General features: G+C 43.4%; 1 protein-coding gene across 7 annotated transcripts; it reads right to left on the minus strand.

Annotated features, from left to right (window-relative positions):
* Positions 1-62,135: 62,135 nt before the first annotated feature.
* On the minus strand, positions 62,136-219,970 carry PARP8 (poly(ADP-ribose) polymerase family member 8). Of its 7 annotated transcripts, none has more exons than XM_083402766.1 (27): positions 219,876-219,970; positions 218,974-219,075; positions 217,788-217,848; positions 143,675-143,712; positions 141,520-141,609; positions 137,831-137,901; positions 134,103-134,183; positions 124,290-124,384; positions 119,113-119,173; positions 116,702-116,792; positions 112,502-112,568; positions 111,611-111,736; positions 107,781-108,366; positions 105,133-105,186; positions 104,935-105,030; positions 83,783-83,875; positions 79,833-79,958; positions 78,458-78,523; positions 76,275-76,342; positions 75,189-75,237; positions 71,415-71,527; positions 71,035-71,107; positions 70,134-70,203; positions 67,409-67,485; positions 66,242-66,311; positions 64,649-64,733; positions 62,136-62,588 (listed from the first exon to the last, which is right to left on the minus strand). In XM_083402766.1, the coding sequence occupies exons 2-27, from the start codon at positions 219,062-219,064 to the stop codon at positions 62,486-62,488; spliced, it is 2,601 nt and encodes an 866-aa protein (XP_083258892.1). In that variant the 5' UTR covers positions 219,065-219,075; positions 219,876-219,970; the 3' UTR covers positions 62,136-62,485. The 7 variants fall into 7 exon arrangements, with proteins under 7 accessions (XP_083258892.1, XP_083258897.1, XP_083258898.1 ...); XM_083402771.1 differs by lacking the exon at positions 219,876-219,970 and adding an exon at positions 219,334-219,797 and having other exon boundaries at positions 107,802-108,366; positions 134,103-134,180; XM_083402772.1 differs by lacking the exon at positions 219,876-219,970 and having other exon boundaries at positions 107,802-108,366; positions 134,103-134,180; positions 217,794-217,848; positions 218,974-219,829.
* Positions 219,971-262,664: the final 42,694 nt, after the last annotated feature.

Below are 262,664 nucleotides of genomic sequence, written 5' to 3' on the forward strand. Positions count from 1 at the left end.
GGATTGTAAATGAAAGGCATAGAGCATTATGCTCCCTTTGCTTCACTTCCAATTGTGAGTTCCATTATCCCGAAAGGAAGCTTATGTGCACAAATCTTCTCCACACTGATGGGGAAATAGATACCCACAGCTGGAAGTATGAAGTACAAAAGCCCATCCTTACACAAATAATTGTCTCCAGGTAATAGGGGGAATGAGTAAAACAAAACTAACAATGCAACAACAGAGACCAGACAATGTTGCAGATGAACCAGAGACGTTGTTTTAAATCACAGGCCATTAAATACCGTATTTACTCAAATCTAATGCTCACCTTTTTCTGGCCAAATTACATTGCGAAAATTCAGGCGCAGATTAGATTCACTGGGACATTTACATTCGCCAGCAAATCCTTTTTTTATTTCAAGGTTCTGAAAATTGAGGTGTGGTGCACATTAGATTCGGTGGCAAATTAAACTCAAGTAAATGTGGTAATTTTGGGGTGAACTTAATGAGGAACTCAATATGCAACTGGTGGAAATAGTATATCATGGTAGCAGCCTAATAAAAGGAACGTTTTGTGGGCTGTGGAATTCATTCATAAGGGTAGTATTCTGTCATATTGACAGATTCATCCATCTCTGATTTGTACACATAATGTAGAAATCCCACATCTTTGAAATGATACGGAATTTTGAGTAGCAAGTGGTTACATCCAGTTTAGGGTTCATATGATAAGGAAAAGGGGGGGGGGCTTAGTGAAATTCACAAAAAAGGAGCTAAATCGTGTCTCCCATCACCTTCAAAAAAGCCAATCAACTTTCATAATTGTTGCCTTTTATTTTATTTTATTTATTTTTGTCTTCTGTCATTGACCCCAAAGTTCACCCAACCAGTATGTAATATTCAGAGGTACACCAGCCCAGAACATGGAGATTCTATTTTGCTATTATGACCAATAGGTCTTGATAGACTTACCCTCAATGAATTTGTCCAAGCTCTTTTTAAAACCACCAAAGGTATAGACCATCAGAATATCTTTTAGTGGCGAATTTCATAAGCTACATATGCATTGCCCAAGGCCACCCACGTAGTTCTCAGCTAGGGTGGGAGTTCAGCTCAGGCACACATCCAAAGCTCAAGCATGCTGTTTGTGAGTGTGTTGGATAAAGCAAAATGCAATGGATAAAGTCTGAATATATGTGTTTAATTCTACAACTTTAGCGTGTAAGGAACAATTCAGCCAAAAAGAAGGGGGGAAAGCACTCCTTGGAAAAATTGAAATAGCACCGCAAACATTTACATGGAGGACTTAAGATCACATTATTTTTCAATTACTTATCGTCATTGATCAGCGCAACAGTTTGACACATTATTTATGGGCTACTGTGATGGATCACATCCGTTTCCATGGTAAAGTAAGCAAATTCTCTGTTTATATCTGATTAAAGTTGAAGGTCATTTTTTGATTATATTTTCTTTTCTCTTACAGCAATATCGGTTGAGGTCTTTCGACTTGAAAATTGGCAACCAGTCATAACAAGATGCTTTTATACTTAAAAACTGACTACAAATTAGAAGGACAATACAATTGTCTATCTGAGAAATGGGAGGAAACTGCCAGAGAAATGCAGCTGGAAATGTATGGAGCGAGACCATTGATTTTATGCTGTCTAATACATTATTTAATCTTTTCAAGCAGGACCTAGTTCCAAGCAACAGCAATAACACTTAGCATTGCATATATAGAGCTCTTTCGACTGTTCAAAGCACTTTAAAATGGGTACGTTCTACCCAACTGAATTCTACTCAGAGTAAACCTATTAAAATTAATGGACCTAAATTAGTCATGCCCATTAATTCCAAGGAGTCTCCTCTGAGTATGATTAACAGGGAATAAAAGCCATTATCCCAATACTCTTTACAATACTTCACATGAAGTTGCCTTGTATTGTTGCACTGTTGATTTATCTAGTTCACTCAATATTGATTATCTACTCCAGGAGTGAGGAATCTGTGGCCCTGCAGATGTCGCTTGAAGACAGCTGCCATCAGCCTTGACCACTGGCTGACAGAGGCTGATGGAGTTGGAGTTCACTGTATGAAATAGCCACAGTTTCCCTTGGTCTACTCAGGAAATAAGAAGAGCCAGTCAATGGCCCATCTAATTCACCATCTTGGTCTCACAGTGGCCAACCAGGTGCCTTTGGGAAACCCTCAAGAAGAACCTGAGCACAAGAGCATTATCTCCTCATCTCCATTTAAGCTGGTGACCACCACTGCTTTCTGTAGAAACAAGTTCCAAAGTTCAATTAAGTGCTGTGTAAAGAAGTACTTTAAAAAATCTGTCTGACTCTTCCAACATTGATCTTCATTGGATGTTCATGAGTAGTTGTTGTTGTTGTTGTTGTTGTTGTTGTTGTTGTTGTTGTTCTTCTTCTTCTTCTTCTTCTTCTTCTTCTTCTTCTTCTTCTTCTTCTCCTCCTCCTCCTCCTCTTATTATTTATTATTATTATTATTATTATTATTATTATTATTATTATTATTATTAATTATAGTGCCCTTTTTCTGTAGCTCTCAGGGCGATTCACAGAGTTCTAGAGTTGCAAGAGAGGAAGAAAAACTGTTCATTCTCCACTTTCTCTATGCCATATCTAATTTTATTAACTTCTGACAGACAACAGCTCTACAAGGCCTCAAGCCTGAGAACCAGTTGCCAAGGATTAAACTTGATCTCTAGGACACTGTCAGAGCCCTCCTTCCCAAAGCCGGGCAAACTTTTACCAGGCTTTGAGGAGGCGCCCTCCTCGGCTGTGCAGTACAGCCGCACACCTCATACTGCCCTAAAGCCTCCTCTGCTGTCTACTGTTGTTATATTGCAGGTGTGAGGGTTGAGGTGACCAGCCTAGGGCCACCTATGAATTTGAATTAGGGACTTCCTGCTTTGCAGCTCAGTTTCTTAGGCACTAGCTGTCTGAATGTTTACAATGGTGAACGTGTCAGAATAAGAGCTGGGAAAGTACTAACCTTTCCGTGCTTAGCTTGTCATGTGGTATTTATCTAACCCTCTGGCCCTCTGCTGTTGAATTTCTCTACCAGTGTATATTTATCAGTAAGCCATTGGCAGGTGCAAATGAAACTCCACAGGGTCCAGAAATATAATGTATAAATGTAATTTAACCCCTTCACTAGTAAGGGATTTCTGAGCCAGAGTAATATTCTTAAGCGCTGGAGGGGTCTGGATGACTGAATCTTCACAGCTTTGCCAATTCCAGAATCAAGTGTTGGTTAGCTCGTTGAGTAGCTCATGGTGTTTCTCTGCCCACGCTCTTCACTCAGTTGCTGAAACTTCATATAATGAATTACGTATGTGATATGGCCACAACAGATCAAAGAACACGTACCAAGATCACTTTAAATCAGGGGCTGGCCTGCCAACCTTTCTGGATCAGTGGGCACATTTCAAATGCTGAGGGAGTGATGTTTTCACTAGTCCCAAAATGGCTGTCATGGGGGCATGGCATGATGCAAAATTGTTGCCATGAGGGGCAAAACAGAATTATAGAGAGCATAGTAATGGTGAAGATATCCCCATAACTGCATTTCCATGCTATTGAATTTCTTTCTGTTATAAAACTGTTAAAGGCATAAGAGCTGTTAAAGGGACAAGGTGAAAGAATAGCCTCTGTGGTCATACAAGTAAATAATGGGCTAGAATTTGGGCAAACTCTGTGCCTGTTACATTCTGTAATGTTCCTGAAGGGGAGGTTTGGGGGAATTTCGGAGTGAACAGCAAAGGGACATAGTAAAGTTCATGAGATTTGTTTGTTTGTATACTGCCCTTCGTCCGAATAACACAGGGCAGTCCACAACATAAAAATACAAAATGAGAACACAAAATACACAACAAAACTAAGACAAACCAATAACCCCCCCTGCCACAAACACATCTGAAAGATCATTAGAGTGGAGGGGAAAGCCAAAAGGCCCTTCCATATAGATTTCATGCTAAAATGAGACAAAGTCCCTTCATTTTCAAAGTAATCCAGTCTTCCTTTCCCAAACTCAGACTTCAGGAGTTGCACACTTAGAAAAAAATGGGATTTCATCCACAAGGAAAACAGATCCCAAATCAAACCCATTCCATTCTTGTTCGTTGGTTCCTGACCTCCCCCATTGCCAGACTAAGACTATCTAACACGCTTATGCTCTAATTATTCTGTATCATTTTTAATCAGCTAAAAGCACTCTTTACCGCTGCTACTATATTAAACAGTTACACCCAGATGTGCTATTTTGGTTGTAGATGGTTAACGGGGTTTTTTCTGGTTACTATGGTGATTATCTTCCCCACTGGTTTACTTACTACCCCGATGCTGTCATCGCATAGTGTTTAATTTATAAAGCCAATCCAAACCCTGGCGGAGGGGAGGGGGCCAGTCACCAATATTTCTCACAACTTTCTTTGATTTATTTTCCGGTGTCAGCCAAGGCATAACATTTATTATGATTCACCTTAGCCTGGTGACATTCCATTTTTCTTATTGAAGAAGATGTTCTTGGAAAAGAGAGATCAACATCCCTTTAGACTTTGGGATATCACATAATAAATGAGGAGGTCTGGCTTTCCTCAGGCCCCCAATAGGAAGGAGTGTTTATGTTGAAGGATCAAGCCCCCATGAAATATTTACAAAATTTGTTGCGAGGTGTCGAACTATAAATCTCAAGGTTGAAGCCTACATCAAATAGAAGCAGAGACCTATAAAACACGGGGTGAAACAAGATGTCAGGAGACAAAAATGTAAATATTTTAAAGAATTATTTAAATCCTTAAGTGTCTGCCACATAAATAACACAAAATTTATGTTATCAAATGGACTTTGGGGCTGACATTCTAAATATTATAAATGAATTAAATATTTTCATTATAGCAACGCTGCAGGAAAAAAAGCTGCAGCTTGGGCCTGAGGGTAGGATGGCAGTGATGCTCCTTGGATTTTATTTATTTTTTGCTCCAGATAGCTGAACTCTTATCTTCAGTGCACTTCAACAATTCATTCCTCATCTATCCTCAAATCAGTTATGCAAACCAGGTCTTTAACAGTCCCATTGTACAAAGGGGGAACTGAGGTCAAGATGGAGGAATTTACCCAGGGCCACCAAAGAGTTTTTATGGCTGTGAGGAGGAAAATGGATGAAATTCACTCACAGCCTGGGAATGTGCACACAGTGGCATACCGTGGGTTACCAGCGCCTGGGGCTGTGTGGACGGCGGGGCTGGGGAGGGAAAGGGACAGAGTACACATGTGCATTCAACTGCCTAATGGCGTCTGTGTCACCCAAGAGATCACAGCCACAGAGATAAGAAAAGAGAAGTCATTCCATTGACTGGAGATGTCACTTCCTGATTCACATGGATAAGCTCAACACCAGAAGCAAGTAGCTGTATTGAGTCAGTACCAGGTGTTGAAATTTTGCACCCTTAAGAATTTTGTGTCCAGGACAACTGCCCCTGGAGCCACCACCCCCCCTATGCTACGCCACTGTGTGCATAATTCCAACCCACCCTGAGAAACTCCAGTATTATCAAAAGTTTAGTTTCCCTTGACATTCTTAAGAATGCGTTCCTGGGCATTTGGGCAATGCCAGTGATTGGATGCTTTTATTTTATGAAGGCTATGCAATGGCTCCAGCCAGATCCTGAATTAAATCAGGGTGATTCAGGTCAACCCAGGATTCAACTGGTGTGGTTGAGGCAAACCTGTACCAACCTAGTTTAGAACAGGTCCACCTAGAGCAATCTGGATGCGGGAAGGAGACACTGGCAGTGGCCAAAGTTTTCTGGATCAAGGTCAAAAAGGCAAAGAGGTGATTTACTCTTAGAGTGACACTTCAGCTCAGTACAATCTGAACTGCAAAAGGTTCCCCTTCCAAGTGCACACTGATGTAGGGGCAGACTTGGTAATCTTTCATAAAATGGCACCCTGTGCAAAGCCAAAATTTGGCGTCCCCAAATGGATCTTCTCAGTTATGGATCTTCTCAATTTTTTTGCCCCCTCGGCTCAGTGCCCTGTGTGGGGGAACAACCCACACCACCCTAAATCCAGTGCTGCTTTCCTGGAAGTTACAGCACAGATCAAGCAAATACATTGAAACATATGGTACATAACGGGAGGGGGGTACCATTGTGGCTGCCGCCCCCCAGACACATGCTACACAGCCACACATCCCCCCACCACACTGGGCGCCATGCCCCCGCAGGTGGTGCACCACGCCCCCATGACGGACACCATGCCCCCGTGGGTGACATGCCATGCCCCCAGGATGCATGCCAGCCATGCCCCCGCCTGCTCTCCCCTCACCCCCGGTGCCAGAGCATGAAGCTTCACCACTGCTCTTACGCAAGGATTTTGGCACCTGAGACAGATTGCAACATTACCATGGGCACCAGGGGGGCACCGATATTGGGATTTGCTGCCCCCGTGGATCCTGCCACCTGATATGGTTTCTTCACATTGCTTCATGGGTGTGCTGGCCTTGCCAGCCAACCTCTGACACACACAAAAGCATTCTGTGGAATAAAAACAAATTACAATGGCTAATATAATTAAAACCAGTGGAGAATCAATTCATTTAAGTTCCTAAAAGGATCAGAGCCCTGGGTTTTTATGACTTAGCTAACATGCTTTGGCTCAGCTTAATAACAGAGACTTGCCAGATCCATTGTTTGACAAGCAGCAATACGGACTCTCAAAATATAGAAGGATAAGGACTTCATCCTTTTGTAAAAGTGCTCTGTCATTTTCTACTCATCCTTCACAAAGTGAATATGGTGTGATCTTAAATGTTGTTAAATCATTTGCTTTCTGAGGTGTGTGGGTGACCCTATAGGCCCCCCCCCCATGTTGTTGGCTTCTAGCTCCCATCTGCCCCATTTAACTTGGTCACTGGTCAGTGATGATATAGTCCTACTATATCAGGAGGGCCATGGGTTCTACGCCCTAGTCCTAAGACAGGGGTGGAAAAGCTTTTCAGCCTGAGGACCACATTCCCTTCTGGGCAATGTGCTGGGAGCCACATCCAAGATAAACTGTGCAGTGGCTTCAAGGCTCAAGAACTTACAGGAGGCAGATGGAGGTTCTTCCTGAATTTAGCAGACATCTTCGTATGTTTCTAGTGTTGCCTTTGTCTCTTACCTGATATTACCCAAGGGTTCTTTTTCTTCACTCCCATATCTACTGTTTTCCCCTCCAACAGCAAGTGGTCTAGAATCCATCAGCAAAAAATGCTAGCAGGGTCATGTTACACCTAAGCTGTGAGGGCTGCACCAGTTTACCAGGTTCGTTTCTGAGTGCAATTCATCATGTTGAGGATAACCCAAATGGCTTAGCTCCTTCTCCAAAATGACTTAGGAAGCATAGACACCAGCTGACTTGCAAACTTAGATCTGCTAGCTGCCCTGAGCAGTGGTGTACAATCTAAAAGACAAACAATATATCATTAAAGCAAAAACGCTGAAGCTAAATTCCATAAAGCAGCAATATAAAATAAACATAATTTTAAAAAGCAAATAAAAAGGGAATTTTGACAATTCAGAGTTGGGGAGGAGAGCAACTGGTGGTTTCTACTTCATGAATGGCAAAGGAGCTGTGTTCTAAAGTTCAGCAGCAACAGCAGAAAATGCTTGTTTTCAGGTGACCAGCCTTTGTAGGGTTCAGTTCCAAAAATATAATTTTCCATGATGATCTAAGTGATTTTACAGGTCTATATATGGGCAGGCAGTCTTTCAGGTAACCTGGTCCCAGGTTATATGGCACACTGCTAAAATACAACTTGATTTTATTAAGAAAATGACTAAATAAAATTAATTCAAATTTATATGCCTTCTAGAATATGATATAACTCATATACAATATAATTCAACTTTATCATTAACATTTGTCCTGCATTTCCTCAAAAGAGCTCACACTCCAGTACATGGATCCTTCTCTCCCTATTTCATCTGTACAACAACCCTGTGAGGTAGGTTAGACTGAGAGATAATAACCAACCAAATATCATTTAGCTTTCGTGTGTCTGCATGTATAAAATTGAATGTGATTTTATTCAGAATCCTCCATAAATCAAAGAACTTCCATTTAAATACAGTGGTACCTCGGGTTAAGTACTTAATTCATTCTGGAGGTCCGTTCTTAACCTGAAACTGTTCTTAACCTGAAGCACCACTTTAGCTAATGGGGCCTCCTGCTACCGCCGTGCCGCTGGAGCACGATTTCTGTTCTCATCCTGAAGCAAAGTTCTTAACCTGAGGCACTATTTCTGGGTTAGCGGAGTCTGTAAACTGAAGTGTATGTAACCTGAAGCGCATGTAACCTGAGGTACCACTGTACTTTAGAATACTTGCATATAGGTGTTTTGCACAGACATTTGCTCCTACATCCCAGCCCTACCCCAAGGCACCGTCTCAGTGGACTCTTCCACCTCCTAACTGCAACATTCCTGGCTACAGGCTTTCATGTTCTGGCTTGTCCCTTTGGAAATGACAAATACCCCACACTGGACAATCAAATAATTTTGCTCCGTCGTCACTTTGGTGCATATTACTGCTGAGACTAATAAGATCAAGTGACTAGGCGCACTCAGTGGGGAAAGAGGCAGCCGTCGTATGACAACAGTGCTCCTCAGAGATAGACGTGGACTATATGTTATAACTTAGAAAACATGAAGCTGATGTGCAGTGCTTTTGGGAGATGCGCCTGCAAACTCATGCTTTGCCTGTGCGCACAAATGTGTAACTCTGGGGCCTCCCTCCCATGCGTGATGGTAACTACCCTTGAGGGAGCTTGTCATTTCTTTCCTGATCTCGTCCTCTCTCTCTCCTCCTCTCTTTAAAGGTAAAGCGAAGACGCCTGCCACCTCTGCAAAAAACGAATTACTTCTGTGAATTTTAATCAGGACATCCTTTTCTGTAATTCATGAGCTAGATGCTAATCAGCCTTTGAGTCATACTTGGGATAGATGATTCAGGGTGGTACAGCTTACTGGCAGGAAGACTGAGGAATAAAACTTGTAAATGTGAGGTGCTGTTGCTGAGGGTGATTCAAGGAGTGACATTCATCATTTGTAGTCATCCATGCTTTAGGGGCACAGCTGCACTTTGCTCTCGCTAACAGCTCAAAGATCTGGCCTGGAAGTAGTTCCTCCAGGAAGATGAACTCAAGAAAAAGATGAGGCTGTCATAGCCTCTGACATTTCTCTGATGAAAATAGGGACGCCCTATTCCATCATCATAATAATTTTATTACTTATACCCCACCCATCTGACTGGGTTGCCCTAGCCACTCTAGGCAGCTTCCAACATATAATAAAACATTAAATGTTTTTAAAAACTTCCTTATACAGGGCTGCCTTCAGATGTCTTCTAAAGGTTACACATCTCCTTGGCTCCATGGAGTTGCATAACTCAACCCTCCAACATTTTCCGATGAAATAGGGATGTCCTAACATACCCTCCAACAGTTCTCCAATGAAAATAGGGATGTCCTAAAGACAAGTGGGATATTCCGAGATCATATCAGAAACCAAGGTGGCTTTTGTGAATCCAGGACTATACCTGGAAAATAGGAACACTTGGAGAATCTGGAGTGTCCATGAATTTCTTTGAATTCAGCAGCCTGACTTTCAGATACAGTGGTACCTCGAGTTAAGAACTTATTTTGTTCCAGAGGTCTGTTCTTAACCTGAAACTGTTCTTAACCTGAGACACCACTTTAGCTAATGGGGCCTCCTGCTGCCGCCACGCCATCCCCGCACAATTTCTGTTCTCATCCTGAAGCAAAGTTCTTAACCCGAGGGTTAGCAGAGTCAGATCCGTATAGTTAAAGCCATGGTTTTCCCAGTAGTGATGTATGGAAGTGAAAGCTGGACCATAAAGAAGGCTGATCGCTGAAGAATTGATGCTTTTGAATTTAGTCGTGTCCAACTCTTCATGACCCCATGGACCAGAGCACACCAGACACTTCTGTCTTCCACTGCCTCCTGCAGTTTGGTTAAACTCATGCTGGTAGCTTTGAGAACACTATCCAACCATCTCATCCTCTGTCATCCCCTTCTCCTTGTGCCCTCCATCTTTCCCAACATCAGGGTCTTTTCCAGGGAGTCTTCTCTTCTCATGAGGAGGCCAAAGTATTGGAGCCTCAGCTTCATGATCTGTCCTTCCAGTGAGCACTCAGGGCTGATTTCCTTAGGAATGGATAGGTTTGATCTTCTTGCAGTCCATGGGACTCTCAAGAGTCTCCTCCAGCACCATAATTCAAAAGCATCAATTCTTTGGCGATCAGCCTTCTTTATGGTCCAGCTCTCACTTCCATACATCACTACTGGGAAAACCATAGCTTTTACTATATGGACCTTTGTTGGCAAGGTGATGTCTCTGCTTTTTAAGGTGCTGTCTAGGTTTGTCATCGCTTTTCTCCCAAGAAGTAGGAGTCTTTTAATTTCACTGCTGTCACCATCTGCAGTGATCATGGAGCCCAATAAACTAAAATCTATCACTGCCTCCATTTCTTCCCCTTCTATTTGCCAGGAGGTGATGGGATCAGTGGTCATGATCTTCATTTTTTTATATATTGAACTTCAGACCATATTTTGCGCTCTCCTCTTTCACCCTCAATAAAAGGTTCTTTAATTCCTCCTCACTTTCTGCCATCAAGGTTGTGTCATCTGCATATCTGAGGTTGTTGATATTTCTTCCGGCAATCTAATGCCTTGCCGTGGCGAAGGGGATTGAATAACTCAGAGAAGCTATGAACTATGCTGAGCAGGGCACCCAAGATGAACAGGTCATAGTGGAGAGTTTTGACCAAACGTGATCCACCTGGAGGAGGAACCGGCAAGCCACTCCAGTATCCCTGCCAAGAAAACTCCACGGACAAAGACAACAGGAAACTACCTTATACTGAGTCAAACCATTGGTCCATCATACTCAGTATCATCTGACTGGCAGAGGCTCTCCAGGGTTTTAGGCATGAGTCTCTCCTGGGAGATGCTGGGGATTGAACCAGGCACCTTCTGTTTGCAAGGCTGATGCTTTGCCACTGAGCTATAGCCCTTACCCAGCCAGAAATATCTGAAGGGCACCAGGTCAGTCAAGGCTGCTGTAAACTACTCATTCATTCATTTGTGTAGAATAGAGGCAGAAGTGGGCTTTCCACCTGGACCAACACACATTAATTGCTCTTATTTATTTCCTGCTCTTAACCCAAAGGTCCCAGGGCCAGGTACAGCGTGAATACACAATATTAAAACCATTTTTAAAATAATTGAAAACATTTCTATGGAGACCCTGCATGCCTGTACGTGCAAAGTGCTCTCTGCACCACGATAAGTTATTGATCATGTATAGAGAGTCCTCCACTGCTCTGCCACAGATTCCCCACCCCTGTTCTTTAGAAGTGTGCTGTGATTTTTGTTATTTCTATTGTTATTAAATTATTTTGCTTTCAAGTAGTCATCACTGTCTGTTCTCTCTGCATTTATTTCCCCTCTGACCTGACATCTCTATATCTCCTCACCTTCGCTCCTCTCTGAATATATCAACATGCTATTTTAGGATTACACTCTGCGCATCTGATAAATGTGGTGCCGGAAAGCTTATGCCAAAATAATATGGTTTGTTTTTAAGGTGCCGCTACAACAGATTAACATGGCCAACCTCCTGGATATTATTATTATTATTATTATTATTAATAATAATAATAATAATAATAATAATAATAATAAACAGGATCACAATGGAGAAAGAACTGCTTTGTATGGTAAACAGATTTGTTTTGGCTGTGCTAGTGTTAGGCTGGCATTTCTTTCACCCATAAAAGGATAGATTGATGTTCTTAAACTCCCAGAGTAACATGCTTGGGATCATCAGCCTATCAAGGCCCTCTGGTGTCTCTCTGAGCATGTCTGTAGTCTGCATGCTATGTTTGCAGTGTCCTTGTTATGTTACATTACTACACCGCTCCGCAGCACTGGATGTAGGCTGATGCAGGCTGTTCCCACCCACTCACCCACAGGCCGCCAAGCAGAGGGGGTGCAAGACAAAACAACAACAACATTTGTACAGGTACCTATTCAATGTTAGGGGGCGCCAAATTTTGTCCTTGCTCAGAGTGCCATATTACCAAAGTCTGCTCCTGCTCTTCACCACGGAACCAGTGCTGGGATGAGAATGACTCTTGGCATTTAAGGGCATAGTTGACGAAATGCCAAGGTGCAAATAGCTCTACTTGCTTGTGGAAGATTAGCAGCTGAACCTAACAAATGCATATTCTTGCTAGTTAGCATGAGAAGGCACTAAAACCACAGAGCTGTATTGCTGACAGGCAGATACTCAAACCATAGAAAATGTAGTGGGTAGAGAGGGTTCTGTGTGATGTCATTTCCCCAAATCTCTTGGAAGGGAAGGAACATATCTAACATTTTGTTTCCTCCCCCTTTCCCTTGACCAACTGTAAGGGCAGACATACCCTATGCTTGCTCCAGTCCCAGGCACAGGCTTGAGCCTGTTTTTACTATAAATATAAGTATTCTACCTGCATAGTTTTAAATGCTGCTGTAGCTGAAAACCAATGCAAAACTGTTGAGTAAGTAAATTATATTTTAAGCTTAGTTTCCAGTCTGTGGTCTGATTTCTTGGTTAAGGGGGTGGTAAGAAAAGGGGAAGCTTTACTCTGTTGGATTGCACATACTGGGCCAGTGAGAAGTGGTCATAGTGCCAACTCTATCTGGCCTGCTGCCCTTGCTAAGCCTCCAAGAAAGAGGATATCCTATAAGAGCTCTACTGGATCAGGCCAAAGACCTATCTAGTCCAGCATCTTGTTTCCCACTGTGGCCAACCAGATACCTCTGAGAAGCCCACAAGGAGCACAATAGCCCTCTCTTGCACCTGTTCCCCAGTGGCTGGTATTCCCAGGTCACGGGGATTCGAACCGCCGACCTTCTGGGTATGCTGACTCTGAGACCGGATGTAGAATGTATACTGTATAGCCATTATGGCTAGTCACCATTAACTTCCATGAATTTATTGGCTCCCTTTTTAAAGCCCCCTGATGCAACACGTCAACAACAATATTACATGATTGCCGTTTTGTATCCCTGCTGAAAGAAGGTCCCATCTCGGGCTTCCTTTTTACAACACCACCTGAGTGGAGTTTGCAGTCAAAAGTAGCCAGCATAGGCACAGCAGAGTCGATTGACACACAAAGGGTGACAAAATGTTCTGCACGGATACGCCACAGGTAGAGGTCCTTTTTCCTCTCCAAACTGTTGCTTAAAAAGTAGCATCATTGAGATGACAATGGAAATCTAAATCCTCTCAGCAGGAACCATGGCCCTTCCAGCAGTTGGCCTTATCATTCGTAGTTCATGAGAAAGGTCATTCTCCAAGCAGGGCACATTATTAATATTAAAGGGGTAAAGGGGTAAAGGGACCCCTGACCATTAGGTCCAGTCGTGACCAACTCTGGGGTTGCAGTGCTCATCTCGTTTTATTGGCCGAGGGAGCCGGCATACAGCTTCCAGGTCATGTGGTCAGCATGACTAAGCTGCTTCTGGTGAACCAGAGCAGCGCACGGAAACCCCGTTTCCCTTCCGCTGGAGTGGTACCTATTTATCTACTTGCACTTTGACGTGCTTTCGAACTGCTAGGTTGGCAGGAACAGGGACTGAGCAATGGGAGCTCACCCTGTCGCGGGGATTCGAACCGCCAGCCTTCTGATCGGCAAGTCCTAGGCTCTGTGGTTTAATCTACAGCACCACCCGCATCCCTTTATTATTATTAATAATATTAATTAATTATAATTAATATTATTATTTATTAAATTTATATGTTGGTCCTTCACAAGGCAGTTTACAGTACATTTATATTTTTGTGGGGATTTTTATTATTGCATTTATATCCCACTATTCCTCCAAGAAACTCAAGGCAGTGTGCAAGCCCCCCACCCCAATATTCCCCTCACAACAACCCTATGAAGTAGGTTAGGCTGCCAGTTGGTGACTAGAGCAAGGTGACCCAGTGAACTTCAAGGCTAAGTGGGGATTTGAATCATGGTCCCTCAGAACCTAATCCGACACCCTAACCATACTAATCTGCATAGAGAAAACTTCAGGTTCAGTTCTGCACCATGCTCAGTTAAAAGGATAATGGGGGGGGGGGATTTGCGGGGTGTGTGTGTTCTGGGGCTGGGTTTCGGAGACCTACTTCCAAACTAGGTCAGTACACCACCAGCCAGGCTGAAAGCTCTACTGGCCACTGGCCAAGGAAACCTGGCCACAACCTCCATATACAGGAGCAAAATATCAGTTCACTCGTGGTCCTCCAGATATTGCCACCATCCCTGACCAAAGTTGGCTGTGACAGCCAAGGCTGATGGGAGTCAGAGTCCAGCAAAATCTGAACGGCTCCAGGTAGCCCCCACACATAGAAAGGTTGCCTTAGAAAGAATAGTCAGCAGGGCAAAGCTACAACATCCCTGCCTGGAAGATAACGCTGGAGCACTCTCGCGGGAAGAATTTTCTTCTTAATATTCTTTAGCTCGGGGCGACTTGTAGCCCGACCCTCCGCGCTCCGCTGCAGGCAAGAGGGTACCTGGGCAGGATGAGACCGGGCTCCTCTGTCTCTCCCGCTGCAGCATCATTTGTGAGTTATTCTCTCACTCCTCCAGCCTCTGGGCTTGCAGAGCCTCAACCCAACCGCAGGGTGCTAACAGCACGTTATTATCCAATCTAGTCTTCCCTGAGCTCAGGATCCGGCTGGCAGAGAGAGAGAGGGAGAGAGAGGGAGAGAGAGAGAGAGAGAGAGAGAGAGAGAGAAAGAAGAGGGGCAGGGACTAATCGGATTGGGAGGGTTTCTCATAATCCCGGCTCGATCTGTTTGTTGCTCCCTCTCCCTCTCCCTCTCTCCCTCCAATATCACTAATGTCATCTCTATTGGCTGCATTAGACAGATGTTCAAAAGCCCCCTCTCTCGCTTAATCTGATCCCTCTGTAATACTTTCACTGCTATTAAAGCCACATGCATCTCTCTCCTCCTCCTCCCCCCACCCCGCCCTATAAGCTTTTACTTTCCCAAGCGGACTTGAGTGGAGTTAGACCGCCTTTTCCAGGCCAAAACGAGATCTGCTGCGCTGGGGAGGGGGGGTGTTTGTGTGTGTGGAAACAGACAATCGGATTCCCTCTTCCCTCTCACATCACACACACACACACACACACTCCACCCCTCCATCTGTCTATGTTTCGGGGAACGCCCGCAAACAGGGAATGCCGTGGTCCTCTGCCTTTTCTAGGGTACCGCGCAATTGGCACCTTCCGAAGCGAACGGGAGGGGGAGGAGGAGGAGGAGGAGGACAGCCACGTTCGATGGGTTTCCAATGCCTCCCTCTCGTCCAATGGGAATTCCCTCCGGAGAAACCTATGGGAGAGCAGGCAAAAGCTGGTGGGCTGTTTGTTTTCGAGTATTTATTTAGAGAAAGTAGTCAAAACAGTTCTTCTGGCCGGAGGCTGTGGAAGGAAAGAAAGAAAGAAAGAAAGAAAGAAAGAAAATGTTTTGGCTGCGATGCATTCCATGTTAGCCATACTCAGAATACACTCCCTGAAATTAATGGACATGGTGAAACTGGGTCCATTAAATCCAGTGCGTTCTACTCTGAGTAGAATTTAGTTGGCTAAAGCCTGCAGGATATGGCAGACTTAAGGGGAATAAATGTGCAAGATTTGGATAGTGCAGAGTCGCAACGTCGGATCTGTGGGGGGGGGGGGATATACTGACACCCTCATTGTTCGATTACTTTTCTCCCCTCCCTCCCTCTCCTTGTCCACTTAACCCCTTCGCTCCCCACCAGCTTCGCGCGCTCTCTTCCCTTTTGGGTACCATTCGCATCCTTTCCTGGGTCTGAAGCCCACCTTGGGCAGACTTCCACTGGCCTGAGCTGCTCTTCCTGCGGACGCACCGCTTCCACCGATTCCGCCCCATTAGAGAGGTCCCTCCGCAGCCTGGGGGTGGCTTCCCGGCGCAGGCCAGGAGCAGGAGGGGGATCTTTGGGCGGAGGGGGCGTCTTCCTTTTCCTTCGCGGCCCGGAGCGGCCGAAATGGAACACAGCTGGGGAGTTGCCATCTCTCCTCCCTCTATGCTGAGGGATTATTTTCCCCCTTTCTCCCCCGCCCTCCCTGCAACTATTGTCCGCCGCAGTTCACTGAACGTGCAAACTGAAAGCAGATGCACCGAAGATAAGAGGCTCTATAGCGAGGGGAGCGGCGAAGGGATTAATTGGGATGATTTACCACTGAAAGAGTAGAAAGAGTGGGTGGGACTACGCGACATAAAAACAAATAAATAAGCGCATTATTATTATTTTTTATTCTGCATATGAGCACAGAGGAGAGAGGGAATAGATAGATGGATTCCTGCTCAGATCGGACAGCGTTTTCTTTGCGCCGGGACAGCGATCGATAAGAGGAGAAATCTTTAAATCAGCGTCGGTGTCAGAACAAATCCAAATAATGCTTCAATTATTTCAATCAATAAAGCATTTTAAGCCCGAAAGATCACATCCCTTTAGTGCATTTTTGTTGCGAGCGCCGGAGAGAGTTTTGTTTTGTGGGGTGGTGCGGCTTATTTCAATTGGGTGGTTTTGGAGTGAATTAGCAGGAGGAGGTTGGGGGGGGGGACAAAAACAAAAAAACCCTACCCGTGACCCTCAAGAACAACAACAACAATTTATTCGGATTTAGAAGATTTGTTATTTATCGAAGGCTTCTCTCTCCCTCTCTCTCTTTAAAAAAATATTCCTCAGTCTATATTATCTCAGTTTTAGATAGAGATAGATAGATAGATGATGATAGATGATAGATAGATAGATAGATAGATAGATAGATAGATAGATAGATGATAGATAGAGATGATATAAATATAGACTGATAGATAGATAGATATCAGCTTTGAAGGACGTTTTGGGTTGGCTTTGGTTAACTATCATCCCCTACCCCTTGTAATCGTATAAGCCCGCATGGTGGAGGGGAGGGCTGGAGATGGGGGGTCTCTCCCTCTTAATTCCTCACCCCCCAGTTCTTTGTATCCAATCAGCAGGTGCATTCTGAGGTCACTGGTGGTTGAATGGATTTCCCCTCTTCCTCATCCCTTCTCCGCTCCCCCCCCCCCCAACTTGTATTCGTCCTAAGTAGATGATACTCGAAACATTTTCCAGGGGTTGTATTTAATTTAAAATAATGATGGGAAGGGGGTGATGGGGAGATAAAATAGAAGTAGCCTGTGCTAAGCCGAGCAAAGAGAGATGCGTGCTTGGGAGGAGAGATCCTCTGTCGCTTACCCCGCTTTAAATCCAAAATTGCGCCATCTCTCTCTCTTTCTCTCTCTCTGTAAACAGTTATATCCAGTTAAAGGGAAGCGACAGGGTTAAAGGAACCAGAGGCATTTTACTCCCCTTTCGCCATCTCTGCAACAATTCAGTGGCTTGCTTGTTTGTAAATCTCCCCCCTCCCCCGCAAATAATTCCTCCTAACCATTACAAAAAAGAATAATAAAAATCCTCTCCCCTTTGTTGCTTTCCAATCGCCCCGTATGGCTCCATCTGGCTGATATAAACGAATAATCCCTCTTGATACCATTTCTAATCCATTTCTTCTTCTTTTTCTCCTGCCCCCCCCATCAGAATTGAAAGTGGAGGGAGGGATTAATAATCGTCAAACATGGAAACGACTCCCCCACCCCATTCATCTCTCAAAACAATCGGATCGGGGTTGCTCCGAATTAAACAGATGCCCCGCCGCCCCTCACCCGCTCCTGCACTCTCACTTCCCATAATTTAATATAAGACGGGGGGCGGGGGGAGAGAAAGAAGTTGAAAAAGAACCATTTCCCTGGTTGTTGAAAATAACGAGGACGACGATCATAATAACTGCCGCTGTCCATTTGAGAAAGTTCTGCTAAGAAAAGCGACCTATTGATATTTCCCCCCCTAAACAAATCAATACTACGGAACGTTTAATACATTTCTGGATCAGCCAGGGGTGAAGCAGACCCATACTCTGCCTCAAATACTTGGGCTGGATCTTGGGAGAGGTCATCTCCTTTAACGCTGAAGCAATACTGTATATGCCTTTCTATTTAAGTATCCACTATTTTCCATTAAGCCTTCGTCTTTAATTTACTTTCGGAGTGTGTGTGCGCTCGCTCGCGCTCGTGTGTGTGGTGGGGAGTTTTCCAGGAAAGATGAACAGGAGGAAGAGAGTTGTTGTTTTGGGTCGGTGGGGAATCTGTTCTCCATTCTTTCCAGATTTTATTTTCCTATTTTTAGCATTTGGGGGAAATCGTGATTGAGCAAGGTTTGGATATATCTTCCCTTCCCTCGTTCTTATCTTTCCTATTTCCAAGAATCTCCATTGGCTTTGGGTTGGTCCAGATAACACGTCGACTCTTGAATCCTACTTTTCTTTAAAAAGGAAAAGAAAAAAGTTTGCGTTTGATTCTAACGTGTCCTCGCCAGTTCAAGGCCCTTAAAAATAATAAAAAATATTTTTTTATGAACAACGAGAAATTTCTTCTGAAATTTCCAGTTTGCCATATATATATATATGCTCAGATTATTTTCCCCCTCCTAAATAATAATAATAGAGAAGCCCTATAGGCTTTCAAAAACCAAATTAAAACAAAAAAAAAACCCACCAATCCCAATGATAATCCTAATAATGACAATAATAAATACTGGGGGGCGGGGAAGAGAAGAGGGGGGAACAGACCAGGCTGTGCCTTTCTCGTCACTAGAAGTCAACGGAGACAAAAAATTATAGAGGTGGCGCATTGTTCGGGATGGCGTCCCAGAATAAGAGTTCGGAGAATTGCGGACTCCTTCCTTTTGCTTGTAAATAACTTCGTCGCCGTCGTCCACATTCCCCTGCCAGCGTCCGCATCCTCTGCCGATCTGGCGGAAGAAGCAACTGAGCATTTGACGCAGGAGAGCTCCCGATTAACGGAGAAGCGCCGGACTACGGAACGAACGAGGAGAGAAGGACTCAACTCTCCGCATCACTGCTAAGCCTTGGGTCGTTTCGATTTGATCTGATGCCGGAGATTCTTATCTGAAACCGAGTTGGCGATTTTACAAAGCCTGGGAAGGAAGAGAGAGGAAAGGCAAAAGGGAATATACGGGAGGGAGAGTAAAAAAAAAAAGAAAGAAATCCCCAAAACAAGCGAGCGCAATTTAAGGGAGCCCCTCTCTGCTTTGCAATTCTGAGTCACAAATCTTAAATAGTTGATAGCGCATGAAGAAAGTCTGGCAAGAGGAAATCTGCCAGTGGCAGGCGATTTTAAAATTGGAAACACAGAGATGCATACTACAATACATTAGAAATTGTTTGCATTTCCCAGGGAAGGGCATTTCCCATTTCTACCGAACCTACGTGGATGGGACACACACTCCTATACGAGCCTAATTATATACCTCTGGTGTGCGTCAAACACCTGTAAGCTAGGAATGCGCGCCTCGCACACTGATCCAAAAGTACCTTTGCACACTGTTTATGGCTCCGATTATGGAGCCCGTTGTCTCTCTACATGTTTTCTCATTCAGAGTAAGGAAGCCATATTTATTTCAGTGGGACTTACTCGTAGGTAAGGGGTGCCCCGAGCTGCAAGCCGGACACATGAACGGTCGTTTCAATTTTGCTGCTTCCTTTTTTAAAAAAAGGCAGCAAGTCGCCTTTCGGAAGCGCACGACCACTTTGGTCAGGGCGTTCAGAGGATGCCCCTTCCCCCCAAATTGTTCAAAATCAGGAGCCCTTCCCTTCTGTGGCTCCCGTCCCAACGCCCGTTTCCTTCCTCCAGCTCCATAATTTCAAAGCGACTTAAGTGCTGGTTCATCAGGTTTTCCCTTTGTCCGCACCAGCTGTAAATAATGGTTTGGAGATTAGCTAATTAAGCCGCATTAATCACTGATAGAAAGGGGATAAATCAAGGCCTTGCGCCAAATCACCCAAACTCTCCCCTCCAGCGCCAAAGGGAGGAGACGGGCAACTCAATCCGGAGCGGACAGGTGCAGTTTCAATTGCTGCTGGAAGGCAAACTCGTCCACTTCGTCTTTCTTTCTTTCTTTCTTTCTTTCTTTCTTTCTTTCTTTCTCTCTTTCTCTCTTTCTCTCTTTCTCTCTTTCTCTCTTTCTCTCTTTCTCTCTCTTTCTTGGTGGTGGCAAAATCAGATTCATTTATACTTACCGATTGTGCGGCGAAACCCGCCACTTTCGGAAGCCAATTGAAAGCAGAACCATTGGGGGCTGGGGGAGAGACAATATCGGAGTATCGACCGGAAGGAAGAGCGGGGAAATTCAGAGATTATTTTCCGCTGCTCAGTTTTGACTCTCAGCCCCAACCCCGGTCCCGGCACATCGCTTTCAACCCCTCATTTCTGACGAACCCTCTATGGAGAGAGGCAAGGCACTGCGTCCCACTTTCCGTGCAGAAGCAGAATTATAACTCTGCCCACCCCCGTCACAAAATGCTCCTGCTTTCGTCCTACCTCCACTTCTCTCACACACATTTTAAAAAAATCCGGTCACTGCATTGAATCTCACTGTGTGCTCTCCCCCTCACCGCCCCCCTTTGCAATGGAGTCGAGAGAGACAAACGGCGCAAGGACTTTGACCTGGTCGTGCTAGCCTTTCCTTAGCCGCGCTAGGGAGCGACGAGCCAACGGGGCACCTGGGTCAGGACCGGTTCCCAGCAAAGCCAAAAACTTTTGCAGAGAATCCCCCTCCCCTCAGTCCCTTTGCGCCGCAGCTCCTGGGCAGTTTGGATACAGATCTAAACCGCAACTTCCTCTCTGGCGCTCAGGAAATATTTTCATCCCGGTGGCCTGTAGAAAGAAGCACCGGTGCGCACCCCGCGGAGAACCGCTTCTCTCGGCAAGCCCTCCTGGACATCCTTCCTTCCCCGCTGCATCCGCAGCATCAGCAGCCAAACTGAGCCGGGCTCCATCCATCCCTCAAGTGCCCTCCATCCCTCCCGAGGTGCGCACAATACTGTCTGTTTTTCTCTGGGCAGCGCTGCCAAGCGCAGGTGGCTCATTCTCTGAATACCAAACCCTCTGAATAGCGCAGCCTCCCCTCTCCCCACCCCACATCAAGCCTGTCTCCCTTTGATTCTCCCACTCCCTTCCTCTTCCTCTTCCTCTTCCTCCTCCTCCTCTCTCTCTCTCTCTCTTGGTCAAGAACCTTATAATTAATTTTAAGTTAGTCAGTGTACCATATCATTAAAACAGTCTGGGGGAAAAAGCAGCGCCAGAGAGACACAGGGGAGGGAGGGAGATGATTGGGGTGTGTGTGCAGGGGGGGGGGGAGTTCGGGGGTGCGAAAAGATCCACTCACAGAAGAAGAAAGGGGGGGATGGGAGACAGGAGGGTCTATTTGCATAAAGCTTTGTCTTTCGCGTCTGTAGAGCTGCCAAGGGTTATAACGCTAATTGCGCAAGATTAATGTGGCCATTGTCGCGCGCTGCTGGCGACGGTTTTATTTCCCCAAATCTCTCTCTCTCTCTCTCTCTCTCTCTCTCTCTCTCTCTCTCTCGGGGTGGGGGGAGATGCATGCAACCTCCAGACCTGTGGATCCAAGTTGTAAAATCCATAGGATGTGGGTGGGAGGAGGCCCTCTTCCTCCCATAATAGCCCCATCGTTCATATTGAAAGAGCCGCTTTATGGGACAGGTGTTTAAATGTGCTTCTCCACTGGAAAAAAAAAAAAGGAGCGACGTTCCGGGGTAGGGATGGGCGGCGGGTGCGCGCTCTGGGTTGCTACATACCGAGTTTCCTAGCTGTTATCGTACGCAAGGCTGGATCTGCGCGGCTGGGAAAACCTGTGCAACAGCGCGGTTTAGCGACCAGAGCGCGTATTTCAAGGGAACCCGAATGGTGGCTCAGAAAAAAACAGGCGATTAAGAGCGGAGCGATGCTGTCCCTTAGCGGACTGAGAGGCAAATGGACTGTTCGCTCCTGCTGTTAGCAAAGAAACGTGCTCATAAAGTCTGGCTGTGCATGCAGCAAAATTATGTGGGTTTTGCTGTCCAACCCAGCAGTCTATTTCTCCCCCCCCCACACACACACTAAAATGGGTGGGGTCTCCAAGAGCCGGGGTGTGTGTGGGATTCTTGGAGCCAGCCCCCCAAACAGGGATTAAACCACCCCTGCCCGGTTCATTATGCCAAGATTTTGGTCAGGACTCTTTCCAAATCTTAGGTAAAGGTAAAGGTACCCCTGACCATTAGGTCCAGTCGTGGACGACTCTGAGGTTGCAAGCTCATCTTGCTCTATAGGTACAGGGAGCCGGTGTTTGTCCGCAGCCAGCTTCTGGGTCATGTGGCCAGCATGACTAAGCCGCTTCTGACGAATCAGAGCAGCGCACGGAAACGCCATTTACCTTCCCGCCAGAGTGGTACCTATTTATTTACTTGCACTTTGACGCACTTTCCAACTGCTAGGTTGCAGGAACAGGGACCGAGAAACGGGAGCTCAGCCCGTTGCGGGGATTCGAACGGCCAGTCTTACCCAGTGCCAAATTACTAAATAGGCAGAGCAGGCACCTGTCTATGAGACCCACACCTTTTAGGGGCTCTGCAACAACGGATCAAAATATTGCTTTGATCTTTAAAGAAAATTACAATCAAGCTTGTTAGTTCAGTGTCATCCCCCTGAGATTTTGACTGCCTAGGAGCCTCCACAGGGTTTAATCCAGCACTGATCATACCTGGAGATGCTGGAGCTAAACCTGGGTCCTACCCTTGCCTAAAGGAGCTGCCTTATACTGATGGACATTGGAACCTCTAGCTCAGCATGTCTACACTGGCTGGCAGCATCTCTCCCAGGTTCCATATGAGATGTCAGGATTATCAGTCAACTGACTGATTTCTAGACCACCTCTCCAAAGCCAAAACCAGGCTCAAGGTGGGAGGTGTTTGTGGTGAGTTCTGGCACCACCTTTTCTAGAAAAATGGCACTGGTTGCAACAGTAACAAAAGCACAGTGGTACCTCAGGTTACATACGCTTCAGGTTACATACACTTCAGGTTACAGACTCCGCTAACCCAGAAATAGTACCTCAGGTTAAGAACTTTGCTTCAGGATGAGGACAGAAATCGGGCTCCGGCAGCGCGGCAGCTGTGGGAGGCCCCATTAGCTAAAGTGGTGCTTCAGGTTCAGTTTCAGGTTAAGTACAGACCTCCGGAATGAATTAAGTACTTAACCCGAGGTACCAATGTAGTTGTAAACAATAAATGAAACATCAAAAAATACACAGCCACACCGAACAATTTCCACACCAGTTGGAAGAAGATCTAAAATAGAGATACAAAAAATGACACTTCAGCCCACGAATCTGTTCAGCAGCCTCAGCTTTTGTAGCTGGAGTCAGTCAAGGCTGTGACCACCCAGGCAAAGTGGGGAAAGGCCTGCAAGGCAGGAAGCAGGTCTTCCAAGACTTACTGCCAAGATGGATAAAATCTGGGACCTTCTGTATGCTGGCATAGCAAGCCCCGCTGAGGGCGAGGGCAAATGTGCTGTGACATGGGGGCAGGGGACCCTGTGGGGGTGGACCACATACCAGAGTGACTGCGTCCCTCCTGGAGCTCAGGCAGCTTGGGACATGACAACTCGGGTGCCCTGCAGGCCCAGAGCCACCCAGGGCAATCTGCCCCTCCCACACCCCCTAGCTATGCCAATGTCTATATGTTTCTACACAGGTTCTACCACTGAGCTACCTGCTTTCTCCTTGGCTGGTGAGCATCCCAATGAGAAGGGGATGCAGAACATCTGCCGACAGGTTACTGAAATGGCTTCTGGCCTGAGCTTATCCTAGGAGGTCTGTTTGTCTGAAGTACAGGAGGGAAAAAGGGAGGAGGCAGCCTGTAGTGTGAGCATTGTATTTCAGGCTGAGAATTGATGAGAATTGATTAACCTGAGTTTTCACTTCCGCGGCTTCACCAAGCCTTTTAGCTCTGATGCCTCACTATTACTTAGGGACCTTAAAATGTAGGCCCATGAAATCCTGAGAAAGTTAATATTTCACTGAACACCTTAGCTGAACAGCTACCCGGGGTTATTCTCACACTGGTGGTACTTTGCTGCCTAGGAAATGTACCCAATAAACTTATAAAAACCCCAACCTAACAACCATTGCAGTAAAAGCTGAGTGAGGTAGTGCAAGCCAATGTTACTGTTATACATCAGTAAAATATAAAAGCAATTTCTAATGGTGAAGTGAGCAGAAATAAGGAGCATTTTGCCTTTTCTTCCTCCCACCCTCTTTTATTTATTTTCATACTGTCCCCCACTGTCATTCCTGTGCACCTCTGCAAGTTTTGGGCACATTCCATGGGAAAGTTCTCTTAGGATCACAGAACTGTAGAGCTTGGAGGAACCTTAGCAGTAATCTAGCCCAACCCTAGGCACAGTACAGGCTCCACAGTGGAGGATACATGAAATAGCTGCAATAATAATAATAGTATTTATACCCCGCCCATCTGGCTGGGTTTCCCCAGCCACTCTGGGAGGCTTCCAACAAAATATTAATATTAAAAATAATGTTTATAATATTAAATAATATTAAAAATAAAATAAAGCATCAAACATAAAAAACTTCCCTAAACAGGGCTGTCTTCAGATGTCTTCTAAAAGTCAGATAGTTGTTTATTTCCTTGACATCTGATGGGAGGGCGTTCCACAGGTGGGTGCCACTACCGAGAAGGCCCTCTTTCTCTCCACAAAGGAGAATCCACCATGTCCCATGACACTGTCTTTTCCACAGTCAAGCAACTTCTAATAGTGAGCCAGAATCTGATTCCTTGCCATTTCCTCCCGACATCTAGAGCAACAAAGAACAAGACATCTGTGTGTGGTGGTTCATATAGTGTGCCAGCAGCTGCCCTTTGGAACTCCCTGCCTATTGACATCAGGCAGGGCCCTTTGCTATATTCTTTCCATCACCTGTTTGTTTTTGTTTTAGGCAAGCCTATCTAGACACAGGGGATGCGGGTGGCACTGTGGGTTAAAGCCTCAGTGCCTAGGGCTTGCCGATCGAAAGGTCGGCGGTTCGAATCCCCGCGGCGGGGTGCGCTCCCACTGCTCGGTCCCTGCCAACCTAGCAGTTCGAAAGCACTCTCGGGTGCAAGTAGATAAATAGGGACCGCTTACCAGCGGGAAGGTAAACGGTGTTTCCGTGTGCGGCTCTGGCTCGCCAGAGCAGTGATGTCATGCTGGCCACGTGACCCGGAAGTGTCTTCGGACAGCGCTGGCCCCCGGCCTCTTTGAGTGAGATGGGCGCACAACCCTAGAGTCTGTCAAGACTGGCCCGTACGGGCAGGGGTACCTTTACCTTTATCCAGACACAACAGGAGTTACATTTGTTTTATTTCTTTTTAGCTCTTGCTGATTCCATCCACCTGTTTTTAAGTATTTATAATCAATCATTGTAACCTTTTACATTTTTGTAAATTTTCTTTTAAATCAAGTCTGCTAGGTCAGTACTTGAGAAGGTGGTGGACACCTAGTATGATGCTCTTAATTTCTACGCCACTATTATGGGAACGTCTGCAGCTCTACATTTTTGAATGATGGGTTTTGTTTTAACGTTTTCAGTTTGTGTGTGTGCGTGATTGAGAGTTACTTTTTAAAAAGGAAATATTTCATTCTCCGGATTGCAGCGTGCTCAAAAGGAGAGACGCCTTCCCCTGATTGCCTGTTGTGAAGTTTGGTCGTTTTCCTGTAGAAATCACTCAGAGGGCAGCCTGATTAATAGACGGAAGCACCAGTATAGCTGGCATTGGCTTAGTGTTGCACAGCTAGCTGGAGAAAGGCTATGTGCTTCCCTTTCAATCTTTCCACCAGTGGAAGTATCTATCTTGAGAGGCAGGGGAGCTTATCTTTTTCAAACATATTTTTAGTCATATTTATTGCATGGTTGTAAATTGCCTTGGGACTTATGTGAAAGGCAATTCATAAATTAACAAAATTCTACAGATGGAATGAGAACACGCCATGGAGGAGAAGAATCGAGGCATCATCTGAGGACACTTCTCCTTAGCCTGAGCTTCCAGTTCCATAGTCCAGCACATAAATGGCAGTACAGGAAGTAGAAATGGCTCTCTACATGGGGTGGAACTGCTGGAGTAGCTTTCCAACAGGTGAGTCAACAATGCCTACTGGAAGGCAGAGGAAGAGGGTCGAGAGAGCATGGAGGTCTTTGCAGTGCAAAAGATACGAATGAGCTAATCTGGTCTCCTGCTGGTGTGTTTGCACCTCGCCAACTGCACCGCTAGCATAGTGGTTCTGCTCCACTCAATGGACCATGTCTGACACAGGAAGAAAGTGTCCAAAAAAGCAACAAACATAATTTATCTCTCAGGTGATACGAACATGAACTGGGTGAGCCCAGCTTGCACCATTTGCAACCATGCAGGCAACTCTGAGCACCATCATATTGCTTCCTGTTCACCTGCCCTCTCACATTCACCCAGTGCTATACCAGCTGCACTGGCTCCCGGTGGGGTACAGGATCAGGTTTAAGGTGCTGGTTTTAACCTTTAAAGCCCTATACGGCCTAGGACCCTCGTACCTGCGGGACCGCCTGCCACAAAGAGGTTAGGCTGGCCTCAACTAGAGCCAGGGCTTTTTCGGCTGTGGCTCCGATCTGGTGGAACGCTCTGTCACAAGAGACTAGGGCCCTGCGGGACTTGACATCTTTCCGCAGGGCCTGGAAGACAGAGCTGTTCCACCAGGCCTTTGGTCAGGGCACAGCCTGACTCCCTCCTTTGGCAATCGTCACAGAATCTCTAGCCCAATGGTTGCCATTAATTTGATTTGAATTAATTTTATAATGAATGATTTTAGAATGTTATACTATTTTATTGTTGTTAGCCGCCCTGAGCCTGGCTTCGGCTGGGGAGGGCGGGATATAAATAAAATTTATTATTATTATTATTATTATTATTATTATTATTATTATTATTTGAGCAGTAACAGGACAGTGGGGAAACAAAAACAGCTTCTGCTTGGCCTTACCCTGCTCCTTTTGGGGGATGTTATTGCAGTCAAACCAACAATTCCTGTTTTGCCAGGCCTGAGGTTTCCCACCGCTGCCCTAGATGATGATGTCATTTTTGGTTTACAAGGATGGGCAAGTCAACAACAGAATCAAGAAGATGAGGTTACTCAGGACAGTCTTTTGCCAAGACCCCACCTATACTCCAAACCTGGAGCTGACACTGGTGGGAATGCAGTTCTATATATGTCAAGAATTCTGTGTTAGATATGCCCGACCCTCCAAAGGACGGTTTTCCAGGTTTTCTCAACTGGGCGCATTTTGAACATCCATGAAAATATTTAAAATTTGCAGTGCAGACTTGATCTTTATTGGAGTTGCACATATGTGCTAATTGAAACCTGCAGCCCTGATTGCAGGTCACAGAGGCTGAGCTGAAGTGCTTTATTTTTACTGTTTTTGGAAAAAAATAATCCCTCAAGGACAATGGGATTTCCTCCTCCTGGATCCAAATACTCCCCCACTTTTTGCAGATTGCTGCTTGGCAATCAAGGTGTGTTTCCTCTCTCCTCTTGGCAAGGAGGTCTTCCTCTTCCCTAATGGGTGTTATTTCCAAGGCAAAGTGCTGGTGGTGAAGTGGGTGGCCTGGCTTCAAAAGAAGTTGAGCATGGCCTGCCAGATTTGCAATTCAATTGGCAGGCATCCTAGGGAGAGGCTGGGAGGTTGGGGGACTGGGAGGGATGCAGGAGCTGGCTGTACTCAACCTTTACGATCTCCAAATCACCTAAAATGCAAAATGAGAATTTGGATTCAAGCATGTTTTCCAGACCCTTGCGAGAGCATCAATTCAGCCAGGGCTTCATCCACACTGAATTTGGAGTATCAACTTTTGTAACGGTGGTGGGATAGATTTATTAACTATGCAGGCAGCTCAAGCACATTCCGCGCTGCACATTCCATCAGGGAGAAATGGTTCTACTGAAACATCAGCTTTCAAGTGATCACGTCAGCACAGGGGTGCCAACTTGGATAAAATATTGGGGGGCGGGCCAGGTAAGCCCTGCCCTGAATAATTGAGGTGGGAGGTAATCTTCTGGAGCAGTCAAGTACAAAACTTCCTGTTTGCCTAGAATAGACATGCAGGGGAAGGTTGGTCCTGCTAGTTGAACTTCCTGTTACACCTGGCCTAGAGCATCCTTTCCTTTGCATGTGACTAGTAGGTGGCTGTGACCTTTCCTGGTAAAAGACCAAGTCACGTAGCCACCTCCCTTCTTTTTCGTCCTGCCTGCTTCACCTGGACTGCACCGGGTTCGCGTCTCCGCTCCTCCATATGCAGCTGCTGGGTGACCTTGGGCCAGTCACACTTCTCTGAAGTCTCTCAGCCTCACTCACCTCACAGAGTGTTTGTTGTGGGGGAGGAAGGGAAAGGAGATTGTTAGTCGCTTTGAGACTCCTTGTTGTTTAGTCGTTTAGTCATGTACGACTCTTCATGACCCCATGGACCAGAGCACGCCAGGCACACCTGTCTTCCACTGTCTCCTGCAGTTTGGTCAGACTCATGTTTGTAGCTTTGAGAACACTGTCCAACCATCTCGTCCTCTGTTGTCCCCTTCTCCTTGTGCCCTCAATCTTTCCCAACATCAGGGTCTTTTCCAGGGAGTCTTCTCTTCTCATAAGGTGGCCAAAGTATTGGAGCCTCAGCTTCACGATCTGTCCTTCCAGCGAGCACTCAGGGCTAATTTCCTTAAGAATGGATGCGTTTGATCTTCTTGCAGTCCATGGGACTCTCAAGAGTCTCCTCCAGCACCATAATTCAAAAGCATCAATTCTTCAGCAATCAGCCTTCTTTATGGTCCAGCTCTCACTTCCATACATCACTACTGGGAAAACAATGGCTTTAACTATTCGGACCTTTGTTGGCAAGGTGATGTCTCTGCTTTTTAAGATGGTGTCTAGGTTTGCCATCGCCTTTCTCCCAAGGAGCAGACGTCTTTTAATTTCATAACTGCTGTCACCATCTGCCGTGATCATGGAGCCCAATAAAGTAAAATCTCTCACTGCCTCCATTTCCTCCCCTTCTATTTGCCAGGAGGTGATGGGCCCAGTGTCCATGATCTTCGTTTTTTTGATGTTGAGCTTCAGACCATATTTTGTGCTCTCCTCTTTCACCCTCATTAAAAGGTTCTTTAATTCCTCCTCACTCCTTAGGGTAGTGATAAAGCACGATATCAAATCCAAACTCCTCTTCTTCTACTACTGCTGGCTGTCATAAGTATAAGGAAACTTGCTAGTGCAAGTTAGGAAGGATTAATCAATATATCCTCTCCTGTTACCCACAACATTCCCACGATTGATCACATGATGTGGTGCGCGTGCACACAATTTGAATGGCTATGGCCATCAATTGGGGGGGAACTGCAGTTTGTTAAGGGTGCTGGGAATTATAGCTCTAGAGGAGAAAACTGCTCTTCACAGGATTCTTTTGTGAGTGGGATGTGCTTTAAGTATGCTTTAAATGTATGGTGTGTATACAGCCCAGGATTGCATCCACTGTGTTCCTGCATTAATTTGAGCTTCCCATTTTAGAATCTATGTGCATACAACTTATATATGCAAAAGCCCAAGGAGCATGTGGAGATGGCAGTCAGGGAGTCTGGACATGGTACTTTCCTTTCCACCATATGTCCAGGCAACGAGGCTGGTCATCTGATTAAAACTCCTGCATTCCTTTTGTATCTAATATTCATGCAAACAAAACATGTACAGAGCAGATGTAAACCTGCTGTGGAGCAGGAGGCTGGGACTGGGATCTGCTTAATGGCTCCCTGTGGTCAGGTCTGGTAGCAGATGTATACTTTTAAGTGACTGCGTTGCTTGTTGTGTAAGATAGAAGAGAAACAAGCAAAACTAAGACGTATTGAAGGGAAGAAAATTGAAAGCTTGTGAGAGTTTCACTCTGATTTCCAGATTACAAATTTCCCATGTGCCAGGCTTTTGATGAATATCCGAAATGAACTTCTAAATGTTTGGAAGCCTTCCCAGGAATAATCAACACATGTGAGATATCTGAAAATGATATACACTTTGCATTGAAAGTTATGGTGAAGAACCAGCTCAGTTTTAATCTGGAAGCTCCAATGGGGACTGCAATGGCATTTCACTCTAATCTTTCATTTTCTCACTAGGGTGGTCTCCAAGCCATGTGGTTAGCACCGTTTTGAACATATGGCTATGACAAAGACTTGTAAATTGTGAGCCCTGCTTTCGTAATGACACTTGAGCCAATCAGTGACAAAACGCATCATCAACCCATCAGGGTAGCCGGCCAACTTGGTGGCTTTGTAAACATTTTGGGAGTTTGGAGAAGTGCATTGCCAAATCCACAGACTGGGATATTTCAAAGAGTAGCTGTATTTTGCTTTGTGTATTGTTTTAGGAAATGTGAATTTAGGTTTGCATTAAAATGAAAAGAAGTATGGGAATTGTAGTCTGGCAACATCTTTTTTTAAAAAAAATATTTATTGAATTTTATAACAAATAATGATGCAAATCTCATTCATCATGTTATTTACAATTATTCTCCATCCTCTCCTCTGGACTTCCCTCAACTCCCCCTCTGCTGAGTTATTTAGTTTTACTTATTGTATCCTGCTTTTCCTACACAAAAATAAAATCCCTTATCATTTCTCTAAAATATCTGTTACTCAAATGAAATTGTGAACATTTATTCAAATCCTGCCAGTGAATCCAGTCCATTCTGTTGTTTCTGCAAATGTTCCCAGACTCTTTTGAAGTCCTTTTCGTCCTTCTCTCGTAGTTTATAATAATAATGATAATTTATTATTTATACCCCGCCCATCTGACTGGGCTTCCCCAGCCACTCTGGGTGGCTTCCAACAAAATATTAAAATACAGTAATGCATCAAACATTAAAAGTTTCCCTAAACAGGGCTGCCTTCAGATGTTTTCTAAAAGTCTGGTAGTTGTTGGTCTCTTTGACATCTGGTGGGAGGGCGTTCCACAGGGCGGGTGCCACTACTCCACTACTGAGAAGGCCCTCTGCCTGGTTCCCTGTTATCTGTTAGCTTAGCCAATTCCGCATAGTTCATCAGCTTTTCTTGCCATTGTAGTCTGGCAACATCTTGAGGGTTACAAGTTCCCCTATCACTGTTTCTACCTTGCTTTTATGGAAGAGACTGTTCTAAATGGCTTGGTTACAGCATTGTGGAATGGGACACTATGCCCAGATTAGCAAGGGAGCACAGAACTCCAGCTGGGACAGAAAAGGAGATCTTTGGTATCAAAGCGGTTAATCCACATATGTTTGAGAGAATCAGTGGTCCATATGTTTCCAAGTGTCCGGGGCACTTGCAAGACCTTGGTGGTGATGGTTTATAAATAGTCTCTGCTATGGGTTTAGAAACAGTATAATGCAATGGAATAAAGTGCGGCAAGTAAAAGGAGAGAAACTTAAATCATTTGCATTTTGAAGACCATATGTGCCTCTGAGCCTTCATCCACCTTACAGAGACTTTGTGGCCAGGCTGCTGAGGCATTTCCTGGACTCTTTTCAAAGTGTGCCATTATGCTTTTGGGTGTGTGTGTGTTGGCTTTATTGTGTTCGTTTATGGTCTTCAACGTTAGTTTTACTCAGAGTAGACCTATAGAGAATAAGGCATATGGCTAACCTCAGCCCACTGATTTCAGTGGGTCTTCCCCCCTAATGCTCAGATGGATACAACCGTTTGTTTGTTTGTTTTGGTAAGCCACTTAGGGACAGTTCTGGGGAAAAGTGGTATACAAATAGACAGAGTAAATAAATAAAATCACATAATATGGAGGCTAAATTAGTTGCACTTATTTCCAGCTGAAATCAGTGGGGTTTCTTAAGTCATGTCTAACTTGTCCCATTGATTTCTGCTCACTTAGGAGCAAGTAACTTGGGCTGTTGTCCTAGCCCCACTTCCCTGGGACTGGGAGTAAGCCCCATTGAATTAGATGAGACTTACTTCTGATGCCCCATCTGTATGATACATTTAATGCATCATCAAAACCTGGGAGCTGTAGTTGGCTAAGAGTGCTGAGAATTGTTAGGACACCCCTATTCAGTTTCCTGGGAAGAGAGATTGGTTGTTAAACCACTTTGAGAATTGGAGCTCTGTGAGGGGAAATGAGGGCTTCCTGACAACTCTCAGCACCCTTAGCAAACTGAACGTCCCAGGATTCTTTGGGGGAAGCCAGTACAGTTTAAAGTGGCATGATACAGGTGCCCCTCCTTGCACTTATGCAAGGGTTTTGTTCTAGGGACCCCCCCCCCAATGAAATTGCATAAAGTGGGGAACACCCTCTAAAAAGCCTCTACATGCCCCCTGCTCTCTCTCACACTCTCTCTCCAGTCCAGACCAAAATATCTAGAGTTGAATCTCTGGGGCCAGCTGGACGATGCACAGGAAAGCAGCAGCAGCTGCTGCTGAGCTACCCCACATGTCAGCTGTTAGGCGGAGAGGCTGAGCAGCCTAAACAAAGTCCCACTGTGTCTCCGGTCTCTTTGGAGCTTCCTCTGCCCTCGCTGACATCCTCTTCAGGCTCTGGGGAAGGTCTCCTCTGGAGGCATGAGGGCTTTCCAGCTCTCTCCCACCATTTCCTGGTATACTATTCTCTTTATTTATTTCCTGAAAGACCAGGATTCTAATAAGGAATGGGGTAAATTTATGATAATCCAAATCTTTTAAGTCTCTATTATATCCAAATCTCAACATTAAACTACAAGTGTTATTGCAACCCTACTCATAATTTTAATTGTTCACAATGGCGTTTAAGGTAAATTATATAAGATGCAGGAAGGGAAAAGATCAGTACAAGGGCCCACAAAGGGGAGGAGGGAAGTCCAGGAGATTCTCTGGAATTCTCTTTTTATGTTTGATAATTGTTTGTAAAATCTGAAAAAAAATATTCCTGCACATATATGCAGTTGCACGCGAGTAGAATGCGCAAGGGGGGGGGAGAGGATGCCTGTACTGCTTTAAATGTATAGTATCTGAGTCAATGAGGGACGCGGGTGGCGCTGTGGGTAAAAGCCTCAGAGCCTAGGGCTTGCCGATCGAAAGGTCAGCGGTTCGAATCCCCGCGGCGGGGTGCGCTCCCGTTGCTCGGTCCCAGCGCCTGCCAACCTAGCAGTTCAAAAGCACCCCTGGGTGCTATTAGATAAATAGGGACCGCTTACCAGCGGGAAGGTAAACAGCGTTCCGTGTGCTGCGCTGGCTCGCCAGAGCAGCGATGTCACGCTGGCCACGTGACCCGGAAGTGTCTTCGGACAGCGCTGGCTCCGGGCCTATAAAGTGAGATGAGCGCACAACCCTAGAGTCTGTCAAGACTGGCCCGTACGGGCAGGGGTACCTTTACCTTTACCTTTTTTATCTGAGTCAATGTTATTAGGAGTGCAGTCTTGGGCTGACTCCAACTCATAGTGCAGAATTTCAGAATCCTTTCAGTTTAGCCATGTCTTTTCGATGATGTATGCTTCAAACTGTCACTTCACCCTCCTCTTTCCTCATTGCGGTCGCTTACCAATAGAGTTGTTCAAACGTATGGGGCTTACTACTTTGTGTATAACGGGTTGGACAGGTTTCGCTTCCAGGCATGCGCCTTCTTGCATCTTTTGTGCAAAAACTCCAGGAAACAAAATGGTACTTTCCACCTTCATTGTGCCTCTCAGTCAGGCCAAGCTGTTTCTCCAACATCTGGAATCCTTTATTATTTTTTCCCTATGTCTAGTTTAAGAGCGTTTTGTAGGTGGGGGTGGGGTGGAGAGGGCATACAAAAGGCAGTTGTCTCTAACATCAGGCCCAAAGCAATTTTGCCAGCAAAGTTAGATGCTAATTAACAAAATATTACTGTTACTTCTATTAATAAAAAACAATTATCTTTTGGACTTTAGCTCAGGGCAGTGCTCCAAAAATATTCTGTCTGATCCACAGATAAATCCATGGATGTTTCACTGATTTTTCTTGAAGTGACCTCAGGATGAAGGAATGATATAAAAGTGAACAATTTTGAAGAGATTTCTAGCTATCCAAGGGGAACTAGTCCCTGTTATTTCTTATCGCACTGATCTACAATGATTTCTTGGTGGTATGGCTTTTAGTTCTCTTTCCATTAACATAAGGCAAGAAAAAAAGATATTTTAGTGTGGCAGAACCTTTACTTTGAAACTCCTTGCCTAATTATACCAGGCAGGTGCTGTCACTCTGCTCTTTGTGATGCCCACTTAAACATTTTTGTTTAGGCAAGCCTTCCCAAACACATAGAAGTTAAACCTGTTTTATTTCCTTTTTAGCTACTGTTGGTTTTGAATCTAGAGTCAAAAATGACCAGGTTGTACCATTTTCAGGCATGTGGAACAAGTTACATGATTGAATGCTATGCCAACATCTGCTCTCCAGTTTATTGAAAGTAGGGATAGGGGGGAAGTTCAATTCAGTTCACATTAAAAGGTGGCCATACCTAATCTGCTGTGTGGGAATCTGAACTGACTGCAGTGCCTGGAGACAGATAGTTAGGTCGTGCATCCATAGCAGTGGCCAGAGGAGGAATGACCACTGGGAGGAGCACAGAGAGAAGAAACGTCATGGTGCATCTACAGCAGCACAACTGGGACTCAGCTACATTAGTGAAGAAGAAGTGTCTTACAGTGGTACCTCAGGTTACATACGCTTCAGGTTGCAGACTCCGCTAACCCAGAAATAGTGCTTCAGGTTAAGAACTTTGCTTCAGGATGAGAACAGAAATCGGGCTCCGGCGGCGCGGCAGCAGCAGGAGGCCCCATTAGCTAAAGTGGTGCTTCAGGTTAAGAACAGTTTCAGGTTAAATACGGACCTCCGGAACGAATTAAGTACTTAACCTGAGGTACCACTGTATATGCGTTATAACACTGTTATAACATCAGATGAAGCTGTAGAGTCCCGTCTTTCGCCAATGTGATTGGTCTTTCCTATTCTAATTCATTCAAGAGAGTTCTGGAAGCTTCTCTGTGTGAAAGAAACTTCATGATGTTTGGGTTATTCCTTCAGAGAAGCTGCGTACAGCTGGTTTAAAATGGTTCTCCTATCTCTGTCAAGCTCATGCTGACTATAATAATAGGCCAGAAGGAGCCTGGCTCTGTCTTTCTGCCTCTCTTTCCTTCTGGTGTGGTGTTCTGTATGTAGTGTTAAGGGTTAGTTCAGGGGTCAGCAAACTTTTTCAGCAGGGGGCATGCCCACTGTCCCTCAGTGGGGGGGCAGACTATATTGGGGGGAGTTATTATAAGTTTAAGTTAAGTCTGCTGCAACTGGATTTCTTATGGACAGTGCCAAACCTGAATATATTGGATTTGTGACCATTATGCTCATTTGCCTTCAGTAGCAGTAAAGCTCTGCTGGATGAAATGCCTCTGGTCTATTTTTTTTTTGGGGGGGGGAGAATCCTGCAATGTGTTTAAGTTCTTACTCTGCTAACTATACATTGGAATCTACTCTGGATCAATAATGACATAAATAAACATATTAGGCAAAACTGCAGGCAAATATTGCATAAACAAGGAGAAACGTGTACTAAAAGTTGATGAATTTTCATGAGGAGGGTTTCTGTTTTCGTTTTTTAATCACAAACTGATGAGGAAATGCAGAGACCTAAACTTAAGAGTGGGAAAAATTAGAAACCGAGAAAAACTGAAATTGACAGATCCACCCATCCCTAACTCAATGGGGCTTGCTTTGATTGTGCCGTATGTTTGATTGGAAAAGAAAGAAAGAATGAATGAAAGAAAGAAATTGCTAGAGAGATACATTCACCTTGGAACAGACAGAGACACACAGAGAGAAAGATGCACAGCCACAGCATAACGTTGTACTGATGGCCTGTGATGGCTGTATAGAAAAGGAAACTAAGGGCTAACCTTTCATTGGGTGCTATCATTCTCATGACCCTCTAATCATGGTGCTTATCATCAAGCCTTTTTGTTTCTAATTTTCCCTTTTCCTTAGAAGAGCACCTTCCCCTTCAAGTCAAGATCATTCAACAATCTCATGTTTCAAATTCGCCGGCTGGAGAAAGTGTCATGTTGTGTTGGATACGAAGAATAGGAGGGTGCTCATCAATCAGCGGTTTTGCAGGGTGCTAATCCCCGCCACAGTTAGCTGATTTGGCACTCTGAATTTTGACCACTGCCATGGTCAATCACTAAGCAGTTCTATTCAACTTCATCACCCACTATTCTTGTCGAGTATTTTTGCTCTCTTCATCTTGGACACCTAGATAAATACAAGAGAAAAGGTGGCGGCGGCGGGGGGGGGAGAGGACAAAACAGTCAAAACTCATAATTCCTGAGAGAAATAGACAATGTAGTAGGAATTCTTTTTTTCCTTCATTTATGAGCCCAAGGTATCTTAACATAATTTTACAACTCTATTCCTTTTGATCGTATTTATTAAAGCTACACACTTTCATTGTTTTGCAGATCGATCCCATGCATGTATACTCAGGAGTAAATCCCATTGAATTCAATAGGGATGACTCCCAATTAAGTGAATAAAGGCTTTCAGTATAGCATTTTAATCGGTAGAAGTTTTAGTCAATTAATCAAGGTGGGCTAGGCTGATTTGGTGTGACAGTGATGGCTTTTTTGTTTTTTTTAAAAAAGCATATTTTAGTTATGGGGAGCTAGTGAAGTGGGAAATGGAGAAGGGAAATGAACCTTAAATTTAAAGAAGAGTCTGCTCACATATGTTTCCCTACCCCAGACCCTCCAAGTGTCCCTATTTTCCAGGGATAGTTCCAGATTTACAGATGCTGTCCCAGTTTCTGATTTGATCCTGGAATATCCTGCTTTTCTTTAGGATGTCCCTACAGTGGTACCTCGGGTTAAGAACTTAATTCATTCCCGAGGTCCGTTCGTAACCTGAAACTATTCTTAACCTGAGGTACCACTTTAGCTAATGGGGCCTCCCACCGCCGCCGTGCGATTTCTGTTCTCATCCTGAAGCAAAGTTCTTAACCCGAGGTACTATTTCTGGGTTAGTGGAGTCTGTAACCTGAAGCGTATGTAACCTGAAGCATCTGTAACCTGAGGTACCACTGTATTTTCATTAGAGATATGTTGGAGGGTATGGAATTATGTGACCCCCTGAGGCAAGGAAATAAGTAACTATACAACCTTTAGTTGGAGGGTAGTTAGAGAGTTTTCGACCCCTGAGCCATCTGATGTCAGCCCTGTATAGGGAAGGTCTTTTTAATGTTTAATGTTTTATTATGTTTTTGGAAGCCACTCAGAGTGGCTGGGATAACAACAACAAGAAGAAGAAGAACAGCAATGAAATAGGAGGTCCCTATTTCCATCAGAGTGGGACACGGGTGGCGCTGTGGGTTAAAGCCTCAGCGCCTAGGGCTTGCCGATCGAAAGGTCGGCGGTTCGAATCCCCGCGGCGGGGTGCGCTCCCGTTGGTCAGTCCCAGCGCCTGCCAACCTAGCAGTTCGAAAGCACTCCCTGGTGCAAGTAGATAAATAGGGACCGCTTACTAGCGGGAAGGTAAACGGCGTTTCCGTGTGCGGCTCTGGCTCGCCAGAGCAGCGTTGTCACGCTGGCCACGTGACCCGGAAGTGTCTCCGGACAGCGCTGGCCGCCGGCCTCTTTGAGTGAGATGGGCGCACAACCCTAGAGTCTGTCAAGACTGGCCTGTACGGGCAGGGGTACCTTTATCTTTATTTCCATCAGAGAAATCTTGGAGCATATGCTGTCCCCATAAAGTGAGATTGGTAGATATTTCTTTCGCTGCTATCTGCTCCTGGGGCAAAACTAGGGAAAACAAGACTGAAATCTTTTTTCTGGAGTAGAGTTTTATTTGTAGGACTTCCCTCTGAAGGAGGTATGGCAGAACAGCACTTTTGGCTCTATGGGAGAGATAAGAGAACAAGTTTTTTTTTTCTTTTAAAAAAATATTTTAAGTTTTATTGTTAAAATAATTCAGCATTAATACACACGTATTGCGAATATACAAGCATACAAACATACATTTAATACAATCCTTAAAAATATTCAAACATACCTACACTCAATCCCACAGATAATTCCTTTTCCCATCACCATCCACCACCCCTCACCCCACCTTTGTGTTAGACTTCCAATTTACACAATTCCAATTTCTTTCCACTTCTATTACTTTCTTTCACACACCTTTAACCTAATTTCATGCTTCTTTTTCTATTACACATTGTTATCCATCTTATTTAGTATTTCAGTATTTAAAACAGAACTTGTTTATTCTAATAGGAGTTCTGATTTTTCAATATGGTTTTGCAAGTATCCTTTAAACACCTTCCAGTCCCTGTCTATCTTCTCTTTTGAGATCCTTCCAATTTCTCCCATTGTTTTGGATATATTGTAGTACTCCAATAATTTGGCAAGCCACTCTATTTTTGTTGGTATAATACCACTTTTCCATTTTTTTTTTCTGCGTAAAATAAGAGAACAAGTTTAATTTACCAGGCTTTTGAGCTTGGAACTCACAGCCCAATCCTAACCATTTCTACTCAGAATAAGTCCCATTGACTTCTGTGGGGCTTTCTCCTAAGTAGGTGGTGTTTGGATTGAAGCCTAAAACTGCCTCGGATATTGCCTCCTGCTAATGTTAATGCTGCGACAAAAAGTTCAGTGCGTATTGTTCCTTTTACCATCTCCATTACAGAGAAAATAAATCACATCCAGGAATTGCCAAAAATGAGAGAAAATGATGGTTAAATTCCCACAGGGCAGTTGCAGGACTTTCCTTAGGCTTAAGTTATTTTTGATGTAGCCAAGGGGTGTTTGCGAGTGTCCTGTCTTTCATTCTACAAATCATTTCACCAGTGGTCTCTTCTCTTTAGCTTCCCCAGGTGTCCCCACTTCCCAGGGTAAGACATCATGAAGACAAGCCCACCCATGGGTCTTTTCAGATAAGGAAGCCAGGGAAGTTGCAGAGTGCTGGAAAAATGTTTACTGGGCTGGCCAGGGACATACTCTTTCCTTCCCCTCCTCCTGCCTCCATCTTCCACCCTGGCAATGATAAAGTGAGCTCCAAACCACATGCCCATTGATTCTAAGTAAACCTTCAATTGCCTTGAGAAGGAGGCAGAACAATGGGAGCCAGTTTCACAAGTGAAGATCACTTTTAAGAAACCGAATGATGGATTTGGGCCCAATGCTAATACGCTTACTAGATTTTATTAACATTAATATTAGTTGTGGCGGTGGTAGTAATGATTTATTATATTTTGGGTAAGCCACCTTAAAGGCTTTTGTTGTCAAGTGGCAGACCTGGGTAATGTGCACATTTATTGATTTGTAATCAATTAATCCAACAAGTCATTGACTAAAAATGCTTTTAACTGTGTGACACCCATGTAACAGATTCCATATTTTACATGACAAACTGAGTCACTAAGAATCCATGCCCGTGTGAATTTTATTTCGATGGATTTCGTTCATTCCATTCTCATTCCCATAGGTCTTAAAAGCAGAGGCAGAGGAAACTAGTGCTGTTAGACTACAACTCCTATCATCCCTGACCAGTTCTTTAGCAGTGGATCAGGTGTTGGTTTCAGGAGACTTCCAATGTAGGCATCTGAGGAATATTGCTGATTCTCACCACTTTCATTGCCTCCAGTCTTTGCATCTGTGTCCAAACAATAAAACCTTGTTGCTGTGCTCACTGCACAGACTGGGTAAGTATACTTTTAGTGTAATTCTCTGCTTGCCTCTGAGTAAGTAAGTCTCACTTAGTTCAACAGTGCTGACTCCTTGATAAATCGGGTCCTCCCTTAAAGAGGGCATGTGTTGCAGTGAGACCTGGCAACCAAACCCTGTGTTGTAGGTGGGTACGTTTGGATAGCCACAACACCCAATTGGTAGGTCTCTTGATGCAGGGTTTAATCAGACCAATGGGACGCAAGCTAAATGTATCAAGGGACCTATATATACCTATGCAAGTGACCCAGAGCTTCCTCTTTTGGTGCGTGCATTGGAACACCCGCCCACTTCTCCCTATATTTTGGGCTGTGCGCTTGACATTGCTATGCCGTCATGTGTCATCTGTCGTTGGGACAGGGGCACAGCAGGAATTTCTCCCACTTGGCTGATTGGCTGGTGCCATTTGGGGTTCACCTGCCGCGTAGCAAATCGTCACAACTTGTAAGGTTGTGGATAGGTTCTGGCTCAGGTGATAGGGATGGGGGAACACTCTTGCCATCCCTATGTGAAGGGTATTCAGTTAAAGGAATCCAGGGACTCAATGGTTTGGTCAACCCTGTGAGGGGGTTGTGCCCGTGCCTGAGTCCAGGGGGACATTTGGGTGGTGGAGATAGCCTGTTCCCGGCTTTCCGCCTACCCGGGTGTTCACCCTAGCCTGACCTATGCTGGTGCCCTGGGTCAGCGCTACCTGCAACGGTGCAGAGAGCTAGTCGAACCAGAGCCTATGCAACCACTCACTTGCTATAATCGATAAAGCTGTGGCCTAAATTCTGCCAAAAACAAAACAAAATTTTGAGTCTTGTCTGAATTTAAGGGGAAAGTTTAAAGATCTGAACACACAAGAGGGTTTAGGATTGCAACTTATGTTATTCCTCTGTGATGATGGTTACGCTTCCCATTTTGTTAGTGATTTTTCTTGGCCTTTTAGTTCCCATATCTGTTAAAGAATGTATTTTTTAATGCACTCGAAGTGCGATTTGATCATAGCGTTGGAAGGTACCTCAGAGGGCATCTAATCCAACCTCCTGCCCATGCAGGAAATCCACTGTTTGGAGGCTTTGCTTGAAAATCTCTCACAAAGGAGAGCACTCTACCTTCCACACCTGCATTGTTGAGCTGTTTGTAGCATTAGGAAATTCTTCCTATTGTTAGTCGAAATCCCCCCCCCCTTTTGGCAATTTTAATCCATTCTCTCAGGTCCTATCTTCTGAGGTTACTGAAAACTTACTGAATCTATCAGCCATGTAATAGCCCTTCAAATATTTGAAGATTGCTATCATGTCACCTCTTAATTGTCCCTTATCCAGAGTAAACAAACCCAGCTCCTTCAACTTTTCCTCACAGGAATTTATCTCCAAGACCCTCGCAATCTTTGATGCAGACAAGCTATGAGCATCACACCAGATTATTTCATATTAGTTGCATGCATTCCTTTACTAAATATATCTCACTTTTTACTAAATATATCTTTTACTTCCTTTACAAAATATATCCCACTTTTCCTTTGGTTTGTTCCTTGGTATCTGCTCCTGGGCTTGTTTCTTCATCTACGATGGTTCCACTCTTGTCTTTTTGCAAAGCTACTTTTGGTGCAGTTTAAAGATCTACCAAGATAAGGTAGAGCAGGGGTCAGCAAACTTTTTCAGCAGTTGGCCAGTCCACTGTCCATCAGAATTTGTGGGGGCCAGATTATATTTTGAAGGAAAAAAGAGAATGAATTCCGATGCCCCACAAATAATCCAGAGATGCATTTTAAATAAAAGGACACATTCTGCTCATGTAAAAACACACTGATTCCCGGACTGTCCATGGGCCGGATTTAGAAAGCGATTGGGCCAGATCCGGACCCCGGGCCTAAGTTTGCCTACCCATGAGGTAGAGCTTCATATATGCTTTTCTTTTTTAAGAACAAAGCATGGACTACACTGACCTCTTGTGGACAACTTGATGAATGCAACAATACCTTACGGATTTGCTCATCAGAAATTCAATGTGCTGTGCTTTCCCATCCCTGGCCGCCTGCACCCAATCACTGCACGGTTTTTAGTTGCATTGCTATGTGTCTAAAATGAGAATAAGGATTCAACAAGTGACTGGGTTGATTTAAACATCCCACAAGCATTTAGATCAGGGATGCAGAACTTATGGCACTCCAGATGCTGTAATGCCCCCCAGATGTTTCCCCTGCCCAGGCCTCTCTGGCCCCTGTCTCATCAGGTTACAGTGGTACCTCGAGTTACAGATGCTTCAGGTTACAGACTCCGTTAACCCAGAAATAGTACCTCGGGTTAAGAACTTTGCTTCAGGATGAGAACAGAAATCGCACAGTGGTGGCGGGAGGCCCCATTAGCTAAAGTGGTGCTTCAGGTTAAGAACAATTTCAGGTTAAGAACGGACCTCCAGAACAAATTAAGTTCTTAACCCGAGGTACCACTGTACTCAGAACCTATAGAAGGAATTCCTTCACCGGTTCCATCGCTTCTGCCTCAAGCAAACAGTGGCCATGGATGATCTCTTGGCTGTCAGAGAATTTGCATTGCATTGGCAACACCTGTAGTCCACTGCTTTCTTAATTATTTCATATAATCTAGGTCTCCAACGTGGCTGCACACTGAGAGTGCTGTAACCTTAAAATTATGTGACTTGTTAGGTTGTTCTCAGGATGCTCGTTCCACCTGTTGTTGAACTGTAGAGCAATGGTCAGGAAGATTTGGGGCATCACATGGCAGGACAAATTCTCAAGCAAAAATGTGCTCTCCCAAGCCCACATTTCCAGCATCTTCACATCCCTGTCTCGGCAAAGTGTACGCTGGCTTGTTCATGTCCACAGAAAGGAAAGTGGCAGGATTCCCAAGGACCATGCTCTATGGGGAGCTGGTTTCAGGTGCTAGGCCTGTTGGTAGACCAACTCTGTGTTACAAAGATGTTTGCAAACATGGCATGAAGGCTGGCAACATTAACTCTGCCATGTGAGAATTCCTTGCAGAAAATCACAGTGCCTGAAGACAGGCCGTTGGGTCATGCATCCATAGCAATGACCAGAGAGGAAATGGCCACTGGGAGGAGCGCAGAGAGAAGAAATGTCATGGTGCATCTGCAGCAACACAACTGGAGGCCTTCATCTCCTCCAGCCACAACAAAACATGCCTCTCCGCTATCAGTCTTTACAACCACAGCAGGCGCTGCAACCTTCCAACAGCTTGGCCTCACCCCCAAAGCTGCACTCCTCCATTGTCTCCCAAGACAGAAGGAAGCCAGCAACAGCTTTCATAGCAATGATAATCCATGATGCGGAAGGCACCTCAAAGGCCATCTAGTCAAGCCCCTTGCCACTACTACAGGACTTGAATTGTTGGCCATTTAGCCTCTGCTTAGAAACCTGGAATGAAGGGAAAGTCCACCATCTGGACAGGGAGAGGTTTAGGCCATGGGATTTTTTTAAAGGCTAACACAAGGATGCTGTGCTAGAGATCTTGCTTGATTCAGACCCCAAGGACGTAGTGGCATTTGGAGTTGAAGAGGAAGCCACCCTCAAATGTTTAATTAAACGACGCCAGGAATTATAAAAGCAAGGTAAAAGGAGGGATCAAGGCCAGACCGCAGTGCTTTTCACCAAGCCCAGCCCAGCCTACCTATGATGTATTACATAGCTCATCAGGGGTGTGATAAGGCTCCTGTTTGCACTGTCTTCATAGGGGTGAAAAATGGGGAAGCTACATCAAACATCTGGCAGGCCCCTTTATGTGTCCAGAGGTGGACAGATGAGAAAGAAGATGGAGTTTCTGCATCTTTAATAGTTGCATGACAAGCTACGCCAGATGAAATCCTTTCTTCTGCACCACTGTTAAAGGTGCCGTGTGTTTGTGTGTGTGACCTTCCCTCTTTTTCACCTGGCCAGATTTATTCAAGGCAACATTTGCAAGTTTAGTCACTGAGAGGTGATGTCAGGAGGGAGACAGCTTCCGAATGGAATTCTCCCTGTAGTTTCCCAGCCGCTACACCTAGAAGGCCTCCCTCCCATTAAGCAAATCAAAAGCAAAGCCGATTCTGAAATTAACAGAGAACGTCGTTGTTTACGGCGGCTGTTGCTTTCGATTCAAATCCCATTCATGCAGGGCTCTGGTAAGGGGAAGCTGAAGGCTGTGTCCCCGCAATAGCAAGCATGAAAAATTCAAGGAAATCTTGATAGGATTTGGCACTTCATAAACAAAATATGAACACTCTCCCTATCTTGCTGCACAGCTGCCTTGCCTTCAAAGCGATATTATCCTTAAAAAACGTGCCACAACAAATCTATTTGTATATCAAAATCTGTTTGGCTGCATGTGATATATAGGTCATCTGTTCCAGCTTAACTTGAACTAGAAATTGCCAATTCCCAGAGCTTAGATTGACTCAGTATCTTATCTTTTCTTCTTCTGTCTTCAGCCCTCAGTCATGCTGGTGGTGTTTGGCTTAAAAAACCAACCAACCAATCTACTACTTGTACAAATTAGAGCATGGGTAGGCAAACTAAGGCCCGGGGGCCGGATCCAGCCCAATCGCCTTCTAAATCCGGCCCGTGGACGGTCCAGGAATCGGCGTGTTTTTACATGAGTAGAATGTGTCCTTTTATTTAAAATGCATCTCTGGGTTATTTGTGGGGCATAGGAATGCGTTCATTTTTTTCTTCAAAATATAGCCCAGCCCCCAACAAGGTCTGAAGGACAGTGGACCAGCCCCCTGCTGAAAAAGTTTGCTGACCCCTGAGTTACAGGCTCATAGAGGGTATGCAACCCATCAGCATTTGACTTATGAATGGATCATATTATATAACATCCTTAGGCTTCAATCCTATATGTGCTTACCTGGAAGTAAGACCCGTTTAACCTAATGGGATTCAGAGTAGACATGCATAGGATTGCATTGCACCACTAATTTACTTGGAGTAGGTATCCAAAAGAGCTCTTTCTCACCTGTAACTGTGCAGTTTGACACCTGACCCCAAATAGGAACGGGCATTTAATTTCATATAATTTCTTTTAAGGACCTCTCGAGTTCTCTTTTTCTTGCACATTCAGGATGAATTGTGTTCTTGACGCCATGAGGGCAGTCACATGCATTCCCACTTTCAATACTGTTTATTGTCACAAATATCTCGGGGTCGCCACACTGCTACACTTCCCATCAGTGCCTAACCTGTAGCATCCTGCTGAAATTGTCAAGGATTGTGAGTTTTATGGGTGCAGAACTTTCTTGAGCTTTCTCAAAAACATGCTCACAGCTGTTGTTTATCTGTGACCCACAAGGTCATTGCCCAGAGGTGGGTAATATATATTACTTGCCACTGAGATCAGTTCTATGTTCTCTTTCTGTTTTCTGTCTATCCTGGCTGATGTTGTTTTTTGCTTCTGTAACCGGATGTGCTCTTATGAGCTGCAGTTTTGAACCTTGCTGCCAATCCAGTACGATCCTGTCTGCTTTTGAACCTCAGTGAGCTCTTACTGAAGAATTCTGCTGCCTGTGTGTGTGTGTTTTCCTTTGAACTCTGCTGGAGAGCTGGACTTCAAGCATTTGCTACTCTGCTGCATTCTGCCCATGACCTGGAGTTGCTGTACTCAGGCATGGATACAAAGGTGTGTGTGATAGGATATTGACCAGCCCTGTCAGAAATCCTGTAGCTTTTTATACAACCCATGTTCTGATTTATTTTTCTCCTGCTTTGTTGCTCTACAGCGTCCCCTGGAAAACAATTATGTAGTGGCATTGGGGAAATACCACAGAACAAACTAAAGCAGAAAAAAAAAAATCTGCTGCTAATGCACTATTAATGTGTTAGGTATTTGTTGCAAAATAAGGTAAAGGTAAAGGGACCCCTGACCATTAGGTCCAGTCGTGGCTGACTCTGGGGTTGCGCTGCTCATCTCGCTTTATTGGCCAAGGGAGCCGGCGTACAGCAAACCAGAGCAGCACACGGAAAATGCCATTTAGCTTCCCACCGGAGCGGTACCTATTTATCTACTTGCACTTTGATGTGCTTTTGAACTGCTAGGAGCAGGGACTGAGCAATGGGAGCTCACCCCGTCGCGGGGATTCGAACCGCCGACCTTCTAATCGGCAAGCCCTAGGCTCTTTGGTTTAACCCACAGTGCCACCCACGTCCCTGTTGCAGAATACATCTACAATAAATTGCCAGTCTGGAGTGACCTTATTCTCACCTTATTCTCTATAGAGTTTCAGAACAATAATAAATAACATTGAAGCCAATTGCAATCCCCACTTCCACTACAGAAGCCCAGATAGTGACTGAGGAGCAGGTGCATATCATGATGTATATTTTCATGGCCCGCATATGCAGAAGTAGTCTCCTTCCCTATGCAGCTCTCAGCTGCCAGAGGACAGGCTGATCTGTTGACAGCCATGAAAGCTGGGGCAGAAACTTCATGCCCTCCAACACGACGTGATGAAAAACCAGGACACCAACTCCCACACTCCCACACAAGTCACGGGACCCACGCAAGATTGCAGCCCTGAAAAAGCGCTTTCTTGGGACTACAACTCCCATCAACCATTGGTCATGCTGGTTGGGGCTGATGGGAGTTGGAGTCATCTAGAGGGTCACTTCTGCAGTGCACCATGCAGTTCACCGTGGATTCTGCTTTTGTATGTCATCCAGTCCTTGTGGTGCTTTCATAGTATATTTCTCGATTTCTTTCTGTGTAACTGTCTCTGGTAGTCTTTCTTTCCCTTAAGATTCTAATGTTATCCTTTACTGAAGGTCGCCAGCAATGGCAAGACCAGCCCTGGAAGAACTATTTATAGCACTGTTAGAAAGAAGAGATCTTCAAGAAGCTATTAATGCCCTAGGCAAGAAACCCCATAAATATTATGTTGAAATGTGATTATAGACACTGAAGCTGAGGACAGAGTGACAAGCCAGGAGAGGTTTAAGCAGACTCTTTAAAAGAAAAAAGAAACTTGAGCAGCATGATTCCTTATAAAACATTGAAATGTTCTTGTGACTCTTCAGCCAAGATCAAGAGCAGCTGACAGTGTTGCAGCTTAAAAACACATTTTTACCCCTGCTTCCCAGTTCATATTGTTGTGCGCCACCCCAATTTCCAAGCAATGTGAGATTCCAGGGGTTCTTTATGCTCACCCAGGGCTCAAGTTTCCTTTTGGAAATGAGGCACAGCGGAGACTGTAGTGTGTTTGTGATATATGGTTTATTTACACCTGAGCCGACGATGGAGGGGCTTACAGCATCAACACCCCAAAAGAGTCTTGTGTATCCCATAGTTGCAGCCTTCAAAAAGATATCGGGCATTGTGCTCTGCTTCTCTGGCTCTTCAGCTTGCTTCCTTTACAAGCCTGCAACTCTTGATTCTCTAGGACAGGGGTAGGCAGCCTAAGGCCTGGGGGCTGGATCCGGCCCAATCACCTTCTCCATCTGGTTGGCGGATTGTTTTTAACATGAGTAGAATGTGTCCTTTTATTTAAAATGCATCTCTGGGTTATTTGTGGGGCATAGGAATCCATTCATCCCCCCCCCCAAAATAGCCCCCCCCCCAAGGTCTGAGGGATAGTGGACTGGCCCCCTGCTGAAAAAGTTTGCTGATGCCTGGCTTATAGGTCTGTTCGGATTATTTCATATTTTCTAAGATTTTTGGATGTATCTTTTGATGTTTCTGTTTTGTTTTGAATAGTTATGTCAGTAAAACTTTGAATAATATTTTTATGGGTTTGGACAATGCTTTATTTCCAAAAGGTGTCAGTTTTTATGCTTCCAGTCGCTTCAAATTGTGCAGTATTAATATCTGCAATAGAGACTACACATGTATTGTTAACTCTCCAGTGGCCTCACATTCCAAAGAAACCAGTAGCAATGTTGCCCCTGGAACTTCCTGCCACATGGAAGTTTGAAGTGCACAATAGCAATCCTATTGGATAATAACAACAAAACTGGCTTGCAACAGATTTGAAATATATAGTTAGATTGCAAAACCAAGCTAAGGAGGAAGTGTTGGGTAATTGCCAAGTACAGGAAGACTGACTATGAGAACAATATTGCATTGAAAAGGCGATGATTCTTGCCACATATAAGTCTTTCTCTATTTCTGCTATTTTCATTTATTACCTATTATCTGACATTCCCAGGAAATGCTGAAAGTGCTGAGATGCTGGGAAAGACTGAAGCAGAAGGCACAGGGATCACTGGAGACGGCTAGAAATTAAGGTGAGAGGCCTCTCAGCAGACATTGCTCATAGGAGGCCTTGTTTCCCAGTCTTTGGAAATTAGTTTACAGAGGCAAACAGCTGAAAATGTAATATACTCCCCCCCACCCTCCCCAACCAAAGCAAATAAATTAAGTAATAAACAAGGAGTTTGGAAGGAGAAAAGGAAATACATTCTTCATGGAGTGGAGGAACAAACAGCTCGGTAAAGAGGAAATGTACAAAAACAGACCAAGTCTCGTGTGGTTTGACCAGACTGTGCTATTTCAGTGTATAGGTTTGTGATGCCTCAGTATATGAGAAAGGAGATACAAAAAGGCAGCATGGAGGAAATACTAGCTATACCAAGTGATATTTGAGATAAGCATCGAATCAAAGCTAGTATCTCCCAGACAGGGTTTTAAATAAACACACTACTCTACTAGTATTCAAACCCTCTAACTTTGTGTTTGCTCCACGTTATACAACTACTTGCTGTTTTTATGGCACTGTTACATTTTGAAGTGCTTGGTGGTCTTCATTTTTATTGTGTTCACCTGTAACAGCCCAGGGATGAAGCAGCTGACTAATATCCCCATTTTACAAATTATTTTACAGACAAGGCGCTAAGGCCTCAACCTTATAGTAATTTCCCCAAGTGTACTTGCCAGAAGTGGGGCACCGACAGGAAGCTAGGTGCTGTATAAATAAATACTTTCTGGATGGGGAGTTTATCATGGAATATTGAGATGTGAGTCACTGATGCAGGGATCATTGTCAGTGCTTTTTTTCTGGGGGGGGGGGACACAGGGGTACTCATACCCCTAAACATTTAGTGAATCTAGGGAGAAAAAACTATTATTATTTTTTAAAGTTTCTTCTCTAGCATGGTGAATCGTCAGTTCCGTTGCTACCCCAATGGCGGCCTCATTTCCTGTCACAGTGTTTCCTGAGTCTCAGACGGAAGCGAGCGTTTAATGTGTGAAGTAGTGTGGAATGTGTATGTGTGGTGTTTTACTGATGAAAGTTTGGCCTCATTGAGGGGCAGTATTTATTTTCCTCGATTTGAACTATAAAATGGTGCTTTTCTTGAGTCAAAATGAGAGTACCCTTTATACAAGCACTGTATAAAGGTGTTACCTGCCTCATGCTGTAACTTGTTATAGCAGTTCTTTTGGAATTGCTATAATAATTCCAGAACTCCTGCAATCATCTGGTCTGTGTTGGAACATTCCAAATTGTATTTGTTTCTTTTTAAAATCCATTGAAAAAAATCCAATTTATATCACCCTTATGATAATAGTGTTTCTCTTTCCTTTCTCTCTCCTTTTTAAACAAAATAAGAAATACTAACACTGTTTATCACCCTAGTGTAAAATATGAACTATCAAAACTGCCCCAGACAATTTCCCCCTTACTTTGCATAGTTTTCCAGGGGGGCGAGGGGTGAAGCACTGATCATTTCTAATGTGAGCCGATGGAAACAAGGATGGTGCATTTGTACCTCTAATACTTGCATAGATGAAGGAATTTTGGCAGGTGCAGGTTCTGTCATCTCTACCTGACAAGCTTTACCTACCAAAATTCCCTCTCCTATGCACTGATGCACTTCGTTCCATTTTCCCAATGTTTGTGCACCTGATAAATGTTTGTGTTTGATGTGATCTTTGACATGATGCAAAAATGCTTCTGGAAACATGGCAGTATCTAGTGGAGGTTTAGAGCTCTTTTCCGTGCTTAGCGAGAGGCTTTGGGTCAGGTTACCATTCCTATGAAACAGCGTTGTAGGAAGGCTAAAATTAGATAGTGTTCATAGATAGCCACGTTGAGCTCCTGGGAGGAAATGAAGGGGAGGATCGAAATATGATAAATAATAACCGTACCATTTACACTGATGCGCATTCTGAATGCAACATTTTAAGTAAATTAAATTAGATTCTGCTTATTTGTATGAATACCACTATGGCAGGGTGATTAACTATCAATCTCTATCGTCAGCAACAGGCATCATTTATTAAATGCTTAAAGAACAGGCAGACACTGTGTGGTCAGTAAAGAGCAATGAGCAGGCTGTAGCTCAACGGTAGAGCATCTGTACACAGGTTCAGTCCACAACATCTCCAGGAAGAGATGTCAAACAAGCACACCATTCGGTTTTTATGCAATTTGGCGTTGATGTTGTTTCAAAACATAATTGGTGTCTTTATATGTACACGGAGCCCTGTGCAAATGTGTTCATCTGCCTCACATTTAGACATCTGGCAAGATGTTTTGGGTATGCTGCTTGGTAGGCTGGGCAGAGGACAGAGTCCCTCTCTCCCCATCCCAACCTCCCCCCCACCTGTTGGCTGACATGTGCAGCCTGTAAGGCCATCTAAACCAAATCCTATATTTTATTACCCTGGTTGCACATTCTGGAAGATTAATGATCAGTTTAAATGCAGAGCACTTTTATTAGCACGCTGATGTGCGTGTGTTTTTCCCACTTAATGAAACCTGGGGGGAAAAGGAATTAGAGGAAACACAGATGTGATGGGCAAGACTCGACATGGTTATACGCAAGGCAGTTTTATGTGTGGCTGGCTTGTGTATAGAGATTTGGGGGCTACTCTGAGAGGCCAAGAGGACATGGTGACAAGCAGGATTTGCCTGAATATGTCGCATGTGTGCTCCTCATTACGACCTCCTGCAATGTGGAAAGCAGTTCTTTCCTTCTATTCCCCCACCCACCCAGCACTCCCCAGTGCTTAAATTCCCTGAAAATGTAGACCAATACTCTTATAAACGTCATTGGTATGCCAGCGGGTGTTAAAGCAATGCTTTTCGCTGTGAATTGCACCTGTGTTTTGTCTGTCAGAGCACAGTCCATCAAAACCCAGGAAACAACCTGCATTTCTAACAAAGCCTACCCCCTGCCAACTAGGGAAAAACCAACATTTAACAGGGTTCTGTTCTTCAATTTCTCTATTGCTCTGTGGATTTCCTGTGCCTTGGGTTCTACTCCTTGGGAAGGCCAGCTTCGCTAGAAAATGATTATAAAATTAATTTCACAATGTACAATATGCAGCACCAGGCTTGGGTTCATCTGTAACTCCCCTGCTCCCCACCCAAATCTACACTGCTGAGTGATTCCCCATTCATGCACTGATAAAACACAGGAAGGAAGGAAGGAAGGAAGGAAGGAAGGAAGGAAGGAAGGAAGGAAAGGAAAGAAAGGAGGGAGGGATGCTTCCCCTTACACCTAGTGAGCAACAGAATGAGCAACCAAGCTGGGAGGGAAGAAAGAAGGGGAGAAAGCAGTAGGCTGAGGAACCCTAGTCACAATCGTTGGAAGGGGGAAAAAAAGAATCAATGGATTGTCTCCAACTAAGTTCTATTTAGGGACGTGGGTCTAAACCATAGAGCCTAGGGCTTGCCAATCAGAAGGTCGGCGGTTCGAATCCCCGAGACGGGGTGAGCTCCCGTTGTTCGGTCCCAGCTCCTGCCCACGTAGCAGTTCGAAAGCACGTCAGGTACAAGTAGATAAAAAGGTACCACACCAGCGGGAAGGTAAACAGCATTTCCGTGCACTGCTCTGGTTCGCCAGAAGCGGCTTAGTCATGGTGGCCACATGACCTGGAAGCTGTACGCTGGCTCCCTCGGCCTATAGAGCAAGATGAGCGCCGCAACCCCAGAGTTGTCCGTGACTGGACCTAGTGGTCAGGGGGTACCTTTACCTTTAAGTTCTACTTAGAGTAAAGCCATTGAAATTAATGTACCTGCATGGGATTAAAGTTGTAGTCCATTTCTGATAAGATTTTCTTTTCTCTTACGGCAATATCAGTCAGGGCCTTTCAACTGAAGAATTGGAAGCCCGCCATAACAAGATGCTTTTATACTTAAAAAATGATCACAGAACAGAAATACAACACAATTACCTATAGGGGAAATGGGGGAAAGAGGAATGCAGCTGGGGATGTACAGAGGAGAGAGACCATTGATTCATGCCTTCTAATACATTATTTCATATTTTCAAGCAGCACTTCATTTAAGCAACAATAATAACATTTAGTGTTGCATATATAGAGATCTTTACACTGTCTGGGGCACTTTACTGAGGGTGGGTTGCACCCAAGTAAGTTCTACTCAAAGAAAACCTATTGAATGGATGCAACTCACTGTGCGTTCTGTGCATATGCACTGAAGGCAAAGAAGAAATAGCAACAAAGCCCAATCCTTGCCTTTAAAATGTAGGCTTTATGAACAAAAATTGTGACAGCAGGCCAGGACACAAAACAAAACTATTATACAATTGCTTGCTTATTTTCTTGACCAAACTAGTTAGGTTGGAGCTAAGTCTCCACAAATCTACAACCAGATGAGGAGGGCTTCCTGTAGCATCCAAACCAAGCTCTGCAAAACCTTTGTCAATATTTTGTGCTATAAAACTCTGCCAATATCTCTTAGATAATTACCAGAGGTGCAGTGAGACTCACGGACATCATTCCTTCAGCTGAGATTCAGAGCTGGCACAATAGTGAAAAGGCAGGCATCTTAACACCATGTAGGAGATCCGGGATCATAGCCTAATTTTGGAATTTGTTCTTCCCTGAAAGCAAGAACATGAAAGGTTGCATGGGAGAACCTTTTGAAGGCTGGCTTTTAGAGAGGAGGAAGCGACTGAGTCTCCAGCCCATCACAAAGCACATCATCCACTGATCCACATCTCCTGGAGCTGGTCATGGTTACTTAGTGGTGATGGACAGATGTATACTCTTGCCTGCAAGCCTAATTTAGAAAAGGAAAGTCTGAAACCACTACCGGAAGCCTGGAAAACAGCATTCTAGTGGATATTAAACATGTTCCGCTGATGATAACTCTTGACTTTCATTAAAATGGGGCTTAAGTCAAGAGTTAGTGGATTTTTCCAGATGTGATCCCTTGAGGCTCAGGCTGTTGTTGCTTCAGACTCTGCTAGTGGTCCCACTTCCACTAATTCTTGTAGGTGGTCAAGTCAAACTATGATGTAAAACACCGCTTTCCAAATAGCCATTCAGGTTTCCTATTGCCTTTTGATGAACTGCAGTTTGCTGAACAAGGATGAAATCTCCTGCGATTAAATGTGTGGACAGATGTGCCTCTGTGAAGCTGTGCATGTGTGCTGACAAAACGCAGGTGCATTCCAAGAGTTGCCTGGGTCTTTCAGAGAGGTTGCTTTCCATCCCCAAGTGCAAGCCAACACCCACTGCATGGCAATCTCTTCACATTTGCGATGCTGCACCACATTGCACCATCATGTGCTGTATGAAACCACTGGATGAAATCTGTTTAGGAAGCTGTGAGTTCAAATCTTCCGTCTCCTTCTGAATAGCCTTGGGCCAGGCTCACTCTCTTTGGTTTAGTTTCCCCGGGGGTTGGATAACTTTATACCCTCTAACATTTCTCCAATGAAAATAAAGATATCCCAAGGGAAAGTGGGACATTCTGGGATCAAATCAGAAACCAGGACAGCTTCTAAATCAAGGTCATCCCTGGAATATAGGGGCACTTGGAAAGTCTATTTTTATTGATAATTTTATTATTTTACTAAATGGTTTTGGGTTTTGTCATGGGTTTTTAAAAAATCAAACACTAAATATGTTATATGTAATAAATACAGTGGTGCCTCGCAAGACGAAAAGAATCCGTTCCGCGAGTCTCTTCGTCTAGCGGTTTTTTCGTCTTGCGAAGCAACCCTATTAGCGGATTAGCGCTATTAGCGGTTTAGCGGCTATTAGCGGCTATTAAAGGCTTAAGGGATTAGCGGATTAGCTGCTAAAAGGCTATTAGCGGCTTAGTGCCTTAGAAAAAGGGGGTGGGGAGTGAAAAAAAATTGCAAGAATCGCAAGACATTTTCGTCTTGCGAAGCAAGCCCATAGAGAAATTCGTCCTGCGAAGCGCATTGAAAAACGGAAAACCCTTTCGTCTAGTGGGTTTTCCGTCTTGCGAGGCATTCGTCTTGCGGGGCACCACTGTAAAAGAAACCATTTTAGCATATTCCACATGTTTTTACCACAAATCATATCATGAAGGGTTGTAAAATCCCAGATGACCAAGGAAACCTGGGACAGTTTAGTCATCTGAATGTGGACTCACAGACCGAGGGAAGATTCCTAAGGATCCTGGGAGCCTGGCTGAAGGTCTGTTTGATTTCCTGCCTTACTCACCAAAAAGCACATAAGGCCAGGCCTCATGCTTCTGAAGCATTTTGCAGTGCTTCCCAAGCAAGACTCAGATACGCGGCACACATTGAACAAATTCAGGATTTATTGAAAGTAAACATTTGCATTGGCTACAACGTTATAACTGTTACAAAGCTGAATAAAAGAGCTTAAGTAGCAATAAGAAAGCAAGTGCGGTAAAAAGTGACTGGAGAAAATATTTGGCCTTAGTGATCTTTTGGCAGTTATTTACAGTATGTACAAATTGTTCAATATCTGTAATAATCTGAAGGCACCATAGGCTAAAAATTAGCAGACTGCGAGAAGGTTTTGTGCACAAAATTCAGGACGTTTGTTGGAAAACAGGTAGTTGAGAAACAGAGGCCTAACTGAATGCTTTAATCATGGGAGTGGCTGCATTTTCTTTAAAATGCAAATACTGTATACTGTTATGAATTGGGTAATTTTATCTTTTAAATTTTATTTTTAAACATTATTTTAAAGAGCACAACATGCTGCAATGATGGTGTGTAAGGACTCCATTTTATCGGAACTGCTGGCAGTAGATGTTTGATGTCACCTGGGTATTTAACAGAGTTTCACATTCTAGGGTTTGTGTTGTTGTTGTTCCTTTCTGACAGCTACGTGAAATGTATTTTGTCTACAAAAGGCTAACATCTACCCCACTGAACTACAAAACCCCAGTGCAGAATTGGACAAATTGTAATGTACATCTGGGCTGCCTTAGTCTGAGCAGGCTTCAAATGGAGCAGGAAGCAACTGGCAAGCGACCCATTCAGTATTCGATAACTAGGCTTAAATAAAAAATTGCTTGGGTCCCATCAGCAAACCAGCCATCATTACGCACATCCCACAGTGCAAATGATAAACAGAAGCCAAACAGACTACAGACTTACCTCAGTCTCAGACCACTTGAACTGCAATGGAATTCTCTTGCAAAGAATTCTGGGAATTGTAGCTTGATATTAGGGATCGCTCCCTCTTGCCAGCCCCAACTACCATTCCCAGATTCAGAGAAGAACCTATGAAACTAGGTTGTGTAATACGGAAAGTGCTTCACATGTTGAACCCCTAAGAGCAAACCAGAAGCCAGTGCCCTTAATTCTTAAAAATATAAAAGCTTTGCTTCCTCCTTGTACAGCAGCAATGGAAGCCACTGATTCCTACACCTTTAATGATTGGGTGGGAGAAGTTCAAGTAGCTGTTGCCACACCTGGATGACAAAATAGCGCCTGCCAAAAATCTCCCCTTCCGCACAGTCCTCCTTTGTAGTCAGTCTCCCTAGTCAAGTAGGCAAAATTAGTCAAGTAGTCCCTAGTCAAGTAGGTCAAGGAGGTAAAATTAACGAAGACAGTTGCATCTGTAGTGGATCAGACCCGACATATTCTGCCAGCTAGGTCTTCTTTCACCATGTTGACTGGAAAAGCTGTTCCCTGTCTTTGGCACAAACAATAAAAGGAACAAGGGAGGGGAAGTGTTATAACTCAGGGGTAGAGTATCTGCTTTGCATGCAAAAGGTCTCAAGTTCAATCCCTGGTATCCCTAGGTAGGGCTGGGAATGTCCCCTCTGTGAAATCTTGGAGAACCACTGCCAGTCACTGAAGACCAGGGTTTCCCAAACTTGGTTTTGGACTACAACTCCCATCACCCTGAGCTAGCAAGACCAGTGGTCAGGAATTATGGGAGTTGTAGTTTGGGAAACACTGGTGTAGACAATGTTGAGCTCATTTAGGATAAGGCAGTTGCTGTGTTCCCAGGAACTCTGGAACTCTGGCAAGGTCTGGCACTCTGAGCATTGAACTTGCCTCAGTCCATAACTCTGTGTGTCCAGTGTGATGTGCAAGTGGAATTCTTGCATGCATCCCCCCCCATTCACTTTAATGAGAAGGTCAACTGTGAAGGCCAAAGGAATGCATAACTAGAGCTAATCTTCTCCATCTGAGTTGCCATGGGTATGGCAGTAACAATCCGTAGGCATGAAGTGTCCTCTTCCCATTGATCCTGAGAGCAGGATCAGGTCACTGAAGAAACTCCCTACACTGACTTGAGAAGAACATTAATGAGTTTGTACAAGCAGTGACCTTTAGTGGATTTGTGTACGCTGAGTTTTTCTTGCTTTTCAGTTTAATGGGTTTTGTGATCTGGTGCCAATACACCACTGGAAATCTTTTAAGATTGAGCCAAACTGGACAATCAGCCACAAACATGGGTTTTAGTAGTTAGGTTGTCACCAAACGGTTGCAAAGCAGCAGTGACAAGGGTCAGATTCGCATTGGAGAAGTGGTGAAGTGGCAGTGAACTATTCAGCTCTCTATCATCCACACCTTTCTCCCTAAAATTTGTCACACACCCCCTCCCTCATAAAGCAGCAAATAAACATCCAGGAAGCGCTTAGGGAGAGGATGCAGTTTCCAGCAGAAAGTTCAGCCAAACTCCACTTTTCCATTCCACAAATCATGCCACCTCACCACTGCTTTGTAGCTATTCATTGACAACCTGGCCTCCCAATAGGGTGGTCCAATAGATAAGAAGAGTTGTATCTGACCACTTTAGGTCCCAGAGCCATTTGGTCCAGCCCAGATGTGCAATCTTAGTTTGAACATCTGCAATATCCATGTGAAACCCACCAAAAAAGTCAATCTGTAAATGGTCCTGAGATTAGGACAGATGTGTTTAGGATGATGCACGGAGATTCTATTCTATTCCTAGGATAGAATAAATCTCCTAAAGTAGGCAGATACAATTCAGAAATAATGGTGGATTGCTCTGTGCAAAGGGCTATAGGGTTGCCATATTCTGAAAAGCAAAAAAGAGGACACTTTTGCCAACTTCTACTTTTAACTATGGATTGCTATGATGACTCTACCCATGAAAAAGAGGATGTGTCAACAACATATATTGGGGTGTCCCTGGCTCCTTATAAGATGTATTTCACCTCCATAGCACCTCTTGATTTCCCCTACTTTCCTAGGAGTGACAACACACCTTCTTAGCATTGTAAAAGGAGCAGATTTGTAAAAGGATGGGGAACAGAAATTAGGATACAGCTTGTCAATGAGGAACAAGAGCTAAACACCACATAAGCTATTATGATTAAGTGCAGAATCACCCCATCTCTGTGCTTTCAACAGCAGTTTGATACATAGGATTGAGAAGAGGATGCTTTCAGGGCATGGAGATGTATGCTCATCACCATTTACTGCACATTAAGCCATTGCTAAAGACATAGCAGTAGAAAAGAATGAGAAAAGAATCAGTATTTGTTCACTCTGCATTAGCTAGCATATATAAATGGTCCCACCCCCTGCTCTTTTAGGTTCCAGGTATAAATGAAGATCACCACCCAACCATTTCTAGATCAGTTCCAAAAAAACTGGACTAAACAATACTAAACAAAAGGATCCAAGTTCTAATTCCACATCCAAACAGAACACCTTATGTTAGATTTGGGGTGCAATCCTGACACCCCCTGTCTCCTGTCAAATGCAATAACTAGGTGTAGGATTTCAGCCCAAGTATCAGGCTGTTCTCCTTTTATCTCGAGGTAGTGTTTGTAATGGAGACTTTTAACGAGACAGGTTACTACTTCGAACCAAGGTGCAAGTTCTCTGATGGGATTGTATCACTTGGGATGGGGGGAGCTGGCCTGGACATCTCTTTGATGTGTACTTTCCCCACAGACAAGGAAGGCATTTTCACTCACACATTCTGGAGTGGTAGAGTCTCATGAGAGGACTGTACCATGTCAGTGAATGCATTTGAAATGGCTCACTGTCGATGGGTGGGTTCCCAAGGAGAGAACCAGAAGGCAGTGGCAGAATCCAGAAGGGATTTCTCTGGTGTAATGGCCATTGAAACAAGTGGAAATTGCCCCCAGACACATTTTAAAAACTGTCTAGCAAGCATAAATCCCACAGGTGAAACATTCTCCTTGGCAACCAGATGTTCAATGCACAGGGCCCTGTCCACACAGAAAAGTTGACTGCTCTATTTTTGGCTTGTGTTTTTCCCCCATCACTGAATTTTCCACAAGCATGGCAAATTCCAAAATGGACAGTTAACAAGGACATATTCCAAGCATTTAGGGCACGTGAACAGGTTCCCCATTTCCGAAAGGACTCAGCTGCTTTGGCAGCTGAATGTCAAGCAGAAATTCAACAGATATTGGGTCCCCTACCACAAAGATATTGTGCATCTTGAAATTCTGCCTGACATTCAGCTACAAAAGGCACTGCAGCCTGAGGAATGGTAGCCGTCCTGCTTAGCTCATGCTGCAATTCTCAGCATCACTTTTCTTTTAAAATCCCCCTGCTTTTGCTTAGGAGCTATTAGCAGTGCTGTGTGTAACTCCACCATTTATTTTTTTTGCTGGTATAATTGGGCATGTTGCACAAAACTGGAAACTGGGGCACCAGTGCTGAGGGATACAATAGCATGTCAGCACTCCTTGTTGTAAGAACAGAAGAATGGCTCTGCTGGTTCAGACTAATTGTCCATTTTGTCCCAGATCCTGCTTCCCGAAGTGGCCAATTAGATGCCTCTCAGAAATAACCGACAAATAGGGCATGAGGCCAATGGCCCTCTCCAGCTGCTGTTCCCTAGCAGCTGGTATTCAGAGCCATCTGATGGTATGAAATGTGTGCAGGAGAAAGGACTTGATGAGATCCTAATGGACAAGTTGTATGCTGAGGTCTTATTTTAACAATGAAATAGAACAGCACTCCAGAGAACTGAATTCCAAAGAAATTAACCAAGCAGTATAAAAATCACACTTAGGACACTGCTGATAGATCAGCCTCACACACCATAGTGGGGGAAAGGAGATTCCTTGCAAAACAATCCCACAGGACCATGATGTGAATGATGCCATCACATGGTCAGGGCCAATTTGCACAGATCTAGCCATTTCACTCAGTCAGTCCTTCCCATTACATCAAGAACCCCTACAAGATCAGCCTTGGGGATATGGTTGCACCATTTACAAATGCTACAGCCACATGAGAGAACACCGCACTGCAGAGATGAATGCAAAGGGGCCATCCCGCCAATGTTTGATCCTTGTATACTGTGTATATATGCATGAGAGAATGAGTGAGCCATGGAATTTTGTTTTAGGGATTGCTGGTGAGATGGTGAGGCTTCATAGAGCTGGATACAAGGAATACAAAAGCAGCAAAGGGTGGCTCAGGAAAGAATGGCTGAACTTGCAGAATACCACTGTTTATGCCTTCCCCCAGCCATAAACACATTCAGCCGATTCTTAATTTCAAGGTTCCACTGTAGTGGCATCAAGATAGAAAGTGCGGCACCGCAATCTATTTCTGACTCAAGCGAGACTGATTTGCAGGTGGCATTGAAGCTGACGAAGGCCAATTTAAGTATGAGATCCATGTGTGACCTTCTTGCAGCCATAGTAGGAAACCAATGAGTGAACAAAAACTGGGGAAATCAGCAATATATAAAAATTTATTCCCCCCAGCCTAGCTACTGTTCAACAAAGAGGAGTTTGAAGTTCTCCAGAAAATTTGTGGCACCATCTCTGTTATAGAGCTGGTGGCATTCTGTCGGAGGAATTATGCCAGGAATGGGGAATCTATGGCCTACCAGATGGATGTTAGACTATAACGCCCATCATCCCTGGCCACTGTGCTGGCTGGGGCTGATGGGAATTGGAGTCCAACAACATCAAGAGGTTCACAGATTCCCCAGCCATGAATGATGAAATTGAGGAAGCAGATGAGAAAAAGCTGGATTTGTTGGGAGCGAGAAGCAAGGATTTGGGTAATACAGTTGAGCCCATTAACCTGGGAAATAATGGTGTCTTACTCTAAAAATGTCATTGCTTCAGACTATGTCTGCATGTGTATATGCTATAGCAAGCGTTAAAAAATAAGTGAATGTTGTTGCATATTGACAATTCCTAGTTAGAGGCCTGCAGGAAATGTGTTCTTCTGAAATTCAAATATATTAAAAATGTCAGCATTTTTGATGGGTCTCATAAAGTCTTTGGAATTACTGCCACATGTCAACATTCACCAAGAGTGATAATCCATCACAATGCAAGTAGACTTCCATTTCCTCTTCCCCTCACTGAAGGCCCCCCCACTAACACACAAATCTGTGGAGGCGACCCCAACCCTCCAGAGCAGATCCTGGAGCACGCAGGATCTCACTGTGCAGGTGGATGCCTATTGCACAAGTGGACAATAACAATTAGATGTCACCCAGAGGTCTCTCCCCCCCCCCCCGTTTACAATAACATACATACTTAGGATTTTACCTTTTGCAAAGGCCTTTTCACCCATTCATTTTACTAAATGCTTAGTTTGGCATCCAGGACATTTGCATGACAAATTTGGTACGTTAAATTACGCCTAGAATAGAAAATGATAATTTGAAAGATTTCTCATGTGGGAATGCCCCAGGCTAAGCCTCCTAGCCAATTATCATTGGGTTGATCAGCTGAAATGCATTCCATTAGGTATGCACTGTCTCCCTTATTAGGTACTCAAACTATTAGGGAACATCAGTTTTACTATTAGCTGTTTCTGCTGAATTCTGGTTTTGGAAATCTTGCATGCTTTGTTTCCAGCAGGCTGAAATTTTGTATAAGTAAGAAAATTATTATTATTTGCAGTGGCGACTGCCTTCCTGTCAGCAATAAAAGACATAATAATAGTCCTGAAACTGATGGACAGTAGATGCTCAGCGTAATGTAGGATTGGTCCCTATGCCTGGCTGTGATCTTGTTTCCACGTTATTGGAGGAAAGAACCTCCACTTTTAATTTGGCAAAAAAACCCCAAAAACGTTCCAGTTCTTGTATTTCCCATTGGTTTTGGTAATGTACACACTGAAGACAGATGCAAGCCTTGGACCCATGCATCCTCCTACATTGCAAATAGGTTTTTCATCGTGAATCAATGCCTATGTAACCAGCAGCCATTTGAATCATCTTCCTGCCACACAAAAAAGGCAGTGGATGAAAGCAGTGTACTTATGTGGTCCCCAGCTCCCATTAAAAAGCTGTGCACACTGTATGAAGACCTGTGAGCATGAAACTCACTTCTGCACCCTAAACTACACACTGCACATGAAGCAGCTCCACAAGTCCGATATATGTGACTCTCTCTTTGTGGATGCATGGATTAAAAGAACATGGTAGATTCAAAAGTACATTTCCATTTCACAAAATGAATGAAAAAAGTACCAGTATCAGACGAATGGAAACACACAGAGGCTTCTGTAAAACACTTATGAATATTCCTGCTTTGACGAACAGGGCTACTGCCACACAATTCAATAAGAAACCAAAGAAGGCAGCTGGATTTTCCAAGCAATAAAGACTCAGGGCTTCACCTGTCAGAACATGAAGATTTCACAGGGGCAGCATTGACAGTTCCGGTACTTGGCAGCCCCTTACATATTGATCCACTGTGATGATTGCATGATTTTTCCGCCCTTTAAAATCCATGAAGGACTTAGTCGACCATCTTCACATGAATGAAAGAAGGATGCTCGGGCTGAATCCACTGGGAACTTTTTCTCCAAAAGCTGCACCTAAAGGAATGAAAAGCGCGCAGAACCAAGCACATACCCTTACGCTGATCATCGGCAAAATAATCATTTTCATGTTGGCATATATGTCAGCACGACAGAAAAGTCCCTTTCCTGTAACATTGTGGGTTGTGTACATGATTTGTATATAGCAGAATGAATATATTACAGCTAATTTTCCCACTTTTTTTTTTACATTCCAGGCAACCAGTTTCTATGGTGTATTAAAATGTGAATATTCTACTTATTGCAAAATATCCTGTACTACGTAGGCTTCCACTTTTGTTTATTTGTTTTATAAAAAGACTTTCTGTTCCAGTCATTGTAAATTTAAAATACAGGTAATACAGTACTAAAATGATCCAATTCAAGTCTTTAATATAAAAATATCAGCACAAAACTCCTTTTCAAATTCTGTTTATTGTGAACAACCGAAGCGTCTGTTTGACTATCAGCTGTCTTGTACCAACAGACTTTGTATCCCTACAGTTGTTTGCTTAGATCCCTTTCAGGTTTGTTAAATTCCCCCTCTCCCCGGTGTGATAAGAAATGCTAAGTAAGAAAAAGTATTCAAAGGGTTAACTTGTTCAGAATAACAATAAATTAGGGTTGTTTTCCCCACCCACCCCAAAATTTCTTCTTCAGTTCAAAATCCAGCTTTGAGACTGAGGAAGGCTTCCAAATCACATCAAGGAGTTAAGAGTGGTCCTTTTAACCAGTAGCAGTTTGATTACCAATGACCCGGAGTATTTCTTTATGAATGCTTGGCTCTTGAGTGTTTATACTTGTATCCCCTACTTGGCCATCTTCATAGCTAAAAAAGAAAGAAAGAAAAGTGCACAAAATTAATTTAAAAAAAAAAGATTTCGAAACTTTCCACAGTACAAGAAACAGTGTGATTCTCCACCTGAATAAGGGGAGTTGCCAGAGTGAGGCACTCTAGATCAGGGGCCAGCAAACTTTTTCAGCAGAGGGCCGGCCCATTGTCCCTCAGACCTTGTGGGGGGGCCGGACTATATTTTGAAAAGAAATATGAACGGATTCCTATGCCCCACAAATGACCCAGAGATGCATTTTAAATAAAAGCACACATTCTACTCATGCAAAAACACACTGATTCCTGGACCATCTGCAGGCCAGATTTAGAAGGCAATTGGGCCGGATCCAGCCCCTGGCCTTAGTTTGCCTACCCATGCTCATGCTGTTGGACTTCTGCTCACATCAGCCCCAACCAGTATGGCCAGGAATGAGGCGAGTTCAAGTCCAGAAGTATTTGGAGGGAACCACATTGGCTACTCCTGCTGTTTATGGTTTGAATTTCTGGCTTCTGGCAGTTTCTAGTTTCTGGCAGTTTCTGGCAGTTTCTGGCAGTTTCTGGCATATTTCTGGCTTCTGGCAGTTTCCAGTACAGTCATACCTTGGATCCCGACCGCCTTGTGACTTGAACGTTTTGACTTCTGAATGCTGCAAACCCAGAAGTGAGTGTTCTGGCTTGAAAACGTTCTTTGGAACCTAAACGTCCGACGCTGCTTCCACAGCTTCCGATTGAGTGCAGGAAGCTCCTGCAGCCAATCGGAAGCTGCACCTTGGTTTCTGAATGTTTTCGGAAGTCGAACAGACGTCCAGAATGGATTCCGTTCGAGAACCAAGGTACCACTGTAGTGAGGCTGGGAAGTGGAGAAGCAAGGAGGAACTACAGCACAGGCTAACAGAATGCACATTTAATATGCATTTGGGAATGTTATGTAAATGGCGGGCAAGCTATCCTTTGGCCATGTCTGCCATGACCAACTCAATATAGAATTTGTGACAAACGTCTTGTGTCAACTGGGTGGTGGTGGAAGCAGAGTTGTACCTAGGCTCCCACCACTGCCGCCAGTTCCTTGCACCCTTGGCAAGGAGATGTATCAGCAGCCCCTTGTCCCTAGAACAATTTGTAAACCACTATCCTAGGAGACTGTAGCTCTGTGAAACAGCAATGTGAATCTGTTCTAGGGATAGAGATTGTGGAGGTAGCTTGGAATAATTTGCAGGGTAAAAAAACACTAAAATCAGAATCAACTTGGATCTGAGAAAATACCTTTAAATTACTACACTGATGGCATTTGACACCATTGCGGTGTAGCTAGATTAATAAAACTATTGGAGATTCTGCAATCTGCATTTCACATGTGGTGGATGTGTGAACATATAAAGCCCTTTGGGTATAGGGTATTTGCAGAAATGAGCTATATTATGGGTCAACATGTGTAATGTACCCCAAGTTTAGAATGTGTTAACTATTTTTAAAGAAGGGCAATCTAACCTTTGCAATAAAGAAATAATTACTTTTCTCTTAGTAGCAGAATGCCTACTAGTGGTACAGAATTGGAAAGGATGGGAACATCTGTGTATTTCTTGTTGGAAACAGAATTTATGGTCTATTGATATATGAGAAAAATTAACAAAGAGATTACACACATTCAATAATACAAATTGTCTAGGTGATTTTGTTGGAAGTATGGCTTCCTTTTATAAAAGACTTTACTGATAACCCTGAAGAATGGCAGCTGCCAAAATCACAGACTGGACTTTGGCAAACTTGATTAGATTGATCTGTCCTGGAGGGAGGAAAGTTGGAGGTGAATAAAAATATATTCATGTTTTTAAAAAGAACAGAATAAAAGAGAAAATAAAAGCACTAAAGGCTTAGGCCTGCTCGAAGGGTTTAAGTGAGGCCCAAAGCAGTTTGTTTGATTGGGAAAACAGGCAGGTTGCATCCTCTCTTATTTTAGCAAGCTGTTTATTTAAAAAGAAAAAGAATAGCAAGTTATGAAAGTTACAAAGCAGTCAACTTTTTTTTTTAACATGCAATTGAAAGTCCTCTGTACTTACACAAAGAAGAATCTCGTGCACACATGATCAGTGTTGGGAACTACCCATATCTCCCCATGTTTGTGCAGATCAGGTGAAGTTATCACTATAAAGAAGAGAAAAAATATTGACAAAATGCCTGCTGAGTTTCTTTATTAGCGGTCAACAGACCATTAAAGCGTTTTCAAACATCTGACAAGCACAAATGATGACATTAATAAAAATGTAAAAGTAAAGGTGAAGGTAAAGGACCCCTGGCAGTTAAGTCCAGTCGCGAACGACTCTGGGGTTGCGATGCTCATCTTCCTTTCAGGCCGAGGGAGCCGGCGTTTGTCCGCAGACAGTTTTTTTAGGTCATGTGGCCAGCATGACTAAGCCACTTCTGGTGCAATGGAACACCGAAACCAGAGCAGCACACAGAAATACCATTGACCTTCCCACTGGAGTGGTACCTATTTATCTACTTGCACTTTGACGTGCTTTCGAACTGCTAGGTTGGCAGGAGCAGGGACCATGCAACAGGAGCTCATGCTGTCGTGGGGATTCGAACCACTGACCTTCTGATTGGCAAGCCCTAGGCTCTGTGGTTTAGACCACAGTGCCACCTGCTAGACTACAACTCCCATAAGCCCCAGCCAGCATGCCCAGTGGTCAGGGATGAAGGAGTTGCTGCCCAAAACACCAGGTTGGGGGTGGCTGGTTTAGACCTATGAGGCTAAAGTGCTCTCTCCTAAGTAATAGACCACAGCGCCACCCGCGTCTCTTAATAAAAATGTAAATACAGCTAAAAACACTGATTTAAAATGCTAGACAGTGTGCATATGTCAGGCAGTCATCAGAATGTCTAATAGTATTCAAAAACTTTGCCACTTGCTCTGTGATTGACATATTAGATAGAGCCTTGAAGCAAAGTGATCAGAAGAGAGTCAGAGGAGTGATCGGGGACGGACTGTGTGGATATATCAGATCTTTCCTAGCCCCTTGATGAAAGTTATAATAGAAAAGGGCATGCAAGAAAAGAATCCACCTCAGCATTATTACAGGGGGCAGCATCTGTTCTCTGAGTTTTTATTATATCTGCCGTCTAAGAAATTAGAGGGGAGATCATTAAACTTTTCCTGAGAAAAAGTCTTCCTATATTTAGGGATACATAACCACCCCAAGTATGGCATGGTATCTCCAGTGACTTGGGATAACAAGATCCCTTGGAAACCCATATCCTCTGCTTAATCATTGATTTGGCTTCCTTTAAATCCATGGGTAGCCAGGTATGAGGGTGATGGACCAACTGAGGTAACTTTTTGCACCACAGCCTTCAATCAAGGTGATTCAGAAGAAACCATTGTTGCCTTGGAGACCAAGGAACTGGGGGTAGGCACAAGACAACAATGGAACCAAAAAAGATGGAATAAATCCATTCTAAGCACCTGCAGAATTCAAACCATCTGTAGAGAATTCTCTGTTTAGAGACCCCTACCACCCCTTCACAATTCCCAGGCTTCCTGTGAAGAGGAAATGATGTCACTATGCAACCAAGTTAGGTTTGAGGTGTAGTCGCTTCATTCTGACTGTGGGAAGAAGACCCATCTTGTCTTTATTGTTCTTCTTGCTTACCTTCACATAAGGCTATACATTTTAAGTTCCGGCTTTGCAAAAACTGAGACTGCTGTCCTTTTTTCTGTGACTGTAAGGGAAGGCAATTGTTGGAAGACAAAATTATACTAAATACGGATCACTGACTAAATAGTTACTAAATATGAAGTTGTCCTCTAAAAAGAAAGCAATTTGAGGAAGGGCTGCAGCTCAGTAGTAGAACAACTGTTTTTCATGCAGAATGCCCCAGGTATAATCCCCATTGGCATCCCCAGGTACCTCAGGGAATGGATGATGCCTGGATCCCTACACAGTCGCTGTCACTCAATGTAGACTGTACTAAACTAAACTAATGGTCTGATTTGGTTTCAAGAATGCTTCCTCTGTTCCAGTGGTACATGTTGGCCAATGAAGGAGTTATTAATAGGTCCGGTTGACATATTCTTGCTAGAAGTACTGATATCATTAATTGTTCTGGCAAATCTATAAACATTCTCTGTAATATTGCTCATAGCTATCAGTTCAATCCTTGGTTTAATAACAGATCAAATTTCTCCTAGCAGTCGGAGAGCAGAAAAATTTCCTTACAAGAGACATATATTTGCTGACAGATGAACGAAAGAGTTCAAATTAGGATAATATATGTAACAGTGTAAATCTTTTTTGATTACCAATCAAGCATGAGATAATTGAGCTCTCATTAGCCCTTCCTGTGGAGTTGTATATATACCAGTTATGTCTGTTAGTGCCAACATAGAGCACAGGGCAACAATACTGGGATGGGGAACCTGTTGTCATAATAATAATAATAATAATAATAATAATAATAATAATAATAATATACCACTCATCTGACTGGATGGACTACATCTCCCATCATGCCTGACATTTGGCCATGGTGGCTGGGGATGCTGGGAGCTGGAGTCCAGCAACTTCTGAAGGTTCGCAGGTTCCCCATCCCTGCAACAGAGGAACGGCAGCCCAACAACTTACTATTTGACACAGAAAACAGTTCTTGTAGAATTCTCAGTTGCCAATGCAATGCCCTTATGGATTCCTCCATCACCACTATCTCATGTGCACATGAATGCTCTGGGGCTAAATAAGCCTCATATCCAGTACCTGCCCTGAGCTAGCAAGGACATAAAACTAAAATGTCTTTTAGAAATGCTTCATATATTTCTTTACCTGTAACACATTGCTGTTTTTACTGCCTGAAGCAGGCTCATCCTTCGCTGACACCTTCTGCTGCTTCTTGTTCATCCCTAAAGACATTAGATTTACATCAGACATACTGGTGCGTAAAATGTCAGATGTTCCACTTCATATAAATGGAAGAGTGCATGCAGACACGGATGTTACAGCTGATTCTTCTTTCCAGCAGCTGACAATCCTGGTAAATTGAGCACTTTCTATGCTGCCAGCGAGATGGTACAATCTCCTCTGCTGGCTCAGTCCTGTCTCATCACTTCTTCACGGCTTTCCACTGACCATCACCAGCAGAGTTGTCATTAGCAGTAGCACCTGCCTTCCCACCTTTGTGCAGGTGCAGTGAAGCGCTCTTCAGCAGTGCAGCTCCCCCCACCAGCAGGGCCAGCCAGGGCTGAGTGGAGGACAGCCAAACCCACATCCCCCCTCAGATGGCAGATTGGGGGTTTGGATTGGTCTGCATGGTTTTTATTTCAGGGATTTCAAAACTATATTTTATCATAAAGGAGTCTAAGAGAGTTGCGTTTCATGCACAGAGATATGGCCATAGCTGTCAACTTTTCCCTTTTTTAAAGGGAAATTCTCTTATTCCGAATAGGATTCCTCACAAGAAAAGGGAAAAGTTGACAGCTATGGATATGGCTTTGGGGGGGGCAGCAGTTTTGTTGGCCAACAACAGAATAAAATTACAATAAAGGAGATTACAATAAAGGAGTAAATGGGGGGGGGGGGAGAACCCTGCAAATTTGCTCGGGTAGCTAAATTAACCACATTATATTAAAACAAGGGGAAAACAGTGACAGAACAAACTGGAATCCCTCTGTAGCCTGTGGATATTTTATAATTTTTTGCTTTGGATTTTCAGTGTTTTATAGCTAGTAGATAACTAATACTTCATTTCATTTCAGCTCACCTTGGATTTTTAAAGGATTATTGTTTTACTATATATATTTGTAAAGCAAATACACTACCATATGGATAATGAGATGTTCTCTTTTGATTTGTACGCTTTTTCTTGTGGTGGAGACCAAATCAATTAGCAACAACGACAAAATTGGGAATGTGGGTGGCAGGTGCCGTCTCCCCTCCCGCTGCAGCAATAAACCCTACCACATCCCCTGCACTTTGCAGTTTAGGATTAGCCAATCAACCAATCAGTCACCTGCTTGGAAGTAAGCAGTGATTTTCTGGGAGGGCACAGCGATATCTCCTATACCTAAGAATACATTCCCTCTCTCCACCAAACTATTGCTGCAAATGCTCCTGGGGTTTACATGACAGTCTGGCAGATGACTTTTTTTCGTCACAGCTGGCATGTTCAGTATGAGTGGGGAAGGCATTAAACCAAACTGCAGAAGACAAGTGAAACATTAATAATAATAATAATAATAATAATAATAATAATAATAATAATAATATTTTTTTATTTATACCCCGCCCTTCCCGGTTCAGAAAACCGGGCTCAGGGTGGCTAAGGACAAATTTAAAACACTTAATTGATGCAACAAAAAACAGCATACAGTATAAAATGTGAATAACAATAAATTCAGAATTCAAAAATCAATTTAGGGGGGAAATTCATCCAATAAACATTAGATGATCACCAGGGCTAGCTGGCTAAATTAGTCCTATTTGGGCCAGTGAGGAGACCAGGGGAGAATTAGCTGTGGGATCCCAGAGAATATTTCTTCATAAAAAGAGGAGGGGGAGGAAAGGAAGAGGAATAAAAGATCAGGCTAAGTTCAAATTGAAAGCCAGGTGGAATAGCTCTGTCTTACAGGCCCTGCAGAAGGAAGTTAAATCCTGCAGGGCCCTGGTCTCATGCGACAGAGCATTCCACCAGGCGAAGGGCTCATTATTCAACCAATTCTTCACAGCCAACTGGCTGGAGGGTACATGGGAGGAGAGCCAACTGGGGGAACTGGTGGCTTAGTCACATCTATGCCTGTTCATGTGACATGAGATGGAGCTTGACACACCTCTAAGCCTGGAGCAGTGAATGGACTGATTTGGTGCTTGGAGCCATGATGAAATTGTTGCCTGTGTAAGCTGGGAGTGTTAGTTTTCTCCTGCCTCTCTCCCCGGGGAGACCACACTGTGGGGCTGCTGCCAGTATGTTGCATATCCTTGAAAAGGTACCAGGTGTATCCTAGCAAGGATGGCCCTTTGTGAATCTATATGTCTGCAACCCAGTGTGCATTGCGAAATCTAGATCATATACGTCCTGTGCTGTATCCAACTAAACTGTTGTGCAGGCAGAACAACTTTACTGAGTGCAATGTGACTTTGCAACCATCTGCTCCCCCTGCAGGTCCCTCAAATCTGCATGAGCAGATATGGGGGCAGTGTGAGGTGTGTGCAGGTAAAAGAAAGCAGAGTTAATACCACTGGGCTTGTGAAAGTTGTTCCACACATGCAATAAATTAGTTGGATCCAACTCCCTCTGTTGAGCCAGAAAACTGCAACAACTTCCAGCCTCCACAAAGTCTTCCTGTGAGATATGACTATCTGACTTCCACTCCTGCTTCTCCTTCCTCCTCCATCTTTTAATCTCTCCAACAAACACAGCCTTGAGCCATATATAGAACGAGGAGGAAAGTTGCCACAGGCTAATTCAGTAGGCATTTGGTTCTCTGTTTTAAAAATACATTCACTCTGTCATATCCCACTCCCCTCTGCACATAGAGAGATTTAAAAACATCACCTGAGTAACCAAAAGATATGCTTGACAATGGACTAAGGTAGATTCCACTTCCAAACATTGCACCATGGAGCTGCAACAAAACAAGGACCTTTTAGCTCATTCTTAAATCGGTACAGTTCTTAGACCTGCTGCAGAATAAGAGCATAGAACATTTGAATTGTTTTAGTCTCATCTCAAACTCTCAATTTATTTAGTATTCAGTGGTATACAGCCTTTGAACTGCTGTTAGCTACAATGGCTAACATTATAGAGAGCTGAACACAAAGGACCTGTAGCTCAGTGGTTAAGCATCTGCTTTGAATGCAAAAGGTCCCATGTTCAAACCCTGCCATTTCTAGGTAGGGCTGGGAGGGAACCCTGTCTGAAATCTTGCACAGCCTCTTTTACTCAGTGCGGGCCTTGCTAAGCTAGCTGGAATAATCGTTTGACTTGATGCATGGCATCTTCCCATGTTCCTTTGAGAGCCTTATCCTTATTGCTTAAGCTGTTCAAAGCCATCAAAGTTGTTGGCCATTGCTATACCTGCCACAGCAAATTCTACACATCAAGCAATGCATTATGGGTGGGAAACCTGTGGCCCCTTTGAAGTTTTTGGATGCCAGAACCCACCAACTTCAGCCAGAAGAGCCAAAGGTAGGAGTTGTAGCCCCAAAACAACTGGGAGGTCGCAGCTTCCCCCCTGCTGCATTATGTGAATTAGTACAGTTTTGTCTGTCTGGAATCTACTTTGTGTTGCAATTCAATCCTATACAAGTCTACTCAGAAATAAAGACCCCTGAGTTTACTGGGACTTTCTTCCGGATAAACAATGCTGTTTATAAGCTTGTAACTTCAATGTCTTGCACCCAAAGCTGCCTTTAAGAAACAACCCATATATTTTCCTTTTCAGTTTTACTTTTACCTGCAATCTTGTATTGGAAGCAACTACTAAGCCATTCCTCAGGATAGAGTGCCAGTTTTCAATGTGTGACCCACTTTCAGAGGGGGGAAAAACACACAGAGAGGAAATTAGTACTGTCATAGAGAAACCAAAATGAAAAACAATGTGTTTAGTTTTTTTATTATTATGCATTTTGTGTTCTCAATTTGTTTTTGTTTTTTATGATGCAAACAGCCCTGTTATCTTCAGATGAAGGGGAGTATACAAATTAAAAATAATAATAACAATAAATAATAAAAGTAGCCATTTGCTCTAAAACCATGTGCTGGAAGAAGAAAATTATGCCTTTCAGAATATTTCATACTGGTGATTTTTTAAAATTTGCAGCTTTGGATACTCACTGAAATGCAAAGGTACTTCCATAGAGATTTTTAGCAGCTCTGAAATTGGATTCTTTGGCTGGTGGACTGCTGAGCAGAAGAAACTGATGTGGGGTGTGCATAAACTTCAATTGCTGAAAAAGAATAGGAGCAAACCAGCAAAGGGAGGTTAGGGACATATTCTAATTCTCATGAGTTCTCTAGTGTAAACATATTTTTAAGGGTCAAACTAGGCTTAAAATAAGGGATCTGCAAACAAGATCTAAAAGATCAAAGCAACCCCTCATCCCTGATATGCAATTAGCTCTGTGGTCCTTAACTCCTTCTCCTTTGCACTGTTTTCTTGCCCACCCTGCCCTTGATTGCTATTTATTCCCGAGGAAAAATATGCTTGGAATACCATATATCTGTATTTTTTTTTGAAGAAAAGCCAACAGCAGTTGATTCAATGGGAGTTACAGATGGAAAACTGTTCAGGGTTCACCCTGCCTGACTCCCATAACCCACAGTCTAATCTCCAAAAAATACCCCATTAGATATAACAATCACATAGCTCCTACGTCTAACATTTTATTTTCAGCTTATCAAACAAACTTGAGTTTGGAGATTTTAAAAAATCTAACAAGGAAAAAAGGAAAATACCTCTTGTGTTTTCCTATTCTCCATGACATAATTTATACTGTGACAAGGCATGCAGCTAAAAATGGGTGAACTTTCTCTGACTCACCCTATGCTTTTCTGAGTTTTCTTCAAAACATCTCAGAAAAAAGCCTAGGTCTTTCTAAGTTGTTCTGGTTTCTTCTGAGAAAGCTTTTTTCAAAACCGGATTTTGGGGGGCATATGCCAATGACTTCTCCCAGTCCTTTCAAAGCAACCTTACACTGCCAGATAGTGGGGGAACCAGGGAGAAGGAAGGTTCACTCATTATAGCAGACACCTTGCAGACCTCTTCCTTCTAGCCTAGATCGTCCTGAGCATGTTCAGGAATGTCACCACGGAGAGTTCATTGTTGCCTGCTGAATTGCACAAGACCTGCCATTTCCCATGACCCTTAACTTATTGGATTTGGCATGGAGATATAGGAAAGTGATAGTGATGATGATTTCTTTGGCACAGAAATGGAAACAAGAAGAACTACCAATGAAAGAAGAATGGCAGACGTAATGAATGGACTGTGCAGAACTGGATAAGAGGACAGGAAGGATTCGAAACCTGCGGGATCAGAGATTCTCAGAGGACTGGAGTAAATATATGAACTATTTGAAAAGCAATTGTAATCAACAGATTATGCTAGTAGGATTGCAAGAAGTTTTGTAAGGAGGACTATGCGAAATATTGCAGAGAAAACTATGATAAGAATTATTAGTGAAGGAGAATTAAATGTAATACCAAAAATAAAGACTGGAAAATCTTCAGATGCAGTTGATGGAAGTCCCAAACATTGTATAAGATAAGAAAGTATGTTATATGATTTTTGGAAATTATTTGTAAAAATCAATAAAAATATTAATTAATTTAAAAAAAGATAGTGATGATGATTTCTTAGCCACTCTTTGCCCTGAAGTCCAACGGCAGGTAAGAGCAATTCAAAAACACAACACACCCCAAATTCTGAGAGCAGTGATACTACCAAGAGCATGTTAGGATATTTCCGTTCCACCTTAAAAGTGAGCAGGATGTTTTGTGTCACAGCCTGCACATTTCCTGTCTCACAGGATGTTTATGTTGTGTCTTTGCTTTCGATTCTCTCTCACTGCCGGAAACTCTGAAGCAGGCAGTCATGAATAAACTTGTAAATCATGCTCTCCTGGGTGCATCTTTTGCTGTGCATATCTGCTGATAGAGTGTGCAAGAGCTCTGGATCCTTTTCAAGCTATTTCTGGAGCTCCTGTCGCTAATTGCTGATACTGCGTGTCTACGGGAGATCGATGGACGTCCGGAGATGCAGTGGAGGTCAAGATGGACTTTGTCTCCCTGGTAGTATCCCAACAGAGCATTCCTTTCTCCTGATCTTAATACCAGGGTCTGTAGGGAAGGAGTGGGTTTTCCAGATCTCTGCCCAACAAATTCCACTAGAAAATGATGCTCATGAACCTACTAGAACTTAGGCTTTAAAGATGAGTCCTACAATGTACGTATGGTATCTTGAGAAATCTGGTTTCCCCATCACCTAGAAGAATAAGTTGACACAGGGAGACAGTGGAAAGTAGCAGCAGTGGCTGGCTGGCTTGGTGGGAGTTTCGGCTCTGTTCACAACGGAGCTCAGATTTCCAAACTTTGGTGGGGGAAGTTTGTACTTCAAGCCTTTCTGAAATCCATTGTCATTTCTACATCCAACCTATCATGTCATCACCCAGTGCTATCAGATGGTGGATGGAATACTTTATATTGAAAGACAGAGCCAATAATCCATAAGATGATCTAAGTTAACACGGCTTGTTCCGAGACATTTAATTAACAGTGGGCTGCACAGAGATGGCTTTAATGCAGTTATTACCCATCAAAATAAATTGGAGGCTACATGCCTAAGTGAACATTTCATCTATTACATTTTGTTCTATCCTCTGAAGTCAACTGACTGCCTATTTGAGATTTATTTATCAGGAGTGCAGCCCAGAAAAAGTGAAGCATGGCTAAGTCTTGCTGAAATAAATGGGACTTATCAGAACAGTGCTAACACATCTCCTAAAAAATGAGTTCTGTTAAGTCCACTGAGACTTATTTCTAGGTAAGGGTGTATAGGATTGCAGTTGTAAACACAGTCAAATGCATTCATTTTAATGGCTCTTGGAAGGGTCTAACATTATTTTGCAATATAACTCATGCCTATAATGAGAGCAGGCAGGGAAGAAACTATAATTCTTGAACTCACTCACTTGGACATTTCCTGATGTTCCAATTTTGCCAATCTTTCAAGAATTGACTTGTAGTGGCTGGAACTGAACAGGTGCTAAATGGTCTTTGGATTATGACTTTTAGATATTTTAATGACTGTCTTTTAATTGCTTATTTAGTTAGTTATTTTCATAATAAGTTCCTCAGCCCAATTCCAGCACAATCGTTTGCAAATTTGCTGGAAGTAAATGCCCTGTTCTCCTTGTCAGCTCCCTGATAGCAGCAGTAGGATGAACATCTAGCAAACAGGCCAGAGGTTAGTCTGAACAGCTGTGACTGCACATACATGAACATTCCTTTGAAATCAGTAGGACTTGTTGAATATGCAACAAGACCAAACCAATAGCCAGATGCAATGGATTCAGAAGCATTCAATATATATTGTACTGGGTGATGGGCTGCTGAATGTTAATAAGCAGCCTCAAAGCCAGCATTCATTGCTTGCCCAAGACATTTTGTTGCCTGAGGTGGAGCAGCAACTCAGTCAGTCAAGCACGAGACTCTTAATCTCAGGTTCATGAGTTTGAGTCCCACGTTGGGCCAAAAGATTTCTGCATTGCAGGGAGTTGGACTAGATGACCCAAGTGGTCCCTTCCAATTCTACAATTCTATGATTATCTTTCCCTCCTCCAACCCCCAGCCTAGTATCTAAGACTGGTCACTTTATTTGGCCCCTGAAGAAGACAATCCCACAAGCACCTCTTCCCCTCCCTGGCAGTAAAATGTAATAAAATATATAATAAAAATAACAATTTGCTGCCTGTTCAGGACAGCCATTTTCCTGTACCTAAGGTAAGGCCATTTCTGTCATTACATCTCTATGCAATCAATTCACAAATATGCCCCCCCCCCCCGCAAAGTGTTTTAATTTTATATTATAGAAGATACAACATAACTTACCCTGTTCACAGGTAGCTTCACAATATGTGATCTGTTACTTGAAATAACCCTGAAAATAACAATAAATTATATATATATATATAAAAGATATCCCACTGTTGTAGTACTAAAGTATCACTAGCAACAACTAAAATCATATATAAAGAAATGTTTGTTTTTGGAAAAGCTTGCCTAAACAGTAAAACACTGATAGATGAGGGTATTGTCAAGTGAGGGGCAGAGTGTTCCTCTGCGCTGACACAGAGAGGGCCATTACTCTTCTTTCCATTAGCTGAGCCTTCACATTAGTCAGGGCATAGTGAAGGGCCTCTATCTCAACACTTAGGGCACAGGGAGGCAGGTATGAGAAGAGGTGACCCCTAACGTCCCTGTATATGAAACAAGACAGGTAACAATCAGGTTGGTTTTCCTATAAAAGTACTGGCAGGTACCTTCATTCCATTTTATTAAAGCCCACACAGATGATGGAAAGCCCCCAAAGTCTGGCTCCCTCACCCCAAGGTAGCTTGGCCATTTGTATCATTCTGCCAAGCAGAAATGGGGATTTTACCACGCATTCGTTAAATCAGCGTCTTAATGTATCAAATGCATTTAACTTCATGGGCTCCTTGTGTATGCAACAAGTGAGAATTTACAGGTGTGAAATGATTTTGGATAGTCAACCCATTTTTCTGGGGCTCGTTTTCAATTTTTATTTCCAATTGACATTCACAAATGAATGACATGATTCATCCGCATGGGGTTGCTTTTAACTTTCCCAACAACTGCACTCCTTTCGAGTAATGGGAAGCCTGCGCCTCCTTGTCATATGCCCATTCTATGGCCCAGATCCATCTTTTAAAAGCAACCTTAAAATTCAGTGAATGAAGTGGAGCTGCTGAATGTGCAGGATAAAAAAGTATGAATGGACTTCCCATTACACCAAATAGTCAGACAAATTGCACTGCAACATGGGCTGTATTGAACATGGTAAAATCTTCTCTCAAGGAGATGATGGATTGTGCCCTACATTCATGACAAATGGGATCTGCTAAGAACGAATCATGTCATCAAACACCTAGCATGCCATCTAAGTGAGATCTTTACCACTGCAGAAGAGGATGAGCAAGTGGGTCTTGTTTGTCCATCTGCTTCTTTATTTCTAAATAAGGTGCCTAGGAAATAATAACAGTGTTACAGATAGCCAAGGGAACATTCTGAAAGCTAGACAACAGAAGCTTGGGTGGATTCTGGTAACTCTCCCCACCAGAAAAGGTGCAGGAACTTTCACCAATAGCCGCATCTTATGCACAACAAATGGAATCGCCCAACAAAATCTTGCCATTATCCTTACCTCCTAATGGGAATCTGTTTGGGGTTCCAGTTAGCCAGCCCTAGTTCCCCAGTTTCCTTTTCCAACTTTCACTCAATAGTCTGCTGCAGCTGAGCATGCTCAGTTCTCATTGGGCTGGGTATTTTTCAGAGGGGGCTGCATGCACCTTCAGGGATTTTTTGTTTTGTTTTGTACTTCTGCAAGTCTTGACATTTCTCTGATTAAAGCATTGTTAGCCTCTGTTCCCCCCATGGACTTGCTTTGGCTGCATTTCTGTTGGCACTCAACACCTGAGCTTGCTAGCAGAGGAAGCAAGTCAGTGCCAAGTGTAGACAGAGCTATCTTTTTTGGTGTGGAAACCATTCTTCTTGTACTCTAAGACATGTTGGCTTGCAGCTCACCAAGACTCATCATTGAAACCAGAATTCATGCGCACCAAAAGGACCACTTAATAGTGGCTTCGCTTTCAAAGCATTACAGATGCTTGTAAGACTCAGACATCAAGCCAGTCTCCCTGGAGATCCATTCACAATGATATCCTCATATGACAAACTATCTTTACCTCCGTTTTGTAAAGGTCAGCTCACTTGTTTATGCTTCATACTGACTCATAACCCTTCACAAAAATACATGAGTGGATGCTTGCAAAACAGCGGTAAAGATAGCATGCTCAGGAAAGAATGCACAATTGTTTAAAGAGAACCACGGGAAGAATCAAATACTAGAATTATTACAGGAGAATTCTAACTGAAATGTTGTCTATGCAACTAGATTATGTCTACACTTACTCTTTTTGGATGTAATGATAAACCACAATACCAGCAGCACTTAGCCTCAAATTCAAGTGCTGCTCCTCACTCCCTTCCAGTGTGACTGTGAGGAGATCAGATGCCTTTACATCCTGTTTAGGTTGGCCAGTGTTTGTCTTACAGATAAATTAGTGAGAACTCTGGTTAGTTTTGTTTGCTCGGAGAAGTCAGGATCCAACCCTGGTTTATGATCCCAGCTTTGTAACAAATAAAGAGTTCCCACCAGTTCAGAGATAACAAGAGTCTTTCTGAGCTTCCCCTGCACTTGACTTTGGATGTTCACAAGAAGTCCTGATTAGTTTAAAACTGGAAGAGGATACCTTCAGTCTTCCCTTCACAGCTATGTGGATGGAGGAGATGGGAGGAGAGAGCACGTGACCTTGAGAATTCACTGCTGCTCATGCAAATAATGATAAATCATGCATCACACCTGAACCGAACTGTCCAGAGCAATCTTGTGTACCCTCCTAACGTACAATTCTTATGGACTCATGGATTAATGGAGTGTATGGCAAGGCATTCACTTTGTCAGGTTTACAGCACAACTTGAAAGGATATAACAGAAACTAGCTTCTATGGAGTATTGAGAAGATTCACACTACAACCCCCAGCCCACTCCCCTTTTACTTAAGCAAGCACACTTTTAGTTGGAAAGCCATCATCACAGCAAATCATCACAAAATCAATAGAGTTGGATCCAGAGAGGAGCCATGCTCAGAGCACATACATTGGCATCAATGAGAATTAAGCTAGCTATGAACCAGTCCAATGTCTCCCCTCACCTCTGGCCCTTTAGAAGGCTTTGGCTTGGCTGTCATATTGCATTCAAGTAAATACATACAAATATACTGAGCAGCCACTGATCACTGCTCCATTCCATTGATGGTGGGAACAATCTACTGCTCCTAAGCAGCCTCCGCTGAAAATAAATACTTTTGTGTAACTCTTGCTCATTTCCATTTGAGCTTTATGCGCCTGCCTTCTGGTTCATTGATTTTATGTTGTAGCTTGCTGGACTTTCAAAGTCTATTACTTTGATAGGCTTTTCTTGTATGGCTCTAGTAAAACAACCGCACAAACAACGTTGCAAACTCGTAAACAGATGTACCTTACCAACAGTTAAGGAACAAAATGAATTTTATGCTTACCTGCGTCATTTCTCTTATTGAAGTAATACTATCCAGTGCTTTCATGACTCGGTCATAATTCTTCTTCTACGGCGAAACAAATGAATAGATTAAACACAATAGATTATGAATGGATTAAATGCAAAGCATTTAAAAAAACCTAATAGTGTACTCACAAAGAGCAGGAATCATTGTACAATAGTACATAGATCTCATGCATTACAGATAATCTTCTATTATAAACATCTGCCTATTTGCAAATGAGGTTTGGATGGGCCGATCTTTGCTTGAGAAGACTTCTTTATTTTGGGAGGCTTTTAAATTGTCAGAATTGAAAACTTAAGTTGAAAACTGTGTGATAACTGATTTGCCTGATTGAATTTGCTGCTCCTTCTACAGTGGTACCTCGGGTTACATACGCTTCAGGTTACAGACTATGCTAACCCAGAAATAGTACATTGGGTTAAGAACTTTGCTTCAGGATGAGAACCGAAAAAGCGCGGTGGCAGCAGGAGGCCCCATTAGCTAAAGTGATGCTTCATGCTAAGAACAGTTTCAGGTTAAGAACGGACCTCCGGAACGAATTAAGTACGTAACCAGAGATACCACTGTATTCTATTTTTAGTTTGTGATGCTTATGTTGTGGTTTTTATAGCACTGAGATTGTTATATTGTTCTGTTGTGATTATCACTGCTTGTAAGCTGCCTTATTGAGTAGCTGTGCATCAGACAGGTAGAATATCTTTTTAAATAAATCTTTTGTTTTGTCTTCTTTGTTGTTTTTCTTCTTTGGTGTCCTCTGCCCTGGGCCATTGTTGGGGTCCAGAGATTACACACATACATGAGGGCAGTGGATGGTTGGTGGAGGGATTCTGAGTAAATGGCTGGGAAGTGAAGATCTCCCAGGGTGAGAGGCCAGGAAAAGAAAGGAGGGTCCACCACTTTTTGCAGGTAGCAAGGTTTAAGAGCTATTTTTGAGAGAGGACTCTGTGTGTTCTTTTTCTTTCTCTGTTTTTATTTAGCTTAGTTCCTTATTGTATTATGTAAAAGCTTTAATAAAATATTATGGAAAGGAAAGAGATGGCAGAAATTGTAATCCAACATTATCTGGATGACCACAGGTTCCCCAGCCCTCTCTAACTGTTCTACAGCACTGTTTTAAGCATTCAGAAAGGGCTGTTTCCCAAATGTGATCCATCCATCCTTTTGCACAAAGCCATACCTTTTCTTAATATTGCACTGTGGCCCCGAAGAAGGATTTACATTCAAAACACATTAGACTCCTGACAGAAAGGGTTCAACCATGCAACCTAGCCAGGAGTAAAGGCAACTTACGCACGAGCAACCGCTAGAACCATTACAGACTCAAAAACCATAAAATGTGGAATGTACTTACCCTGGGATTGAAGGCCAGCATCTGAGAGTCATTAGGATCAACTACAGAAGGATATGGCTCAAAAATGACAACTTTCCTGGGTGATTCCAATGCAGAGCGGCACATGGAGACCAACAAGTCTACAACCTGGAGATAAAAATGGAAACATGCACAGTCTCTCTTTCTCTCTTTTTGAGAGAAATAATATCTTTGGCACTTTTCCCCATGGCTGATTCATCCTTTCTCAGTCTGAGGGATACATTCTCTTCTGGGCAACTTCAGGAGGCCACACTCCAGTGGTGAGCATGACCAGAGGGGAACGGGAGCAGAGCAAAGAATGTAAATATATACAATAGACTAGCTTTACACACAGTCTCACACACCCCTCTCTTTCTTCCAATGAAGTAAGCAAGCAGCATTATCGGAATTCAAGGATACATTCCAGACAGGCAAAAACACTTTAGAATAGTAGGGCTGCGGCATGGGAAATACCGTATTTTTTGCTCTATAGGACGCACCGGACTATAAGATGCACCTAGTTTGGGGGGGAGGAAACAAGAAGAAAAAAATTCTGAACCCCAGAAGCCAGAACAGCAAGAGGGATCTGGCTTCTGGGATCGCCTCTTGCTGTTCTGGCTTCGGGGACAGCCTTTGAAGGGTTGTCCCCGCTGCCCTGCAGAGGCTTTGCACAGCCATCCCCAAGCTAGGACAGGGAGACGGAATGCTGCGCAGCTTCGGGGACAGCCTTTGAAGCCTCCGCAGGGCAGCGGGGTGCCTTCACCCCGCTGCCCTGCGGAGGTTTTGCGCAGCCATCCCCAAGCTAGAACAGGAGACGGAGTGCTGCGCAGCACTCCGTCTCCCTGTTCTGGCTTTGGGCTTAGCCGCGCAGCCTGCATTCACTCCATAAGACACACACACATTTTCCCTTACTTTTTAGAAGGGAAAAGGTGCGTCCTATAGAGCGAAAAATACGGTAGATGATGTGACTGAGGGGAGGCTATGTCTGTCAGTATATGGAAACATCACCGCTGCCATCAGCCAGATTGTTGACATCACAAGATGTGCCTATCTGTGGGAAAGACGCCTATCACGTGAACAAAGCTCTCTGCATTTATATAGCGGTCTGTACAGGGCATTCACTTGCTTACTTCCAAAATATCACTCTCAGCTAGTGATAAAGTCCTGAGCTGAGAATCTTACTTTCATAACACATGGAAAGAATGATTCCTCAAAATGTAGCTTTACTTGGATAAATTAGTTAGCAAAAATAATGGCACTCTAAAAGGAGACCATCTCTGAAGGAAGAAAGGAGGACTTTAAAATAATTAAATAAATGATTTGACCATGTGATGTTAATATTGATTTCAACTAATTGTAAGATAGAAAAATCACCTGTCAAATATCCTGAAATTCTAAGTTGCACATATATTATTATTCTGACATGGCACAAAAAGAAATGAATGATTTTGTTCAGAGTCCCTCCCTCTTTCTATCTTAGATTTGAAATAGTTCACTCGCTGAACCCATTTAAAAAAGAAGATGGATTTTGATTAACACTTCCCTCTGGTTCCACCCACAACCCCAGACAGACTCTGACTCATGCCAGTTCTAAAACCTTTATGTTCAGATCTCTGGAGGGAAATAAAAAAATAATGATCCTTCCAATAAGTGAAATAAAAAAGGAAAAACACCAGGAAGAGGAGGCAGATCAAGGCTGCATTCCTCATCCTCCTTTGCACACTTGGAATGAATGCCACCGTCTAGTTGCTAGTGAACCAGCACATCAGTGCTGCCCGGAAGGAAGACTAAATGAATGAATTGCCAATAAATATGGATTCAAATACCAGCTTAGCCAAAGAACAACTGGGTACCTATTGTCGTTTGACCCTCCAGATGGTGATGAATTCCAGTTCCCATCATCCCTGGCCATTGGCCATGCTTACTGGGGCTGATGTGAGTTGCAGTTCAGCAACATCTGGAGGACCAGATATTTCCCACACCTGCTCCAAGCAAATGTAGACAGATGGTACTTTAAGGTGATTTGACCCACTGAAATTCTAAAACTAGTTTACAAGCTGTTGGGAATCACAAGTGGGGAGAGCACTGTTGTACTCAGGTAGTCTTCTCGTGAGCATTTGGTTCGCCACCACGAGAACAACGCTAGACTGGATGGATCTTTGGTCCGATGTGGGGGTCTTCTTACATTGTTATCTAACATGGTGACCACTATTGTGACAGACCCAATGGCCCAGTTGACTGCTCACCTCTTTTTTAGCCATTTAATAGAGAATCAAAGTCTCCAAAGAGAGCCAGAGAAAAGAACATCTTGGTGCACATTTATGAACAAGTGAACAGAGTGAATCTCATGGAGACATTTTGGAGACTACCAAGTCTCTTTGTTTATCTGGGTGTCTGTTGTGGAAACTAGCAGCTCAGCTGTCCTTGCTAGTGTGCTTGAATTCCAGACTGAGATAGTAACCAAGTAACCAAGGTCTTAGCACAGGAAGAGAGAGAGAATGGTTTAAGATTTGAGATTGGGGAAGCAAGACTCATCTGTGCCAGGGCTCTGTTTATCTGCTTGTGTATCTGCTTCAGTATTAAGATGCTGGGAGAAGGGAAATAATCAGTGAATGAATGAAATTTTGGATCCATTCTTACTTTTGAGCTTTTGTGCTGTCCTGTTTCGTTTTGGAGTTTTTAAAAAAAATATTTATGCCTTTCAGGTTTATACATTTCACTAATTTTGCAATCATTTTAACATTTCAACACTTGACTTCCTTCCCCCTCTTTCTGTGGTTCCTTAAATTTATTTTTAATATATTCTGCATATCCAAAGTTCTATCCTGTTTTATTAACATACAATATTTTTAAAAATGTATAATAAAAGGCTAAAATAAGGAAAATGACCCCTGCTCTTAATTGTCTTGACAATGCACTTTCTTTATAGAGTCAGAGGCAATGGTTTTGATTAGATCTGGGAATTTGGAAAAGAGTTATACTGTAGGCTTCCCATCTTCTAGGAAAGAGCTATCACTCAGGCAGGAATTCTTGGTCTTTGACACTACGCCACCATAGAATCACAGAACTACAGAGTTTGAAGGGACCACAAGGCTCATCTAGGCCAACCCCCTGTAATGCAGGAATCTTTTGCCCAACATGGGGCTTGAACCCACAACCCTGATATTAAGAGTCTCATGCTCTACTGACTGAGCTATCCAGCAACCAGTAGTCTGGGCTTCTTTCACTCTAACACAGGGTCTGTGGGCACAGGCTGGGCTGTATGTGTGGTGCCCCCAGTTTCCAAAAGGCTAGCAACCCCTGCTCTACCCAGAGTGCTCCAAGGGGAGCCTATAGGCAATGGTTCCCATTCCACAAAAATCTGTGCAAAAATTGGACATGTCACTGTGAAGACTTTGGAATAGAAATTCCTTCATCTCTCTACTCAGCCATGAAGTTAATTGGGTAACTTCTCTGTCTAACCTCTCTCTTAGGGCTGTTGTGAAGATAAATTGGGGTGGGCGGTGGGGGTGAAGAGAACAAGCTTGGAAGATACTCTTCATTCCCTGGAGTGTTTTGGATAAAGTGATATTTTCCTAGAAGGGTTGGGAAAAAGAAAAGTCTCAGCCGTTTTCTCAGAAAAACGTCATCTGTGATATTTTGGCTCCGCTCTAAATAACACTGCGCTTAATGTGAGATTTCTTATACTTCAAGTGCAGGCAGAGTTTCAAAAGAATAAAATGAAAGCTTGAACTTTTAACTCAACTTTTCATTTGCTGTAGGGTGAAATTCGAGCACTTCTGAAAATACCAGCTGCTCAGTAAAATCATAGCACTATTAGTCCTCAGTGCTTTGGATGCAACAGGGGAAAAATAAAATGTAGCAAAATGACATGGGAAGATGGGAAGATGCTTAATAACAATTGAGCCGGCAATGCAAACATCATTCATGATCGTGTATTTGTTTCACTTTACCTGAGCCCCTGTTGCGATTTCATCTGCTGCTTCATTCATCACACCGAGAGTTTGGAAAGCAAATACACACAGCTCCCGTTCACACACGGTAGGCTAAGATCGGGGTGGAAAAAGAGAGAGAGAATCTGCATGAGTTGCATTCATGAAAATTTAGGAAAATGCCCAGCCTTATGAAGGCTTGTATACTGCAAGGGCTTCATGGAGTACATACATGTATATGACTTTGTTGGGTTAAAAGGCAGGCTATAAAACAACAACAGAGCAACAACAACAACAGTTTGTCTCTATAGTCTTTGGAAAAAAGAATTATCATTATCACCACAATCATTATGTTCATTTGTATGGCACTTTCCTACAGAATTTTGCCCCAAGAAGCTCACAACACACCAGGTGAACCATTAGGTGTAACAATTCAAGAAATATATACGACAAACAATTGACAATTATAAAGAACAGTAATATCAAATACAGAAATACAACCCCATCAATCCATACAGGTTTGTATGAAGCAATGCAAATAACTCAATCTAATTTAACAGCTCAAAACTAAGCAGGAGAGAGACTAATGCCTAACACAAAAATAAAAAAGTAGTTGTACAAAACATCCATAGGCTCCAGAAGATGCTATTTCCAATAATTCAGATCCAAGGTTCAAACTCCGCCTCTCTCACCTGGGATACTGCAGACACTGCCAGCCTGGCTCTCACCTGGAGGGGCCTTATCACCACTATTATCATGGGCTCTCACTCCACACAGAGGCCAACAACTTTCCTTCCACATTCTCCCACCAATCAGCACAGAACCATAGAATAAACGTCATTGTAGCAGTGTCCTAGACCTCTGATCCTTGAGAAATGGTAGCTCCTAGCTGATGCCCATAGTAAGGACACAGTGTTTAATGAATGCCAGAGACTGCAGTAGGTTAACTGTAACTGACACTTTTTTGTCCAAAAGCATCTATGAACCAACCCTAAGAAAATCACTAAGAGCAGAACCACATCATAGCTACAATTCCCAGCATGCTTGACAAACTACAGTTCCCAGGACGCTTTGCGAGAAGGCATGTGCTTTAAATGTGTGTTGAATGTGCTTATGTGTGGTGTGGATCTGCCCTAACAAAGAACTTGTGCTTCAGTCCTTCATTCTAGTTTCACTTTCTGTGCCATTCCATAAAAAGTAATGCCTGCCCATTTGGAATCCCATTTCACCACAGGCTGCATTTTCTGAGCCTTCCTGGAAATATAGATAATTATTTCTGCTGGTTTCCTTCATTGGCAGAACCTTGATTAAAGTAGAAGCACTTCCAAGTTTCCTGTTCAACCTCTCAGCTACTTGTAAAACTCTTTATGCTCTGGAGACGGAAAACACTCCATGGCTTATCCTGCCAATGCATTTATGCCTTTGGCTGCCATCAGGATAACTGACGAATCCGTCTTACTCTGCTCTAGGGGTCACTCTCGGCAGAAATGAAAACCAAACAAGGATGTGTGCCAAGTGTTGGAAGAAATAAATATAAAACTATAGAAGGGATTTGCTCTAAGAAAAATAAATTTTAAAAACTGCATCCCTGGCTGCACAGATGTCCGCACCAACAGATTCCCCTTGCATTTTGCGAGCATCTAAGCCATTTTGTTTGCAGGAACTTTTCCCCTCCTCTCTGTCTCTCTTTACCTCAATGACTGCACGATGACTACAACACTGAAATATTTTCACAGAGATTGCTTTAGAAAAGCCATCATCTTTCAAGTCCTATACGGCATCAGTCATTTGATTTATCTCATCTGCCGTGCTACATTGAATTAGGCAGCAGATGAAGCTGAACACCATCCAATTCACTGTAGCATGGCACTCTAGTAACAGAAGAAGAAGTGTGTTTATTACCTCCAGCGGCGCTCCATGCGCACACTTTATTTAGGAGCCTCGGGCATACAATCAGTTACTCTGCATTTGGCCCATGTGCTTCAGTGGGTCCAGTTCTGAAGTTATCACCCTGGGCAGGGCAGGGCCAAGATATTTTGGCACCTGAGGCAAGCTGCAGTGTCATGCTCCGTGCGAAGGGATGATGGGAGCAATAGCCCACTGGCAAAATGGTGCTTCCACCAGGGAAGAAAGTGTGAGTGGAGATCTACATTGGAAACAAGAGGGGGAAGGAGACAAGCAGTGCCTCTTGATCCCCAAGATACCGCTGTAGAGGCGGCATGAAGTTGGGGATGTCAGGTTTGCATTTTTTGGGTACAGAAAATATTGGTTAAATGTGTAGAAATCTTTCCTATTTGTTTTAAGAAGCTTCTGGAAACTTCTCTGTGTGATACAAGCTGGTGCAAGCTAGAAGTTTCTATCTGCCAAGTAAGTTTCCATTCTGCCTGGAAACAAGGTGAAGCTTCCTGATGTTTGGGTTATTCCTTCAGAGAAGCTGAGTTAAGCTTGTTCAAACTGGTCCTGTTATCTTTCTCTCAAGCTCATTTTCCGGACTATAAGAACATGCCAGAAGAAGCCTGGGTTTCCTGGTTCTCTCTACTTAGTTCCTCTGTGGGAACTAAGTATGTTTAAGTGCTAAGTGTCAGCGGCATAGCTAGCCACTCGGGTGCCGGGTGCTGCGTGTCCAGCAGCCAGGAGCGGGGCGAGCCACCCATGGGTGCTGGGCACGCTGCGTGGAGCCTCTCTGCCGCCTCCCCTTCAGCTGTAAGGCAGCAGAGGGAGAGGTGGAGGGCAGACACAAGTCCATGCTGCTGTTTTAGGCAGCGCAGAGCCTGCAGGCACCACATCACTCCCAGGAGAGACGCATGGCTCGGGCATGCTGCAGGCCCCATGGTATGTGCCGGCCCCCACAGTGTGGCGCCCAGTACCAGCCATGTTTTGTTACGTTTGTTGACTGAACTAAAAAATTCTGTGAGCCCAATTTATTATTATTATGCTTAAAAACTCATAGCTTTGTCATTTTGTCACCCCCCTCGGTGATGACACCCAGGGTGACCCACAGCCCCTGCACCCCTTCGTCCGTCAGTGTCTTGCTCTAGATCATTATGGAGCAAAACTACGACAGGGGATGCTAAGGAGGCAGGAGACCTGGCTTCCAATGAGTGCCATTGCAGCAGCAGTAGCAGCAGGCGATGTGCTCCTTGATGGACAGATCTGCTGCCCCTGTGAATTCTGCTGCCCAAGGTGGTCTTCTCACCTTGTCTCATGGGTGGGCCTGCCCCGGCCTTAAGGGATTGCCCCCTAAACATGGATGGCCAACAACCCTTGGAGAAAGATTGGTGGTAAGACTAGCCCAACATTTAAGGGAAAGGCCGTAGCTAAGGGAGATGCAGCTAAGGAAAGCTACACCTGCTAAAAATCTCTTTTACACAACTCACAAAGTGGCCACGAGTCTGGCTTTAAAGAGAATGATCCTCTTTTGGGGAGAAGCCCCTTCTTGAAGGGCTGTCCATCCACAGTTAACAGCAGGCTGAGAAGGGGCGCAGGCTGGGAAGCAGACTGAGCAGGCAGACAGGTTACCTAGTTGTAGCGTAAGATTGCATCTCTCTTTAAATTCTAGCAATTAATTCCAGATTTGCATCTATAAATATAAATTAGCATCTGGATGTTTTATTTCTTTTATTAGCTGATTCAAATGCAGCTATTAACAATAGCAACAGATCACGTTCTTTAAATTCTAGTATTTATTTTCAAATTAATTGCATCTATAAACTAAGCATCTGCATGAGATTTTTTTCCCTATTTGTTGATTCAAATACAACTGATAATGACAGTAATGACAGATCACATTCTTGACAAATGGGATTGTTACAATCGTCCGGAATGCAACCTGTTACTATTGTCATAAGTTAAATTTGTATGAACAAATAACATAAATCCATAGAAAGCAGACACATATTTTAAGTTTTTAAAATTGTCAACTTTTGCTCTGTTTTTTGGTAATTCGTTTTTGGCTGATGTGTAAGTGGCCATACTGACTTCAAGATGCAGGAGCCCAAATTTGCATCTGCTTTGAACACAAGATACCAGAATCGATCCCAGGCATTTCCAGTTAAAAGGTCAGGAAGCAGCTGGTGACAGCTAACATACTGCATTAGACCCTAGACATTCAATGTAAATAGACCTGGGCTAGATGGGCTGATTTGGTACACAGCAGTTTCATATATAGGCAGGCTAAAGAGTGGCATTTGGCATGTTGGACATGGCCCATTGGTGTTGCACTGATGGAGGCAGTAGATAATTTATTATTTTAAACACACTCTGGGATCCATTTGGGTTCTCTGTCCCTGGTCTCAACAGTCAATATGTAGGAACTAAAAGAGGCAAACCATGCAATGCAGGGAGATTGCAAGGGGGGTTCTTCTTTGCAATCACCCGGAATTCCCCCAATGCCAGCAGTAAGATCAGCCAGGGCCTTCTTGATAATGGCCTCATTGTTATGGAATGCTTTTCCTGCAACAATTCTGCTAGGCCGCTGAAGGTCAGCTTTTAAAATGGGGCCCTCAAAACTTATTTATTCCAGGCTGCTTTTACTTGGATGTACACTCCAGGTATTGCTAGACTAAAGTAAAGGGACCCCTGACCATTAGGTCCAGTCGCGGACGACTCTGGGGTTGCAGTGTTCATCTCGCTTTATTGGCCGAGGGAGCCAGCGTACAGCTTCCAGGTCATGTGGCCAGCATGACTAAGTCGTTTCTGGCGAACCAGAGCAGTGCACGGAAATGCCGTTTACCTTCTTGCCAGAGTGGTACCTATTTATCTACTTGCACTTTTACGTGCTTTTGAACTGTTAGGTTGGCAGGAGCAGGGGCCAAGCAATGGGAGCTCACCCCGTAGCAGGGATTCAAACTGCTGACCTTCTGATTGGCAAGCCCTAGGCTCTATGGTTTAGACCACAGTGCTACCCGCTAGACTACAACTCCCATAAGCCCCAGCCAGCATGCCTAGTGGTCAGGGATGAAGGAGTTGCTGCCCAAAACACCAGGTTGGGGGTGGCTGGTTTAGATCTATGAGGCTAAAGTGCTCTCTCCCAAGTAATATGTACCAATTTGATATGTATGTTTAATGTTAGGTGTAAATCATTTTTTGTGTATACCATTTTATGAACACATGGGCAGCTCACAAGTACAATCAGCTCCATTTCAGGAATGCAATGGATGATCTGAACCCATACAGGTCAATGCAAAACTTTTCTGTTCCCGAAATCACAGAAAATGAGGCCAGCTACTTTGTTTTTTCTATACTACATTGCACTGCGAATGCTTCTAGGTGGTTTTCTCACAGTCTCAGCCATTCATCACGAACATGCAATGCAATCCAAAATACAATGCCAGATAAAAGCTACATTGTGTTGGGCAATCAATCTAAACACGCACACGCCACATGACAGCAACAAAACCAGCAGCAATAATCAGGCAGTGAGACAGGGGAAAAGTGTAGCTATTACTTCCCAAAAGCTCAAAAGGATAACTTTGTTTTAACTTGGTGCCTAAAAGATAGAGGAGCAGACACAAAACAACTGTCTTTCAATAGTGTCCCATGACTGGGGTGCCACTGCAAAGAAGGTCTTCTCCCTGATACTTATGCACTTAAGCTCTGAAGGTGAGCCACCTCAGTGATGACCTCAGTAAATGGGAAGGCTTGTTTGGGAAGGAGGAAATCTTCCAGATATACTTGGTCTCAGGCATTTGGGGGCTGGGGCTGATAGAAGCCATTGGGATAGATCATCAGGGGGTTTGGGCTGGGTGTTCATCAGTATGCAGATGACACCCTGCTCTACATCTTCTTTAAATCAGAACCAGTGAAGGCGGTGAAGGTCCTGTGTGAGTGCCTGGAGGTGGTTGGAGGATGGATGGCGGCTAACAGATTGAGGTTGAATCCTGACAAGACAGAAGTACTGTTTTTGGGGGACAAGGAGCGGGTGAGTGTGGGGGATTCCCTGGTCCTGAATGGGGTAACTGTGCCCCTGAAGGACCAGGTGCGCAGCCTGGGAGTCATTTTGGACTCACAGCTGTCCATGGAGGCGCAGGTTAACTCTGTGTCCAGGGCAGCTGTCTACCAGCTCCACCTGGTACGCAGGCTAAGACCCTACCTACCCGCGGACTGTCTCGCCAGAGTGGTGCATGCTCTAGTTATCTCCCACTTGGACTACTGCAACACACTCTATGTGGGGCTACCTTTGAAGGTGACCCAGAAACTGCAATTCCAGAATGCGGCAGCTAGACTGGTGACTGGGAGTGGCTGCTGGAACCACATAACACTGGTTCTGAGAGATCTGCATTGGTTCCCAGTACGTTTCCAAGCACGATTCAAAGTGTTGGTGCTGACCTTTAAAGCCCTAAATGGCCTCAGTCCTGTATACCTGAAGGAGCGTCTCCACCCCCATCGTTCAACCCAGACACTGAGGTCCAGCTCCGAGGGCCTTCTGGCGGTTCCCTCATTGCGAGAAGTGAGGCTACAGGGAACCAGACAGAGGGCCTTCTCGGTACTGGCGCCCGCCCTGTGGAACGCCCTCCCATCAGATGTCAAAGAGATAAACAACTACCTAACATTCAGAAGACATCTTAAGGCAGCCCTGTTCAGGGAAGTTTTTAATATTTAACACTGTACTGTTTTTAATACTTGATTGGGAGCTGCCCAGAGTGGCTGGGGAAACTCAGCCAGATAGGCGGGGTATAAATGATAAATTATTATTATTATTATTATTATTATTAGTTGGAGTTGAACAATATCTGGGAGGCCACAAGTCAAAACTGTTACTTTGAATTGTGGCCAGAAACACAGTGGGTTTGAAAGAGAGGAACATTCAGTACAATGGAGCCCAGTAAACAACTCAATCATCAGGTGTGTGTGTATTTGTGTGTGTGTGTGTGTGTAATGACTTAATTATCCCACTGGCCACACAATACTGTAAGGTGGGATGGGGAGAGGAAAGTACTTAGATTGTGCAGGAAAGTGTTGAATATCACATAATCCAGGCATGTCCAAAATCCATTTCGGGGGCCTAATCCAGCCCGCCGGTCGGTTTAATCTGGCCCCTGTGGCAGTCAACAACTTTGTTCGGCCCTTTGGTTGGCCCTCATGCATGCTCACTTCATCAAATCTGGCCCTCTTTGAAAAAAAGTTTGGACACCCCTGAGTTATAATCAAATGGTTCAAGTGTCCATGCTTTCTGGGACCTGAGGAAATCGCCTTCTCAATTTTTTCATTAGAGCTGTCCCATTCTTCAGACTTCAACTCCCTGTCCAACATCTCTAGAACATCAGCCTCTTGGTAGGCTACAGCTGGTCTTATCCTTACTGTCCATCAACGTTAATACATGTACATCCAAAGTAGCCAACATGGCAGCCTCCTGCTGTTGGTGGTCTACAACTCCCATCAGTCTCATGGGCAGGCATGATGGGAGCTGTAGTCCACCAACATCTGGGGAGCACCACATTGGCTGCCCTGGTGTACATGAACACTAAAGAAGCCCCATAAATAAGCCCACAAAAATTACTAGTCTGCCATTTAAAAAACAACAACAACTAGCATGGTAACAGGCTAATGGGGCAGGAGTTTCCTACCAAGTGGATTGGCAGAAAGGGGCAGAACTAAGAGACAGGATTCCTGCCCTCCACTGGTTTCATGGAAACCATACAGAGTGACCACTGGCTTATATGGAATTCCATTGAGATGGGTAGCCGTGTTAGTCTGGATGAATGGCTAAATACATGGCCACAATATGCCAATTATGGCTCTTACATTGCACACACTGAAGTTTCTGAGTTCTGTTTCGAATTGCTGGTTTTTCTAATGTACCTTGAATCAAAATAACACACACTGGCTTTGCTTTTTCAATCCGTGCAGGGCAGGCAATTGCACAGCAAACAAATGCAGCAGACATGAGGCTAAGCCTTCAACAATCTGTATTTTTGGAAGGGGGTGAGTTTCATAACAAGGCAATGATCCTTGTTATGAACAGGTGCTCCAAGCGTGTCTCTGTTTTCGCATGTGAAACATTGGCAGTGACGTGACATTCGTTCAATGATATGCTGGACAGCAGGAGGGCAAGAGATGGCAGCCACAAAGGCATGCTGTTTGTGCTAATTTATAGCCTTCCGATTCTCTTTCCATTAAACACAGACGCACAAAGTTCCAATCCTATCGGAGGAAGTGATCCAATTTATCCGGTTAATTTCTCAAAGCTTTTATGAAGCTCAGATGAGGAATGATTACAAGGACACTAATAAGGCTAGGACATAACTGGCACTCCAAAGTATACTATTGATCTAAAAATAGTGTAGCGAAAGGAACGGTAATCTCATAGCGGCTGTCATTAAGAAAGAAAAAAGGAAGCATTAACAGTTTCCCGAGTTCTACTTTAAAAAGTTTTTTTTTGCAGTGGGTATCAGCCTTGAAGGCAATCCCCTTTCTGTTCCTTAGCTATGAGGACATTTTCTTCATGAGATTAATAGAGGGAACTATAGTCAAGTTACCTCCCAAAGTCAAGAAAAGGAGGATTGTTTCCCCAGTTTAGTTTTCCCCTCTGTGCTATAGAACTAAGATGTTCATTTGAATTTCCCTGCATTTCTTTTTCTTTTTTGTGTAGAAATGTTTTATATATATGGTACTGCTCATTTTCTTAATGATGAAAATTCAGCTTCATTATCTTTGGGTGAGGGGGAAGTAGTTTGTTTTATTTATTTATTACATTTATATCCCACTCTTCCTGCAATAAGCTTTCTCCATGTTGTCCATGTAGCAACCCTGAGAAGTAGGCAAGGTTGAGGGGCAGGGAGGGACTGGCCCAAGGGCATGACTGAGAGGCAATCTGAACCCTGGTCTCCCAGGTCCTAGTCCAACCCTGTCTCAGCATGACACCCCAGTTTCGAAGAAGTGCTTGAGAATCTAGTTTCTTCACACACTCAAAACACCATTCTCTATTCCCCATCCAAGCAAGCGAGAGGTACTTATCAGGGTTCAAGGACACATTCCAGCCAGGCCAAAATATTTGGATTGCAAAGCAGGGTAGCCACTGAGGGTTGTGGTCTGGGGAGGTTTCTGGGGGCCATACAGGGAGCCCCAAAGAGCTGCATTTGGCCCTCAACCCTGAAGTTTTCCACCACTGCACTACAGCATGAAAATTACATTTGAATCTTCCAGATTCTGATAGTGCATCCCCATCATTATGCCAGAAGCGCCATAAAACAGCCCAAGTGCGTAAGAGCTGGAGGCTACAAATTCAGATAAAGTGTTTTGACATTGGATTTGCCTTTCCCTTTTGCCTTCAAAGCATCGGAGGAGGGAGGAGGGGGGAAACTCTCCCAGCAGAAGAGAAAAATGCTGCCTAGATGCAACTTTGCAAAAGTGAGATTCTTTCTCTGAAATGCGAGGAATAAAAGCAGGGCAGAAGAGAAGCCTTGTCTCTCACCCCTCAGTGCTCTTCTCTGTCCCGCACCCTCGCCTTCCTGTGCTTTGCGGTGACATCCTGCATCTCATCCCAAGACAGGCTGCGCAAAGTTTGCACAAGCCAGCCAGAAGTGAAGAATGATAGAAGTTGGAATGGGCCATGAGGGTCATCTAGCCCAGTCCCCTAAAATGCAAGAATCTCAACAAAAACATCCATGGCAGGTGGCCATCCAACCTCCACATCAAATCCTCAAATGCAAGAGAGTCCACCACCGTCTGAGGGAGTCCGAGGAAGAAGACAAAGACTGAAATGACTACACTTTCTAGACACTGGATTTCAAATATGCTGAATAATATGTTTTCCCACAATAGAAACAGAAACAATTTGGGAAATAAGTCAAGGGGGGTGAGCAGATGTCCAGTGGGGAAGGAAAAAGTCCCACTAGAGCAGCGGTTCTCAACCTGTGGGTCCCCAGATATTGTTGGACTATAACTCCCATCATTCCTGAGCTGTGGCCTTGCTAGCTAGGGGTGATGGGAGTTGTAGTCCAACAACATCTGGGGACCCACAGGTTGAGAACTGCTGCACTAGAGGTTGACCATTTCAGTAATTAGACTGAATTGCAAAGTATGGCATTTTGCTGGCAAACAGTAATTTTGAGTCAAGTTGAGTCAATCTCAAGTCAAGTTCATATGCCTGATCTGGATCAGGGACCCAGACCCGTTTCCTGGCAAAAAAACCAAACCAACCTACATCTCCCTCCACTTGGTGCTATTTGCCCTGGAAATAAATAAAAAACAACAACTTTTAAGGGCACATGTGAGACAAGGAGAGGATTGGTAGGAAACAAGTGTAGAGTTCTGATCCAGATTTAAAACATATTCTGGATAGGGGCTTCAGGGCTGCTATTTCTTCATAATAAAAGTAGCCACTTTTAAAGGTGTGTCTACTGTAACTTGCAGCACAGTGCTTAAAGTGTGTTTTTGTCACAGATAAAAGCAAGTTTAAAACTCCACTGTGACCTTCCTTCAACTTTTCTTGCATTGGTGGCCACAGAGCAATTGGGATTGCAGGAGAGTTGTGCTGATCCAGACTCATTCATTTTTTATTTAAGGGCAATCCAGACAGGAGCTTATGTGGCAGCGGTAAAGCAGTGGAACATCTAGCTTGTGCCAACAATGGAAAACAGTGATCACCAGCTGCTAAACAGTCTATCATTCACAACCGGCAACAATGAAATGTCGTCGCAGAAAGGTCAGTATTTTGCAATTAAGCTGATGTGTAGTTCTGCCAGCTATAACCCCTTGAGATTCTCAAGGGCTTGTTAAGAATAGATAGATAGATGATAGATGATAGATGATAGAGATAGATAGATAGATAGATAGATAGATAGATAGATAGATAGATGATATAGATAGAGCATTTGAAGGGCTTCAAACCAGTGATCTTAATAAGACACAAAACAACCCTGTAATGTAGGTTAGTATTCATCTGTCCATATTACAGATTCCAAAGGGAACATAGGAAGTTACCCTATACCAAGTCAGACCACAGGTCCATCTTTTTACCTCAGCGTTGTCAGTCTAGACAGACTGGCTGTGGGTTTCCTGGGTTTCTGACAGGGATCTCTCACTGTCTTACCTGGAGATGTCAGGGATTGAACTTGTAACATCTGTGTCATGCTCCTAAAGCTAAAGGCAGAAACTAAAAGAGAGTGACTTGCTGAAGAGGCAACTGAGCTGATTCCTATGCAAGTTTATAGTTCAAATACACGGCTGTCAAACTACATTGACTCTCCTCTACAATGCATATCTTGACACATTTCGTTCATTTCTAATATTATTTAATTAAAAGGTCAGATGATTCCATTTTTTAAAAAAGATCAGCTCAAAAGGAGTTGCTGGTTGCTCTGAAGATTTCTTAAAAAAAAATAAAACCAATTATTTTAAATAAAACTATTTTAAAATACTTTAAAAATGACAACCACACTCTTCTCTGTGAGAGGTGGATGTCAGTTATGAGAGTGCATCATTTAATAATATAGTATGCTTATTCTTCAGAACTCCTCCCCCTCCAATTTTACACATTTCCCCTATAAATGTTTCTCTAGAAGTAAGCCTAAATGAGTTCAAGGCAGCTTACTTGTGGGTAAGTAGCACCATATTTCAAGAAACTGGATTGTGATCAGAGGAAGGTGATCAAGATGGTACAGGGTCCTGGAAGCCAATTCCTATGCACAATGGTCAAAGGAGCCGGGGATGTTTAGCTTGGAAAAGCAAAGATTAAGAGGAGACGTGATAGAGATCTTCTTTTGAACTAAGTTCCTATGAGCTTCATTGCCAACCTTCCTGCTTCTTTGACATTAATGGGAGGGGGGGGGGGAAATAGTCTGAGATTTCAACACAAGGTGGCACCCTAGAGGAGAGTTTGCAAGTTGATGGAGAAAACATTGAGACATATTCCTGTGGGTCCCCGTTCCCCCCCTGCTTACTGAAAGGTTTCATCAGTTTATCTGGTATACCATTCATGCTAATGCCTGAGACATAGGTTGTTGCTGGTGCTGTTTTGAACTATTCAAAATACGCCTTTTTTGCTAGGTAAATTATTCAGAAATCATGCAGAAGAACTTTAGCAAACAGAACATACATAATTTAAGGAGACTGAGAGGGCAGATTCACTGTGTCACGACACTAACCGTCACGATGACCTCCTTTTCTTAAATAGCATCTTTAGTTATCAGCATTTTTCTTTAGAGTATCTCAAGGAGCAGGTGATAACATACAGAAGGCCCTTCGCTCAGTGGAACAGCATCTGCCTTGCATGCAAAAGATCCCAGGTTCAATCCCTGGCAATCCCTGGCATGGGGCTACTGAGAATATTCCACACCCCAAACCCCAGAGAACTGTTGCTAGTCAGTGTAGGCAATATTGAGCTATACTCCAATACTTTGGCCACCTCATGAGAAGAGAAGACTCCCTGGAAAAGACCCTGATGTTGGGAAAGATTGAGAGCACAAGGAGAAGGGGATGACAGAGGACGAGATGGTTGGACAGTGCTCTCAAAGCTACTAACATGAGTTTGACCAAACTGCGGGAAGCAGTGGAAGACAGGAGTGCCTGGCGTGCTCTGGTCCATAGGGTCACGAAGAGTCAGACATGACTAAATGGCTAAACAACAGCAATAATACTCCTATGGGTTCTGTCAGTACAGCTTATTCTGGGCTAAAGGGTCCAAGGATCTGAACCATATGTGAAAGCTTCAAATGGTTGCAATGTTAAGAGAACTGTTCCCTAGAACCACGCCTCAGGCAACAGGATCTACAGGGGCAGCAGATCCAGCCTCCAAGGAATGCATCACTCACTGCAGCCACCGCTGCCACAGTGGCAGCAAAAGCTGTGGCCTGCTGCATGGAAGCTGGATCTGGCATCTCCCCATGCCTCCTCTTTTCTCTTGGGGAATAGGAGGCACTGCTAGTCAGTCCCTTGTTCTCGGTGTAGAACTTTATCTCTCCCTTATTCCTAATTTAGATCTTCCCTCTCCTTGTTCCCTGGTGGTGGGGCGGTGGGTGGGGGAAGAGGGGAGACACACACCATTTTGGGGTTCACCTCAGGTGCCAACATGCATGGGACCAGACCTGCCTAGAACAGGCATAGGCAAACTCGGCCCTCCAGTTGTTTTGGGACTATGACTCCCATCATCCTTCGCTAACAGGACCAGTGGTCAGGTATGATGGGGGTTGTAGTCCCAAAACATCTGGAGGGCCGAGTTTGCCTATACCTGGCCTAGAATATTTAGGTTGCATTCCATGCATGCTACTTGTTTGTTATTTATATATTACTATTATTATTAATTAAATTTGTATTCTGCCCTTCATCCAAAGATCATAGGGCGGTTCACAACATAAAAATGGAAAACGAGAACACAAAATGCGTAATAAAACCAAAACAAAACAAAGCCATAGTAACCCACGAACACATTTTAAAGGCCACAGGATGTTAATATGTGGATGATTCAGACTTTTATCGAGTGTCATCAGTATGCACATTGTTTTACAGTGTAGCAGAAGCAAAACAAGATAGATGTCTGCCCTCAGGATCTTACAATTCAAAGCTGCAATCTAACAGAGAGTGTCATGTGCTTAACTCTACTGAAAACCCAAGAGATATGGGAGAAATATGCTATTTGCTTTTGAACAGAAAATCAAGTTGGTACAATAAGATATTGCATGTCCTGCCTCCAAGGATAAATTTAGGGCAGCGTGCATTCTGCAAGCATCAGATCATAGATTTCATTTCCTGAATGCCAGCATCTAATGTCTTTAAAATGGAGAATAACTCTCCAAAGTCAAAGAGTAAGGTGGGGGAGGAATCCCTAATTTATACAAATTGAAGAATTTAACTTGCTGCTGGATGTGGGCTACCTTGTTGCAGCATACACAAAGATGGGCTAATGTAAACAGGATCATGCCGGAGAACCGGGTCCCATCCTGGCTGCACCCCTTCCTGCCTCTAATCTTGCCCCAAGAGGGTAAGCTCTCCCTGAGCCATACTCTTATCAGCTATGAAGTTAACACTTGATGGGAGGATGGAGGGCTAACTATGGCTGCATACACACTATATATTTAAGAACTTTTAAAGCATAACCCCCTCAAATAATCCTGGGATCATTTACTGATAATTAACAGTAAAAAGTACTAAAACACGTTGACATCTGTGTGGCTGGATGGGCTTCCCTCTATGAAAAAAATAGTCCAAGGTTTGGTGCATTCCCAAGTCCAGAGGAAACCCATCAACTTCTATTGCCCCAGTTAGCATTTTGTCTCTTTTAAAGGTCAAATCAGATGCCTTTGTCCTTTGCCTTTTTTAGAAAGAAAAAAAACAATAAATAAATGGCTTGGCCAAGCTCAAATCTGCCACAAGTCTGCGTTGTTGTTTTTTTTAAAGAAAAGAAGCTGGGAGCCAATTTCCTCCCCAATAGCATTTGTTTGCTACCTCGCTTGCATGCTTGCTTAGGTCCAGCTGTGGATTGTCACCTCGTCAATTCTTAATCTCCTTCATTGTTATTCTGGGATTCCTTTGAAGCTGTTTATCTAAAGGGAGAAGGCAGCCGAGGCCAGCGCTCTCTCTGCTATGTGCTAAGCAGCTGAATGAGAAATCCTGACTCCCTGAGGTTCCCCCTCAAAGAGCCATGCCTAACGGGCAGAAAATGAAATGAAAATATCCCGGCAGCTCTGCCTGAATAGAGATGGAGGGTGTTTGTGGTGGTGTGGGGTGCAGTGCTGAGTGGGTGGGGGCACAGTAAGAAATCCACCCTGGGTATAACGCTCAGTGTCAGTCTGCCAGCTGCTCTTTTTCAGAGGAAAGTTCTGCCTCCCTTCAACTTGCTGCCCATGCAAGTTCTTTAGCGCACAGCCTGACGTTACTCTGGCTGTCCTGAGTGCCAAGGCGGATGGAAACTCAGGTCAATGTTGTCAGCAGCCCGCCCCCAGCAGATTTTGGTGGTCAAGGACCAAGGAGAGGTTGCCAGTCATCTAGCTGTGAAGACCAGCAGAGTCCGTGCGGAGTTAGTGTATAGAAGAAGAAGAGGAGTTTGGATTTGATATCCCGCTTTATCACTACCCGAAGGAGTCTCAAAGCAGCTAACAATCTCATTCCCCTTCCTCCCGCACAACAAACACTCTGTGAGGTGAGTGAGGCTGAGAGACTTCAGAGAAGTGTGACTGGCCCAAGGTCACCCAGCAGCTGCATGTGGAGGAGCAGGGAATCGAACCTGGTTCACCAGATTACAAGTCCACCGTTCTTAACCACTACACCACTCTGGCTCTCTAGGGTAGTTAGCTGAAGGGTGGGGAACCTTTTTCAGTCTGAGGGCCACATTCCATTATGGAAAACCTTCTGGGGGCCACATACCAGAGCCAAACGCAAGAGCAGGCAGAGCAACAGATGAGGCGGTGCTTAAGATTATGTTCCAGTCACATAACAGTCACAAAACAAACACACATAAGAAGAGCTTGTTGGATCAGGCCAACAGCCCACGAATTCCAGCATCTTGTTCTCACAGTGGTCAACCAGGTGCCTGTGGAAGCCTGAAAAGAACATACACAGACACACATCCTGCCTTCCAGCAGATGCTTTTTAGCCAGCCACAAGCTGGAAAGGAAAGGGGTGTCCCAAGAGCCTGTTCGCTCTGATTGTCTAGAAATACACAATCGCTTTGAGGTCCTCTCCCCTAGCATGGAAGACGAAGAGCAGACTCCATTTGAGGATCTCTCCCTCATTACAGTCGATCACGTATATGAAGATGAGCAGCAAAGTCAGTCCTCAGGGAATGTGCAGGCGACCTTGGAACGGACCGCTCACGGAAGAACCCTGACCAAACCTAAGAGAAGGCGTGTAGTGGTGATAGGGGATTCCCTACTGAGGGGAACAGAAGCTGTGATCTGTGGGCCTGACAAGATGTCTCGGGAAGTGTGCTGTCTCCCCGGGGCTAAGATCCAAGATGTAACTGAACGACTGCAAGGAATCATAAAACCCACTGACAAATACCCCTTCCTCTTGGTTCATGTGGGAACCAATGACACTGCAAGCAATAGCCTCCAGAAGATCAAAAGAGACTACGAGGCTCTGGGCAGGAAATTGAAGCAATTAAATGCACAAATCGTCATCTCATCTGTCCTCCCAGTTGAACGACGTGGGCCAGGGAGAGAGAGGAAAATAGTGGAAGTAAACAGCTGGCTTCGCAAATGGTGTAAACAGGAACGGTTTGGATTCTTAGATCACGGACTGCAGTTTCTTGAGGATGGACTTCTGGCAAGCGATGGGCTGCACCTCACAACGGTTGGGAGGAATGTTTTTGCCAAAAAACTAAGAAACCTCATCAGGAGGGCTTTAAACTGACTAATGTGGGGGAAGGAGACAGTGCTCCTGAAGGTAGGAGTCTATTAATTGATGAAGATGATCATCCAAATGTCATAGACCAAATGGAGCAAAGAGCAAGCAGACCTAGTGGTGGGAGGAAAAAATCCTTAAATAAGAGACACGGGGGAATGACTAATGGACTTCAATGTCTGTACACTAATGCACAAAGCATGGGAAATAAACAAGATGAGCTTGAGCTCTTGGTACAGCAAACTAAATATGACATAATAGGCATCACTGAAACCTGGTGGGATAAGTCCCACGATTGGAATGTAAAAATGGAGGGATACAATCTATTTCAGAGAAACAGACCAGACAAGAGAGGAGGAGGAGTGGCGTTATATGTCAGGGATGTGTATACCTGTGAAGAGATCCAAGATTTAGAACCTCAAAGCCAAAGTGAGAGCATTTGGGTCAAAATTAAGGGAGAGAAGAATAATAGTGACCTCATTGTGGGAGTTTACTATAGATCCCCAAGCCAAACGGAGGACATAGATGATGCCTTCCTGGAACAGATGGCCAAGCATGCAAAAGGAAGGGAGATAGTAGTAATGGGGGACTTCAATTACCCAGATATTTGTTGGATGTCAAACTCAGCCAAGAGCATAAGGTCAAACAGATTCCTCACTGGCCTTGCAGACAACTTCATTGTCCAGAAAGTGGGAGAAGCAACAAGAGGAACAGCCATTTTAGATCTGGTCCTAACCAATGTCGATGACCTGGTTAATGGGGTAGAAGTGGAAGGATCATTAGGCGCAAGTGATCATGCTCTTCTGAAGTTTACTATACAACGGAAAGGAGCAGCCAAGCATACTAGGACTCAATTTCTTGACTTTAAGAAAGCCGACTTCATAAAACTTAGGGAAGTGCTGGGTGAGATCCCATGGACAGTAATACTAAAAGGAAAGGGAGTTCATGATGGCTGGGAGTTTGTTAAGAGGGAGATAGTAAAAGCACAACTTCAGGCAATACCAATGAGACGGAAACATGGAAGGTGCCTAAAGAAGCCAGGGTGGCTATCTAAAGAACTTTTAACTGAGTTAAGATTAAAAAAGGATGTGTACAAAAAATGGAAAAGGGGGGAAACCACCAAAGAGGAATTCAAACAAATAGCCAGCACGTGTAGACACAAAGTCAGAAAAGCTAAAGCACAGAATGAACTCAGGCTTGCTAGAGAGGTTAAAAGCAACAAAAAAGGCTTCTATGGGTATGTTCGTAGCAAAAGGAAGAACAAAGAAACAGTGGGGTCACTCAGAGGAGAAGATGGTGAAATGCAAACAGGGGACACAGAAAGGGCTGAACTCCTCAATGCCTTCTTTGCCTCAGTCTTCTCCGATAAAGAAAACAATGCCCGACCTGAAGAATTTGGAGGAAATGATTCAGCAGAGGAAACACAGCCCAGAATAACTAAGGAGATAGTACAAGAATACTTGGCTAGTTTAGATGTATTCAAGTCTCCAGGGCCAGATGAACTGCATCCAAGAGTATTAAAAGAACTGGCAGATGTGATCTCAGAACCACTGGCAGTCATCTTTGAGAATTCCTGGAGAACAGGCGAAGTCCCGGCAGACTGGAGGAGGGCAAATGTTGTCCCTATTTTCAAAAAGGGGAAAAGAGAGGACCCAAATAATTACCGCCCAGTCAGTCTAACATCAATACCAGGGAAGATTCTGGAGCAGATCATTAAGCAAACAATCTGTGAGCACCTAGAAAGGAATGCTGTGATCACCAATAGTCAGCATGGATTTCTGAAAAATAAGTCATGTCAGACTAACCTGATCTCATTTTTTGACAGAATTACAAGCCTGGTAGATGAAGGGAACGCAGTGGATGTAGTCTACCTTGATTTCAGCAAGGCATTTGACAAGGTGCCCCATGATATTCTTGTAAAGAAGCTGGTAAAATGCGGTCTTGACTATGCTACCACTCAGTGGATTTGTAACTGGCTGACTGACCGGACCCAAAGGGTGCTCATCAATGGTTCCTCTTCATCCTGGAGAAGAGTGACTAGTGGGGTGCCACAGGGTTCTGTCTTGGGCCCGGTCTTATTCAACATCTTTATCAACGACTTGGATGATGGACTCAAGGGCATCCTGATCAAATTTGCAGATGACACCAAACTGGGAGGGGTGGCTAACACCCCAGAAGACAGGATCACACTTCAAAACGACCTTGACAGATTAGAGAACTGGGCCAAAACAAACAAGATGAATTTTAACAGGGAGAAATGTAAAGTATTGCACTTGGGCAAAAAAAATGAGAGGCACAAATACAAGATGGGTGACACCTGGCTTGAGAGCAGTACATGTGAAAAGGATCTAGGAGTCTTGGTTGACCACAAACTTAACATGAGCCAACAGTGTGACGCGGCAGCTAAAAAAGCCAATGCAATTCTGGGCTGCATCAATAGGAGTATAGCATCTAGATCAAGGGAAGTTATAGTGCCACTGTATTCTGCTCTGGTCAGACCTCACCTGGAGTACTGTGTCCAGTTCTGGGCACCACAGTTCAAGAAGGACACTGACAAACTAGAACGTGTACAGAGGAGGGCAACCAAAATGGTCAAAGGCCTGGAAACAATGCCTTATGAGGATCGGCTAAGGGAGCTGGGCATGTTTAGCCTGGAGAAGAGGAGGTTAAGGGGTGATATGATAGCCATGTTCAAATATATAAAAGGATGTCACCTAGAGGAGGGAGAAAGGTTGTTTTCTGCTGCTCCAGAGAAGCGGACACGGAGCAATGGATACAAACTACAAGAAAGAAGATTCCACCTAAACATTAGGAAGAACTTCCTGACAGTAAGAGCTGTTCGACAGTGGAATTTGCTGCCAAGGAGTGTGGTGGAGTCTCCTTCTTTGGAGGTCTTTAAGCAGAGGCTTGACAACCATATGTCAGGAGTGCTCTGATGGTGTTTCCTGCTTGGCAGGGGGTTGGACTCGATGACCCTTGTGGTCTCTTCCAACTCTATGATTCTATGATTCTATGATTCTATGAGCCAAAACAGACTGTGTGCAGTAATCTTCCTTTCCACCACTGCTGATTTGCAGTCAAATCTGTGCAGGGGGTGCTACAGATGGCTCAGCTCCTGTGCCACATGGCACTGGCGCAGAGGCCTTCTCCCATTGCCCAAATCTGGATGTAGCCACCACTTTCTCTGGGCAGTGATGGTCAGTATGTACAAGACTACTTGGCTGCTTATGTCTGCCTCCTTTCCACTCAAATATCTTTCTCTCTCCCCACTCACTTCTGTCTTTGAGTTAACTTTGCCTAAAAATCTCAGCTGTTGTTGTTTTTCTGTGTCTGGCTGGGTAGGAAAAGAGAGGGTGTCTTTTTTCTGGCTGCACCCAGATTAGGGAACACTTTGCCTTGTGAAACACTGTAGACTCCGTTCCCTCACTGTTTTTCACTGCTTGTTGAATACCTTAAAAAAAATCCAAGCTTTTTTTATGAATTAGGTATATGTTTAAACTGCTGACCCTGCCCTTTGGTGCAGTTTTTATGAGGTTTTTTGTGATTTTATGCTTTTGTTTATTTATTATCTCCTCCTTTCTTGTAAGAAGCTCAAGGTGGCCTGTATAGCTCTCCCCCTCCATGTTTCATCCTCACAGCAACAACCCTGTGAGGTAGGTTAGTCTGAAGGACACTCACTGGCCCAGTTAGTGTGAGGATTTGAGCCTAGTCTGACTCTTAACCACAACATCACCATGGCCTATATGCTGTAAGCCCCCTGAGTGATGTATTTACACCAGAAGATGGGTGTACATATAAATGCTCTAATAGAAATAAAATAGTATATGTTAGTTTCAAAGGCAAATGGGTAACATTTGACCTTCTAGCTGTTTTGCTTTAAGAGCATCTATCTGCACAATGACAGAGGACAACACTGGAGGGTATCAGCAAACCAATTTTTTATGACAGGAGCATTTTGTGGAGGGACTACAACTGCCCTAGGCCACAATCCTGGCTCCCAGTCACATTTCAGAAAGAACCAGCCGAGTGCCAAGACCAAAGGCCCCTGAAGAGTTCTGGCTGCACTGCTGGACGAAGGACATCACACAGGCCCATTAGCACATTTCTTTCATTTCATCTCTGAAATCTGAAGTGAAAGAAGTGAATGGTTTATTTGCTTACATACATGCGCATCCAGCTGACACACGATCACACATGAGCACATTGCGCCAAACTTAGACGCGACTTTAAAAATGGCAAAGGTGTCCCTAAGAGAGACCAGAAATGGCACAAAAGGCACAAAAACAGTGCCTAGCAATCCCGTGAGACTTTGCAAGTGCAATCCCAGAAGCCCTTGCACTGACTGTTGAGGCCTGTGGAGAGCTTGAGTTTGAGCAAGGAGGTTTGGAGGGATCGGTTGTGTGGAGTCTGATGGAGTTTGGAAAGTGCTGCTGGTTTTTTAAAGGATTTTTCAAGGGTTTACAGAAGTTTAGAGGCTTTCCCAGTTGGCACAGGGAGCCAACACACAATTTTTCCAGCCAACACACAATTTGCTATACACTGCCTTGGTATTCTATGGGGGGGGGGGTCCATTTTAAATAAATAAATATAAATAAATGAACTGCATGAGCATACAGTTCAACTAATTGAGTAAGTAGATGCACAGATTGTACACTCATTGAATGCAAGGTACAAATGCCCCTATCTGCTTTACCAGCTGTTTCTCCAAAGTACTAAGGAATGTGCAGACATACACAAAAACACACCACATGGTTACATTCAGCTTCCCCCAACCTGGTGACCTTCAGATGTTTTGGGCTACAGAAAAGAGCTGTGGCTGGTGGCAGTTGTGGTCCACAACATCTGGAAGGTAGCAAGTTGGGGAGGCTGTTTTAGTTCAAAGAGCAAAAACATACCCTCAGCATGGGCCCATTTTGAAACACATGTGGCTCGTCGCAGACTACGCAGTATTCGTTGAGCACTGGAATCCGCTGTTCCGCAAACTCAATCGTCTGAGGACAACGAAAAAGAGAACAATACAATCTGCTTAAAATAATTAACAAGCAGCTCCACGTCCTCCAGCTTTCCGAAACAGAGGAGGCATTCTGTCCTACCTGTACGAGGAAGCCATGGTCTCTTATTGGAATGGATTTTGCACCGTAATTTGGCTGTTTTAAAAGAGAGAAAAGTAGCAGCAGCATTAGAGCAAGTCTGGTATATGGAAGCATTAGTTTCAGAAACAGGAGATGCATTGGTCTTTATTATATAAAGCATGAAATTGTTGGCATTTGCACCTGGAACGCACTCAAGGGAAATCCATGTCTTATTCCAATTGGTTTTCACTTGAGCATGTTTAACAGCAGCTGCAGCAACAAAATTTGGGACCAAACAAAGAAAACAGGGGCCAAACCATTCGCACAATTAGCAAATTGCATGAATGTCTTTTCAAAAGTAAATAGCAGGTGAGGTCAGGACTGGGAGGGAAGGCACAGGTTTAAAGTAGGGATGGGGGACACTTTTCCTTCCAAGGGCCACATTCTCTCCTGCTGAACCCTTTGGGGACCATATGCCAGTGATGGGAGGAGTCAGTGGCAAAGTGGGTGGTGCAACACATGTGAATTGTACTTTCAAGGAATAGGGTAGTATCTGTATACACACCTATCTGTATCCTCCATTGAGGCAAACAAGAAGCATTATTGGAATATTCTAGCTGGGCAAAAATATTCAAGGAGGGGACAAAGCAGGGTAGGTGGCCTGGAGGACTGCCCACCTTAACCACATGCCTGAGTCATAGCCCAAATTGAAAGCAATTCTAATAAGCCATTCATGCAATTTGCCAGCTGTGTGCATGGCAATGTATCTTGTTTGGCCCTCCTTTCTGAAAGTTGTGCACCTGTACCTAAATGTCGTTCTATGTTCTACCAAAGGAAACTGGACACCATTCTTTAAAGAAAAAGGCAAACATCTGTCCTTTTAACACTGCACTTCTACGCAGCCATAACCAGATCCTGAGTGAGGCCAATGCTGATCAGAGCTGGGCTTCCCATGCCACTTTTCATATTGACTACAGAGATCAGAAAGGGTGTTGTACAAACATCTGCTGCTGAACTGCACATGTTGTGAAAGCAAAAGGTTCCCGATTTAATCCTCATCAACTCTGGCTAAGAGAGCAAGACTGGGTAAGAGTTTTGCCTGAGATCTTGGGAGTGATGCTACCTCCAGAGTGAGACCATACTGGGTGAGATGAACCAGTAGCCTTGATCGAACATCTGCTAAACCACAGTTCAATGTGATGAAAATGAGTCTCTCTTCCCTTCTTCTGAAGAGCCCACAATGGGGAATATAAAAGCTTTGACTTATATCCCAATATTCCTCTGAAGATCTCAGGATAGCGTATGGGCCTGCTTCCTGACACCCACCAATTTTATGATTACAATCACCATATCAGGGAGGTTAGGCAGAAAGAGATCATGAGCGGCCCAAGGTCAGCCCATGGAAGCTTCATGGCACTGTGCCCACATTGCTTATCATGACATGACTGAGCCTAGCTTCCTCTGGGGCTATCCCCCGCCCCCAATGTCCATCTCTGGCTCAGAAGCTCTTTCAGTTTTGATTAACTACAGATTGGCATGTCACCTGAATCCAAGAAACTATGATTAATCTTTGAAACAATCTAACTTTTAATGATGGGATGTGCAGCTATACTTATATTAAGCATAGTTTCAGTTTCAGATGCTAAGCCAGATGTGAAAGCTTCCAGTTTCCTCCTTCCAACCATGCTGAAGATGGAGGGGGAAAATGGAGGCTTACATAAGCTCATTCCCATTACATATAAACCAGTTTTCCCTCATGATCTCTTAACACAGCCATTGTGGAGCCTGGAGCACAAATTTACCCCTCTGGAGGCACCCACTTTATTGGGTTGTGACTGCTGTATTGTGCAAGAAGTCCTTTCTCCAGGGGCTAAACTATCATCAAAAGTACTATTATAAAAATTAATTACTGTACTTTATCTATGAATTTGCAACAGCAGGAATACCAATATAGTGAGGCAGAGAGAATCTCACACCTTTCATTCTCTTCACATGATTTTCCCAGAGCAAATAACAGCTGTCTGCATGAATAAGATTTTAAATATCTGTACTCAAAATAATAAAGTCATGGTAGAATTACTTCCATGATCATTTTCCTACTCCTTGTTGAAAAACAGACCATGACATCATTATACCTAGAGATTCCTCATAATATTTTGTGGTATTTTTTTAGACATGATTCAATACTTCCTTGGGAGATATTCCCAGAATATATCTTCTTATCTTCTTAATATGGATTAAATATATACCATTCAGACAGGATTTTCCAGCAGGATTGGCACATAGTACCATGGTTAATGGTTGCCTTCTGTTACAAGATCACAAGGCCCATTCTTTTAGTCACAGAAATGTTAACATGGCAAAATATCATGCAATACATTTGTTAATAGTAAGTCCCAAGGGGACAGATCAAATCAGAAAGGTTCACCAGTGTGAGTGGAAGCTGAAATGCTTTCTAAGGCTGCAACCAATAACATATATTCAAGCTGGACAAGTTCTACTGACTTAAGAAGAAAATGGTTAAAAATGGACTGTGTGACAACACATATATGAACAAAGGTACAATTTCATGCAGTTTACCAAAACTCTGTTTCCACTTCTGCATGTATTGTATGTTTAACCCCCCCCCCCCCCCCCGTAATATGTGGAGAAGAAAAAAGAAAACCCACAGAACAAAACTGGTTACGCACAGCAGATTGTGATGGGGATGATGAAGATGGTGTTAAGATACCAATAAGCCCTGAGGTAAGAGAGAGCCTCCTGCCCTCTGCTATGGTGGGTTCTTTGAAAAGATCCATTTTAGAAGACTTGGGGACACCAGAATAAGTCTTGCTGAGCAACTTGTGGTTCTTCAGCCCGTCTAATTCATCCATCCTAAGGTTACTGGAGTAAGACCTGCTCAAAAGTTTGTGGGGCTTCAAAGTACTGTTGTGCTCACATCGAGTATCCCCAGAGCATGGTCTACTGAGCAACTTGTGGGGCTTCAAAGTGCCACACTCGTCCTGCTTGATGGCTGCCGAGCACGAGTGGTTCAAGAGTTTGTGCGATTTAATGGTCATTGTGTGTTCAGCCCTGGGATCGCTAGACAAGGAGCGGCCAAAGGTTCGATGGGACTTGGTGACACACGCATCCTCAGCCTTAACTGTGCTAGAACAAGTCCTTCTCAACAACTTGTGGGTTTTTGAGATGCCATCTTGTTCGGGTTTCAGTTTTGATTTGTTTTTCCCACAGCCTGGTGGAGGATAACTCGGCGACCTTGAAAACAGGCAGAGAGAAAAATTAACTGGAGCACAGCTTGCTATGAGAAATACCAACAACATCTTGCTTTTGTTCAGGTCTCAGTTCTTGTCTTGACCTGGAAGTGAACCCTCTTATTCTTTCTCCAGGTCCTTCTTGTGAATGCCTGTCAACAAACCGTCTAGCCAAGCTCCAAATAGGGGAGGGCCACAATTGAGTAGTAGAGTGTATACATCCAAGTTTACTTCACAGCATGAGCAATTAAGACTATTACTGGATAACATCTGCTCTTAAATGAAGCTTCAGGAGAGGCACAACCCCAACACTTCTTCACACAACAACTGACTAACTTGTGAAATTCAGTTTCACAGAATGTGCTAAGGACTAGTAGCTTACATAGCTTTAAGAAAATACTGACAAATTCATAGAAGGTTGGTTTACAGCAGTGGTGTCCAAACTCGGCCCTCCAGATGTTTTTGAGACTACAACTCCCATCATCCCTAGCTAACAGAACCAGTGGTCAGGGATGATGGGAATTGTAGTCCCAAAACAACTGGAGGGCTGAGTTTGGCCACCACTGGTTTACAGGTTAACCAAATGAAATTATTGAAATTAGAGGGAGATAGTACACATGGTATTCAGCTAAGTTTTACTCAGAGTAAAACTGCTGAAATTATTTAGAAGAAGAAGAAGAAGAAGAGTTTGGATTTGATATCCCGCCTTTCACTCACCTTCAGGAGTCTCAAAGCGGCTAACATTCTCCTTTCCCTTCCTCCCCCACAACAAACACTCTGTGAGGTAAGTGGGGCTGAGAGACTTCGAAGAAGTGTGACTGGCCCAAGGTCACCCAGCAGCTGCATGTGGAGGAGCGGAGACGCGAACCCGGTTCCCCAGATTACGAGACTACCGCTCTTAACCACTACACCACGCTGAATAATTTAATTTCAATGAGTCTACGCTGAGTAAACTAGCCAATGTTTCTCATAATTAGATACTGTACTAAGGACAAATAAACTATACAGAATGGTTGGTCATCATCATGTGCTTGAGAGCGTTCAGAGAAAATTGTCTTCTGCAGCTTTTGGTATATCTACCAAAATTAAAAACAGTATCTTTGAAAGACACTACGTTGCTTGATTAATCACAGACACCAAAAAATATTTAATCAATTACAGTGGTGCCCCGCAAGACGAATGCCTCGCAAGACGGAAAACCCGCAAGACGAAAGGGTTTTCCGTCTGCAGAGGCGCTTCGCAAGACGAATTTCCCTATGGGCTTGCTTCGCAAGACGAAAAATGACGAAAAAAATCGATTATTTTTTTTTGTTCCAAAACCCCTTATTCTTAATCGCTAAGCTGCTAAAAGCATTTTAGCAGCAAAACCGCTAATCCCCCCCCCAAAAAAGCCGTTTTTAGCCCTTTTTTAGCCAATAGCGCTAATAGCGCTACTCCGTCAATGGGCTTGCTTCGCAAGACGAAAAAACCGCAAGACGAAAAGACTCCCGGAACGGATTCTTTTCATCTTGCGAGGCACCACTGTAATGCCAACCTTTGAATCTAACTAGCTAATATACTGAATAATTTAGCCCAGCCTTTGCCAACCTGGCAGGGGCTGATGGGAGTTGTAGGTTGGTGAACTGATGTAAGCCAATCTCCCTCCCATCCTTTCTAAGGTATGCTAAAGAAATAATGGCATCGATTTCAACTAGGTACCCATGTACAGAAGGGTTCTTCCCATGCATGGGTGATGGAATTGAGACCTAACGGTAGATTCCACCTGCAAAATTTGGGATGGCCATTTTTTTGAATCCCCCTTAGTCCCTTAAGCCAGCTGAACTGTTCCTGCTCTGGAGAATCTTTGGAAGCCACCAGAAAGAGATTTGCAGGGGGTATAGAAAGTGCTGTGGAGAAAGACGGAATTGGTGTATGTTATCTCTCCTGCTGGTAGGAGCAATCCAACTCTGCTCAAGGGATGATTCCACCAGCAGAAAACATGTTAAGATCTGAGTCATTCAAATCACCCACAAGACAGTGAACAAGGCACTGAACACAATAATGCAAATAATCTAAAGGAGAAGATGACATATAATTTGAAATTGCAATAAGGATGGGTACCTCCAGACATTTTCTTATATGATTTGGCATTTCTTTATGACGTATACTGTGGAACCATTATATTCAAGACAACCCGCGTCACAAGCCTGGCAAATCTGGAACTATGCTTGATGATCTGATAAAGTTGAAAGTCTTTACTTGGACTTTTGTTATTTTAACTCATGTGAAACTACCCATTCTACATGCCTAGTTTAAGGTTTTGTTTTTCGTATTTCAATTTTTGTTGTTATAATTGTTCTCTGTTTTATACATATATCATTATATATATATATATATATATATATATTTGCTTTCGTAGATTTTCACGGGTACAGGAATGCAGGTTTTGGTGTCCTCGGGTGTCTTCTTTTTACACTTCTTTTTGCCCAACTTTTACACGGGAAGACACCCGAGGACACCAAAACCTGCATATATATATATATATATACACACACACACACACACACACACACACACATATATATATATATATATATATAAATTAGCTGGAGTGTAAAACCTTAATTATTATATCAAGCCTGTGTGAATTTCCTCCCAGAGCTGGTCAACCAGATCTGCAGCACCCCTTATGGTAGGCACTTAGCAGCAGGAGCTGAAAATCATATTTTGCACTTTTGAACTCTGCAGTGTTCACCGCCTCTATGGTTGCTGTTAATAGAACTCAACAAGGCACAGCTGAAGCCCTTACAGGAAGTGGGATGAAAGTGGGATTGTGCAAAGGGGACCTAAAGAACTTATTGTGTGAAAAGTCTGAGAAAACCACAACCTTCTGAACTCAGTTTATGTGAATTACCCCGCCTCCTGCTCAGTAGGGCACTGAAGTATTGTATACACGAAATCTAGCAGGAATCCTGATTAGCCCAGGATTCTCCCTTGCACGGGGGACCACTTCACAGGAACATCAATATGTGAAAATGGCCTTGCCCAAATTGCATTGCTGCCATGCACACAGCTAGTAGGGACTTGGTCAGATGCACACATCAAGAATTAGGGGAGGGGGTCTCACTGGTATGACATTGTGGTCCCCTCATACATGGAAAGTATGTTTGCAATGATCTGAGTGAACCTCTCTCTTAAGGAATCTGAAAGACTTTATTCAATCTTCTAGTAGGATAGCACCGTGCTGCTCCATGATCACTTGTGCCTACCTGCGCAGTGTAGAAAAGATGTGCAGAGGAGATTTCACCTTCTTCTCTGACATTTTTTTGTTGTGCGTACTGTTTGATTTCTCTTTGCCATTTTTCCATTGTTGTGTGACAAACGTTTGCATGATTCTGAAAAGTTGAAAACACAGAGACAAATCTTTGATGTGCATCTGCACACATATGTAAGACTCAAAAGCGTCCCTTTCCCCCAATCTAACCCTGAAGATTTGCTATTTCTAATTTGGCTCACTGGATGTTTCTTACATACAAGACATATATAGAGATAGCGATCCTTAAACATGCCATTGAGAGAAGTGATGAAGCTATGAAAAGCTTTTTAGTTGTATCAGCCTTGAGCTAGGGTGTAGCTTCCAACCAGCTTCTCCAGCTGGGATTGGCTACTGTTGTACAACCAATGACAACCCTGTAATGCAGGGATGGGGAACCTGTGGCTCCCCAGCTGTGGTTGGACAACCACTCCCATCCTCCCTAACTACTGAATATGCTGATGGGAGGTGGAATCCAACAACAACTGGAAGCGTTACTTGTTAGCCACCCCTGCTGCAATGTGTGAAGGAATATCTACACTCTGCTTTCCTCAACTGGTTGTGTTCCAGATACTGTTGGACTACAATTTCCATCATCCCTGACCATTGATCATGCTAGCTGGGGGCAACAACAACATCTGGAATGAGCCAGATTGAGGAAGCCTGGACCATATCAATAAAGGTATGACATGATAGACCTTGATCTGTCTTTTTTTGGATCCTTGGAAAACAGGTGCCCATGGAAATGCTGTTATTAATTCAGACTGCATCAGTCTAAAAACAGCCAGACACAATACGTTGCAACAAAAACACACACAATATGGGATTTAGTTTTAGCAGAACTCACTTCTTCAGCTGATGCCCCAGTCCAAATCTTTCCTTAGTAGAGATCTGAAATACATCAACGGTGGGCACTGTAGGACAGAAGATATCATTGAAAAACTCAGAGAAGCTCACATATTCCAAAGCCTACCATTACTATAGTGGAGTATTAAAGCCCAGTCCCCATTACGTCTGATGAAAATTGTGTACAAGAAAAGTTCACAAGAATGTAGAAGAGCTGAACAGAGAAAAGGTTTTGGAACACTGAAACTCGTGGAACATTGTGAGTTTTCTGCATATCAATGGAAAGGACCTTCCCCACAGCTTCTGTGTTGGTAGAGGCTATGATGCCTAGCAGAGGCCATGCCAGACAACATCAGGGGTAGCCATGAGTAAGCTTAACTGGGTTCAATTTGGAATGGCATTGCTAAAAGCAAGGGGATTTGGACTCTGTTGAGATAGGTTCTGAATTAGCTTGTTTCAATCTTAGGCTCATGGGACGCAGGTGGTGCTGTGGGTTAAACCACAGAGCCTAGGACTTGCCGATCAGAAGGTCGGGGGTTCGAATCCCCCGCGATGTAGCTCAGTCCCTGCTCCTGCCAACCTAGCAGTTTGAAAGCACGTCAAAGTGCAAGTAGATAAATAGGTACCGCTCCGGCGGGAAGGTAAACGGCGTTTCCGTGCACTGCTCTGGTTCACCAGAAGTGGCTTAGTCATGCTGGCCACATGTACGCCAGCTCCCTCGGCCAATAAAGCGAGATGAGCGCTGCAACCCCAGAGTCGGTCATGACTGGACCTAATGGTCAGGGGTCCCTTTACCTTTACCTTAATCTTGGGCCCATGCAATGCTTCAGGTTATGTCACATTCTCAAAAACACAACACAGCTGGAGGCTTCTCACCTCCAACCCCCAGCATGTTCCCCCACTCAGATTCCGTTTCTGCAAAACCTACCCAGCAGTACTGGAGTCAACCAGAAAGACTGCTGTGGTGGTTTTGGCCAGGCATTTGGATGCTGCAGAAACACTAAGATAACAAGATATTTTCCTTAGGAGCCCCGGGAAATGACAACTTACACAGGTCTTCATGCCCAAAAAGCATCAGCTGCCCTTCCCAGGGCCACTCTCTTCACCAGGCTAGTTTAAGATGGAAAAAGATTTCTGTGACGTTGGGAAGCGCTCTGGTTCTTAAGCCCACCAAATTGTGATCAGAGCCCAAAACCTCAGAGATACATGGGCCTAGTTTATAATTTGCCTGTCAGTTCTGAAATAGGGATGTTCATACTCTAAACTCTTCCAATGGGTCAACAACTTAAAAAAAAAAATCCAAGATGGGTGAAAAGTACCCTTAGAGAAAGGGCAGGGATGATGGATGATCAGGCTTTCTGAAAAGCAAAGCAAAACAAAACAAAATCTGGAAAATTACCAGATGAATTGCAGAAAAGAGGAGGTCATGGCAGTCCAGCAATAGTGTTGTCAGAATCCCTGGATTTTCAAAAGGGCTCAAAGAGGAGCAGAGAAAAAATCCTAAATAGATTATTACTTCTTAAGAAACCAGCTGAGGAAAGAGGGGGGATATTTGCACCTTATGTAATGTGGAGCAGGACTCATCCGCTTTTAGGAAACTGGCATTAGCTACAACAGGAGCAGCTTTATTATACTTGTATGTTAAATCAAATTCCAAACCTCTACACATGCATTAGCCTGGCATTTTTATTCCATAGGGTTCAAGTGCTTTTTGCACTCAGCTGCGCCATCAAGGCTTGTGACCATGGCTTTCAGCTTGTGAAAGGTTACAGATTATTGCCACATTAACTTCTTGCAAGGGCAAGAAAGGCATGTGTTGATCTCACTGCCCTGCCACTGACTGTGCCTGCTTCACGGCTGGATGTGATCCAAAATCCACAGAAGGGCAGTACCATTGTTAGGATCAACGAAATAAAGAGCAAGCGTCTGCAGCCTGCAGAAGAGAAAACTAGCTCAGGCAAGAAGTTAAACAAGGATATAATGCCAAGAGCGGTGTAGCCTGCAAGTTACAACACCCATCAACTGGAGTGCTTGGCTGCATATGATTTTCATGAGACTATTGGACAGGTCTGTCTTTGGACACGTGCAATATTATTTGAGTCACTACTTGGCTGCGGAGAGAGAACCTCTCCTGCTTCCAGGAGAAACATCACCTGAAGGCTTTTAATGTAAGTACTGGTGAGACACAAGAGGGATGGGAGCAGACAGAACAGAAAGGGAGATAAAAGTATGGAAAGGTAATGTATAATTTACAAAGCAAGGCACTTGGTGTGGATAAAAATTGGCTGCATTCACACAGCAGTTTATTCCATTTCCCCAACATTTCCCTGTTAATTCCAGGATTGTATTTGACCTTTCATAGAGTGTGAAAGCCACTTCCAGAATATAGTGCATTAACCTAGAAAACTGCAGGAGTAAAATGACAAAATTTGGGGCAATATATCAGCAGACGATGCAGAAAGGCTGGGGAGTAGTGACATTGTCCAATGGTTCCCTGGTGCAAATGAAATTTAGTGTGGCATGGTGGTATATTGGTCTAAAAGTTCCATAAGACAACCAATACTGCAATGTGACAGGAATATCAGAGAACAGGACAGAAGTGCCAGCATTATTAGCAGGAAAACCAACACAATATTTCTCACGTCTGAATGCACCTATTGATACAAGTGGCGAGTGAGTAGGTATTGAAGTCCTTTTCCTTTGGCTGTTTTGGACTGGAGACAGGAGTGTACAGCCAATGCAGGATTCAACCCCAACCCCAGATGATGTCACAGATACGGCTTGGGGAAAATGACCTCACCGGTCAACTCAAAAATATAAACAGGGCACAGATTGCTATAACAAGGAGACGGCTGAGTTCTTTCACGAATGTGAAAAAGTAAAGAACTATTGAAAGACGGTCGTTAGGACAAAGATAATAAGTGTTCATCTACCACTTGATTAAAAAAAACCAAACACTTCTTGCTTAATTTTCAAAAGGATGCTACCTCAACAATTGCTTTGAATTAGTGTTAATGGTGATGCTTAGACAAGAGAGTGCAAAAAGAAATACTCATAAAGAAAGAATAGTTTTGTCAAGTGATGAAATTAATTGTGCGAGTGAATGAACAGCTTATCAAATAATTGTGTTGGTGACATAACAGCTTATCAGAAGTTCATTTCAAAGTTTTTAAAAACTGAGTAAAGGCTGGTCCCCTATGACTGTTGCTATAATGAATTTTCTATGCATAGAAAAATCATAACACAGCTTGGTTTAAGACTTACAGTGAAATCTTAGCGATACATGTTATTGCTTGTAGGAAACTGAATTTTTCTCTCTCAGTGGGTCTTCTGTGTGTCTCAGGGCTTTTCTTTTCAGCCAGAACTCACCAGAACTCAGTTCTGGCACTTCTCAGGTGGGCACCATTACCATTATAAGAGAATAAAGGAGGTGTTCGTGGTGTATTCTGGCACCTCTTTTTCTAGAAAAGGGGAAACTTGAAGCCCAGTGATGTAGCATCACAGCCTTTGGAGCATTACGTAATACACAGAAAAGGAAAGGAAGAAACTGGCTGAAGTTTTCAGCAGTAGGCATGCATTCTTCATAATATCTTCTGACTTTCAAACCATTTTCCTCAAAACCCTCGAGTTTGCTGGAAGGTCATCAGAGCTTCCGCAATGAGATCACCACAGTGGGGGGAAGGACAGATTGCCAGTCTATACTGATCTTCCACTGCAATATGTAGCCATGGAAAGGGTGGGTGAGTTTGTCCTCACTGCAGCCCTGTGTGAATGGAAAGCTGCCACAGATTTGTGTCCCAGAATTCTCTGCAAGGCACCAGGGTTCTTCAGGAGGTAAACAAATGCAAAAGGGTTGTGGGTTTGCTGAGAGTAGGAAGTTGCAAAGTAAAATCTTAAGAAGGATCAGGAATCCTGACCTGATTGAGAGTCCATCACTCTACTTAATTAGCAATCCATTCTGACTGATAATCGCCCACACAGATTTAATAATTGAATTTCTGTAGTTAATCCACACATTGATTATTGCTATGTCTCCGTCTGCTAAAATTAAACAGCCCTTCAGAAGCCAATACTCTCTTCTTGAGGATATAATTATGCACTACAATCGGGTCTCGTAATTGTTTGGAGGAGAAAAATCATCATGGGCAGGACTCCCTACAAAGGCATCACATAGGAAAAAGGAACAACAAAAGCGACTTACCGGGGCCATTTAGATATTGCGTGAGTGAACAGTGCAACCGCACAATTATAGGCTCTGTGCGGATCACGTCCCATGCCACTGCAATCTCTTCCTGAATCAAGAGCACAACAGAAGCCATTAGCCATTATCATCAGGTTCAAATTCCGCCATTCTCGCTTCCAGGGCTGGCAAAGGAAATGAATGTGCTGCCCTAAGTTGCTGTCTAGATTGATTTGCCAAGGCATGAGTTCTATCAGCTTCTACTTGATATTAGTAACTGGCAAGAGGTCAGTAATAAAGTATGAACTGGATTTTGACAGAAATGGGATTCACAAATGAAAAGAATATGGAACTTTCCCCTTCCCGTGGTACCTATACAAATCTCTGCCCTGGGCATCATTTTATCCCATATGTTTGCAGAAATGAAGCTGTACAAAAGTTAGTCTTCTTGTTTTATTCCCCCAGAATGGGGAGTGAGGGGAGGGCTATGCAGGCATCTATGGTTTCCATCTTCAGTCACACAAAACCTGATTCTATACAGATTTACTTGAAGTCAGTCCCACTTACCCCCACAGTGGCTTACTCCTTGTGAGTATAGGATGGTTGCCTTTGTCCAAATAAATTCATCCCATTACTTCTGATATATATCCCATTACTTCAAATATATTTCAGTTTCAGAGTCAGAACTAGGATGGCTTCATTAAACTATAGCCTATGGTTAACAGCTTTTACTTAGCGAGGTGTGAATTATAACAAAGTGGGCTGTTTTGTTTCCATAAATTGCCCTGAATGTCTTCCACGAAATATTTACATTTAAAATAAAAGTTCTTCTTCAAGCGTGAGAACTGTTGAAGGAACATACATTCCTATATGGTACAGCTGTTAAATATGATAATGGACAAAGATCTTACAAACCATTTGAATCATGAGAGATTGCAATCTACAAGCCACATCAAAAAATGTTAATTTTGAACATAGTCAAAGTTACATAAAAAGATGATTAGAATCCAATTCCTGATTTATTGGTCACAGTTATTATCTCTATACTGATAAATTTTGGAATGAACTAAACATCCCAGATATTAAAAGCCGACTGAGCAAACCTTTGGGGTTTTGCAGTAATGGAAAAGGTCGAAAATGGTTTTAAATGAAGAAATGATAAAATTTATTCCACTACATTTAAAACAAAATAGTGCTTTCTTTCACAGAGATTTTGGCCTGAACTTTGCATTTCTTGGCTTGGATAACAAATCTTGGCAACTCATCATCTTCCTATAAGAGCCAAGCATTGTCACACGCACGCCACCAAATTCTTCTTCAGTTCAGATACTAATCCAAGATGGAGATGAACACAACTCCCCTCCCTCTGGGTGTGGAAGGAAAACAGACACTAGCACTGCTTGGTAAGAGTTCACACAGTGCTACAAAAGATAGGTCCTCTCACAGTTCTCATGCTCCTTTGTGTACAAGGTCTTGTGCAAAATAGAAAACACACACACATTTTCTCATGCAACACTAGTGTTAAGGCATGTTGAATTTTTCAACTTTCAAATTCCCAAAATGAGGGGTGCTGAAAAGTTGTAACATGATTTGGGAATTCAAAAGGTATTTTGTGAATATAATTTAGTTTTGCTTGGTAAGGAAAATGTGTGTAAAATTGCATAGAAATCACTAAAAATGATTGTCAAGTACTTGCAGTTGTATATTATTATTATTATTATTATTATTATTTACCTGACATGTTCAGAATGTAAAATGAAAATTCTTTTGTTTTCCAAAAGCAGTTTATGTGCTTAATCAAATGCAAACCTACCAAGGACAATGTTGTCCGATCACAAAAATAATAGCAGATTTGAATTCCTCACACCCAAAAACATATTTTTAAGAACCCTCACTGAAGGAATTTGCAAAAATTAAGGTTTACCTCCTAAATTGGCATGCTGTACCCTAGTGTGCAGTAGGCCACTTCTGTGGATGACACATGCCATTCAAAAAGGCACTTTTGGAGCAAAAACCGTCCGTCCATGGAGTAAATGGCCAGAGGATATGCAGTAGGGCCCATGGGATGTCTTTCCTGTCTTTCCTAAACTTTACACACTTACTTGCAAATACGGCAAACCAAAACTTAACATGAAGAACTACTGCAGAGGACTGTGACACCAGGTCCCTTGTCTCCTGCTGTAAACTTTTGCTATTAATGGAGAAAGCAGTATCATTTTAAGTCATCATGACATAAATGTCTGCAACTACACCAAATATTTAAGAGTTGCATGGAACCTATCACAACAATGTTTCCACTGAAAACAGACTCATGCAACGGAAGCTTCTGGTGGTAAAAAAAGAAGCGTTGTGCCTGACTACACATCTTGATGAAAAACAAAGGCAGTTATGTATTAATGGTTGCTATATTACCATATGGTTCAATTACTTACATCAAGAAAGCTAACATCAATATGCAGATCAATGTCTACATCATCAATGGCTCCATATTCCCTGAAAGGAAAGAACAGCGTGTTACAACTAACTTTGATACTCGTGACCATAAGAAAGAGATATCCTATCAGCAGACTGAAGAATATAAAACTAGAAGACAGTCAACCGTATATATAACCCGGTTTCCTCTAGCATAAAAATGGGATTTCTTGCAGTATTGAATAGGTTCTGTTGCACCCGCACCAAAATGGTTCCAATGTCACCTCTGGGTGGCTTTTGCTGAGGCCATACCTCAGTAGCAGAACTGATAATTTGCACACAGCAGATATTATGTACAGTCTCCAGTATCTCTGGATAAAAAGCTCAGGTAGCAAGTGAAGAGATATATATCTTGCCTCAGACCCCAGAGAGATACTAACAGCCACGGCAGACATTATAGTAGTGAGCTGGATGGACATATGTATAGTCTGATCTGGTAGACAACAGCTTCTTGTGTCTTCAGCATAAAGAAGTTGGAGGAGATTGCGGCAGGATAACCTCCAACAGGAATCCTTTGGGAAATGAGTGGCATTTCAGCTCACGTTTGGAGATGTGGTTTTAACAGTGAAAACGTAGTTTCGTGCTAAGCCACAAAAATGAAATGGAAGAAAAGAATGTGCAATCCAAAACAGCCCAAATAATTTCCATTCTAAGACACAACTAGTGCAATGCGGCAGCCCCAAAGAGGACGTCATGAAGCAGCATTGCCACATGTTACTGATTTTCGATCCACCAAGGCATTATTTCGAAATCATTAACTTTTGGGAAAAGCCACACAAAATGGACACCTCTGTGAAAGGATGATACACAATGTGTCATTCTGTTCTTTGTACACCTCAACTTGTTTTGTCTGTTCGTGGAAACAAAACCATTGTTCTACACGATAAGGGAAAGCCTGGTCAGGCACAGTGCAACCACTCCATAATACTAGACTACATCAGACGGCTGTTGTAAGGATGACTAAAATAGTATATGTAAAGCAATTCAATCATGCAAAAAAAGATTAAGAAAAGGGGGTGGGGAGAACTGCATACACACCAAGGTACATTTCAGGAAGAATCCACTTATTTCAGTGGATAACATTTGATTGATTGATTGATTGATTGATTGATTGATGATTGATTGATTGACTTATATACTACCCTTCATCAAAAGATCTCAGGGCGGTTCAGTAGATAAGAATACAAGATGAAAGCACAAATAAATAGTCAAATGGATACAGAATATTAATCAGTCAAAGGCATGGTTGAAGAGGAACCATTTCCGCCTGGCACTTAAAACTATACATTGAAGGCACCGGAAGAACCTCCCTGGGCAGAGCATTTCACAAATGGGGAGCCACTGTAGAAAAGGCCCATTCTTGTGTCGCCATCCTCTAGACCTCACATGGAGGAGGTACACAAAGATGGGCCAAAGTTGATTAATGCAGAGTCTGGGTTGGTTTATATGGGGAATGGCAGTCCTTGAGGTATTGCAGTCCTGAGCCGTTTAACAATGTACTGAACTCTCCCACTGAAATAAAGTGGTTTGTTTTAAATTTAGCTGGACTACATCTTAAATATTTATGATAAAACAAACATACAATAAAAGCAGTAAATTGAAATATTAGGGGAAAATCAACTGACTGTTCTCTTGTTGAGTAAGCTATACAAAGAAGATGTTATTCCAACAGTGACAGTAAAATGAGCGTGAATGAAATTCAATAATGCACATCCAGTGTGACTGGTGAATATTTGACGATTTTGCTGTTTTATTTTGTTTCGATTGACTGATTGCATTGGCTGTGCTTTCCTTGTCTCTTTCCCCTGTATTAATATGTCATTCATCAATTTAGGTGCATCTGGTCAAATAATAATAATAATAATTTATTTATTATTTATACCCCGCCCATCTGGCCGGGCCTCCCCAGCCACTCTGGGCAGCTTCCAACAAAATATTAAAATACTGTAATACATCAAACATTAAAAGCTTCAGATGTCTTCTAAAAGTCTGGTAGTTGTTGTGGCATATAAATAAACCAACACACACACACAAATTCAAATTCAAAAAGAAAATTGGAATAGTATTTTAGAACAAGAGCAACCCATATATATTAAATATTTTGATCAATATGCATATGGAGGGAAGAAAACCTGAACTTTAAAGTCCTCCTCTTAAAGCTATCAAGGTCATTCACTGCCTGGCCTTACTGCTACAAGCAGTAAGCACAGAATTCGCCAATGCGTAATATATGCATGAACTTCTAGCACTTCAACAAGATTGCATGTGCCAGTTATGCTTCCATGCTACACTTTACACATTGAGTATTGAGAGATAGGGCCTTAAGACAAAACCACACAGTTAAAAATTGGTTTAGCAACACCTACAACCTATCGAGTAAAGCCAAGAGACTAACGATACATTTTTATGGGTCTTCCGCATTTGCTTAGGTTTTCAATAAATATATAGGACACAGTTTGTTTACTCACATTCTCATTAAGTACATGGCTGGGGCATGGTCAATTTCTTTTGTTTGTTTACAATGGGTGGGATTCACCTAATGCACCTGATCAACAGAAGCCCTGTATAAGGATTTCCACTTGCACAATCGGGCTTATCCTCTTCTCATGTATACCCCCCAAAACTGGCTCTGGGGAGGTGAGGAGAACACTCAGAACAGCACGCAATTGGGAGGAGAGTGAGGATATTTCCATCTGGCAAGCTGCATTGCATGCCCAGATGGAACATTTGTAATAGTCAGACACTGATCTCTACCCAGTTTTTTTAAGCCACCCCCATCACAGCATGATCCCAGGGTAGGAGTACAAAGATCATGCAAAATCACAACAGAATCAGCAGGAGCAATAAGAAGTTAAAATCCCAGATAAGATAATTAAGCCCCAATAATAGCCTGTTGGATGGCGAGAGATACTGGCTATCTCTAAAAAATCATCAATTGTTAGTATATCAAGGTACCAGTCATATACATTATTCCTCGTGATACTGTAACAATGCTAAGTTCTTCCTCAATGCACATACTGTGGATCATTCAGTGCAGTAATGATATCATGGCATCTGTCCAGTCAAGTATGGGGAGGCTACACTGGAGATTTGCTATTTGGATTTTCTATTCTAGGCACAAGATGTCTTAGGCCAACTGTGTGGATAATGTCATTATATGGTTTAGCCACTAGGTGGCACTGGATTGAGTTACATGTTGACGGAACTCAGGAGATTCCTGTTACTGCTGGTACTGTTGAAGAGAGGCAATAAAGTTCTTGTCTAGCTTCCTGATTGATGTACCCTCTAAGCCTTACATGACCCTGCATGAGAAGTCATGTAATGGTCACACATCTAAAGAAAATGTGGCAGGTTGGAAAATGTGTTAAGTTGTTGGTTGGCTGTGGGGCGGAGAAGATCACAAGGTGATTCTGGTGGAAACTGCAGATATTCCCTAGGTGCCAGGTGGACTTGCAGGCCAAAGAATAACCAACAATGCAAAGAATGAAAATTCAGAGGAGCATGTTTTGACCACCAAGGAACTTGTAAGCACTTTCAACAGTGGCACCAAGAAGAAATGTAAAATGTTTTGGAGTTTGGTTTTTTCCTTTCCTTTTGCAAGCCAGAAGCAGCCAGTTATTAAATGAATTAGGCCTCAGAAGATCACACAAATTATAATGAAGCAGGTACTGAAGAAATTGAGCACGCTGACGTTTTTATAAGAAGTTAACATTTACTTTCATAGCCTGTGGAGCCTGAGGGAGCTTATTATGAAGGTATGCATAACTTCCCCAACTATAGCTGTTATCAGCCTTGCAATTAAATGATTATCTTCTTCATTCCATGTCTGGCCTTTAATTTCCAATACGCTCTGTACTTAATGAATTTCCACTTAACTCAAAATGGCACGTAATGAAAGTAAGATTTTCCTTTAGTCGTATTGTCTAAGGAACTGCAACATACATTCACAAATTCAATTCATATGCCACTCAGCAGAATGAAACAAATGAATTCTAAGGAATATTAATTTGGCTTCACTAAATGGAGAGGGCAACATATGCACAGCTCGTGTTCAAATTCTGACAACTTTTTATATTTTATTCTGTTAAAATAGAGACAGGCTGAAACGGTGATGAGGAATGGTCACTTGTAAAGTACTCTAGGAACTGAATCCATGAAAATGAAAAGGCAAATTAAACACAATGACAGAAGCAGACTGTTCTTTTAGGTGTTCTTCAAGTTAACTAGACATTTGACTAATCTCTTTCACTAAACTTATGTTGGATATACAGGTACCACAGAGTTAATGAATTAGCAGCCTGACCAAGTTCAGACATAATGCTCAGCCAAACCATGGTTTAGCATGAATAACCAAATGTGTGGGTGCTATGGACTAAGTCAGAGTTTGCCATCCAAACCCAGCCTTGTGGTTTATCTTGCTCCAAACAAACCTTGAGCTGTAGCCCAGGTTTGTACTATGGTTTACCACTTGTGGTTTGTCTTGGGGAGATAAGCCACAAACTTATGTTCGGACGTTAATGCTTGAGCCAAACTATGGCTTAGTTCACAGAGGCATTGTAGCAACAGGACCAGAGGAGGAGCAAAGCAGACACCATCTTCTCTGTTTTGTTTGTTTGTGCTAATCCATGGTTTGGCTGAGTGTTATGGGTGAACTTGGCTAACTATGATGCAGCACAATCCAACGAATGTTTGCTTGGAAGTGAAATCCCAGTATATTCAAAGAAGTTTAGCAAGTGTGCTTAGGATGCAGCCCTGAACTGCCAAAAACTGCTTATTTAATCACCCAAAGGCTTCACTGTATGTTCAGAAGTCTTCAAATGTCCAAAGACATTTAGCAGTGAAGCCAAGAACAGTATCTTAAATTTCAGTAAATCCAATACAGCCAAAGGGGGAGAAATCCAGATACCTGGAAAAAACAAAACACTATTCAATTTATTTTTCCTTTGTATATGCAGGAAATGACAGGGCATGCAACTGCTTGTTCTGAAACAGAGATTCCCTGTAGAAGCCTTTATTTACTCAGTTTTAGATGCCAGATATACAGCTTGCCCTCAGTGCTAGGCTATATTAATTTGCCATCTTCTTCTTAGCTACAAAGCCATCCTTAATTCACCTTCACAAAGAGATATATAGATACCTGAGAGAAACTGCATTTGGCCCATAGATCTCTCTCACTGCTGCCAAGTCTGCTTCCAACTGTGGGTGCTTGTGAAGTTCTCCATCATAACTAACCTGCAGAGAAAAGGGAAAAATATGTTTTGCTGGGAGTTTCTCTTTCTTAGTAACTCCCCCCACAACCCGTCTTCAGCGACTGGCCCAAAGTTGAGGTCACCTTGTGGCAGAAACACAGGGAAGTGCAAAAACGTATAAGAGCATTTAAAAAAAAGAATTTTCAGTGGATGAGACCAAATGTCCACTTTGCTTTCTGCAAAACTAGGCAAGTGTGTTTAGGATGCCCACAACAAGAACATGGCAAAAGGGTTGATTGTACAGTGGTACTTCAGGTTACATACGCTTCAGGTTATATACGCTGCAGGTTACAGACTCCGCTAACTCAGAAATATTACTTCGGGTTAAGAACTTTGCTTCAGGATGAGAACAGAAATCGTGTTCCGGAGGCACGGCAGCAGCAGGAGGCCCCATTAGCTAAAGTGGTGCTTCAGGTTAAGAACAGTTTCAGGTTAAGAACAGACCTCCGGAAAGAGTTATGTTCTTAACCCAAGGTACCACTGTATACACTGTTTGGGTATTCACTGAATGTACAGTAGCTTGTAGATTCTGAAATAAATTCAACAGGCCTTGCCTGCTGATTTCCCCAAGCAACTGGCATTTATAGCTATCCTGCAGTTACATTATACAGAGAACAATAATGTTGGGTGGCCTTATACAAATACAGAGGAATTGTGGGAGGAACCAGCTGAGGAACCCTAAAGGGAAGAAGGCTTAGAGTTCAGGGACTGGTGGTGGGACAGTGATGGGTGGTCACAGGGAGGAGGAGAAGACTAGGAATAGGAGAAGTCAGAAGCTGAAGGGGTAAAGGGGCTCAGTGAGTTGGGAAAGTCTTTGACAGAGAAGTCAAGAATGAGAGGAAGAAGCTGAAGCAGATGAGTGGAAAAAGGGAGGTCAAGAGCCAGGCTGGTTGAGAGGCATGGGTGTCTCCTCCTCTTGCTGCAACAAGCTTTCCTCTCCCCTTGTCTCCCAGAACCAGAAGAGGCATGAAAAGAGTGGAGGAGAGATTGACTGCACACAGGCACCGTCTCCGATTGCTTGCAAGAAGCCCTAGGGAGGAGGAGACAGCTGTGAGGCAGTGGGGCTTTTAGTCTCAGCAACTATTTCATGGAGTAAGACTTATAGGGCAAGAGCTGCTGTGCTCATTAGGCCTGAAACTCAGCCAAGTCTGTGAAGATCATGTTTTGCTAATGAGGAGTTAACTCCAGCCTGAATTGTGTGACTTATTGACCAGCTTCCTCTGTGGCAGTAGGCAACTGCATTATACCAAATGGACCGCTGGTCTGTCTTCCTCAGTACTGTCGCTACCGACTAGCAAAAGCTCTTTGGGGCTTTAGGCAGGATCTTTTCTCAGCCTGACCAGGTGACACCAAAGAATGAACCTTTTGCATGCAAAGCACACTCTATCACAGACCCCAGACTGGTAATACCACCACCAAAAAAATAAGGTCATAAGAGATTCCTAGTATTTGGGAGGTTAAATAAGTACAATACCTTCTGGCAATGATCACCCAATGACAGAAAACTCTGATTAAAGGAATCTCTTTGCTGTGTGATCTCCAAAGTCAAACACACACATAGAGAGAAAGATGTTCTGCAGAGGGAATTTCATTTATTGGATTATTTTGCATTCCCTCTGTACCACAATCCCACACAGTACCAGCAAAAATTCAGTCCCCCTCAGCAGTATTTTCACCTCATCTGGAGCCCTTAAAAATTAATTATCCTTCATTAAATAGTCTATTTTTTCTTGGAAATGTAAATGAAAGGGTTTTGCAAAAAGTCTTTTGGGTAAAAATTAAAAGGAAGGAAAGTGATGCAAACATTATTTGGCCTGTTTAAATTGAAATAGGGCTCATATAATAATGTTGAGGTACATTACTGTAGAGCTAAAATGGCAAGAAAGAGGCTGCATTCCTTCAAACAAAATCTGATTTAAACTATCCTGCTTCAGGAGAGGTTTTCTTTGATTTAGGGAAGTTAAGAATTAAATCTTTGTGAATTCTAATATGAACTGACCTGATATGCACCTCCTGAAAGAATGTGCGGATTGCAACAGAACTATCTATTGAATATTGCACTTCTCCAATGTTGTGACACAACTAAAAAAAAAGTATCAAAATGTGCTTTAAATTGCCTGTTTTGAATTAAACATTATTTTATAGAAAATCCATTGGGGGGGGGTGTCACAAATTAATGCAAAAATGGGATGGAACTGACACCTGAGTATGAAAGTGATGTGTGAAAGTGACATTGGCCAAAAGGAAATCCACCCATTCCCAACCTAGGTGCACTGAACTTTGTACTGGGCAGGTATATGTACATTTATTTGTTTGGGTGCACTTAGGGCTTACCCTAATAAAACTTCATATATGCCATGCAGAGTTAACCCCCAGTCTTCCTGGACCAATGACACCATGCTCTATTTCAAAATGCCACAGCAAGAATCTAAAGATTATTCCCCCCCCCCCCCCACAATGGAAGTAGTTCAGGCAGCCCCAAACTTGGCCCTCCCAATGTTTTGGGACTACAGTTCCCATCATCCCTGACCACTGGTCCTGTTAGCTAGGGATGATGGGAGTTGTAGTCCCAAAACATCTGGAGGGCAGAGTTTGGGGGTGCCTGAAGTAGATATTTGCATTAGGAGAGCAGCCTCCTCCATTGCTCCGCTCAACACTTTTAGAAGACACAGGACAGTGGCAAATTATGTGATTATAACAGCATCACCCAAGAAAGGGAAATCTCAGCATAGGAAGCAGCCACACATCTTGCTGAACTTTTTTTAATAACTACACTGCCACTGAAAGCCTTGAGGAATGGTGGTGGGATGGTAAGAAGAGAGTGGGAGAGAGACAAAAAGAAGAAATGGGTTCACAATGAACTTATAACAGAATTATAGACAATCTGCCGTCTTCTGAAAAAAGCTACAGTTGCTATGAACCTGGTGCAGCAGATAGTAGAAAATATTAGTCATCCAAGTAATGACTTGAAAACCTCCATTATCCCTAACTCGTCAACCAGACCCACGGGAATTTTCAATGACTCTAACAGCCCATAAAGCTAAGACTCCAATGAAGTCAATACAAAATAGATTTACATTAATATAGTGTAAATAGGAGGGAACAGGGTGGTCTTGTATCTCGTAGAAAGTCCATTTTGCCTGTGATGATGTCAGGGAGTCTCAGACCTTAATCAGAATAGTGAATATGACATTCAGTTCTCCTGCTAAGGGGCTAATGACTTGATATTCAGAGAAGTCACATTCAGCAGATGCTTAACATGACTAGGCCTGAAGCTTAATGCTAATATATTATTTGTTTGTTTGTTTAAAAGTGTACTTCCGAGGCAGCTAACAAGTCAAAAAGCCAGACTACTTAAACTCAACCAATGATAGTTGGGATGCTGGCCAGGAACACACCTGTTAAACAGGATTATTAGAGAGGCATACAAGCAAAATTTATATAAGACAGGAATCTGAGCTTCTGTCTGGGATACTGCTGAAATCAGGAAATAGCTAGGACCGATGGGATATCTGGAGGGCACCAGGAAATTCTTTTCTTGGGGAAAGCCTTTAAAAATGTGATCCCTTACCTGCACTCTGAAGAGTACAGCCAAGTATCTTGAGAAATGAGTCTTGTTCATGGGTATGGACCTGAGCAGGATACATTTGCCCAAGCAGCAGATGTCTCTGTGTGTATCATTCATCAGCCAACGTTGGTATGTGTTTCAGATCTGTCTTTGTGTGTGTGTGTGTGCACAGGGATTCATCTGTCAAGACGGCCTGTGCACCAGTCTCTGTTTGTGTTATCCATCTGTCTAGGAACTTTAAAATAGAAATCTTTTCTTTCTCTAGGTATGTTTGAATAAGCCTTTTTTTTCTGGGAGAAGGGGAAGAGGTTTGGTATCTGCATTTAAAGAAACACTTATCTGCATATAGATACATTCAAACGTCTGGTGGGATGGGGTAGGAAAATCGGATGATGTACAGTCTGGATGCCTGTGTATCACGTTTCAAAAGGTTCACGGTTCTTGAATCAGTTTACAAGGCCCATAACAACATGAGTCCAGGTTATCTCAAGGATCACCTGATCCCTTATATCCCAGTCTGATCACCGAGATCTTTGGGGGAGTCTCTGTTGGTGGTCCCCCATGACTGAGATACATGGCTTTTAACTATGAGGAGCTGTGTGTTCAATGTAGTGGCACCAGGCCTGCATAATTTCCTCCCAGGTACCCTCTTTGCTTCAGGTATATGGCTAAGACTCTTAAAACTAAGGCAGCATTTTAAGGTAGCATTTGGGTTTTGTGATAATTTTTTATTGTTGTATTATCTCATGTTCTGTGGATTATTTTTCTCTACATTCCTTAGAAATGTGAATAATTAAGTGATATATAAATGTCTTAAATAAAACAAAACTATTTCTGACATAACGCTTTTAGTGAGTAGAAACAGAATCCAATTCAATAGTAGCACCTGTTATAAGTAAAATACGTATAGTGTCACTCATTCTAAGGAGAAACACAAACAAATAGCTGGCGAGTGTCAAATTTAAATATAGGATTGTTGTTTTGTCTGTCAATGAACAGATTCTAGGAGCAGCACAGCCAAAAACTAGCCATACATGCTTTTGCTTGGACAAGCACATCTCTGTTTACTATTTAGAGAAAAGAGCAAACACAAACTTTCACAGTGAAAAGTAAAATACCTGCGAAGATAAAAGGTATCCCTTTCCTGTGTCTGAATGGATTGTGTTTAGAAGAGATGAGCCGTTAAACCGAGACATGATATAGATTTTTGACTGTTGTTCTAGAGAAGGAAAGCATTTTTCTCTCTCCTGAAGAATTCTGCACAGGTGACTGGCAGGAGTAAAGAAACCCTTTTATCAAAGATCAAAGCAGAGTTTTCTTCTTCGCCGCCACTGTCTTATAATCTCTCCATCACTCACAGCTCTTCACGTCACATCTGTTTGGTTCAGACTACTAAAAACTGGAGCTGTGCGTAAAAGGTCTGTTGAAATACTTCACCCAGTTTGTGCACAGAGAAATTTGGAAGACAATTTCAGTGAATTTCTCCAGCAGTTTTCTCAGGGCAGACTGGCCGCCATCTTGGACCCTCCACAAGACCTAGCTTTGTTGTGGGACACTGGGCAGGAGGGAGCCACCAGACAAAAAATAACGGAGAACGTTTAGAGAAAATACTGCGGAGGGACCATTTTCTTTGTGAGTGAGAAAAATACAGTCTCACAGCAACAGGGATACTATCCTCCAAGAAATCCATAGTTTTAATGCTCTCAGCATCTACATCTGTAGCTTCTTTATGATGGTAACAAGGAATATTGGAAGTTCCCTTCTGGCTACAACATGGTCTGATCCATGCCTCACAGTGGTCTACACCCAGAAGCATGGGTCTGGAGTTGAATATATGCCCTGCCTACTTTCTGCATTAAGGGTTGAGACCAAGGGAGCTGATTCTGCCAGTGAGCAGTTGCTTCTCTCAGATCTCCGCCCCCTCCCTCGCAAGATCTGGGTAAGTAAATGCTCCTAGAAATCCCCCTTACAAGAAGGAGATGAGAGATTCAGGAATCCCACCAGTTCTTTCTGAAGTAGAAACTGAGGACCTGTGCAATTTCATAGCACCCTTTTTCCTAATGATGTTCATTACTTGTTCTCTTAGGCTTCCATTGCTTGACATCCTTCTTCCTTCCTTCCTTCCTTCCTTCCTTCCTTCCTTCCTTCCTTTCTTCACCTACCATCTTCTTTCAACTCTGTTTCATCTTTCTGGCTCTGCCTTTTAAAATTCCATTTTGAAACCTGTCTGCCTGTTTTCCCTCTTGAACGCTCGTTTGTACTAATCCCTCATCTTGCCTCATACTCTATTTGCCTTCGAATATACAATTTAGGTGTCTTGCGTGCTGAGTGCCAACAAACTATGCCTCTTGTACTAATTTTGTTTTCCTTTAGGACAAATGTAATTGCTAGTTTGTCCACACCAGCATACACTTTATTGCTACTTCTCTTGGTTGAATTCCTCCAGGATATTATAAACACACAGAGAGAAAATGATTCATAACACAAATTCACTTTCTCAAAAAAAATCTGCATAGCTATTGCCCAAAATTTCACTACCAATCATTTGCTCATTTCATACTGTGTCGTTATAGGGTGCAGTCAGTAAGCATCACTGAACTTAGTTGTATATGGATGGAGCCAGGAATTTCCTGTTACAGCCATGTCCTGTTTAAGAGAGGCAATAGAGTTATCTTGCCTACCGACAAGACTGTCCTCTTAAGCCAGGCATCCCCAAACTCAGCCCTCCAGATGTTTTGGGACTACAATTCCCATCATCCCTGACCACTGGTCCTGCTAGCTAGGGATGATGGGAGTTGTTGTCCCAAAACATCTGGAGGGCCGAGATTGGGGGTGCTTGTCTTAAGCTTTCCATTATATACTACAGTTGTAACTGGATACCCCTTCATGGATCACTGCCTTGCTGTGGCGAAGGGGCTTGAATAACTCAGAGAAGCTATGAACTATGCCGTGCAGGGTCACCCAAGATGAACAGGTCATAGTGGAGAGTTTTGACCAAACGTGATCCACCTGGAGCAGGAACCGGCAAGCCACTCCAGTATCCCTGCCAAGAAAACTCCATGGACAAAGACAACACAGGAGTGCCTGGCGTGCTCTGGTCCATGAGGTCACGAAGAGTCGGACACGACTAAATGACAAAACAACAACAACTGGATATACAGTTTGAATTGTTTAAATGGGACAGATGGATTGCCACCTGTCACAGATGCTTTGGGGCGGGGGGGGGTCTCTTCAAACTTTATGATTCTATGATCTGCACTAGGCATTTAAAGCCATGTCAGGACAATTTGAACAGTCATGGTTTCCTGAAAAGTATCCTGGGAACTGCAGTTTGGTTTAAAATGCTGAGAGAGTTGATCCCTATTCTCCTCCAAGGGCTGCAATTCCCAGAGTGGTTTCACAGTCAATCCCTCTTCACAAGGAACTCAGGAAATTGTAGCTCTGTGAAGAGAATAGAGGTCTCCTAACATGCTTTTGGGGGGGTCTGAGGTTCCTTTCCCCTCTTCTACAAGCATCTGGTAGGTCATTGTCGAAGGGAGTACGTTGGATGAGATGGGACTTTGTTCTGATCCAGCAATGCAAGTTTTACCTTCTTATGTAAGGGGGATAAAATGGCAAAGGATCAAAGGCAGAATACAGAGGAGGAAGGTTACACAAAAAGGTCGGAAATGTTCCCAGCCGGCGTTTAGAGGATTTCATAGAGGACAGTCTTTCCAACAATATTTCATTAACGATTGTACAGATTCACTGACATTTTGTTTCAAATGTGTCTTACAAAGGACCTAAAGCATGAGAAGCAACTTCTGAGCACCAAAAAGATGAGTTGAAGAAAGTGCCCTAATCAAACCTTTCATTGTTCTCACAAAAGACACCAGAATGGGGACAGCACTTTCATTCCTCTTTTGGAAAGAGGCTGTGCTAAGTATTTTCAATTCCACTGAGAGAGCAAGAAACAAGGCAGGGGGAAAAATGCAGTCCTGCTTTAAAAAGGAAAAATAATAATAATCAGCAAATCTCAAGGTGAATCAGATTTAAAAGCTCCAAAAATGGACACTGCTATTCCGGATTGGAATAAAAAGTTATGTAACTGACTTTTTAATATTGAAAAATACTGGGGTACATTTTTAGCTCAGTGGTAACCATATAACACCTTGGGGGGTTTTAGTGCCATTTTGTTAAGGCTGAAGTTCCTAAACACATTTACTTGAATGCTATATTCCACTGGAATTAGTGGGGTTTTATTTCCAAGATGCAGTATAAACCTATGCATATCTGCTCAAAAGTATATCACAGTGAATTCAGTAGGTCATAGATAAGTGAGTGTAGGGTTGCAGATAGGTAAATGTGTTAAGGATAAATATATGAAACTCAACTCTTCAGATCACATTTTAAGATTGACATTAATTGAACATGTTTTATACAATTTTGCTAAATTACTTGGTCTTTTCCAGAAGACAGACTTTGTGAAACCCTTCCTAGGTATGTGTGCTCAATCCATTACATGTGTAAGCATGCATATGTCTTCAAAAATAAGCAGTCCAAAAGCATGAATGTATTTTCTGTAAACAGACTTTGCTAAACCCTCAATTATCTATCTGCTGTCAATCCATTACATGTGTGCGCTTGCATATGTCTTTTTTAAAAAAATCGTAAGAACTGCCAGGCTCACCTGCTCCCACCTCCTCCTCTGGCACGGCTGCAATAATAATACTGCCAAGCAGATCAGAAGTTTCTATGTTCATATAAGATTAACTGCAGCTTGCCATGCTGTACAAACCTATGCAAACTGTGGTTAAACACAACTATGCTTAGTGGAAACAAGCCATCTTCAAACCATAGTTAATGAAGTTGGCTTGTGTCAGGGGTTCAGGAGCAGAGGCACAGGATAAGGAGGAAATGGAGAGTGAAGGGGAGGAGTCCGAAGGAAATGTCAGCGATGACAGCGATCCGAGGTCTCTGAGTCTTTCCAGTGAATCGGACGATTCACAGAAAGGAGCTCCCATGGTCAGGGCAAGGGGAGTGCCCAGGGGAACACCTCGGGAAGAAGGGGGCAGAGGGGACTCAGAGAGTAGCAGTTGGAAATCCGGGCCCACGTCCCCCCCAGAGTGCAGTAGGGGGGAGGAGTCCCAGGCATCGGGATCAGGTGGCGCGCTGCCAGCGGGAGAACATGAGGCAGGATTGACCACACCTCCGTCGGGGAGTGAGGAAACGGTCATCAGGAAGGTTAAACGCGCGCGCGCGCCAAGTTCAAATGTACAGGAGGGAGGCACAGTTGGCAGCCCGGGAAGAGAGCCAGGTCCTAAAGCCCGCCGAAGAGAGCGGGAGGAGTCAGGGGGGTCATCGTCAGCCTCAGAAGAATCCAGGGAGACAGGGGCCCCGGAGGGCAGCAGGACCCAGAGGAGAAAGAAGAGGTGGAGTAAAGCTAGAGTCTTAAACTGGGGTACAGGGGGCGGAGACTCAGATGGAGCTTCGCCGGTCTAAAGCCTAGACGTAGAGCTGGAGCGCTGCGGCGGGAAATGGAAACTGTACTTCAATAAAGACTTTTGTACATAAATACCAGCCAGCGTTGGTCCTCTGTGAGCTGGGACCAGGAGCCAGCCCTGACAGCTTGATTCACTAAACATAGTTAAAATTAACCACAGTTGAGTGTTTGGATGACATGGTAAACTGTGGTTAATCTAAAAGTCAAAGCTTCCAGTCTCCTCCCTCATGGTTACACAGGAAGAGGCATGGGATACACGTGCTCAGGGGGGACTGGGCTTGTTCACAAATGTAGCTAAGGGACCTGTCCTACAGCTTTTCCCACAGGATTCATCGCTGATATACAGTCATCACATGAGCACCGTGATGCTGCAACCAGGCTTCAAATCAATGAAATCCAGTACTGTGTTATTATTGGTGCCATGCCACTAAAATCTCTCTTAAGAAGTGATGGCTCAATTATTTCAAAGCAAGCTACCATCAAAAACTAGGGGTGTGGGTTTTTCTTTTAAATAATAAATGTTTACCAAATTAAATGTATTTTCCAAAGGGAAGATGAAAAAAGAGCTGCAGAGGTGATTTCCCACCTGCTCACTCTTCAGATAACTTCTGCTTTTGATTTTTAACAAGATGGATAATTATTCTCTCTTACCTGCCCGCCATAGTAAAACTCTTCTGAGTCATTATCTCCTTCTGAATCTTCTTCAACCGCACTACTGTGCCTTGATTCCTGCTTAAAAGAAAAGCAGATGAACTGAGTAAACTTGAAATACAGCTCTCTTTTTTTTTTACCTTCCTCTTCTTCAACTATTGGAAGCTTGTGCAGCACTAGCTAATTCTGAACAATGAGCCAGGAAGTCCCTGGTTTGAATGATACCTCTGTCATGAATTCACTAGGAAGCTTTAGGTAACCCTTCTATCACAGCCCTCTAAGACTTCCCCTATGGCCCTCAGGACTCCCTCTAACCTTGCTTCCCATCCTTATTGAGTGGTTTCTTAGCCTGGCTAGAATACATCCTTGCGCAGGAATTTAACCTTAATTATTTCCAATTTTTGTTGAACCCAGAAGAAAGAAGGGCTTTTTCACTAGCTAGGTTCAATTCTAATCCTTCTAACCTCCTTTGGGGTAGGTTTGCGGGTATGGCAGAAGGAGATAGGATCTGCCCATGTGATGCCCACCTGGTGGAAACTCTAGCTCACATGGCCCTTAAATGTAAAATGTATGATGAACTCCGCCAACAGTTTTTAGACCATCTAAACCAGAAACCAGAGATGGAGGTTATACACTTCTTATTACAGGGGAGAAACCAGGAGCTCACCAAGACCGTAGCTAAGTTCCTCTATTTGATTTTTTTGTCACCAAAGTACACTACAGGATCCTGCCCTTGCTAGAGACCCACAGAGATGAAATAGATTGCTCTCCTCTTCTTCCCTTTGGCAAATGACTATACTGTTAAAATGGTGACGAGATCGCACTGGCTTATTTATTCTGAATGTTTGTAAGTGATGCCAATAAAGGATTGATGATGATGAATACATCCTTTAATAATGCTATGGGATGGCAGTTGGGGGAGGAGGAAGCTAACCTGTAGTACAAAGGTAACACTGCATTTATTGTTCCACTCACTTTTGCATATGACTCTGCTCGCTATATGGTCCCTGGAAGGTTGCCTAGGAATTAATGTGGGCCTTGGGCTGAAAAAAAGATTGCACACTCCTGATCTATAATATGGGCTGTATGTGTGTGAGAGAGGAATAATAATATTGCCAATTTACAGGGTGGTTGAGGAATCATAGCTATGAATGTGACGTGCTCTGAACACTTGAAAGAGCTACGCAGAAGTGAAGTGTTGTTACTAAAAAGAAACAAGTCTCTACCAAAGCTGGGTCATTGCCATGTTCGCCTTAGGCCTCAGAGTATCCCATGTAAAATGGTCGCCCTCAAGGAGGTCAGCAGGAGCTTAGCCAAAGGAAACACCAAACTACCTGACAATGTCATCACACAGGCACCAGGCTATTATTAGCTGTGAATACATTCTTGGGGATTCACTGAAGCAGTAAAGAGATATCCCAATTTATACAGTTCACAAGTGTGACTGTGTACACAAGCATGACTGTAAATGGTGCATGGCCCAGGTTGAATGCACAAGATCTCTATATGATCACAACAGCCTATATGGAAATGGTTGCTGGCTTCCTGTGTGTAAAATGGAATATACCAGATATTAGAGAACCTATCCAAGCAATGCAAAATGCTCATTGACTTGAGTGCAGTGACTGCCGTGTCTGTTACATTCTAAATATCAGAGAATCTACAAGAAAATAAATGTATAAAGCAACTCTTTGGGCTCCTTTTCTATCTGTAGTAACTGTGTCAGCTCCTGTTTAATGAAGAATTGTTTGACCAATCTAAGGCATGTCCAAATCACATTCAGTATACTTATTCATACTAGTTTTTTTTCCTCTTTCTTTCTTTCTTTCTTTCTCTCTCTTCTTCTCGTTCCATGCACAACTGTGTGTAGCATTTTAGTTTATTTTTTGATCCAGTGAATTAGCCTTATGTCATTACTATGTACTAACAGTGACTTGTAACATATGCAGCCAAGGGCCACAAAATAAATAAATCCTGGGCATCTAAATACTTGGTGCTGGCCCCTAAGCATTTTAGCAGTTTTCCATCCCTGCAAAATTGTTGTCTAAATGTAAAATTCAGACACAGAGAAACTGAAAACAGTTTCCCAACTCTTCATGAAATAGACTGTCCTGGAGGAACCCTTCACATAATAGCATGCTTCATTCATGTCTCTATTTGGAGGAAATTTCAGCATTTGAATAATCAGAAGGTTGCAGAACCAGGAGGACAGCTATTTAAACAAGGATCTATAAACACTGAGCTACACAGAGGACACATAGCAGGTAACTAGCAATGTCATATCCCTGCAGTTTACATAATGACTACATTACTGTATATATTAGAATCCCATTACCCACATTTCCCTCTTTGATCAAAACCATTTTTGATCTAGGCTATTGTACTTTCTTCATTCATGTCTTGTACACAGGTCTGTAACTGAATGGAAATCAGCTGTGTAACTATCAGAGAGTGAAAGCTAGAGAGATCTGCTCAAAATCACATTCCATTTGCCAGCAATTTCCACAGCTTGTGATTCTAATCTTTTTACAGTTATCTTCAAATTCTTGCTTTAGAGTATGTGCTTCATGTACATAGACAGGAAAACTGTATTGTCAAGAAGTATTAAACAACAAGACTGTTTTTTTAAAGGATCACCCAATTTTCTGGAAAAAATATGCTGATTTATTTTATTTTGTCCCTATAAGTAACCTTAACGAATGGGGGAAATGTGCTGCAACAACAAATAAGCCTTCTCAAATGCATCTTCATCACAGATGATCAAATCATAAAATGGAATAGCATGCTGTGAATGTTAGTGGGCACAACTCTTGCCTAGTTCCCACTAAAATGAGAATTTCACAGCAGCACTGAATTTTATTAAAGAGAGGCACCTAATAGATTGCACCCACTCAGCTAAACTAGGTTTTAAAAAAATCTTTTTCCAGGCTGTTTGGCTTCAAGGTAGTCTCTGCCATGCAACAAGCTGAGACACTTCTAGGAACATAAGGAACTGCTTTATACTGAGTAAGATCACTGACCAAGCAAAGGAAACAGCAGACAGAGTCTCTTTATGCCGTTAGATATTTGGAAGATGAAGGTTCCCAAAGCTTGGTGAGACAACTTTTTGTTCTTTCTTCCCATAGGCCCAGTAGTGCTTTCTTATTTCAACCTGTTTCCACAGCCTTAAAACCTCTCTTCTCCCTGCAACCAACTTGATGTGGTGCGCGCGAATCAGTTGGTTGCCAGCATTAAAATCAATACAAGTCAACAAACAGCTCTCTGAACATGTTCAAAATGTTGTTTTCCCATTTGGAGCGGGAAAGAACTTGGGAGAGATATAATATTTGGCAATTACTGTTTCTGAGCGTTACTAGGTCAACAAATTTGTATTCTAGACCAGATCATAACAAGTGCCTCAACATCACTACTGATGGAAGATCACACCACTTTTATTTATTGCTTGATTGATCAACTTCTATTTACGACTGGACTATCAGCCAGTCTTCAGACTTTTTATTCACACCAGATAACCTGTACACACAGGTTCCGTGGACATAATATCATCCTATTCATTTCACTGGCAGGGAAAGTTCCATGTGCACATTCCACGAAAGAGTGAGTAGACCTTTGGACAAAAGCTGGGGCTCCTCTGAGCATGATAGCTTGGCAGAGGTGGTTTCTCGGACTTTTCTTAATGTACTCTGCGATCTGTTTGCAAGCATTGTACTAACAAAGCAATACTGTACCTCTCCATTTTCCCTTTGCAACCTTGATTTTATGGATAAACAACAGTTGACATCACTGGTTTTTCGCAATTCTAAAAAAAGAATAGAAAAAGGGGGAAAGAGGACAAAGTTAGCAGGTAAGGGCGTGGAGGGAAACTTTCTGTTCAGTGACCCTGGACTTTGATATAAATACCTGCAAGACAGAACTAAACCATAAGAATCTGCCTGAGACTGCATCAGTCTGTATGTCTGTACCTGTATGTCTATCTGTCTATGACCGTATTATCCACGCTGGCTTAGCAGATCTCCAGAGCATCTATCAGAGGTTTCTCCCACCTCCACCAACTGGAGATGAAGGTAATGAACATGGGACTTCCTGTGTATGTATCATGTGCTCTACCACTGAGTTATTGACCCTGTTTCACTTTGATGTGCAGAAAGCAGTGGGGCAGGGAAACAGACATGGGGTTCTGTTTTCTTTTCTTTCTTTCTTTTCTATAACTTTTTTATATTTACATTTCAACAACAACAAAAATTAATCAGTTCTCACATATCAAACATCGACTTCCCTCCCCCTCTTTCAGCGGTTCCATGAATTTACCCTTTTCTTCTTCTTTTTCTGCATATCCCAATTAACTCTATTTATTCTTTTCCTTATCTATTTCATATATGTTTTAGAAACTGTAAGTTTTTCCAGTAACCCTGCTAATGTCTTAATTTGTTTACAATTTATTTGTAAATTTATTTGTAAATATTCAATAAACAATTTCCTTTCCTTAATAAAAAGTTTGTTGTCTTGATTTCTTAATTCTTCCGGTATGTTTTGCCATTTCTGCATAGTCCATTAATTTCTTTAGCCATTCTTCTTTTGTCAGGACTTCTTCTTCTTTCCATTTTTGGGCGAATGCCATTCTTGCGGTAGTAGTTGCGTACACAGACACAGGGTTCTGGTGCATATGGCAAGGCTAGTACAAGAACTGACACAATCCTCAAGGATTTTGCTAAAAATCAGATTCCAGTCACTGAATTTTCAGTGCCCATCTGTGTTTAGAGAGACCTTTCCTATGTACTGCCGCCTTCCACTGAGAATCTCCGCATTCCAGCCTGAAGCTGCCAGAAACATCTGGCAGGGGCGTGGAGCCTCTTAATGTGGTGGTGATGATCTGTGTGACAAGGCACTCAAAATGTTACAAAGAGGGTGTGATTAACAAACCACAGGGAGGATGTTCCCAGAGCCATCCCCATGGTAAGTGTGAGGCATCAGCCCCAAGTAAATAATTCATGTTCTTGTAAATCTCACATTTTATTTCCCCGCCATCTAGTGTTACCATGCTATTTTAAAACTAATGTAGAATGAATGTTCTAATCACATCTGAGTTGTTGATTTTAATTACAATTCCTGTAAAAGCTAATGTGAATGTATTCCAAATATAATTTATACTTTTAACCGTGGAGGTAAAAATGGCCGTTAAGTCTTGATGGAAAATACAAAATTAACGAGTTATGCGTAAATAAATGGTCTATGTTTACTGTGGCCAATCTGAGCTAGCCTAGCACACTTTGGCATTGTAACAGCACACGGTAGAGAAGAAGAAGTGTTTGGATTTGATATCCCGCCTTTCACTCCCTTTTTTTTAAGGAGTCTCAAAGCGGCTAACATTCTCCTTTCCCTTCCTCCCCCACAACAAACACTCTGTGAGGTGAGTGGGGCTGAGAGACTGTGACTGGCCCAAGGCCACCCAGCAGCTGCATGTGGAGGAGCGGAGACGCGAACCCGGTTACCCAGATTACGTGACTACCGGTCTTAACCACTACACCAACTCCAGCTCCCATCAGCTCCAACCAGCCTGGCCAAGAGTAAAGGAAATGGGATCGGTGGTCCAATAGCCTCTGAAGAGCCATTGGTTTCCCATCCGTCTAATAGCACAGTCCTATACATGTCTGATTGGAGTTCAATGTGGCTTACTCTTGGGTGAGTGAATGTAGGATTCCTGCCTATATGTATTATTATAGTTGTTATGCAACACTCTGAGCTCTCAATCTTAAAGCTACCTGCTAAATAATAGCCAGGAAATAATTATATGTTAAATACTAACCAGCTACTCCTCAACAATCCTTCCCAATGTTTTATCATCTCTTATACTTCTTTTGTCCTTTCACTTCCCAAATAATCACCCGCCTGCTACTTATAGAAAGCATTTTGACATCTATTGGCGTCTTCAAGGCTTTTTTCTTCTTCATTATTTGTACCCTCAAGTATACTGGGGGAACTTGGTTCCTGGTGTGTCTCATAGTCAATTCCAGATGATCTAAAACATGGCATCCCAGTCTTCTTCATCTGCTGCTATTGATTTGTGTAGCTTTAGAAATATGAGATTTATCCTAGGCTTGCATCAGGTCAGATCAGAAAACAAATCAAGAACTTTCCTCCAAAAGGTGGGGAATAGCTTATCTTGCAATCCAGACCAACTTTGCAAAGAAAGCCCACAAAGGCTGAAAGTCTCTCCCACCGAGGCCACAAAACTCCAAATTCCTTCCTTCTTTCCCTTAAAAGCCCCACTTACAGCCTGGGTCAGTGATGGCACTGCAAATGGTTGTGGAGAGGTGGGTCTTTTCTTTTCTTCCCTCCCCAGTGCCCAGTGGGGCTTTCAAAGAAGAGGGGTTTGGGCAGGATGAGGACTTGGATGATAGAGAATAAGCCTGGCATTCTTCTTCATCTTGAATTTTAATCAAAGGTAAAGGAGTTTCTGGGGTTCAAATGCTCAACTCTTCTTTGAAATGAGCACTACAAGACCCCCAAAGCTCACATTTGACCAAAAGCCCTAAGATCATGCTTGATCTTAGGGCTCTTTTATCTGTTCTTCCTTGCAGTCATTTTATCATCGCTCCCAATTGCCATTAATTGCTTTACAATTTTGAGGACCAAAGGAAACCCACTGGTCTTTTACCATACTGGAATTCAGTTCCAAAAGACTTGCTACAAGTCCCACACAGCCAACAAGCATGAGAACTGCCACCTCAGACTTTACTTCTCAGATATTAAACAACATATACGATAAAAGAAACCTCCCACCCTTATAATAACCACGATGGAGCACAGAATACAGCCATGTCAAAGAAAATAGAAAATCCAAAGTTTAGTCCTCAAAAAATCAGTCCTCAGGACTTGCCTTTGTTGAGTTCCCAGTTGATTCTGAAATCACACCTATCCCCTTACTTACTGATATCTATGTCCTGGCTGCAACCTTCATGTTTCTTACTATGCAAGAGCAGTCAGAGCAGTGTGATGGTGCTATGCAGCCACCCTCCCGAAAGCAGGGCAAGAAAGGCACAAGGTCAGACATGTGTTGGTGCAACAGTAGACTTTCCTCTGGTATACCCACATAGTCCCAACCTCCTTGCCACCCAGCCACTGCACTGTCCTGGTAAGCGGCAGCAACAATGCGATGGGCAGAGTAGCAGGGTGGCACTGCCAACTCGGGAATGGATTGCCCTGACTAACAACTGAATTATCATTGGTATAAGACACTGCTTTCTTCTCTCTCTTTTGCCTTTTGATAAGCCTTGTGGATTGTTGAACAGATCTTCTTCCATGGTAGAAGGAGCTTTCCACTGCCAAAGCCATGCATTCCCACCTCTTCGGTGCAAAGGTTGTGTTCTGTCTGCCTTATTCAATGCATCACAAGATACTTTGGTCATCTCAGCATTACCTGTAGAAATTCGGTGGAAAATTATTGGAATTGGCTCTGTTGTAACTAATACATCTTCATCATTATCTGAACTGGACACGTAGGTATTGTCTGTAAAAGGAAAAAGAAAAACAACAAATGAATTTAATGTGTATATGGATTTAATGTGCAAAGATCACATACACTCCCCAAGCACTCCATGCCATGCAGCCATCATTTTAGGATAAAAACAGGCTCATCATTAAGCTTTCTGGTTCCTGCCCCCCAGCCCAGCAGCAGATACCCACAATTCAAATCCTGAGCCCTAGAAACCCTGTAGGAGAAATTGCAGCCCAGCACTAGCTTTGACATACCAAAGTCAGAAAGCCAAACTGTGGGAAACAGCCTTTCCTTGCCTCTGATAAATACATGAGAAAAAGCATACTCAATAATCAGTTGTATAGATTTAGGCGGCAATCCATAACCCACTTAGTTGAGGCCTTAAACTACTTTTTTTCTAGCTGTTCATTGATTTTCAGTCTCATCTGGAAACTAGAAAATGGTTCCCCACCACCACCTGAACCCATTTCTCTTTGATTTATTTGTTTAAGCCCCCTTCAGGATATAATAAAACTTGAAACAAAGATACCCATTATTTTTGATTTACTTTATCTTGTCTCTACCAGGGCACACGTTGGTGCTGGCACACAGCCTTTGCAAAGGTATATGAACACACTGTTCTGGGGATAAAGTTCCATGCTTCCTGAGTTCAGTAAGTGAAGTATGGGGGCTCTCTATCTTCTGGCAATGAGGAGAAAGAAGGCTTAGGTCTCGGAATACCTCTTGCTAGTTTGCAGAGCCCAGACAGATTCTTAGTATAAGAGACAGTGCCTATGTCTGTCACCAGGCATTGGCTCAAGCAGTTATTCATTGGAACCTACTCTTTAAACTATAATGACTCCTAAAGGGCTCCTAAAAGAGTCAGTGTGCTATATTGTATTGATTCTCAGTAATGGAACTTTTAGTTTCCACTATGTGTATTGTTAGCTTGCATGTGTGCTGTAAAGATTTTCCCCATCCACTCTGAAAAACATACTAAAGTTAAGGCGCTCTCTCTCTCTCTCTCTCCACCATATATTTCCGTGTATAAGACGACCCAATGTATAAGACAACCCATTTTGAGGCCAAAATTAAGAAATAAATATTTTAAACACCAAACAGAACAACTTTGATATTTTATTAAATATTCAAAACACCAGTATATTTAGTACCATATATTTGAACATCAAGCAAGCTGAGTAATGGCGGCTGCTCCTGTCAGCTCAGTGTAACTCCACTGTAGCTGCAGCTCCAGCTTTCCTGCCTGTGTGTTGCACTTTTGTCTCAGTATTTACGGTATGTACCGTATTTACTCCACGAACGCCGGCAGATGCGAACGTGGATCGAGGAGCTGCGACTGCCAGAGCTGCCTGAGCGTGTGCGCTAGGGGAATGGGGGGTCTGGGTAGCCAGGGGGCGGCTGAGGGAACTGGGTGGAAGGGACAATGTCCGGAGTGGGGGCTGCTGGAGACGATCTCCTCAGCCATCATGCACCCCTGTCCCACGCACCCACTGCCCCCTCCCACTAGGAAAATTCCCTTCCACTCTAGCACCACACAGTGGCCTTTGATGGTTTCACTTAGCAAACCACTTCACCCGTGGCATACGAATCATAGCGACATGAGAGAGGCAAAGATTTGTGCAAAAGATCTGAGCCCCTCAAGCCTTTATGAAACATTGTCCGTGTGTTATCAAGTGAGACATGAAGATTAGAAACTCCCTTTAGCTTCTGAATGAGATCAGAGAATGGGCCCTTTAGTTACATTGGCAGTAGATTACCCCATCACTGATGGCTGTAGGCAGAGAAAATCTCTCTCTCTCTCTCTCTCTCTCTCTCTCTCTCTCTCACACACACACACACACACACACTTAAACACGTTCTCTCTCGCACAGCCTTTCACAAATTGGATTCCTTCCTTCTCACCCTGCCTACAAACGAAGGCAGAAAAACAGAAATAACAGTGCAAATGAAGTGGCTAATGAAATGTGATTAGCACAAAGGTGATGCAGGGGCACAACAATGGTGTTTCAAATGCCTTCAGTGGAATCTTTTTTTATATATAAAAAAAACAGCAGCAGCACAGAAAGTAGCACTTTACCTGGATAATCCTCAGAGACGTGCACTGAATAGGATATGCTGTTTAAAAGAAAAAGAAAAGATAGATAAGGAAGGCTGTAAGAAGCAGGGGGGGGGGGGATATGGTAATTGCATTGAACTGTCAATGTTTATTTATAGATTTCTGACAGCTCTGTAAGACTACTAGTGTGACAGCTTTCAGATCATGCCATGCAAACAAATAAATAAATAACCAAACGCAGTGCTAACACTGCTTCCCCCTCCCCCACTAAAAGTGTGCCGCTCTAATCCAAAACCACATTTCAGGGAGGTGGGAAAAGAGAAAGAATGGAGATTGACTGCTCATGAGCTCAGAGTAGTATTTCTGCACCGTCTCTTCTCTCTTGTCTTTTTTATTTTTATTTCTAAAGGAAAACATATTAGGGCTGCAACCTACAAATCACTTAAGAGCAAAGTCCCTGCAAAGATTTATGAGTTCTTTCACAACTGGTCTCTTATAGCCTGCAGTCTGCAGTTATATGTACTGCAGGTTTTGGACCCAAACTTATGAGTGCATCTGGTGAAGGAGTAGCCTGTCCCTTCAATGACAACTATCATTCACTTACTGTCTTTGGGTCTTTCTTTTTTTTTTAGAAAGTAGGGGAAATTAATCATCCTGCAAATTGTGTGACATGCTCTTCTTCCTGAAGGAACATGCCGTGGCTTGTTCTTTTTGCATTAGTCTCCAGAAAGCAACCCTATACGGAGTCAGATTATCAGTCTATCTAGCTCACTTTTGTCTACACCAAAATCTTCAGCCTTTTCAGACCCACCTTTAATCCAAACATGCATTTTTGTACCCATCTCTCTGTGTTTTTATAACTTGCCTTTGTATGGTGGCAGTTGCACTACTATGACTCATCATAGATCAGGCCATGATGAGTACCAACCCACCGGCTGAAAACCAAAGGTCTACAATGACTGCCAGCAGTTCTCTAGGATTTCAGATGAGTATTCCTAGCCCTACCTGGAGATGTTGGGGAATGACCCTAAGACCTTCTGTATGCAAAAGAAGATCCATTGAGCTACAGCTTATCTCCTTAAGTCAGACTATTGGTCTACCGAACTCAGTATTATCCATCCTCACTAGCAATATCTCCCACTCTTCACCATAAGGTCCTATGGCCAGTCACAATAGTATAATACACATTTATAAAAAGAAAACAATTACAGTTATTTAAAAAAAGATAAGTAAAGCAAGTGAAACTATTCTAGCCAGAACAGAAAAGTATAGATTCAGCAAAAGAGGTGCATCCCATAAAACAATGATGAACTCCACTTTCAGTCCATTATATGAAGTCTGGCCACTGGACAGTATTGTTTTTAAATGGCACTGGGCAATATTAAAAGTGGTGATTAACCTGCAATGCCACATTCATTGCAGCATCTGATACTACAACCAATGACCATGTATGTGTGAATTTTCTCACCAACTGGTGCCACAGTAGCTAAGGTTGGATCTGAATCCTGGCAAAATTACTCTAGCCTCAGACTTTCAAAGGGGGAGACTGAGCTTCGCTATCTACCCTTCCATACATTAAGAGTATGTCTGGCTTTTACCATGGGACACAAAGGATGTACGAGGCTGTGGGTACCATGTAAAGGAATATGTTCAGAACTGTGTTTATCATACTTCAGAATCCAGAATTGCATGAAACACAACATGAATTACATTAGTACAAAGCTATGCATAAACCAATGGAATGAAATCAAAGGTGCAAATTGTGAAAAAAATATTGTAATTATTGTATTTCAGGCATCACAATAAATCACACTGAAGTGTGATAAGAAGCCACAATGAGTTGTGGGCTTACAACCCCCACCCCCTTCTCCTCTTCTTCTGGTACAGCTGCAAAGAACAGATAGGAAGCTTCACTTTTAATTTCAAGTAATCATTGTTTAGCATTACATCTAAATCTTAAACTGTGGTTCATGTCAACTATGGACTGCTTTGACATGCCATCTCCATAACCAATGCTTTGAAATTGACTTGTTTCCAACAAACCATACTTTCCAACAAACAAATTGCCAGGTTCAGTTGACACAACAAACTAATCTAAGGTGGAAACTAATCTCCCATCTTCCACCACATAGCCAAGCCAAATTTGGGAGGGCATAAGCACATGAACCCAGAGGTGCTTGAGAGAGAACTTTAAATAAGATAAACGATCCATTACTGGCGCTTTAAGAATATTCAGTAATTTTAGTAATACTAATAAAAAAATGTTCCTGGTGCCAGGAAAAATGCCCACTCTCATTGGAGAAGATTTATAAAAATGTACAGGGTAACATTAAATCAATCGATGACCTCTTTGCTAAAATTTGCAGCAACTATGCCAGGTAATGCAAACAGTAGAGTCTGTGAAATTGATGGCATGAGCTCAGTCTCGCCTAAAACTGCTGACTCTTTCTGCATGGGTACTTGTACAGCTGTTGGGTGCCACCATTTCTTATTTTTGCACTAGTTCAGTCTTCTTACTGCTTAGTAGGAAGACTGTGTGCATCGCTCATTTTGTTGCCTATGGAAAGCTTAAATAATTCTTTACATTAAATATTAAACAAATGTCATAATGTCCCCCAAGTAGACTCTGCAGTTTCAGCACCTTGTGAAAATGATAGGTGCTTGCTTTGATCTGTTTTGCTTAAAGAGGAAGAGTTCTTAGGGAAAAAAGCTTCCCTTGCCCCACTTATTATTCTAAATCAACAATGGATCCAATATTTTTAGCGTCTTATAATATGAACATAGAAAGATGACTTATATCAAGTCAGACCGCAGGTCCATCAAGCTCTCCATAATTTCAGCTGGAAGTATTTCTCAGCTCTACCTAGACACATGTGTATTCAGAAGCTGTCTCCGTCACTTGAGGTGGGACATTTTTATCACTGCTGGTAGCCTTGTTCTCCATAAATTTCTCTAATCCTCTTTCAAAGCCATCCAAGTAATCTGCCAATTCATAGCAAGTCAAGTGTCAACAATGGAAATACCAAAGAATAGAAGGAATGGAACCAGTGGGAATTTGGTTCCAGCAGAGGGGGAAGAAGTGAAGAAGGGACATGTCAAGCACCACTCCTCCATTTGATAGTGATGAGATATGAAAAGGTGGTGGTCCACCAAGAAAAGCAAGTCATAGAATTGTAGAGTTGAAAGGAACACCAAGGGACACCTAGTCCAACCCCCTGCAATGCAAGAATCTCAGCTAAAGCATCCATGACAGATAGCCATCCACCCTCTGCTTAAAAACCTCCAAAGAAGGAGAGTCCATAACTCTGATCAAAACAGTGATCATCAAAGAAACAAAGTCTGAGAACCACTGATCTAGGACAAATAATTTTTCCTTCACCTTTGAGCATACTTTTGTATGAGTGATACAGAATAGGTGGATAGAGATACTGGGTACTATCTAGTATTATTCAAACTTAAAAGAGTATGCCAGCTGAAATCAATTGCTGTAAGCAACTTGAATTCATGGAGTTGGATGGGTTTAAAGGTCAGTGTTGGTGCTGACCTTTAAAGCCCTAAATGGCCTCGGCCCAGTATACCTGAAGGAGCGTCTCCACCCCCATCGTTCACTGAGATCCAGCTCTGAGGGCCTTCTGGTGGTTCCCTCGCTGCAAGAAGTGAGGTTACAGGGAACCAGACAGAGGGCTTTCTCAATGGTAGTGCCCACCCTGTGGAACACCCTCCCATCAGATGTCAAGGAAATAAACAACTATCTGACTTTTAGAAGACATCTGAAGGCAGCCCTGTTTAGGGAAGTTTTTAATGTTTAATGCTGTATTATGTTTTTAATATTCAATTGGGAGCCGCCCAGAGTGGCTGGGGAAACCCAGCCAGATGAGCAGGGTATAAATTTATAACTATTCTTCTTCTTCTTCGTCTTCTTCTTCTTCTTCTTATTATTATTATTACTCATAGTTTAAAGAGAATTCCAACTCAGTGCAGAGCAGCTAAAATAGAAAATATTGAACTGGATGACTCTACTATTGTTTCTGGAGAAAGATGCAATAATTCAGTGAAATAGAAAGGTGGGGGAGGTGCTTTTCTGGCCCAGATCATTTTTGCACTTATTGTTACTGGAAATCAGTAAATTAATGATGTGTTGCAGATACCCTGAAGTGGAATCTTGCATGATGAACAGTGTGATTTATATATAGCCTCTAGCTTATCCCATAGTCACTGCATAGACAAAAACTTTCCAGTGGCTCAAGGTCTCTCAAATGTGATGTCACAGCTATTGCCTACAAGGAGCTGAGAAGCTGCCTTATGAGAACCTGGACAAGGGGTGCAGCGATATATGCTCTGTAATACCTAGACTGCCCATAAGCAAATTTGTCATTCTTTGGGCTGGCAAGCTAAACCACAGATACATGATACATGAGCAAGAAGCCAGTCGTGCGTTGAAAATTTTTCGTCCCCCTCCTTTGCTACAGTGCCTCTTGGTGGAACACAGATGCTGAGTCAAAGGTACTGAACATTTGCATTTTTCACTAAGAATAATTCTCACAGTTAGCTTGTCCATGTGACTCAACCACAAGTGAACTAAATGGCAAGTATCACTTGTAAATTGATGCTTGAATTAACCTGCCATGCAAATGGACCGGTGGCAAGCTTCTGCTGCACAGCCACCTCTGCTATGCAAAGTTTCCACTACAAAAGAAGATCACAGCAATTCCACTTCTAAGATGCTGTTTATAGCCTCACTGCTAACAGTCACTTGTTTAGGGCATTAGGATGAGAGCACCTTGGAAGGTCATATTCGCTAGTCAAACCAATCTGGTAAAAAGTTTTCCTTACTTCTCAACAGTGGTAAAGGCTTCTCTAAAATTCTGGCCTCTCTCAAAGGAAGGATGAGCAATTGCTAGGGGTGAATCAAGATCTAGAAACATAAAGTTGGAAGCAACCTGAAAATTCAGCTAGACAAACCCCTTGCGTGTCGAGGTCCCCAGGGCCACCCCAATAACTCACACATCACACAGAAATTTTTGATTAAGGTTTTTGGCATAATTTTGGCCACAACTTTATTAAAATACAAAAATGTGAATGGTTGCTTAGGCATTGGTTGCGACTATCTGCCCCCCCCCCCATGGAGGACAGACTGACATTCCGCATGCCTGCGAAAGTCAGAAAAAGGGAATACACTTGGGGGTAGCGATGGAGCAGGGAACAAATGCAACCAGGAGCTCTTGAAATGGCCCGAGCCCCCTTGACAGGGTGGACAAGCAATAGCTAGCCCCTGATTCCTTTAACGGAATCCCTTGCAGCAGCAGCATTAGAGGGGCAGGCACAGCCAATCCATGCCCCTCAACCAAACAAACCATAAACCAATGCCTAACCGCAACCTTACAAGTTGTGACGATTTGCTACGCAGTAGGCAAAAACCAAATGGCCCCAGCCAATCAGCCAGATGGACAAAATTCCTACTGGGCCCCTGCCCCAGTGGCAGATGACCCCATGACAGGCATAGCAAGGTCAAAGCAAACAACCCTAAATATAGGGGGGGGGACGGGCAATCCGATGCATGGGCAAAAAAAGGAAGCCCTAGCCTCATGCAAGGAGTTTTAGCATTTCTGGCTGTCAAACAACAAATGGCAACATTAACTTCATCCCAACAACAAGGGAAGCCCAATCGCATCAGTGGCCAACAATCAATTAGCCCGCCCCCAACTTTGGAGTGTCCTGGCGGCCCCCACCGCAACACGTGCTCTCCATGAAGGAGAACACGTTTTGCCATATAAGTGGATTTCTAGCCTCTGCTTAAAAACTACCACCTTTTCCAGGTAATCTACTCAACACTGTCAATCAGCTCAGGCCATCTAGCGAGACCTTTTTTGACCCGAGCCAATTTTGGATGTCTCTCAATGCATAGCACTTTTTCTTTTTCTAGTCCTAGTCTCCAAAGTTCCTAACGCATTGCCAATAGCCAGTGAACATTTACTGTTATGAGTCGCTTGGTTCCTTTATCATCATTCTGATAAGCACTACCTTCTATATAATTTCACTCTCTTTCATGTTTATTTTCACTTAGGGAGACCTTAGGGAGACTCAGCGTTACTCACACAACAACAAAGACTGTGATCCTCCCCCACTCGGCCGGCTCAAGAATAGTGTTGACTACCAAATGCTGTGTTATGACCAGAGCAGCAGCAGCTTGGAGATGAGTGTTATGCCTGCTCTCCCTGGGAGTTGCTGAGCTCCCTGCAATCCACTCACGAAGGGTGCAGGATTGCAGCCACAAAAGCCCACAGCAAGAGTGGCAGCAGTAAAAAGAGGATTTGCAAGTCCTGGTGTATGTTACAGGCACTATAGAAAAGATAAACGACAACAGCCGGCCAGCAATGCAGAAGAAGGTCAGTCTGTGGCAGGATAATATGTACATTCTGCAGCTGCACCACCTAAGCACAGAATGTTGACACCATGTATGCTGTTTGGCATATTAAGAATGTCACCTTAAAAGTAAAAAACAAAAGAAACCTAGTAGCAGTTAACCTACAAATATAGGTTTTTATCATTCACATACCGATGTGTGGATGATCAATATATATACAGTCATACCTCATGTTACATCCGCTTCATGTTACATTCTTTCAGGTTACATCCCGTGGTGACCCGGAAGTACAGTGGTGCCTCGCAAGACAAAATTAATTCGTTCTGCGAGTTTTTTTCGTCTTGTGAATTTTTCGTCTTGCGAAGAACGGTTTCCCATAGGAAATGCATTGACGGTTTCCCATAGGAATGCATTGACGATTTTAAGAAAAAGGCGCAAGACGTTTTTGTCTTGTGAAGCAAGCCCATAGGGAAATTCGTCTTGCGAAGCAACTCAAAAAACAAAAAACTCGTCTTGCGAGTTTTTCATCTTGCGAGGCATTCATCTTGCGAGGTACCACTGTACTGGAAAGGGTTACTTCCAGGTTTCACCGCTTGTGCATGTGCAGAAGCACAAAATGACATCATGCACAGAAGTGACGAATTGCAACCTGCACATGTGCAGACGTACCGCTGCAGGTTGTGTTCTTTTCATGTTGCGAACGGGCCTCTGAAATGGATCCCGTTCGCAATCAAGAGGTACCACTATATCAAGGAATCAGACGAGTGGGACTGCACAAAACTCTCCCTTCCTCATATCCAAACATACCTATTCAATCACGTCCACACATAACACCCACAGACCTTCCAAGCATCCCTATCTTCCAGGGACAGTCCCGCTTTTCCTTAGGACATCCCTATTTTCATCAGAGAGGGTATAGCAGGATGTCCCTATTTTCATTCATTCCCATACATAACACACACCTGTTCATTCATGCATGCACCAATTCATTCACTGTCTCTTTGTCCCACTCTCACAGACACCGCCCATCCACTGAAGCCAATAGGAGACTCCCCCCCCCCAGCCAGTTTACTGCACAAGGAGCAGGGTTGGATGAGGAGAGGATTTCCCCATCCCTGCTGCAGTCAAATCTCATTGGACTACACAGTATTGCAATGTCATTCCATTCATTGCATAATCACTATTTAAGGACTACTACCCTAGCGAGGGAAGAAAGAAAAGAAAAGAAAAGAAAAGAAAAGAAAAGAAAAGAAAAGGTTAGTGAAATGACCTGTCCAGTATCACAGGTTCAGAGGGATAAATGCACAAAGGTCCTAAAGCACAGGGTTAATGTGAATGGGAAAAGCAGAACAGAAACCAGATGGGAAGTAGAAAGTCCTGTGGTCACAGGGTCAGGCTTCGCTGCTCTGCATAATACCACACTCCTTTCTCACCATGACAGAAGCCAAATAAAGTATGCAAAGTAAGCAAATTAAGCACCTTTGCATACATAAGCTTACAGAATCCAGCTTTTGGGGTACATACATGAATTCATTGTTCTTTATTTTATTTTTCTTTGAGCACAGACCACTGATAGTCCCGCTTGGAAATAAAAGAAGCCATAAATATCTGAGGAAGTCAGTAAAGGTAAAGGTAAAGGGACCCCTCACCATTAGGTCCAGTCGTGGCCGACTTTGGGGTTGCGGCGCTCATCTCGCTTTATTGGCTGAGGGAGCCGGTGTACAGCTTCTGGGTCATGTGGCCAGCATGACTAAGCCGCTTCTGACAAACCAGAGCAGCGCACGGCAACACCGTTTACCTTCCCGTCGGAGCGGTACCTACCGTATTTTTCGCTCTATAAGGCGCACCAGCCCAAGTTTTTGGAGGAGGAAAACAAGAAAAAAATATTCTGAATCTCAGAAGCCAGAACAGCAAGAGGGATCGCTGCGCAGTGAAAGCCGCAATCCCTCTTGCTGTTCTGGCTTCTGGGATAGCTGCGCAGCCTGCATTCGCTCCATAAGATGCACACACATTTCCCCTTACTTTTTAGGAGGGGAAAAGTGAGTCTTACAGAGCAAAAAATACGGTAATTATCCACGTGCACTTTGACGTGCTTTCGAACTGCTAGGTTGGCAGGAGCTGCGATCGAGCAACGGGAGCTCACCCCGTCGCAGGGATTCGAACCACCGACCTTCTGGTCGGCAAGTCCTAGGCTCAGTGGTTTAACCCAGTGCCACCCGCGTCCCTGATAGTCCCACTTGGAAATAAAAGAAGCCATAAATTTCTGAGGAAGTCAGTATCTCCCTACAAAAAAATCTTATATCTGAAACTATATAAAGACCAGCCTGTGGTGAACACTATACCAGTTCCCGGCAGTTGCAGATAGTTAGTAACACTAGAAATAGGAGAGCAGTTAAATCAGGACCATGAGAAGGCTGACAAACATTAATTATCTTAATCTGTAGTCAGCTTAGAGAATTTGACCGAGCTGAAAGATGGAATAGAAGCAATCAAAATGCGTGTTTGTAAAAAATCTATTCAAATTGATTGTGTGTATATGCAAATGCATATATAATGAGAAAGTATCAAATCATATGTTCCTATTTGAGCTCCTGGTTTTTAAAATGAGCACCCAATGGCATCATTTTAAGTTTTGCCATCGTTTTAGATCCAGAGAGGGAGGGAGGAAGCAAGATATTTGGGTTGGAGCACAAAACCCCATTTTGCATTGGTTTTGCTTTTTTAATGAAGCAGGACCCTGTTACTTTTTATGCCACAATAAAGCACCCAACAGCAGTAGTTAAACTGAAAGTCTGCATTATATTGTTGGCCACAAGTATAAATTTCAGAGACAGTCCAAGTCTGTAGGATGAAGGCAAAATACAGCTTAAAACGTCTGCAATAGATGCCAGGAGTCCCAGTGCCATAAATACGTCAAACCAATTGGATAGAATTCAGGATGCAATAACCTCAGTGTATCCCAAGGAGTATGAAATGGATAACAGCAGTGATGGCGGTGGTAGAGGTAATGAATACATGTAGAAACAAATCCAGAAAAGAAATTATTTGTAATGAGGGCATGCAAGACATACACAGAAATCAAATCTGATTGTTAGGTCTATATAGTATTCTTCTTCGGCAATCACATGTAGCCGAGGAATATTGTCTTCCATGAACATGGCCTTAACAGTGTGTCCGTCAGTGACTGTGGAGGATCCATACATCCTTCCACAGTGGGGATATAGTTTCCAGGGGGGAGTTGATCATGGTGAGTTTGCCAAACACGCCTTCCTCTTAGCGTGTTTTTCACTTTCGTCCTGAGTTGGAACATCTTCAGAATTCATGACACCTTTGGTAAAGGTTGTTCTCCAATTGAAGTGATCGCAAGCCAGTGTTTCCCAGTTGTTGGTGAGAGTCTTTAAACCTCTTTTGTTGACCACCAGCATTACACTTTCCATTTTTAAGTTTGAAATAGAGTAGCTGCTATGGAAGATGATAATCAGGCATCCAAACAACGTTATGACCAGTCCAATGAATTGATGTTGAAGAATCATTGTTTTGATACTGGTGGTCTCTGCTTCTTGCCCAACATCTCTGACCATCGGCCATTCTGGTTGGGGCTGATGGAAGTTGGAATCCAACAATATCTGAGGTGGAGTTGGGGGTAATACATTCTGGGTCAACAGTGACTTGCGGTGGCTAGCTAGTGTTTCAGAAAAGAGTGTTTCCTAACCTAGAGATGCTAGAGTGTGAAAATTGGATCTTCTTCATGCAAAGCATACTACTGAAGTATGGCCCTATATGACTTGGGTACTGGGTACCTGAAGGAACACCTATGGGACACAATGGGCCACTGCATCTGGCTGTTAACCAGAAGGTTGGTGGTTCAAGCCCACCCTGGGATGGCAGTGAGCAAGATTCTTGTATTGTAGGGAGTCGGACTATATGAGTTGAGTTCCTTCCAACACTACAATTACAATTCTACGGTTCTATGAGAAATCTCTTAAATGGAAGAAGAGGCAGCAGCTGAAATACCACACCAACCCGCCCAAACATTTAGGTAATGGAGTCCCTTCCATGGATGACCATTTGAGGTGAAACAGGTGGTGACTGGGGGTGGGGACTTCTCCGTTATGGTGCCCTTTCTTTGAAATAGTCACCTGACCCCCTGCACTCACATATTTGCAGCAGTCAACAAAAGTTGTTTAATGTCCACATGATTTTTAAACCTTCTGTTTCATGCTGAAGGCTTTTGCTGGAGTTTTTTTGTGTGTGTGTCTAATTTTCTGTAGTTTCAAAATAGAAATTATGTATTAAACAAATAAAGAAGATCTCATGAATCTGCATCTATGTCCTATCCAGAATATGGCATTTTGCCTAGCAGTTTAATGTTAAGTTATTTACTTATCTTTTAACATATTCATATGCTGCCTAAAAACAAGGTCTCTACAATAATGATTAACACAAAAATACAAACATAAGACCATAAGGTCTCGAATATTAGCTTATGTGTATCTATTGAAAATTCAATTCGCTTTTTAAATGTATTTATATCGAGCTGCTTTCTTTCAAATAAATAAACCATAATATCTGATACAACATAAATATCTGTTGGGTTTTTATAATGGAAAACATAGCTCCCCGTCTGTGGAATGCTCTCCCCAAGGCAAAAACGATCCTTTTAAGCAGGCCTTTGATTGATTTGATTGACACCCTATGCCCTTTTAAAATGTGGTGTTATTGGGTTCTTGTTGTTTTCATTTTGAGTATGTATTTTGTGGTTTTATATTCTGACTTTATTCTGTGAACCACCCTGAGACCTGGGGGTATAGGGCAGTATAATAATAATAATAATAATAATAATAATAATAATAATAATGCTGAGTGTGTGTGTCACATACATTTGGCATCTTCCAGTGTAAAACATGCTAGTTTAGCTGCAGCCCTCTGGTTTATGATCCATTTCTGACATGGCCCTCAGTACTGAACAAGTCTGCCAAACCTGGTATGGAAACCAGGAGAGGTTTAGCATATTTACTGGATTCCCCAAAGGAGAAATTAAAAGACAAGTGTAATGGGGCTGATTAGAGTGATCGCAAAAACATAAAATAGTCTTCCCAAGAGAAGAGAAGGAAGCCGCATCATTCAATAACATTAAAATGTGGAATGGAAAATGCTGTAAAGTATAATTAATGGAACAGTTCCGCACCGGCGAGGTCATGAACCCATATGATTCCCATCACTAATTCTTACGATTCTATGATGGGAAGAACTGCTAGAGACTGAGGAATGGCATAGACATTGGCTATCCTCAAGGTGTCATGTTTTAGAAATACGTGTAGGGAAATGAAAATTCAAAGTATACCCTTTCTATATACACTGGTATGCAGAATACTGACAGGGCGAAAGAGTTCAAGAGCATCATAAGTATCTGAACTGGCAGAAGCAGCTGAAGGGTGTAATCCACCAGGCAGTCTTTTCCATACAGGCCTTAGTCAAATAGATGAGGTTGTGAAAGGGCCATTCTTGGTAGATTATGCACCCAAAGGCTGAAACAGTCCTTTACAAACTTCTCATTTATTTTAGGAACTTGCGTATACAGGGTTACAGATGCTTCAGGTTACAGACTCCGCTAACCGAGAAATAGTACCTCGGGTTAAGAACTTTGCTTCAGGATGAGAACTGGAATCGTGCAGTGGCAGTGGGACGCCCCATTAGCTAAAGTGGTGCTTCAGGTTAAGAACAGTTTCAGGTTAAGAACGGACCTCCGGAACGAATTAAGTTCTTAACCCGAGGTGCCACTGTATATCTTTGTGGCTTATATTAATGCCAGACTTGCTGCATCCCTTTTAGCAATCGAGGTCTATTTCCTCTCTCCCCCACCCCATAGCTGTCAACTTTCAGATTTGAAAATAAGGGATCAGCAGCCTCACCTGGCCCAGAGACAGTCTACGGGATATCTAACAATCCGGGATAGCAGCGGGAAGCGGCGCTGGAATAAGGGAATTTCCCGTTCCCCAAAAAGGAAGGTTGACAGCTATGCCCCACCCCCTGCTGCAGCATAAGTGTTTTTTTGCTTGCCAAACAAGAACTCTCTCTTTCCTCTCCTCTCCTCCCCTTGCGTCCTGTTCTGGGTGTTCTCCTGACACCCCCCCCCCCAAGTAGATTTGGGTGAGAACACTGGGGACACACCGGGGGAGAAGGGGGCGGAGTCCCAATGTGCTAGTGGGATTCGTTGGACCGGCTTCTAGCACAATAAGTTGAATTCGGACTTCAACTAAAGTGCATTGTGAAACAAGTTGAGATAACTCCTTCAAGGGGACTTTTTCAGATCAGGAAGCCTGAGCAGCTGTGTAGGCAGCAGAGAACTGGAGAAATGTTTACTGCACAGGAAAAAAAAACATGCAAGCACACACCATGGTGACACCACAATGAAATGTGTCCTGAGAATGAAGCAAGGGGTGGGGCAATGGAAGTCACAGAAAACGGAAACTTTCAAGAAACTGGAGGACCAGATTTTGGCACAGCACTATTGTAAATGCTCTACTCGTTCTTCTAATTGCTGCATTTGCATATTGGGGAAAGCTTCATTAGCTAAGCTTCTGCTCATCATGCACCTATTAAAGAATCAGGAATCTTTTAAAGGAAGAAAATGGGGGAAAGCGGCAGAGATCTAACCCCTTTTTGCTTTTTGGTGAGTGCTGTCCTTATAGTCTGCTCTGTTTTTATATTCTTTTCGACTGCTTCTATCATTGTAGGTTTGTGGGATTTTAAATTTTATTTTAAATTATTTTAAAAATCGTATATCTATCTATATCTATATTCCATCTTTCCATATTCTGTATTCCAAGGAGATCAATGTGGTATGCATGGTTCTTCCCTCTTCCCATTTTCAAAACAACCCTCTAAGGCAGGGGTCAGCAATTTTTTTCAACAGGGGGCCGGTCCACTGTCCCTCAGACCTTGTGGGGGGCCGGACTATATTTTGAAAAAAAATATATAAATGATCGAATTCCTATGCCCCACAAATAACTCAGAGATGCATTCTAAATAAAAGCACACATTCTACTCATGTAAAAACAGGGTGATTCCTGGACTGTCCGCGGGCTGGATTTCAAAGGTGATTGGGCCGGATCTGGCCCCCAGGCCTTTGTTTGCCTATCCATGCTCTAATGTAAGTTAAGCTGAGAGGCACTGACTGGCCTAAGGTCACCCAGAGAGCTCTGTGGCTGAATGGGGACCTGAATCCTGGTCTCCCAGGCCTTCTGTTAGGTTATTTTATGTCGAATTCCAGTCAACTGTTCTTTTATAGTAGAAAATTGGTAGCTCTCCTAGCAGCTATAATGATATATGCAAAACAGTGGAGGAAATTAAAGAAATTCCTTGTCTAAGAGACTGGTTGATTAAACTTTGAGACTTTGCAAGGTTCAGTAACATAACTTGGGTTTTATGGGTAGGATGAAGGAAGCAGATAATTAATCAATTTGAGCAAGAATGGGAATTATTCAAGGCCTTTGGGAATATGAAGCAAGATATGATTGACTGTTATACTTCTCCGATACTGTGAGAACTTGAACTCCTGTACTGTGAACAGAACTTGTCAAACTTGTGCAGGGATAGTCTGTAAGGATGGCATTATTTGTATTAGTTATTTATTTATCTAGTTTATGTTTATTATTTATCTAATTATATGTTTCTATGGAGGCCTGTCCCTCCTGGTGTCAGATATGTGTATTTAAAAAACAGAAGTTGTATCTGAATATTGTAAATAACAAACAAACAAACAAACAAATGTGGAGATAATTTCTGAGAAGACACTGAGATGTGAGTGGGTAGGGTAACAAACCGAAACTCTTGAGACAGAGCACTCAATTCAACAACCCAATTCTCTCTTGTCAAGCAATTGTTTGGGGTTTGTGCGGTGTGTGTTTTTTCACCTAAAAGAAAGCTTTAATTCTTCTACAGCTGCTCTATTTTAGCTGTGCTGAACAGTTTTGGTTAAAAAACAAAAGTTGAAGGAAGTAAGCAAGCAAGAAGACAAAACCACAACAAATCCCTCCACTTCCTCAGGTACATGCTGCCTTAGGAAATGTTTTGTGAACTCAACGCATTTGCTCCAATAAGCAATGAGAGACGAGAAAGAGAAATGGGGGAGAGAAACCCACAGCCATTTTGCACACTTTCCGTGGAAAATAGTGTGACTCCTTGCAAGTTCAAAACGAAAGAAAAAAGGATGAAATGAATAGGAATTATTGTTCTGACCCATCAAGGGAGGCCACGTGTCCTACTTTGCAGAGGACAGATCTCTGTTTGAAGGGCTATCCTGTCCAAGTCCTGTTTAAAGACGAAGAGCCAGACGGAGAGCAGCAGGGGCCCTGAAGATGTTAATCTGTAGTCAGCAGCTGGACAGCAGATTGTGCAGCCACACGGGTAACCTTGTCAAAATCTTCCCCACTGAGGTGAGGTGCACTGTATTACTACTTAAATTATTGTAATTATTTCAAAACTATCAAACACAATTTTCATACATATCTCAGTCCTCTTTTGTAGGAACATAGAAAGCTGCCTTAAACTGAGAGTCAGAACATTGGTCCAACTCAACTCAGGATTGCAATATTGCCTGGTAGATGCTCACCCGTGTTTTAGGCAGAAGTCTCTCACAGCCCTATCTGGAGATGCTGGGGATTGAACTTGGAACCTTCTTCATGCCAAGCAGCTGCTCTTCCACAGAGCTACAGCCCAGTGAAGAATTTCATCTCAGTGGCAATTCATAAGTGGTCACTCTACTCCTATCTTTTATGCAACTAGGCCCACTGGTTCCTGCCTCTTCGATCCCAACGCCTTTGAGATTGTGTCTTCTACTTTGGTTCATAACCACACAAACATTTAAAACCCCTGTTCATGTGTAAATTGGGAGCTCATTATATGACACTCCACAAATGAATCTTTTCTCCACTGAGATTTGTGGTCCGTTTCAGTGCAGAATAAAGATTCCATAGGATTCTGGATAACATGGAGCTTGACACTGTGGATTCAGGATGATATATGCAGATGTTCATGAGCCAGGGAGCATGAGGTGGTGAAAGAGCAGGGTTACAATGGAGATGGATTTGTTTATTACATTTCTATTCTCTTCCTCCTTGAAGGAGATCAAGGTAGCATCCACATCATTGTCCTCCTCCCCATTTTATCCTCACAACAATCCTATGAAGTAGGTTAGGCTGAGAGTGAGTGACTGGCCCAAGGACACTCAATGAGCTTCATGGCTGAGAGGCGATCTGAACCCTGGTCTCCAAGGTCCCAGTCCAACACTCTAATCACTACACTACATTTACCACTTGGCATCCCCAATTGCATGGGAATCCGCAACTGAAAACCAGCCTGTGCGGCCATATGTTGAGTCTCCATTGCTGGTAAAGTCCACCTCAATTCTAACAGAGAAAGGGTCCTCAGTGTAGCATGGATCTCTAGATACAGGGAAATATATTAGCTCCCTTCACAAGTTGCTTTTCATTAATTCATGGGCACATGAAGGCAAGGAGTGGGATGCACTTCATGATAAGGCAGCTTTCTATGTTCCTATGTTGGAACCCTACTATGGAATCCCACACTACAGGGCAACATGCATACTTAACAGAGGTGGAGTCAATAGTGTGGATCTTTCCTCACTATGTCATGGTCAACCCTATTTGGACCTGTCCACACACACTGCAATGAAAGCTCAAGCTTCCTCCATAATGAACTTTCCAAGCTGACAGAAGTGCAAGGTGTCCGCCCTTTTGTCATGCCACCTGCCTTATTGGTGGCACAAAAAGGTTTTGGTTGGGGCAATCTGAAGGAGTGAGAAATGCGGTCTGAGGTTCACAGCTGGCTTACGGTTACGGCAGAGGCGTGAAAGCTTGCTGGAAAGCAGAACACTCAGTTGAAAGCAACTTTTCATTTTAAGATGTGTACATATAAATCTGTGCATATTGAAGTTAAACTCCCCACTTGCCTTTGCATTTATCTGCACTCAGACACCTTCAGGGAGTCTGGATCAATGGATAAGTATATTTTCCTGTACAGCCGGCAACTGGGATGCCACAGGGCTCTATTACTCATCCTGCTTGGCAGGGCTGCAAATGAAGACCAGAACGGGGACTGCGATTATAGCTCTTTCATTTGGAAAGGTCACTCACCTCTCATCATCCAATAGTATCATTAAGCTTGGGAGAAATGGGACTGAAGTGTCCAGAATTAGTGCCCAGGGCAGAAAGGAACAGTTAAACAGTGTCCTTTATTTGCACCAGGAAAATTAAGATGAAAAACACACATCTTTTTCTTCTTCTTCTGCGAAAGCCTCAAAATCATTCTAGCTTCTGCAAAGGCTACAAATGACATTTTTAGATATATGGACACACACACACACACACACACAGAGTGGTATAATAATAATAATAATAATAATAATAATAATAATAATAAATAAATAATGTTGAGTGTGTGTGTCACATACATTTGGCATCTTCCAGTGTAAAACATGCTAATTTAGCTGCAGCCCTCTGGTTTATGATCCATTTCTGACATGGCCCTCAGTACTGAACAAGTCTGCCAAACCTGGTATGGAAACCAGGAGAGGTTTAGCATATTTACTGGATTCCCCAAAGGAGAAATTAAAAGACAAGTGTAATGGGGCTGATTAGAGTGATCGCAAAAATATAAAATAGTCTTCCCAAGAGAAGAGAAGGAAGCTGCATCATTCAATAACATTAAAATGTGGAATGGAAAATGCTGTAAAGTATAATTAATGGAACAGTTCCGCACTGTTGGACACACACACACACAGAGAGACCTGGTTAAACAGGCATTTAAAAAGACATTTATGGGAGGATGTGTGGACAATAGTTTTACCAAATCATATACACCAGTCCACATAGTCTCACTGCCTCTTAAGGTCAACATAAACTGTGATAGTTCTACGCTCTGGCAAATATGATCTAGGAGACTTAAATAATACTATAGATTGTATGATGCAAATGGCTGAAAAAAGGGTCTGTAAGGGTTCAGTTGTTAAGATACTCCTATACTCCTCACAAAACTACAATTCCCAGACTTCCCTGGGAAGAGGGATTGAAACTCTGGAGATTGTAGCTCTGTGAGGGGAATAGGGACCTCCTTCTTTGGCGATAACTCATAGCCAAGTAAGATTGTCTTCCACGAACACGGTCTTAACAGTGAGTCCATAAGTGACTGTGGAAGCCAATTCTGGATCCACACATCCTTCCACAGTGGGGACATAGGTTTCTGGGTGGAAGATGATCACGGGGAGCCTGTTTAAAGTAGCATCATAGTGCTTCAAGTATATGGTGTGGATATGGTCTAAGGCTGCAATCCTAACACCAGGTATCTTGGTTTAAGCACCACTGAATTCAGTGGGACTTTCTTCTGAATAGACATGGTTAGGCTTGCAGCTTTTGTCCTATGAAGAACAGTTTAGGGAGAGTGGTTACGTTTAACCTGGAGAAAAGATGGTCAAGAAGCAATATAGGAACCATCTTCAAATACCTGAGGGGCTGTTCTGTAGAAGATGATGGAACACATTTGTTTTCTCTTGTTCCAGAGGGGCAAAGCCCAAACCAACAGATTCAGCTTATAGAAAAAGGGATGTCTATTAAACATTTGCAATATCTTCATGGTTGAAGCTGTTTGACAATGGAACAGCCTACTGTGGAAGGTATTGGGCTCCTCTTCACCAGAGGGTTTTAAGCAGAGGTCAGATGATGATTTATCAGTAATGCTGTAGCAATGGATTCCCTGCATTGGCAAGGCACCAGACCAGATGATCTTTGATCTCCCTTCGAACTCTTATCATTCAATATTGATATATTTTATTATGCCTGTTCTGCTAACTTTTACTATGTTGCCCAATTTTTTTTTTCATTCTACTAGTATTGGAGCACTGAAGGGTGCTGAAGTAGCACCCTCAACAACTAGAAATCTTATCCAGCCATCCCTCTCACTTCTAAAATCTCAAAGCATCCCTTTCAGGACTAGAAACCAACCCGAAACAGGATCGATGAGAAAGCCAAAATCACAACAACAAGGGGAATGCCGGAATCACAAAGACCACCATGATCCCGAACAACAAACAGGACCCAAAAGAAGATGACCTGAAATTAAAATAAGGACTAGAAACCTTACTGTTCCATTTTGTTTCATTTTTATTTATTTTTAAGAAAAGGTACCCATAGATTCTTGGGAAGCTGAACAGTGTGCAAGATACTCCATTCTGCCAGTTCTCTGTGCTCCTGTAGTATCACGATGTACACACAGCCCTGCTTATGAATAATGCATGGAGATGCCTGAATATTCAAGCAATGACATTAACAAGGATCAGGTGAGCAGCCATCTTTACAGCCAGCTGCCGAGAACTTAAAGTGAGAACCAATCATCTTTGGGGATTTATGAGCAACCTTTTCACAGAGATGACATTGGGAGTCAGGGTGCCAGGATGACGATTTGCCTAAATTGCTTCGCCCTTAAATCATGCAGCATATAAAGCAAAATACACTAGAGAGCTCCAAGAGCTCAGTTACACCTGAAAGTGATCCTGAGCATATTAATCACCGTACAAAGCTTCTAAGTTGCTGGAGAAAGGTGAGTTAGCTTCCTGTAAGAAATGCCCTTGACCTCTGCAAATAAAAAAAATCTGGCATACTAATAAGTAAGTTACAAACCCTGGTTGTCATCCTGTGCAATTTTGTTATTTGCACTGCTGCAGGGCAGAGAGGGGGATAGGAAACATTCACAACTGTGCTCAGGTAATCACAGAATATATGAATTGTTACAAGTGCTATATGAGGAATAGTTTTCATTAATGCACCAGCACTTGTGCCTGTCTGTGAGCCACTACAGAGTCCTTAGATTAACACAGTAAGCAGCTTTGTCAGATATTTCTGTTGCTCACTGTACAACTTCAGACCACAGGTGGAAAACACCCCATTCCACCCACCTCAGTGTTAGGAACTCAGATGTGCCAAACGGCTCCTTAAACCAAGGTTAGAGTTGCCAAAATGGAATGTCTAGTTGCCAGAAGGCTTGAAAGTTGTATTTTTTAATACAACTTTTTGATTCCTGAAATTTGTTCTGCTTGTGCCGATAAAATGTAATGGATAGATTTCTACAGGATGTGTTGAGAGCCCATGAAAACAGGCAAGATTCAAGGATCCCTAGGCCTACACCTCCAGATGGTGTAAATGTCAGGCACCATCCAGGCACCTTTACTTGGCTGCAAATGGCCGATAGCCAAGTGCAAAATGAAATCGGTGAATTTTGAACACTAGCCCATCCACAAAACTAATCTAGAGCCTTTTCATGGACATGAGAGCCAGTGTGGTGTAGTGGTAGACTCGTAATCTGGTGAACCGGGTTCGATTCTCTGCTCCTCCACATGCAGCTGCTGGGTGACCTTGGGCTAGTCACACTTCTTTGAAGTCTCTCAGCCCCACTCACCTCACAGAATGTTTGTTGTGGGGGAGGAAGGGAAAGGAGAATGTTAGCCGCTTTGAGACTCCTTCGGGTAGTGATAAAGCGGGATATCAAATCCAAACTCTTCATGCTCATCCTGAACATTCTTGACACGTGGAAAGGGACCTTCTTCCCAAGAGCAAACCCTGACACATTTGATACACACTTCCCACCAAGAACACAGGAAGCGGCTTCCCACCAGGTCAGTTAGTCAATTTAGTCCAGTATTGTCTACAATGTTCCAAGTTGCTGGTTTATTACAGGAGTAGCCAATGTAGTGCCTTCCAGATCTTATGGGACTACAGCTCCCATTATCCTTACCCAAGGATAATGCATACCAGGGTGTGATGGGAGTTGTAGTCCAACAAGTTCTGGAGTTCACCATGTTGACTATCCCTGGCATTTATTGATTGCCGATCAAAATGTATTACATATTGCTATTTTTTCAAGCATGCAGAGCAGGGATAGGAAATCTGTGTCCCTTCAGGTGTTGCCAGACTCCAACTCCCATCATCCCTGACTAATGCAAGGTAAATCAAAACATCCCAACGGTAACACCTTTTGGCTGTGTGAGCCTTACTATTAGTTAAAATAAAAATGAACTTCACTCACCCATCAGAACACACGTTCGCTTTGAAGTGAATGCCATGATCACAATGGTAGCGAAGGTGGTGGTTCAGTTGTGGAAATAATTTGGGAATATAAGAAAGTACCTTATACTCAGTCAGGCCATTTGTGCATCTAGCCCAGTACTGTCTACACTGGCTGGCAGCACCTTTTTGGGGTTTCAGGCAAGGATCCCTTCCCACCCCTACTTGGAAATGCCACAGGGTGAACCAGAGAACTTCTGCAAGCATTGCAGATGCTCCTCCACAACCTTTCGCCTCCAAGTCATTAATTACTTGGGGAGATGTTGCCTAAATCACAAGGAGCTGTTCTGTTCCAATCTCAAGCTCTTCTGTTTCATCCTCTGGCTACAATATTCCAGCTCAAAATTATTATTTTTCCGTTCACACATACATCAAACCACTGGTTTTTTATATATTATAATTTCTTTACATTTTTGTGTCTTTCGAGACTGCAGCAGTTCCTCCAGAGCAAAATCTCCCACTGGTTTTTATAGTCCTGTCTTGCCTCCACACAAGGACTGAGCTGCAGCATCAAGCTGTTTGAATAAGGACAGGTTTCGCAATCTCAAACGCAGTTCAGGAGAGGTCACTCAAAACTTCCTGCCTATCTGCTGCCGTCGAAAAAAATATTTCATGGATGACTCACATGCCCAACCAGCAGCCCATCTGAGGATGAGGAAGAGAAGCTGAAGTGCTTTTGTTGACTGAAGCAAATTGTGCAGTCAGCCTTTATTCTCACATGATGTGGACTTTGGATTCTTCTGCTGCCAAATGTTCCCTGCAGGTGAGGAATACCTGCAGTTTGGGAAAGTGTAACCCTCACAATGCCAAAATAATTTTTTAAAACATCCAGTAGCACCTTAGAGACCAACTAAGTTTGTTCTGGGTATAAGATTTCGTGTGCATGCACATTTCTTCAGATACCTCACAATGCCACTGTTTCTCTGTGCAGGGTCACAGAAGCCATTGCAAGCCTACAGGAGTGGTATTATAAGACGTTGCTTCAGGTCCCTTCCATATCTTTTTATTTCTACTTCCATTTCCACATTTTTCACTAGCATTATAACCCCACCCCCACAAACACACATACACTGCTTCCCCGAAACCTTGGCTGGGTCTAAACAGGCAACAGTATGAGAGACAACATCATTTCGAACTGCAAATGACTGTCCTGCAAATAGAAAACTAGAGTGTTAGGTAAAAAATGCCTCTTTCTCCCTGAAATACCTGTAGACGTTTTTGCAGAGACTTAGTTTTTGCATGGGATAAACATTCAAAAGTGGTATCCCTCACCCAGCAGTGGAGGAAGCCAATTGGGTGCCTGGAGCGGTGTGTGTGCCCTGCACCCAGGGGTGGGGCCAGCAGGGGCAGGACGCTCCACTGGGCCTCTGAGGAGTCTACCTGCCTCCTCCCACTCAGCTGCCCTACAGCTAAGGGGGAGGTGGTGAGCGGACCGTTTGAGGCAGTGTGGAGCCTGCATGCTCCCAAGCCACCGCATCACTCCCAGGAGAGACACATGGCTTGGGTGTGCTTCAGGCCCTGTGGTGAGTGCTACCCAGCATTTTGTCACACACACACACACAGTGGTGACAACTGGGGTGAACCATCCCCACCGCACCCCCTTCCTCTACCCCTGCCCTCACCTGTAATCCAAAGTGGTACAAAACATCCCTCATTTTCACCTCATTCTAGTGAAAGTCTGACCTTAGACTGGTTTGGACTATCTGCCTAGGTGGTCCTATATCCTCTTGAGTTTGGGATAGATCGGACCTTTTGGAGTCTGCACAGTGCCATTCGGCATCAGAGGCAGTGCACCCAATAGAGAAGTCCACACAATCCAAAGCTAATCAATAGTGCCACCGTATAAGCCTTGAAACCAGAACTCTGCCATTTTAAAATTCTATGGGAGTGATGGAGCTTTGGCACTCATCGCTCTCTGCTGGGGAATACAAGGGCTCAATTAGGCTTTGGGCTCTTATCAGATCGACAGCTGCCTCCCCTGGGAGAGATTTCCTAGATCCTGCAGAGGCTGAGACTAACACTGCTTCCATTAGCAGGAACTTGTACTCTTGACCAGCTACACGTTACTGGACGACTCCAGGTCTGGCTCAGTGCCCTGAGGGATCACAGCCAAGCACAAACAGGATATTTATTTGGAAAACAAGATGGGGCTGCTTGAAATCACTTTCCACTCAGTTTGCACAATAGGTAACCTGAGCTCCAGGCTTGATCACATGGATCAGTCCTCCTGGGTCCGTACCAAAAATGCATGCAGGGTTTGTCTGTCTGAATACTCTTCCTACGTGCAAAACTAGACATAAAAATGCAAAAATACAACAATCAACATCACCACTCACTGTTCTAGATAAAGTAAACACTAGGGGTTGTTCCTCATGGGCAATAACTGGTTGTATAGTAAGTGAGGAGGAATTAAAGAACCTCTTAATGAGGGTGAAAGAGGAGAGCGCAAAATATGGTCTGAAGCTCAACATCAAAAAAATGAAGATCATGGCCACTGGTCCCATCACCTCCTGGCAAATAGAAGGGGAAGAAAGGGAGGCAGTGAGAGATTTTATTTTATTGGGCTCCATGATCACTGCAGATGGTGACAGCAGCGAAATTAAAAGACTCCTGCTTCTTGGGAGAAAAGCAATGACAAACCTAGACAGCATCTTAAAAAGCAGAGACATCACCTTGCCGACAAAGGTCTGTATAGTTAACGCTATGGTTTCCCCAGTAGTGATGTATGGAAGTGGGAGCTGGACTATAAAGAAGGCTGATCGCCGAAGAATTGATGCTTTTGAATTATGGTGCTGGAGGAGACTCTTGAGAGTCCCATGGACTGCAAGAAGATCAAACCTATCCATTCTTAAGGAAATCAGCCCTGAGTGCTAACTGGAAGGACAGATCCTGAAGCTGAGGTTCCAATACTTTGGCTACCTCATGAGAAGAGAAGACTCCCTGGAAAAGACCCTGATGTTGGGAAAGATTGAGAGCATAAGGAGAAGGGGATGACAGAGCATGAGGTGGCTGGACAGTGTTCTCGAAGCTACTAACATGAGTTTGACCAAACTGCGGAAGGCAGTGGAAGACAGGAGTGCCTGGCATGCTCTGGTCCATGGGGTCATGAAGAGTCGGACATGACTAAACAACAAATAGTAACTAACTAGAAAAAAAAATAATGAAGTAACCTGGAGTTCAAACCCTGAAGCAGTTGTGCCACTGAAGTGCAAGATGCTCAGGCTTACAGAGCATAATATGGCAGAAGCTATCAGGAAGCTCCATATCATTATCTGTAAGCTGCATTGAAAGTTGATAATCTCACCCAATGATATCTACATCCTAATGAATTTTACTTAAAATTATTGCTTGGGTTATATTGAGCTAGGCTCATTAGCAGAGAGTTTATTTCTCCCCATTCATTGCTACATTTTCCTTCCCATTTCTCTTTCCAAACAAAGGAGCGTGTTATCATTGACCCGGCTCCAACATAGACAGGGAAAAGGGAACATGCACTGCCTAAATCTATACCAGAAAGTATGTTAGCACGTTAGAAACTGTTGTGATGCAAGGCACACATATTATCCTCTGGGCTAGGTGCTATAATTTGCAGAAAAGGACAATTAAAGCTGCCATCACCCACTTAGTTTGGTACTTTATTTTTCAAGGCTGGGGAGGAAAAAAACCCCACTTCAGTTCCTCCCACCATCTCATCTGAAGGGAAGCTGCATTAGTCAGAGTGCCTGCTGTTCTTCTGTTATGGAATCAACCAGCATCAGAGAAGACCAGATAGTCATGTATCAGACTGAATGGGAAGCTACCCTGTTATATCACGTTTCCCTTAATAAAGGACAACAGAACAGATAGAAAGTGCAAATTCCTGCCTAGAAACCCTGCGGTCTCTCACCACTCAAAGATTGGGTGACATGTCATACTATTTCTGACTTTAGCAGCTCAAGCACTTCAGAGGGAGTAGTTATGCACTCTTAGAATTTTTTATTCACCACTCCTGATGGCAGCCCACATTTTCCTGTGGCATCCGGGGGGGGGGGAGAGATTTCAGCAAGCTACCATTCTTTCTGTCGTGTGAGAAGCAGAAACAAACGTATTCTCAAGTGCCGAAGTATACAAATAAAAGGCTCCAGATTATCTTTGATCTTGCCACAACTGTAATGCGTATGCACACACACACTCGCCTACACTTATTTCAGTGTGGAAAAATATATCGTGCTGATACCTAGACTTTGCTGGGCCTGGCAATGAGGCCTTGGAAGAGTCTTTAGCACCAAAATACATTTTCGTGATTCTTTCCCCCTCATCTGGAAAAGTCAGAGCGATAAGCTGCTTTCAGATGCAGGCCCCAGTGTGCAGCAAAGTCTGCCTCTCATATTTCAAAATCTAAATCTGTTTGAGAAAATGAAGCATGAAATTTCAAGGCACCTAAAATAATGTGGTGGCCATCTGTCAAAAAGCAAATGCACCCAGACTGGTATAAGCAATGCTATTTGCTCTAACACAAGATTTTTTTTAAAAAAAAAAGATAAAGGACCCTTGACAGTTAAGTCCAGTCGCAGACGACTCAGGGGTTGCGGCACTCATCTCGCTTTACAGGCCGAGGGAGCTGGCGTTTGTCTGCAGACAGTTTTTCCAGGTCATGTGGACAGCATGACTAAGCCGCTTCTGGTGCAACAGAACACTGAAACCAGAGCAGCACACAGAAATGCCATTTACCTTCCCACCGGAGCGGTACCTATTTATCTACTTGCACTTTTTGGGGTCGTACTTTCAAACTGCTAGGTTGATAGGAACTGAGACTGAGCAATGGCAGCTCACCCCATCACGGGGATTCAAACTGCCGACCTTCTGATCGGCAAGGCCAAGAGGCTCAGTGGTTTAGACCACAGCGCCACCCGCGTCCCTTAACACAAGAACACAAGGGTAGGGAACCTTTCCCCCCCCCCAGCCTGAGGAACATGTTCCCTCATGGACAACCTTCAGGAGGATGGAACCAGAGGAGGTGGGGAATGAGCAGAGCAAGGGAAGTAATTTTCCACCCTTTGTAGAGTAGGGTGTATTTGAGGCACACAACAGCTAGAGGTTTCTGCACGTAACTAATGGACACATTTGTTTGCCCTCCAACCAGTCAAGCAAGAGGTACGGTCACAGATCCACAGCAGGAGACCTTTTGGTGGAAGTTGGTAGTTCACCACACCTCAAACAGTCAGTGTAAGCCCCACTGTGGAGCCCCAGCAAAGCCTTCAGAGATTTCCTGCTCCCAGCAGAGCAACTTCTTTCTGCTCTCTTCCCAAGTGATGCAGGTCGATATTAAAAACTCTGTTTGCTGCAACAAGTGGCAAAGGAGTGGAAGGAGTCGTGAGGGGCAGAAGTCAGAGCTGCTGTACAATCTCACACTGCAGAGTTCAAGGTCAAATCAGGTTCGACAGAAAGCTGGGCTCTCCTGTTCCTAGAGATTTCTATGCCGTGTCCCTTCTTTCTTCTCAAAGCACTGTGTGCATACTGCTCTGGTCAGTTTAACTCGGATTTATTTTCCTGTCTCATATTACTTTTTAAATTTTCCTTCTCATATCCTGGTTGTCACTCAGGCTCAGTGGAACATCCTTGGTCATTTTATAGAAATTTGTGACCTTTATTCCAAAGAGCTTACAAACAAATGGATCTAGCTGCAGTTTATTGGATCCCAGAGCATGTGTGTTCTAAGCTAGAAAACCTGCAGCAATCTACAGCGTAGATTTCAGTCTCTGATCTTTAACACTTCAGGGAAACCAAACCAATATTCAACAAATGTAAACAATATTCAACAAATGTAAACTTAGCACCCTCCAGTGTCATGGTTGGGGTCAGTGGGTCTGAATTCTCCCATTCCCCAGTGCTTGTAAAAAAAATTCTATGCAATAACAAGTATTCCATAATATCACTTTGCAGCTGCCTGTCATTGCTCAGATGTGCCTGACTTTCTCTGGGGTATATCCTGGCATCAGACCCTGCCTAGCCTTGTATGCCAGCTTCCTCAAGATGAGGGAGCGTGAGCTGCACAAATTGGGCTATAGGGGCATGTATTTCATCTGCAAGTTTCCACTTCAAAAAATGTACCCAGCAGCCTTTAGCTTCTGGGAAGAAAAGCAGGATGCAAGTATATTTGGCACTGACCATGCAAAGAGAAATAAAATGCAGAAAGCCAGGGAAGCAGGCTAACGCCACAATCCTGTTCATGCTTTAGCTGCAGCCGTCCTGATATCTGACAGCAAAATAATTTCTTGAAAAGTCTGCCAAAACAGAAAAGGAAAATATCTCTGCATAAGTAGTTTCAGAATTCAGAAAACAGCAAAGAGCACGCATGGGAAGAAAAACACCCCACACATCCATCTCCAGAACTTTCCCAACTCTCTGTTTGTCCTGACTAGAGCTGCAAACCTAATCCCCTTTACCAGCAAGAAAGCCTCGTTTGATTCAGTGGGGCTTACTTCTGAGCAGACATGGTTAGGCTCACAGCCAGAGTCAGTGCTGCTTTAGTTTTCCACCCAACCCCTGGGCTGCAGCAAACAACTTGAAGGCAACTTGAAGGCAGAGAGATGGTGAGGAAGAGGCAGCACTCAGATGTGCCTTTCCAAAGCTTGTGCCGAGAACACATAACTTTCAATTGCTGCAGTAAATAAATATGGCACTTTTAAAGAGCTCTTCCCAGTAGTCCCTAATAAGTATTGCTATTAATCATTCACAGCTCTAGAGCTGATATCTGATGTGCGCTCACAGCAAATAGGTAAATCAAGGACGGACCTGGGGGAGGGGGAATCATACAATTAAGCACAATGTAGCAATGGTGGATATGGAGAATTCCCCTCAACCCTACTCCATAATACTGTACTAAACATTATTATTTTTACATTTACAGCCAACGTATCTTCCATCACAGAATGCAAGGCAGCATACTTGTCGGTTCCCAGGCAGTCACCCATCCAGGCACTGACCAGACTCATCTTTTAGTGCTGTTGATAATATTTAATCTAGTTTAATTTTCATGGTAGTTGTGCCTTTGCTTGTGTGATGTGTGTGTGTGTGTTGTTTTTCTGTCGTCTTCAGTTGTTTTAATACAGGAGTAGCCAATGTATTAAGCCAATGTAGTCCAACAACTTCTGGAGAGCACCATGTTGACTATCCCTGGCCTACTATATTTATATTTATTGATCAAAATGTATTGGATCTCTTACTACTTTTTCTAGAGTACTTTTTCAGAGGTGGGGAACCTGCGGCCCTCCAGCTCCCATCTGCCCTGAGAAACGGCCATGCCGGTTGGCTGGGGACTGATGGGAGTCGGAGTCCAACAACACCTGGAGGTTCACAGGTTCTTCACAACTGGTGAGGAAGAATGTGTGATTATATATGCTCAAAGTCCCCTGCCACCCAGCAAAATCACCCACAGATGATATCAGGCCACTGGAGATCAGTCATAGAATCGTAGAATTGTAGCTTTGGAAGGGACCCTGAGGGTAATCTAGTCCAATCCTCTGCTATGCAGGAATCTCAGCTAAAGCATCGAGGACAGATGGCCATCCAACCTCTGCTTAAAAACCTCCAAGGAAGGAGAGTCCACCACCTTGTGAGAGTCTGTTCCACTGTCAAACAGCTCTTAACTGTCAGAAAGTTCTTCCTGATGTTTAGTCGGAATCTTCATTCTTGTAACTTGAATCCATTGGTTTTGGTTCTACCATCAAGAGCAAAAGAACACAAGCTTGCTCCATCCTCCATGTGGCAGCCCTTTAGATATTTGAAGGTGGCTATCATATCTCCTCTCACTCTCCTCTTTTCCAGGCTAAACATATCCAGCTCTATCAACACTCCCTCATAAGGCCTGCTTTCCAGACCCTCAATCATCTTGGTTCCCCTCCTCTGCACACATTTCAAGTTGTCTATATGCTTCCTAAATTGAGGTGCCCCAAACGGGACACAGTACTCTGGATCTAGACAGATCAAAGGAGCGATTCAGTTAGATGCATTGTAAACTTCATACAGAGAAATCCCATTGGCGAAAGACGGGGCTCCACAACACCATCTGGTGTCACAGTGTTATAAAGCGCATAAAGTGCTTATGAATGTAGCCGAGTCCCAGATGTGGTCTGGCCAAGGCAGAATAGAGTGGAACTATTACTTCCCTTGATCGGGACACTAGGCCAAAACTGAATCAAAGGCACAAAAGGAAGTTCTTAAAGTTCTTGGAGTCACTAGAGAAACCAGAAAGGAAATAGACAGGACAATTCTTGCAACTTGCCCCAAACCACTTGGCAATCTGAATCCAGCCTACCAGCCCTCCATCAGTACCCCATCTTAACTAATAAGACCAATACTTTCCCTCTTGGGAAAGCACTTCAGCCTGCGAAAGACTTTAGCTATATTCAAAATACAGAAAAACACTATTGAATAAAGTGTACAGCCACATATCCTCACTTGCAATGTTGCACTCCATTTTTATTCTAAAAGACACCAGCTGCTTTGGAGCTATTTGGGAAGCTTTGGGGAGGAAACATGTATTTGAGTCAGCTGCGACAACCGTTCTGGAGCATTTCATAGCGGTGGGTGGGGAATCCTGATAAACCACAGGATATTCAGATGAAGCTGCCAAGTTTGGAATGTGACTCTCTGGAATGTGACTCCCTGGCACTCAAATACCAGAAGATGGAACTGGCAGAAGAGACAGAGAAAGAAAGAAGATTGAGGATGCAATCTGGCACGCCTGGAATGCACACAACCAAGCCAAACCATTTGTCTTTAGTTCAGTATTGTCTACCTTGGGTGGTCCCACCTGGAGATGCCAGCAGGAACCTAGGACATTCTGCATGCAAAGCAATTACTCAACCACTGAGCAACAGTCCTTAAGAACATAGTGAGTCCCTGCTGAATCAGGCCAATGGCCTATCAACTGCAGCATCTTTTTTTCACAGTGGCTAACTGGGTGCCTGTGGGAAACCCACAAGAAGGACCTGAGCAGAAGAGCTCTCTCCCCTCCTGCAGTTCCCAGCAACCTCCTCCAATTGCGAAGGCACAGCATAGTAGCCATTGAGAGCAGTGTTGGAAACTCATATATATAAGCTAATCGTCAAATGGTACCTTAAACCTAGGTTACGGTTGCCACAACGGAATGTCTAGGTGCCTTTTCTTTGCAATAATTATCATTATTATTAATTTCATTTCTATACCGCTTTATATTTTAAAGGGGGGGTCTCAAAATGGTTTACAGCACATTAAAACATCAAAGAAAACAATCTGGTATAAAACAAAGCCAAGCTTCAAGAATTTTTTTTGAGATCCTTCTCTAAGTGACATTTTACTCATATTTATTTACCTACTTAATTTATATTGCTGCCCCATAGCCGAAGTACTGTTGGATGGCAGTGTGGTGTAGCAGTTAGAGTATCAGATTAGGACATTGGAGATCCCTACTCAGTCATGAAGCTCAATAGGTGATCTTGGGCCAGTCACAGCCTCTTATCCTACCTCACAGGGTCAATGTAAGAATTAACTGAAGAGGGGTGTGAAGAAAAGGATGAGATATACATGCAATTAATAAGCTCTTCTGCCCTTCTGCTTACCTGCTTAAGAAAGTTGGAGGGACCAGCCAGATGGAGATATCAGCCACATCCAGAAATCTCCATGTGGTCACAATTGGAACCGCTCCAGTCAGAAAATGGGAGAGCACTGATTGAGAACCTTAGCCTCCCTGGAGAATAATAGTTCTTCCCTATGGAAGCTATTATAAGTCCTTCCCTGCTGCTATGCTGTTGAGCACACAGCTCTCAAAATTACACCCATGACCATTTCATACTAACCAGACATTTTGGCATATACAGAGTATTTACACATGGATTCTATCAGCAAAATTAACTCAACATCAGCTCTTGTTTTGCATAACTTGCAATCTAGTGTTATAATAATATAACCTGCCCTTGCACACTCTCCATAATGTAGTCCCAGGGTAGGTTACAATCATTTTTAAGATATTATATTGACACAGTTAAAACAGACTGCAGTTCAGAGAAGAGGGGACAGTCCCAGTCCTACTTGGAGATTGAACCTTGGACCTTCTGCATGCAAAGCAGGTGTCCTACCACTGAGATACGGCTGTACTCCAAGCCAGCACAATGTGTGGAAGGGTTTGACACCAAGGTGAGCATCACAGCACAGACTGGAAAAGGCCACCTGGCCATAGGGACCAACCAGGCAGACCATCATGGTGGCAACACACCACGGCCGAGCTGTCTCTGGACTGCTTGTAAAAGGCAAGTCCCAAATAGCCAACCTCCCACTACTGAAGGAAGCTGATCTGCTGAAAACTTCTTTCTATTAGTGAAACAAGACCTCTGGGTTGGAGAGGCAGTTAAGAATCTTTCAGAATAAAAGCAGAACAATCAATGAGAGGAAATGAAAAGTTTCTATATTCGAACTGGTATCTAATAACAAGGGCAGACAAAGACACACACTTCTCTACAGGTTCACAGATTCATGGCAGTGCAGGGGCAAATCATGCCTGCTGACCATGGCCCTCACATGCTGGTGGCTGGGCATCCAGCAGCAGTGTGAAGAAGCTATACAGATATGCATATATATGGTTCTTCTACAAAATGGAAAACTGCATCAGTGTCCAGGGGGTGCAGCCAGCAGGAGGCTTCCTTCTTCCCCAACCAATGCATGAGGGGTATTCATTTGCACATCCTTAAATTCATCTATGGATGAACTGACCAAGCTGGAAAAGGCTGGTGTTCTTTCTAGCTGCTGTCTGGAAACTGCAAGCATTTATTCTATATGAGTTGGCCTGTTGTTGTTTTTAATGAATTCTTATAGTTAGCCAGTCTCCCACTTAAGGCATTTTCTAGCTCTTAAATCTAGATCACTTCTAATATATTTGTGGATGGGATGTCAAGATTTATCTCAGGTTAAACAAGACATATTGCCAAACTCAAATTACAGTAGACAGAACTGGGTTGGGGAGATAGGAGAAAGAGAGAAGGGGAGAGAAAAAGAAATATGATGTCTTTATATTTTGTGAAGAACTGAGCGATTAAGGAGAGAGTTCAACTAATGTGTCCCATCAGTGCAAGGATTTATTTTCACCTGAGCAATGGAACTTTCTTCCCTCTTCTCTCCCCATGCGCACCCCCATGCCCTCTCCAAAGCTGCTCCAGAGGATTGAGAGAACACATAGAACAGATTTAGGGGGTGTGGAGGGCGAGTAGAGGGGGATGAAATTCCATTTTGCAAGCAGAAATCCTTGTCTGGATGGAACGTTCATGTAGAGCTACTTGGGATACTTATTTTAAATCACAGTGGGGTTTTATGGTACTGATTCATTTTTTTTTATTTTTTAGAAACATGACTTAAAGCAGGGTGGAACAGTATGCTTTTGCTCATTTTGAACTCTGAACGAACATTGTCTCCCAATTCACAGGTCACTTGTGCAGAGCTTCCATTACTGTGGCATCAAGTGTTTTGAGACTCAAAAGGTGCAAGCATGGCAGTGGTAAACTTCACCTTCCCCTCACCAGTGATCTCACAGTTGTCATACAGTAAGTATCCATGTCACCTGCGCACTGATGAACCACACTACGTTCATTAGGGACAATGTATAGACTTCCAGAGCTGGGAGATGGGCTCACATCTCCCTAGCAACAGTCTATTGTTGCTTGTGTCTTGAGATCTTCTATCAAAGTCCTTCTCTAATTGCCTCCTCTGCAAGAAGTGCATCATTCAGTTAAAAGGGATAGGACTTATTTCAGTGGTGGAGCTTCAGTTTTGGAATGGCCACCATAAAGAGACTCACCCACACTGAAATTCTTTGAGCACTAAACTAAACATTTTTATTTACCGTAGCCTGTGTAATGGTTTTTATGTTGGTCTTTTCCTTATTTTTGTTATTTTAATGTGTGTGTATGTGTGTATGTGTGCCTTGTTGCACACCACTCTGGAATCCAAACTGCATGAAGAGTGGTATGTAAATGATTTAAATGCTTTTAAAAAAATAATAATGCATGAATATTGGGGAAAACATTATTTCTTTCACAAGAGTTGTGCTTCCTTAAAGTAGGCCACCCAGACTCCCTTCAAGAACTGGGAAATCACTTTACACTGAACACTTTAAAAAGAAAACAATAATCCAGGAAATTCAATGGCTCACAGTTAAACAATGCTGTTTGCTTAATCCTGTGCTGCGTGTTATTGCTGTTTCTCATTTATAAATTGGAATATCTAGAGTTGGGGTGGTATCCAAGTAATTCATTCCATCAGTGCAAAGATTACCAATTTACTGACAAAACTGAACAAAACACAGAAAGGCAGTGGCATAGCTTGGGTTGCCAGTGCCCAGGACCATGGGGAGGGGGGTGGGTGGGAGGGAAAAGGACAGAGTATGCATGCACATTCAACTGCAAAATGGCATTAGGGTCACCCTGCAGATTGCAGCCACAGAGAGGTCTGGAGAGGTCACTTCCTGGTTGGCATGGAGAAGCCATTTTCAACAGAGCTCAGCAACGGAAGTATACATCTGTACTGAGGCAGCGCTGGGTGTTGAAATTTTGCCCGATTTTTGTGCCCAAGGCAGCCACCCCTGTACCCTCTTCGCTCCCCCCCCCCCCAATGCTACACTACTGCAGTAAGGAGAATCTGAGAAGAAAGAATAAGAGGTTTTGGCTTTTGGAGCAGACTTTTGTACATAGCAGGGTTAGGTATACAACTAAACATACAGGGGAATACTCTCACAGAACTACACAGCCAATCAGAGCTTGTTCTACCTCAGCAAAGATCATGCCACTCTGACAGGTTGCTAAGCAACACTTCCACCACCTTGGTTAGCTGCAGTTGGCTAATTCTTAAGTAGAATTAGCCCTTAAATTACAGATGCTAGTCAACATACTGAGCAGTGAGCAACACATGTTTCTCTTTCCTTGAAGGCTATACATATACATAAGGCTATACTTACTGTACACATACACACAGTAGGTATATTCTGCACAATTGCAACCACTTTTCAGCAGGGAAAATTTGATTCGAGTAATACTTAATGCAAGATCCCTACAAACACACAGGCCTTTCTATCTGTGCCACAACGAACTGCAATGGATTGTTTTAATATTCATAGTATGTAGAGATCATAGTCATAGGTAAGCTAAATCCTCTGTCAAACAAAATGTCAAGCACTCTGTGCTGAACTAATTTCCCAATGTTCCAGCAGCATCACTTGTGCTACTATTTTCAAATGAAAACCTGCTTCATTTTGCAGTTCAGCTTCAGAGTTACAGCCACATGAAATTTCGGAACAGGTGGGCAAGCAAAATGAAGTGGTTTAATTCAAGCATGACTACAATGATCTCCATGGCAAAACTATGTGCTTGGGGCATCTTCACTGATGGATTTAAATCCATGAAAATAAAACAAACAGCACAAAATCGCACGTCAAAGTCACAAGGAAGAGGCAAAATTACAGGGGCTGACTAAAGGATAGGTGGGAAAGACACTAGTTCTTACTCAAAAGTCTTTAATAAACTGAAAAATGAAGGAGTGGTATTAGTTCACTTCTCCAGATTGGCTAGCACAGATTTCATTTCAAGAGTTTTCTTTATGAAAAGGACAGCGCAAGGATTTTGCTGAGGGCAGGCAGAGATTTAGTACAACCCACTGCCATACAAGTCACTTTCTCACTCTTGCATCACTCATATAAAGTGAGTCCAGAGTCCAACAGAGTAAAACCACCACCTGTCCACCTTTTATCTCCCTGCTTCCTTAATTCCCATGTAAAATCCCATACACTGTGTTGTTTTGACATAGCCATATATATGAATGGCCTAGCCAATGGGCAGGGACAATGGGAGTTGTCATTCAGGAACCTCTGGAGGGCTAATGGCTCCCCAACCTGGCCTAACTCATGACTAAAAATTAACTCCACAAATAACATTCAATTTGGTATAAGCCAGGGACATTTTCACAGGCTTAGAAGTAGCCATAACCATTGACATCTCATCCACTGGACCTCTAGACCTCCTTAGCCAAGAAATTCAACTAATCAGCAGGCAGTGCAAGAGAAGCTGATCCATATCTTACCTCTTCCTTGGCTTCTACTAGTTTCCACTGATTGAAGAATAGTTACGTTTAAAAGTCACATTTACTAAATTTCCCCCTTTATCTTTACACACACATATAGACGTTTGTCACTAGCTGCCAACAACGGAAGTGACAATAGACTTAGTGCTTAATAAGCCAACAATGGGACCAAGCTAGAATGAGCAAGTCGAGCTCTCAATTAATTCTGATTTAATTTGTTTACCTGAAATGGAAGTGCCTTGAGCTTCTGCCAAGATTTAATCGGCTGTTCTGCTTAGAATTTGCAACTGACTACAGGAGTTGCAGCAGAACAAAATGAGGAAGTTGGAGCCAACTTCTTCTGTGATTTATACCAATGTAATCCAATTAATCAAATCAGGTTTGTCAAAGGGAAATTAATGTACGTTTTTTGACATTGGGAAGAGTCTAGTATGTAGGCTACCTCTAGGGCAGTGGTATTCAAACTAAAATCCAGGGAAGCATGAGTTCCTGAGAGGGGTATTAAGTGCTTCCCAATGAAAAATCAGGAATGGTGTGGAAGAAAGCTGTCCAAGCATCTACTGCCATATGCAACCACAGGAAAGCATTGGCTTTGTTCTCTGGCAGCCTGGGTTCCCGAGTTTGGGGTGGAAGATTTCTGGGGACAGACGACTTCGTAGCAATTCAAGATAAGGTCAGGAGTTGGACTAGAGAAAGGGAGACTGCCTGGGAAAGAAGAGCAACAACTAAATTACTTTCCAAGTCTTCATATTAAACACTCAACAATCCCATTGAAGATTTTCAAGTGTTCGATACAAACACTCCAAAAACAATTTAATTTGAGGATGAGTACACATCCTATGTCCTTAGGCATCTTTGGCCCAATAAAATGTGTCAGGAATACATTTCACAGCACTGCTGGGACCTACACCTTATGGAAGGTAGGAATCAGGTGTCATAGGGTCAGTCATGAGGAAGGACACTCCAAGCCTCCTTTAGGAAAAGGCACATTGATCATTGTTCAAAACTCCCATTGTTCTAGGCGCATTTTGCAATAGGGAATGGCAATAGTGTGAGCAGTTCCTGAGCTCTGGGCGCAGTACTGTGCCTAAGATTTCAGATTAAAACTGCAGAGTGAAAAGAAAAGAGGACCTTTTTCTGCCTCCTCACTTCCAGGTATTCTCTAAAGACTGTAGAAGAGACCCTCTTCAGAATATTAGGGGGGTGGGCAGGGGAAGGACTAGACCGTGTGAAAAATGAACATAATATTTTAGTTTCAGTTCATTCATTTTCAGCTTTGTATTCTTGTTATAAAAATGTGCGCCTAGACATTCCGTTGTTGCAGCCATAACCTAGGTTTAAGGTGCCATTTAGCTCCTAGCTTTCATAACTGTTTCTAACACTGACGTTGATTCATATCAAACACCCAATGAGGGAACCGCCAGAAGGTCCTCGGAGCTGGACTTCAGTGTCCGGGCTGAACGATGGGGGTAGAGACGCTCCTTCAGGTATACTGAAGGTATACAAAGGTAATATTTGTATTTGTTGTTCTACCTACTTTTGCCTCTGTTCCCCAATGGCATGTGGCCCCTGGAAGGCTGTCCATAAGGGAACATGGCCCTCAGGCTGCAAAACGTTTCCCATCCCTATCCTAGTCTCTCAAATTGTAAGCCCTAGAGCTGTGCCTTTTATTTCATTCTATGGTCAGCAGCTAATTTCTGTAGGCACTGCAGAACAAAACTCTACACAGTGTGCCTTTCCTGCTAAACAATGCCTTCTAATTCTTGAGGAGGAGACAGTCTTTCAGCCTGAGGTGTTGGAGAGGTGGCATTTCATTCTGAAGGGACACCTGGAATCATGATTTAGCGCCGGCCCTGTTCAAGCAGCTCCAGCTGGGAACTGCTGGCTGCTGCACGTAACACTGGTGGCCCCAATCTGATTTTTGGTCTATTTTTAGCCCCTGAAGGGCATCCAAAGTAAAACATAGAGTGTGGAGCATCATTTCTACCCCCCCAAAAAAAATTCTCGAGAATGGCAACGACGACAGGGATATCCAGCATTTCCTGCAATGTTTCTGCAAACCCTTGAGTGTTTTATGCCACATAATGAAATGTGACAACAAAGTACCCTTGGTTGAGACATACACCAGAGAGTAAGGGAAATTATGGTAACATTTGCATAATCAAATTGACTTTAAGGATCTGCAGCAGAATTGACCCAATGATGCTGTTCACTGTAGAGAGCCCCAGATGTCCACGCCGATACAACACAATGTCATTTTATGGTACGCCAGAAATAAACATCCTCAAAATGATTCAGAGATCTTAAATGTAAACGACTGCATTCCTATCATACGGTTTGTGGGATTCATAAATTCCTGATTGAATTACACCACTCAGTTAATGCAGCCGTCCATCTGTGAAAGATAATCTCCATCTCATATGCTTACTTCTCTGTAACAATTTATGAACGATTGCTGGGGAAATCACCTCAGAATGGGAATTGCTTAGAAAGGATGTTGTGCTGCAGCTGATTCAGGTGAATTTTATGGGATTGTTATATATATTCCGGTCTCCAAATATACAAAGCTAGGGAAAGGATAAAGATTTGTTTAAAGGGTGAAACTAGGAATAGAAACACAAAATATTTCAATATGCTTGACTACGCTGGAAATAGAACCCAGGACTGAAGGCATAAGCAAGTATTGTTATTGTTGTTGTTTAGTCGTTTAGTCATGTCTGACTCTTTGTGACCCCATGGACCAGAACATGCCAGGCACTCCTGTCTTCCACTGCCTCCCGCAGGATGCATGGGAAATGCTAACCCTTTTGTATGCTTTTACAGTTTATTTGGGGTTTGGGGGGTCTTCCAAGTAGCTGGAAAATCCTCAACGCCTTCCACATGCACTGCAACAGTAGAATTTTGGGCATCTAATGGCAGGACAGAATCTCAAACAAATATGTGCTCTCCCAAGCCCACATCCCCAGCAAGTTCTCACTCCTGTCTCAGCAACGTCTATGCTGGCTTGGTCATGTTCACAGAACACAAGATGGCAGGAAGATGCTCCACACAGGATGCTGGCTGCATGCACCAGGCCCATGGGCAAGCTAACTCTGCAATACAAAGATGACTGCAAATGTGACATGAAATCTGGCAACATCCACCCAGCTGTGTGGGAATCCCTTGCAGATGACCGCAATGTCTGAAGACAGGCAGTCAGGTCATGCATCCATAGCAGTGACCAGAGGAAGAATGGCCATTGGGAGGAGCGCAGTGAGAAGAAATGTCATGGTGCATCTGCAGCAACACAGCCAGAGGCCTGCATCTGCCCCAGCTGCAACAAAGCATGTTTCTCCTGTATTGGGTCTCTACAGCCACAGCAGGCTCTTTAATTCTCCAATGGTTTGACATCATCCACAAAGGCACATTCCTCCACTGTCTCCTGAGACAGATGGATGCCAACAGACTGCTGCCAAAACTGGAAGTGAAACAAGGCACAGGCTTATTTTGCCAACCATTCTCAAGTGTAGGCAGAAGACATGGGTTGGTGGTTCTTCTTTCATTTCCTGTAGAGCTTTGTGAGAAGGCTAGATGTGGTTTGGATCTATCTCATTGTTCTTCCCTTCCCGGTGCTGAGGGAGGTGGGGAGGAGGAAGAGTCAAGGGTTCTCAGAAGATGAAACCATTCTGGGGGTATAATACCACCAAGAAGCTCTGCAGCAATTTGTCAGGTGCAGAAGACTTGGGGGGGGGGGAGAGGAGGGGCCGGTGACAACTCATAATATGACTGGCTTTTAAGCCAAATTAAAAGGGCATGAACCCATTAGGAACTATGCTTTTTCAAAACTTTTGTAGCCACTCATTTTATCTGATGTGCAGTTTGGATGTACTTATTGCGAATGGGTGCAATTTACTGTTGCCTAACTTGGCTTTTGGGGACGCGGGTGGCACTGTGGCTTGCCGATCGAAAGGTCGGCGGTTTGAATCCCCACGGCGGGGTGCGCTCCTGTTGCTCGGTCCCAGTGCCTGCCAACCTAGCAGTTCGAAAGCACTCCTGGGTGCAAGTAGATAAATAGGGACCGCTTACTAGTGGGAAGGTAAACGGCGTTTCCATGTGTGGTTCTGGCTCACCAGAGCAGCTTCGTCACGCTGGCCACGTGACCCAGAAGTGTCTCCGGACAGCGCTGGCCCCCGGCCTCTTGAGTGAGATGGGTGCACAACCCTAGAGTCTGTCAAGACTGGCCCGTACGGGCAGGGGTACCTTTACCTGCCTTTAACTTGGCTTTATAAGATGCTTATAAGGGAAGCATCTTATAAAAGAATGAAAGGGTGAGGCCACTTGTCTGCATATGGCAAACAGGAAAGATTTACAGTAGCTGTGTGTTTTGTCATTTTGGGGCCATAAATGTTCTGTGCTGAATGGGCAGGTTGGATTCAATGGAGTGATGTGGTGGCTTAGGCACCTGCAGATTCCATGCTGCCTGAAATGGTAGCGTGGGACTTGCGTCTGCCTATTGACTCTCCCTCAGCCACCCTACAGCTGAGGGGGAGGTGGCAGAGAGGCTCCAAGCTTTGGAGATGCTCGCCCCACCCCATGGGCGGATTGCCCCGCCCCCAGCTGCAGGACATCAGATAACATGAGTTATCACCAGGCACCCAAGCAGCTAGCTACGCCACTGCCTCCTGCTGGCCAATGCCCGCAGTGGTCAAGAGTGCTGTTGCCAGGATCCCCACTGGCAGTATTCAATGGAAGGTCCTGAAATGGGGAGTTTGGGAGGAAGGGAAGGGCTGAGTCAGCTGAGGATCCATAGGATCCCAAACTGAAGGGAACAAATCCAAACCTGCCCCCAACTTTCTATCACAGATGCTAAGTCCTGCTGGCAGCTGGGTGGTGATTGGATTGTACCCCGATACAGGTCTGTGTGGCAACACAGGTTATCAAAAACATTAGCTGTGGACTAGTAACTTTTAGTTTTTTTCCCCCCTTCCAATGCTGAAATGAAAGCTGAGAAGTGCTGCCCTAGATGGTAGCTAGTGAGAACAGAGTCCCTTGAGGATGCCACATAGCAAAGTTAAAATTAAATATGAACAATCTTCCTGCATTAAAGTGCTGCAGCAATGCATGACATTTGATTTACCCAGCTGCTACCCAACTGCGATGCATGATGCCAGATGTTCCAAAGATGCTCTATGATGCAGCTCCAATAAAATGAACATCCCCTGTTTGCAACTGCTGCAAATTAAAAGTCACAGGCGACAGGCTGACTGCCAAAGCCATGCATCCCATGAACGATTCCTATCACAATTCCATGTTATTTCTACTGTAAAGTGACCCACTGCCAAGTGGTACACTGCCAATGGACAGGAAAGGTCTGTTGTCTCTAGAGCAGGGTTAAGACACATTTTTGGCCTAAGGGCCACAATTCCCTCATGGGTAACCGTCCAGTGGCCGCATGCCGAAGATGGGTGCAGAGGCAAAAGTGGGCAAAGAAACACATGCAACACTTGGCTTTGGGGCACATTCCAGCCACACAAAAGGTTTCTGTGTGCACACACCTCTCCGTCCTTCATCTAGGCAAGCAAGAGGCATAATCACAATTAAACAAACAACATCTCAACCAGTTTGAAACAGTCAAGTGGAGCCAGTGAAATGTGTGGCTTGGGGAGAGGTAATATGGCCTGGGGACCAACCTGAGAAGTCATGAGGGAAAGATCTGAAGGGCCACAATCAGCAGCTGGGTCTCAGGCTCTAGAGACTTTGAACACTGGTATAACATTCTACAAAGGTGAAAGTTTGTGGGCAGCAGTAAACAAATTGCTACCTGTGATGGCTTGTGAATGCTCTCTGCAAGAAATGCTTCTGCTCACTCAGAGATACATATATACAGTCTTTATTTTACATATGTACAAGCAGCACGTTACAATCATGCATCTGAATCCTCCGGCTCAGATTCTGAGAGTGCCTTATGCCTGCCCCTTCTCGGACAGAAAAGACATGGAATTTTCAAGGGATGTCTCTGTCCCCTCCTCTTTAACACTCTCCTTTCCTTGGCAGACAGAACAGGCATTGTTTCACTGTCTGTGCCAGAACTTCCTGTGCAGTGTTGAGGCTCTGGTCCAACATCTGTGAGCTGTCCCTCCTCCTGGCTTTCCCTTCTTTCCTCCACCGCCACTTCCTGCCCCCCTTCCTCTGCCTGTCTCTCCTCCTCCCCTTCATTCTCCATCAATACCATGACACTACCTCTCTTGGTTTCCTTTCAGGCTTTGGTTCAGTCAGGAAAATGCCCAGCTCCTGAGGCCTTGACAGGACTCACCATCACTGACATCCACTCCTACTCCCCAGTCTTGTCCCACTCCTGCCAAGACATCTCCACAGGACTCATGAAACTGGTCCAAAGAACTCTCCCCAGGCCCCTCACTGTCCTGCGGACACTCCAGAGTGTTTCTGCCTGGCTGAAACATATTTTTGAATGCTGATCATGCCTTCTATTTGCCTAAGTGGAGGATAAAGAGGGGTACCTATGAGTGTGCACAGAAACTAACCTACTGTTTAAAGGTAGAATTTAGTTCTGTTGCTCCTCTCACTTTTGCATCTGTTCCCACCCACCACTGACATGTGGCCCTCAGAAGCTTTCCCAGAAATGAATGCGGCCCTCAGTCTTGGGAAGAGGAGTTTCCCCATCCTGCTCTTGGGCAATGACAGATTGGAACCAATTGTGGGGAAATTCACACTTACCGTAATACTAGCGTAGCATATTTGTATAAATATTTTCAGACAAGGCAGGAAATTTTTGATGGTTCTGATCAGATTAAGATGCATGGAAATGACAGAAGCTATTTCTGATTTGCTGTTTCTTCCTACTTTATTAACTTCAAAAGGGCAAAATAAAGGCAACTCTGAGCTCTCTCCCAAGAGACACCCATGATTATTTCTATCCATCAAATACTGTCTCTCAAATCATAATCTGTGCTATCATTAGACACTCCAGCAGAAATAGCTTCACGCCGGCTAGAACTTATTATATTGAGAAACACAAAACTCGGCGCCCCCAAAGCTAATCCTAAACGATGCTGCTTGAAGGAGAATCCCAAAGTTGTGTGAGCAAAAGGTCATGCAAAAAATAATCATGTTTGAATCTCTTTAATTAATGCAGGCTCAGCTGAGTACAGATTGTTCCAGCAATGTTATTTAACAATCTATGAACTGAACTGATCAGTGCTGGTGAAAGCATAATTATGACTGTGGTAAAAAGAAGGTACTCCTGCTGTGGTGCTGTGGTCTAAACCACAGAGCCTAGGGCTTGCTGATCAGAAGGTCAGCAGTTCGAATCCCCACAACGGGGTGAGCTCCCGTTGCTCGGTCCCAGCTCCTGCCCACCTACCAGTTTGAAAGCACACAGTGCAAGTTGATAAATAGGTACCGCTCCGGTGGGAAAGTAAATGGCATTTCCGTGTGCTGCTCTGGTTCACCAGAAGTGGCTTAGTCATGCTGGCCACATGACCTGGAAGCTGTACGCCGGCTCCCTCGGCAAGTAAAGCGAAATGAGTGCTGTAACCCCAGAGTCGTCCACGAATGGACCTAACGGTCAGGGGTCCCTTCACCTTTACTCCTACCTAGAGCTGGTACCTTTTTGCTCTTAGTTCCCATTGTCGAAAGCAGCAACATATGACACATTTGTGTGAGGGGTAGGGGAAAGGAGATCCCCTAAGGTACCAAACATTCTGGAAAGGGTTCACTGAAGACAAACAGACCAGAAGAAGACATACCTTAATTAACCTGTGGAATTCACTTCCATCAAATGTGGTGATAGCCACTTAAGTCACTCCCAGTCTGTCACTATACTGCAGAATATTAAGTTTGTTCAATTACAGCGGATAGTGGATAGCTCAGTCCGTAGAGCTTAAGGTCCTTAATTCCAGGGTTGTGGGTTTGAACCCCACGTTGGGGGGACAGGTCCCTGCATTGCAGGGGGCTGGATTAGATTACCCTCATGATACCTTCAAACTCTACAATTCTATGGACTAAAGCACTCTGTTGCCCTGGAACGAATCCAGCAGGAAGATGTGTAAACATATCACAAGCAAATCAGGATGACTGCGCTATGAATGCTCACTGTCATATAACCATTCCATTAACAAAATTTTGGTTGATACCCCACCCCCACCCCAGACATAGTCTAAATACCATGTAAGCTTTGTACAAACAAATTAGGATGACTGCTCAATAAGCAGGTCATCATGAGCTCCCACCCCACTGTGTTATGTTAATAGTAAGTTATGTGCCATGAAAACAGAAGAGCAAAAAGTCCTTGCATTAACAGGAGCATTTCAAAATGCCATGCACTTTTCTAGACCTCCGTGTGCAAGAGTCAATCCACTTTCAGCCCTTTTGAGTCTCACTGATTTCAAAACATTTATAAAGGTAAAGGGACACCTGACCGTTAGGTCCAGTCGCGGACGACTCTGGGGTTACAGCGCTCATCTCGCTTTACTGGCCAAGGGAGCTGGCGTACAGCTTCCAGGTCACGTGGCCAGGATGACTAAGCCACTTCTGGTGAACCAAAGCTGCGCACAGAAACGCTGTTTACCTTCCTACCTATTTATCTACTTGCACTTGACATGCTTTCAAACTGCTAGGTGGACAGGAGCTGGGACCGAACAATGGGAGCTCACCCATCACAGGGATTCGAACCGGCGACCTTCTGATCGGCAAGCTCTGTGGTTCAGACCACAGCAACCCTAACTATAAGTTCCAGGGCATTCAATGGAATTTCCTTCCAGGTAAGTGTGTACAGGCTTAAGCCTTGCTGAACACAGTGGGATTTCCTTCTTAGCAAACACACGTAGGATTGCACTGTTAAGCATGTACTTAAATCTCCCATTGATACCACCAGGACTTAAAAGTGCTTACCTTTGGCTGAATTGTGCCCTGAGTAATTAATCACAAGCACATTGTAATTGCTACCTGCTGTAATAAGCTCAGTGTTTGCTATTTGGAATGCTCCGTTGCTACAGCAATGCCTGATCACTGTCAATTGCATTGTAACTCTAGAACTCTGTGAAATCAATTAATCTAATAAGGAAATTAGAAATGCTGCAAACAGATCAGTTGGTATTTTCCTCCTGTTCAGATTCTCTCACACATCTGAACCAAACGCTGCAATGGAAAATTAAATATGCCTTGCAAATGGAATCCTCTCTATTAAAGAGGAAAATTCTCAGTTCTCAGCAGGTTGAAGAGATGCAAATGCCCCACTCTCCCAATCCTGAGCTGCAAGAGAAGGAATAGCTTTGGATGTGGAAGCCTCTCCCTTGCTCCACTCCTCCCCCGGCTCCATTTAGGATCGCTCTGCCCAGTATACAGGGGCATGTTACCCCAGAAACAGCAACTAGTGCTTTGAATGCTGGACAACCCAGCAAGTGAAAACCTAAATTGTGAAAAGATGGCTGGATCCTCCTTAAACCACAAGAAACAAGTTTACAGAGGTAAAAAACACAATAGTTGAGAATGCCCTTGCAGTGGATTTGAAACCTGCGGGACCAGAGATTCTTAGAAGACTGGAGTAAATATATGAACTATTTGAAAAGCAATTGTGATGAACAGATTACGCTAGTAGGACTGGAAGAAGTTCTGTAAGGAGGAGTATTTGAAATATTGCAAGAAAGACTATGAGGAGAATTATTAGTTAATGATAATTAAGAGTAATAGAGAAATTAAGAAATGCAGAATAAGTGATAAAGAACAGAAAATCATCAGAGGTGTTGACAGAAGTCTAAAATATTGTATAAGATAAGAAGTTATGTTATATGATTGTTGGAAATGATATGTTAAAAAAAACTAATAAAAATGTGTAAGTATATATCTATCTATATCTATATCTATATCTATCTAATCATCTATATCTATATCTATATCTACATCTACATCTACATCTACATCTACATCTACATCTACATCTACATCTACATCTACATCTACATCTACATCTACATCTACATCTATATCTATATCTATATCTATATCATCTATGTCTATATCAAGAGAATGCCCATGCAGTAATTGTTTTGGCCTAAATAAAAATGCCTTTAGAGAGTAAGAGAACAGGGCACTTGTTCCTACTGCAGTCAAAATGAGGAAGTTAAGAACATAAGAAGAGTTTGCTGGATCTAGACCATCATCCTGTTCTCATAGTGGCCAACCAGATGCCTGTGAGAAACCCACAAGCTGGACCTGAGCACAAGAGCCCTCTCCCCTTCTATGGCTTCCAGCAACTGCCATTCGGCATTACTGTCTCTGGTTGTGGACACAGAGCATAGCCATTGTGGCGCATAGCAATTGATAGCTCCACTTCCAAATGTTCACAGAGGATAAGGCAAACTTCTTCTGTGATTTATAGTGATGTAATTGAATTAATCAAATCAAGTTTCTGAAGGCAAATTGCATACTTGTTTACATTTGGAAGAGTTTAGTATGTAGCCTACATCTAGGGCAGTGATGTTACAACTATATTCCAGCATGAGTTTTGTGAAAGTTTCTCAGATGTTTCCCCAATGGGAAATCCAGGAGTGGCGTACAATCTTCCCAGAAAGACATCCACCCACTACCAACTGTTTCCTGCCATATGCAAGCACAAGAAAGAACCAGGCTTGTTCTCTCAGTCTTAGCTCCAAGATTTGAGTTGGAGGATTTCTTGCGTCAGATGACTTCATAGCAATTCAAGGTAAGGGCAGGCGTTGGACTGGGGAAAGTGTGACTGGCTGTGAAAGGGACAGAACAGCTAACTTGCTTTTTGAGAACACTCCAAAATCCCTCTGTGGATTTTCAAGTGTTTGATAGGAACGCTCAAAAAACCTTTGAGGATCAGCAGTAAGAAGAATGCATTTTCTGTCCTCAGCCATCTTGGGCTCGATTAAAAGCATTTGGCCATTGTCAGGAGTATATATCACACACGGCGCTCCTGGGATCTGCAGCTTATGGAACTGGAAGGCAGAAATTGAGAGGGGCAGATGAGTCACAAGGAAGGACACTCCCAGCCTCCTTTGGGAAAACCCTCAGCAATTGAGATCAAATGCCCAAATCCAATGCATTTGACAAGACTGAAGCCTTGCAAATGCCATTACCAAGTCCTTCTGCTCCAACAACAGTCCACTGATAACTTTTAGGACACTTTCCCCACCCTCTCTTCAAGTTATTTTGCAGTTTTGCCACACTAGCTCTAGGGCTGATACCGCTGAGAGGGACTGATAACCAGACCACAGGGCTTTTTGGTTCCTGCTACTGGTACCCCACCCCCCAAATACCTCCATTCAGGTGTTAGGAGAACCACCGGCAATAACTTTCCACCCAGTCGGATGGAAGTCAGGCCTCTGCTTCGGGGGGGGGGGGGACCTACCTACCACCCCATCAGCAGCATTCCTCTTCACTGGGGGAAGTTGGAAGGCAAAAGTTTGCATTGCATCCTACTCCTGCTCCCTGCAGCTATCAACATCAGGCAGGCTAGGGCTGCAGCTAAGAGCTTGAAATTGTGGACTTGCACATCCTTGGTTGAAATTCTCACCATTATCTTACAACCAGATCACCAACATGGACATGATAACGCTGACTGACCTTGCAAGGGTTACAACAGTTGCAGTTAACCTATGTGGCTGAAAGCCCTCATTCACAGGACTGGTTTAGTAACCAAAAAGGCAATGGGTTTTATGCCACCAAGTCCTTACACTTCTCCAGGCTACTGCTGTGCTGAACCCTATCCAACAGTTTCTTGAAAGTTTTCTTCCCTCATTACAGGGGCTTATATTTTCTTTATTATCTGGGTGCTTTAGAACTTCCTTTTTTAAAACGTCAGAAGGTTAGGGTTAAGCTTATTTCACTGTTGTCAAATGCTTCCAGATACAGACTGTGGAGGAAGAGTGGCATTATATGTCAGGGAAGTAATAGTGCCACTGTATTCTGCTCTGGTCAGACTTCACCTGGAGTACTGTGTCCAGTTCTGGGCACCACAGTTCAAAAAGGACACTGACAAACTGGAACGTGTCCAGAGGAGGGCAACCAAAATGGTCAAAGGCCTGGAAACGATGCCTTATGAGGAACGGCTAAGGGAGCTGGGCATGTTTAGCCTGGAGAAGAGGAGGTTAAGGGGTGATATGATAGCCATGTTCAAATATATAAAAGGATGTCACATAGAGGAGGGAGAAAGGCTGTTTTCTGCTGCTCCAGAGAAGCGGACACGGAGCAATGGATCCAAACTACAAGAAAGAAGATTCCACCTAAACATTAGGAAGAACTTCCTGACAGTAAGAGCTGTTCGACAGTGGAATTTGCTGCCAAGGAGTGTGGTGGAGTCTCCTTCTTTGGAGGTCTTTAAGCAGAGGCTTGACAACCATATGTCAGGAGTGCTCTGATGGTGTTTCCTGCTTGGCAGGGGGTTGGACTCGATGGCCCTTATGGTCTCTTCCAACTCTATGATTCTATGATTTTATGATTTCAGTGGTATACCAGCAGGTATTTAAAAATATACAGAATTACAAATTACACAGATAATGCATATTTGTAAAGATGTACAGTGGTACCTCGGGTCTCAGACGCTTCAGGTTACAGACGCTTCAGGTTACAGACTCTGCTAACCCAGAAATAGCAGCTCGGGTTAAGAACTTTGCTTCAGGATGAGAACAGAAATTATGCAGCACTGGCACGGGGCAGCGGGAGACCCCATTAGCTCAAGTGGTACCTCAGGTTAAGAACAGCTTCAGGTTAAGAACGGACCTCCAGAATGAATTAAGTTCTTAACGTGAGGTACCACTGTGTGCTATGTAGCGCAGCAACTAAAATGCACTACTGCAAATCAGGAGAAGACTAGCTTGAATTTCTTCTCTGCCGTGAACTCACTCTAGGCGGTCTTAGTCAAGCAACTATCTCTCAGCCTCAGTTCCCTGCAAAATGGAAATGGCAACATGAGGGGAGGGAAAACCTCACAAACTGGAGGATGGATGAGAAGCTCCAGTAAGATACAAATTTATTATTCTGTTTTTCTGCATGGGGAAAGAGGAGTGGGACCCCTGACCATAGCAGTACTTGGGGGGCTGAGATTGTGAAAGAATTTTGAGATTTGGGGGGAAACTTAAAAAAAATGCATGGCATTTCACTTGGTAAGGGTATCTCCTGGTTGTCCTAATGAACCAGCTTCCACTGGTTACAGTTTGGTAGTATATGTGAAACACTTTGAGCACTTGCAGACACCATATGAATGCTAAAAATTAGTATTCCATCGTATTGTAATTCATTGCTGTTTACTGTTTGCTCCCTGCCTGTTTTGAAATTACTGTGATGAAATCACAGCCAGAAGGGAAGGGAATAGAGAAAATTCCACCTTCCTCTCAAGGCTTCATGCCTGGCATGCTCATGTATAAATCAACAATCCCCACAGCAATGGGAATATAACCTTTTGTACCGCCGATAATCGCAGCAGTAATTTACCATCAGCCTGTGAGATTCATGGCTAATTCACATAGGAATTAAGAACTAAAGAGAAATACAAATCTTGGGTTTTAAGAACCAAGAAAGGTAGAACAAAGGAAAGAGATTTCCCAATATCTTATGTTTTATTGTACCTGCATATATCATTGTATTTGAGTAGGTGGCTTATAAATGTTCAAACAAACAAACAAGGATGAACATACAGGAGAAGCCTGCAGGCTTCATTATAATGCTAGTCGTTTAACCATTTCTTCCAGCTCTTCCAGTAGAACTGAGCATCATTAACTAGGCTACATTCCCTGGCACATTATACCCCTTCAGCTTCCTCCCACTTGGTTCACTCAAAATGTTTCTGACTACAACTCCCATCAGCCCCTAACAGCACAGCCGTAGTGGCTCGGGCTGCTGGAAGTTGTGATCCAAAACATTGGTACCAGATTTGGGAAGGCTGGTTTAATAAAAGAAGCATTCTCACTTGGGCTATATATACAGTAACAGAGTTTTTGAGTGCAGCAATTTCTGAAGAATTGGGTGTTTCATGTTCTTGGATACAGCACCTTATATGGACACTCTTTATTTTAGAGCAGACCTGCACAACCCACCAACTTTACCCAAGATTAACAGGCTTCATTATTTCAGTGATTACTTCTCCTAGACACTGCACTTCATTGCTTAAAGAATTCTGTCATTCAGTATAAATATGGATCTTTATATCTTTATGAAATATCAAATATTATGAAAATAATCTTATGTTATTTTATAGTATTCTCTTTTAAAATTCAGCTGACATATTTTGCATGTACTGTTCCCGCCCCCCCCCCACTAACTTAACTTCCAGCTACTGTTTCACCTAGAAATTATTTTGAAGCTATTTTTAGGTACTTAGTTCAATATTAAGTACGCATTCAATGGAACTGACAGATTTGGCTTTGCTTAAAGATTTAACAAATTACCCTCCTTAGAAATTAATTCTGTGACATCCTGTTTCTCCGACACGAAGGTTGAAAAAGTATCGAAAGAAAAATGTGACTTTCAACAAGCAGCCTTCTAGCTATCTCTGTCCTCTGAAATTGCAAGAACTTGATAAGAATACATGAAAGGAAGCCTTTTCTCCCTTAAATTGCAGGTCTCCCACCATCTAAGAAAGTACTCAAAAATGAGAACATGTCTCAAAAGGCAGCAGTTATAAAAGAGAACAGGGCACATCATAACTGCCCCAGCATGAAAAATTACCTGCATTTCAAAACACTAGAACACTCAGGGTCAAGCATACTATTCAATTGTAGTGAAATAAATCTAGTGCTCCACTCCACATACCAATGATGATTCTCTGGATTTGCGTCCATTTTGCAGAAATTAGAATTTGGACAAAATAGATGCTTTTTTCCTCAATTAGGCTTATTGTCTGGTTTGCAACTCATTCTTCTAATGTGACACAAAAGCAATGTCAATTAGCAGTGTAGCTTTACTTAACATGGATGGCTGAGAGGAACCCTTGTCATTAAAGAGAGTGGACAGAAAGAAGGAGCAGAGAAGAGAAACAGAGCAGGAAATCAGATATTCTACCATGAGCAGAAAAGTCAATGACCCAGAATAACTTCTCTCTCTGTCCTTTAGATTCAGAATAACTTTTCTCTCTATCCTTTAGGCCAGGGGTGGGGAACCTCTAGTCCATGGTTTCCCAAACTTGGGTCTCCACTCCCATCATTCCCAGCTAGCAGAACCAGCGGTCAGGGATGATGGGACTTGCAGTCCAAAAGCTGGAGGCCCAAGCTTGGGAAACCCTGTATCTAGTCCATGGGCCTCATTAAGCTCACCAGGTTCCCATTTGGCCTCTGAGGCCATTTTGGTCAAACCATGCCCATCGGTCCTGCACTAAATATCATATATGACATCAGGTGGGGGGGGGGCAGATAAAACCTGGCTCAGCCTAAAGGGCATTTGCAAGCACTGCTAATCAGTGGTGCCTGCAAACCCTATTAAAAAGCATTTGGCATGGTCAAGTGTTGTGCTCCAACAATATCTGGGAGGGCCACAGGTACCCCATCCCTGCCCCAGAAGATTGGAACCAATCAGTTCAGGTCAACCCTATTAAAATCAAAAGAAATTCTGATGTTTACTTTAATGGCAAGCCAATTACAAGCTATGGGATGCGGGTGGCGCTGTGGTGTAAACCACAGAGCCTAGGGCTAGGTTTGAATCCCTACGATGGGGTGAGCTCCCATTGTTCAGTCCCAGCTCCTGCCCACCTAGCAGTTCGAAAGCACATCAAAGTGCAAGTAGATAAATAGGTGTGCCGCTTTGGGGGGAAGGTAAACGGCGTTTCCATGCACTGCTCTGGTTCACCAGAAGAGGCTTAGTCATGCTGGCCACATGACCTGGAAGCTGTCTGCGGTCAACGCCGGCTCTCTCGGCCTATAGAGCAATATGAGCGTGCAACCCCAGAGTTGTCTGCGACTGGAGCTAATGGTCAGGGGTCCCTTTATCTTAATTACAAGCCACACATGATACAGAGAATATAAAGCATGTACTGCTTTCATGGAATTCAGTGGGAAATTAGTGAAATCACAGTTGCACTACTACTACTACTGCTACTAATAAGAACAAGAATAAGTTCTCATCTAGCAATGCAATCAAAGACATCTGCACACTTCAGCATAAGGGGATGTGCCAACACATATATGGCGTTTCAGAGCTATGCACTGCAGCCAATATCTCTGGCATATAATTTTATGGCCTTCATTTTACTTTGGCATGACTCCAATCCACTAACTAGTACTACCAGGTGAGGCCATTTATATGGTAGGCTCCATCCTTGGGTGCCGTGTGTTAATTTTATCTAGTATAGCTGCTTGCCATGTGTCATCAGATTTCAGCACATGTAATTCCTTGAATGAAGCACTATAAGTTCCTTTGTGCTTTTAATGCAGTCCAAAGAAAATTGCAGAGAAAACATCATCATCATTCAGAGGCAAATAATTAGGTCAGTCTTGCTGAAATAACACAATCGTTAGGCTCTTTGCAGGGATTCATTTAGTATAAGCAAGGCCAGAAACATTTGTTGGGGTTTTTTTTCCTTTTTGCTTTTGCCAGATTAATTCTCATTTCAAAGTCTATATCATAATAACAAACTGCTGGTGACATAAAATAAGTATTTCCTCCGGGTGAAGGCTGTCAGTGCAGGGTGTGAATGGAAATCTCCATTCTCACGGCTGGACAAAGAAATGTTGTCACTTTAGTCCGAGTAACCAATGTGTGCCCCTCCCCTCAAAACAAAAAACCCTCAAGGTGTTTAATGCCCAAGCTCTGCCAAGTTATTTTGGCACTTGAGGCAGAAAATCCCAGAACTGCCTTCCCCACTACCAACAATAAAATATGAATAATAATCAGTGCAAATTTTCTGCAAAAATAGGTACTGGAGCTCACTGTTAACTTCTCCTCTTAGAATGGCAATGGCTCCCACCTGAGAGGTGCCAGAACTGAGCTTCAGCTAAACAAAAGCTCTGATTGCAATAATAAATAACTATCAATTTGCAGCCTTTTTGTGACAACCCAAATTACCTGCACGTAGTGACCACCTCAAAGCACCTAATGGGAGGGCTGGGCCTGTCCACCCTCCATCTCCTTTAAAGTTCTCCTCAAAGTCTACTCCCCCTCCCCCAAAAAAATCCATTCCTAAGCCATCACAGGTGTCCATTTCTACATGCTATCGTTCCCATCAAGCTGACCAATCCATCCTCAAATGTTTTCCTTTCCCTTTTGCTTCTTTCTTGCAACCAACCCTTCAGACGTTTACTTGGAACTTAGTGCAGAGCTGCAAAAGTATTGCCTTGTATCCTACAAATAGAAGTAAGTTCACAGAAGGGTCCTATCCCCTTCAACACTGTGCAGAACTGTGCGCCCCAAAAAAATCTTCTCTGGAGAGCTGCAGGGAGCTTCTGAGCAACGTTGGACAAGGTGGTGGTGCGTCATCCAAAATCAGAAGGTGCTGCCACTTGATTTGGGGCAATTTTCACCTGCCCCAGCAACAAGCCCCATGCCTTCCACAAAAGTTTTAGGGGGACAGAAGCAGCCTCACCCTTCACCTCAAAGTATTAAAATACAATGGCTTGCAGCCAGCACTACTGAGATATATTTTTATTTATTATTTATTTTTTGCATTATGTACCTTCTGGTCAACATTTGCACAGCACTCTGAGGAATGTCATACATTAACTCCACTAAAATATCTTATCCAAAGATGATCTGGAGCTCTTGCTCTCTCTTAATTCTCATTGCTGAAGGGAATACAGTGGTACCTAGGGTTAAGTACTTAATTCGTTCCGGAGGTTCGTTCTTAACCTGAAACTGTTCTTAACCTGAAGCACCACTTTAGCTAATGGGGCCTCCCGCTGCTGCTGCACCGCCGCCGCACGATTTCTGTTCTCATCCTGAAGCAAAGTTCTTAACCTGAGGTACTATTTCTGGGTTAGCGGAGTCTGTAACCTGAAGTGTATGTAACCTGAAGCATCTGTAACCCAAGGTACCACTGTACAGTGGTTCCACTAAATGACTGGCAATTTCAGCACCCCTCTCCTTTTTCTTTCCTGTTTTTGAATCAGTTAAATACAGATTGTGCAAGTTTCGCCCCCAACGTTTCTTAGTTTATCACACATAAAGTTTACCTCCCATTCATGCAACTTGGAAGAAGACCGTTAAGCTCTTTTGTTTCCAGGCCACACATTCTTTGAAAGTCCTTGAAAACAGATATCCACTCATCTTGATATGTTCCCCCACAGCTATGCTAAAAATGCCTTCAGAACTATTCCCCGAGAGCCACTTTACACGTTATAAGCAAACATATGAAGCTGCCCTTAAACTGAGTCAGATTATTCTGTCCATCCAGCCCAGGAGTTTCTGCTCTGACTGGAAGTGATGTTTCGGGGCCTCAGGCAGGGGGGTTTGTTTCTCCAGCTCTGTTTATTCATATCCTTTAACCAGAAGTAACTGGAACCTTACCTTAAGAAAGCAGGACACACACATGTTCTACCACCAAGCTATTGCTCAATTACATTATTACTAGGGCCAAACTGTTAGATTAATTAATTACAAGCTCAGAAGTCAAGGCTGGCCCTGTCATTAGGCAGAATGAGGCAGTAGCCTCAGGCAGCAGATACTGAAGGGCAGTGAATGAACAGAGCTCTATGTGTGTGTCCTGTCCTGCTGCCCTCAACTGCCATGTAGGATGTTCAAGCAAGATAAAACTTCCAGTCTGGTCAGCTTTTAAGCATGGAATAGAGGTTCAGGGGAAGGCTTCGTTTTATCCTTTGTTTCCGGCAGCAAAAATGTCCTTTGTTGTCAGACAGACATATTTAAAGCTCTCCCCCCCAAACATTATGTGATTTTTAAAATCTTAAAAACCATAGATGAAAAGCACCTCCTTAAAAGATGGAATGATGAGATTCCTCTTCCAAGATGCCACCTGATGTGACATATACATGCACCGTCTCAGTATGATTTTTTTTGAAAACCCAGTTGTTCAGAATTACTGGGCCAATGCATACAGATTTAATCAATTACAGTTAATTTGGTTCAACTAAGGCTTCCTGAGCTGAATGGCACCCCCAATTATAACATTGATATCCTGTGTTTCCTGCAAGGAAGTGTGCAAGGCGTTCCCCACCTCCCATCCAGCCACTGAATAGACCCAATGCTGCTTAGCTTCAGCTATATTGCTGCATTGTGTACTTTTAGACCATGGCCTGGGACCAAACTATTGACCTGTTTTCCACTGAGTATACACTTATCTGAAGCTGTGGTTAGTTCCAAATATACAGTGCTTCAGTGCTGGTTAACTGACTATAGCCAAGTTGTTCCAGAATGCCCACAATGCTCTTTTATGCAGTGTTATCTTTTAAACTGCATCATGGTGCCATCTCATAGCAATGGTAAGAATGATAACTCCTTGGTCCATGTAGCTCAGTGTTTTCCTGCTGAATGGCAGTGGCACTCCAAGATTTTAGACAGGGCTGTCTCCCAGCCATACGTGGAGGTCCTGGGGATTGAACCAGGGAACCTCTGTATGCAAAGCAGATACTCTACCACTCCTGCCCTTCACTCTATCCTTTTTTTTAAAAAAAGTTGAGTTTTCCCTCTGGTTTGCTCCCCTGGGACCCGTGGGACGCGGGTGGCGCTGTGGGCAAAAGCTCAGCGCCTAGGACTTGCTGATCGCATGGTCGGCGGTTCGAATCCCCGCTGCGGGGTGCTCTCCCGTCGTTCGGTCCCAGCGCCTGCCAACCTAGCAGTTCGAAAGCACCTCCGGGTGCAAGTAGATAAATAGGGACCGCTTACCAGCGGGAAGGTAAACGGTGTTCCGTGTGCTGCGCTGGCTCGCCAGATGCAGCTTGTCACGCTGGCCACGTGACCCGGAAGTGTCTGCAGACAGCGCTGGCTCCCGGCCTATAGAGTGAAATGAGCGCACAACCCTAGAGTCTGGCAAGACTGGCCCGTACGGGCAGGGGTACCTTTACCTTGCTCCCCTACCCCCTTGTTTGCTTAAATCACTTTTATAACAGCATACAAAACCATAACCAACACAAACTTTTCTCGTTTATAGTTGCCTGTGTGTTTTATTTGTTTAATCTCGTTTTTAAAAAACAAGTCTTGCAACTGGATATTTCTTTAAGTTTCCAGGATGGAAGCCAAACGGAGATGTTCAATCTCTTGAATATCATTCACATACGTTTATATTTGCATTACACTGTGAGCTATAAATAACAGTTGATTACAATAGTTTATCACAGTGACAGTTGACTAACTTGGTTTTTTGTAATTAGCATTCGTCTCTCTCTCTATTACATTTCTAATACATCAGTGCTCTAAGTACTTGACCAGGATTTGGAATGAGAAAAGTAACTGCAGCAGCAGCAGCAGGAGCCAGAAGAGGATAATCAGCCAAGAGGATGCTCCTTCCACCCTAAGCTAGAGTAAGTTGTCATAGGAAGTTTGCTTTTAATGAGCCAGACCATTGGTTCATCTATCTCAGTGCTGCCTACACTGACTAGCAGAGGCTCTCTGGAATTTCAGACAGGATTCTCTCCTGGAGATGCCAAGGATTGAACCAGCATCAAGCAATGCTAGATCAAGGGGAACTTCCAATCTGTGAACCTGCATCTTCTTAAGAATACTGCAACACCATTAAAAACAGACTGCAACTCCAACAACAGATTTTTGAAGAGGCTTACAAACCATCAATGACAATATAACATACAGTGGGTTGGTTCAGTTGTACTGCTAAACCAAGGTTTAAAAGTACTGTACAAGAAGAAGCCTAGGTAATCATTGAGCTACCGTGTTCCTTCCTCCTCCTCTGGCCTAACCAGAGTTGGGAAGCTTTTGCTTCCTTTTTAACCACAGTCATAACAAACTGTGGTTAATTTTGATGACTGCTTATTGAAACAAATCAACTTTGCACCATAGGTTTAAAAGCTGGCTTCTTTCAGAAGCAATTGATAAAATTAATCACATTTTAGGATTTGGACATATCGCTAAATTGTGGATGACCTAAAATGGACACTTCTGTTCTCCTTGGGGCTGCACTTGAGGTTTCTTGCGTCTTGTGCCCATAACACCAAGCGTGAGAACTGGGTCCGTACCAAATATATTGTTGATTGTGAAGATCCAATTAACCCTATGTGTCTGGAGCTCCAGCTATGAATATGGCAATTATATAGAATAAGCATACTCTAGAACATCTAATGATGTAATAACTGACAGGGAAAGGGATCAATCTGAAAAATATTTAGCACAAGACATGGAACTGATAATAGAGGGCATTTAAGTGAGTCACACCATTCCATGTCTCAAGAACCTGGTGCAAAGGGGATACATGAGCTGGCTCATTTATGGGCAATACAAACATGTCTCAGAGAGGGAGATACCGTACTAAGGTCATTCTTTGTACAACACTCTGGAACATAGTTTTATCGGCACTATATCCCACTTTATGGCCCCAAGAGGCTCTCAAAGCAGCTTAGATTTGGGAAATGCAATTACATTCAAGTGCAGTATCAGGAACAGAAATACCAGGGTGTCCCTCTGGTGCCAGGATTGCTCAGGCAGTATTTTCTGTCCTCATCCCTGAATGGTAGCCCTTTGGGATTTCCCTTCAGACATCATGCAGAAAGCTGCAAGCCCCCCAAGGGCCCTGAAGACATTGCTGTGGGGCAGAACAGTTGGAACTCACCCAGGCATGGTGGAGTAAATCTCCTCTTGCTGTCAGTTCCCACTGAGGACTTCTGAGGCAAGGGAGTGGGGCTGAGCAGCAGGAACTCACTCAGCCAATGATGGAAGCAGCATTGCTCAGTCACATCTTTTTCAACGTGTCTGCATCAAGTGCAGATACTACCTCCAGCTATTCCCAATTTTCTTCCTCCTAGGAACACAGCTCACTGATCCTGGGAGGATGGCTGCATTAGCTCTGGGGGGATTTTAGAGGGAGTCAATCATTTTAAACAACTGCAGCCTAAAAAGCCAAGGACAACATTGGAAAACAAGGCTTTGTTTCTTTCCTGCTATAGCACAAGCTGGAGGGGGGGGGGACTGCGCTACATATAAATTTGTTATACACTCCTGTGGAATAGGACAAAAAGCCTTTTGGTTCTCTCTATAATACGGTATATCAGCTCTCCTGACTAATGAGGCCCCTGAAAAGATTTGATTTACCATGGTAACCATGGCGCAGATGACAGGTTTCTCTGTTCCAGTGTACTTGATCTGCTGCATGTACGATCACATGGTAAATTCAATTAAGCTGTTGTAATGGATGGTCCTCAGAAATCCTGTCAGTCTCCCATTAGAGGAGAGGAAATTAGCAAACGAGAATCCACTTATCCTTAGGTTGTTGGGAAGGGAGATCTCCAACTATAATACATGAACAGAGCTATGTCAAGGATCTGTCCAAGGTTCTGATATAGACTGAGTGTATACATAACATTGCCCAATCTCCTAACTATAGATGGAAGGCACACACAGCAGGGCTGGGAGAACCTGTGGTCATCCAGATATGGCTGGACTCCAAATCCCATCATCCCTGAGTATTGTCAATGCTCACTGAGGCTGATGGGAGTTGCAGTACAACAGCATCTGGAAAGCCACAGGTTTCTCATCCCTGGTCTAGACTGCCCACACATTATCATAAACACCTAGCCTCTCACACCCATCTTCTGCCCTGCCTTCCATTTTCAGATCAAACTGTTTTTAGCATTAGCATCCACACCAGCATTTCCACTATTCGTAGCCAGTGCCAAATTGCAGAGGGCAGCCACAGACAGACATAGGTTCACAAACTGGCTAGGCACTAAACATAGTACAGCAAAAGAGCCACAGCAAATGTAGTGAAAAGGCCCCATCGGCACTATTCATTTACAGTGGTACCTCAGGTTAAGAACCTAATTCATTCTGGAGGTCCGTTCTTAACCTCCCGCTGCCACCACGCTGCCGGAAGACAATTTCTGTTCTCAACATGAAGCAAAGTTCTTAACCCAAGGTACTATTTCTGGGTTAGTGGAGTCTGTAACCAGAAGCGTCTGTAACCCGAGGTACCACTGTAAAGCTGTATCATACCATTTTAAGCCACCATGACTTGCCTCGAAGAATCCTGGGAACTGTAGTTAGATTGGGAGGGTTAAAGAGTTGTTAGGACACCCCTATTCCCCTCCTGGAACTACAATTCCCAGAGTGATCTAACCATCAATCCCTCTTTCCCAAGGAACTCTGGGAGGGGAATAAGGGTCTCCTAACAACCCTCAGCACCATTAACATACAACACCTCCCAGAACTCTCCCAGGACAGCCATGACTGTTATGATACTGATTTAAATGTATAATGCAGATTGGGCTACTGTCCCAAAATATTTTTCTGGCATCTCTCTGACCCTCTCATTCTCGCTTTTTAACTATTAATTATTATGTGTTAATTATTGTTGGGATGGGCTGCAATTCTCAGGAATTCCCTGGGAAGAAGGACTGGTTGTGAAACCAGTCTGTGAGGGGAATAGAGGCCTTCTAACAACCCTTAACAAACTACACTTCCTAGAATTCTTTGGGGGAAGCCGTGACTGTTTAAAGCAGTATGATGATGCTTTAAATGTATAGTGCATTTAAAGGTGCCTAATCGTGGGTGCCTCCAAAATTTGAGAAGGGAGAGTGATTAGCCTTTTAGGGCTTCAGCATTCCAACATATTCTACAAACCTTTTTCAGTTGTTCTCTACGTCCTAAAGCATGTCTTGTTTTGTTTTTTTTAATTTAAAAATTAATAAAAGCTTATCGTGATATATTTGCCTGCAGATTTATACTATTTGCCATCTCCTCAGGGCATGACACTTAAGCCAAAATGCTCCTCGCAGATGCAAGAACTGCTAAGTTCAATTCCATCCTGACAGTCAGCTTTCCCTGCACGCCTGGAACTCCCATTGCTATTATCATTCCTCTCATGTAGAGAGAAGAGCACATCATGGTCAAAAGCCGCTGTGCAGAGCTAAGAGAGAATTTTGCTGACAAAAAAAATTAAGTCTAGGAGTTTAGGAGTCTGAAAAGTTCTGGCTCAAAGCCTGATTCTAGGAGCCACTGTGGCGAGACTGAGGTGAACAGGATAAAGCAAGCAGGTACCTTCCCTGTTGCTTGGACCATCCCATAACCAAGTCAATCTTTGGTGTTCATGTGCTGGCACTTCTGTCCCTTTCCCCTTTGCACCCCAGGTGTGTTGCACAAAGGTCCAATCCCTGCAAGGGATGAGTAGGACTGGCAACAGCCCATTTGTCACTACTCAGTACAACCTCACGCCATTTTTCTTCCAGATACTATCTGAGGGACAACATAAGATGATTCTGCTCAATTTACCATATACAGAATTCCAGTTGGTTGGTTGGCATCTGTCTGTCTCGAGAGACAATGGAAGAGTATACCCTCAGGGGTGAAGTCAAACGGTTGGGAGAGCCACAGCACCTGCTATGGCTATAGAGACTAATACGGGAGAGACTTAATTTGCTGAAGATGGGGCAAATAAATGTATCCACTTGTGCTGATGCAAGTGTACCATAGCGTTTCTTCCATTCTGCACCCCTCCCAGAAATCATTCCTCCTTTAGTCACTGCTGTGGATACACAAGCTCCAGGCACTGCAGTCATCTGCAAGGGATTCTCACACAGTGAAGTTAATGTTGCCAACCTTCATGGAACGTTTGCAGACATCTTCGTAATGCAGAATTGGTCTGCCACCAGGCCAAATGCCTGAAACCAGCTCCCCATAGAGCATATCCTTGTTGATCCTGCCATCTTCCATTCTGTGGTCATGGCCAAGACAGTGTAATTGTCACTGAGACATGAGTGTGAACATGCTGGGAATTAGACGTGGAAGAGCCCATCTTTGTGGAAGGTGTTGAGGCATTGCTCTTGGTAGGTGTAAGTTGCCCATGACTCACTACCATAAAGCAGGAGGCCCAACACACAAGCCTTGTAGGCCTTCAAATTCATATTGGTTGTTAGCATCACATTCTCCCATACCCATTTGGAGAAGTGAGCAATTTCCGTAGCTACCTTGCCAATATGCTTGCCCAGATCAGCATTGATGGAGAAGTTGCTGGTTATTGTAGAACCCAGGTTGGCAAGATTGTTTGCCATCTCAAGTGTGTGGTCACAAATTCTGAGGAGTACTGGTGATGCCTGACCCAGGATTTTGATCTTCATCAGGCTAAAACTATTAGTTTTATGACACAAAAACTGAAATTACCAGCATCTCCTCTTTTTTCCTTTGTTATTTTTACCCGTGCAGCTCTGCAGACACACCAAGATTTATTTATTTTTAACCAGTAGATATATCAAGGCGCCTGTACCATGAGCACTGTCCCTGTCTCTTATCTGCCTTCTATGTCAACCCTCTGCAATTGACTGACCTTAGCTGTTTTTCAGTCTGTGTTATCTGTTTCTGAAGGATGGTTTTACTTTTCAGAAGGGTCACTGTAACAATAACATTAGTTTCCTAGCAGTGGTAACAGAGAACAAACAGTATCTGTTTATTTTCAGCTTTATTTAAGGGGGTGGGGAATAGTGGGCCTTTACCAATATCTCAGAAAAATATATTTTCCGGCAAAAGCCAGTTCCTTGAGAATGTAAATGAGCCTAGCTGTGTTAAGCAGCTAGCTACACGTTAAATGCTAATGCATGTAACAGAACCCTGACACCATTTTCTTTTAAGGGAAAGCAAACCTGCGAGGTGCTGAATGAAGCAGTAGGCCTTGCAAACACACCACCACCTAAACCAGAAGGTGGATCATGAGGCCCATCATCTCTGACCATTAGCCATGCAGACTGGGGCTGATGGCAGCAGAAGTCCCAAATCCTCTGGCAGGCCACAGGTTCTAATCCAGAGGTCAGCAACCTAAGGCCCATGGGCCAGAAGCAGCCCATGAGGGTCGCTTAACCGGCCCATAAGCCACCCCCAAACTGAGCCGCCTGCTCATTGAGTCCCCGCGCACTGTGCTAAACCGGCGCAGCACGGCACAGGAACTCTCTTCTGTGGCTTTGGAAATCGTTTCTGCACAGGTGTGATTTCCGGCATCTGGGCATGCACAGAAGCAATTTCCGGAGTCATGGAGGATCTCCGCGGGAATGATCCGGTCCATGCCTGGTAAGTCTTGCCGACCCCTGTAATCTAATCCTCCAACCTAAACCTTGGAGTGGAAACACCCAAGCTTAACCACATTAATCTTGCCATTTTTACTGACTGGGTGGAAGAGAATTGTGAACGATAGTCCAGGAACATTCAAGAAACATAAAACTGGGGGTGGAATATAAGGTAGAATTTCATGGTCTATGCCACCTTATAAGCTTTCTGCCTCACATTTTGGCTGGGTACAGAATTAATATTTACACAAAGCAATAGGAGTAGCTTTCTTCTAGTGCAACAGTAGCCCAACTTCAGCAAAAACAATTCGCAAACAACAGCGTTTGAGAGATGAAGTCTCCTAGCAGGAGGAAATGGTAGTGGTCTCAATCATCCTAATTCTTTTATGAGCACCACTTCTCTTGGCTCTATGCAGGTAAAATGGAATAGTGAAATTGACTAGACCAGGCAACTTCCGGTTCAAACAAGTTTGCTGTTCTGGGGAACTTCACACTTGAATGCCTCTTTCTTTAGAAGGCTGCACAGATATATATGCAGATTGTGTGTGTGTGTGTGTGATATGCTTTTTAGTATATAGATATAAAAGCCAGGATTTTTAAAATGAGTTGAGGAGAAAGGTGCTATGTGCCTCATTTGGACATTCATGATATGGACATGTAAGCAAGTGCACAGGAATAAAGGAAGATAAGAACTTAGGGAAGTTGTATTGTACTGAGTCAGACCACTGGTCCATCTAGTCCAGTAGTGTAATGCTCTCTGGGATTTTAGGCAGGACTTTTTTCCAAACCCTACCAGGAGATGCCAGAAACTAAGCTGGGACCTCCTGCATACAAACAAATGTTCTACCAGTAAGTTCTACCAGCCTACCCCTCCTAATAACAACTGGTTACTAAGTGGGACTGCCTAAGGGAAGCACGTTGCACCACTCCTGAAACTGGTGGTCCATTTCTAAGAAACTACAGTGGTACCTCTGGTTACGAACTTAATTCATTCCAAAGGTCCGTTCTTAACCTGAAACTGTTCCAAACCTGAGGTACCACTTTGGTTAATGGGGCCTCCCACTGCTGTCGTGCCACCATAGCTGTCAACTTTTCCCTTTTCTTGCAAGGAATCCTATTCAGAATAAGGTTATTTCCCTTTTAAAAAGGGAAACGTTGACAGCTATGCATGTCGCCGGTGAGCAATTTCTGTTCTCATCCTGAGCTAAAGTTTTTAATCCAAGGTACTACTTCTGGGTTAGCAGTGTCTGTAACCCAAAGTGTTTGTAACCAGAAGTGTTTGTAAACTGAGGTACCACTGAACTTATTTTTCCTTTAAAGCAGCATTCATCAACCTGGTGCCTTCCAGATGGGGCAGGCCACAGCTCCCATCAGCCCCAGCTTTCACAGCTGAGGAAGGGTGTGGGGAGTCTGCTGCCAAGCCTTGCCCCTGGCATATCAGTGTTATTCCATGCAGAGCCCTACACCAGGTTTAAGGGTGAAGGGAGTCATGTGACAGCTTCCCATGTGATATAGAAACCCTGATCGTGCAGGAATCAGCTCCAGAGAGGCAATTAGAAATCAATTTGTTAACTAAGAGGAACGCCCTGTTTAAAGCAGACAGAGACAGGGTGAGAAAGAAAGAAAGAAAGAAAGAAAGAAAGAAAGAAAGTACTAAGCCTTCATTTTACGTAAACTGAGTACAAATATCTGCAGACTCCAGGGCACAATATGCCATCCTTTGCAAAGGTGCCAGATCAGCACTCCTTAAAGTCCTCTGGATTCTGGAACGGCCAGCATCCCACAAAAAGCAGGGCAGCAAAGTAGAACAACAGAAATACGCGTTGCAATTCTAAATGTCATTTTTTTTCATTCCTGCGGAAATAAATAAATAAATAGCCAAGCTGCCGCTGTTTAAATGGAAAGTAAATCTTGCCCTGTCACGGCACCTGACTGAGCATCGTGCAATATGGGGTGGGGGTGGGGGGGGGAGAGATCTCTCAACTTGTCTGAGAGCTTTCCAAAAATGGCAGTTTAAAAATTATCAAAATTGCTATACAGTCCTGTTCCATATTTAGTGCCCAGATTATCCCACAAAGATGTTCTCGACTAATAAATTCCTAATTACAGTCTTCCTAAACCAGCAAACACTTCAGGCCTGTCAAACAGCTCCAATAATTCAGAAATGTGAACGCAGATCGTTTTTCGAAAAATGAAGCAGTGCCTGGCCAGTCAGACAGCCAAAAAATGATTACTCAAGCCTCACAGGGAAAGGATTATTTATGATAATCCATGCAATTCACAGACTTGAGCTCCACAGGAGATTTTCTTTTTTCTTCCTTTAACTTTATTTGAAGTGGGAGCTGGGGGGATGACAAACTCCTTCAAATGCCAGCCCTGCTTTGCCCATATTTATGTCCAGTCTAAATCTGATTGTCACGTAATTTCCACAATATTGCAGCTCAATACCGTTTATGAGTAAAGATGTTCTTATTGATCCAACCACCAAAATCGCATGCTGGGCTCTACGGGAAGCCAGAACTGAAATGACAGCAAAACTACAGTCTTAGATCCTGTGCAGAAACTAGGGTGAATAAAGCCTTTTCCTTACCTGCCTGATTGATTTCATTGCATTGCTGTTTTTGAGATCAGGCCCTGGGCAATTAATTGCTAGGGAATCCATGACTCTGCATGGCCGCAATGCTGCTGCCAAAGGGAATGGATGTGGTGCAATGGTTATAGCACCAAATTAAGATGGATGAGACCTTCTAATAGCCATTCAGCTATGAAGTTCAGCAGGTGACCTTGTGCCAAACACTACCCTTTGGGGAAGGACTATAACTTGGTGATAGGAGCATGTGGTTTTCATGCATAAGGTTCCAGGTTTGATCCCCAGCATCTTCAGGTAGGACCAGGAGAGAAGACCCCATCTGAATCTTGAAGAACCACTGCCAGACAGTGTAGACCAGACAGAGTCAATGTGGTGCTGCTGAACTCCAGCTCCCATTGACACCAGCCAGCATGGCCAATGGCAAGAGATAACAGGAGTCTTACTCCAACACCATCTGGAGGAAACCACTTTGGCTGCCCCTTGTGTAGATGATACTGACCATGGGTCTGCCTCCAATATAAAGGCAACTTCCTACATTCCATTTCCTGTTTTCCTAGGTCTCTCATCCTACCAGCATATAGTGAACCTAACTTCAAGGAACCTGCCCATTGGCACCAACTGAACAACATCAATTAGCCAACATCAATTAAAAAGTAGAGACATCACCTTGCCAACAAAGGTCCGTATAGTAAAAGCTATGGTTTTCCCAGTAGTGATGTATGGAAGTGAGAGCTGGACCTTAAAGAAGGCTGATCGCCGAAGTTTTGAATTATGGTGCTGGAGGAGATGCATGAGAGTCCCATGGACTGCAAGAAGATCAAACCTATCCATTCTCAAGGAAATCAGCCCTGAGTGCTCACTGGAGGGACAGATCCTGAAGCTGAGACTCCAATACTTTGGCCACCTCATGAGAAGAGAAGACTCCCTGGAAAAGACCCTGATGTTGAGAAAGATGGAGGGCACAAGTAGAAGGGGACGGCAGAGGACGAGATGGTCTCAAAGCTACCAGCATGAGTTTGACCAAACTGCGGGAGGCAGTGGAAGACAGAAGTGCCTGACGTGCTCTGGTCCATGGGGTCACGAAGAGTCGGACATGACTAAACGACTAAACAACAACAACTGAGAAGCAATATGCCAGCAAGTATTAGTTTCTAGGATGGATTTGGGAGAAATTCAACTCAGTTCACATTTAAAGGCAAACTTACTTAATTCACACTTTTGGAAACAATACGAGAACCAAAACACAGCCATCCTTGGAAATTTGCACTTCTCCAAATTCCGCAGTGCAGTTCTCCAGCCAAGTAATGTGTGCAAAAAATGCATCTATTAGAAAGGTGCGCACATACATGCACATAAATAACTTACATAAATGCATTATATTTGAAAAAAGTGTGTATTAGAGGAAAACGCATACAAAAATGTGAGCATTAGGAGAAATTTGCAGTAAAATGTAAAAGAATTTTAATGAGGACATTTTTAAAAAATGCAAACCGATTTGAAAATGTAGAGAACTGAACTTAAGATTGGAAAAATGAGAAATGGGGAGAAACCCTGTTCTCCTTTTCATGTCCTGCTTATGAGATTCCCTAGGCATCTGGCTGGTCAATGTTGGAAACAACAGGCTTTGCAGTGGTACCTCGGGTTAAGAACTTAATTCGTTCTGGAGGTCTGTTCTTAACCTGAAGCACCACTTCAGCTAATGGGGCCGCCGGGCCGTCGCTGCGTGATTTCTGTTCTCATTCTGAAGCAAAGTTCTTAACCCAAGGTACTATTTCTGGGTTAGCAGTGTCTGTAACCTGAAGCATCTGTAACCCAAGGTACTACTGTATTAGATAAGCTTGTATGTCTAGTACAGCAAAGCCATTCTCCAAATGTGCAGGGAGGCTTCCTGTGGGGAATGGAAAACTTTCCTAGAATCAAAAGAAGCTGCCTTATATCCAGTGAGGCTGGTTTGTACATCTAGGCCAGTATTGTCTATTTTGACTGGCAGTGGCTCTCCAGGGTCTCAGGCAAAGGATCTTTCCTGTGATCTCTTCCCTGATCCATGACAAGCTAGAGGACCCACACATTGAACCTGAGACCTTCAGCATTCAGAACATGCACACCTACCAACGATGTGCAGGCTGGAATGCGATCGTAGTCATGAGGTTGCAATTTTAAGCACAGGATCTGACATGCATCGTTAATATTGGGCAAAGCAATCTTAACAGCAAGGAATGAAACAGAAAGATAAAGCGGGGAATTCTTACCATAAAAATAAGGGGAGGCGAACCCCAACAAACCAGGACTATGAAAATATGCAGACTGGTTCTCACTTTTGTGGAAAAGGCAAATTCTCCACTTATTGTAGCCTGTTTGAATTTAACATCCCTGAAAATGCAAAGTCAACCTGTGCCCATCAGCCTTGGCCAATTTTACCTTTTGGTCATACAGTTTCAGCTGTGAATCTCCCTTCTGGGCACAGTAGAGTAAACGAGAAAATATTTTTTCCCCTATCATGAAGGAAGCCAGCCTGAGAATCCCATCCTGCATGCACTTGAGCGAAGCCAGTTGAGACGGAAGTGCTCTTCATTCCCTTCACAGGCAGAAACATGCCACACAGTCACGGAAGAAATGCTAACCTCTCTTTGCCTCGGCCACAAGGGATGCAGGTCTTTACAGAGTCAACATTATCCATCCTAATAAAAATGTCATAAGTCAGCCGGTTTGAATTCCCCTCTCTTCAGCATCAGGCATCAAGAATTATAATCGACTTTCAAATGCTTAACTCAGGCAGGTGAAAGGAAAACTTAACAATGTGAACTCCTGGCAGTTTAGCATTCGAGGGCCTTCAATCACATCTAAACTTAGCAGTGAAAAGACCTTCACACAAAAGATGGAACAGTCTTGTTCTCTCTGTCGCTCCACGGGGCAGGACTAAGCCAATGGGTGGAAATTGCAGGGAGGCAGGTTGGGATAAACTTTTTTTTAGGGCAAGATCTGTTTGACAGTGGAACATACTGCCTGTGGAGACACAGGCTGCCCCTTTGCTGGAGGTCTCTAAGCAACGGCTGCACAACCATCTGTCAGAAGTGCTTAGCTGCACCCATCATTGTCGATCCTGCACTGACCAGCAACATCCCTTCCGACTCTAAAAGGGTGCTTCCACAAAGCACATTTAAAGCACATTACTTTCCCCAAAGTATCCTGGGAACTCTAGTTTATGCCTTGCAGAGCTACAATTTCCAGCACTCTTTTAATCAAGATTTACCAGACAGAGGGACACATATGAAAGCATCAGACAAGTATCCTTTGGATCCTGGTAGGGTGCAGTTAATCACTAAAACCATATATTTTTTTTTACACTGACTGACAAAACAGAATTGCTAAATTCTGACAGCAAAATGTTTCAGCTTCGGCCTTTGCAAGTTGCTTGATAAAATATAACGCTGTTTCCAAGGTGACCATTACTGAATTCTGAGCTAACGCTGGATTTTCCTGGGAAACAGCAGATCCAGTTTAAATGCAAAACTAATATGGGGCATTGTGTGGACACTGTGAGAAGCTTGCGTGCACAATTAGTTCCAACTCCACATAAACTGTCTTGCGGAAGCCCACAAATTCTACGATCCTATAGAAAGCAAAAAAAAAGGTGGATGAACTCTTTTTTACAAGTAGGTGCAGGAACAAAGTCATTTCAGTGCTCTGAACACACAAACCTTTCCTCTCCAATCCCCTCACCTGCTCACCTGGTTTCCTGCCCACCTGGCATGCTGTTGGCAGTGGTAATAGCGCCATAAATCCTAGGGCAGCTGCATAGAGTGGGACACAAGAAGCCCCATTACCTCCACCACTCCCATGCCTCTGCTGCTGGAGGAACAGCTGAATGCATATTATAGGTGGACACTTCTTTTCAAGAGCTTTAAAAGTGAGCAGATTTCTGGAGGCTTCGAATTTTTTATCCTTAAATTGCACTCCAGTTTACAAATGGAAGCTACTGTTTGCTCACCCCAACTTACGGCAGAGTGACTCCTCCCCGCTAGTCCCACGTGTCATAGAATCAAGGGACCACAAGGGTCATCTAAGCCAACCCCCTGCAATGCAGAATTTTTTTTTGCTCAACATGGGGCTCGAACCCACAAGCCTGATATTAAGAGTCTAATGCCACACTGACTGAGCTATCCTGAGCTATAGACAAGACAGATGCAAAGACCAGTGAAGAAGGATCCAATTTTTAACACAGGAGTCAGGGGATAAGTACCTGCTTCTTCTTGATCCATACCCTGCCATGCCCCTGAAAGGAGCTGTACTCTTAGTGGGACATCTATATTTCTGGAGATTTATTTGGGGGTGCTGGGAGCCTAGTTGCAGTGGAGAGAACATTCAGCGAAACAGCAGTTCCACCCCATCCTAACCCTCCTCAGGTGGACTTCTCCAGGGGTTAGGATTGCTTTGCCCATTTATCTCACCAACTAGTAAAGCTTTTACTGTTACACTGATAATGCAAGCCCTGTCCATCTCCTGGGTTGGATCTCGACACATCAAAGAAGCATTTCAGTTAAAGGCATTGTAAAGTTTTTGTGAGAAATTGGGTTGGCAAAAACAGAACTCTACAGCGCCTTCTGGTGTCACAGTGCTATAATGCATATACAATGCCTATAAAGCGCTTCCTCTTTGCCAGTGTAGCTGAGTCCCTGGAGATCACATGCCATTGGCAGCAGAAGCAAAGCTATACAATCATCTCTCGGTACGGCAAAAGTGGCTCAAACTGGCTGCAGTCTTTATTTTAATCTCTGTTGCCTATTCTTTCATTTCCCTTTTCTCTCTGCCCACTAAAAGGAGGTGCTGCCATTTAAAGGTAATCCGTTCCCTGCCCCCTGTGAAATGAGGATTTGCCCTGGTGCGGAGAGGGTTAGAAAAAGCCAGAAGTGTGAAGAGGAAGGGTGTTAATGTGTCTCCGAATTTGTTAACTGACCTCAGATTCTCTCTCTCTCTCTCTCTCTCTCTCACACACACACACACACACACACACACACACACACACACCTTTTCTCTTTTCATCCAAACAGCCCTGGTCTTCTGGGGAGAAACAGAAGGAATAAGCTAGGCAATGGCAGAGGCAGTCAACAGCATGGCTGTGATTCTAATGACACTACATCCAGCTGCTACAATCATGGAAATTGCTCCCAGCATTTATCTGCTGTAGCCCAGTTCACACATTATGATCTCCCATGCTTGAGGACTGCCCATGCAGAAAAACAATAATAATTATGGGAAGCTGGTATAGTATGGTGGCTAAGAACGTAAGTGAGAAAACTCCCTGTTCAAGCCTCAACTCAGTCGAGAATTCATTACTTGGTGTTACACAAGCCAGTCATTCCCAGACTCAGAATCCGATCACAAATAATTGGGGAAACAATTTCCTGGTTCAGGAGCTTGGTATCATGGGTGTTCAGTACCCATTTCCTAGAATGTGTCTATCCGGTCCCACAATGATGTCCAAGTATGTGCAGAACATGCAATGATGCAAGACCGGTCTATGAATGCCAATACATGGATGGCATGCATAGCAGCTAACCCACATGAGAATGAGGGTCCCAGGACAGCTGAAACTGACCTATCTCACAACAGTGCTGTAAAGATAACAAAGATAATAACGTGAAGTTATTTGAACAGTCAATAGAGTGTTTAGCAATATCATCATTCCACTGTGATTTGATGCACAAGGCTCATTACCCATTGCAGGTTCAAGGAATGAGATTTCGGCTTATGAGGACAATCATTAGGAGCCAATTTCATATATCTAAGAATAATAATAATCAGCAAACCAAATCACCAGCACCCATCTGAGTACTAAAAATGTTGCAAGAGTTTTCACGATAAATCACACAGCACCGAAAAGGTCATTTGAGTCCCAGCCTTGAGCTATTGATCATCCGTACAAAGCATCTCTAAAATTGCTGATGAGAAAGCAAATGCATTAACTTCCTTGGTTATGAAATTTAATTGTAATTGTAAATGCTGTTTGCATTTGTTTCTTGCTTGAAGCTAAAGGACCTAAAGCTGTGAGGTTAAACACCCTAATGTGAATTCCAGTATCTTGTAAAATCTGAAAACACTCTCAAATCTAAGTGCTTTTCCCACTAGATAGACATTTCAAACTTTATTGTAGATATACACGCACCCATCAGTACACAGTCCAAGACAAACACCTTAAGTTCAGGGATTTCAATCGATCCTTTGCGCTCAAAAGTAAGTCCCGTTGATTACAAAGGGGTTTACAGTACTTCCCAATATGTTTCTACAGAACTGCAGCCTAAGGCTGCAATCCTAACACACCAGTGAGTGTGTCATATTGGACACAGTTGGCCTTACTTCTGAGTAAACATGCTTAAAAGATTTCACTCTTACACGCACTTCAGTCTGAAATCATATGCACGTTTCCTACTACTGAGTAAATATGTTTATGATTACACTGTAACTCTGTTTTGAATTGTAACCTAAGACAACAGTTTGCATGTCATAGGACAGGGGTTGCCAAACTCCCCACCAACCATGGACCGCTTGAAAATCACTGGTGGACCACTTAATAATTTTTCTAGCTTTTGTAGCAACTGTAATGCACTGTGCTAGACACCGTATGATTTAAAATTGTACTTTTATTGCTTCCTTTACTCCAGATAGACTGCATTTTATTGTACTACATTTTCAGTTCCATAGGATTTGAATGTTAATACAATAAAATGTAACAGAAGAAATGAAGAAGCGCAAAAAAGGAACCCAATTAAAAATCAATAGCAACATTTAATGTGATGAAGCTGCTGCCTCTTGTCTTCAACTGCAAATTCACTGACACACCACAGACCACCTGAATGTAGCTCCTATAGACCACCATGTAGCTCCACAGACCACAATTTCCGAACCCCTCTCATAGCAGACTTCACCCATTCAAAAACCTCACCTGTGACTGAAATCACATCTATTTGTCCTGCGCTGGGAATATAAAACCATGTTTGTCACAAACATACAGCAAAAGTAACTGGCATTTAAACTTATTTCCATAGCTAAATTGGGGTAATAGAAAGTTATTCTCATTAATGTACTCATAGCATCTTCAACATATTACTCCCAATATTTACAATATTTACTAGGAAGGAAAGTACAGTGGTACCTTGGCTTAAGAACTTAATTCGTTCTGGGGGTCCATTCTTAACCTGAAACTGTTCTTAACCTGAAGCACCACTTTAGCTAATGGGGCCGCCACACCACTCCCACTGCCACCACACCGCTGCTGCGTGATTTCTGTTCTCATCCTGAAGCAAAGTTCTTAACCCAAGGTACTATTTCTGGGTTAGCGGAGTCTATAACCTGAAGCATCTGTAACCTGATGCGTCTGTAACCCGAGGTACCACTGTATTGCTTACTCTATTGGAATTTATGGGGCTATTTCCAAATAAATGCCCTACTCCACCCTATATAGAAAAGCTAAGGCATTCTGGGGCTTTTAGTTGTAAAAGAGCACTATGAGTGAACGTCACAGAGTATTATAAAATTATGTGTCTAAAAAGTGGGAAAGGTTTTTCTCACTCTGATAGCTTATTTAACTGATGCCTTTTTTAAAAAAAGTATTAAAAATTGTGTGTGAACGTGTTTTCTCACAAAATATGTACTTCTGAACGCACATTCTGAGTTTGCTTTTCTGAACAGATCTTATCTTGAAAGTAACATATTATATGCATTTTGGCATCACAAAAAAATTGGAGAATTGCAAAAGTCACCGAAAAAGTGCATTCTGATATGCACATTCATCCTGGAATTGTAGATCAGGTCAACTGATACTGGAATGCACAAAGAAGGAACTCCTCAAGCATCTCTGTTCACAGTGCTAAAATCCAGGGGCACCCAATGAAGTTGCACAATGGGAGATTTGGGACAAACAATAGGAAATCTTCACAAACTACATAACTCACCACCCAAAGACATGGTGATAGCTGTTGGCTTAGGCAGCTTTGAAAGGAATCTGACACACTGATGGAAGGCAAGCCTAGCAATGGCTATTAGCCACTAGAAATGGGATCACAGCTCAGGATTACAGCACACATTTTGCAATCAGAAAACCTCAGGTTCAAGTCTTGGCATTTCTTGTTAAAACAATTTGGAGCCTCACAGATGTAGTCCAACAACAGCTCCCATTTATCCCAACTTTTGACCATGCTGGCCTGGGCTATTGAGAACTAGAGTCCCAGAACATCAGGAAAGCACCATCAAAAAGGCAACACACACCATACATTCATCACGTTGGCCAGCCCTGGGTTAAAAGAATCAGGTAGCAGATGATCAGGAAGACCTTGGCCTGAGACCCTGGAGAGCCCACTACCAGTCAAAGTACAAAGTGGAGAACCAGAGTCAGAAAAAGAAGTCCACATGTCCCCTTGTTCACTGCTGGAAGCTGATCGCAGATGCTGCTTTCTTATCGGGGAGGCAATCAGCAGCAAGCCTTAGTTAAATGAGGCAGTCTTTCTATTGCATAGAAATAATTCAGAAAGGTTTTGTTTTTGATCTCCGATGTGTCATCCTTGGACCTGTGAACTGGACCACCAGCTCCTCTTGCTAGCACATATGTGCACCAATGATGTTAAGAAAACAAACATACTGGAGCGATCCAACTCTGACCAGCTTGTGTCACACAAGGGGCCACAATAGCTGTTACAACACAAGTATTTCTGTTGCTGCAACAGCTACAAGAACGGCTACAAAGTCTGATTACAGTGCTCATGTACTTAGGATCAAGCTGCCAATCATTTTAAATCTGAAACAATTCCACCGAACCGCTATTTAAGCACATCTAGGCTGCAGATTCAGAAAGGCCCTTAGCATTTAACAACAAGCTAAACTCTTGCCCCACAAGGCAGACAGAAATGACCAAGGTGCAACCCTAAAGAGTAACTCATAAGAACCTTGTGCTACACGGAAGTTCTCACCAGCAACCACATCTTATAAACAGCTGGGTCCATCAGCCTAGGCCCACTTCTTTAGGTGTGCCTAGCTCTGCATATGATAGGGCTATGGATTGGACTGGAGTGATATAGTGATGGATAAATACAGTTTAATCTGAAGAATGCAGGCCAGAGTGCTGAAGTAGATAAGATGCTGGGAAATATGGATTCAACATTTTGATTAAAAAACTGAAATCCAACCTGGCAGGGACTTCAAATATGATGTGTGTGTGTCTGTGTGTTGGGGGTGTTGCTTAGAATCATAAAATCATAGAACTGAAGAGTTGGAAAGGATCCTAAGGGTCATCTAGTCCAACCTCATGCAATGTGGGAATTTCAGCTAAAACATCCATAACTGATGGCCATCCAACCTCTGCTTAAAAACCTCCAAGGAAGGAGAGACCAGCTTTTACCATTATAAAGTTCTTCCTGATGTTAAGTCTGGATCTCCTTTCTTGAAACTTGAAGCCACTGAGTCCTACCTTCCGGAGCAGGAGAAAACAAACTTGCTCCATTTTGCATGTGACAGCCCTTCAGATAGTTGAAGATGGCTATCCTATCTCCTCTTAGTCTCCTCTTATCTAGACTAAACATACCCAACTCCCACAACTGTTCCTCATAAGGCTTGGTTTCCAGACCCTTGGTCACCCTTAACCTCCCCCCCCCCTTGGGCCACTTTTTCCAGTCAAAATCAACCCAACTGTTTTCCCACCTGCAGACAGAAAGATATACTGCCCAAATTAGCCCAATGGGTAGAAAAGCAGGTGTATGGGAGACAATTCTAATTGGGAAAAAAGTATTTTGGCATCTTGCTTTCATAAAAATTCAATGTATTCTCCTTCTACAGAGATCAACCAAAAATATTTTACACACACACAAACCAGGTAGGAACTGCTGGAACTATCACCAAAATCTGCTTTCATGTATACACAAAAAACAGATATGAACTGCTGAAACTATCACCAAGATTGGCTTCCATTTCAAAACCGACCACTCGCTCCTGATATTTGAGGGATAATGTTAACCTAGTCAGTCTCTCAACATAACACCACAAAAAGCAACTTAATCTAGAGAATGGGCAACAGCTTTTCCTTTGAAAGCCCTTCTGCCTTGCAGTCAAGCGCTCTTTGCCCATTAATACAGCACATTATGCAATAAAAAAATTACATAGCTGTTGCAGGGGTTTTTTTTATATAAAAAAATGAAACACAGGGTGAGATTTATTCAATGAAGTGAAGATTACTGTAGCCAAAACAATGTCCACCAACTGTGAATAACTTCAAAGTGTGTCACAGTTAATTGGTTCATTGCTCAGCTGTTAAAGAAGTGATAGTTATATGCACCATAAACTTTATTGAATATTCCCCCCCTCCCTTATTTCAATTATCTGCAGCATTAACACAGAAAATTGCAAACAGTGTTAACGTATTGCAGCCTTGCCTTCGCTGCTGTCATTACTTCCTTTTACTTTTGCTGATGGTTGACACGGGATCTGAATTTCCATGGGCATTGCACTACAAACATTACTCATTCCTGACTGTGCTCTCTTCTACACCCACGCCTCTCAAAACACTTACTTTCTGTTCTGGTGATCCACCTCCCTCTACACCTGTCGAAAATAACCCTGCATATATTCAGAGCAAGAGCAAGGAAAGGCAAAACAAGCAAGAGCAGAGCCCTTGATCAATGAGCCTCTGATGACGAATCATCGCCCCACAGAACACCTGTTTCCAGACCAATATTTCTTCCAAAAGAAGCCTCAAGGCATCAACACTATCTTCAAAGGGGGGAAAAGGAGGGGAGAGAATTCTTAACTTACTGAATACAGGCTGGTTTGGAATCAATACAGAGTCAAAGGAAAATAAGCTGCTTCAACTTACTCATACCTTTTGGATCCTCCGACGTAGGTGAAGGTAAAAGTGGAATCTGCGTATCTGAAATCTGAAACACAAAAGAGCTGTGTTGTTGCTGAACGCTTATTGTTCGTTTTGTGCATGACGCCTGGCGTGTGAACTTGCCTCTCGTGTTCAGCCCACCCCCAGCCAGCCACCAATATGGGCACAGGGATTAAGTCTGAAGTGGGGGGGGGGGGGAGGAGAGAGAAATAATGTTACAGCAGGAACCCCCCTCCCCTCCCTGCAACAAGTGCTGCCTCGGTACTATGGCAACGGAAAGAATTTCCATTGTCAGTAAAGGCAACAGGCAGCAACAAGCCAGACTGCTAAACGCATATTAAACATTGCAAGTAATGATCATAGAGGAAAGCAACAAGCCAAATATTGAGGAGGGAGAGATGGGGTGGAGAGAGAGAGAGAGATCACAAAAAGGAAGACAGCCCAGCTCTGGACATCTGTAGATAATAATCTCTCAAGTTCCACCCTGGAAGAAGCCTTCTTCTATGCCACCATCAGCCTGCTCCCCATACACACAAAATATGGGCACAGTTTTGTGTTGGGTTTTTAAATATATATATATATATATATATATATATGCTTTCGTAGATTTTCACGGGTACAGGAATGCAGGTTTTGGTGTCCTCGGGTGTCTTCCCGTGTAAAAGTTAGACACCCCAACTTTTACACGGGAAGACACCCGAGGACACCAAAACCTGCATATATATATATATATATATATATATATATTTGTTTTTGTTTAGCTCTGCTAATCACACACACCAAAAAACAAAACGGGGGAGACTCTTGAGAAATCAATCAGATGGAAGATCTGACCAAATAGATCAAAAGGCGACCTAACTGAGGAAAGCATCCAGCGCTTGAGGTTCACTTAGGTGCCCCACAGAGCATTAGTGTTGTGTGTGCGTGTCTGTATGTACCGGGGTGGGGGAAAGGAGGGAGAGATCCTTGCAAGCTTTCGGGGGGGGGGAGATCAGCGTTGTTCTCACAGAGAACTGTCAACAGAAAATCGTGATGCCATTTGGGGGGGAAGGCGACACCAAAAGAAACCCCCCCCCCCCAAAAAAAAAACCACACACGCCCGAAAGCATTTCATGGGCGCGGGAGTGGGGGGCATCGAGGAAGAACCAAGAGCAGCGGCTGGCAAACTCACCTGCAAACAGGCAGTCCTTTTCCGCCTTGCACTTTTGGATCACAATGTCAATATCCTTCTGAATCCTCTCTTGCCTTGAACACATCCCCATGAACTAAATCCCTGGGGGAGGAAAAAAATTAAAAAAGAAAAAAAAAAGAGCAGCCTTCGGATTTCCAACCCCGCCGCCGCCACCTCCTCCTCCACCACCACCACCACCTCCCTCGCTCGCTCGTTGGCTTCCTTCCTTCCTTCTCTGCCAGTGTTAAGAGGCAGTTAAAAGATGGAAACCTCCGAGGAAGGATGGGGGGTTAGCGGGGAAAGAAAAATAGCCAGAAGGCGAGGGGGGAAAGGTCTTCCTCCTCCTTGTTTGCTCCCCACCCCGGAGGAAAGGTCGATGTTGCATGCCCAGATGCGCTCGCCCAGATGTGCAGAGCGATGTCCTCCTCCTCCTCCTCTTCCTCCTCCTCCTCCCGGCTTCGACAATAGATCCGAGAGTCAGGGGGTCGAGAGGGATCCTGGCGCTCGGGGAGCCGCGGGGGGAAGGCAGCCAGGCGGCAGCAGCAGCAGCAGCACCCGGGAGATCGAGGCAGAGCCCACCGAATCGGAACCGGAGGCTTCACATCCCGGCTCCCCTCCGCCACCGCGGGGCGGGAGAGATGTTGACAAGGAGGAGAGCAGGAGGAGGAGGAGGAGGAGGAGGAGGAGGCGAAAGGAGAGCAGCTCCCAAGAAGCCTCGGCGGCGGCGGCGGCAGCTGGAAGCGGCAGGCGAGCGAGCGAGGCTCTTCCCCCGTCGGCATCCACCCGCGCGCGCACAGTGGCGGCTCCCCGAGAGGCCGACACTTCTGCAGCGACGCCAAGCCGCAAACCCCTCCCCTCGCCGCCGCCGCTCCCAGCCCAGACACTCCGCCCGCCACACGTACTGTTGCTCGCCGACGCCGGAGCCGGTGGAGGCGGAGGAGCAGCAGGAGGAGGCGGAGAGGTCTCCAGGCGAGCGGCCGCCGCGCTCCCCTGCCAGGCGGCTCTTCCCTGGAGAGGTGGCTCCCTCGGGGAGCGGCTAGAGGAGGAGGAGAAGGCGGCGGCGGCGGCGGCTCGTGGTGGGCACGGGGCAAAAAAGGCTCCTTTGCGCGCCAGTCCCGCCAGCTCCTGCGCTGCCCTTTTAGGATACTGGGTTAGGTTAGGCCTCGGCTCGGCCAAGCGAGGGGGGTTGGGCGGGAGGGGACGGACCTGTGGCCCTTCAGGGGCTGCTGGCCTGAAACGCCCGATGTCTCTGACCATTGGGCATGTTGGCCGGGGCTCTTGGGAGTTGGAGTGGGGCATCGTCTGGAAGCCCAACTCCCAGGGGCTGAGGTTCTCCAATAGAAGATTTGAGGGGGCTGCCCCCCCAGTTGATGGACATTGACATTCAGATGGTGCTGCATCATGTGATCGATGATACGGGGCGGGGCTTAGCTGAGCTCCCCAATATTTTTTTCGAGTTGGCATCCCTACATATGCCCTTGTAAGGCATCCTTGTCCTGGCTTGATGCCTGACCTGGGAGATCAGGCTTGCTGGGTGATCTCATTGTTCAGCTTTACCTACCTCACAGGGTTGTTGTGAGGATAGCTCACTTGGTAAAGCATGAGGCTCTTAATTTCCAGGCTGTGCATTCAAGACCCACTTGCATTTCAGGGGATTGGACTAGATGACCCCATGGTCTCTTAGGACTCTACAATTCTAAAGGTGATGCATCACTGTGAGAAATAAATTCTCACTTGGCCCTGAAGCCATGAACCCATGCACCCCTTCTCATCCCAGACTACCTCACAGAGTTGTTGTGAGGAGAAAAAGTTGGAGGGAAAGAAAAGGTGAGATATAACAAAGACAGACATGTTACTGGTCACACTTGGGAAGTTTAAGCAAGGAAGGGCTTTTATGCCTGCCCTGAAACCTATATAAAGTGGGCCTTGAAATCCGTTCTCCTGGCCTTTAGTGCTCGTAATGTAAGCACGGCCTTGGGGCCAAGCCAGATGTGACTGCCATGATGCGTGTCTGCCTAACTCTTTGGTGTGCACTCCATCAAGTTCAGGCATGTGAATGGGTCACCCCACATAGCATATGTGTTTATACATAGCAGAGTCTATGTGGTAGGCCTTTTACCAGCAGTGGAAGTCACATGCATTCCAACGTGGATGGATAAGGCTATCCATGGCTTCTAGCCATGATGTCTATGATCTACCTCCACAGTCCTCTGAATATTAGATGCTGGAAATCCTAGGAGAAGAGAGTTTCCCTCAGACATCTGGTTGGCCACTCTGAGAACAGGATGCTGAACTAGACGGGCAATTTTCCTGATCCATCATGACTTTCCTTATGTCAGCCTTGCAAAATCCATAGTCCCAGGAACTGCAACATCCAGGCCTTGCAAGAATTTTGCATATGACACTAAAGAGACCTTTGTAGCTCACCAGGATTTGGTTCACACCTGTGTTATCACACCTGTGTTAAAACCAGGAATGGGGGGGGGGCAATTAAACAGCTGCTCAAAAATCCCAAGTCCGCATCACAGCCTCTAACTAAGGCCAGGAGAATGACCGTTGACACAAGCACCATGCATACACAACAGCAAAGAGGCTCAGAAAAGCAGTCTATAAAATTGTAGCAATAAGCGGATACCATGTATCATACTGTTTCCTCTGACTATCCAATATAGAATCTAATAATTGCCAAAATTCAACAGTTTGACTGATTTCCTTGGTTCCAACACCTAATGACTCCTCTGGAAGAGGGGAATCCAGGGCTCCCCCTGCCTCCATAATCCCTTAAGCATAAGGTTACATACTCCTTGCCCCTTTACAAGGTGTGAACTTAGCCACACAAAAGAAGGCAGGAGGCAATCAAGGGCAGCACGTATCCCAGACAGAAATCCATTGGATGGTGGATTGAATCCTGATACTTTCAAATGAGAAGCACACAAAGCCTTGCAGCTAGGGGGATGTGTAAATACTTTTATTGTTCTTAGGGGAAGAGGGTAGTTAAAAGGTGTTGGGAACTGGGGTTATTGACAGGGGTGGGTGACCAGCTCATGTTTCTACATGCCAAACATTCCTTCTTGGTGACATATTTGTGATGCATTGATGATGCTGTTGAAAAATGTATTATGGGAAATGGAGAGAGGTCTTAAAAGTTCACGCAATCCTATGCATGGGATTCCTACTCTTTGTGTGTTTGAACCTTATTGCAACAAATAAAGATCAGGTCTACTGACCGCTGTTTGCTTCTTTAACTTGGCTTTGAGACCCCTTCTTTTGCTGACCAGAGAGACCCACAGGGAGTGGTACCCGGATGAGCTGGGCAGTGGACTAAATCCACACCCCAGGATTTTTCTTTATCACCTGCATGTAGGCCACTTGATTTCTTTACACTTGATTTCTGTGGCCTCTTACCAGCAGCTGAATGTGTCTGTCTACTTGTTCAAACTTTAAGACATGGCAGAAGATCTGACTTTTCTGCTGTTACCTGTTATGTCCCATTTGCAAAGGCTGAACATCATCACCCAGCACCCTTAGACAGCTCCCATGGCCCACCAGCACTGATGCCTTTGGGTCTGTGAGCTACCAGTTTAATTCCCGGGATGTCCCTAACACTCCAGGGTATTGTGGGAAATTCAAATGGTCGCCTTGTATTCTCACTGCCGCTTGCCAGGCAAAACCACTTTGACTACTTTTTTTGCCCTTGCATGGTCAGGCCAAATGCCCCAGTAGGGCTGTTGTTAGATGTATACACGAAAAGTATTTGGGGTGCCCCTTTTTTAAAAAACAAAAAAATGCAATGTGTGAAGAGGCAAGCTATTAGTGTGCAAGAGAGAGAGAGAGAGAGAGAGAGAGAGGGGGGGGGTTGTGATTAAAGCACAACAAGAAACAGGAAGAGGTCATTTTTAAATGAAGGGTGTATAGTTGATTTGCAGACACAGGAAATGCACATAGCACTTTTCAATGCTATGTGTCAAAATGCCTTCAGCCTCTGTGGGGAAGAGGCAGATTAAGCAGCAAATGCACCACTGGCTAGGAGAGAAAATGAAACTGTAGGCTAACAAAGAGTGAGCCACTGGCTAGAACACAACTAGGGCACCATAGTTTGGGTGAAGGCATGTAGATCAGTGGTAGAGCATCTGCTTTGCGTGCAGAAGGTTCTTGGTTCAATCCCTGGTATCTCCAGGTGGGACTGGGAGAGGTTTCTGTATGAAACTCTGGAGAGCCAACTCTGGAGTCAGCCATGTAGGCAATACAGACCGAGATGGACCAGTGTCTCTGGCTCAATGTAAGACAGCTTGCTATGTTCCTCAGGAACAAGGGGTGTGCCTGGTTCTACCATTAGGCAAGTGAGCAGGCGGCCTCAGGCAGCTGCTTTTGGGGGTCATGAAAGGGTAGCAAATTGTTGGTGATGAAACATAGTTTCATTGTCTTTGACCGGTCCAGGAGGTTTCCGGTAAGCCAGGGGTGGGCAGAAGGTGTTGGAACCATACCACTCATGTCAAGGACATTTAAAACACATGGCTTCCCTCTGAGAACTGTAAGCATGTGAAGGTTCTGGGAATTGTAGCTCTGTGAGGGATAAATGCCCAGGATTCTTTGGGGAAAGCTGTGTGCTTTCAAGGTATGGTGTGCATGCAGATCTGCTGTTATGATTTCCAGTAGGTCGTCAATAATTTCTTACTCCCGGTTGTTTAACAATGACAGCAATAAAATGACTGCACGCAAAGAAAAACAAAATAGATCCTGCAAGTCAGCTCACTGCTCTAGGTCTTGCATTGCCCCAGGCAAAAAGTTTCCATGCACATTTGTCAGCTGGGCTAGATATATTGCCTAAAAATTTCAGATCTCTAGTAGTATGCAGTCCCTTGTAGGTTCCCTGCCCCGTCTGCAAAAGTAATAAGTCTGTACATGTCTCTCGAAATCCTGCAGAAAACTCAGATGGAAGGAGGAATATAATAGAGCTTCCTGGAAGAAGCCATGGCTGGCTGGCTGGCTGCAACCCTGAACTGGAGCTGTCCATGCTGCAACATTTTGTTGCATGTCCCACTTGTACACTCTTGAATACTAGGAACAGACAATGAAGGAAAGCCACCACAGTCATGCTTCCATAGGCATCTGCTAGTCACCGCTCGGAGTAAAATACTGAACTAGGTGGATCTTGGTCTGGTACAGCAAAGAAGTTCTTATGTTCACAGACACATTTTTATGACTGCAGAACTGCATATGTGAACAGCTCCCTTGACGTTCTCCATCCTTGGCTGCAGACCAGATTACTTTGACCCCAGCTGAGGGCTCAGTGAAAGTATTGTTAAGTTAATTTCCTAGTCGTCCAACGCCTGAAAGTGCTGGGGCAGGAGGAAAGTAACATTGAGCAAGGGAGACTGGCATAAAGAAAGGGCAGGAAGATCTATGTTGGCAGGCAACACTAGCTCTGCATTTTGTTTTGTTATTAAATCTTCCTGTTTCCATATAAGTAACATAAACACCTTGTTTCCATTTAAGTAACAGTATAAATCTTCTTTCCATTGAAGTAACAATATATACTCTTCTTTTTTAAAAAAATGATAGATACATTTGCAATTTGTAACATATGGTATATATAGTGGCAAGTAGTTCCCAAACATCTCACGATAGTTCATCTCCAGAACAGGGCTCTAAACCTCACTCAGATTATTACACCCATATCATCATATCCAGAATTCCTCATGGTTCAGAGTGAATGTTTCAATATTACAATGACCTTTATCATGCTTAAGGGTTCCTGCAAAAAAACAACAACAACCAACTACTGTACACCTCCTTTATCTACAATTACTCGTCTGTGAATTTTAATATAGGGTAAAGGACAACTTAAGGAAATGATTGCTTAAGGAAGATTGTCATGGTAAGAAGGGAAATGCGTCTGAACCAAGAAAATAAAAGTTATTGTTTAACTTACATGCTTTCAATGCTAAAAAATTCATAAGCACCAATATATGCCTAAACCAGACTTCCTCAACCTTGGCCCTCCAGATGTTTTTGGCCTACAACTCCCTTGATCCCTAGCTAGCAGGACCAGTGGTCAGGGATGATGGGAACTGTAGTCTCAAAACATCTGGAGAGCTGAGGTTGAGGAAGCCTGGCCTAAACATTTCACTTTGGCGAGAGGGTTCTAGAAATATCATATGCCAGCCCCACCTAGTGAAGAAGGCTAGCAAGCCTGCTCTTCTCTTTCTGGTCTGTAGATATGTTTATCTGCTATTGAAGTTGTAGGATCTATCCTCATATCAGTGTGCTAAGAGCTGAGTCCTGTTCCTATGGATAGTATATAACCATTTGCACCAGAACATAGGAACATGGGATGCTGACTCAGAACATTAGTCAATTGAAAGGAATGTAGCTCAGGGGTAGAGCTTCTGTTTGTAGGCAGAAGGTCCCAGGTTCAATCCCTGCCAGGTAGGACTGGGAAGAGGCCTTTGTCTGAAACTCTAGAAAGCTGTTAGCTTGTTTACATGAGCTACATGGGCTAATGATCTGACTATCAGGCAACTGCATTGCAGGGGGTTGGACTATGTGACCCTAGTCCTTCCAAGTCTACACTCACTGGCAATAGTTTTCTGGAGTTTCAGACAGGGGTTTCTCCCACTTTCCCTTCGATGCTTTCTTTCCGCAATGAAACTTGTCTTGGGCAAATTGGTTTGCAGTGTTGGACTGGCCCAGTGTCGTGCCCCAAGTCTTCTCCTGCTCCTATCCACTTTTCTACTTTTCCTGGTAAAGGATAAGATCAGGCCATGCAATTCAGAGGTTTGAAAAATTCCCAATGGCAAGCAAGGTTAAAGAATTTCACTGGGAATTTACGTTTATGGCACTCCTTAATTCTGAAAACAATGGATTAAAGGGATTTCTTAAACTTCACAATAATGAAATACATTACTGTGTCTCCTTCACTATGAGCCTTCTATTGTCTGAGGGCTATTTGATGTTTGCAAAGTACTTTGTTACTAACAATCTTGTTTTCATGGAACTAACAACCCTTCCATTGTTTGTTATAACTTGTTATAACAAGTTAGCTTGTATGTAAAGCTAAGCATCAGTCTTCTCATTTCTAGCCAAAGAAGAGTGCTGCCCCTTCTGAGAGCCACCACACTTGATAACAGGATGCTGGACTAGATAGGCCTCTGGCCTGATCCAGCAGGGCTCTTCTTACAATGAGAGAAAACAATTAATGAAAGACTTTCCTGAAAAGTGTCCAGGTTAGATCAAAGCAACAGGAAAAGCTGGCAGCTTGATCCAAAACATATTTGTCTATAAGAAAATGCCATGGAGGTTTGTTTTTCTGAGTAAACTCACTTGACATTTGCAGCCAACCACTGGTACTTCAGAAACAAACTACTTTGAAGTCCCATCTCATTACCAATAATTAAAGATGTCACCTGGACAAAAGTCACGTTGTTGTTGTTTAGTCGTTTAGTCATGTCCGACTCTTTGTGACCCCATGGACCAGAGCACGCCAAGCACTCCTGTCTTCCACTGCCTCCCGCACTTTGGTCAAACTCATGTTCGTAGCTTCAAGAACACTGTCCAACCATCTCGTCCTCTGTCGTCCCCTTCTCCTTGTGCCCTCCATCTTTCCCAACATCAGGGAGTCTTTTCCAGGGAGTCTTCTCTTCTCATGAAGTGGCCAAAGTATTGGAGTCTCAGCTTCACGATCTGTCCTTCCAGTGAGCACTCAGGGCTGATTTCCTTAAGAATGGATACGTTTGATCTTCTTGCAGTCCATGGGACTCTCAAGAGTCTCCTCCAGCACCATAATTCAAAAGCATCAATTCTTTGGCGATCAGCCTTCTTTATGGTCCAGCTCTCACTTCCATACATCACTACTGGGAAAACCATGGCTTTAACTATACAGATCTTTGTTGGCAAGGTGATGTTTCTGCTTTTTAAGATGCTGTCACAGCAAGGATTAAGTAATGTATTCGTCATCCTTCATAGACTTATCAGATTGTAAATTTCATCTCACTGTGGTTTTCCCACATTCCTAGGGTTGGACCATTTTTGGTCCATTTCAATTTTCTCCCTTCATTTTCTAAATAAAACTAGATGCAACCTAGACCAAAACTAAACACCTTCCAAGAGGGTTGTTACTAGGTACTTGGGATGCAGGCCCATCATAAAACAAATTTGCTCCTGGGACAAATCAAGATGACAAGTTGCATGCACACTCTGTAAAATAATAATAATAATAATAATAATAATAATAATAATAATAATAATAATAATTCCTTCCAGTAGCACCTTAGAGACCAACTAAGTTTGTTATTGGTATGGGCTTTCGTGTGCATGCACACTTCTTCAGATACCTGAACACACATGCACACGAAAGCCCAACCAGTAACAAACTTAGTTGGTCTCTAAGGTGCTACTGGAAGGAATTTTTTTATTTTGTTTCAAGTATGGCAGACCAACACAGCTACCTACCTGTATCTGTAAGAAAAGTTAAACAAATAAATTAAAATCTGTTTCCCAAGCTGTTGTTACAGCTGAAAGCACTGATTGTATACTGTAGAAAGTGAGGTGGTGGAGGAACACTTTCCAATGCAGTTGTTGGGAGACGAATTCCAGGGTTTTTTTTCTTCACCCACAACACCCTTCTGCACTGGTTGTATGGGAGATGTTCACTGACCATAAATGAAAATTACAGCACGCTCCTACACATGTCTACATAGAAGTGAGTCATTGCTGAATTCAGAAGAACTTCCTCCAAGCAAAGTTGAATACAGAACTGTAACTTCAGTGATGTACCAAACCAGCCTTATTTCCCACTGGAATGAATGGAGGTGGCATGGGACTAACTTTTGGTGGCTTGTGCCTGAGATCCATATTAGTGGCTTTCAGCAATCTAGTGTATAAATAGTCACATATTACACAGTAAAATTCAAAGAGGTTCCTTAAACCCAGCCCTGCACCTGGAAAACCAATTAATACCCATCTGCCCAAGAGGCCGGTGAATAATTCATAGCAAATAAATGGGCATGAATCTAGTGGAAGGAGATTTGTTTAAGAATTCAAAAGGATATACGTAGATTTTTACACCATACTCTCTCTTCTAATCAGCGCCTATGGTTTATTCATCATTGAGCACAATTGCTTTAGTGCTTTTCCATTAGGCTAGTCTGTATTAATCATGTTAATGTCAAGCATGGGGGAGCAAAAGCATTGTTTTTAATAAGCATTTGGAACTGCAAATTTATGAAAAGAATTAAGACCACTGCTTGACATTTGTTTAGGGGCTTTACAGAATTCGATCACAGACCTAGTGACCTGCTGGCTTTGACAACAAGCCATTAGACAGCAAATAACTCAAGTCAAGTGTTGCTGGATTATGTGTTTATGCTTCCCACCAGTTGATCATAACCACCCTCTCCCTATGCCTTGCCCCTCTTTCTCCCTGCTTCCTTAAGTATTTTTGCCTGACTAGAATGAGTCCTTGAACCCTGACAATGCCTGGATTGTTGAAACCAGTTTATTGTGCAAAGGTTAAAAAAAACAAAAACATGTTGTTTGGTCTGCTTTGCCTCTGTTCCCATCCACCAAAAGGAATCTGGCCACCAGAAGGTTGCCCAGAATGGACTCTTTATGTACTGCTTCTTCTTGTTTTCTGAAGGAGAAAAGTAAACCAAGCATTTCCAAATTTGGAAAAACCACAACACTCTTATTATCACTGGATTTTTGTGTGTTTTGTTTTTTGCTTGTATTGAAGTGAGAGGTTCCAGTAATCTTTCTCAGTCATAATACATGAACACAGCAAATGATTTATTTCTGCTCTCCGTCTTCAAGGCAATCAGAACACAATCAAACACAATAGTTTCATAAGCCAAAACCTTTAAGAATTTTCATCAGTCAGCTTTACAACCAGGTTCCATTTTCTTCAGATGTTGACTTTACTTCTGTGATATCCAAGAAAGGGTGTGAGTGTTTGTTTGTTTGTTTGTGTGTGTTGTTTTAAAAAAAGATATTCACTTAGCCTTGGTTCTGAGTCTGACTAATGGACTGGTGGCTGCTGAGTGTGTCAAGATGCTTGTTGTAGCATTTGGTCTAAGCCAGAGATTTTCAAACATTGTCACAGCAAGTCAACATGAATCAAGAGAACTCTCTCGACCCTTTCCAAATATATCTGCTCTTCCCTTCTGTCTTCTGAGCCCCTTGTTACCATTGCCTTGTCAACTCTTTAGCTCCTCTGTTCTATCTCCCACAGTCAGAAGTTAGATGAGTGATGTCACCAAATGTGCTGTAATAGCCTGGTTTGGAATATGCTTGTAAAATGTGCTCATACTCAAAACTCGGCCATTTCCCCCAAAAAGCTCTTTGCTGACTTCCATTCAGTTGCCTGGCAATATGTTGTAAATTATACTTAACCCTGTTGGAGATTTATTTTATAATTTTGACTAAGGATTAGCTGGGTTTTGTTCCGTTAGTGGGGATGCTTGCGAGTGTGGTTGCAAGTGGAATATTGCTAAGAATTATTATTTTTTTAGATGTTACTGGGGCGGGGGGGATGGTTGCAGCCAGTGTGGTGTAGTGGTTAAGAGCGGTAGACTCATAATCTGGTGAACTGGGTTCGTGTCTCCGCTCCTCCACATGCAGCTGCTGGGTGTCCTTGGGCCAGTCACACTTCTCTGAAGTCTCTCAGCCCCACTCACCTCACAGAGTGTTTGTTGTGGGGGAGGAAGGGAAAGGAGAATGTTAGCCGCTTTGAGGCTCCTTAGGGTGGTGATAAAGCGGGATCTCAAATCCAAACTCTTCTTCTTTGATTTCAGTTATTTTATTTGGCTGCTAATTATGGTGTTTTTGGAGGGGTTTTTTCAATTTTTGCATTTGACATTCTAATCTATAAAGTCTTTTACGTTTAAGGGAATACTTTGTTTTGCTGTCAATCATGCTGCCTTAAATGTGTACTTCATTTACAATATTTCATTTTAATATTTTGGCCAACGGTCAGGGATGGTGGGAATTCGAATCCACAGCCTCTGCAGGGAACCAAGTCGGCTCTTTATAAATGAAACCAGAGAAGATATCAGCTGCACTTTTTAGCCAGCCTGCAGGTGGTCAGATCTCTCTGCTTCCTTGCCCCTGTGCAACAGTAGCTAGTAAAATTAATGGCCTTTAGAAAATCCAAAGTAATTCTCATTTTTCTTTGTTCTCAGTGCCCACCCCCACCCCCGCTTCTCTCTGTGGGCATAAGTCTTGCTTCTGTAACTGTGGTAATAATCAAGTTCAGGATCTTCCTCAATATTTCTGTAGTTTCCTGCACTTGCAGACTGCAAGGGAGAGAATAATACCACTGAGATATATTGAAGACTATGGATCATTGTTTCCAGAACCAGATTCTTTTAAGCTAGCATCAATGGAACCCATAAAATGGCTTTAAAAAAACAGAAGATTTTAGCAAATTTTGTGCTAAATTTTTTAACCAGCAAGATATAACTTCTGCTCTACAGTTTTAATGTTTTCTCATTTAAGTGAATGATTGGCAGCTATGGTGACCTGCACTCTCTGTTATTGTGGCTAATGGCTAAAACAAAGGATTATATCTGACAGAGTCACCCTGTTTGTGCAAAGAATTCCAATTGAACAACATAACTTACTCTTCACCCACTGTGCACTGTTTTGGGGTTCTTCCACACTTCAAATCAGATTCAGGGGGAGTCATCGGGAGATGAAGCTCCATTGTATAAGTAGAAATCCTTGTGTGAACAGGATAACTTTGTCAGAAGAACCCAATAAAACTTACAACAAACTGGTTGCTAAAAATTAAAATAAAGTACTGGCATAATGTACTCCATCCAGATGGTCCTGGTCAAGAGTCTAGCAAAGAGCTGGCCCAAGAATTTGTGCCACCTGAGGCAAAGCAGCAAATGATGCTCTTCTGTCCTTGCCACTATGCTAAGGTACATATAGTACCCAAGGCCAGCCAAATTATTTTAGCACCTGAGGCAGAAAATCCCTCAAGCACCTCTCCTCTTGTCTGGTAGGAGTAATTCAGAAATAATTACAGTCAACTGCTCTTTCATGACCCTAAGTTCAGTTGCCTAGGGTGACGGCTAGCCTCTATCTAATGGTAGGCTTACCCCTGGAATATTCTGGACCAACAAAAGTTTCTGAGTAGTCTTCAGAATTAGTCCCATGTACATATAATGTAGGGCAGTAGCCCAGTTTTCGAGAACATGTGATCACATGGATAACAGTGGCCAAAGTTATAGGTAGAAGGCCCTTTAGGACCAATGCCACTTGAACATCCCAAATTGGAGGGGGGAACCTTACAGCATCCTCCCCAACTGTGAACCTGAGCTTTTGAGCTCAGTCCAACCCAGTCCAACCCAGAAAAGGTTAAATGCTACTTCCAAAGTCAGATAACGAACCAACCACCAGTAGCTCCATTTTGTCATAAGATGATCAAGACTATGATCATCAGCGTCAGTTTTAAGAACATATGAGATACTTTTAATATATTAAGCAGTTTAGAAATTAAATACTCAATAATCAACATAAGAAGAGCCTACTGGATCCAGTGTCCTGTTCTCACAGTGGCCAGCCACATGCCTATGGGAATCTTGCAAGCAGGACCTCAGCTTGTGTTACCAGATGTTGTTGGACTACAACTCCCATCATCCATATCCAGTACAGTCGTACCTTGGAAGTCAAAAGGAATCCGTTCCAGAAGTCTGTTAGACTTCCAAAATGTTCGGAAACCAAAGTGCGGCTTCTGATTGGCTGCAGGAACTTCCTACAGCCAATCGAAAGCTGTGGAAACCCCATTGGACACTCGGGTTCCAAAGAACGGTCACACTCACTTCCGTGTTTGCAGTGTTTGAGAGCCAAAATGTCTGAGTACCAAAGCGTTCAGGAGCCAAGGTACGACTGTATAGACAATGACCAGGAATTATGAAAGTTGTAGTCCAAGAACGTCTGGTGAACTAAGGTTGAAGAACACAGATTTAGCCTTCCCCCACCATGCCCTCTTCTATATTGACCTCTGCCCTTGTTTTCTGAAACAGCATCAGTGCAATTCCATGCCATAAATACCTTTCACTGCCATAGCTGTGCATGGACAGCTAAATAACTAGAGAGAAATGTGCTATTGGAAACTTTATTGCCTCATCAAGCTTCTCTTTCTAAATCTGCAGCTCCTTTCAATCAATGATTAATACGTCAATTGTCATTGTTAAGCCATTTTTGTTATAGCAGTCGGTTACAGGGTAGGTTGTGGTGTGCACAGCAATGATAAAATGTTACATAACAAGATTTATCTCAGTCATTAGGCCTTGGTGAATTTTGCTATGCATCAACAAATACAGTCGAGTCTTATAAACTCTATTTTGATCTGAAATTAATTTTCCATCCTCCTAAGTAATTATCTCAATTTTCAAAACCTCTTTGATTTGGCACAGTGTTGAATACTGACATGAATCTTTAAACAGGGGAAAATAAAATACTTACGATTTATGAATTTTACTAAATTGAGAAATGCTGCCCTGACAGTAGCTAGGAGATAAAGCTATTAACAAGCACTTTGTTAATTTCATGCAAGATATCTATGTTTATAATTTTTTTGATTGTATATAGGAAGACAGAAAGTTACTTTGTACTCAGTCAGATCTGCTGCCCATCTGGCTCACTATTATCTACACTAACCGGCAGAGACTTTCTGGGATTTTAGACAGGACATATTCCCATCACTACCTGGAGCCACCAGGAATTGAACTTGGAACCTTCTGTTTGCAAAGGCAATGCTGTGCCAAGACTGTGGAAGGGCTGATACATGTGGAGAACACCTATAAGCAATCACAAATGACTCTGTATTCCTATTGTCTACAAATTCACAACAAATGTCGGAGCAAATTCATGTGCTTCAGATTACATTGATTCAATTATTATTATTATTATTATTATTATTATTATTATTATTATTATTAATTATTTGTACCCCACCCATCTGGCTAGGTCTCCCCAACCACTCTGGGCGGCTTCCAACAAAGATTAAAAATACATTAAAATGTCACAAATTAAGAACTTCCCTGACCAGGGCTGCCTTCAGACATCTTCTAAATGTCAGGTAGTTGTTTATCTCTTTGACATCTGATGGGAGGGCCTGAAATGGTCTGATAACACACACACACCCCAAACAAAAATGAAGCAAATTTTCAGAAAACTAAACTTTATAATGTGTCAAAACGCCTAGGGTTTCAGACTAGCAATGCAATCCTATGCACTCAGAAACAAGTCCCAGTTAAGTTCAGCGGGGCTTACTCACAAATAAAGGGTTTATGATTACAGCCTTAGCTGCATTTAGTTTCCATTGAAATCAATGGGATATAAGTGTGATGCTGTTATTCATTCATTCATTCATTCATTCATTCATTGGTATTTTCTTTTCTTTTCTTTGAATAATACAAGCACCATTTAAAAATCTAACGGGAGCGGGGAGGGGACATGGGGAGAAAGAAAGAGGAGAGGTACCTGGATTACATTTCTTGAAAAGAATCATTGTCTGCTCACAGCTCATTACGCAGCAAGCAAGGAATGGAACATCAGTGGCAATATGAGAGTCCTGTTCATTCTGCAGGCCAGGACAGAATTTTTCCCAACAAAGAGATCAAGATCCAGCAGCTCCTTGGCTGACTCAGCTCTGCTTCTGCCCCACCCTGCAAAAAACATCCCATTTTGGAGACTTCTCCTGGTGGTAGTTCCTCCACCGGCAGAGGATGCTGGATCCTAATTCTCTCCAGCAGCATGGACTGACGCCCTTAGTAAAGGTAAAGGTAAAGGGACCCCTGACCGTTAGGTCCAATCGGAGACGACTCTGGGATTGCAGTGCTCATCTTGCTTTACTGGCCGAGGGAGCCGGTGTACAGCTTCCAGGTCATGTGGCCAGCATCACTAAGCCGCTTATGGCAAACCAGAGCAGTGCATGGAAACACTGTTTACCTTTCCACCGGAATGGTACCTATTTATCTACTTGCACTTCATGCTTTCAAACTGCTAGATTGGCAGGAGCAGGGACCAAGCAATGGGAGCCCACCCCGTCACAGGGATTTGAACCCCCAACCTTCTGATCGGCAAGTCCTAGGCTCTGTAGTTTAACCCGCAGCACCACCCCACATCCCGACACCGTTAGTAGTGTTTGGTTAAGTTTTACTTGAAAACTGGAGCGCCCGGCGTGCTCTGGTCCATGGGGTCACGAAGAGTCGGACACGACTAAATGACTAAACAACAACAACAACAATTTTTACTCAGAGTAGAGCCACTGAAATGAATGAAAATGGCTAATTTAGGTCCATTAATTTCAATAGGCCTGCTCTGAGTAATACTAAGTTGCATACCATCAGATTTCTGGATCCAAACCTTCACATGCTGCCATTCGTACTTACTCAGAAGTTAGTCCTATTGGGTTTGTTCCATGGGAAGTATGTGCAGACAGGCTGCAGCCCTATCTGGTTAATATTACCAGTAGCACAACAGCATTTGCTTGTGCATCATTATATTTTGTAAATTTGTATTTAGCGTTTGTCGCTGTATTGTTTTCACATTGTTAGCCTCTGGGTTTATTTTGGAAAAAAAAGAAAATCCCATCAAAATAATCATTTGGGCAGATGAAACATCATAACAATATAAGGATTGTCCCATTGGTTCGGACCAATGATCCATATATCTCCTGCAACAATAAAATATTAATAAAAAAATATTTTTAAAGTGTTTCCTGCAACAGGTGGAACATTTGACTTTGAGGGAGTTCATAAAACGGGTTATATATAGCCTTTCTCTATGCTGCCCCCTTTATCTCCCAAATCTGATATCCAGGGGTATACTGTCCCTGTCCATCTGGGTTTCATATTGCTATCATGGCCAACTCTGCCTGAACACATCTAGTCCTTTTCACAAGCTATCAAAGCTGCAGTGAAATGTGATCCTGAGGAGAGATTACTGAGAAGGCAGAGAGAATGCCTAGGACATGGAAAGTGAAACAAAGAAGGACTGGAAGGCAAGGAAGGGGAAATTTTAAAGGGTGGCTTTGTTGTGAAAGTTTTTAGACAATTAAAAAGATTCTGTGAAGCTATTAAACTCACTGGCATTCATTGAACATCACTAACAGTTGTTATGCTTTGTTCAAACTCCTTATCCCCAGTCCTAACTAGGGATGGGCAAAAATGTGTGGTGTAGTGGTTAAGAGCAGTAGTCACGTAATCTGGGGAACCGGGTTCGCGTCTCCGCTCCTCCACATGCAGCTGCTGGGTGACCTTGGGCCAGTCACACTTCTTTGAAGTCTCTCAGCCCCACTCACCTCACAGAGTGTTTGTTGTGGGGGAGGAAGGGAAAAGGAGATTGTTAGCCGCTTTGAGACTCCTGAAGGGGAGTGAAAGGCGGGATATCAAATCCAAACTCTTCTTCTTGTTGTTGTTCTTTCATTTTCTCTTTTGTCCAATCTTAAATGCAGTATTCCACCTTCTGCAGCAATCTGAGGAAAATTCATCAGTATCCAAGCATGAATTTCTCATAATAAAGACCTTTTGTGTGCATTTACATTTACATGGTTCTGCCTGTCATTGGCTCTGGCACCAGCTTCTGTTGGTTTCCCTGCCTTCTACCCTACCAGTCCTGATTAGCACCGGGCACCACTGCTGCATGCAGTAAAGAAATGAGCAAGTGGATTCTCAAAAGTGACTAAGTTTACTGAAGCCTGACGTGGAAATTGTATTTCTGAAAAGGCACTGAGCTTCCATAAAAGTCAGGCACTTCTGAGAATCCCCTTCTCTCTCATTTCTTCCATGAGCAATTCCACCATTCCTTCCACTGAATCAAGGACTTCAAGTCACCTGCATGTTTTGATCATAAGATTTCCTCACTTGCTATGCTGATCTAATCCCCTCCTGTATGGCTTGTAACATTCCTACCAGAAATTAAGCCAACCTAAAGACAACCAGGACACTCATAAATAAGCCTTAGGATAGACTGTTCATGAATTTAGATGAGTTTGTTGGCATTTATGACAACACTCTTGGTTTGTTTCCCCACCAAAAAAGAGTAAGAGTTAATTATGAGTACTCCAGATTGTGCTCAAACTGTACGAGTCCTTCTGGAACAGTAATTTTTAGTTATGTACTTTGTGGAGCAGTTTTCATCCACTTTTTTGCCTTCCACAAATCAACTTGCTTGTAAAATACTGTACAAAGGAGAGGCAGAACAAGAACAGACCATTCTATATTTGTGAAACAAGAAAGGACAGGAGCTTAAACAGAGCTGGTTTGGTTTATGATTGGTTTATGGCTCAGAGGTAATAAAGAATATCCTCAACTTGCCTTATTTTTTTACCTGTACCAAAGTTGGCTACTTGCTACAGTCTACAATGAAGGCACCGTATTTTTCGCTCTATAGGACGCACCAGACCATAAGACGCACCTAGTTTTTGGAGGAGGAAAACAAGAAAAAAAATATTCTGAATCTCAGAAGCCAGAACAACAAGAGGGATTGCTGTGCAGTGAAAGCAGCAATCCCTCTTGCTGCTCTGGCTTCTGGGATAGCTGCGCAGTCTGCATTCGCTCCATAAGACGCACACACATTTCCCCTTACGTTTTAGCAGGGAAAAAGTGAGTCTTATAGAGCAAAAAATATGGTACCTGAAAAGTGATGAAAATTAGGGGATAATTTTGGTGCTAATTTGGGTGCTAATTTGCTTCTAAAATTCTAGTGAGAAACAACAGTACAATGGTCAGATGCTGTCTAGAGGGAGACAGCTGAACTGGGTGAGAAGAGGTGTCAGATGTCTTCAGGTTGTTACCTGTTCTGGGTCTTTACTCAGTCAACCTGCCCTCCCACCTGGTGTAGCTGCTGTTGATGTCGGATCACAACATAATTCACAACTTAATTGTGAATGAGGATGCTAACCTGTGTGAACAACTTGGGTAGTCTAGATTTGTCTATCCAGGTATTCAGTGCAACACCAACACAAATTGAAGAACTGTGTGTGTGCTGTTTAAGTTCCATCTTGCTCTCCAGGTAAACAATCCACCTAGGAGGCAGAATTTAATTTAGTCAACACTTCTCAGAAAACATCCCTAAACAATTTAACAATAAACACATCTACAATACAACATATATAAAAACCATTTGAAGTCCAAGACAGATACAGCTAGAAATAATAATAATAAAAAAATCTACTTCTTGGGAAATGAAGTTCTTCAACAGATGCTAAAAGAGAACACGTCTGATAAATAATCTGTAGGGGTTTACAGAGTTGAGGATTTGTGCCTGGTATGAGGCCCAAGGGCGGCCTGCTGGAAATTCCAAAATGTTTGTGGGAGCTTCTCAATGTGGCTGTGACTCTGGTGCTGTGCCTGGACCACACTGACCTCCATCTCTTTTGTTGCCAGCAGTGACCTCAGCATTGGGAAACCAGGTAAGCAATATAACCTTACTGCTCTTTGCTGGCTGCTGCTGCTGCTGTCTCCCTTTTCCAAATGCATCATTTTATCCAGGTGTTTGTGGGGGAGCTGAGTTTTAAATGTCTTATTGCCGCTGTCTTGTTGATCTTGCCAATGTTTCGTAGCAGCATTGCATTTTAAAGTACTTAGGTAAAGGTAAAGGGACCCCTGACCATTAGGTCCAGTCATGACTGAATATGGGGTTGCGGCGCTCATCTCGCTTTATTGGCTAAGGGAGCCGACGTACAGCTTCCGGGTCATGTGGCCAGCCTGACTAAGCCGCTTCTGGCGAACCAGAGCAGCGCACGGAAACACCGTTTACCTTCCCGCCAGAGCGGTACCTATTTATCTACTTGCATTTTGATGTGCTTTTGAACTGCTAGGTTGGCAGGAGCAGGGACCAAGCAACGGGAGGTCGGGGATTCGAACCGCTGACCTTCTGATTGGCAAGTCCTAGACTCTGTGGTTTAACCACCAGCGCCACCTGCATCCCTTTAATGTACTTATATCATTTTAATTGTGTGTTTGTTTGTAAATGCAGGGGGCGGCAACCTAAAGCCCATGGGCCACAAGAAACCCATGGGGGTTGTTTAACCGGCCCATGGACCTCCGCCACCTGCTCGGTCAGCTCTGGGGACTGCATTCTGTGATGCTGGCTGGCTTCCCATTGGCTGCAGGAAGCTCCTGCAACCAATGGGAAGCTGCACATGCTTCTTTCGCACCGGAAGGAGTGCCAGAAATAGCGTTTCTGCGAGACCGTGAACCAGCCCTAGCCACAAAAACTTTGCTGACCCCTGGTATAGAAGAAGAAGAAGAAGAAGAAGAAGAAGAAGAAGAAGAAGAAGAAGAAGAGGAGGAGTAGTTTGGATTTGATATCCCGCCTTTCACTCCCCTTCAGGAGTCTCAAAGCGGCTAACAATCTCCTTTCCCTTCCTCCCCCACAACAAACACTCTGTGAGGTGAGTGGGGCTGAGAGACTTCAGAGAAGTGTGACTGGCCCAAGGTCACCCAGCAGCTGCATGTGGAGGAGTGGAGATGCGAACCCGCTTCCCCAGATTACGTGACTACCGCTCTTAACCACTACACCACACTGGCTCTCTGTATACTGCCCTGGAATCCTTTGAGGTGAATGGCAGTTTAAAAGTTTAACAAACAGTAAAATGATGAAGTTTAGCCATATTGTTTGCCCATTCCCAGATGCAAGGAGCCACCCTCCTCTCTTTGAAAAGCTTGACAGCTCTTCTGTGTCAAGCGAGGAGTGAAATGGATAACAAGGGCAGCTTAACTTTGCGATACTGAATGCAACATTTGTTTTATAAACGGCGTCTGGAATGCCACCTGTCCTAGTTTATAGCAGCTCCAACACCACTCCATAATCATTCTGCAAGTTGCCAGAGAGCTTTTTCAAAAACAAAACAAAACTGAGTGCATTTCAAATGATCATTTACTGCTGGAAAAGAATATTTTAACAATCATTGCCAAATCTAAGAGAGAAACAAACTGATGACAAATTGCATGCATAAAAATTTCAGGCAAACTGCTGACAATGGAACCACTTCAGCAATTTTTAGTGAAGCTTAAAAATGGTTGGTGAGCAGAATTTTAGATGCAGGTGTTACTTGGCTCCAAGAACCACTCCAATGTTCCCATTACCCATGGCGTGATTGTTTTACATCTCCGTTCAATACATGGCTGTTGTTTTCCGCTGCTCTTGACACTCGGTGGAACAAAACTAAAATTGTCAAAGGAGATTAAAGAATTAGTCTGTCATCCCTTGAAATATTAAACTGTGGCCTGATAACACATATAGAGTTGCCTTTTTGAAAGATGAGAATAAAAGAGGACAGGGTCTGTGTTTATCGTACCGCTGTGGAGTGTGACAATGTTCTATTTTATTGAAGCGGCAGCTTTCGTCAGGGCACAGAATGGCGTTTTTAGAAAGAGTTGTGTGCACTGGAGAGATGAAAAACAAATAATAGGAAAGACTGATATAACAAGGTGCCGTGCCTCATGAAGGCTCAGCAGTTAGGAAGGCTAAGGTGATATAATGCCATTGGCCAGGCCAGGCCACGCAGCTGTACAGGTTAAAATAAATCTGGATCAACATATATAGTACAAATCATAGAATTCTGAGAGGGGTAGAGTGACCTATACAGGTAAGGGAGCCATTTTGGTAGCCCCATTTCCTCTACCAGCAATCCTTCGATGTGGAGCAGAAATATGGGACCACAGGTTTATATTTTATGGAACAGATCATGAAAGAGAAGAATGCCAAGGCTCCAAGGTATTGCATAGTGCCTCCAGCCAACTGGTTTTTTATTTCCTGAACAGAGGTAGAGGGAAAATCAGTAGAAAACTTATAAATCTACTTGAAGGACTGTATCCTCTTATGCGAATCTGCCCAGCCTTTCAGATCAGCTGCTGTGCTTCTTCTGTATGTGGTGTTGCCTTCTGAGGCAAGGTTGGTGGCAATACATCACAAGACGGCTTACTCTGTGGTGGCCCCCTGACTGCCAAACAAAGAGGTTACCATTATCTTGAACTGTGTTCCACTGGCAACTAAAAACATTCCTTTTTAAACCAGCTGTTGAGTCCGTTGCTGCTTAATGTATTGATTGTGGCTTTTTAAGGTTGATCATTGGTGTTTTAATGGTTGGTTGGCTGTTGCTTTTCATATGTGCAAGCCACTTTGAGGAACTTTGTTGTGGAGGGGGGAAAGAAGGCTGCAGACCCTCCAAGTGTTCTTATTTTCCAGGGATATCCCTGATTTAGAGAAGCTGTCCCAGTTTCTGATTTAATCCTGAAATGTCCTGCTTTCCCTTAGGATGTCCCTATTTTCATTGGATAGTTATGCGATCCCTGAGCCACCCGAAGGCTATCCTGTATAGGGAAGTTTTTTAATGTTAATAATAATAATTTGTTACTTACACTCCATATTTATACCCCGTCCATCTGGCTGGGTTTCCCCAACCACTCTGGGAGGCTCCCAAAAGAATTAATGATAATAATAATAATAATAATAATAATAATAGCAATAAAACATCAGACATTAAAAGCTTCCCTATTATGTTTTTATATATGCTGGAAGCTGCCCAGTGTGGCTAGGGCAACCCAGTAAGATTTGTAGGGTATAAATAGTAAAATTATCATTATGGAATGAGATGTCCCTATTTTCATTGGATAAATGTTTGAGGGTATGAGGCTGTACATTTCAAAAACAAATAAACAAAAACAGGGTGGGGGAACAATAACTAGGAGAGAACAGTGTGTGAGTCTGGCCACACCCACCCCTGATATGTGGCCCCTGGAAGATTGCTCTTCTGGGGAATGCGGCCCTAGGATCCATCCATCCTCTAACTGCTCTAGTGTTGCAATCCATTCCCAGAACACCCCTGATGCCAAATGCTGGGGGCAGACATGGAATGAAAGCTCCTTTCCATTCTGCACCATGTTGTAAGCTTCCCAGATGCCTCTGGGGCAGCTGGACAGCCACAGCTGGAGAAAAGGTGTTGGATTAGTTCAGGGAGAAGGAACTTGTGGTGCTTCAGATATTGTTGGACTAGAAACGTCATTCCAGGCTTCAGGCTGTACAAACTAGGGTTAATGGGAACGGAGCGTCCCACAGCTTTTGGAAGGCCACAATTTTTCCATCCCTGTATCATATGGGCTTTGGGTCTGATCCAGCAGTGATAACCATTTGCTCCAGGAAAATAATATTAAACAGGAAGCACTGCTGATCATGTACTGGTTGTGCTTTCCCATTTCCCCAGTACACTCTCACAATGTGGGATTAACGCAAAGGGCAAGCTTTTCGTTGCAGATCTGAGGACCGAGCCTTTCTCATTTTCAAAACTAAACATTGCCCGTAAATGACAGAGCAACCTTTTGCTGGGCCACAGGAGTAGGCTGGTGCATAGAAATGAAACTGGTGGTGAGTTGGTTTGCTGTCCAAATTTAGCAAAGTGCTGCTTTCTAAAATAGAAATGACTGCCTCATTCACAAGCATCAGAAAGGAAATATATTTGGGCCCAAACCTCAGTGTGATGAGAAAAAGATGACAACAATTAATGAAGGCCAACTGCAACACAGTGAATTCCCTCCTGGCCCTGCCCAACTCCTCCTCATTTGGTCATGATGATTTGTGATCACGATGGTATCCAAGGTTGTTATACAAAACCCTGCTTTCAATACTTGCCTGAAAGAGTTTTGGAGTAGGCATACCGCTGCATTTGTTTTATTTATTAGTTAAATTTGTACACCACCCTTAATTCAAAGATCACAGGGTGGTTCACAACGTAAAAATACATATCCAACCAGTCCCTGTAGCTCCCTGCTGAAATCCTTTAACTTCTTAGATCACAAACAAGTACAGAGAGAGAGGCAGGCAGGCAGGCAGAGAGTCCCATTTTTGTTGCACTGAAGTGCAGAAGTGCCCCTGCGTACAACAAGAATGCAATAGCACTGGGGAAGCATTGCAGAACAACTAATAAGGCGGAATGATTTGTGCACATCCCAGTATCAATCCAACACTAATGTATTATTATTACTGCATCAATGACATCCTGCTGCAGCAATAATAGGCAAAATGTCAACTGAAAATTCATTGCCAGCTGACAATTGAAAATTTTAAAAATTGGTGGTGGTGTTTGGTGAGAGAGGAGTTCAGAATTCACCTGCAAAAAGCCTACCAGTCTGGAGGGACCATAGTGTGACATTTTTCCCTGGGCTGCTTGATTATGTTCTGTTTTCATTCGCACTACCTGCATCCGATTTCTTCCCCCTTTGGAATTCCTCTTGTGAAGATTTTGACACAATCCTCCCCAAAGAAACAGGCAGAAAAAGGTAATCATCCAAATAGGCACAAAGTGATCTCAACACGAAACGGCTAGCGTCTTTACTTTGAAACAATAGCGAGTGCAAATGAGAAATGACAGATAAACACACAGATTAGAATGGTAACAAAAGATGAGCCATGACAAAACATTAATTTTGACTCAGTCTTTTGCTTGTGAAATGTGAGAAAGGGATGGAAATGCATTGTGCGTAACCATTATCCCTCCCCGGTTCCCTCGAGTGGCAGCAAAACCACTTGGGAAATGATGTAAGACAGCTATTGTCTCTTCACATCTTCTGCTGTTTCAGTGGTGCCATCAGAGCTGGACTTTGGGGCAGAAGTGCAGGGCTCCACTCAGCAGAATGAGCAGAAAGGCCCCAAAATGCATCAGCACTGGGTCACCACATTTTGAAGCAAATGACACAATAAGCATGCCCATCCAAAGAAAATTCCCCTGTAAGACTATTAAGCAGAAAGATTAAAAAAATGCCTTAAGTGCCCCATTGCCTCACTTTTCTTGTAGCAGCTAGTAGTAACTTAATAGTAAAGAGTAATATTTAGTTGTTTGCCCCCTTGGATCATAAGAAAAACATGTGACCCTTCGTCTAATTTCCTGTGACCCCAGGCCTAATGCCCTGTAGATAGCAAGGAGAGGAAGAAACAGAAAATAACAGTGGGAGAAAGAGAGAGAGAGAGAAGGGGCTAGTCCCATCCATTTTAGGCTCTGACCTCACCAGGGCCGGCCCACCCATGAAACAAGTTAAGGTGACTGCCTCAGGCAGCAGGATTCACTGGGGCAACAGATCAGTGATTTTCCTTTGCCCCTTGTTTCTGGTGTAAATCTTCCATCACCCTTTCTTCCCTGGTGGGGAGGGAGCATAATTTGAGATCACTTTGAGGTGCCAAAATGTCTTGAGCTGGCCCTGGACCCATCCTGGGACTTCAGGCCTACCTAAAGCAGGTCTGCAGCTTCTGACAGATTATCCCTGAGGCAGAAGTAGGGAACTGGATCCAGACAACGAGCTGGATCCTGATTTCCCCCCAACTTTCATGAGCATAGCCAGGATTTTTGATGAGGGCCAGGCCTTTTCTTGGGAGGGGCAGAACCTCAGTTTGCTATGTATGTTTATTGATTTTTTTTTATTTAAGGGGCAGCTGCCCCTCCCTGCCCCCTGGCTATGCCCATGTTCCCATTCCAGCCTGCATTAGCTTGCATCCCACCTAAGGCTATGCAGCTCCTGAAGAGCTTCATTATCACATCTTACTTCCATGCTGGCTGGGAACATAAGACCAAAAACCAACTCCCCAAGATGGCGATTTGCAATTCAATAGCCTCCCATGTGATTTAAGGTTAAACACTCATGTGTTAGAATAGAGAACAATAACAGTTCATTATCAGCCCATCTAGGAGCTTAGAGAACCCTTCTTGCTCTTCTTTAGCAACCCTTGAATCTTCCAGTTAAACTCTTTTAAAAATACTCCATTTCAGTGTGAATTAAACAATTATACTTGACACCCCCACCCCGAGGGAATGCAGGCTTCCCCCCTCAACTGAAAAAGATTGCCCACCACTTGGCTAGTGGTAACACGCACATACAGTCCCAGATTCAATTCCTGGTTATCACCCATTTTGTTTTGAACTCCGCAACAGGGCTGGGAAAATAGAAAAGATTAAACTAATGGCTTTCATCTGTGGCAGCTTCATATGAGTCATAGCCAAATATTGCTCAGTGGTTGTATTACAGCTCATTATAGGTGAACACACACACTTTTCCTTGTATAACCGTGGCTCTTTTGAAAGATACGAAACTCTGAATTGTAAAAGAAAAAGGGAAAGTGCAACTCCTCTTTTCACTCAGACTGAATCAGAAAAGCAATGCTGCTGGCAGGATGACAAGGCTTTCCAAACCACATACTTTCCAGCGTTAGTTGACACATGTTGCCACTTTAAGAGCCTGACCTTTCTAGGCAAATATGTAAAGCTCTGTCGTTCATTTTTATAGCTTCTGTTGCATAGGGAAAGAAAGAAAGTTTCCATTTGGCCTCACACCCACTTAACGGTACTGAGAACTGTATGCAAGTTTCCAGCAGGATCTGAAATTTGCAGAAAGTCAAACAATAAAATAAACTGATGTACACAACAAATCTAAAGGGGATCCTCAGACCCAGGGGCCAAATGTGGCCCTTTGGGCTTCTTTGCCTGTTATGCAAAATAGCCTGTGGTGCAAAGTAAAATTTATATTCATGGTTCCCAAGGCCAGTGCATCCTGTTTCGCCACCACCACTGCTTCTGCCACCACCAGTGCCGCCATACCTAAGGCTGCCGCCGTTGCCATTACTTCCCGCTCTGCCACTGCTGCTGCTGCCTGCATTGTGCATCCTGCCACATCCAGGCATGTGGTCCAGGAAAGTTGCCCAGAAGGGAATGCATCCCTCAGGGTGAAAAACTCCCCTTGCCCCCAACCCAAGTGTATCATACAGTTTGTTAAGTTACATATTGAACAGGATTCCAACAGCATCTTAACCGTGCACAGGATAGCAACCCTGGTTATTGCTATGGTGTGGGAATAGGGAGAGTAATCAGACAGCAACCTCATAAGCAAATGGTTGAATCCAGACTCAGAAAGCAATCCTGTATCAGTCTGGGAGTAAGTGCCATTCAAATCAGTGGGACTTCTGAGTAGGCATGCATAGGCTTGCAGTGTAAGTGAGTAGCACTGAAGTCCCCCTGAAACCAAAAGGGCAGAAATACTAGCTGCCCCCAAGATGTTTAATGCAATTCATTTGCCTTGGCGCTGTTTAACTTTTAGAGCATGAAACTCCCAAGATCTCTGCGTTAAGTATAAAACATTCTACAATTACTTACTAATGATATAATTAATGCTCCTACCTCCCTAGGTATTACTATGTTGTTAATAGCTGTATCCGATCATGCTCTAGGGTATATTACCTAAGAAAGTGAAAGCCCTCAACAAAGCCTATTAAAGCTTATTAATTCTAAATTACTCTAAGTAAAATGTATGAGAAGTTTCGAAATAGAGAGTGTGTGATCATGCCATGCACCCTGAAACTAGGCCTCTAATTCTCAGAGTGATTTCACAATCCATCCCTCCTCCCAAGAACTCTGAGAATTGTAGCTCTGTGAGGGTAATAAGAGTTTCCTACCCATTCTCAGCACTCTCAATAAACTAACATTCCCATGATTACTGGGGGGAAGCCATGACTGTTTAAAGTTGTTTCATGGTGCTTTAAATGTATGCTGTGGATGTGAACTGGGTATATGCAATGCAGGTGGGGAAATGTGATCACACCTATTGGTCCTGCTTTCATTGTGTTCATTTTAAGGGGCCTATTAAGTCTACAATTTGTACACACTTCTACCCCTTGCTGCACTACTATGTGGAACTTGCTTTGTTTCCTTAATTATTATTTTTCAGGAATCCCAGGCTTTAAAATTTGTTCTGTTAATTGAGCTGTTCAAGGTTAGGACTCAAAAGATGGGGTATAAATATGAACAAATTAAAAATGTATAAATGTGCACATACATTTGTACAGGTGCAGGCTCTGTTCTGAATTTCTGGTGGACATGTGTGGAAGTTGTCTTTGGGGCCAGGGGCACAATCCTGCACCACCTCCCTACAAATGATTAAATCCCTTGAGTCAGGTGTGGGGAAACTTTGGGCTTCCAATTGTAGCTGAACCACGACTTACACCATCTCCAAAAAGCATGGCCAATGCCCAGGGATGCTGGCAGGATCTAGCAGGCCAAAGATTTCCCACACCTGCCTATCGCTATGTGTAGCGAAAGTTCTCCAAAAGGCACTTTGATATGCAGTTTGGTCAGGGACGCGGGTGGCGCTGTGGGTTAAAGCCTCAGTGCCTAGGGCTTGCTGATCGAAAGGTTGGCGGTTCGAATCCCCGCGGCGGGGTGCGCTCCCGCTGTTCGGTCCCAGCGCCTGCCAACCTAGCAGTTCGAAAGCACCCCTGGGTGCAAGTAGATAAATAGGGACCGCCTACCAGCGGGAAGGTAAACGGCGTTTCCGTGTGCAGCTCTGGCTCGCCAGAGCAGCGATGTCACGCTGGCCACGTGACCCGGAAGTGTCTTCAAACAGCGCTGGCCCTTGGCCTCTTTGAGTGAGATGGGCGCACAACCCTAGAGTCTGTCAAGACTGGCCCATACGGGCAGGGGTACCTTTACCTTTACCTTATGCAGTTTGGAAGCAACTGTCCATGCAGAGAGGGGCTGGGAAAGAGAAAGATTGGCAGGGCTCTCTAGACCAAGCAATTATCTGTCAAGAATAGTAACCTGGGACATTGGTTGGCACATACCCAGGCAAGAGCAACAGGGAAAGAAAGTGAAACTAATTTTGTGCTAATGACTATTGATCATTTTGTTTACAGTCTCTGTATGACCTATTCATTGTGGATGTCAGCAGGGACTGTGATTTCTGCCATGGCCTGACCCAAAGCCTGCTGAAACAACAGAGAATAATTCTGTTGATTTGGTTGAGGGCGAGCTCCAGGCCATTTATGACTCACTGAAAAAGAGGAAATGCATTAATTCCCAAGGCAAAAAAAGCATATAAATTTACTTAAAATCCCCATATACTAAGTGTGTGTGTGTGTGTGTGTGTGCGTGTGTGTGCGTGTGTATAAAACAAAGTATAAGAAGAACCTTGCTGGACCAGATCAAAGGGTGGTTTCCCACAGGGGCTGACCAAAGGCCCAAGGGAGAAAATTTCCAGAAGAGTTCATTCCCTAATGAGTTAGCTTTCTACCTCAGGCGAAAGGAAAGCATTCAGACATGTGGTTCTTCCTCCACCCCAACTCATTCTTGTTCATATGTAGATTAGAGGCTGAACTAGATGAAAAACCTCTTTGTGCAATTAGCCACCGGCTTGCTCAAGATCAGTACTCTGGTATGGAGGGGAGTAGAGTATGGGTAGGCAAACTCATGTTTTTACATGAGTAGAATGTGTCCTTTTATTTAAAATGCATCTCTGAGTTATTTGTGGGGCCTGCCTGGTGTTTTTACATGAGTAGAATGTGTGCTGTTATTTAAAATGCATCTCTGGGTTATTTGTGGGGCATAGGAATTTGTTCATCCCCCCCCCTCAAATATAGTACTGCCCCCCACAAGGTCTGAGGGACAGTGGCCCCCTGCTGGAAAAGTTTGCTGACCCCTGCAGTAGAGATTTGCTCCTGCATGCACACACATACACCATGCAGATACTGTAGCAGTCATGCCAGGGGTGATCTGGAGTAGGACCACAGCGGGGAGCAAAGGGTGAAAGCCCCTCCCCAACTGCCTGCATGCTAGAGTCCCAGTCTGGATCAGGACCCCTATGCTTGCAATTTACTTTGAAAAAAAGCCCTTCACACAATTGCTAACTGCATGAATAGCATGAATGGTATAGAGAATGAGTGAGGGACCTGTGTTCCTCCATCTGTTGTCTGACTGCAATCCCCACCATTGGTCATGTTGGCTGGGTCAGACAAGAGTTGGGGTCCAACACAGCTCAGCTGGTAGATCATGAGACTCTTAGTCTCAGGGTCAGGGGTTTGAGCCCCACACTGGGCACTGCATTGTAGGAGGTTGGACGAAACTATTCTTGTGGTCCCTTCCAACTCTACAGTTCTGTAGAGGCAGACCGCACCTTAGTGGTAGAACATCTGCCTTGCATGCAGAAGGTCTCAACTTGGATGCCTGGCATCTCCACACAAAGACCTTTTGCCATACAGAATAGCCCATGTTGCATAGCACTGCAGCGGCGTATGGCCCTCCAAGGGTCTTGATTTTACATTTGGGTGAGAACGATCTAGTGGAACAGAAAGGCATTGCCCTGACCCTTGCTGCAAGGGCAGATATAGAAAGCCTGCATGCCTTGTACCCGACAATGACCACCAGCTGGTCCAGTCTCCTGCCCAGTCTGCATTGGAGAGGAGTTTCCAATCCCTCTCGCATCAATTATGCTGTGGGGGAAATCAACATGGCCATGCGCAATACCATGCAGCTAATTGGCGGGCTTTCTATTCCACATCCCACCATCAGGGCAGATAAGGCCGACCTATTCCAGGCGGATGGAGTGTATCTGACCCTACTTGGTAATGACCTATGGCTGCACAACTTGCGACAAGTCCTTAGGGACTGGGTGGACAACAGGGTTTGATGGGAGAGGATGGGTGATTGGTCCTCAGTTGTGGGACTTGGCAGCGAGGCCCTTAGGGCCTTGGGTGGCAGTTTTAGGCCTTGGAAAGGTATCCTTTAGTCTAAGTCTGGGGGATGCATTCATGCTCCCTCCCCATGCGGTGGCACTTGCAGGGCCCGTTAAAGGGCAAAAACCGGGAGTCCCTGGCCCTAGAGTGGCGGCATGTAGGTCAAACTCCTGGGAGGAGGTCGATGGAAGGGCATGCCATGTAAGTTTGTGCTTTGCAGTCCCCTCACACTGGATCTCATCTACCTGCATATCATCAGCCAGGAGGGCTGAAGCGTTACCTGTCAAGGCCTGTGCCAAGTTTCCCACTTCTGAAGCTCAATAAAGTTGTGGCCAATTTGAACCCATACTCTGGTCTCTGTTCTCATTCTTTGGGGGGAAAGGGTAGGCACCACAGACAGGGTTTAGCGCATGTGCCCGCAATTCTGAGCTAGTCGGACCATTCAGGCAGTTTCCAGTCTTCAGCACTCCTGCAGTAAAGGTCCGAATCTAAGGGGAAGCGAAAGGAGTCTGGAATCTGGGTTGTCTCTAAGGCAATTCTGTTCCCTTAATTCACCCTGCCTGGTCACAACATCTTTCTGCTGGAGCAGAGAAGGCGCTGCATGGCTTGCAGCCAGCTTCATGTAACCTGGACTTCCCCCAAACCTGAGTAGAGGATACCCCTTCACTGCCACCATGTGGTGATTCACTCATGTGCTAGTCATTTTAGGTGAAGGCGGAAAGGCCTTTCCAGGTCAGGCAACCTTTTAAATGAATCTTTTGAAGATGAGCCTGTTTACACAGGAATCCCCTTGATCTCTTTGACCTGAGCTTCCTGTTTCTGCCATTGTGTTGTTATTCTATTTTTAAAATGGAAGTTTGTGTTTTAATGTTTCTGTAACTAGCTTTTATACTCCGTGTAAACTACTAAGAATTCTATTTGGGATCTAAGCAGTATATTAAATAATAAGAATGCATAGAATCATGGCGGCTCTAGCAAGCTATATTTTGATCGGAAATCTACAATGCTGATATAGGATCATTAAAAAAACAACCTGATCTGTTGATTTCTGCCTGCCATGCACAACAGACCCCCATTCCATGCCCACATATTTTCCCCATAACCTAGACCTGTATTGGGGATGCCATCTAGGGGGGTAGAGGACCCCCTGAAATTTTCAAGGAGGGGGTCAAGCCCCTTCAATATTCCATGGTGACATGCACACACCGTGTGCGCATGTTGTGTGGTGTGCTTGTGTCATTCACGCATGCTGCACATCTGAAGGGGCCCATAGTTGCTTGAATATATATATATATATTTTCACAGCTTATATTCCATATACCAGCCTTCCCAAATACTGTGTCCTCCAGATCTTTTGGACTGCAATTCCAAAAGATATAGCCGTGCTGGCTGGGGCTGATGGGATTTGCTGTAAAAATGGAAAGGCATGATTTTTTAAAAAAAATACTTCCAATACATGATAAAACATAATTAGTGATTAGGGGTAGTGGCAATATATGTCTTCAACTCGCTTTGAACATTGCTCCTGAACCACATTATTTCTTTCCATCCCCCTCCCTTAAGGGGTTAAATTTAGCTTATGCATTATATTTAACTCTCATTTGTTAGTAAGGGAGCCCAGTTCAAATGTATAGTCAAGCAACTGATCTTTGTTTTAATCTGCCTACTGATGGATTACCCAATTCCATTAGGTATTGCAGTAATAAATATCGCATTATGCCTTTATTGGGGAAATTCTATGCATAGCTGAGACTCGTTTTTTATTGTGGTTTGGCTACAGGAAGCAGATAAAGTCATTTATTTGGAGAAGTTGTCTTAAAACACACGGCTTGATTGAACAGGACAGCTTGCTGTTGTTTTTCTTTTTATGGTACCAAACATGCTATTGTTTTGTACGTCATGAACTCACCAGCCATCTGTACTAGTTAGCTGTACTAGTACCCCCCCAAAACACAAGTAATAATTTATTAAATAATAATAAAACACCTGATCAAATGGATAACATCCAATCAAATAAACTCAGACTATGTCATCCAGTGGCGTTGCGTGGGTTGTCAGCACCCGGGGCAAGGCAAGTAATTTGCGCCCCCTAACCCGTGGATTTGCGCCCCCTAACCTTACCCCCCAGATGTTGCGCCCGGTGCAGCTGGCCCCCCCTGCACCCCCCACGCTACGCCACTGATGTCATCCCCTCACTTCACCATAAACTTACAATGCTATTTGAATAACACCCCCCCCCCGCCTGCCATAGACATCTCCTTCCCCATTAACACAGCTTATAAGGGCCTGCAGCATCCTTGGGCTAATGGGGCATGCAGCCTATAAACCACACAAAGAGGAAAGCTTGATTGAGAAGGTGGGTGCATGGCAGAAGGCTGGGGGGTGGGATTTATGTGATGCAGTTGCCAATGAAAATATGCCGAGATTCAACCAGCAGTAGGGAGAAGAGAGCTTTTAGCAATACTCACTTCTTGCAAAGAGGTTCCTGGGCTGTCAAACTAACGCAAGAGTTTCAAGATGAAGGGCAAGTGCAAAGTGCAAATCATTATTTATTGAATACCCTAGTTAATAGCCTGTCAATTCCGAAGTGCTTGGGAGGCAGAGGCAACACTCTGACTAACCCTTCTTCCTCATAAGAGCTCGCTTGTTTATTACATTTGTTATATATTAAAAATATACTTGCTGAAGTGAAGCAGGTTTGGGTCTAGGGTCTGGATGGGTGAATGCCCAAATGTAAGCCATTTGGGGTTTCATGGTGGAAGAAAGGTGGAGGTTTAATGGTAACCATAGCTGTCAACTTTTCCCTGTTTTAATGGAAATTCCCTTGTTCAGAATAGGATTCCTCGCAAGAAAAGGGAAAAGTTGACAGCTATGATGGTAACAAAGCAAAGAAGGAACAAATTCACAGTGCAGATCTTGTATTTCCCCCCTTGTTACTGATGTAGATCTTCATTCATCCCTGCTTCCCTGGTGGGGAGGAGGCCGCCATTTTGTGATTTGCCTCAGGTGCCAAAATGTCTTGAGCCAGCCTTGCAGGGAGTCCATCACACCTCCTCTCCATTTCAGTTTCTTTTTCCAGCCTTGCCTTGCATAGTGAAGGTCTCAGGTTCATTCTCCAGGTTGGGCTGGAGACCCTGAAAAGCTGTGGCAGGACTGAACTAAATTGATTCATTATCTTCCTATGCTCTAGATACTGCTTAATAACAATAAAAATAACTCTCTGGGCCATTTACATAAAATTACAGAAAATATTCATAAGTACTATAAAATCTACAGACTCTAAAAACACTAATAAGGCCTAATAAAATGATCCAAAGGCAGATGAAAATAAACAGTTTTAAAAAACGAATATACAGTACATAAATATACATGAATAAATTAAAACAAAACAAAAAACCAGAAGAATTTTTAGCAGGTATTGAAAACAGTAAAATTAAGGAGCCTGTCTAATCATTGCCATCCACACATTGTTCAAGGAAATAGTGCATTTGGCTGCCTGACTCCAGTCTGACCCAAAGCCAAACTTCCCTAGTCTGTCTTATCACCAAATGGCTCATTATAGGGTGTGGGGGCTGCCAGCCACACAAGGTCTGTTGTCTCTAATCGGCATTTACTTTGCCAGAGGGTACTCTCTGCTGAAGACAGATTGTTCTGGTTTCTTCTTCTTTTTCTTAAGATGTGCTACTGTTGTGCAGGAGCCAAGACTTCTTCAGGTCAAGCATTGATCAAAGGAATATTTAGGGAAAGGCAGCAGCAAGATGGGAGGAGTCCCCTGAAAGGATTCTTGCAGCTAATTAAAGAGTTGGAAGCCCTCCTGGAGCTAATATGTAAAGCTGCTAGAGAGGGAGAGAAAAACCATTGTTCAGGCTTCTCCTTCGAAAAAATATGTTTCTAGCCAAATAACGTTTCTATACAGCTTGATGTACAAAATATCTTTAAGTTAGACTGATACAACTTCTTCAAATTATGGGTAATTTGTACTCCCAGATATCTAAAACTTTCCCAAGCTACTGGAAGAGTCAAAATTGCCATAAAAGTCAGTTGTTTATGGGCTGCTGTATGAAAGCCTCCTTGTTCTCACCCAGGACTCCACCCAGGCAGGGCCCAAACAAACTCACAGGTCACCATAAAAACTCTCACAACAAAGAGGATCCTCTGAACCTGCTGACCTCACCCTAGTTCAGGCATGTCCAAAGTCCATTTCGGGGGCCTAATCTGGCCCACCGGTCAATTCAATCCGACCTCCATGGCAGGGGTAAAATTGTAAAAATAAAACCCCTCACAACTTCAATCCTAAGAATAGCTCAACAACTTTGGTCGGCCCTCACGCATGTTCACTTCAGCAAATCTGGCCCTCTTTGAAAAAAGTTTGGGCACCCACGCCCTAGTTCCTCACTTGAGGGTTCAGCCTCACCATGATGGGTGGAACCTTTGTGTTTGCGTGTGTGATTCCTTCATCCCCACAACACCAATATTACTGGTGTTTCAAAGTTTCTGAGGTTCATTTGACATTGACATGGAACCAAGCCTTTAGTTTTTATCACTCCAGTCCTGTGGAATGAACCCTCTCTCCTAACTTTCAAACGTTTGCTGAAAACTCTTCTTTGCCAACAGGGTTATGCAAACAATCAAGAAACATTTCTATTCTTAGTAGAGACTTTCGTATGTTATTGACTTGTTTAGCAATAAACGATTAGATGCTTAAACGGTTAAAAACACACACACCATTTTCTCTACTAGTCAGCTGGTGTACTGTTTTATTAATTTTTATGTGGTTTTTATTGTACTATTTACTTATTATTAAATTTATATCTTACCTTTTCCCCCAAGGATCTCAGTCCTTGGGGTTTTCCTCCCCATGTTATCCCTACAATAACCTTGCGAGGTAGGTTAGGCAATGACTGGCACAGGGTTCCCCAGTCAGCTTCATATAATTGTCGCAAACCACTTTGGTATTTTATGAAATTGCCGCCCGCAATTATTGTTATGAATAATAAAAAAATGAAGTTAAGTAACATGTCCCAGTGTTACCCCAAGGAGGACTCTGATTCAGAGGACTCGCTTAGGCATGGGGAGTCTCCAGCTTTTAGAGAGACAGAGAGAGAGAGAGAGTTTAGGAGTAGAGTGGTACCTGGGTTCTTGAACCGCTTGCCTCCTGAACAAATTGGTTCCCGAATGCCACAAACCCAGAAACAAGTTGCGAATGCTTTTCGGAAGTTGAACATCTGACGTGGCTTCCAGTCAAGTGCAGGAAGCTCCTGCAGCCAATTGGAAGCTACGCCTTGGTTTTTGAATGGCTGCGGGAGTTGAACGGACTCCCAGAATGGATTAAGTTTGACAACGAAGGTACCACTGTACTCTCATTTTGACTCAAGAAAATCACCATTTTATAGTTCAAATCAGGAAAAATAAATACAGTAAACGGACAAAAGTACTAAGCTTCACAAAACGTTTAGGGGTATGCATACCACTGTGTACCCCCAGAAAAAAAGTATTGGTCTTCAGTACTTTCTTTCATATCATCCTAAGAACTCTCAGTACCATTAACAAAATGCAGCTCCTGTGATTCCTGGAAGGAAGCCACAACTAGTGAAGAGGAGCGTGTGGACATGACTGAGGAGTCAGGCAATCAATTCTGCCCGTGTGTGATCATGAAAGGGGTTTACCCAGGGTACGGGTCATCTTCCACAATCTGGGTCTGCTGATCCCCAGTTTTGTCCAATGTGGGTATAAATTGATACTCCAGGGGTGCAATCTACCCAAAGTGAATTCTGAACTTTTAATTTAAGAAAAGTACTGCTGGATCAAGCCAAAGCCTCTTTTGGCCAGCATCCTGGTCTCTTAGTTACTAATTTACCTACTTAATTTATACCCCACCATTTAGTGGGAGATAAGGCTCTCAAGGCATCTTTCCTCCTTCCCTTAAGTCCCATTCATTTCAGCAAGATAAATGTAAGCAGTACTTAACTCTTCCGTGGAGATAATGGGACTTCACTTTGATGGTGCCCTGAGGCAGGAGTGGCTAACCTGAGCTGAGAGGAAGAAGGGACAGAGAGGGAGAAAATGGTTTGTGTTTGCATACCTGTGGATGAGCGATGTGTATCCAGTGTGTTTGTTTGCATATATACACTGACCATTCTGGCCCTTGGAAGGGTGGAATACGTGGTCCACTCCTACCCGAGGGATTTCAGATAAATTCCAAATCAGCTTCAGTCAGTCTGGATTGAATATCCATATCATCCTAGCAGGCAAGCTCAGCAAACCCCTTTCCTGCAGTTTCCAGCAGCTGCTATTCAGAAGCATTCTGTGGCTGACAATGGAAGCATAGGATAGCCATACTTCTTGTTGTTTGTTTAGTCGTTTAGTCATGTCTGACTCTTTGTGACCCCATGGACCAGAGCACGCCAGGCACTCCTATCTTCCACTGCCTCCCGCAGTTTGGTCAGACTCATGTTTGTAGCTTCAAGAACACTGTCCAACCATCTCGTCCTCTGTCGTCACCTTCTTCTTGTGCCCTCAATCTTTCCCAACATCAGGGTCTTTTCCAGGGAGTCTTCTCTTCTCATGAGGTGGCCAAAGTATTGGAGCCTCAGCTTCACGATCTGTCCTTCTAGTGAGCACTCAGGGCTGATTTCCTTAAGAATGGATAGGTTTGATCTTCTTGCAGTCCATGGGACTCTCAAGAGTCTCCTCCAGCACCATAATTCAAAAGCATCAATTCTTCAGCGATCAGCCTTCTTTATGGTCCAGCTTTCACAGCCATACTTACCATCCATGAATTTGTCTAATTCTCTTTTAATGCCACCCAAGTTGGTGGCTATCACTTCCTCACATGGGAGTGAGTTCTGTGGTTTCACGAAGTGCTGTGTGAAGTAATTTCTTTTTTTCATCTGTCCTGAATCTTCCAACATTCAGCTTCACTGTATTCCTGTGAGTTCTAGAGACTTTTCTCTATTCATGCAGGATTTTATAAACTTCTATCATGGCTCAAGTCCCAAACACTGCAACCTTTCCTCGTAGGTGAGTGGCTAAATAATTGTTCTGCCTTTTCACCACTAGGTGGCTTAAACAAGATAGCTTCAGGACATTAATGTATTTGCTTTTGTCAAATTTGTGACGAAATGCTACGGGGAAGGCAAAACCTGCAAATGCAGGGAAAATTCCTTCCTGGTTCTGAATACAGCAACCATCTTATGACCGCAGCACTGACCTGGAATGCAAAATATTAGCCTGTAAGGAAATAATTATTAACTTGAAGACCGCAGACCTAGGATGAAATTATGGAGGCAAGAAATTATTAATTTGAGGGTGGGTGGGTGGGCGATCTTGGAAGGAAGAACAGCAAAAGAGGCTTGGACAATGGAATCAGCCTCTTTTCTTTTGGCCTTAGGCCCACCCCCGTCCGTCCATTGTCCTCCCTGGCTGAGGGCAGGTCAAAGGTGAGCCCCGCTCTGTGCCGCAACCCTGCCCACCTGTGGGGAAGGGAGGGCAGATATTGTCATCATAGGTAAGTTGAAGAAGATGCAACTTTTATCCATTCAAATATCTTTTTTGTTTCTTTTGTTGTTTTTTGTATGCATTATGACCCTAAATCTTTGGTAACCAAACTGCCCCAATTTTAGTGGGCTACAACTCCCATCATTCTTGGCTTGTACACTTGCTGAATGGGGCCAAACACCAGCTGTATCAGCCCTAAACCCTGCATGAGGCCCAAGCTTCACCACACATCCTGAAGATGCCCTCAAGATTAAACTGAGGACATCTAGGAACAGAGTAAATCTCATTGTATGGGAGGAAATTAAATGACGATTGTGATTAAATTGCATCAATCCAGTCTGCCTTCCTTGACTACTTACCATATATTTGTTTATAGGCAGTGCTTTTTTTCTTCAAGAAAAATAAGTGTAGGAACTCACCATGAAGTTATTACAGTAAATCACCAGGCGACTCGGGCATCCCTGAACAGATGCTGGTTTGACAACAGTTCTGTTCACTGACCATAGAGATGCTAAAAACTATGGCAAGCTGTTGAAATAAGTAAAAAAAAAACCCTGCTCATTCTGTCTCCCTAGCTGGTTTGGGGGTTGTCTCTGGTTCTGGAGTAGGTCAAATAAAAGTGCCCCCACCTCCCACATTCTCTTGGATTCAAGTGGATGGCTAGGGAAGCTCAGAAGGGCCCTCAGAAGGAGCCTGCATGGTGTAGTGGTCAAGAGCTGTGGACTCGCAATCTGGTGAACCGGGTTCGCTTCCCCGCTCCTCCACATGCAGTTGCTGGGTGACCTTGGCTAGTCACACTTCTCTGAAGTCTCTCAGCCTCACTCACCTCACAGAGTGTTTGTTGTGGGGGAGGAAGGGAAAGGAGATGGTTAGCTGCTTTGAGACTCCTTCAGGTAGTGATAAAGCAGATATCAAATCCAAATTCTTCTTCTTCTTTTTCTTCTTCTTCTTCTCACGTGTGTACAATGGTAGAGGCCTGGCTGGAAAGCTTAAAGCTGCTACATGGGAGACAAATTGAAAAGGAAAGACAAATTGGTTGTGCCCCATAGCTTGACCATTCATGGCTAGGAGCAGCTAGCTAGGAGCTAGGTAGAGTCTAAAGGAAATTCGGACTCATACATGCTGGCCAGATTCAGGTAGGTAGCCATGTTGATCTGACGCAGTCGAAATATATACAGTGGTACCTCGGGTTACATACGCTTCAGGTTACATACGCTTCAGGTTACAGTCTCCGCTAACCCAGAAATAGTACCTTGGGTTAAGAACTTTGCTTCAGGATGAGAAAAGAAATCATGCTCTGGCGGCACGGCAGCAGCAGGAGGCCCCATTAGCTAAAGTGGTGCTTCAGGTTAAGAACAGTTTCAGGTTAAGAACGGACCTCCAGAATGAATTAAGTACTTAACCCGAGGTACCACTGTATATAAAATAAAAAAATTGTCCAGTAGCACCTTAGAGACCAGGTACTACTGGACAATTATTTTATTTTTATATATATTTCGACATGCTGGCCAGCTTCTGTTTTCAAGTCAAAACAGAAGCTGGCCAGCATGTCGAAATATATATAAAAATAAAATAATTGTCCAGTAGTACCTGTTCATTCTGGGCTTCTCAGAAGCACATAAAGGCTGGAAGCGGGCAAGAAGAGAGGTGGCCTACAATGGTGCACACCTGAGAGGTGCTGGAACTGCACTCTGACATACTCCAGCTGAAAAATAGCACTGTTTATAGGGATTGCAATTCAACTTCCTTTAAAAGGCTTGTCGATGTTTTATACCCCTAGGACTGCATGGGAAGGCTTCCAGGACCTTTAATGGGCCTTTGAATTTGGTCCTCAGCCATTTTTAATCCCTGGTTTAGATGTTTTTAATTGCTTCTCTTTTCTATATAATCCTTTCCTTTTAGGTTTGCTTTGTTCTTTAGTCACTGCTTCTCTCCTTGTATATTTGATGCCACAAGAGGCTGACACCGCTGGATGCCAAAATGTGGGGTTTAATGGATTATGCTTATAAATAAAAGTCTGAATGGTTCCACGTTGCCTTGGAATTTCAAAACAAAAATGGTCTGAAAGAACCTTAAGCGCTAGCTTGAAGGTATTTTTGTGCAAACTCATGACCCATTGATTGCAAAGGCAAAACTTTAACACTAAAGTCCATCACTGTGGAGGGTATGCACTGGTATGGTAAGGGGTCAAAAAGAATGGATGGAAACATTATTCTGCTTTTATGTTACAATGTATTTAGTGCTCGGAATACAGTCATACCTCGGGTTACAGCCGCTTCAGGTTGCATTTTTTTGGGTTACGGACCTCCGAAACCCGGAAGTACTGGAACGGGTTACTTCCGCGTTTTGGAGGTCGTGCAGGCACAGAAGTGCTAAATTGTGGTGGATGGTGATGGGAAAAGGAATTATCTGTGGGACTGAGTGTAGGTATGTTTGAATATTTTAAAGGTTTGTATTAAATGTATGTTTGTATGCAATATGTGTGTATCAATGCTGAATTATTTTAACAATAAAAACTTTTTTTAAAAAGGAAATGTAAATAACTATGAAAAGCTGGTATCACTAGACCAAGTTCTTTTTATTGGATTTTGAATAAATCTGCCATTAATTGCTACTGGGTTTTTTTAATATTTTATATTTTATTAAAATTTTCACATAAAAAAAGAAAAAGAAAAATACAAAAAGAAAAAGAAAAAACAAGTAAAAACAATTCCATTTTCATAGTATTTCTTACATTTGCTTGTTTCCCAGACTTCCCCACACTCTCTGTATTCCAATTCAAGTATTTAATCAGCAAATCCCTAATTGCTACTGTTTTTTGGGGGGGAATTGCGCTTTGTGCATGCGCCGAAGTGCAACCCACGCATGTGCAGACACGGGTTGCGAACACTGTGGGTTACGAGCAGGTATCCTGCACGGATCACGTTCTCAACCTGAGCGTCCACTGTCCTTGCCAGACTTTACTGTGAATGTTTGCTTGCATACTTATTACACTTACAACCACCTTTTTTAAAGTGATGCACAAGCTTCTCCCCTCTCCATTTTATCCACACAAGAACCCTGCAAGGTAGCTCAGACTGAAAGATAGTGACTACTCCAAGGTCACTCAGTGGGCCTCGGGGATGGGTGGGATTTGAACCCTGGTCTCCCAGGTCCTAGTCCGACACCCTAACCTCTACACCACATGAAACCGAGCTGTGCATCACCGGTTGTACATATGGCAAGAGGCAGAGAGAGGTAGGTTGTGCTCATTCCTTGCTGAGTTACAGACTCAGACCAAGTTGCCCACTTCCAGCCGGGTCCAGGTTGAGCAGGGCTGGGCAGCCCTCAGGATCATTTGGTGTGATTGGCTTCACAGCTAAAGAAAGACAAGACAGCTGAAGAGAATGCACATTTAGCACTAGAACTTCCAAGGTCTACTAACCTGTAATTAGTTGCTGATTACTGTATTTAAATATTTTGTTGGAAGCCGCCCAGAGTGGCTGGGGAAGCCCAGTCAGGTGGGCAGGGTATAAATAATAAATTATTATTATTATTATTATTATTATTATTATTATTATTATTATTATTATGACTTCTGCATTGCAGGGGGTTGGGCTGGATGACCCTTAGGTTCCCTTCCAACTCTACAACCAGAGCTGGAAATTAAACAGAATGTCCCTGAGCCTGGGAAGAGGCTATCAGTTCTGTACCCTGAGTTCACAAAGCTTTCATGTAAAGTCCACTCCTGCTAAGCCTGTTCAGCAGCCTAATTTTAGAGAGAAAAGCTATTTTGTTGCTGCTGCTTTGAAACAACTGGGAGACAGAAACCCTGTAAATCACCCAGTGAAATCCTCAACAGCCTCCTTCCCATCAAAGGGCTAGCTCTGCTGCTGCTTCTTACTCTTGCTGAAACCTGCTGCCTCCCACCTCCATGAGTTATGCAAGCAAGAGGGCAGTGGAATGAAAAGTTAGGAAACCATTGACCTAGATCAGGCACCCCCAAATTGCCCCTCCAGGTGTTTTGGGACTACAGCTCCCATCATCCCTAGCTAACAGTACCAGTGGTCAGGGATGATGGGAATTGTAGTCCCAAAACACCTGGAGGGCCAAGTTTGGGGATGCCTGATCTAGATGAACTGGGTGAGACAAGAGTATCTCATTAGGCAGGTTAAAATCACTCTGAGCATGCTCTGAGGTATTCTTATTTTATTAATATTAGCATGCTTACAGCTGAGCTCTGACATTTATAGCAAGCGTCAAATGTTAGTCCTGCTGAGTCCCTGGAATTAGCTGTGCAGAGTACTTTACATCAGTACTCTTCAATCTTTTCAGACCTGAGACCCATGTTTAACTGGAGCACACATTTGAGGGCCCATTTCTTTTCTTTTAAAAAGGCACATGGTGGAGTGCTGCTATCATGACCCACCTTAGATTAGGCTGCAGGCCAATAGCAGTCACGATGAACCAGCTGAAGACCACTGCCTCATTTTATGGAACAGCATACAAAATGTCATTCATAACTAACTAATTAACTAAATCAAATCACGTCTTTAAAATCTTTAGACCATGGTGGACAGCTCAATGAAAACTTTAGTGGCAGGAAAAAATAATATATATAAAAGGCTGAAATTATAGCAGGGAATAATACTGCAATGCCTTTATAGAAATATATGATGGAGTGACTTTGGGAATAAGTTGTGCATCCCCCCCCCCAAAAAAAGAATATTTTAGAGCTGCAAAAGATGCAGGAAAGAGCAAGCAAAATTATCAAAGTGTGGATCAAGACAAGAGACTCGATCACAATGCAGGGAAAGGTGAAAGCATTTTGGGACATCGGTGTTTGGTATAGAAATGGCACATGGTACAATTGCCCATTTTCATGGGAATTGAATTCAGTGGGCCTTACTTCTGAGTAAACATATACAGTTGTACCTCGGGTTAAGAACTTAATTCATTCTGGAGGTCCGTTCTTAACCTGAAACTGTTCTTAACCTGAGCTACCACTTCAGCTAATGGGGCCTTGTGCAGCCGCCGCATGATTTCTGTTCTCATCCTGAAGCAAAGTTCTTAACCTGAGGTACTATTTCTGGGTTAGCGGAGTCTGTAACCTGAAGCATCTGTAACCCGAGGTACCACTGCATAGATTGTGCTGTAAGAGGTTCTGTGATGGAGGTTTAGAAAAATATCTATCTCCCTCTTCCTCTACACTTGATGGGTGGTTTAGGACAAAAGGAAGTGCATCCTCACACAAGCCACATAAATGCCTGGAATTCCACTTTCGGGAGATGTAATAGGCATCAGCAAGTGATTAGGCTAATTCAAAGACAAAGGGACTTGGTCAATCAATGGCCAGGATGAGCCACTAAATACCTGTTGATGGGAAACAAACAGTGCTGGTGGAGTCAAGGGGTGTGTGTGTGTTTGTGTTGCTGTCCTGTTTCATCCCCTGCTTATATGGCTGAGCATTCTGGGAAAAAGATTTCTGTTTGTTTAATCCAGAGGGTCTCTTCTTCATAACCTTATGGGGATAGTTCTGTGGTGCCTCAACCATACATGCAAAAATACCGATACACGCACTTCTCTGAGTGGTGAGAGACTTCAGGGGTACCAGCTTATACCTTTCTTTTCATTTCCTTGGAATGAAAGTCACTATGGCTATGGTGTCTTTATTAAATATGGTTTTATTTACACATATATTCAAGCTGAGCATCAGATATTGCCTCCCCCATTGGAGTTCTTGGAGAGTTCAGCAAAGAACGAGAAGTCAAGCCATTGTGTCTTCCCAGCTTTCAGTGCGACTAGCCAAAAAATAGTCCCTGGTCTATTGTTCTCCTACACCTCAGATGATGTGGACTCCAGCCAGGTGAGAAGGTGGCAATGCCTGCCATCTCCCTCTAGATGCATCACTGGTTAGTTGTTTCTATGGCAATACAGCCAACTCTTAAGTGATGGATAAAGGATGCTTACCCAACCCCCAGTCCTATAACAAAACCTTCACTGGATTTATTTAAGTAGTGTCTGGTCAGGAATTCTGCACTGATTGTACCCTGCAATGCAGATGCAGGTTATTATTACTTCTTCTATTTATTAGTCACTTCCTCTCTCCTGCCTAAATGAAACTCAGAAAGTAACAAACAAAATAATAATAATAATAATAATAAATGTCCAGTAGCACCTTAGAGACCAACTAAGTTTGTTCTGGGTATAAGCTTTTGTGTGCATGCAGATTTTTTGTTGGAAGCCGCCCAGAGTGGCTGGTGAAACCCAGCCAGATGGGCGGGGTCTAAATAAATTATTATTATTATTATTATTATTATTATTATTATTATACCTGAATCTAGATACAAACAAAAGTCAGACTAGACATAGAGGTTCCTTCCAACTTTATGACTGTAAAGAGAAAGCAGAAAGAAGTTGCTGGTAGCCTTTTTGAACAGATTTAAGTGATATTGGTTTGGTTTATTAAAAAAAAATACTGATTTATTTTTTTGAACCAAGGTCCTTTCAAAATGGCTGCAAAAAAAAGCAATACAGTGGCAACGATGCCAATCCAGTCTTTTACCATCACATATCGGTACAAATTAAGACTTTTGAGAAAGCCAAATGCTAAAAGAGCAGCTTAATAATAATAATAATAATAATAATAAAAAGACAGGTATCCTAATGGCAGCCAGATCTGTCTTAGTGAACCTAGTTTTTTTTAAAAAAAATGC

This window comes from Podarcis tiliguerta, assembly GCF_965153285.1.
Source record: "Podarcis tiliguerta genome assembly, chromosome: 11".
NCBI lineage: Eukaryota > Metazoa > Chordata > Lepidosauria > Squamata > Lacertidae > Podarcis > Podarcis tiliguerta.

Coding starts and splice junctions, on each gene's coding strand:
- PARP8 (XM_083402766.1), bottom strand. CDS start 219,064: ATGGGGATGTGTTCAAGGCAAGAGAGGATTCAGAAGGATATTGACATT. Junction 70,204..71,034: donor CTTCCAATACAAGATTGCAG/GTAAAAGTAAAA, acceptor GTTTTGTTGCAG/CTCCATGGTGCAATGTTTGG. Junction 64,734..66,241: donor ATGTATAGCCTTATGTGAAG/GTAAGCAAGAAG, acceptor TCTTCTTTATAG/TGATAACTTCACCTGATCTG.